The 288,358-nt window shown below is 45.7% G+C and overlaps 2 protein-coding genes across 3 annotated transcripts in view; one reads left to right on the forward strand and one right to left on the reverse strand.

Moving 5' to 3' along the window:
* Positions 1-14,759: 14,759 nt before the first annotated feature.
* On the forward strand, positions 14,760-187,396 carry LOC147750962 (cadherin-99C-like). 2 transcript variants are annotated; one of them, XM_086937387.1, is made up of 15 exons: positions 14,801-14,899; positions 29,860-30,068; positions 49,662-49,721; positions 49,894-49,986; positions 61,686-61,772; positions 80,053-80,163; positions 108,215-108,385; positions 109,707-109,797; positions 134,652-134,752; positions 138,424-138,624; positions 155,241-155,372; positions 156,443-156,521; positions 157,279-157,472; positions 179,797-179,817; positions 185,895-186,900. In XM_086937387.1, exons 1-15 carry the CDS (start codon positions 14,839-14,841, stop codon positions 186,759-186,761), a joined length of 2,478 nt encoding a protein of 825 aa, XP_086793513.1. In that variant the 5' UTR covers positions 14,801-14,838; the 3' UTR covers positions 186,762-186,900. The 2 variants fall into 2 exon arrangements, with proteins under 2 accessions (XP_086793521.1, XP_086793513.1); XM_086937395.1 differs by lacking the exon at positions 179,797-179,817 and having other exon boundaries at positions 14,760-14,899; positions 185,895-187,396.
* Positions 187,397-226,506: 39,110 nt separating this feature from the next.
* The window catches only part of LOC147750963 (uncharacterized), a 199,901-nt gene continuing 138,049 nt past the window's right edge, over positions 226,507-288,358 (reverse strand). Inside the window, exons 7-11 of the mRNA XM_086937406.1 lie at positions 276,040-276,224; positions 270,674-270,792; positions 241,987-242,076; positions 236,993-237,113; positions 226,507-227,424 (exon numbers count right to left, since the gene is read on the reverse strand). Coding sequence (XP_086793532.1) covers positions 227,173-227,424; positions 236,993-237,113; positions 241,987-242,076; positions 270,674-270,792; positions 276,040-276,224 — 767 coding nt within the window. The 3' untranslated portion in view covers positions 226,507-227,172. The remainder of the gene's footprint in view (positions 227,425-236,992; positions 237,114-241,986; positions 242,077-270,673; positions 270,793-276,039; positions 276,225-288,358) is intronic.

Consider the following 288,358-nt stretch of genomic DNA (forward strand, 5'->3'; position numbering starts at 1 on the left):
CAGAGAATGTGTGTGAGTGTACCCCGATGTCCGCACCCCCGCCAGCACGTGTCCATCTTACTATGGTCGAACTCATTAATCCGCTCAGGCGTATAATACCAGTAAGTGGACACTTTATTAAAGGTATCTGTGAGGCCCATATGATAGGCTGAGTGGCGCGCCCTATAAGATATGTGATCCCATTCCTTGGGGCTCAGTGTCCTCCCAAGCTCCCGTTCCCATCTAGCCCTCCCTGGATTGTGGAAGTGTGTGGAGGGTAATTGCAAAAACTTATACAGGTCCGAGATTATTTTCGAGTCCGATGTACGGGACAACAGCCATCTCTCACACGGTGAGAGCATCCTATCCGCCACCTCCCGCACCTGTGGCTGAAGGGCCCAATGCCGAACCTGCATGTAACGGTGTCTCTCCGTTTCAGGGAATGAGAATTCCTGCTGAAATTGTGTGAACGGGATGATACCCTCGGGGCCATACAGGTGGCATAAGGCTCTGCAGCCTGCCTGCCGCCAATGTGTGAAAGCTCCTTTCTCCATCCCGGGGGTGAAGGCAGGATTATCCACTAGCGGCGAAAGGGGCGAAGGAAACGTGGTGAGGTCATACCTAAGGTAGGTCGCATCCCAAACCCGCAAAGGTACCCTAGTAATAAAGGATGCGTAAAGATTCTTAGGCCGATGAGTCCGGTGCAGGAACGGTATCTCCTGCAGAGGCCGTCCCGCCACCGCTTGGTCTTGGAAAAGCCATGCTTATCCGACTCCCACCTGCACCATTCGACCAAGTACCTCAATTGTGTCGCCTGAAAGTATTTCCGGAAGTTGGGAATGCCCAAGCCTCCAGCGTCAGGAGACAAAAGAGAAAGGGACCTGCGTAGCCTAGGCTTTTTCCCCTGCCAAATGAAACGGGCTACGTCCGACTGCAGTTGCTGTATCCATCCTTTCGGCGGTTGCAGCGGCAGAGCCCTGAATAAGTAGAGCACTTGTGGCAAGATCGTCATCTTGACGGCAGCAATCCTACCCAACCAGGAAAGGATGCCGCGATTCCAGCGCCCTAGCTCGGCCTTGATCTTGGCACCCAAGGCCAAGTAGTTGGCCGAGACCATGGCTGGCAACGTAGGGGCAATCTGAATCCCTAAATACGGTATCGCTTCCGAGGACCAAAGTAGCGGGAACCTGTTCTCCAAGTACGCCTTGGTGTCAGGCACCAGGGATATATCTAAGGCCACCGACTTCCCCATGTTTACTTTAAAGCCAGAGACCGTGCCGAATGCCGCCATTTCTTCCATACAGGCCGGAAGTGATGTCCGGGGTGTAGCCAATGTGAAGATGACATCATCAGCGTAGAGACTAACCGCATGGGTAAAGCCACCCATCCGTATCCCCTCCACCGCCGGTCGAGTCCGCACCCGCTGAGCGAGCGGCTCCATGTAGAGAGCGAAGAGCAAGGGTGAGAGTGGACAGCCCTGCCTTGTGCCTCTCTCAATGGGGAAGGCTGCGGAAGTATGGCCATTAACCCGGACCACCGCTGATGGCTCCTTATAGCAGTTGAGGATCATAGAGCGAAACCGTTCTCCAATACCCGCCTTCACCAGTACTTGTTCCAAGAAGGGCCAGTGCACGCGGTCGAATGCTTTTTCGGCGTCGACCGTGAGCATCATCCTCTCTCCTGGGATCCGGGACGCCTTCTCCAGCAGGTGGACCACCCGTTTAGTATTATCCACCGTCTGCCGTCCCGGAACAAAGCCCGCCTGATCCGGATCAACAAGGCCGGGCAGATGAAGCGCCAAGCGGCTTGCCAAGATCCCAGTATAAAGTTTCAGGTCGACATTTAAAAGAGATATCGGCCTATAAGATCCACAGTGTTTGGGGTCTTTCACCGGTTTGGGGATTACCGTTACGGAAGCCCTCAAGAGATCAGGCGGGATGGCTCCAGGTTCCGCGAAGGAATTGAAAAGGCAGGCGAGGATTGGGGCTAACGATCCGCAAAACGTCTTATAGAAGAGGGCCGAGTAGCCATCCGGGCCTGGTGCTTTGCCATGCTTGAGCCTGGCAATGGCCGTCACTACTTCCTCTATGCTAATATCCCTGTTTAGGTGGTCCGCCTGTAGCGGGTCCAAGGAGGGCAAAGTGATCGAGTCTAGGTAGGAGGTCATAGCCGGCACATCCGGCGGGTCACCCGCATAGAGGTTGCCGTAGAACTCCCGGAACGCGGCCGAGATACAGGCGTCATCTGTCACTATTCCGCCCACGGGATGTGTGTAAATGTAAATGTAGTTGAGCTTATATAGCGCACAGCTACCCGCAGTGGGTTTACCGGCGCTTGCTTAGGGAACCCGTCCTGGTATTCCCCTGTGAGATAACCCCGGCAGGGTATCCACAAGGTGAAAGCCAGGCATCCCGCCGCGAGGGGCCGTTGTGGAGATTAAGCAAGCTATTGCCCAGAGTCGCAGAGTGTGAACCCGTGAGTCGAGAAGGCACCGGAGCGAGAATTATCGAGTCCGTGGAATTTTGAGCCCAAGACCTGCCGAGGCGGGGAATTGAACCCTGGTCCAGGGCTGATCTCAGATTCCGGGTCTGCCGCCTCTAACCCCTGAGCCACACTTCTCCACTCAGAGAGTTCTTTCACCAGCTGGCTCTGCCTAGTGGCCCGGAGTCTATTGGCCAATAGTTTGCCACAGTGATCCCCCCCAGTGTAAAACGCATGGCGTAGTCGAAGGGCCGCATATTCCGCTCTGTCCATATCTAAGGCGGCAAGAAGTTTCCTCGCTTCTTTAAGCTGCCGCCAAATCCTCGGGGCCCCAGTTCTGCAGTGAATCAGCTCCAATTCCCGGACCCTGTCAGTGAGCTCATCCCTCTTTATCTTGCGCTCCCTATTGTCGGCCGCAGAGATCGATATGAACTCTCCTCGGAGGACCGCTTTCAAAGCAGCCCACTGGGTGGCTCTGGTAGTATCTGTGTTGTCGTTGTGCGCTAAATAGTCACGAAGTACCTGCTCAATACGGTCCGTCACCGTTTTCCTGTGGAGCAGAGTGTCCCGGAGGCGCCAGATCCTCGCCGGGGCGGCAGACGGTGGCAAGCAAAAGGATGCCTCAACAGGGGCGTGATCCGACAGGGAAATAACCCCTATGTCTACGGTAGTCGCCAGGGCCTGCACCGGGGAGGTGACCAGGAGGTGATCAAGCCTCGCATAAGTCTTGTGCGCGTGGGAGTAGTATGAGTAATCCCTGTCCGCGGGGTGCATATGACGCCAGAGATCCTGGAGGTCCACCTCCGCAAGACGCGCCCTGCAACCAGCTGAGAATTCCCCGACTTGTGGTGAGCGCTGAGCCGATCTGTCGACTACCGAATCAAAGACCATGTTAAGGTCGCCCCCGAGGATAATATGCCTGTCCGGCGAGGCTGAAACCTCTTCCACCGCAGACTTTAATTTCTGCGAATTTATGGATGTGCTCCCCCCTGAAGTGTCGAGCCACTAGAATCGCTACCCCGGCTGTCTTGGTAGGACCCGAAGAAAAAAAACTGCGTCGGAAATTTACAAGAGCGTAGCCTATGTGTGTCCTGTGGCAATAGGTGAGTTTCCTGAAGGAGACAGATGTCTGCTTGGGTGTTCTCCAACAGGGAAAGCACCGCTCGCTGCTTAACGGGATTATTGAGACCCCTGACATTCAGGGTCACAATTTTAAAGGAATGAGGAGGCATAGGAAGAAATGAGTGTAAAGGCGCAAGTGTCCTGCATGGTGAATACCGCGGATGAGCACACTCCCTCAAACTCAAACAGCAAGTCGGACACCCACCAACAGTATGCAACGCCTCTCCCCCTTGCGCAGCGCGGCCTAGTACCAACCACCAGCCCCAGTGCGACCAATTCACCCGCCATTGACGCGCCAACCTCACAGACCCCCCTCCCCATGCACCAACCCATCGCCACAAAGCAGAGCAAAATGGAGAGACTCAGGCAAAGCAACATTTCCTAGTACAGCGCACTGGACAACTTCTTTCCCCACACCCAACTCCCACAAACTCTCCCGGTACCCCAACACCCCAAAACAACCCCTTCCAAACCCCAAACACTGTCCCCGTCCCTCCAAAAATAGAGTCAAGGAAACCATTGTCCAGGCCGGCCCAAAAAAGCAAGCCTATGGGAAAGTCTCGAAAGTGGACGTCCAGCCACAACACCACCCCCGCTCCCCCTCCCCACCCCCCCAGGCCCCCAAACCTGCAGCTCAAAAAAGAAGAAGCAATGTCGATCTCCCCCCGGAGAATTCTTAGGCGGTCAAAGCAACCTCCTCTGTCGCCGTTTCTCTAGCGACCTCCCGCACAGCATTATCCATCTCAGCCCGGATGGTAGGTGAGTCCGGTCTCACCGAAGAGGTCAAAGACCTGCGGCCAGGGATCGATTGCCAGCCATCCCTGGTGATCTGGCGACGAAGTGGAGTGGGCCGATCTTCGTCAGTCGCCGTGATGCCCAACACAGTACAGGTGTCCTGAAGGGAGCGCAGCTGATGCAGTATTCCGTTCCAGCGGAAGATAATACGGAAAGGGTGGCCCCAAGAATATTGAATGTCATGCTCCCGCAAGAAATCAGTCACAATCTTAAAAGACTTGCGTTTCTGTAGGGTGACCACTGAAAGATCTTGAAAGAGGGCCACCCTATGGCCTCTGAACTCCAAGGAGGGCTTAGTGCGAGCTACCCTTAGAATCCTTTCCTTCAGGGGATAGTCCGGCAGGAAAGCCAGAAGATCGGGGGGAGGTGCCGGGGCTCTACGTCGTGGGCCCACTCTATGAGCCCTGTCGATCCTGAGAGTAAAGTCCGCCGGCTCACCCAGGACCTCCCGAAACAGATCTTGCAAGTAGGCGGCCGCCTCTTCCCCTTCTTCTCCGAGCGGAAAGCCCCGGACCCTGATGTTGTTCCTCCGGGAACGGTTCTCGAGGTCCTCCACATGGGACTGTAGATCAATCTGCTGGTCTCGGAGCCTAATCACCTCTTGCTGAAGCTGTGTGAGTTCCTCGTCCCTGGCATGTCCCGCTTCCTCCACTGATGAGACCCTTTCTCCTAGGCCATCAACCTCTCTCCGGACCTCTCGTACCTCCCCCGCTACTTCCTGCTTGAGAGTCTGGAAGTCATCCCGTAGGGAGCTGAAGAGCGACTCAAGGAACGACCTAGTCACTGGTGGCTCCCCTCCATTCGCCCCCTGTGAACTGCTAGACTGACTGGGGGAGGACTGTCCACGGTCCTGTCGAGCATTGCTCCTGTTCAGCATCTCCGGCAGGGTGCGGTCTCCCTTCCTGTTCCGCCTGTTACCGGCCATTTTGGGCGCCAAATAAGAGGGTTCAAATTCACCAGCGATAGCAGCGTTCACAACACCACTTAGCTACCCGCTGTGTGACCGCCCAGACCAAGGGGGCCGCCCATCGCTCCTGTACTGCAGTCCAGCACCCGTTCTCCACCGCTCCGTGTTTACTCCACCTCAGTGCTAGGCCGACGGGGTGTAGCTTCCAGATCAAAATGGCGTCCACGCTCCGTAGCACGCTGCCTCTCAAGTCCCAGGCCGTACATGACAAGGGAGCCACCAGGCCCCCGCGGCAGTCGCTTCAAAAGGCTCCTGAGATTCCTCTGGACCCGAGTTACACCACCAGGCACCCACCACTTCCCGTCCGGTGTCAGCGGGTGGGACGATCTCGTGTCCCGAGCCAGGCCAGCAAGGCCTCCGAAATCCTCGGCCCCGGTCTCATCCACGGCCGTAAATCGATCGGTCGTCTCGGCGGGGCTCCAACTTCTCACCGCTCCGGTCGCTATCGTTCAGCGCCACAGTCAGCGGCTCCGCACTGCAGTAGGGGGCGGACCCGAGCTGGTCCCCGTTCCCCTCTAGGCCGCGCCAGCGGCCTCCGCACAGTGCCCCAGGCTTGAGTTCGCTCGCAGGGCGGACCAAGCGGCACTTCCGGTCGGGCCGCAGCTTTTCGAAGGTCGCGGCTCGGCTTCCACAGTCAGCCAAAAGTGCCTTCTGGCGCGCAGATTTCACTCCCAGCAAGGTCTACCAGTTCTCCACTGCACCCGCTGTCGCCAGCTAGCGACGGTGGGGGGAGATCAGCGATAAATAAGGTGCTCAGGGGCCTGGGTCGGAGGAGCTCGCCGAGGTCGCGTCCTTCTACTCCGCCATCTTGGCCACGCCCCCCAAATATATACTTTAAACCAAAAGTCCACAAGGACCCAGCAAAACCTCCTGGCAGACCAATAATCTCTGCACGCAACAGTCTGTTAGAACATACTTCGCTATTCGTGGATTTCTTTCTGCAAAGTCATGTAAAAACATTGCCATCATATGTACGAGATACATGTGATTTCTTGAAAAAGTTGAAGTACATAAAATGGGAGAACAATTATTGTCTGATGGCATTAGATGTAACTTCTTTATACACCAGTATACAACACAACGACGGTGTAAGAGCAATGGAACACGTTTTGAGTAAAGACATGACTTATCCAATTGAATTGAACAGAATGCTGATCGACATGGTCTCCTTTTGCCTACACAATAACGTGTTCATGTTCAACAATGTATTGTATCAACAAACTAGGGGCGTGGCAATGGGCCCTGCTTCTCCCCCAGCTAAGCTTGTTTGCATATGGGATGGTGGGAGGAGCTGGTCCTTAACGTTACAAATTTCCACTATGTTAAGAACAACGTCAGAACATGGCTACGTTATATTGACAACTTATTTGTAATTTGGGAGGGCACTGAGGAGCAAGCTATGCAATTTATGAAAGATATTAATATCAATGATTGTAATCTACATTTTACAGACACAACCAGCAGCAGCACAGTGACATTCCTAGACACAGAGGTTTACATCGGTAACAACAAATTGGAGACCAAACTGTTCAGGAAACAAACAGTGGGAAATTCCACCCTGCATGCCTGTAGCTCCCATCACAGACGCTTAGTCAATAGCATACCTTATGGTGAGATGCTGCGTCTAAGACGTATACATAGTACCAGTGATGACCTTAGGGCAGCCCAAGCCAATAGCAGAAAGAGGTTTTTGGACAGGGGTTGCTCTAATAAAATCATAGAGACAGCCATTATTAAATCAATGCCACTGCCGAGAGAGGTAATACACAAGAGGGAGAGGATACTGGTGTAGTTGGGGCAGCAACTGAAACGATGAAAGATAACAGTGACAACAAGGATTTCAGAATAATCTTACAATACAGCAATCAACATAAGAAATTACAATCCACAATCAATCGAAATTGGCCGCTGATACTGAATGATCCGGTTATTGGATCACAAGTATCACAGCGAGCATTGATCACTTACAGCTGGGGGCCATCAATGAGGGACTAGTTGGTAAAAACAAGTCCAGAAATAATCAAAGGCACAGGTTGGCTGTAAACCCATAAGGGGTTCTATAAATGTAAAACCTGTAAGGCATGGAAGCAAGGTGAGAATAGAGTCACATATAAAACACCTTTTAGCTCCAAAGAATGCAGGATAAATAAATTACTAACCCGTAAAACCGACCATGAAGTTTATGTCCTCATTTGCCCCTGTGAGTTGAAGTCCATATGCAGCACGCAATTACAAGTCCATAAGAGGGTGCTGCAGCACTTAAAGGCCAATAACAATCAGGATAATACGTATCCAGTTGCTAGACATTTTGAAGAATGCCAACAATCAAACAGTAGTGGTCTAAAATATTTTATGATTGATGCTCTCCCCCCCAGCAGAAGAGGGAGCAACAGGGAATGTATATTGAGAAAACTTGAGACCAAATATATACTTTAAATGGACACTAAGCAACCGAATGGCTTTAACATGTCTGAAGACTTGTACACATGTTTATGAATACAGTTACTATTCATTCAGCAAATTTTAGTAATTTTTAGCAATTGTAGCACTTTTAGGTGGTTTATTAAGAAATGATTTTATCCAATATTTAAAGGCAATATTTTAGGAAAAAGTTAGTTACTATATATTTTTAAAAATGCATGGTACATATCATAACAATGCTATACTTACTTACATCTGATGATATATGTATTTATTTATGTAATTATGTATTCATCAAATTAAATTTTATATTGTATTTTAAAAGTATTGGATACCAACATCTGCAGGTACCACCTAGTTACCACCAACAATCAGCCAGATTATTATCTTAAATTTGATGGATTTTTTTGGATGTTACTACTAAATCTGTTGCACTATCTGAGTTTACAAATCACTTCTAGGGATTGAACCTAGAAAAGCATCACCCAGTTACCTTTGCACATTCCAGTTGCTGCATTTTGCACATATCTATTTTGCAACCATTTGCACATTCTAGGCATTATTTGCGCAAAATTTGTATGTATTGCACATGGTGCCGACTTTAGCCCCCAAAGTCCGCCCGCCATCCTCCCGGTACAAGGGACTGCCCGCCATTAGGGCGGGGGTCCCGTGGGGAGAATTAGGATGCGCCCGTCACAGTGGCGGGCGCATCCTGTATTTTTACCATTGCGGCGGGCGGTGCTGAAAGCACCACCTGCCACAATGGTAAAAATACATGTTGTGCATTTCAAAGCACAACGTGACAGGCACGTTGTCTGCCACGTTGTACTTTGAAATGCAGAGGGGTACCATAGGTACCCCCCATGTGCACCCCCCACCCCCCTGGAGTCCCTGGGGGCCCGCAACGGGCCCCCAGAGCAGACTCTGCATGCCTTTCAATGCCGCCACGGAAAGGCATTGGTAAATGCCCATTGTAATATGGCTGGCGGTGTCTGATAGACACCGCCACCATATGACCCCTTTTCCGCCCCGATCTAAAAGTGGCTGACGGTCTTTTCGTCCGCCGCGGACACTCCAGCCATGCTAATATGGCAAGGGGTCATTCCGGCACGGATGGCGGGCGGATCGCCCCCTCCAGGCCGGTGGTGGCTACCACCGGCCTGGCGGGGCGATCTGCCCGCTATCCTAGTGGGCCCCTTAGTCTCTTATATAGTTAGTAAAATGAAAGAGACTGCTAATACTGACACCAACAAACATTATATTAAACAATGTTTATACTGTACGTGTCGTAAACATTTGGTAATTTTATATTTGTCAGGTTGCAAAGACACTTTAGATATGAGGCAGAACAAACATTGACTGAGAGATTGATAGAGGAATACAATCTGTCATTTTGAACAACCGTAAATACTGTGAATAACTAGAAATACCCACCACATGAGCATATATTCGAGACTTTAAGCCATCAGTAATCACATTGAGTTGACTAAGGAATTATGTTTTAACTGAGCACTTTGGGCCAGATGTAGGTCGGTCGGTAACGGCCGAAAATCGGTATTTTCGGCCGTTACCGACCGGTTTACATGATTTGGCATGTAGGGGGCAATATTTTACCGAATCGGTAAAATTACCGAATCGGTAATTTTACCGATTCGGTAAAATAAAACATCGGTAAATTTACCGATTTGAAGCCACCCATATGTAGGCGGGACTCTTCAGAGTCCCAGGAGCCTTAACGAATCGGTATTTTACCATCAAAACCAATTTGATGGTAAAATACCGATTCCGGTGTGCATGCACATGTGTGCATGCACACCTATGTCATGTGACAGGCAGACCTGCCCTTAGGGCAGGTATGCCTGCCACATGGCACCTGTGCCTGTTTTGGGGGTGCCAGAGGGTGTCAAAGTGACACCCCCTGCACCCTTGTGAATTCTTTAATTACCGATTCGGTAAATACCGAATCGGTAATGCCTAATCATTCCTATGGGCTTCAAAGCCCATAGGAATGAATGGGCATTACAGATTCGGTATTTACCGAATCGGTAATTAAAGAATTGTTAAGGATTCGGTAACGAATCCAGATGTTGGGACCTACATACCATTTACCGATTTTGAAATACCGAATCGGTACAATTCGGTATTTTAAAATCGGTAAATGTTTTTTACCTACATCTGGCCCATAGCGCTTTCACACCTTTGAGCACGTACAATCAGTACAAGTCACGAGCACATACCACTCATTTAGTTGAACAGGAGGTCTAAAAAAGAACCAAAGTAGTAATCAAATATTGGCGAGATTTCAATTATGTATTTACAAAATTTCTGGACATCACCTCAATGACTGTATGTATTTTACAAAAGTATGGTTGTATGTAGCCCAATGATTTAAGGGTCAATTTAAGTATGTTATACAGATCAAAGAGAGAGGGAGGACTGGATAGACTAGTCCGGATCCCCTGGGTTATATATGTAAAATCAATAGGGACTAGCTAATTTTTAGGGAGAGTGTAAGAGACTCAAGTACGTCAGACAATATATTTAAGGAAAAAACACTGTTTTCCTTAGTAAGCCCTCACCCACCGACCTAGTTGGTGGCATGCTTCATCATCGGGCCCACCACAGTGGCACCGAATGTGCCCCGGGTGTGCTTCAACGCCAGGTGACTGCGGAGCTGGTATATTGCTGAGTGTGCAGTGAAGGAGTGAGAAGGTGAAGTTTAAAATGCTATACGAGGGATCCCAGCACCCGAGGGTTAACGAATTTTAATAAACTGGGTCTCTGTTAGCAGGTTAAAAGGCAAACGGACGTAAGTAGGAGTGTTATGATGACCTCCAGCGTCCAGTGTGGTCTACATGTTTCAGCCAGTGCCTTTATATTCTAAGCTGGCTTTCCTCAGGACCAATAGGATAAGTGAAGGTGCAAAATTAAATAATAATAAACTATATTAAGTGGTTGTGTTATTCTTGACTATGTGTTGCGCACGCTAAGGCGCCGTAGCTGTTAGAGGGGGATTCCCTCAAGCTTTGCTACATAAAACACAAAGGACAAAGACAAGACGTACAAGGTAGAGTCATGTTAAAATAGTAGGTTTTTCTGACCCATTGATTGCCGGCTAATAAGGTGGTGTGCGACCTATATGCGGCTAGTGTGGGCTCATGGCTACTGCATGGTCCCAGTGAGGGTTTAATAAAACCGTTAGTGAGGTGGTGGGCTAAAAAAGCGAAATCACAAGGTGAGGTACAGGTAAGTAATGTGCTGGGTCCTCACTCTGTGTTTTCTGGTACAAAGCCTCATGGGTCGCCTGGCAGAGAAAGAGACCCTGTGGGAATAGAAGGTTGTACAAGGCTGTCTAACCTGTAAAGAAAGAGGATTGGTGCTTACCCCAGTTGTAGGTATAGTGGTCTTGTTTACTCACGAGTAGTTCGGTCTGGTTCCTCCTTGGACCTATTCGTCCTTCCGCGGCGCCCGATTCGAAATGAGTGGGCCGCCTGGATTCTCTTTTATACCGGTTGTTTAATGCATTTCACCTGAGTAGAGGTTAAATTGGTAGACAGAGAGGGAGGGGTGCGTATAGCGCGCCATGTCATGGCAGGCAGTTCCTGCGCCTGTGCGGCGGATCAGTGCGTGTAGTAGCGCATGCGCGGTGGCTCGCGCCTGCGCAGTAGATCGCGCTGGGGTTAGTGGGGATCGGGTCTTGTGCGCATGCGCTGGGATTGTTGGCGCATGCGTGGTACAGAGGTAATCCCGGGAATCTAAGCGCAAGAAAGAGATTTGTGTTATAAGCACCACGTGTAGCCAACAAATAATGACTACGGTATTCTATTAATGTCAGAAAGTCTTTCGTGCAGATCAAAGCATCAGAGTAGATGGTTACACGTGTGGGGGTAATAAAGTATATTACACACGCAAGGGAGGTGATCAGATCAAGGGTGCACAGTGTGCACGGGGAGTGGGAATGAGGGCGAGGGCAGGACGTTCATTTAGGGGTATTATGGCACAGTATACATTCCACCGTGTAGAGTTACATGGTGGGGATAGGTTCACAATTGTACAGCTAGGGTGTTCCAGGGTATGGCATCATTGAGGCCATTGGTATGTGTGGATAATCGATATATCCAACGTTGTTCCTTTTGTAATAGGAGTTTTTCATCTGTTGAGTTGTCAAACTTCTCAATGACAGTCCATGAAAAATCATTGGGTGTATGGTTGTAGGTCAGGAAGTGGTCTGTCAACTTGCTTATGTTTTTCCCACACCTTATTGTGCTCCTGTGTTCTGTCATCCTGGTGCGTACTTTTCGGGTCGTCATGCCAATGTATCTCAGGCCGCATCTACAGGTTATCAGATACACTAGGTTAGTGGAGTTGCAGTTGGTAAACTGTTTTTGAGTCCAGGTTTTACCTGGTTCCAGGTTCAGTGTCTTGGAGGGCGAAGTTAGGTGGCATACGCTACAATTGTTGCATGGTTGGTGGCCAGTTACTTTGGGGAGGCCCCAAGCATTGACAATGGTGTTGTCTTTGTTCCTGGTGTCAGTGCGCGGTCTGGTATTAACCAGTTGGTCACGTAGATTAGTGGCCCTTTTGTATGCAAAGCGGGGTTTTTCCCACTTCCTGGTGCCAGAGTTTATAATTTTCCAGTTGCGTCTTATGATGTTAGCCACTTGGTTAGATGCTGTGTTATAAGTGGTCACACAGGTAGCCATGAGCCCACACTAGCCGCATATAGGTCGCACACCACCTTATTAGCCGGCAATCAATGGGTCAGAAAAACCTACTATTTTAACATGACTCTACCTTGTACGTCTTGTCTTTGTCCTTTGTGTTTTATGTAGCAAAGCTTGAGGGAATCCCCCTCTAACAGCTACGGCGCCTTAGCGTGCGCAACACATAGTCAAGAATAACACAACCACTTAATATAGTTTATTATTATTTAATTTTGCACCTTCACTTATCCTATTGGTCCTGAGGAAAGCCAGCTTAGAATATAAAGGCACTGGCTGAAACATGTAGACCACACTGGACGCTGGAGGTCATCATAACACTCCTACTTACGTCCGTTTGCCTTTTAACCTGCTAACAGAGACCCAGTTTATTAAAATTCGTTAACCCTCGGGTGCTGGGATCCCTCGTATAGCATTTTAAACTTCACCTTCTCACTCCTTCACTGCACACTCAGCAATATACCAGCTCCGCAGTCACCTGGCATTGAAGCACACCCGGGGCACATTCGGTGCCACTGTGGTGGGCCCGATGATGAAGCATGCCACCGACTAGGTCGGTGGGTGAGGGCTTACTAAGGAAAACAGCGTTTTTTCCTTAAATATATTGTCTGACGTACTTGAGTCTCTTACACTCAATTTAAGTATGCTCAATAAACTATCTAGTCAAGCACTAAAAGGAACAAACGTGATATATCACTAAGATGTAATTGTATTTTCTGCTCCTTAATTGTAATAGGTGCGATTTTGGATGTTTTGTAATCAAATGAAGTTAAAAAACAATGTACAATACTTCTTTTATGTCTACCTGCTGTTTTAAATCACGTGGTATATCATGAGTTGCACTTATCACTTTAAATAAGGATGGTTGCTTTAATACCGCGTCATATGATCAAGGCTCATCTGAGCCGAAGCGCGTCGTGCCGACTGATCAATAAAGGAACTTACTGCACGAAAATTGTGGTCTGTCTCCATCTGTGGTGGAATTGTGGTGAAGAGACGGAGTCTTTGGATGTATGTATATTGTACATAATATTTCTATAGGACAAACCTAGCCAAAGGCAGGGGTACACTGTACGGGGTCATAGAGAAGCATAAGGTCAATGAGTGATAGGAGTAGTAGAGTCATGGACAATTAAGTCATTGAGATGTAGTGTTAAGTAAAGTGGCACCTCTTCAATTAGTTCCTAAATTTGAGCAATGTTGCAAATGTCCTGATGACGTTCCAGATCTTTTCTGCATAGATGGAAAAGGCCTGCTGCCTGTTTTTTCTCAGTTCTTACTCTACAGTCTGATGGAGTCCTAACTGTGGGTATGCAGAGAACCACCAACGATTGTGCATTTGTCTTTAAGATAAGTGGGGGTTCTGGTCTTGGTGTCTTTGTAAATGATCCAGCTGGATTTGAAGATGGTACTGGCCAGCAAGGGGGGGCAATGAAGCTCCATCAGGATGGCAATGATGTATTTGGTATTTCTTCAGGCTCTGGATGAGTGATGCTGCTGAATTTATGAGGTGCCAACACGGAGTCTGGGAGGCCGTGGATCAGGGCATTACCACTGACCAGATGTGAGAGTACAAGGGCTTGAACAGCAACTAGGAAGTCACTTTCTACAAGAAACGGTTTAAAATTATTTAAAAGAAAGAGCTAGAAGCAGGTCATCCTTGAATTTATAGCAATGTCTTCTTTAAGGGTGAGGTTAATGTCCAAGGAAAATCAGTCCTTTGGCATTCAATGAAAGTTGTGATTCGAAGCTGTCAAGATTCATGTCATTAAGACAGATCTGCATTGTGTTTTGTTTGTTGTTCTTGGCAAATAACAGAAATTCTGTCTAGTTGGTTTGAGCTTCATGTAGGCATTGGACATGATAGTACTGGATGATGTGTAGGAAGTGATTGAGGCGTTGGATGTCTGAAGCTGTTAAAACTTCCAAGCAGAGTGGAATGTCATCAGCATATTGGTGAGTCCGATGCTTTTATCTGTGATTATAGCATGAAGTGGCTCCATAGAGTTGAGAAGGTGGCAGGAAATAGTACAAGAAACAGAATGTACCTTACCATGAAGTGGATGGCTGGATACAGAGATGTGACCTGTGGTACAGGTGTGTCAGTACAGACAGGTGAATAATGTAGTAGGTGGCAGGGTGCTAGCAGGAAAACTTCCAGACTGGTGTGATATTACAGACAGCTGACCAACGTAATAGGTCAGCTGTCTGTAATGTGTGGTTTCTCCACCAACATTTCCTTCACAACTCTGTTCTTCCTTTTCCTTCCCCAGGTTCTTCTTCCTGTGCTGAACCCCTACAGACCACCCCGATCTGGTCTGCATAGAAGAACCCCTCACAGGGTCTCAAGAGATGATTCGGCCATCAGTGGTGTTCCTGCTGGCGCTCAGCTTGTCCTTTCAGCTCACTGCAGGTAACGGCGCAAGCTCTGACAGAGGATGCGGGAAATTCATTATTGGATGGCTGGTCCAGTTAATGTCCTTTGTAATCACAGTACAATCCTCTCTAATGAGCTGCATTACAACATTACAATACCCCTAGTATCTCAGTTGTAATTTGGAGGAGATAGCAAACAAATCCAGAGCTAGCAGACCACTAGTAACTTGTCTACAAATCGAGCTTTTCCTCTTTTTGCTCTCTTTTCAGAGTTTATTGTAAAGTGTACTTGGGCTAGGTAACTCTATATGAAAATACTAAGTCCATTAATACACCGTGGAATTAATGTGCAGGATAGGTTATCAGAATAGGGCCTTTCTATGAAATGTGTCTCAAACCTTTCCCGAAATGATCAGAAACTCCCTGATAGGCTCCTGATCCCATTAACTGTGCTTATATTGAGTCAAAGATTTAGCAAGTGTACATATGCATTCTGCTCTAAATACTAAGCATAACATTTAGTCAAATCCTGTCTCAGAATTAATTTGGAAGACAATGGTTCTCTGAAGTTGCATATGCAGTGACAGGCAAGATGGCGGTCTGTCCGTAGACCGCGAAAGCAGCACCACATCTGAGCTCCGTATACTAGCGAAGAAATAGAGGGAGAGCTCCAACTTCTGCCATTCTTCATGCAGCCTAAGCACTTACTCTACAAGCTGGTCGGGGGGAAGAAAATTTCTTATGTTACTTTTCGAATTTCACGAGCTTTACGAGCAACTCCCAAATTCATCCAGCACCCCGGGAGATTCACTTACCTTGCTGGGCTACGCCACGGAGCCTCGAGTGCTCGCTCCTGCACTCTCAACCCCAGCTGCAGCCGGCATCACAGGTTCAACACGGCAGGGCGGGGCTCGCCTCCAACTCCGGGCTCCGCTGCAGAATCACCTACGCTCAGCGCTCACAGAATTAGCTGACCAAGGCAACATTGTTACTTCCGATTGTTCCCTCGACTGCTCCTTTGATCCTTCAGCAGCAGAACTCCGTGGAGCAGCCTCCCTGACCCAGACGTCCATTTCGGTAATTGAAACGAAGGCACCGGGGCTTGGGTCGGGTCCTTTTGAAAATATGCCGGCGAAGACCGCTGCCTCTGCTGCCGCTACTAGAGCGCGGGTTGCTAAAGTGGCTCGAGTACTCCGCAAAGAGGCCGAGCGTCAGCAACACGATCAATTAGAGGAACTGCTTGACGAAGTGGAAGGAGCTCACGCAATAACTAACTCTGGCAAATCTAAGATGAGAAAACAACAAAATATCACCGACCAAACAGGACCTACATGCTGCCCGAAGGAAATTAAACTCAACCGGTGGCACCGTTTTGGATCTATTTCTTAAAAAAGGTTTGCAGAGCGGGACCCAGAAAAATTTGACAAAAGGGACTGCCAATGATATAGTGCACAATTCATCTAATGAAGTAAACAGTGATACTACGTCTCAACTAAGGATCCAGAGCCTGAATCGGAGCAATCTTCAAAGACCATGCCGACCCCTATAACTGGAGATATCCTCACCTCCATTTTTGCAACCCCCGCTCCAGGACAGCCCCCTCCAATGGACACCGAAACTGTAAGTAGCATTGAAGTAGCAGCTCATACGCCCTTCCCTGTTACATCTGATGCTCCGAATGTTATCGCTCAGGTTCAAGAGCCAGACGGGCGATGTATGTCATTTTCAGGGGCTGGGGAAAATGTTTTGGGGGTACAAAATGATCCAACCTCTCTTGGGACAGCTCAATCCACTCAGATGCTCCCCACCGGGCTCCATATAACACCATTACCGTTACCTGGGCTTTTGAATACATCCCCTTCTCAACAGCCTACTGACAGCTCTGATGTGCTGGTTGGAAATCATTTATCAGATCAAACAGTGTCAGGGGAAAGTTCTCTGAAGACTCACATGCTAGAAGAAAAAGACAAGGAACCAAGCGAGTTCTACTCTTTTTCCGATGAGAATGGCATTAATGTTCAGGAGGAGTGGCCAGATGAAATTGACTCTCTGGGGGGCTCATTAGACGCCGAATATGAGTTAGAACCTGGGCTCAGCTCTTACGGAGATAGCTCTGATGAGCAAGACTCAAATGTCAATACGATCAGAGCTAAACCTAAACCTACAACTAGGATCATACAAAAGGGCAAATCATATGGTCCCTAACTCACTGCAACACTTAGCTGGGACTCCAAACAACTCAGCAACTTCGGAGATATCTCAATCAGCAGTAGAGACTATCCTGCAGGCCATTGCGGCTCATAGAGAAGAAACAGCACTAGACAGTAAGAGATCTCGGGCTGCACTCCGCAAAATGCAAGGAGTTGTCAGGAAACTCTCTAAGTCCTGTAATCTGATAGGCGAAAGAGTCACTGAGATGGAAGCCAGGGTTGTGACAAATGAGAGAGAGACCACCTTGAATGCTGAGCGAGTCAAACTTCAGGAAGCCGAACTTGTTGATATTAACCCCTTCCATGCTGATGACGAACCCCAGCCGTCATGCACTACGGTGCTCGTGTGCTGATGACGGCTGGGGTTCGTCATGGCCCGCCCCTGTTCTTTTGTTTACCGCACAGCGGCGGAAACGGGCCAGCAGGGAAGGGGTTAAATGGAAATTGGAGGAGTTTGAAAATCGGCAACGTCGTAATAATCTCCGCATTCTGGGTGTCCCGGAGAAATTGCAGGGGGCCGACACCCGAGCCTTTGTAGTTAAATTGCTTAGGGAGTCCCTTCCCGACCTGAAAGACTGGAACTTGGAGGCAGAAATCCAGCGTGCCCACCGGATGCCCTTTAATATGCCCTTTAATATGCCTTCAAAGCCCGGGATATATCCCAGAGCTATCTTAGTTTATTTTGGCAACTTTTTGGTACGACAGACTGTGGCGGAGAAAGCTAGACCTGACCATAAGGTACTCTATAATGACTTTTCCTATTTTTCAAGGCCGGACTTCTGCCACGTTACTGTGGAGAGGCGTTGGCGGCTTCGCTCTCTGATTAAACCATTCCAAGAAAAAGGCGCACAAGCTTACCTGAACAATCCCGCGAAGTTAAAAATTGTACATGGTGGCTCACAAAGTTTTTTCAGTCTGAAATCAAAGCGAAGGCTTACCTAGATGAAATCTCATAGATTTGAGAACACTATAGTATCCGTCCATCTCTAAATATGTTGTAATTTGTTTAATCATGCTACAAAAAGAATTACTCTCACAATTTAACTTGATGGCTTAACGCACCTTGGTCGATGTTACAATGTTTCAATATTTGAATGTTGAATCTTGCTTAAAGTCTATTTGGTACTACTAGAGGTTCCTATTAATTCTAATCTTCAACTTTTCGCTTTCCTTCTCACTATTTTTCATTATTTAAGCATTCTAAAAGGCGGTAGCTTAGATGTTGTGCTGTGACTGCATCACCCAGACTCTGATTGAGTCTGATTGCCTACTACACGGGGGGCGGTCCTAATGGGGGGTTCAAGGGAAGGGTGGGGGGGTTGGTAGGGATGGGCACGGGGGGGTTACTAAGGGGGGTGAAAACACAAAATGAAAAAAAAAAGAACCAGGATCTTCAGTTAAAGACTTACTCAAGGGGAAACTAAATGCAACAGAAATTGAATTAGATATGTGCTTTAAAACAAAGCTTTATCTGTTTAAGGTGATCTTACAACTTTTTCCTATAAACAATGGGTAGGTTAAGTGTTCAAACTTGGAATGTTGGAGGGCTGTTAACAGGGGATAAACGAAGATGCTTGACCGAGTTGCTCAAATTAAATCCAGTAGATATACTCTGTCTTCAAGAAACCCATGTACCATGGACTAAGAAATCGTGGCTAAATCTGAATGGATATAATCTACTGGTGGCTTCTACACAATCTTCGAATATAAGGGGGGTTGCAATCTTAGCCAAAACTAATCTTGGGTTAGGGCTACGTCATCTTTCAGACCCTCATGGTAGGTGGACTATTGTTAAACTTGCTTGTGGAGTAACTATCTGTACCATATGTGGCTCAAACCAAGATGATACCGCAATCTTTGGACACCTGGCAGGGCCCGCTAGTTTTGTGTGGTGATTTTAATATTTCATTGATACCACCACTGTCCAATATCTCCTCCAAATCAAAATATAATGGTCGTAAACCATAAATTTTGGACTAATTGATGTTTGGCTACGAAACAACACTCATGATTTAGGATTCACCTATTTCTCTCATCCTCATCAAAAACAAGTGCGAATCGACTACATGTTTGTTACTGGAGAGCTTGCATCACAAGCAATTATTAACAAAATCCCAAGAATAATATCAGACCACAATGCATTAATACTTGGAATCACAGTTAACCCACAATTCACCCAACAGCGGTCCTGGTCGTTTGATAGGAAACTTCTGTCTAATAATGAATTTATATCCTACATTAAAAATTGGACCGTAGAGTTTTTTTAATATAAATCGGTTCAGCGCTTCCAGAAATGTAGTATGGGACACATATAAATCTGCTTTAAGAGGAGAGATTTCTAGCTTTCAATATGCTGCACGAACCAAAATAAAAAACCAGCATGAAGCAAAACTATCCGAGCTGGCCAAAGCTGAACTAGAGCACACCTCCCTGATTATACAGGGCAAAGACGCCAGTAATCAATGGCTTCAGATAGCGGTTTAAAAAGCTGAACTCAATACTAATCTCAGTCAGAAAGCCGCTCAAACTTATAGAGTTTATAGAAAGAAAGCATATGAAAGCGGTGAAAAAGTAGGTAAGCAGTTGGCACTTTGAACCCGTCAAAAAAATGCATCAAATAATATTTCAACAATTGTAGACGGTGGGCAGACTTATACGCAATCTGCTGATATTATCCTTCAATTTCAATGATATTATCAAAAATTATATTCTGAAGAAGTAATCACTTCTGAAGAGGATATTGATAATTTTCTGGTGGGCTTTCTTAACAATCAAACAGCCGCTAGTCTACTAGATGATATGGCAAGAGAAGAACTTGAAGCCGAGATTACATTGGCTGAAGTAGAGTCTGCTCTATCGCTGTTATCATCGGGCAAAGCAGCAGGCCCAGACAAACTGCCGATTGAGATTTATAAAATTCTTAGCCAACAATTAAGTCCCCTGTTATTGGATTTATTTTTGGGGGTTCAATACAATTACATTCCCCCATGCTCTTGGGATGAGGCTAGTATTATAGTATTTCCTAAGAAGGGAAAATCACCCGAGCAATTGACTTCTTATCGCCCAATATCTTTGATTAATTCGGACTCCAAATTATATGCAAAAGGGATGGCTCTCAGACTCAGCAGGATCATCGGGCAGTTGGTTTCTCCGTGGCAGCATGGCTTCGTTCTGGGGAAAGGGACCACTGATCACACCCGTCGGGCTATTGCCCTCTTTGACGCCATGTCTGTCACGGGGGGCTAGATGTCTATGATCCTGCTAGACGCTGAGAAAGCCTTTGATCGTGTCTCATAGAACTTTTTGTGGGTAGCCATGGCACGTCTTAATTTCGGCCCTAAATTTCTTAAATCCATAAAATCCATGTATCAACATCCCAAAGCAAAACTGTTACTGCTAGGTTCAGAGTCTGGCTATATTAATATTGCAAGAGGTACAAGACAGGGGTGTCCCTGCTCGCCCCTCCTCTTCGCTTGTTACATAAATACCCTAATTATTAAATTTTTGGAAAGTTATGATATTAAGCCAATTCTCTGTAACCAATATGAAACAAAAGTTTTAGCATACGCTGATGACATCGCGGTGTTAACATCCCACCCGACCGAGGCGATGCACGAAATTGAACGATTGACCTTACAATTGGGCAATTACTCGGGTTATTCTCTCAATAGAGGAAAGACCATTATATTATGCACTGATAACACTCTCTGTCCAGACCAAAGAAGAGCTAAAACCGCTACTTATCTCGGAGTGATTATTTCCACTAATACCAAGACCCTAGTTAAAAACAATTTTGATCCACTCATAGATAAGATTAAGACAGATTTGGATAGAATAAATGGTTTGTACCTCTCCATTATTGGCAGGGTGAACTATCTGAAAATGAACATATTGCCGAGATGTCTATATCTTTTTCGGACAATTCCTTTATTTGTTGATCCTAAAATACTTATGTTGATTAACAAACTTATGTTTAAATTTGTGTGGCAAAACGGGAAAATCAGACGTTCACTTTCCTATTTATCTATGCCACTAAATAGGGGCGGGCTTACGGCACCAAATATTATGTTGTATCATTGGGCAACTTTCCTAAAACATTTAAAACCAATGGTTTTAGAGCCATCTCTTGCTACTGGAATAGCTACCACCCCAATCCCCTCAATACATGAGCTTGTACTTGGCCAAGAAGCCATTGGCCTATTACTAAGAAAGACCGAAGCTAGTCATTATAAGCAAAACAAGGGTGAAATCTTAAAAAGTGCTTGGATAATTTGGAATAAGGTACTAAAGCATATGCAGATAGGTAAAATCACCCGGTATACACCTTTGCTCCAATCCACTATTACATCTGGTCTTGACTTCGACCACACGGCAAAGAAATGGCAAAGGTTGGGTATTAAAACAGTTAAAGATGTCTGGATAAATGGATCACACACTGTTTTTCATGATGTAAAAACAAAATTTGGTCTTTCCGAAGGGGATTTTCTTAAATTTGCTCAACTACACGCCAAACTAAAAGCAAAGAGTGACTCAATCAGTCTCTCAAAGATTGACCTAATTGAAGCATTTACCACTTCAAAAACTAGGATAGGAACATTCTATGATATACTTTTAACAAACATAAATGACGATATTGAGCAAACAGGAACTAAATGGGCGGTGAAACTCAACAACCCTGATATTGATATAGATAGAGTCCTCGATATGAGCAACAATTTGTTCATGGCCAGCAATTAAAAGGCTCAGTTGTTCAAAACAATATTCGATCTTTACTTTACCCCGGCCAAACTTTTCGCGTGGGGTAAAAGAGAGACCGATCGATGGGGGGGCGCTAGAGGGCGCACTGCGAGATGGCTGACCTCTGAGTCGGCTCCGCCGGACGGGCGCATCTCATCGGATCCCCTGGCCCCGAAACTGACCCGATCCAAACGCAAATCGGCGGAATAGATGGCTGAAGGACTCGCCTACACGCTGTGAAGGTCTCGGCCGGGACTACAGCCGCACGCCAGAGAGAGCAGCACAAACACTCGCGGAGCGGACCGGCTCCCCAAAATGGCGGGCAGAGACCGAGATGACCGCAATTGAAACCCGGCGGTACCGCCGCTGATCGGCCACGGGCCGAACCTCCCCCTGGCACGACAGCAACAGGCGGCTGGAAACGGCGACTCCCAGGTACGAGGTGCCTGTAAAACGTACAGGAATCCTGGCGGCCGGTGTGCGTTCCACGGCGGCCAAAATGGCGGCGGCGGTGGAACGCAAACTCGAGGGTCCTGCGCCAGCTTTCAGTGTCCTGCACTGACGGGACAAAAGGCGCGGAAACGAAGCGCTGCGTAACTAGGGCGGCACAGTGGCAGGGAAAGCGACAGGAGGTAAACGGAGCGGAGTGCGCAGGCTGGAAGCCACTACTCGCCACTGACTGCCGCCCTGGGAAGACACACTAGACCCGCGAGTGCAGGCACAACTGCCTACCTGGGTCGGGGAAGAATGCGGTGAGCACCTTATATCGTCCACATCGCCGCAGGATACTACTACAGGGCGCACCGGGCTGACCTGCACCGCAACCGAGCAATGAGCATGGCCTGATGAGTGGGGCTTTGGCGCGAAGAGCGACTGGAGCACTGCTACGGCGTACACGGACACCGGCCAGGCCGGCAACCCCAACGAGCTCACCAGTCTCCGGCTCAGCTGACACCCAGGGCACAATGGGTAAGCCGGACAAGCAACAGTCGAAGTTGCCTTTCGAAGCGAGGAAACAAGCGACGAAAACGGGCGCTGCCCACGATGCTGACGGAGACCAGGCACTAGAGGAAGGGACTGGCATGGAAGCAGTATTGAGGGCTATCCAGCAGAGCCTGCACGACATGAACGGCAAGATGGACAGTGTAGTGGAGAGGGTAGACTCGCTAACTAACAAGCTGGAGAAGCACGAGGAGAGGCTGACGGAGGCGGAGCGCAGGATCTCCTCGATGGAGGATCACTCCAGAGACACTGATAAAAAGCACAGCGCTCTTGACAGGACCCTGGAAACCTTGAAGGCAAAGGTGGAGGATCAGGAAGCGAGGTCCCGCCGCAACAACGTGCGCATTTCGGGCCTGCCGGAATCGACCAACACGGGCAAGATGGAGACGTACGTGGAGGGCCTGCTGAAGGATATCTTTGGGGCTGGCAGCTTCTCTGAAGTCTTCCTGATCGAACGTGCCCATCGCTCTCTGGCCCCCACTCCGAAACCAGGGGCTCCGCCTCGCATAATTATCGCCAGAGTACTCAACTACAGAGACAGGGACACTATACTTCGGCTGGCGAGGGAGAAGGGCGCCATTACACATCAGGGCAACTCGCTGGAGTTCTACCCAGACCACACAATGGCGGTACAACAGGCCAGGAAGGAGTTTGCCACGGTAAAGAAGAAGCTTCGAGAGCTGGATATTGGATACGCGATGCTGTACCCTGCAAAGCTTAAAATTCTGACGGATGGCAAGCCGGTGGTCCTCACGACGGTGCAAGCAGCACAGGAATATGTAAAGACCCTCACCAAACGTCGAAAACATCAAGAGCACGCGGGCAGAACGAGCGACAACGACTGAAGACAAGATGGCACGCCGAGCGTCTTTTGATTAGACGGAAACAGCACCACTGGCGACACAAGGCAGACAATGCGAGTTGGGTGAAACTTAATGTGATACGTCATGAATCTGGGACTCCCACTGATGTCGGACTATGAACGGGAGATGTACTGGGCGACAACGCAGTGAGTACTCTGTAGTGACTATAACCTAATGCCTAGACAGGAACATTGGGGCCTTAGATGGCGAATGACACGTGGCCAGAACGATGAGCTATATACGGCCATACTGTGGGGCCCAGAGACACTGACATTGGGGGGCCTGGCATCACCCACGAGCTTTTACTATGCTTTGGAGGGATGAGAAGAGTGTTAATGGTCACTGAGTACCTGCGGGAGATCGGGGGCGAGATGGGGGGGACAGGGGGTACACGTTGTCGATTTGGATAGTATGCGTAGTGCGCCCGTCCACATCCACTATGTGGATGGAGATGTGTGCTTCGGGCGGCACCCCCAGGAGGGTGTTCCCCACGAAAAGTTTATGCACAGTTTTGAAGTTCGGGGGGGGATGGCTTTGGCAGAGTTTGGGTGCTGAAGTGGGTGGGGGGGGGATGGGGAAGCGAATTGTATTACCTATGTTTGCTCTGTGTCTGAGAAGCATTGCGACCACTTTTACTGCCTTTACTGCATTGGTCAGGTATGCGCTGTTTCATAGATGGCCGCACAGGCAACGCGACGCACATGTTCACTGTAATGCATGCTAATGGCGCGCCTTGATACGCTCAACTTCGTCACATGGAATGTAAGGGGGATGGGGAACCCAAAAAAGAAAAGGCAAATGTTTGCATACTTTGACAGGCTTAGGGTCGATGTGGCCTTCCTGCAGGAAACTCACTTGGCACCCACTTCCGCACGCGGGCTGGGCAACAAATGGGCAGAATCCACCACTGGCTCCTACTACTCATCATACTCACGCGGAGTCAGCATTCTGATAAAAAAAGGGACTCACTTTAAAATCATTGACACACGCACTGACCCAGGAGGGCGCTTTGTAGTAGTAGTGGGCGAGACGAGACATCATAAACTGGCACTTGTGAATGTGTATGGCCCGAACATAGATGATGCTGGTTTCTTTGAAAGGCTGTGGCATGTTGTGGCTGATGTTCAGGCGGACAATGTTATCTGGGGAGGGGATTTCAATGTCACGTTACAGGATGGGCTTGACAGGGCAGCACACACAGTGGAACAACACACCAAGGCGAGGAGAAAGCTGCTTGACGTAATGTCTGACTTGCATGTAAGCGACTTGTGGAGGATACTACACCCGGGGGAGCAGGTGGCCACACACGTAAATGCGGCGAACAAGAGCTGGTCCAGACTAGACTTCTGGCTAGCCACACAGGACGTACTCACCTGGGTGGAACAGATAACGCATCTCCCGAGAACACTGTCAGATCACAGTCCTGTGCTCCTGCGATTACGAATCCCACACTATGTCCCGCCGCCCTACACCTGGCGCTTCAACGCACAGGCCCTGCGCGACCCGCTGTATGCGGATACAGTCCAGAAAGCGATCACCGACTACTTCGACCTGAACGCCCCCACCACGGAGGACCCGTGCCTCCTATGGGAAGCGTTTAAGGCGACAATACGGGGCGTGTGCATCAACACATCTGCAGGCATATTGAAAGACATCCGCCGCCAGCTTAGCAGGAGGGAGGAGATGCTTAGGGACCTGGAACAGCGCTACACAAACACTGGGGATACAGCACTACTCGGTGACATACAATCCATACTGCTAGAATATAACACGTTTGCGGATGACGAACTCAAATATATTTTCAAGAGAACAACGGCCAGACGCTATGGTGAGGGAGGTAGACCGGGCAGGGCCTTGGCGGAGAAGATTTGTTCGGGCAGAGCGACACAACATGTAGCGACCATACGCACTAAGCAGGGCACACGCGCACACGACATGCCAACCATTATGGGTGAATTCAGGGAAACCTATGGGGCCCTATATGAGGCAAGAGCACAGGTGCCACGGGAGGAGATGCTAGAATACATGGCGGATGTTGAGATTGCCTGGTTGGCAGACGGACACAGGGAATATCTAGCTAGGCCCCTTACGACACAAGAGGTCATAGACACCATCAAAAGACTCCCTAATGGCAAAGCGCCAGGACCGGACGGCTTCGTCATAGAATTCTATAAAATGTATGCTAGCACGCTGGCACCTCATCTGGTAAATCTGTACGAGGCCGCCCATGAAGCTCAAACCCTACCACCGTCAATGCGAGAGGCGCTGATTATTGCCATTCTGAAACCTGGTAAGGACGAAGAACAGTGCGACTCATACCGCCCTCTTTCATTAATAAACGTTGACACCAAGATCCTAGCCAGCATCCTGGCGGACCGGCTAAAGCCGTTAATGCCGATGTTAATAAGGCCGGACCAGGCGGGTTTCATCCCGGACCGGTCCACTGCACATAACACTCGCACCCTTTTCGCTCTAGCGCACTACCTGGCACCGGATATCAAAGCGGTAGCTGTCTTACTGGACGCGGCTAAGGCTTTCGATACGATTGCTTGGCCGTTCCTACATGCAGTCCTACTCCGGATGGGGTTCCCCCCCTTGTTTATTGGCTGGATCACGATGCTGTACTCAGGCCTGACGGCCCGCATACGGGTAAACAAACATCTATCATCACCGATTATCATTGGGCGCGGCACCAGGCAAGGCTGCCCCCTGTCGCCTATGCTATTTGCCCTAATACTGGAACCGCTGGCGTGTAAAATTAGGCAACATCACCACTACTCCGCTATTCAGCTACCCACGCGACCTATACACATTGCCCTGTACGCGGACGACATGGTCTTATACGTTAAAAACCCGGAGTCCAACCTTAACCCCCTAATGCGGGAATACATTAAATTCGGCCAATACTCGGGGCTCCACATTAATTGGAGCAAGTCTCTAGTACTACCTCTGACGGATGGCACCCAACCCACGCAGCTAGATTATCCAATGGAATGGCAGAAGGACCCGACAAAGTACCTAGGAGTCTGGTTCCATAGGGACCCAGAGCTTGTAATCCGCACCAACTATGGGAGGGCTGTGTCTGCTTTGGAAGACAAGGTCAAGAGATGGATCAGTCTACCGCTCTCTTTGGCGGATAGGCTTGCCATTGTGAAGATGGTGCTCCTGCCAAAATTCTTATATCTTTTCAATAATATACCTATTAAGCCCCCGGCGGAGGTGTTCCGTAACATTAAATCCCTCATCCTTTCCCTCATCTGGGCGGGTAAACAGGCTAGATTAGACCTTCAGACATTGACGCTCCCGTACGCCAAGGGAGGATTCAAGGTGCCGGACATCTACCTGTACTATCAGTGTGCACAGGCGCAATATGCGCACTACTGGTTTCATGAAATTCCCTTTCTGACACACGTGGCAGTAGAACATGGCGATGCTGACCCTATCCCACTAACGAGCATTCTCACACACAAACGCCCTAGGCTGCACGACCATGATATAAACCCTGTGAACACCACAATAGCTGCATGGAGGACACTTAGCAAGATGGCGCACTGCACACCACTCTATGCACCGACACTCCCATTGGCTCACCACCCGGCACTGTCTGTCACGCAAGAACAGGTGGGGATGGATCTTCTTAGGCGCGCAGGAATAGACACCCTCGGGGATCTGTACAAGGAAGGGCAGTTTGTGCAGCTGAACCAACTCACATACATCCAAAACCCGACGCTGTTGTTTAAATTCAACTATTATAGGCTACAGAGGGCGGTGAAGGAACACTTTGTGTCTTTTCCAGCAGAACCGCAAGAGCTCGCACCTCTGACACTTGTACTCAACACTCCCTCAGCTGCACACTTGGTATCTCGACTGTACCGCTGCGCACAATCTAGCAATGGTGGCTCCGCAACAAGAGCCAGGGAAAAATGGCAAACAGCACTGGGGGAAGACCTCATGGAAGCGGACTGGGAGGCCTCCTGCATGCTCACGGGGATGCTGACGCCCAACGGGAATCTTAGATTGATTCACTATAAGTACCTGCACCAGATGTACCACACCCCCTCCCGTCTTCACAGGTATGGTCTGAGAGACGACTCTAACTGCACTAGATGCGGGCAAGACCATGCGGACTTCATCCACTTGGCATGGCACTGCACTGCGATAGCACGTTACTGGGACCAGGTGATACGGACACTCAACACTATGCTGGGGGCCCAATTACCATGCACTGCTAAAGTCTGTCTCTTGGGATTGGTGCCGCAATTGAGGGCAAGGCGGCGTAAACTCAGTGTTATTGCGTTACTGGTGGCGAAGAGGCGAATATCCCTACATTGGAATAGTAAGCGAAAGCCAACAGTGAAGCAATGGCTGGAAGACCTGGCCTATTGTAGAGACACCTTAGTCACGTATGAGGAAGAGTTGCCCATGGGATCCCGCCCCAGAGACTTCTGGGAGCCCTTCCAACAATATCTGACGTCAGTGGCGTCTGTAGGTATTGAGGACTGAGCGCTTGGCTGCTAAAGGACTATGGCCGCTATGAGCTACACTTGATGAGGCAGTGAGGGGGGGAGAATGCTGTGACACAGTGCTTGAAGTTGTATAGGGGGTTATTGTTATGTTGTTAGAGATACCCCCCCTAGGTTGCGGGGGACTTTTCTTTTTGTTATGACAGAAAAGCAAAAGAAAAAACTGGAAAATGTGAGACTGATCAAGCGAACCTACCATGAGGATGCACTGTCGAAACCATCAACTGCACTGCCACTGAACTCACGCCGCCGGACCTATGGTTGTCGGCTGATGGGCTGTGTACTGATAAACTGTTAATTTACTCCTGTGTACATTGTGCAGCCGGCCCTATGTGGTTGTAGGCGAGATTGACTGTACTTTTCGTGTGACAATGCGAAATAAACGTCTTACACAAAAAAAAAAAAAAAAAAAAAAAAAAAGAGAGACTGATCGATGCCCACGCTGCTCACAGGGTCCAACGACCCTAATTCATATGTTTAGCAACTGCTCTGAACTTCTTGTCATAAAAAACATGATTACCTCATTTTGGGAGAAAATCTTCTTCCATAAACTCCCAGAGTCCGACACCCTATTTGTTTTAGGCTTTGACGATTCTCTGAAATTATCCAAATCTGAACAAAGATTAATATTTATTGGTACAGCTGTACTGAGATTAATTTTGTCTGCCCGCTGGAAGGAAGATTCATCTCCTAGTTTTCAAATGTGGCTAGCTCGCTTTCTGGCGGTTTATAGTTATGAATCAGCAATAATTGCCACTAGAGGAATTAAAGCAAAGCTTCGAGGCAAAGAGCTATGGCGCCCAATCTCTACTTGGAAAGCAGGTTTAATTCCTAGTGGAATTGGATGAGACTAATGAAATTCTTTGACGCAATTTATTGTTTTCACTTTTTCTTCACAATTTTATAATGTATTTATAAAACATTTTACTCATTTTGGTGTTAACTGGCTTTATTATCTTTCACTTTATCTTCTGTTATTCATCTTTCATATTATCGCCTCCAAGTTTCTTTCACCACATCATTTGTTCCCCTTGTACATACCTTACTAAATGTTTCAAATGTAATTGGATTGTCTTATGCTGATACTGGTTCTTGAATAAATTTTTTTTTAAAAAAAAAAGAAGTTGCATATGCAGTGGGGGAGTGGGGAAGCCCTATGTATTATATGCTTACTTACTTGGTGCGCCACCCCAATTTAGATATGGCACATAGTACTAGTGAGGGTGCTCACCTGATCCAACAGAAAATACAAATTTTCTAACCACACATGTAGATATGTCCTGAGAAACAGAGATGTGGGTTGGAAAGAGTTAAATGAAAGGTGCCTCCGTTCTGTTGGGTTTAATGACAGACAGACCCTAAAAAAGGTATATCCTAGCATGGGATTTAGCTCTATTAACCTAATGCTTTAATACATGATAAGCGACATTTCTTCCTGTTTGGAAAAATTGCAATTAATTTGTCAGGTCAACGACATTCATAACCTTAATACGAAAGTGGCTACATGCAGGACCACAGAAATCAAATAAACCTAATGTTCTACGTTGGAGGTGGGGGACACCAAATAATGAACAGTTTGTCTGGGCCAGGGTTGAAGCAACATTTTCACACTCTCTTCTGGGTCTTCAGCCATCTCTTTTAACCACGCTGCTTTATTTTCAGCGGACCAGTGCTCTGGGGGTAGCAACATCTTCACTGAGATCCAGGAGAACAGCCCGAATGGGAGTTTCATTGCCAACCTGACAGCCTTTGGAGACCCAGTGACCACCAGTGTCCGTCTATGTTTGACCGGCACCCAGGCCGACTGGTTCTACCTAGAAGGCAAGACTGTGAGGCTCAACACGTCAACAGGGAAGCCGCTGGACAGAGAGGTGAGTGAGGGAGGCGCAGTGAGGGTGCTGGGCATTGGCCAGTTGACTATGACCTACTCTGTGATTCCAAAGAGGGCATGGGGAACATGTTTTATTGCTCCATATACTATTGTAGAAAGATTCCTGAGAAAAAGGAGGACTGGATTTGGGCATGTTAAGTTCATCTTATAACTGGCCCATTAAAATGTGATTTTCCCCTATTGTTAGTTAACATGTTGAGTCCGGTTTATGTGTGAAAAGTGTAAAGAGTTTTACTTTTGGTTCTCAATGCACACTTCAGCTAACTTCTACCTAGGGAGATACTTTCATTTGCCTAATAGAGATAGGTGCCAATGGATTTTATCTTTAGGAAAGATTCTGAGCAATTAGAAAAAAAACCTTTCTAGCCAAATCCTCCTTTATGAGTGCACAACATCTAATTTGGGACTAAGACAAGACAGTATTCCTCGTAATCCCAAATTTTCACTATTCAGTGTGCACGGTTCAAAGAGTGGTCTTTGCTAGAGTGATATCCATTGCTACTTTTACAGATGTGGGTTGTTCTACAGAACATTAGGCTGTCTCATCTGTCTTGTGAGTGACAGGACCGGCCAATCAGCAATTGTACCAGCTGTCCTGCCATAAGAGTACATTAGCCATATAAACAACAATACTATGTGAATGTTTCTATGTATCTACACAGCAACTTGTGTGAAGGAGCTCCAGTAATACACTGAGTTTTGTTATGTCTTTAGTGCTGCTCATTTCAGCTCACTGCTTCTTCTGGGATCAACAATGAATGGTCCAAGTTCAGGAATCACATGAATTGATCCATATTGTGGTGCCCAGACTGGCTCCATTTTAAAGGGCACGTTAAGTCTGCATTAAATCAGCACTTTAGTTAGGTGTTTGTTTGTTGTTATGTTATGTGTTGTGCACGAAAAGCACACTCATACCCTGTGGTCTCAACACACTGAAGTTGTAAGGTGATATACTACACCACGGTAAAATTAAAGCAAGAAAAGATAGGCCTAGAGTTTCTTCCTGAAGAGAAAATAGGATGGAATTGACTTTAGGTCAGATGGAAGAGCATTTCACAGTCTAGAGGCAAAAGCTGAAAAGGATTGACCACCAAATGAGGATTTATTGAATCGAGGAATAACAAGGAGTTTGGAAGATGAAGAACATAAAAGCTGAAAATGTGAGAATTTCATTAATTCGACTTTTAGAAAGGTGATTTGTGAAACAAACAAATCACCTTAAATATTATTGTGTTAGTAACTGAGAGACAACAAATCTTAAACAAAATATTCTTAGGTGAGGCAAATTGAGGGGCTAAGGGTATAAACCTTGCAGTTTGATTTGACTGGTATGAAGTCTATTGATTTGTTGTTTAGAGATGCCTAAATATAGCTAATCGTACCAATAAAGCTTGGAGCAACTACAGTTTTCCCACTATTTTCAGAAAGAAGATCCCAGTGTACATTTTGAGATTAAAATCAAGTTTGAGACCAATGTAGAGGAAAAGGGAAGAAGGAGGAAGGCCATATGGCTGCATTCCTTCCCTCCCAAGGCTGAGATTGATTATTCTCTGGAATGAGATACCTAGTTCCAGTACTTATCTGTTCACTTAGCTGAATGCCGCATTCTTGATGAGGTACTTCAGGAACAAGGCAAGACATCTGGATATGATGTAGCAATGTGAATTTGAATAGAGTGAGCCCCCCTGTCATTAGACGTAATCTAGAAAGGGGATGCATTTAATGCAGCCTCATGGCAAATAAGCCAAGTTCCAGAGTTCCCATCTGCATAATCCATGCAGCAGTAGCATGTGATTTGTATTTTTAGATGTAAGTAGCTCTTCCCTGGGTTCTGAAAAAGAGAGTTTTGTTTTAATGGAATTCTGCCCAAGGGAAAATAATGTTTCATTGAAGTTCTCCCTTATATGCTTACAGTAATACTGTTGCTCATGTTGGATGGTTTAGTTTATTGTAGGGTTCTGCAAAGAATTCCACTCCACCAGCAGGGTTTGCGGAGTTTTGCCAGTTCTGAAAAGCTTGTGACGCAGAGCAGGGTTTTTTCTCTGACGTGTCTCACCAATGTTACATTGGCAAGCGTGAATTGGAGAAATCGCTTGCTTGACCACCTCCCGGTGAGATTTCTGAACGAGGGTGGGCGCGGCAGATCGCCACTGGTCGCATTGAGGAAGCTGCCGCTCGAGTAGATAATCTATCCAAGAGGCAGAAAGAAGTGGCGCCCTCTGGCGCTCCGTGTAATGCCATTTGTGCTGATTTTACAGCGTGGGAGAAAATCCTGGTGCTAAAAATCTGCACAAACAGCATGACCTACCAGATTCCTTCGCTCACGGAATCCTGTGTAGCATGGCTGAGTTTTTTCGGCACTTCACAGAGCTCTGCATAGCACATCTCCACAAACTTCGCCCAGGCCTAGTTTAGTGCCCATTACCTATTTTATGTATCTTCTGCAGTAGTCTTGGACAGAGAGGCTCCCAGAATTCACATCATCTCTGAAATTAATGCTGTTTTGCACTGTTCACTTCAGCCCTCAATTATTTCAGGGTCCTCATTGTTGGGGGAAAACTGGAATAAAGAGAGACAAGACTTCTCTGGCAAGGCAAAAGTAGGTTTAAATACAACGGCCGGGAGACTAGTCACCTCTATAGAACTGAAAAGCTGATCTCAATTGCAGCTTGCTGTCAGCTGTTTATATAATTGAAGAAGTGATGGCCTAAACACAATTGTCTAACAAGGCTAATAACAGGTCAAAGAATACATGAGTTAAAAATATACTTTAAATAAACCTCACATCGCCTGTGTCCTTTAACCTTGTAACCTTTTCTCTACTTTCTCTATATCATAGTTCTAACACAGCTTTAATGAAACATTAACCGTCTATCCCAGAGTGTGTTAATTTTTATTACTGTCTTCCCAAAACTTCTTATCTGACTCTCTATGCTTTAGACTAAAGTCACCTTTGATTAATATTTTCTGAACCACGTCTTGATTAACAAAAAGAATGGACTCTGCTTGTGTGCTGTGAATATGTTTTTCTGTTTAACTGAAAACATGCTGAACTCGTGTTTCTGCTTTCTGGTGAACTTTAACCTACATTGCATCTTTAGGAAACCACGGCATATATTTCTCTTTAACCATGTATTGCTCTGTATTGCTCTCTATTAATGCCTGCAATAGGGCGATTTCCTCATATTTCAATTTCTCCTTAACATTCCCCATTCTACTTGATATTTCAACTACTTCCTCTAATCCTGGACCTGCACTTTCTATCAAATGTTATGTATTACCCTGAGCATCTTCTACTTGTGTAGGCGGCCTGATCATAAACATCCCTCCCACCTTTGCACTCATGATTTTACAGCAAGCCATAACTAATTGGAAAACACAACATATCAAAAGTAATAACACAGTAAGCGGTAATAAAACTTTAAACATTCCCGACATACAGGATGGTAACCAATCAAACTAACTCTCAAACTATTCATCTGGGCCACTTCCTTCAACCAGCATTTTCTTTTATAAATTGTGCAACATTTGTATGTCCTCCAACAATGTTCCATTGTCCGCATCATTTGCAGGGACATAAGTACAGCAAGCAGTCCCTATCTTGGTACATACTGCTCCTTCCATGGCCATCATAAGATCAAGTACATAACTGTGCTGCATGATCATCATTCTCATGGCATGCAGCTCTACTTTTATTGCATTGGATCCGTCTTTTGTGGCATTGATCACCTTCATTAGATCCCATCTAGTTATTTGCAACCATCAAGCAGTTGCTTTTGCCTGAACGAATGGTAGGACACTTCCAAAAAACAGCTGGGCATAATTGAACAACCTGTGCTTTTGGGGAACAATTTTCTAGGTAGCAGTGCCATAATATTATACAGCTCTTCTCCGTTGGTGATGGTGAAATGGGGTGGTCATGAATCTTGGAAATATTAATTCCCGGAATGACCAAGATTGGTGTGTGCAAAGTAACCAAAGAACAGAGGCCATTCCAGTTAGGTGGCAACTGGGTGTATAGCAGATCTCTGCACTGCTAATAATAGTGCATGAGGATGGAGGTGCCCCCTGCATGTCAGCGTTATCTATTATGGTATTGCAGTTGATATATTTCCACCCAAGTGTATCATGCAATATTATTGTCCTATATATGTGCACACTTTCCCATTGAATTCTGACTAATGTCAGTGCAATTCCATAGGGACATGGCCCTACAGGAAACCTTAATATCGGAATGTCATTGGTCATGGGCATAAACTGATCCTGTAACTTTGAGTCCTAGCCTACGGACACAATCTGGAGGCCAAGGGTTTACTAAATAATTATTGCACCCGGTGGGCAGATGTGTCACTCCTAAGAAGCCGAAGTCTAGATCCATTTCTATCCATTTGGTAGCCTTGTGATGACCTATTTTCTGCATTCATGCTATTTTGTCCTTAATGTACTGCCTGTCTGTAAGGATATGTAATATGTCAACTAGGTAGTCATGCTTTGTGGCATTAACTCTAAAATCTGCTAATCTAACGTGTCGGCTGCATTTGGGCCTTAATCCTACAGAGGTAAAAGTCTAAGACACATAAAGCTGTTCCCGGGGGTATTTCTTTAGTTGAGTGTAATCTATATGATCCAGTGGCTTAAGGTTTGAGTAAGCAAACAAAGCATGATACATTGGTGCTTCCTAATTCTATTCCTAACATGTGTTGACACCACATGTTATCTAGCTTGAATATTATGAGACGCATTAGTATGTGTGGACATTTCTCTTTGCAGGTGTGTGACATACTGATTAGTTCTTGAGCATGCATCACTATAGAAATACAACAGCAGCATAAAAAGACAACGAAGGAAAAATAAAACAAAAATACAAAACTTTCTACTTGTAGAATCAAAAAATTGTGCCAAAGCAGAGGTGGTGGGGGGTCTTTACAGCTGCAATCATCTTCCTACCTCTTTTCCCTTTTATGTCGCTGGCAGTATTTGGCATAAAGTGAAAGAAAGGTCATTCAAATTTGGGATCCTTGCATTTCCGGACAATGTTTTTTTGTAGACTTGATCTCCTATTTGTACAGCTAGGAGGTCGACCTCAGCGGTGGCGCATTTTTCCTTTCCTCTGGTTGCATGTTTGGAAATTACCTTTGCAGCCTTCATTTATTCAGAAAGATAAACATGCATTTTATCATTCAGAATTTCGATTTTACTTTCTGCTTGCACCTTACATCTAGTGTCATGTATTTACGTATTCATGAGTCTTCCTGTCTATATCTGATCGTGAGTTAGGTGGTGGTCAGAACTAAGTATGTTCCTAAGAAAAAATAGCGCTAGTGGTAAACAATACAACCACTTTTTGTACAACATGGCACATCATTCACTGATCTTTTTCAGCAAGTCATTAAGCTGTTCTACAGTTCCATTACTTTGGGGTGGTAAATGGAAGACAACTTATGTTTTATTCCCAGCATTGCTGTGAGATGTAAAAAACTAGAATTAACAAAGTGTGTGCCATTATCCCAGTGGGGAATCGCCTCACAATTCAGGAAAGTAGCAACTGACTTGGCATCACAGTGGACACAGGGTCTTGCTTCAACCCACTGGGAAAAACAACTAACAACAACTATGAAGTAGCAATAGTTGATACATCGATCAATCATATCAATAAAATCAATGTTGTGGTCATGGTATGGTGGAATTTATCACCTTCAATGTGGGATTTGGGGAGAATTGTTGGCAAATGGTACAACTATGAATAGTAAGCATCTCATGCAGGTTAGGAACGAACCAATTTTTTTGTTCTGCATAGACAAGTGATCTCTTGAAATGTGAGCCGGTAAGTGCAATTGATCAAGGGCTATTATGGGTAAAGCCTGAGGCATCACTGATTTACCTGTGGATATTTGTCTACAGACTAAAATCTTCCCCTGACTGGGAGCACCCTCTAACCTCCCATAACTTTTTCTCATGCAGTAGAGTAGCTTCCTGTAGTTTTCAAAGATGTAAACGTCATGTCTCAGCATAATGAAGTCTACTAATATCTGTAGTAGTGTTTGAATCTGGCCCATGTGGTGAGGCAGACTGGGCCACTAAGACTGAGATATATTGTGAACCTGATGGTACCGAGCGGGGTGTGTTCCTAGCTGCATCTTTAGCTGTCCAACCTGTAGATGCATTTCCCAGAGGCACAAAGTCCTGTGCATTTGTGTGTGCCGCACACTTCATAACTGCCACTGCTTGTGGTAGGGCAAGTGCCTCTATTAAGGCCTTTAAAAGATTCCTATGCGCAAGAGGGCTCCCATCTGATTTGAGGAAGCCCCTTCTGCTCCATCTCTTGACACTGGAATGTACTGTAGTATTTACATAAGACGAATCCAAATAGATGGTGATAACTTTTCCTCTTCTGCTATTAGGGCTATCAATTATGCTGCTTGTGCAGAATAATGTGCTGGCAGTGTTAGCTGCTCAACTATGTGAAGGGTGTCTGAGGAATCATGCTGCTGTGCTCTGCCACAGCCGCACCTGTATGTCTTACTCTTGTGTCCTGGTTGATAGTGTAGGCTCCATCAACAAAATACACAATACTTCGGGGAATGGTATCCTTTGTTGCTTGTCTGGATTCATTAGGGACATATGGTACAGTGTTGTGTGCATCATCCTCAGGATCCAATATACAGTGCGCAAAATAATGTTGTGGGGTTCATTTTATGTCATTTTACCATTTTGGAGGATGGGAGTGACAGCATTACCTCATACCCTGATACTCTCTGTGTGGTTAGGGTAGTCTTGGCCTTTTGAATGATGGCAAACACTGCATGTTCCGCATAAAGTGTCTGGGGTGACCATATGACAATGGGGTAGCTTTTCTATACCGCAAGGGCTGCACTGGCGAGGGCTTGTTCACAGTGGTAATGTCCCTGCATTTCTGAGTCCAACAGACCACTGAAGTACGCAATGGGTTAGTGTCCTAAAGGATATTTTTGTGTGAGGACAGCCGTCATCACTTGACCATTGCAGCGGCAGAATAGGTCAAACTCTTTGGTGTAGTCAGGGGTCTTCATAACTGGGATGTTTGTTACCTCAATTTTTAATCGTTGGAAATGTTCCCTCATTTCTGGTGTCTGTGTTATTTTAGCGTATCTGTCTTTTGCTTGTTTAATAGAGGTCAGCAGGGATGCTATTAAAGTGCTGTAGTCAAAGATCCACTTCCTCACATAGTTGTAGAGGCCAAGGAAAGTCTGCATTTCCTTAAGTCTCTGGTTCCGTCATTTGGTGTAAGATGCTTCTCTCTCAGGGGTCACTCGTCGACTAGAAGCTGACAGTAATTGCCCTAGATAGTGGAACTCCTTCTGATAATGCTGAACTTTCTCTTTCCCCACTTTATATCCTCTCGCTCCAAGAGTGCCCAGAAGTAATATAGTATCTTTTCTACACTGTTGTTGTGTGGCACTGCAGACTAATGTATCGTCCACATATTACAACAGAGTACTGTCACACTGAACGTTTAGCAGGTCATTTTTCACCACTCTGTTTAAAATACTTAGGGATTCACAATACTCCTGTGGCATACAAGAATGCAAATACTGAGTCCCGCGATAGGGAAATGCTGTCAAATAATTACTTCTGGGTGAAGAAGGATGCTAAAGATAGTGTTCTTAAGATCTATGACAGTGAAAAACTTAGCATCCCAAGGGCTGTTTGTCAAAATAATGGAAGGGTCGGGAACAATGGGGGATTCTGGTACTACTACATCGTTCAGGGGGCACAGGTCTTGAAACAATTTGCCAAGTATTATCCTAAGATTTCTTAATAGCGTAAATTGGGTGTTACAAGCAGATACTCCAGGATAAGTTACTCCTTGCTCTAGTAATGTGTGTATGGTGGAGAAAATGCCCTCATCTGCTTCTTTGGATAGGGGATTCTGCCTCACCCTAGGCAAGATACCACCCTCTTTTAATGCTAATCTGAATGGGATGTCATTGAGGATAAGACCTACATCATGGGGACCCTTGGTCAACAGAGTATCTGGTACTTGGGAAAGACCTGCATCTCTGACAGAATCAAAGGCTGTACCTGGTCTGGGCATCCTTCCTTCCAATACTGTCCTTAACAGTAGGTCATCCTGAAAAACTATAATTGTTTTCTTAGGATCATCAACATATAGCTGGTCATTCAGTATTTCTTTGACTGTTTTACCTGGCTCAATAAATATAGCACATACCCATAGGATGTGGTTATGATCACAAGTGATCAGAGCGCCATAGGTTGGTGTTATTTCTAAGGCCTCTATTTGTAGCAACAACTCGCTGTCCGATATTCAAGAATCCTATCCCTGTTGTCAGAAAAGAAACTCATTGGGTAACTGAACCTCTCTTCTCAATAGCTCTGGTGCTTCTCCTACTACTGTGTATATTGCTGTAGTAAATTCCTCTATATCAGTGGGTGGAGCTCTGGTGATTTGATCTCCAGTAGAATAATCTACTGTTACAGCTATGATCCTGGAAGGAGGAATTCCATCTGTGGAGAGAACATAGTACCATCGGCTCCAAATGTATAGTCATGTTTAGTTTAGCCATAAAATCTCTTCCCAATAAATTTGCTGGGGCAGTTGGAGAAAATAGTAAGCTGCCGTCAACATACCTTCCCCCTATTTCCATCTCTACCTGCTTAGTGAATGGAACCCTCATTACCGCCCCAGAGAATTCTTATGTGTCTTTTGAACTGTTACAAATTGGAATATTTCCTTCTCGGATACAAGATCGAGTTGCTCCAGTATCTATGAGGAATGCATATCTCCTATTATTGATAGCTACCATCCCAGTGGGTTACTCATTTGGCCTGTGCATCACTGACAACACTGGACACATGGGACTTCTATGTATGCAACTTCATTGAGTGTATCCCCCAATGTAATTTGTTTGGAAGGGATGTCCTCCACTCCTTGAGTTGAAGTTGCCATTGGGGGTGCTTGATAAATTTGCTGTAGCAGTACTTGTTACATCTGAGGCATTACTGGGTGGTATGTATTTTGTTGTGTGGCCTAGGGTAAAATATTATTTGTGGATTTACCTGTGATTGCATTACTGCATTACCTGGCTGATTGTAAACCCCTGTCCTTCCATTGTGTTCCTCCCATCTCTTGGTTCTGCAGTCAGTAATGAAATGCCCATATTTATCAAAATAATGGGCATGTCCGACCCATAGTCTGGGGGCCTATCCTACCCCTTCCTATACCACTGCGTACTCTTCTATTACCTCCTTGTGCCCCTTGCATTAATTTGCTGTTGAGGGTACTATTGTTTGGCGGTCTCTAGGACCTGACCCACAGATATCACAGTCATCTGAGCCATGGCTGCTACTACAGCCCCGTCCGTTGCTCCCTTCTTTGCTTATTTTTGATGCACTAACTTGGCTGATGCCTCCCCATTACCTCCTGCTTGTTCCTCTATTTCTCTTGTTTCTTAAAAGAAAAAATATTATGTGTGTCTGCATCTCCATCCAAGGTTCGGCTTTCAATGCCACTATGTTGTCTAAACTATCCAGCACATCAGAGGGTAAATCCTTCTTTGCGACATTATAAAACAACACAGCATTTCTTCCTGTTACTTCCCAACCTTGGCCTACTACTTGAATCCATTTCTCTTTCATCCTGCTGAGGAATTTGGCTGGGTCCTCATTTGACCGCATTGATTGAGCCATGAGAGACCCAATGTCTGGCCTATCAGAATACATTTTACTCAGCTGATCCCAAGCTACTGTCAGAACCAAGTTAAATTGGGACTCATTACATCTGGTTTCAGTAAGGGTGACATTTTTCACTCCAGCTTTGCGGATGACAGTGTCTGTCTCATCTCCTATAAAGGAGCTAAGTAGACTCTTTATGTCCCCTATTGCCAGGGTGACACCTGCAATTTGTTTTTCAACGGTCCTGATACATTTCCCTGCTCCCTCTGTAAGTGGTGGCAACATTTTTTAAAGATTTTCCTTTTTCATTTGTGGTCAGGGAACACAATGAGTGTCCCAGGTCCCTTATATATCACTGGTATGTGGTGTATAGGGGTAAAGGGATGTTGGGGATTCTGCTGTTTGGCATACTTTTGCCATATGTTCAGAGGAGACAGGGATAATCCCAGTCTGCAGGTATGTGGAATTCCTATAGCCCGATACCAAGGACATATTGGTTTGGGTCAAGGGCAACAAGTTTTCATGTGTATTTTGTCCTTTGGAAAAGGAGGTCCAACCCCCTGCAGCACAAACCCTTTGGCTGCCAGTTAGCAGTACCAAATTATGGATCAGTGAAGGTCACTGTCTGCAGATAAGGTAATATTTGCGTCCATATGTTAATGCTGCTCAAACTTGTATTCATGGTTCATTAATTGAAAGCCCTTATTATTAGGGTGAGCGCTCTAAGTAAATGTTGTAAGCTCTGCACTACTGACAGTGGTTCCAGTATAAAAATTTGTAGAACACGTTTTCAAAGTTTAACAGTATGAGGCTATGTATGATGCTCCCAGAATGCTCTCTTATTTGATGCAAATATTTGCAGAAGCTTGAAAGCAAGATTGATGATTCTTTGTTTTCAAAATAAATTGTTCATAAAAAATGAAAGCAGGAAAAAAATACATTTTGCTAAACTACTGTAAAATTTCAGGTACCATTTCTTTGCAGCATCATTTAGTAACATGTGTTGATGGACACTAGTATTTCGCAAAATATTCATAATGGAAAATCAGTATAACCAGCTCAATAAGATTATGGGAAACAAAAATAAACAAGCATTTGCAAAGCCAGTGGGTCTGAAATTGGTGGTCAGCTTTTTAGTTTTGTCAATGTGTGAATTGTTTTCTCATGGTTTTTGTGAAACCTTATTGATGTGGGAACTGCGGAGCCCTCACCATTATAACAAACATTGGCAAAAGCAAAAATAAAATTGGGTCTCAAAAAGCACCCTCTGCCGGAGTAGTTACTGGCACTTTGTGCAAAGCTACTTTGTGTGCCGATATGCTCCTTGTGAAAGAACAGAATGTTGTCACTCACAGTCAAGCAAGCCGATACAGTGTGAGAGAGAGAGAATTTTAATAAACGCTATGGTCAACGCCAGACCAAATTAGGGGTCTAATTATTAAAGAAAGTCTCAAAAGTGCACCCACGGTATATGTCCTTGCATTAAGTTCAGCTATACAGCTTTCGCGAATTCCCAAGAATTTAAAGAAGATCTGCCGAGCCCTCGAGAGAACCTGGCGCAGAGACCCAACACCGGACAACATGACCGCCCTCAAGCTCGCTACCCGAAAACACCACCAACTCATCCACGCAACCAAGAAATCTGCATTCAAGGAACGACTGGACAACAACGCACACAACAGCAAGGAACTCTTCAACATCGTCAAAGAGCTCTCCAACCCCAACGCCGGAAACAACGACATCACCCCCTCGCAAGACCTCTGCAACTCCCTCGCCTCCTACTTCCACAACAAAATCGCGGACATACACAACAGCTTCAGCACTCCACCGACGCACGCCATGACCGAAACACCGCCCCCCACCACCACCCTCCGCGCCTGGACCCCAATCAGCACCGAAGACACTGTCCGCACGATGAACTCCATCCACTCCGGATCTCCGACCGACCCCTGCCCTCACCCCGTCTTCAACAAGGCCGACGCTGTCATCGCACCACACCAGCGGGACATCATCAACACCTCCTTCGACACCGCTACCTTCCCGGAAAGCTGGAAGCACGCCGAACTCAGCGCTCTACTAAAGAAGCCATCAGCCGACCCCACCGACCTCAAGAACTACCGCCCCATCTCGCTGCTCCCGTTCCCTGCAAAAGTCATCGAGAAGACTGTCAACAAGCAGCTGGCCGCCTTCCTCGAGACGAACGGATCCCTCGACCTCTCGCAGTCTGGCTTCCGGGCCAACCACAGCACCGAGACCGCCCTGATCGCAGCCACCGATGACATCCGAGCCCTCCTTGACAACGGAGAAACAGCAGCCCTCATCCTCCTAGACCTCTCCGCGGCCTTCGACACTGTCTGCCACCGTACACTAGTGCAGCGACTCAGCAACGTCGGAATCCAGGAGAAGGCACTGGAGTGGATCATCTCCTTCCTCGCCGGAAGGACACAGAGAGTCCGCCTCCCCCCGTTCAGATCTGAAGCCACCGAAGTCATCTGCGGCGTTCCTCAAGGCTCCTCGCTCAGTCCAACCCTCTTCAACGTCTACATGAGCCCCCTCGCAGCCATCGCACGCCAGCACAACCTCAACATCATCTCCTACGCCGACGACACCCAGCTGATCCTCTCCCTCACCAACGACCCGCCACCGCCAGAGCCAACCTTCACGAAGGGATGAAAGAGGTAGCCGAATGGATGAAGAACAGTCGCCTGAAACTGAACTCGGACAAGACGGAAGTCCTCATCCTGGGATCCTCACCCTCCACCTGGGACGACTCCTGGTGGCCCCCCGCCCTAGGCAGCGCACCCAAGCCAACGGACCACGCACGCAACCTGGGCTTCATCCTGGACTCCTCCCTCTCCATGACCAGACAAGTCAACGCCGTCTCCTCGTCGTGCTTCAACATCCTGCGCATGCTACGTAAGATCTTCCGGTGGATCCCCACCGAGACCAGGAAGACGGTCACCCAGGCCCTTGTCACCAGCCGTCTGGACTACGGCAACTCCCTCTACGCCGGAACCACCGCCAAACTCCAGAAGAGACTCCAGCGGATCCAAAACACCTCAGCACGACTCATCCTGGACATCCCCGTCGCAGCCACATCTCCGGACACCTGAGAGACCTGCACTGGCTCCCTGTCAACAAGAGAATCACCTTCAGTCTCCTCACCCACGCACACAAAGCCCTGCACAACCAAGGACCAGGATACCTCAACAGCTGCCTCAACTTCTACGCCCCCAAACGCCAGCTTCGATCGACCGGCCACGCCCTCGCCACCGTCCCCCGCATCCTAAGAGCCACCACAGGGGGACGGTCCTTCTCCTACCTCCTCGCCAAGACATGGAACTCCCTCCCGACCCACCTCCGCCTGACCCAGGACCACCTCGCCTTCAGGAAACAACTCAAGACCTGGCTGTTCGAGCAGTAGCGGACCCCCTCCCCTAGCGCCTTGAGACCCTCTGGGTGAGTAGTGCGCTATATAAATGCCTTGATTGATTGATTTATTGATTGACAAGAATTAGTACTCCTAGAAAATATTGGTGAACTGCATTTAGCATAAGAAAATTTGCATGTGCCGATTTGCTCATACGAAAATCTGAGTGTTTGCAAGTTCACTTTCCTCCCAACCACTTTTTTCCCAACTCTTGAAGAAGGTTTACGTCTGCCATTGTCAAGAGTAAGTTTCCCGCATTTCTCAGTATGGGAATCAATTAGAGAAGAGTTGTTGGAAACCTTTAAACATACAAGTGAGTAGGAGGTTTGCACAGACTCAAAAGGGCATTCTAACCCTGGAACTATTGCTTATCTCTACATTCAACCCCAGTACGTAGATCTGCGGAAACGTGGCAACATAAGGGGATTGCAAGTATTCAAACACTACTATGGTATGAGCCCTGGCATAATCAGAGAGGCTGTTTCAGATATCTTAAATAATGAGATTTTTGCCATAATTTGTCGCTGCACTACATGGCACCAAAGGGACATCCTGCTTAATTATCTGTATAGGTTAAGACATTATACCAACTGCTTTCTTCTTGGGCAACTATCTCTTTGGGGGTGATATAATTGCAGCGTAAAGCCGAATGAACACTCAGCTGTGGTATTGGTCTGTCACGTAGCGTCAATCCCTCTGTAACCTCACAAGATCCTTTTCTGGGATATGGCTGACCTTGCGTTCCCTGAAACCGTAACTGCTCGAGCTCTGTTGTTCGCGTTGCTAATATTAGAGAAAGCACCATACTCTTAGTGGGACTAGGAGACCCCATTGATCTAGCCCTATGGCCAAGATTAATGAGGGGCCTTTCTTGGGTGCTAATGTTGTAGGTGGGGTGTCTAGTCTCCTGAAATTGAAGTATTTCACCCTTATCATCTGCGTATCAATGAACTGAATCTGTGCTGTCTGCCATCCTCCCATAATTTCCCTGAAATAGTTCTGATATATTATTTCACTGTCCTTCTCTCTCTGCATCTCTCTCATCTTTTCTATCTTCACTTCGTGACAACATTTCTGAATGGTCTCTGGTGTAATTATTGGCTTCCATTCTCCTTTTGCCAAGGTGGCAAATCATCCTCAGTCTTTTGAAAGTCCTCATATTTTTCTCAAGGTACTGACCATCGGGCCATACCAACAGCCCTATCTACATAATCATTCCACCTTGTATCATTTGAATGTCTCCGTTGTGGGTTAGGCACCCTCTCTTTGACTACCCTTCATGTATGGCTCTTTTTTTGTACAAATGTGATGTTGCTGATGAGATATGTGACCGATCGTCAACATCTCCTGGACCTTCCCCTCTAACCTCTTGTGGAGAGACCCAATCTAACTATAACGTGAACTGTGTTTCTAATTGTCCTCAAAATCACCCACACGTTTGTTGTTTGGGAGTGCATTGGGGGTTTTGACCTTGATATCTATAGGGCAACACTAGGGGATACCTTTGGAGATAGTGTAAGGGCCATAACCTCTGTATTCTCAAACTCCACCACAGCTTCATGTCTCTGCGCTAATAGATAAATACCAGGTAACTAGGGAGAGTTACTTGTAGGGTCATTTGGGGGTGGGGGAGCAGAGAAGGTAGAAGATGTGTCAGTATTTAAAGAGTTTTTAGGCTTCTCACAAAAGATTCACCACAAGGCTAAGGCGGCTTCTCGCTTCTATAACTTAACTCCTGTATATTATTTTTTAAGGTAAGTGCTAGTATGTTCTAATATTTATTATCAAATGTCCCTTCCTTTGGCCAGTGGGTACGTGTGTTTCTGGGTAGCCATAAGCCACTCTTTTCAACATTTCTGTAACCTTTTCTGTTCTCCAGGAAAGTTTTTTTTCTTTCCATATGTTCTAGGGGAGTCTACCTAGTTCCCGTGTTTCTAGCAACTTTTTATAATAATATCCTAGCTTTTTTATCTATTCACTTATTTTTTTACCCATTTCAAACTTCCTATTTCAAAGTTTTACACTATTCGTCAATTTATTTCTAAGATATACATTATGCATGATAATATTCTAAAACATTACCCTGTGGCCACATATCTATTTACATGTACATACATACATTCTTCACCATGATATTTAAAATATAAACACTTTAACTATTTCTAAAATCAATCTCAGTTGTTTTTACACTAAACTATATACTAGGTCAGTAGCCATTGGGCACTTACCTCCACGCTCAAGAGAGGGCAACCCTCAAACCATGAGCCTCATAGGCCATGGAGTGACTTCCAGACATTAGGTCTAGGTAGCGATTTGAGAGTTCAGTTCTTACTGGAGGTAAATTAGCGACATCAGCCTTTCAGCCGTTCCTCTATGTCAACATATTGGAACACATATTGGACTTCAAACTTTCGAATCACCCACACTTGACCAGTTCCAACTCTATATTGGAAAAAACACCCTACCGAATACTGTGTGCCTTAACCTAATATTGAGCAATGTTCATACACAATCTTGCATTCGATAACCGATTTCCATTTCACTGACCTTCACTATTGCCAAAGAAACAAGTCATATCATATACAAACATGGAACGGGGTCCACTTTGTCCTTACCTTAAAGACAGAAATCTAAGGGGCCTACCTGTCCCCTGTGAATATGCAGACGTTTTAGGTGCCACTTTGTCTGCTTACCCCGTCATAAATGTGCAGTATTCTATGCAATGGGGAGGAGGTTGTTTCACATGACAGCAGTAGGTTGACAGCAAACAGGACTCCTGGCTCTGCTCCCCCAATTTAGGGGGAAACAAGAATAAAGAGAGACAAGGCTTCTATGACAAGGCAAAAGTAGGTTTAACCACAACGGCCTGGAGACCAGTTACCTCAGCAGAGCTGAAAAGCTGATCTCAATTTGTTGCTTGCAGGCAGCTGCTTATATAGTTGAAAAAGTGATGACCTAAACACAATTGTCTTAAAAAGCCAATAACAGGTCAAAGAATACACAATTTAATAATATACTTTTACATCAACATCACATCACCTGTGAACCCACCGCAGCGCACTAGTGGGCCTTCGGTCTGCAATAGCCTTCTGGAAGACACTCCCCCTGGCGCCTATAGGGAAGACAGCCATTGTCAAAATGATAATGGTTCCCAGACTACTGTATCATTTCACTAACTTCCCGGTGATTCCTCCTCGGTCCTTCTTCCGAGAGCTGGACACACTCCTAACAACATTGATCTGGGGGGATGGGCGACGCAGAGTAGCCATACGCACTCTGCAGCTACCCACTATGAGTGGAGGTCTGGGCGCCCCATCATTCGAATCATACTTTCTAGCTGCGCAGCTCCAGTGGCTGTCTTATTGGATAGCGGAGAGGCAGATGGGAGAGACGGTCACCGAAAACGGGGGGCTACCTCTACCCCTCCTTCGGCGAATCTTGATGCCAGGCTCCAAGTCAGACCGCACGTACCCAGTGCACGTCACCATAGACCGCAAGTGCATGATGCGCGTCCACAGACTATCCAAAGAGCGACCGCCATACTCCCCGCTGCTCCCCCTAGTAAGCTTCCCCCGGAAAGAGGGATATTACACCGACAGAGACCTGCAGACGTTGACAGACAGCGGGGTGTCAGAATGGAAGCTCTGTTCCAGTAGGCACAATTGAAGACATTCGAACAACTGATCGAGTGGTACGACCTCCCTCCTGGGCAATTTCTAACACATAGACAACTGATAGACAGCAGCCGAGCATACTGGGACTCGCGGGCGGGAGAACCCCCAACGCACCCAGTGTTGCACACAATACTGCGCATAGGGACGGGCAGGCACCTGGTGACATGGCACTACAAGGCCATTCAGGAACTCATTGAAAATCCTCTAGACAGGCTACGTCAATCCTGGGAGGACGACATAGGACGAGTCCTCCACGACACGGAGTGGACACGGGCGCTAGAGTACCCCAAAAAAGTTTCCCGGAACGCCCGTTTCAAAAATATACAGTTCAACATTTTACACCGAGCTTATCTAACGCCCGACAAGCTGCATAAATATTATCCCGACATGGAATTCCGTTGCCCCCGATGCCAGTTGCTGAACGCAACCTTTCAACATATGTTCTGGGGCTGCCCGTCCCTGCAAGCATACTGGAACAAGGTATACCGTACGTTGCACACTCTGATACACTTACAACACATTACCACTTGGGAGGCTTGCGCCCTAGGTATCTATAAGAGGAAGAAATCCGAGAAGCTGCAGTGGCGGTTTGCATCCTTGGCCATCCTCCTGGCCAAACGGAATATATATATATATATATATATATATATATATATATATATATATATATATATATATATATATATATATATATATATATATATATATATATATATGCAATGGAGGGACCCTACGGGACCGCCAGAAGCGACTGGGGTGGGAGCAGTAAATAAGTGGGGTGCGGCGGAGGAAGAGATCCTAAGAGATGGAGAGGTAAAAGGTGCATGCAAACACCCTATCTCTATGGAGTGGGCACACCTGCTGATACAGTTTAAGCACGAGACGACAGTCCGAGACACCTCAGAGCCGACGCAGTCCCAATCTGACGATTCCCCCCGGGACCCCAGCCCACGGACCCGACCACTACTGCACACATAGCGCCCCTGTAGAGTAGTCGACGCACCACGATAACCTACCCTGTAGATATGGTCATCTGATACGGCCGCTGATCTTCCCCCCTCCCTTTGTCCTGCTAGCCCCCCCGCGGCACGCACCGCCAACTCCCACCGGGCGGTGTCCGAAGGGGCACCACCCGGAAGGGCCGCGCCCCCTCTGCTTGCTGTTATCCCTTTCTAACGCTACTTTCCTCCCCCTCCTTCCCTTACACCTCCTCGGGGGATATCCCCACCCGCGGATCCCAGTTTAGCCTCAGTCGGCAAGTTCAAGTCCGACACGTTTACATATAACATTGCTGTTAGCATAAGCCGAGTAGGGTGGAACACTGACGGAGGGGTAACAGTTCCACACGACCCCATAATTATATCGTCCAAGGGATCAGGTACACTAAGACATGGTATTTTGCAACAAGATAGCCCACTGATGAGTTCAGGGACTCAATGCACCATTGTCACACCCAAGAGACAAAGGCCAACCTGTTGTCATTGAACCACAATTGTAATTGTCATGTAATGATGGCATCTATGTTGATTGTTCTGTGACCTATCCTGGAAATGTAAAAAGCCCTAATAAAAAAATTTAAACAAAAAATAATATCACATCACCTGTGTCCTTTAACCTCATAACCGTTTCTCTACATTCTGTTTAGCATAGTTCTAACAAAGCTTTAATGAAACATTAACCGTTTTTCCCTCTATTGTATTCATTGTTATCACTCTGTTCCCAAGACTTCTTATCTGACTCTGTATTCTTTAGACTAAAGCCACCTTTGATCAATATTTTCTAAACCATGCCTCAATTAACATGAGAATGGACTCTACTTGTGTGCTGAGATTATATTAGTTTCCAGGCTTGTAAACATGTTTTTTTATTTAACTGAAAACCTGCTGAACTTGTATTTCTGCTTTCTGGAAACTGTAACCTACATTGCATCTTCATGAAATCAAGGCATATATTTTTTTGGTCTTTAACCACGTATCGCTCTGTATTGCTCTCTACTAATGTCTGCAGTATTGCGATTTCCTCACATTTCATTTTCTCCTTAACATCATTCCCTGCAGACCTGTGAGGTTTAGGGTAACCCACGAGAAGCACCATCAGGACTGTCACCAACTGGTGACTCACAGGCTCTGTAGCAGAGTGGGGGATTCTGGTAAATCATGAAATGAGGGGATCCCAGGTCTTGCATCTTTTTCAGATCTAGCAATCTGTCATACTTTGCAGCTGGTTTGTGTTTCATGTAAACCTGTTTGTCCTGTGATAGGAGAGAGATAACCTATTCCACACCCGAGATACAACCCAAAGTAAAGGCACCTCCACTAACCATAACCTCTGTGTTGGTTCTTACTTTTCTGACTTGATCAAATGATCCATGTATTCACACTATCATGGTGAGGAAAACAAAACAGACATTTGCCTTCAGTGCCACACCCATGGGGTGCATTTCATGCAAGGAGGGAGAGTGACCAGGGATTTGCACAAGCAACTGAGGGCGACAGCTGAAGTATGGGATTTCTTCTCACTTCTAGGGAGCAGGGGTTAGAAGATGATGGGCCAAGTGTCTTGCCCAGAGTCATAGCTTAGCTGTTGTTGAGTAAGGTGGTCTGAGAGACCTAAGGTCCCTGCATTGACATGGCAGCATGGTATATTCTTCTGCATGGATCTTGGAGGGTGGACGCCTACAGGGGAACTTGAGAGCACTTGATGGGCAGGGCAATTACAGAAATGGCAATGCCAGTGGTTTCATAAACAAATTTTCACTATATCACATATATTACGAGTTGTGCCTATTGTTTTACAGGCCCTGGAATCTCCAGTGCTGATGGTCACACTAACGTGTTCTGAGGAAGGAGTTACCAAGGTATACAATTTTCTTTTCTTCATCAAGCCTCCAAAACAAGATTGAATATTTAGAAATAAAGAGCTTTTCTTCCATCTTTTTTACCTCTATTTTGCTTCTTCCTCATCCTCTGACCTCACTTTATCCCAATCTTCGTCCACCTCTCTTTGATTTCATCTCTCTGTCTCTTTAGGCCCAGTACAGAATCATTGTCCAGGTTCTGAATGAAAATGACAACAGGCCTTCATTTCTAGAGCCTTCTATCATGGCCCAGAACATCAGTGAGGTGAGTAATCAGTCAAAAATAAGCTTATTGAGACCATAGTTTTCAAAACAGCAAAATGCATACACAATATATAATAAAATACTGATGAAAAGCAAAAGTGACAGTTAAACAAATGTCTTTAAAAAGTAATTCACAACTAATAAAAACCTTCCTATTGCACAGGTTACATCCAGATACCCTATATCCATGAACAATTCTGCAGATCGTCTTTCGATCTAAAACCCCATACTTATGAATATTTGGCCTTAAAAATATTTTCTGTGAGCACAAGGGGAATTGATTTAGCCAAATTCTAAACTTTAGCACTGCTTGTCTCAAGCTAAGTTGAGTATAAGGAAAAACGTCTCTATTCTGCTTTAAAATTTTAATCTACACTTAATGACTCAAGATCCTCAAATCATTTTCCCTGGCACATGTTTTAGTTAATAATCAAAGCTCAGATTCAGATATCATCACTTGGAAGTTTGTATTCACCAATTCTATTGACAACCTACTACATATATTGTATAATATCCTCCTGACTTCTTGTGCCCACTTTAGTTCACTGTCTGTAATCTCATTTGGCAAGAGTTTTGCAGTTTTTGGGTCTGTACTGTTTCTCTTCCGAACACAGAATTTTATTACATCAGCGCAGGTTAAGTAGCTGTAAGCTGTTAGGTTAGCTTCAATTCTCATAGCTTTAATCATTGTCGATTTTGGTAGGGTCAGCAAATTCTTCAGGTATTTACCTTCTTTATAATCTCAATCAGACTGACCGCCTAAACATATTAATTCAGAACAATATTGGAATTGTGGATCATTCATAGCTGGGTACGCTGCTAAAACTGGTCTTAAAGATGGATCGCCATATTCTTTACTAACGTTTTTAAGCAAACTCACAGAGGAAAGGGCTCTTACTTTTAAAAATCAATATGGTCATTCCTCTGCAATTTCTTCCCGACCACATCTCTAAATATTTATACTTTTTACTATTTTTATCTTACCTAAATTTTATATGTAATACAGAGGTACTTTCCAAATGCTATAACTTTGGTTATTTTCAATATTTATTATATTCCTTTCTTAGAACAATAATTGTCAAACACTACTAATTACTTCTAAAGATCCATACTGACTAGGTCATCTACTTATAAAAGACACAGCATATGTAAAGCATTCATTTTAGGACTAAACTCTTCATTGCTGTTACTACTGAAAATAAATCCACGAAAAATAAACGAGAATACTAGCAGAGCCAGCACACATCCCTGTCTCAAACCATTTTTGATTAGAATTTTTCGTTACAGTCTCCAAATCTTTTTCAATTTGTGCCCAATTCTCTTTATGTAATTCTTGAATCATTAAAAGTAGACCTTTCAGGATTTCTAGTTTTACTAGCGTATCCCACAACAATCTCTGGTCCACCAAATCACATGCTGCGTGTACGTCCATGAAGCAACAGTATAAACTACCCTTTTTCTCAACAGACATTCATCCGAAAGACCACAGACTAAAACATTGGAGTACCCCTCTTTAAAAATACATGGGCGACTGGGATTATATTATCCATCTTTGTCCATGTTTTTAAAAAGCCTACAATTATTTTGGAGAGTAATTTTCCTCTCCCCAATATAGCACATTTACCAATGTATGATTTATAGGGCAGTTGCATAATCTTTTATTATATGTGCTTTATGCTTGCTCCCTTTCAACTTGCCGGAAAAATTCCTGTTTTTAAGATTCTTTGAAGCACTAACCAATATAACTTAGCCTCCAATCAGTGTTTGTTTTAATTATAATAGTGGGTAAGTTATCCAGCCGGGATAGGTTTTAGTGGCCTAATTGTTTCCTTTATGGTCATAATTGAGAACTGGTCCACCCTCTCCCTATCTATTGAAAAAGAAATTCACAGATGCCATCAACATTTAATCGACAACACACTGCATCTTGCCTAACTCCTTTTATGTCCCATGTCGTAGAACATGCCAAAAATGTTTTGACAGGGTTTTTTTGCTATCACACTAATCATGCTTAAAATGAATACATCATTCCAGTTTCCTTATATTGCTTTTTAGACGACCACACTTTCCATCAAACCAGTATCGATTCTTACTTATTTTAGCCTTCTTTTCATTTTCATATTGTTTGGCATGGTTTGACTTAACTTCTAAGCATTGGACTATATGCCTAATTATGTAAACATTGTCAGCTTATCAAACTGGCCGGCACCTCAGCTCCTTGAATGAAATTTAGTTTTTGCTGAAAATTGGCCAACAATAATACATGTTTTTCTGTACTCCTAGTAGTAAGGTATTTTGGGAATTCCATGTTTGAGGAAAGAGCCTTATCTCCTAAATAGGAGGCCACTAAATTCATGGACAAATGTAGGGAGCAATGATTGCTCCCTTCTATTTGCAGAATCTCAAAAAGGAAGGAAGGAAGGAAGGAAGGAAGGAAGGAAGGAAGGAAGGAAGGAAGGAAGGAAGGAAGGAAGGAAGGAAGGAAGGAAGGAAGGAAGGAAGGAAGGAAGGAAGGAAGGAAGGAATCTATTTGCAGAATCTCAAAAAGGAAGGAAGGAAGGAAGGAAGGAAGGAAGGAAGGAAGGAAGGAAGGAAGGAAGGAAGGAAGGAAGGAAGGAAGGAAGGAAGGAAGGAAGGAATCTATTTGCAGAATCTCAAAAAGGAAGGAAGGAAGGAAGGAAGGAAGGAAGGAAGGAAGGAAGGAAGGAAGGAAGGAAGGAAGGAAGGAAGGAAGGAAGGAGTTCCTAAAACCCTACTGTGTAGTGATGTCTTCTTCAAGCACGGGATTGTGAGGAATGAATACTGGTGGGGTGGGTTGGGGGAGTTGTGTGTGTGTGTGTGTGGGTGTGTGGGTGTGTTTTTTTCACTGTAAAAAACAAAGGTTACAAGGATGTTACAGTTAGGTTGACGTTTTAACCACACAAAACCATAAAAACTCACTAGTTATAGTTATACTTATTTTAAGAAACTAGTACTAGTGGCCCAAAGTTACTTAGAGGCATGAATAATAGATTGCTAAGATAAGTATAAGTGTAGGAAAGTAGGATCTTCTTTTTGCCTGGGGATCCTGCTCACCAGGACTCCGGCATCTGTGCTCTCTCAAAGTGGTTTTGGTAAGTACTTTTGTAGCTCCACATTTGGCTAATGGTGTATCCTTATAAGTCCCTAGTATATGGTACTAAGGTACCGAAGGCATAGGTACACCAGTGGTCTCCCATGGGCCGCAGCATGTATTGTGCCACCCATAGGAGTCCACTTCAACTCAGACTACAGGCCTGCCATTTTAGCCCGTGTGAGGTGGTGCTTGCACCTCTCGCGACAGATATAAGTTTTCTTATATCTGAGGTCACTACACTTGTTCTGCACCAATTCTGAAAAGTCCTGACTACTCCAAACCATTCATTGTCCAGACAGATGCTTCTGAGATAGGAATACGTCCAGTGTTGTCTCAATGTAATGCAGAAGGCCAGGATCAACCAGTAGCTTTTATCAGCCGATGGTTGATCCCCAGGGAGAAGCTTTAGTCAACTATTGGGAGGAAGGCCTTTGCTGTGGTCTGAACCCTGAAGAAGTTGAGGTCATACCTGTTTGGCACTAACTTCATTGTTCAGACAGACTGTAAGCACCTCTAATGACTTAAACATATGAAGGGTGAAAACCCCAAACTTTTGAGGTGGTCTATTTCCTTACAGGGGATGGACTTTTCAGTGGAACATAGACCTGGGAGTAACCATGCCAACGCAGATGGACTTTCCAGATAATTCCACTTAGAAAATGAAGATTCAACTGGGCAAGGTTGGTCTCATGTCCTTACGTTTCAGGGTGGTTGTGTAGAAAAGTAGGATCTGCTTTCATGGTTACCCCCACATTTTGCCTGGTGTGTCAGTGTGTTTTGATCGTAGTTTGCTGGGATCCTGCTAACCAGAACCCCAGCATCCATGTTCTCTCTCCCAAAATGGCTTTAGTAAGTACTTTTGTACCTCCACAATTGGCTACAGGTTTACCTTTATAAGTCCCTAGTATATGATACTAAGGTACCCAGGGCATAGGTACATCAGGTGTCTCCCATGGATGGGCTGGCGCAGGTATTGTGCCGCCCACAGGAGTAAAATTCAACTCAGACTTTAGGACTGCCACTGCAGTCAATGAGAGGTGGTGCTTGCACCTCTCACAACAGATATATATTTTCTTATATCTAAGGTCACTACACTTAAAACCTATAAGTCACCCCTATGGAAGGCCTGTCAGTGCTAAGGGCAGAGGCTTGATTTTAAGTGTGAGTGTGCCACTGCATGAGTAGGACATCCCTACAAACCCCAGAGTTGATTCTTCAGGCTTTGTAAATGCGGTCAGCCATTTTAAGACATATAGTGGACATCAGCCATTACGAGATTTCTAACTATTTATTGGCTGCACCAAACCTGGTCATGTTTGGTATCAAACATTTTGGAATCATACCCCAACACCGATTCCGATGTTGGAGGTATGATCCCATGTACTGGGGGGCCCTTCGGGGAGCCCCCTGTACTCCTGGTTATAGCGTTTCAGGTTCTGCCAGCAAGTTAGTGTTGCTAGACACTGCTCTGCTCTCCTGCTGCAGAGCTAAGCTCAGGCAGGGGACGGTAGAGCAATAGGTTGCCTGTGAATGTATGACGTTACAACGAATTCCGTTGCAACGCATGCCTTTACCACGCATGCGTTACAACGGAATTCGTTTTCCACGCTTAACCTTTACCTCGAATATTCCTTTACCACGCATACATTTACACCGTTTTTTGTTGTAAATGTATGCATGGTGAGGGCATACTCTTGATAAAGGTTAAAACTCTCCACTTACATTCCCCCAGCCTCACTCCTTATATTTACCCTTAACCCTTAATATATATATATGTATTTTTCTAAAATACCCCTTACCTTTTAACTCGCCTTCCCTCCATCTTCTCTGGTTACATCGGTCGTACGTCGGTAAGAGGAAGCGGAAGTTACTTTCCGTTTCCTCCCTAACGACGTTGATGGCTTCAGCTTCGGTTTCTGCTTTTTCTTCGGCTCCTCAGGTTAGTTTTGTTTTTTTGGGGGGGGAGACCCCCCCCAGCCCCCTTTTTATCCCAGACCTTTAATATTTTTTATGGGGGAGACCCCCCAAACCCCCCTTCGTTTTTCTTTTCATTTAGCACACATGCCTTTACTACGTATTTCGTAGTAAAGGTATGCGTGGTAAACCCTTTCGTTGTAACCACGCATGCGTTGTAGTGCATGCGTGGTAAATGATTTCGTGGAAACGGCTTCGTTGTAGAGGCCGTTTCCCGTTGCCTGTCACATGGAGTTTGCCCCACTTCCCAGACAAGACTAGGTGTATTGGGCCGGGTGGAGGCACTTTCTAGCGCCAGCAGAGTGCATTGAAGGGCACATTTGGTGCTCACCTCGCATACTCCAGTTTGAGCCAGTTCAGGAACCCTTGGTTCCTGCTGTGGCACGAAAGTGGACAAAGTACAGGGGAGTATCCTCCCCTGTGTCCAGCGCCTCCTCTGCTACGGACCCCAAGTCGTTGTAACTCATTCCTTGGGTATTTAAGGGCTCCCCCATGGGTAGCTCCTCAGATTCATCATGGAAAAATACCTACCTCTGAAACCAAGACATTTTTCGACCATCTGGACACTTAGACGTCGACTGGAACAGAGACCGCATCAAGGAAGACTCCTGCTGCTCCTGGTCTCGCTGTTCTTCAAGCCTTCTGCCTTGTCTGTGCTTTGCTCAGGTTCTCCAGAAGACCTGAGGGCATCAAGGACATCCGAAGAAATCTCCTTTGGAGTGAAGGAGTCACTTCCCTGCCTCTGCAGACACTGCAACAAAACAGACTGCTCTGCTTCTCTTGTTGTTCTAGTCCCGAAGTCCTGAAACACAGGTGGTGGTTCTACAGCTCTCCAGAGGCCTGACCTGTCTTCCCTGCAATTTTGGAGGACAGTATTCCTTGTTGGAGCAGCTGTGACCAAACTCCTGTGCACTGTGTTGATTTGCCCTTGCCAAGGCTTGTTGGCTCTGCACTCCTCTTCTTCGGGGTACAAGACAACAACGACCTAGACACCAACATTAAACGTGGGACAGCTCGTGTACGTCATCTGGTTTTCCTTAGCATTGCTTGGTCCCCACACTTGCAGTGAAAAGGTCCTCGTCAACTCTCCTGAGCTCCCTGCCAAGGGTGGTCATTGTACTTCCGTACCTCCTGGTCACCTTCGAGTGGCATAGACTGTGTACCCTCTGCTCGCAGATCCTCCTCTTCAAGAATCCACTGGACATCTTCAGAGACTTCTCGAGAGGCATTTCTTCCTAAGTCTTCCATTGTCGTCTAAGGGAGGTTCCAACTTCACTTCAGCCTTATGCACCTGGTGTCCCTGGTGCAGGTAACCTGTTTCCTGGGGCATCCACGGGTGGGGTGGCTCACCAACCTTCCGTCCTCGAAAGGGTATCTTCAGGGTCCTCTGGGAAGGGCCTTTTTCCTTTAAAACTGCAACCGTGACTTCTCCATAGACTGCCATTGAGCACATGGCTGTGTTTCTACCCTGCACACAGCCTCTGTGGGTTCCTGGGTACTTACCTTGGGTGGTTACTTGTTATCCCAGCTTCTTGGAGTCCTTTGGTCCAAGTCCTGTTCTTCCTTGCAGTTCGCATTCCACTACTTTCGTATATGGTTTGGTCTCCCCCTTTAGACCAGTGTATATTTGTGCTACTTACCTGATTTTTCTTAAGTATTTTCATGTTTAACGTTGATATCTACGGCTAGGAGATATTCCAATGTGTTAGTGATTGTGTTGTGTAATAAATAGACTTATTTTTATAAACACTTTGTGGTTCTTTTTCATCTAATCTACACTTTTGATTACATTTGGTAAAAAAAGCTGCTTTGCACTCCTTCAAGATAACCCTGAAGGCTGGCCTCTACAGCTACTACTTTGAGAGCCTTACTTTATCAAAGACGACTAAAATCAACATAATGTTTGCCTGAATTAGTGCAAGGTGCATCACTCCTTTAAATGAACACCATATACTAAGCCGGTCTCCTACAATAAGTATAACCATAACTGCTGACTTTCTATGGTTTTGTGTGGGTTAAACATCCACCTAACTATAACGGCCCTGTAACCTTTGTTTTTTTCAGTGAATTTGTATGTTTTTTTAATCGTAAAATAATATATATAATTAACATACGTTAACACAGCCATCGCCGCAGTGGGGGGTAGCTTTCTGCCAAATTTGGCGCAAATCCGTTAAGCGGCTGTATTTGTGTAAAAAAAAATGCAAAATCCCCATATACCTTGTATGGGGAAACAGCATTTTCAGACACCCCCTTTTTTCTCAGCCACCACAAGATGTATCATACCAAAACTTTCCATGCACTTTTTGGGGGAAATTTTGTGAATGTTTGTTAAAAAGCACCAAAGTTTTTAGCAAAACATAAAACTCTTCATCTGTGTGAAAAGTTGGTCCTAACTATAACTGCCTACTGGCTATCATCAGCAGGTAATATCTAGATAGATTGTTAGCATGAGAATATTAGAAGGCTGTGAGAAGTAGGTGAATCCTAATCTATATATCGCTCAGGTTACCAGCCCCCCTATTTATCTCCAATAGATCTCAAACTGCAAGATGTATTTGCTTCATCAGAGTACAATTTCCCCCATTTATTATCTTCTGTGGGAATTGTCACTTTTAATATTCTTTTGCTTCCATTATCCACCTGTCTTAAACTCTTATGTATTTAGTTTTATTGGTAGGCACATTAGCTCAAGGTCACTGGTTTAACCCTAATGTTGTTTCCTCAACCCTAAAGTCTGACATCTGTTTCGTATGGTTACAGTGCAGTCTCTCCTTTCTTACCTTATCTTTGTCCAAATGTTATTCTTCCGAAAAAGCATCAAACAACTTGTAGCTAAAAACAATTTATTTCAACTTACCTCTCCTTTGCTTATTGCTCATCAGTATTGTGTCCAAAGATCTCTGTTGCCGCCTCCACCCACAGCGTTTCTCCAACATCAGTGCGGTGAGAAGCTCCCCTATACCTTATCACTGCTCCACTGTCCACTCTGGAGATCACAGAAAGGCTCACAATGCTACAGATACAAATGAGAAGCCCATCACACTCTACAATGGAGTCTACAGTATGATCAAAACATTACACTGCCGTAGGGTAGACCACTTCTTGAAAGGAGCAGCTGTAGGCACCCACCTTTGCCCTCTTTAGAGTGTAGAAAGGTCTATTATATTGCAGAGTACATGGTATCATAACAGGGGAGGTTATATGCCCCTGGTACTTGCAGCGTTGTAAGACTGTACATAATACTCTTCAATCCTGGTTTATAAGTGGAGTGAAGGCAAGTCAAGCATCTACCCTTGAACTGCCCCAGACATGGGCTAGTGAACCTTTGTTCTAACGGTGCTGGCAGTGAAAGGCTTTAATTTTAAGGTCCTGGTGAGGAAACACCTTCACTTTAGACAGTTAGGCATTTATCACATCCTCCCACATCTCCCACAATCTTTGGCGCTTGTTTCAGACAACTAGGCACTCTGGCATAGATAGGTCAAAGGTTCAGAAAATGTTCCGTGAGTCATATGTTTGTTTTCCTCACAAATGCACACGAGAAATACATAATGTTTTTATAAATTATCATATACTTTTTTTTATCTGTTTTTTTGCTACTTTGGGGCAAAGAGAGCTCTTCCTTTCACTTGAGAGTCTCATACATCCATAATGTATGAAGCTTCTCCTAAAATCTGGATATTGTTCTTCCCATCTACTGAGTGTAATTTCCCCAATTTGCTGGGGTTACCTCCTCCTACAGGTTGTATGCATCGCCACCCCTGATATGGCTGGATCCGCTAATTTAAATATAGGTTATATTTAGGGTTCTCTGTTTTCCGTTTTTACTGATTTTTATAGATAAATACAGACAGAAAACACTGTCTTTCATGTCTGTATACAGCTTATTTTGAATGATTAACCATGCTGAGATTAATGACTTTCAGGACAGTAGCTATACATAATAACAGCATGGGGAGCTACAAAGCTCACTAGGATGTATTTAAATTACTGCATATCTCTACATGTATATGTGTTATTACATTTTTTGTTTATGTGGGTTTATTATTTTATTATTTTTAGCTGTGTAATGTGCAAAAACCTGACAGGCAACACATTATGAGTCCATGTTTATCCGTTAAAAAAATGCAGAAATATACAAGTTATCACCTCATCTGTTTTGCAAAATAAATATGGATAAATACCAATAAAATGGACCAAAAATAAATATGGATAAATACAGACAGAAATGTTCAAAAAGTAAATACCATAAAACCGGGAGCCCTAGTCATATTCCAAACTAAATATACCACCTTTCTCAGATTTGACACAGCTGTGCCTAAAGTCTGCAGAAGAACACCTGTCAGGATCACCATTTTTTAGGTGCATTGAATGAGGGAGAAATTGAAGATTTTAAAGTCTGCTACGCATGTAACAGTAATCATTAGCATCAAAATGTGTTTATTTCGGATTACAAATCCATAAAACGCATACATCAAATCCAGCAATTCACTAAATACAATATTCTCAGATTAAAAAGTATAAAAAACTCCAAGACAATAAAAACCTTCTAAAATTATTTTAAAAGTGTAGCCGGAGTTGCAGACACAATTAATAGCCAGTAACAAGTAAGGACCCCAATTCAGAAGATCAGATGAGCCTCTAGGCATTTTGGACACATACAGAGGTTTTTTCAACCGCCATCCTACACGATTACATATTATCAAAGCTGTGTGTGGAACGTAGTCATACTGACCACTACCATTTCTCTAGTGTTAGATTTCAGGATTCTTAGGTCGGGCTGGAGAGACCTTAGGCCCAAGAGTCTACACACAGGTAGGATCCATTTCTTACGGGGTTGCCTACGAGCAGGGCACAAGAAAACAAAGTGGAGTGGAGTGTCAAGACCAGAAATACATATTGGGCAGGAAAAGCTAAGGATGCTAGCATTCTCCCATCTCCCTGTAAATTCTTCCAAGGTGAGTGTTTTATAGCGAAACTTCAAGTAAAGCTGCCTAGGAAAGGAGACTTGTATAGCATCTAGTGAAGAGTCGTAGCACGGAATGATCTTATGGTCTAAAAAAACATCAGTTAGACTTCCTGTGGAGCACTTACTGATCTGCTCACCCCAGAGGGAGTCCCTGCACGCGTATTTAGGAGTTCTCTAAGAGTAAGTCCATAGGACTCCATGTCTGGTGTTGAACTAATCCTGTGCCAGAACAATAGGGGTCTTAGCTTAATTGTAAGGCTATTGGGTACAAGCCCATGTCCTGGAGTAACAGTAGTCAAACAACAGTGAAAAATAGGAAACGTCCGGAACAACGCGGCCTCAGCAATGTGTGGCCAAACAACGCAAGTGCTACCATGCTTGTCTTAACCATGCATATGCCTTATCCACGCATACTTGTGGATAAGGTACATGCACGGTCTAGATGTCCAGAATGGGCAGGCCCAGGAAGAGGTAGGATCGGGAGCGGACACGAAGGGGCAAGCAAGGCTAGGGTTTGGTTTTGGGGAGGTGGGGGTAGTTTTTAAGGGTTGGGGTAGTTTTCAAAGCTGAGGGGGGTCATCGAAGTTTTTAGGGCTCAGGGGTGTCAGGGAAGTTTTTAGGGCTCAGGGGGGGGTCGGGTATTTTTAGGGCTCAGGGGTGGATTGTGGTAGTTTTTAGGACTCAGGGGTCTCGGGGTATTGTTTAGGGCTGGGGTGGTCAGGGAAGTTTTAGGGGTCCAGGTGGGAGGGTAGGGGTAGCTTTAGGTCTCAAGGTGGAGAGGAAGAGGTAGTTTATAGGGCTGGGCGGCAGGGAACTTTATAGGGCTTGGTGGTAGGCGATTGATTTTCAGCAGGGAGCAGAAGGGGTATTTCTCTGGTATTTCTCTAGGTCTCAGGGAGGGGAGGAAGGGGTATTTGTTTGGCCTGAGTGCTGTTTTAGGGCTCAGGCCGGGGCCAGGGACCGGCTAATTTTTTTAACATGGGGGCCGTTTTAGGAATCAGGGTGGGGGGCAGGGGGTGGGCTTGGCTCGAGGTAGATTTTTGCTGTGGGGGTGTTTAAGGGCTCAGGGCGGGGGCCAGAGGTAGTAAGTTTTAACCACGCACATGTCTTTGCCATGTATGTCTTAATGATATATATTTCATTGTAAGGGCATGCGTGGTAAAGGCATATATACGTGGCTACAACCACGTTGAACCAGCATGTGTGCTAATAACATGCGTGGTTCCATCACACAACTGTGAAAAATTGCATGTTTATGACTGGCCTGATGGTAAACTTTGCAGTGTTTGTGACAGCGTAGCTGCTCATTCACGTGAAACAGGCGAGTAGCCAATATTTTGTAGCAATAAGTTAGTCAAGGGGGTTATAAATTACAAAGCTATGAGAGAAAGGTTTTTTACACCATGCTGAGCTGGATCAGCTTTACCCAAGTGTTGGAAAGGGATGGATACATCTGTACTAACTAAAGAAGAAAAATGAAACCACTAAAGAGTTGCTTACAGTTGGGTGTGGGAGGGTAAATCCTTATGCTAAACAGTGGCAACACCACTTTAATTTTGACTGACAGCATTCGTTTGATGTCATGTTCAGGATATTCCCCTTCTATTTTCTAAAAGTGGCTTTACTCTCCTGTTAACAGTTGGCTGAATTGGATTCTGTGGTGTTCACAGCTCAAGCAGTGGACAAAGATGGCGACACGCTCATGTACGTTCTTGACAACACAATGGTGAGTCTGTGCCAACACAATATTACTTCTGACCCTTCCTCGTCCACTAAGAGGCCATAGGCATTTGAAGAGGTAGTTTTGCATGTCTGTCTCTCTTCTGCAAATCATTACAAATCCTAATGAGCTGCAAGACTGTTGGGAATTGGTGCCACAACTGTTGGTATATTGGCCACCTGGAAAGCAACTTTACCCATTGTGTTCCTTTTTATTTGATTACTCATAATTTACTGCTTTCTATTTTACAATGATGACTGGGTTGTTGGACAGGCTGTAATGAGCCAGTGTGTCTTGGAATGTTGGTTTCTGGGCTGGAATTTACCACACAAGTCTTGTGAATAATGTGACAGTAGGGATGCACTCACTGCCACCATAGCTTTTATGCTCAACAAACAAAGAGGCCAGACAGATTTGTTTTTTTTAGAAGATTTTTGATCCCGCCCAGTCAATTAGTTCTGGCGGGTCATCTATTTTATTGTAGTTTTTTTTGTATTTTTAGAAAAACGTTAAAACATTTGATTATATATGTCATCAAATGAACAGTCAGCGAGCAGTGAAAAAATACATACATACAAGTGAAATGTGCAATAATGTACAAGTGCTATACAATTGATAACAAATATATATACACTGTCAGTTCATACAGGCAACACCAAAAGCATTGAATCAAATACCTAACAATAAATTGACATTAGGAACCAGTCCTTTGTATTAGGCACAAGAAGACAGGCGGACAAACAGTTCAAAGGCACTGCCTGCCTGTCTTACTCAACCAAGGATACGAAAATTAATTGGGAGGTTACACGACTAGGGATAACACTATATAGATTTAAACGGCCCTAGTAGCACCCTTGTTCTTTTTCCAAGGCTTTGTTGAGCATATTAAAGAGGTCCAAGCCAGTTCAGACACAGGACCCAAACCTTTGTTCTTGCACCATAGCTTTTATGGCATTGGTGCATGCCCTGGCGTTCAGTTTACAGCTCAGCTGTGAATAACCTTGATGGAAGACATATATGCGGGGCGATAGTAATGGTAAAGCACTGAGGGCTGATATTTGAATGATAGTATTGGGTAGGATCGGTTGAACTTGACTGATGGACCCTGCGGCAGCTAGTATAGGTTTAGTGGGTATAAGAGATCAATGATCGAAGTGCAGTTGAGAAAGCCTGGCACAACACATTCAATTATTGAAAGGCTGAAGGTTTAAACTATATGTGACCTTGCAGAGTAAGGAATATGTGCCACATGTCAACTTCTTGCTAAGATGTGAGCTGTTTCTACATTAGTATCTGCCTTAAAACTTGTAGTTTCCTTTGCGCTGATATCCGTATATTTTCGCATTACAATGTTGTACGTGCAGTGTTGGGAACACAGAGGTCTGGGTTTGATGGCCTGGGGATGTCCTGTGAGCTGTCAAAGAGAAAACACGTACAAGTTGAAACATTCCACAGTGCAATGTAGGTCACTTGGATAAGTTGTGCTTATTTTTATTTGAAACGTGAGCTTTCATTTAAATGTAAGGACTGACATCTTCTAGCACCGACGCGTGTACCATTATAGACATAGCAGCTAAATCCTATCTGACAGGGCAAGTATGTGTACATGCCTATTGACAAAGGGACCAGAAGTCGTTAGGTCGAAACCTGCAGGACAGCACAGTTGTCTGGTTGTGACAGTCTCGGAGACATATCAGTGGCCACCTGGAACCCTACCCATTGTGTTCCTTTTTATTTTATTACTCATAATGTATTGCTTTCTATTTGGTGGTTTTATTTGTTTTGCCCATTCGTCTAGTCTCTGTCCCTCACGTGGAGCATAACCTGTTTACTATCTCTCTGATTGGTTCTTTATACCTTCCACAAGGGTCTGTTTTTCAGGATTTTTTTTTCTTTTTCCAAAAGCACTCCACGAGATTGACTGCATTTCACCATTCGCTGTGTTTTCCCACTTCTCTCAGCACATTTTTTATAACGTTCAAAAAATGTCCCTTTCCACAACTTTGGGGCAGATTTATGTTAACTGGCGCATCCCCAGGGATGCGCCAGTTAACTTGCGCCACAGTGTGCCACAGCTCCGCCACCCATGGTGCGCCGCATTTATAATGCGGCGCACCATGGTGCAAAAACGGCACAGATGCGTGACGCATCTGTGCCGGAAATGTGGCGCATTGCTGGAGTTGCGTCGCAAGCGCGACGCAGCTCCAGCAAGGCTCGGAGGTACACCATGTGCACAATGCTGCATCAAGACCTACGCCTGCTTCAAGCAGGCGCAGGGTTTTGACTCAGCATTGCCCTGAAAGTGACTGAGTGAAATCTCATAGTTTTCACTCAGCCACTTTCAGGAGGCGTTCCTGCGCAGGTACGCCCCCCCCCTGCGCAGGAACGCCTCCTTATGGCGCAGTGCTTTACAACGTGACGCATCTCCTAGATGTGTCACGTTGTAAATAGGGCGCATTGTTTGCGCCGCAGTTGCATCAAATAAAGTGATGCAATTGCGGCGCAAAGAGGCGCAACGGCCTCATAAATCTGCCCCTTTGTCCTTCAAGCGGCGGTTTCGCACGCTTTCACTTGCATTTAGCTTCGGCATTCGAGTAGCTCTCCCATGCACTTTAACTCCGCCGTGTGCTCCCTCTTGCTCATTCACTTCCACCCCCATGTTGCTCTCTCTCTCTGTTCGCTTCAGTCCCGGCACCCATTTGCCTTGCTCCCTCCCATCCATGCTCTCCATGTTGCTTCTGCCCACTCTCCTTTTGCTTCCCTCCCTCAATGATTCTCCCTCCGTGTTGCTTTCTCCACCCCCTTCTTTTGCCACCTGCTCGCGTTATTTTTATTTATTCTTTTCAATTGTTCCAAATCGTATCTGTTGAACAAACAAGAACAAAAAAACACTAGTGTCATTGTGTAGGCATGAGCACGCTTGGTGGACACAACCACAAAATGACACCGCCAGCCACGTACTCCTGTATTTGCTGGTTCACTAGCCAAGCTGCACAGCACCAGGAATGCATCAGGGATGCTGGTCAGTGAGGTCAAAACCATTGGCAAAGCCAGGAGGTGTCAAAGGTGACCTACTGGCTTTGCTAGAGGTTGTTTTGACTTTGCAGATGCAGGTCCTTGACCGAGGTAAGCCAGACTGAGGAAAGAAAAGACTCACTGAATGCTGTACATCAGCTTTAAATATCCCCATAGACCAGATATCTGAATGAAAAGAAATCCTCCTTTCATCCACAAGAGGGCCTTGCAACCTGAGCAGGAGCAAGGTGAGCCAGGGAATTTAAATGGTTAGTTACACTTTATAAGTACAATGCACGGGGTAGCCACACTTAGGGCCAGGTGTACTATGGCACTTATCCGATGAAGTGGTCGTAAATTAAGCACCAACGTTTTGGTACCAGTCATTTGAGTCAACCTACATCCTAATAGGTCAGATCACAAAATATGGAATCGAAAGAGGTCACAGAACAACCTGACATGCACTCATTAGGTAGGTTGCTAGTTACCACTCCCTTCAATTGGATTCCATCAAAGGGATGGTGACCTGCAAGGGACAGCAGACCACCATCCTTGTAAAAGTATTTCAATATAGATTTTATTTTTAAAGCAACTGAGCTAGGGCTGATTTTTTATTATTTTGTTTCTAAAGTTTGTCCATTTTGGAAACTTCAATGTGAACAGGCAGTTGCCCCCTACACCACTGCCTACTCCCCTTAAAGCTGCCACCATGATTTCTAAAGGGAAAGAGGTCCACATGTGACCCCTTGAACTTTGCGCATCAGTTACCACCCCAACTCTGGAGTTGATAATTGGTTACTTGTTTGTAACTGGAATTACGATTGAAAAGCATTGGCACATAGGATACAGATTTGGAATTAGTGAGGGACTTCTAAACGCGCCACTTCCAAACTGCATATCGGTAATGATTTCTAAATACATGTAGAGATTCCGATTTTTTTTCCATACCACGAGACGGGTTCAGTACATTAGAAAAACGTCTGGCCACTTGGAATACCGGTCTATTATCACAATGGCATACTTGGGAACAGGCACGGGCCGTGCCGGACGTTACACTGGGGCGTGACGTCAGGCAGGGGAGGGTCAGGGTGGGGGGATGTAAAATACGGGATAAGGACCATTAGAGGTAAGTATTGAAAAGAAAAAAAACGAATTTCGTTGCCCACTCTGCATCGCCAAATGTGATGCAGAGTGAGCAATGAAATTCGTTTTTTTTCTCGATACTTACCTCTAATGGTCCTTATCCCGTATTTTACATCCCCCCAACTAGACCCTCCCCAGCCTGATGTCACCGCCCCAGTGTAACGCCTGGCTGCAAACTCTCTGATTTAGTGGAATGGCAAGTTAGCAACAACCATAAAACCTTTGTACATCTGGCTCTTACCTCTGTAATTCTAATCTACAGAAAGCACAATACAATATATTACAAAGACCTCTAGAATACTCACTCCACCCTAAAAGTAAAATCAATGATTGTCATTTGGAACTATTTTTGAATGTAGTGAGCCCACATAATTGTCATCTTAAATAAAATACACTCGTGTGTGCAATCAGAAGACTAATCTCAACAATGTGGTATAACTTTTTGGGAGAAGAAAGAGGTCAGATCGAATGTACTTTCACCACCTCTGTGTTTGACAGCCCAATCAACAAAATGTGCTGCTTTCTCAAATCAATACTGTGTTAAAAACAAGGTATCTACATAACTGGTTCTATAGGTTTTTGGGTGGAGGAGTGGCGAAACAAGCTAAGAGGTCGAAGGTGTTCAATTAGAAGCAGAGGGGCTCAAATGAAGAGACGATGGATTATTATGCTACATGATAGCCATGTGGCAAAACAAGCATTGGAAATGCAATAGGTCTCGCAGCATTAGAGTTAGTGCTTTTAGAATTGTTTATGGGTTTTTGTGTAAATCTTTAGCATTTTTGTTTCCTGTAGCCAATGCTAAAGAATTAAAAAAAAAAGCCATAAACATTTCTAAAAGCTCTAACTCAAATGCTCCGAGACCTATTGCACTGTGTGAGGGTGAGGGGTTGAGGGTGAGTGAGGGTGAGTGAGGGTGAGGGTGGGTGAGGGTGAGTGAGGGTGAGTGAGGGGTTGAGGGTGAGTGAGGGTGAGGGGTTGAGGGTGAGTGAGAGCGAGGGTGAGTGAGGGTGAGTGAGGGTGAGTGAGAGTGAGGGTGAGTGAGGGTGAGAGTGAGTGAGGGTGAGGGTGAGTGAGGGTGAGGGTGAGTGAGGGTGAGTGAGGGTGAGGGTGGGTGAGGGTGAGTAGCTCCTGAGAAGGCGGGAGATCGGGTTTCACCAGTGGGCCCAACGCGTTCCATGGGAGCTGCAATCAAACGTGGGAAGCATCGAGCCGAAGGGATAATGAACCTGGCAGCACACGAGCTGCGCGGCGACAGCGGCGGCGCTGGGACTCGAGAGGTGGAAAGTACGGGAGCGCCTTCTATTTAATAAACTTGAAATCTAAACTGAGGAATGGTAATTGCTGGTCACCGACGGGACAGCTGGGCCTGCTCAGGATAGGTGTCAGCTGTTTACTCGAAGCCGGGAACACTCCGACATATATAATAAACAAAGGGACAAAATCATTATCCGACAAGAAAGATGTGTCCGTTCTTAAAGTCGCCAAAGCATAACACCATTAATATTCTCACCGGAAGAGGTCGGGGTATCGAGCAATACTGCTGCTTGCTACCGCTAACATTTTGTTTGCTTTCTAGCGGCAGGCAGGCAGGGGAGGAGAGGAGGAGGGGGGAGGAGAGTAGGGGAGGACAAACGACGCGGCTGGAACACAAGCTCCTGAGAAGGCGGGAGATCGGGTTTCACCAGTGGGCCCAACGCGTTCCATGGGAGCTGCAATCAAACGTGGGAAGCATCGAGCCGAAGGGATAATGAACCTGGCAGCACACGAGCTGCGCGGCGACAGCGGCGGCGCTGGGACTCGAGAGGTGGAAAGTACGGGAGCGCCTTCTATTTAATAAACTTGAAATCTAAACTGAGGAATGGTAATTGCTGGTCACCGACGGGACAGCTGGGCCTGCTCAGGATAGGTGTCAGCTGTTTACTCGAAGCCGGGAACACTCCGACATATATAATAAACAAAGAGACAAAATCATTATCCGACAAGAAAGATGTGTCCGTTCTTAAAGTCGCCAAAGCATAACACCATTAATATTCTCACCGGAAGAGGTCGGGGTATCGAGCAATACTGCTGCTTGCTACCGCTAACATTTTGTTTGCTTTCTAGCGGCAGGCAGGCAGGGGAGGAGAGGAGGAGGGGGGAGGAGAGTAGGGGAGGCACGGCCTAGCGGCCGTGCAATCAAGTAGTGAGGGGGCGGAGCTGGGGGAGGGTGCGAGAGAGAGTAGGCAAGGCTAGCGGCAGGCAGGCAGGGGAGGAGAGGAGGAGGGGGGAGGAGAGTAGGGGAGGCACGGCCTAGCGGCCGTGCAATCAAGTAGTGAGGGGGCGGAGCTGGGGGAGGCTGTGGAAGAGAGTAGGCAAGGCGACACGGCGGGAGGGGGCGGAGCGGGTAAACAAAGACGGACATGCACGCGCCCGTGACTTTTAAGGTCAATGCGCATGCGCATAAGCTTAATGCGCATGCGCATTGACCTTAAAAGTCACGGGCACTGCAAGGAATCGCCACGATTCCTTGCAGTGTGGATAAAGAGTGGATAACTCGCAATACTCTCGCCTTGCTCGATGCGCATGCACATCGACAGGCGAGACCTAAAAAGGCATATTTTACAACAAAGAAAGGTACATTTTGCAACACCAATGCAGCACATTTCCAATTAATAAACAGCTCTTGCAGAACAGTCTCGTACATATCATAATATGTATGTGTCTTACTAGAAGGTATTTAATGATTCAACACTAAAATATTGAAAAGAGATGCGACATATTTATGATTCCTATAAGGTCTGGGTGCCCTGTTAAATTCAAGTACAGCTTTGAGAACAGTGTTTGTGTGGTGAACATGAATACGTGTTAATAATAAAAGTTACAAAAAAAATGTCAAAGCCAACAGGTGTGTCTTTAATGGGCTAACACTTGCAAACACATGCATGCACAAATGCTGTTTGAGGGTGTTAGCAAATTAAAGTAAACCTATTGGTCTTGCAAAGTAAAAGGAGATCATTTATGAAACGAAAATGTGTAGATTATTAATAGCAGTATGTATGTGTGTTTTTGACAACTACAAACTAATGCTCACATTTCTCGACATAAAGCCAGCACTCTATTGAAATAACTGTCCAATTTAGAACCTACTTCTAAAAATGGTCCATCTATAAATGGATTCATTTATAAACAGAAAAGCATGCATTAAAAGACAGCTTCATTTAGGCATCAGGGAACTTGTTCCGTTTTACAAATTTTCACAAAATACAAAAATAATGTGGTTCATTGAAACGATGTTACATGCATCCCGTTTGGGCATGGGAAGAAATATTTCAATATTTATGCAACAACAAGCTAAAACACTTTATAGCATTTATTGTATTCAGCAATGAGAGGTGTAAGGGTTATGTCTGATTAAAAAGATGGTGCTACAGAAAGTACTGTTAGGATTTTAGCTTAAAATGTACCACATTAAATATGCTGTCAATTGTAAGCAAAAAGTCCCAAAAAAGGTTTCGAAGCCACAATCTTTTCAATAACCGACATAATTAGTGCAGTGTTTCTTCACTACTTCGGGTCATTTCTATGAAGAAGAGCGTGGGGTTAGTTTGTGGAATATAACGCAACATTGGCTCCATGTTGTTATTACTGATGCACGCCATTTTGTATCATGCTTCGGGGCAGATTTATGTTAACTGGCGCATCCCCAGGGATGCGCCAGTTAACATGCGCCACAGCTCCGCCAGCCATGGTGCGCCACATTTATAATGCAGCGCACCATGGTGCAAAAACGGCACAGATGCGTGACGCATCTGTGCCGGAAATGTGGCGCATTGCTGGAGTTGCGTCGCAAGCGCGACGCAGCTCCAGCAAGGCTCGGGGGTGCCCCATTTTAACAATGCTGCGTCAAGACCTACGCCTGCTTCAAGCAGGCGCAGGCTTTTGACGCAGCATTGGCTTAAAAGTGACTGAGTGAAATCTCATAGATTTCACTCAGCCACTTTTGCGAGGCGCACCTGCCCCGGAACGCCCACCATGCGCCGAAACGCCCACAAGCGGCGCAGGGCTTTACAACGTGACGCATCTGCCTAGATGCGTCACGTTGTAAATCGTTCGTAGGGATGCGCCACGTTTACGCCGCCTTGCGTGACGCAACAGCGGCCTAAACGTGGCGCAAGGGCCTCATAAATCTGCCCCTTCGTATTTTTCACTTAATAGAAATCCATGGACGAGTAAGGATGTTGTATAGGGAAGTGTATAGCACAACCTGCCTTTCTGTGTAGAAATACGCATTTCCACCTGAAGAAGGCTGAAAAGTGTGGTGGTGGCTTTGGGGGTACAGACGAGGCAGACACAGTGGATTGCGGGGTTAACTATTTAATATCCCAGAGAGCGTCGGGAACAAACCAGCCTTTAACGCGGAGGGACTCTCTCTCCTCGGCAATGACGCCCGCGCTCCCAGTGTTCCTTGTCACACACATGACAGGAAGACTGGAGCGCTACACTACATATCTCCACCGTTTGCAATGTCCCAAAAACATTAACAAAGTGGAAAGCTGCTAGGGGAGAGGCATCCAAGGCTGGGAGCCGGGAGGTGAGAGGGCACAAGGAGTGAAAGGTCTATGTTTTCATGTCCTACTCTCGGTACCTCCTAGGTAGTACCACAGCTCTGCCTGTGCGTGTGTGTCTTGAGGGGGTGCGTGTTGTTGGTTTCCCCACTATTATTCGGTTGATCATTTCTGGATATCTCAGGTGTTTGGCTCCTAGTGTCCAGCCCACATGTGCCTTGAATCTCTTGCTGTGCGCGTCTGCCTGTTTTCTTCCTCTGTGTTCTGGTGTTATCAGTCTCTTCTTCACTGGTGCTCGTGGTTTCTCTACTCAACGCTTCTGTTTCTGGTGTCCATTCCTCCTCCTCTAGGTTCCAACTTTCATTCTTCTCTGGTGGCTTCATTCCTGTCTTGTCCCACTTAATCACTTTCCTGCACCTGGCCATTCTGTCTTAGGACCATATTTTTCCATCACTTCATAAGGCAGATCTGGCATAAATCTCTCGAACTTGCAGGGAAGCGCTGAACTTGCTGTCTCTTTTTCTCCGCAGCTGGGCCAGCTTCACTCTGACCCATTCCCCTTTCTCCAGCGACGTTCCTTTGACATTGTGACGCTTGTTATAATGGTCCGTGTAATTCTTTTCTGCTTTTTCTAGATTGCTGCACACTACAGCTGGGGACCACTTGCTTTGTATTGTGAGTTGCTTCCACGCCACGTTGTCTCTAGTGAACTGGTCACAGCCCGCAGTATCTTAAATGGACTTTAACATGTCTTAGTGGGGGTAATGCGGTAGGCCCATATTGTGCATCTGAGTTCTGACTCCCAATTCTTCCCCGTGTTGATGGCCGCTTGTACTGACCCCATGATTACCCGGTTAAATCTTTCTGCTAGGCCGTTACCCGCGGGGTGATACACCGGGGTATGTTTGGTCTCTATTCCATTTGGTTCCATGAATCCTCTCCATTTGTCTGACGTGAATTGGGGCCCCTTGTCACATGTGATGACCCTTGGTATACCTTCTCTCAAGAATGTCGTGGTAAGAAAAGTCAGGACAGTGTCAGTGTCTACCATTTCGCATATGTCGACTTCTGGCCACTTGGAATACCGGTCTATTAGCACAATGGCATACTTGGGAACACCCTGCGCATCTAAAATGGGGCCCAGGATGTCCACTGACAACTCATCCCATGGGTTGACTGCATTGGTGAACTTCCCTAATGGAGGTCTCAGTGTGGTTTGTGTTTTCTCGGCGTGGCAGCATTGCTCACATGCTCTGACGTGCTTCTCCACTTGGTTGTCGATGGCTGGCCAGTGGCCACCATTAAGCTTGTTCGACTCTTTGCTTTGTTTTGACTATCCCTAAGTGTCTTTTATGAATAATCGTGAGTAGACGGTGTACCAATTGACTTGGCGGGACTACTTTGTCTCCCCGTAGTAGGAATACGTCTTTGTCCCCCACCGACAGTTCCTCTCGGACCTCCCAGAATTTCCAGTGTTCTGTGTCCAAGTGTTTCTTCTCCTGCCACCCTGTCACAATGAATCGTTTGACTGTGGTTAGGCATGCATCATTTTCGTATGCATTGGTCCAATCTTGTGCACTTATGACTGCCTCCTCCGTGAATGCTATGGTGTAGTCGTCCTTTTCAGTCTTCTTTGGTGCCCCCTGAATGGCTGCCACTCTGCTGAGGTAGTCTGCGACTTTGTTATTTGTACCCGGGAGGTATTCGACATTGTGTACAAAGTCCAGCAACCGAAGCATCATTTTCACTATGCGCGGCGTGGCCCCCACGTGGCCTCTGGACGTGAGCACCTTGACCAAGGGCTTATGGTCCGTTCTGAGCAGGAACCTGGAGCCCCACAAGAACTGGCGAAATCTTTCCATCGCCCATATTGCCGCTAACATCTCTTTCTCAATGACGTTAAATTTTTCTTCATTGGGGGCCAGGGATCGTGACGCGAAACTGACCATAGTCATTACGCCTTCCGTGGATCTCTGCATTAGGACTGCTCCCAACCCTCTGTCACTCGCGTCGGTGGTGAGGACAGATAGTGCCTTTTGGTCGAACCCGTGTAGGGGGACTGCCGCACAGATGTCGACTTTGAGTTGTTGAAATTCTTCCTGGGAGGCCTCGGACCATGTGAAGGTGTTCTTCTCATTTAGTAGTTGGCGCATATTGTGCATTTTAGTGGCAAAATGTGGCACAAATTTACTATAGAATTCCGCCATTCCCAGAAAGGAGCGGACGTCTTCTTTGTTTCTGGGTGTGGGTGCATCCTTGATGGCCTTGCCATTCGCTAGTTTGGGTGTGACTCCTTTGTCACTTATTCCATGGCCCAGGCAAGTGACTGAGCTTAGGCCAAATTTGCATTTGTCCCATTCTGCCGTGAGGCCGTTCTGTGTCAGTATACGTAGCACTGTAGTCAACTTAGTGTCGTGGTCCACTTTGGTCCTCCCCATGATTAGGATGTCGTCTTGGAAATACTGCACCCCTTCCGTATCTTTGAAGAGCTTGTGCATTAACTTTTGAAACACTGCTGCAGCGGATGCCAGTCCAAAGGGCATCCGCAGGAAGCGGTAGCACCCAAATGGCATGATGAATGAAGTTAGTTTCTGACAGGTTGGGTGTAGCGCGATCTGGTGGTACGCTGAGGTGAGGTCTATTGCGGAGAACCATTTGATTCCTTTTGTCAGGGCCAACATCTCATTTATTTTTGGCAACGGGAACTTATCTACGATGATATTTTTGTTGAGTTCTCGGAAGTCAATGCAAAGTTGCACTTTTCCATTGGGTTTCCTGGCTACCACCAATGGTGCAAGCCATTCTGCGCTCTCTATGGGTTCAATTACCCTGTTGTCCTCTAAGCGTTGCAGTTCTTGTTGTACTGCCTCTCTACAATTTAATGGAATATTCCTCACTTTGTGACTTACTGGTTTGTCACCTTCCTTGAGGCATATCTTGTGCGTAAATTTTGTTAGCTTGCCAATGGTGCCGCCGAAGATAGCCGGGAAGTCTGCTTTCCATGTGTTGGTGTCATACGTTTGTGCCGGGTCTGCCATAAATACTTGCATCGTGCCACCAGGGTTAACTTGAATCCCTAATGCTCCTTGGTCCACCCATCCCAATACTGAGGGTCCCTTTTCCGTCGCGTAGAGCTTTCCTTCTGCCGTACGGCCCTTGAATTCAAACTGCAGTGGGCGTAACCCTACCATGGGGATTGGTTCCCCTGTGAATGTGACTGGGTGAATATCCGGGGGAAGTAGGTGTGTGCCTATGACCTGTGCAAAATCACGGTCCCCGATGCTGCGTTGTATGATAGGGTATGGGAAACCTGAATCTGCCACTGTGGATACAGGTATCCCCTCAATGGATAGCTCACACAACGGCTTACGTGTCCTGGAACAGTCTATGCCCAAAATCTATTCGTCTTTGCACAGCACGCTGTCTTCGTCTACACCCGCTCCCTCTTCTGTTTCTGAGTCCTGTGTTACGTACTTCACCAACGTTTTCCGGGGTTTGCCCCTACACACTTTCTCAAAGTGTCCCATGATACCGCAGTACGAGCATTTTGCTCTGAAGGCCGGGTATCGCTTGCTGTTGGCCGCATGCGCCAGGCTGTCACATCTGTAGCAATTATTCTTGTCCTCCCCCTGGGTCTTCAGGGATGCAGGAGTCCTGTATATTTCTTGGGCTGGCTAGTGCTTGCTGTGGACGGTGGCTTGCGCTCCTGGAAGGTTGTCTCCGTCACTTTGTTCACAGTAGCTTTGCTTGCATTGTCTTTTTTAGCTGCTTCTGCACAACGTTTTGAAAGTTCCGCCTTCTTGAACATGGCCACAATTTCCTTCAGGGGGGCGTCGCCACTCACCCATAGCTTTTCTTGTATGGACGTGTTCACTGTCTGCATGATGATCTGGTCCCGAATGAAATCATCATGAAATATTCAGAATTTGCAAGTAAAAGGCCAACCTCTTTAGCGCCGCCACGTAGCCATCCACGGACTCCCCTGCGGTTTGCTTCCGATGAAAAAAGTTGAAACAGTCTATTTCAGTTCACACCACTGGCTGATAATGACTGTCGAGGTCCTCAATCGCGTGTTGAAACACGTCGTCATCCTCTTGGGGTCTGGTCTTCTTTACCAAGTTCATGTACTTCTGATGCCTTCCGGGCCCAAATTGTGTAATAGGATCTTCTTTTTCTGCTTACTTGGAAAGACTTTGTCTCCCTCGTCTTCCAGTACCAACAGATAGTTCAGAAAGTACTCCTTCTGATCCTCCCATTTCATTGCATGTTCTTCTGGTTTGGGCAGGAAGGGAACCGGGTTCGTGAGGGAGAAGGTTTGTGCGCACATGTTGGCTTGTCTTCGCGGCAGCTCCTCGTCAGTCCGGGGTGGGGGGGCTTCCAGGTGCGCCTTGATCATGCAAATCGGCTGCTCCTACTTGGGACGTGAGGTCGTCACCCACGTGGTCCTGGCTTTGGTGCGCCAGGATCGGGTGTCCCTATGCTGCCTTGGCCTGCTGCGGGTGCTGGAGCGTGGGGCACCTTGAGTTATTTCTGCAGTGCCCCAGTGTCCACTTAGACGTCTGCCTTTGGTTGCTGTGGAGCTGGAGGCAGAGCTGTATGCTGGTACTTGCAGGGCAATGTGGCGTCAGTATGTGTGTGTTTCTGTCCTAGGTGGCCTGGGGTTGACTTGGGTAATGCAGGTTGCTCAGCGGGCTCTTCCTGTGCGCTCCTGATCCCTCCTTCTGCCCCTCGGCACCCTCCAGTGCACCTGTGAGTGGTGGCTTCTCAGCGGGCTCTTCCTGTGCACTCCTGATCCCTCCTGCTGCCCCTCGGGATCCTCCAGTGCACCTGTGAGTGGTGGCTTCTCAGTGGGCTCTTCCTGTGCACTCCTGATCCCCCCTGCTGCCCCTCAGGATTTTCCAGTGCACCTGTGAGTGATGGCTTCTCAGCGGGCTCTTCCTGTGCACTAATGATCTCTCCTACTGCCCCTCGGGATCCTCCAGTGCTCCCTTGAGTGTTGCTGCCTCCAAGTGCTGTTCTCTGACACTCTCTTTGTCTCTCCCACGCTAGGGACGGGCTTCTGAACCCTCAGTATCTATCTCCTGGTATGGGGGCCCCCCTAGGGGAGTTGCTGGTGCATGGAGCGCTTATACACACCTGCTCACCTTCACTGCCGATCTGCGGACTTTCAGGCGCACTACACCATCAGGAGGGCAGCCGCAGGTTTCTCGGCTGCGCTCTCATGTAGTTGCAGCAGTCACTGCATTCAGGACCGCGCGCCAAGCGTCAGGATCTGCGTGTACTGTGTCCGCCCCATCCTCGTCGCCAATTTGTGGTGGTGGCTTTGGGGGTACAGACGAGGCAGACACAGTGGATCGCGGGGTTAACTATTTATTAACCCGGAGAGCGCCGGGAACAAACCAGCCTTTAATGCGGCTGGACTTTCTCTCCTCGGAAATGATGCCTGCGCTCCCAGTGTTCCTTGTCACACACGTGACAGGAACACTGGAGCGCTACACTACAACAAGCATTTGCAATGCAATAGGTCTCGCATTATGAAAGTTTGAGCAATTGGTCTTATAAATGACAATTTTTTTATTTATGTGTTGGTTTTGAAAATAGCTAAATTAATAGCTTTGTCATTTACAATGCTAATAGTTATAACTTTCGCAAATGTGACACCTATAGCATTTGTAATGCAACATGTTTTGTATTTACGTGACTTAGATGTGTTGATATTATAAATAACAACGTCTTTTAATTTTTAAAAATAATTAATACTTAAATAAAAGTGATTGTAATTTATAATAGCAATAGCTTAAACTTTTGTAAATAACTTTTGTGAAGATTATGTTCAGTGTATTTTATTGTGATGAAAATCCAAGAACAGAAGTGAAATATTAACATCTTTTTGTGACATTTGTAATAAAGCTTGAAACATTGAGAGAACATAATTGAACCAGTTGTTGTTGAATGGTTGCAGAGATTGATGCTGTGATGGCGCGGAGTGATGTTGTGGTGGTGCTGAGTGATGCTGTGGTGGTGCTGAGTGATGCTGTGGTGGTGATGAGTGGTGCTGTGGTGGTGCTGAGGGATGCTGTGATGGTGCTAAGTGGTGCTGTGGTGGTGCTGAGTGGTGCTGTGGTGGTGCGGAGTGATGCTGTGGTGGTACTGAGTGATGCTGTGGTGGTGCTGATTGGTGCTGTGGTGGTGCTGAGTGATAATGTGGTGATGCTGAGTGATAATGTGGTGGTGCTGAGTGGTGCTGTGTTGGTGCTGAGTGGTGCTGTGGTGGTGCTGAGGGATGCTGTGATGGTGCTAAGTGGTGCTGTGGTGGTGCTGAGTGGTGCTGTGGTGGTGCGGAGTGATGCTGTGGTGGTGCTGAGTGGTGCTGTGGTGGTGCTGAGGGATGTTGTGATGGTGCTAAGTGGTGCTGTGGTGGTGCTGAGTGGTGCTGTGGTGGTGCGGAGTGATGCTGTGGTGGTACTGAGTGATGCTGTGGTTGTGCTGGTTGGTGCTGTGGTGGTGCTGAGTGATAATGTGGTGGTGCTGAGTGATAATGTGGTGGTGCTGAGTGGTGCTGTGGTGGTGCTGAGTGGTGCTGTGGTGGTGCTGAGTGATGCTGTGGTGGTGCTGAGTGATGCGGTGGTGGTGCTGAGGGATGCTGTGATGGTGCTAAGTGGTGCTGTGGTGGTGCTGAGTGGTGCTGTGGTGGTGCAGAGTGATGCTGTGGTGGTGCTGAGTGGTGCTGTGGTGGTGCTGAGGGATGCTGTGATGGTGCTAAGTGGTGCTGTGGTGGTGCTGAGTGGTGCTGTGGTGGTGCAGAGTGATGCTGTGGTGGTGCTATGAGATATGATATTTTGCTTTGGCAACTGTAATTTTGTGAACATTTGTAATTTTATGAACGTATTCCTGGTGATTGCCTTGTGGGAAAGCTTACATTTAATGCCGTGGGCATACATTGATTATGATTATGATGAAAAGCAGGGCCGGACTTGCTGTAGGGGCCACTGGGCATTTCCCCAGTGGGCTGCCAGGGCGGGGGCCAGTTTTAGACCCCTTCGGGGGCATTTTTGTTACCGGGGGACAGTTTTGCAGTATCGGCTCCCAGCAACAAAACCGGCACAAAGCTTTCCTCTAGCACTCCCCCACACTCCCTGGGGTCGGCCATGCTCCTTGCCAGGGTTGGTTTCGGTTCCCCGTCCGGCCATGGTGACAAACTAATGATAGAGGCTACAAACCTGTTTGGTTCAAAAGTGAAACGTTATGTATGATGACATAGGTCTGATCTATTAAGTATGAAACGTTATGACAAAGGCAGTAGGTATGACTTATTTATTGTGAAAAGCATTTGCCTAAGCCTATAGTACTCTAACAGTAGATTGTTGGCCCATCGTGTTACAGGCTGTCGATGGGTATTTTGTTACAAGAAATCGCACCGCTTTCTGTAGCAGGCAAGATTTTGGTGTTGGTCACCTGCTCCAATAAATCCTAAGAATTGATGCTTTTCACTGTGATAATCCTTATTTGACCTCTTAAGAAGGTTTGTATAATATTTTGACAAGTGTATTTTTGCAGATATTTATACACTTCAGTAGGTCTATGCTGGTTATGGTGTCAAACCTATAGTAATGGCCATAGGTCTTATTGGTTCTTGGGAAATGCTATGTCAGATCCTATGGTTTTCATCTTTTTAATATTAAAAGTTATGCAGCGTCAGTAGATAAGAATTACTTATTGTGAGAGCCAAGTGTTAAAGGAAATAGGCTATTAATTGTGTATTATTTTTACACTGTTCTTAAGCCTGTAGGCAGGTATATTGTTACATGGAATTTAATTTATTAACTTTCTGAGTAAGGGTTTTGGTGTTGATTACCCTCTTTGAAAAAACCCTAGGGGTAGAGGATTTAAACTGTATTTTTTTGCTAGAATCCCCGTGGAATGCCTGACAGACTAAATCATCTGCAATGATCTTGTGATGAAAAAAAATGTATTACAAACATACCTACATACCCATATATATACATATATAAAAGGGCATTAGTTCAGCCTCTTCTGCCACTGGTTTGTGCCATTTATGGTTCCTCTTCTTTCATCCATGACTACATATAGTAGGGCTCAATGAGTCAACCCACTTCTCCCGCTGACTCTGTTGCCCTGTAAGTAATGCATTTGTCTGAATACATACGCATATCCCCCTAAAATGTAGTGCGAATCAGTGCCATGGCTGGTTGGCCATTCCTTTAGCTTTTCATTTTCTGCTCTTTCTAGGTCCCCTTACATTGCTTTTCTTTTCCTCTTTTTATTTTAATTTTAGAGCATATTACAGCCCCAGGCAGTGCTAAAGGGCTGCTTTCATGCTGCTCATTTTATCTGGCATGCGCCTCATCCATTGGGGCCAGTGCGTCAAAACTGGGCTACGTTAATGGAATGAGGTAGTATTGTTTGCAATGTATTATGGTTTTACTATTCCAAGAAGGCCGACACATTGATTCCAAATGTGGAATTCTGAAACTTTAAAACAATGATACACCATGTACAATATCATGGCAAGAAGGCCACCCACTGCTATGTTTAATTTTGTTTGTCACTTCAAGCATATTCCTGCCATATTTAGGCAGCACCATGCTTTCTTCTCCACTTATATTCTTTTAACTCTTCTTGCATATGATGTTGAGTTTTGTGTGTTATTTGTTTGCGTAAGTAGGTGCATGCATGACTTTGTGGATGGATGACTGGATGCATGTGTGCAAAGATGTGTGATTGACTGCATATATAATGCATTATTTAGTAACTAAACCCACCAATGACTGAAGAGACGCAGTCATTTATATGCCAGACCTATTGGCATTGCTAATGCTTGTTTTAAATGTACATTCAACTTTGAGTCCCATTCTCTTCAGATGAGCACAACTACAGCATCGCTAGTATCACCTCTGTAATCCTCCCACACTCGTACCTATGTGTGTGCTGGGGCACGTATATCAAGAAAGAGGTGGAAGCGGTAAAGCCAGTTATTACTTGAGCCTTCAGCATATAAAACCTTACTATCACTGTCTTTGGTTATTTTTTATATTTCTCTGCTTTAACTAAACGTAATCCCCTCTGTGCCACATGCATCTCAATGGCAGCTGGAGCATGGCGCTCACATTTCAGCATGTCCCTCGGGTTACCAAGTGAATTTTAATTCAGACGCTAAGCCTTCATTGCGCTCCTATGGAATTCAATCGGCTGCTAGGGCATGTTTCTGTGCCCAGTACAAGTCAACGGGCAGCTGGATCACATCCGCCACCGAGTCACAGTGTCAGTCAGTGTGGAATTAGAGGAAGTCACTTACCATGCCACAGCACATTGCATTGGCGGATTTTAGTATGTATTTCCCTCTTCTCAATGCATTGCAAGGGCAGCTGGAGTAGACCTCTCAGTGTCTATTAATGGGGAGTTTAAACATGTCCATTACATGTGTCCGTCTCAACACGCTTAACATGGGCTTTTGAAATTGTCAGACAGCTGCGCTGATGGTGTTTTTTTGCTGGTTCCTTCAGAGCAGCAGTGACATTTTTAGATGTGTGTAAATAAGTGAAATTGTGTTTGCATTGCAGGCTGACGCCAAGTACTTCCGGATTGACATGCCAAACAGCGGGAAGGTGGTGCTGGCCCGGCCGCTGGATTACGAGACCAAACACGAGCTGGAGTTTGTCATTTACGTTGTGGTGAGTGTCGAGTTAGCTTCTATAGGTTGCATTGCCAGATGACCCACTTCTAAGTGCATGCCTGTTCTACCAGGCAGTGCTGTCTGTCTGTAGTAATAACTGGATGGTAACAGATGCCCTCACGCCCATGCCAGACACGGCAACATGGGCATCCGTACTGACCTAGGAGATGGCACGACACATGAAACCACACGACCGGTCTTTCGCCTGCCAAAGCAACTGCAATGCTTTTGCAAACAGTTGTGAGCGCGGAGGTGTGATTGGACATTTACAGATACGTCACAATCCTAATGGAACCTCCAATTCAACAGGGTACACTCTCCCGAGTTTTGAAGAGACAGAAAATGTATTGTGGGCAAAAAACGAGTCTTAAAAAGAGCATATTCGCATATGCTAAACCATTGCATACGCTAAATCAAATATTATATCTACTCAAGTCCAAGCTTCTAAAGGAACCATCAACACTTGCACTCATACTGAATCTGAGTCTAAAGGAGAGACCTCTGCGTGCTCTGAGGCAAAAGTACTCAAAGGAGTCCACAGCTCATCAGAGTCAGTGGGGACCTCACCCCCTCCTCGCTGTCCTGGTGCAACAACCCTCTATAACTGAAAGACACAGCGGAGCCAAGTCTTGTAGGTACCACCCTTCAGGTAGTTTCTGCCCCAGTTGTGGTTATGCTTGGGTACAAGGGCATCCCTCCGAACCTGGGGCCTCATTTATGAGGCAGTGCGTCACTTTTACGCCACCGGTGGCGTAAAAAATGCGCCATATTTACAAAGTGACGTATCTAGGTAGATGCGTCACTTTGTAAACCCCTGCGCCACATTATACCTGCGCCAGGTATAATGTATGCAAGGGGGGCGTATTGACGCAAGGAAGGGTCGTAGAAGTGACGCAGTGAAATCTATGAGATTTCACTGCGTCACTTTTAGGACGCTGTTGCGTCAAAATCTTGCGCCTGCCTCACAGCAGGCGTAAGACTGACGCAGGCCCTTTCACATGGGGCTTGCCGCATGTGAAAGGACGCATTGCTGCTGTTGCGTCACTTTTGTGACACACTCCAGCAATGCGTCACTTTTGTGCTTACAGATACGTCAAAAATACTGACGTATCTGTAACTCCTTGCGACATGATACGTCATACATTAAATATGACGCATCAGGTATGTCGCAAGTAGTGCGCAGTGAAAGGTGACGCATCGCTGCTTTCACGCAGCGATGCATCATTTCCCATAAATGAGGCCCACAGTCTCCTTAATGTACACTTCGGGCGTGCAGGTGCCTTTGGTGTCAGTCACCTACTCGCTTCTCATGAACCATCTATCCCCTGAGACAAGAAGCTCTAGATCCTACTAACTCACCACCCCAGTCATTAACTAATCTACTTCTCAGAATGCAGCAAGGACAGGTGCAGCTACATTGACTTTTCAGCCACTCACCCCTCAGTGTTCAGATCCTAGTGGCCACTGGAAGCGTTCGCTTAGTGGAGCACAAGCCCTCACCCACCCTAGGGTGGCATGCTTCATCATCGCGCTGTGCTCCTAGTTGGGCCAGCATTGCAATGCCCAATGGCCACTTGAGGTCTTTTTATCACCAAATAGGTTGCAAACGTGCAACTTGAATGCCTGCAGTGTTGAAGGACACAGCGAGAACTATCTAAGAAGATTGGTATGGAATTATTGCAGGGCAGGCCCAACGAGGAGCGCGGCCCGATGATGAAGCATGCCACGCCATCATGCCCCTCCCTCCCCCCCGGAAATGCATTCCGCCCATTGCATACCATTGGCTTTGTGGTTTGTAACGCACATTCGTTTGCTTTCTAATTGCTGGCTTGATTTGTTTTAGGCTGTCTAGCTTGAGTTTGTTCCTTCCGTTGCCCAAACTCTATATTCTGTTTTCTTCCACCATTGCTCAATTTATGCAAACAGCCTTGAAATCTTGTTCTTATCTTGCTGTGCATTCAAAGTCTGAGTTCAAATGCCAGGGAGCTTGGTGCTTGTTGCTTACTTTTCTTTCTTTGACTTCAAAGTGAGAGGATTTATGTGACAATGCTCGAGTGTCCGCCTGTCACACGAGGGCACACGACACACCCCTCCAGACCCCGAGCAATCACACGTCCGCAGGTGGAAATCATCCAGAAACCGACAAGGAAAGTCACAGAAGCGCCACAACAAGCTGCAGCAAACCGACGCCTGGGTGATTATGACCTGTCAGTCATTCCGAATCAACTGCACAGGTCAATTCCAAAGCACTGAAGACAACCGACTATGACTTCTGCCTGGTGGGGAAACCTCCCCCTATACTCTCTTATCTAACACTCTCTACATGTTGAAAGATGCAGGGCGTGTCCCTGAAGACTGAAGAAGGACTATTCGTTCTCTTGCAGAAAAGGCTGTTAGTGAGTAGGTTACTGAGGAGCTGTGCTGGGAAGATGAAACAACATTCTAGTTCTGCTGCACTCTTCTGAAGAGCACCACCTGAAGATACATATATACTAGGAGTTACGATGATGCACAGCTTGAGGAAATGTTCCACGTGTATATCATGGACCACAAGGAGTTGCATTGAAGCAACGAGTGACGAAATGTTTTACAACGTCAGCAACTACAATAATAATGCAATTGGATTTCTGTAAATGGGCTATTGAGCCAATGACTTCATTTACTGTGATGTAAGGCTATTAAATCTAAGAAACACGTGTGAAAATGATTCAGGCTGGTTTGATGGAATGCACCTGCATTATGTATATTAAAAGAAATAGCCTCACACATCCTAATGAAAATTCAGGGCAGGTTATGATCTCGAAAAACAAAAACCTTAAAATCTGTAAAACCATCGGAACTTCTTGTGATGACTGTCCCTTTAGCCCCATTGCCCTGTTCAGTCATTCAACCGATTGACATTACTCAATTATTTTGGGCCGCAATAAAAAGCAGAGCAGCATATCACCATATCTGACCAACAGTCCGCGCTCCTGAGATTTACCGCCCCTCTCCCATCAGCATCTCCTACAATCCCAGGGCACCCAGATCCTGCCTCCCCCCCCCCCCCCCCCCCCCCCCCCCCCCCCTCTAGACAGCGCCTTAAAGGGCGACTCCCAGCGTCTGGACCCACACTGTAATTGAAGCTGTCAGTTTCCATTCCTTGTTGGAGTCTTAAATCCTCATTTCCAATTTCCCTAATAGGTTCTGGTGGACGCTCCTATTATGGGATAAAGCTGTCCCTCGCCCACACCCACAGCCCCAGCAGGGAAATCCTCTCTCTGGCCCCCCCTGATCCTTTTCGTCACCATGGGCGTCAGGGTTTCCTAAAGCATATGTTACCATGACTACTACTTTGAGGCTTTCTTTCTTGTGTTAACCAGGTCACTTGCATCCCTCAGGTGTTCACTTATTCCTGTACAGCGCCCTGACGCCACCCGTGGCTTGGATCACCCTATGTAAAACTGCAAACAGAAATGAATGGCTGATTGAGTACATAAATCTGTCCTTCCACTTCTCACGCTTACGCGCCTTCATGACATTCTACCACTAGCCCTCTAAAAAACGTCACGAATTACAATTTCAGCAGCCTGAGAAACCAGGAAATGAGGGAGAGTCTTCCAGGACAGAACTTGCGTTCCCCAGTGGCAGCCCTTGCCTGGAGGATCTTTTTCCCTGAAGAAAATGAAACATACTTCTGTTCCCCTCCTTCCTTGCTAGAATATCCTCCTGTCCAGACAAGTTTGTACTACAGGAGCATAGCCCGGCAGAAACATTATCTTGACAGATATGGCATTCCTACAGGATCATTCACCTACACAGACATCTGGTATGCAGGATAATTATCTTGCACAAACAGGTATATCCACATTAAAATTTTCCTGCACTATCATTGGCAGCCTGCAGGAACAGCCTCTTGCTCAGAAGGGTCTATTGTGCAGGAATATTGTTGTGCAAACACATGGTCACTCCTACGGACCCTCCTTCTAAATAGACATGGCAACCCCACAGGAGTATTTTTTCACTGATAGGTATATCCTGCAGGAACCATATCCTGTACAGACATGGTCAACCTGCGGGATCATCATCGTGCACAGATATGGGCACCCTGTACAGGAATACAGGAACATTGATCTGCAAAGATAAGATCACCCTACAAGATCATCTTGCTGCACTGACCTGGCCACCCTACAAGGCCATCACCAGCACAGACCTCTGCATCCTGCAGCAGCATTCTCCTGCGGAGACGTGTCTACTTTTTGGAACATCTTCTTGCCCAGACATGTTGGAATATCGCAGGTCTACAGGAGCACCCGCCTGCATAGAAGAGTACTCTTGAAAAACACCGCTTCCTGCTTCAACATTAGTAAACTGTGGAATAACGGTAAGAAGACTACTGAGACCAGAATGCCTATGGAGACTCATGCTGGAGCGCTGATCTAGTGTGCTGCCATAATATGTTTTTAAAATAAGGCGTTGTCTGAGCTCATCTTATGTGCACCACAACTGATTGTAGAAGGAGCATGGCCAGCATCCTTGAACCTTAAAAGATATGGACCACACTGTTCCTGAAGAATTCTAATGAGAAGGAAATGCGCATATAGAAGCTGTCCAAAAAACATCTCCCCCACATTTAACTCATCTTCAAGAGGCATCACTGCGGGTGTGTTAAATTCTCATCATCCCACCACATCTTGACTGTATTTTTCCAAGAACTGCAGAAGCGTTCACATTGTAATTGTGGTCAAAGCCCAATGCCGAGACCTGCAGCCCGCGTGAGACCCTGCAGGGGTTTATTCGGTGCACATGTGCCGAATGGCACATACTGGTTGCCTCTGTAGATGACAACATTCACATATGCACTGTGCATTTTGTGAACCATTATCTAAATCTAGAGTGAGAGGAACAGAAACATAAAATTGCTGTCTCCCCAGTTGTGGACTAGACTAGAAGTTGGGTCAAGGGAGACACAGGGGCGTAGCATGGTCAGTAGGGTTGGGGGATGGGAGGGGAGTTTCAGTTTTTCCAACAGTCAGGCTGGCATATAATGTTTAAATACATTATTGGACACGCATGGTGCATGAGAAGGGCCTAAATGGCAGTGGTAAGGGAGAGGAATGTGGATTGGTAAGAGTACTAAGAGTCAACACAATTTTTGAAAATTAAAAAAAACAATATTTTGGAGGAATTTCAAAAACAGAGAGGGAGAGAGTGTGTGTGCATTTTTGTCTGCGTGTATGTAAATATTCCTGGAGAAATCCTGGTGAAATCTGACAGACTTTTCACCATACCTGACTGAAAGCACATGCACCCAACTATTTATCACAAAATACATGGGTGTAACAACCCAAATACCCCCCGCCCACCTAAAGCTACGCCCCTGGGGAAACAGTGGGCGCTGCTGGACATTTTGTTTCTGTAGCTTTTAATTCTTAAATTGTAATATATCTGTGTAGTCTTAGTAGGTGAAAGTGAAGGTGTCACAATCTCATCAGATTCTTTTTGTTTTTTAGCTATATCAATGATGTCAACTTAGTATATAGGAGGGGCGGCGCTCACCTGGATAAAGTCTTATCTCAGCGACCGCACGCGGGGGTCACTCTTCACCCTTTTAAATTGGAAGCCAAACTTCTATGGTGTGGGGTACCACAGGGGTCGGCACTGAGCCCTTTACTTTTCAATATCTATCTGGCTCCACTCTTTTCGCTCATTGCGCAATGGGGAGTAAAAGATATCTCCTATGCGGACGACACCCAGATTGTGTTCTCCTTCAAGGACCAATCAGCAAATTCCTTGCAAGGCTCAGGGAATACCTGACGGACTTATCCAGCTGGATAAAAAATAATAAGCTAAAGCTTAATTCAGAGAAAACCGAGCTCCTGTTTTTTGGCAAGGCTTCCCCACCAACAACTGGACAGTGGTGGCCGGAGGAAATGGGTCTCCCCCATGCCCCTCAACCACAGCGAAAAATCTGGGTGTGAAATGGGAATCCAACCTAACTTTCTCAACCCAAATACACTCTACTGCACCCTCCTGCTTTGGCATATTGAGAGGTCTGAGGAAATTTCTACACTTCCTTTCTGAGAGCTGTCAAAGATCTGTTGTCCATGCAACAGTGACCTCGAGAATGGACTACGCAAATAGTCTCTACCTTGGGCTGCTTGCATATCTGATTAAGAGATTGCAGATGATGCAGAATGCAGCTGCGAGATTAATCAGAAGAGTACCTTTTAGACAACACATCTCTCCGCATATCAAAAAGCTCCGTTGGCTGCCGGTAGCTAAACGGATAGAATTCAAGGCACTGACGATAGCTTTCAGGACCCTGAGAGGTATCTGTCCCAGCCACATTCGGAAACGTATTCGCCCCTATCAACAGGAATGCTCTGTAAAATCGAACTCCCAGAATCTGCTGTGCGTACCACAATTTGCGAAATCCCACATTGGAAGCAGAACTTTTACGGTGGTGACGACCAGATTATGGAACTCCCTCCCTGATGGACTTCGATTAATCCAATCTGAATTGGAATTCAGAAAAGCACTGAAGACATGGCTATTCAGCCAATGCTAGTCCCCTCACATTCTATTTGTCCTGCTTGGCTGCGTTAGCACTGGGACACCTCTGTTTGAGGTAGCTGTTGTGCTTTATAAAATGTCTTATTATTATTATTATTATTATTACTATTATTATTATATAAGGGAAGTACGTTGTGTTTCAACTGTCCTGAAGGAATTGTAAGTGAAGCCATAAAAAGTCACTGGAGTGTTGGTATTTGGAATGTTCCACTGTTCTCCCTTCTATGGGGACATTGTTGCATGCTATGGTGCCAGAAATCCCAAACAGGCACATACTGTACAGCTACTCAGGCACCCGACCGCAAAACACAATCATCTAACAAAGACACATTTCTGATTGTAATCACATCATTCAACCACTAATATACAGACACACTCCAGTTTGCAAAGTAAACCTCAGAAGCATTTCACTCTCTCCCAGACTACTGTATGTTCTGCGATATCTGTGCACTATATAAAGGAGAGAAAACAGCAGCAGTAACAAACATTGGCATAGCCAATAGGTCTCGCCTTTTGAACCTTATAAGTGTTTAGACATGCAGCACATTATCCTGGTTGCTGTGCTACCAGGTATTGAAGAGCTATACAGTTTTTACACACTGGGTCATGCAGTTTGATTCAGGAATAGATGCTTGCCTCAGGAAAGAATTATGGACACATTCCAAAGCATTTTAACGCACAGACAGAAAGACAAGTGCTTTGATGCAAGTCAACATCACTATAACATTCTGTGTGCGGCTGCATCACTAGAGTATTGAACAGCCTGAAGAATCAGCATCAGGGACAAGTTAAGCTTTTAACATAATAAGATGACAGATTTATCATACTTCCTGCTGTAAACTGTGCACTGAATTTACAAAAGTCGAATTTTTTGAGCAGTGCAGGAACCGTGCTATATGTGAGTTTAGGCTGTCTCCGAACCGCCAGACCAGTAGTGGTCTGTTCATGGACTGCCACCGTTCACTGTGTTGTATTGTAGGCTCAAAAATAATCTGACTGCATTATCCTGTCTCCTCTTTAAACGAGGACTTGTGATGTCTGACTGAAATGGGATTCCTATGGCTCCCTCCCCACCACTCTCACAAATACTCCTCACTTTCTACACATGCACGAGATGAGGAATGCAGAGAAAGGGTAAAGTATCAGGCATGGGATGTGGCCTTATGGGCAGGACTGTCGACTTTTAGTCAAGTCAAGAAATATTTTATTTCAGCCTCACAAGACCATAAAAGCAAAAACAAGTCATTTTAAAATTCATTGCAGATTATCAATCAAATGTCGACTTTTAAACGTGTGCCCTGGTGATTCAATTAAAGCCTAGGGGGTCATTTTGTTTGTCAAGCGGATGAACAGAAGGGAAAAGTGGGCTAGTTGACAGGTATGCATAAATGCAAAAGATAAAGGACACTGAACAAGTGAAACCATCATCTGATCGCATCGTTCTTTTCCCAAATGTCAAATAACAGTCCTATCAAAATAATATAGCCCACATTAAGGTATGAGATAACAAGCATTTACAATGCAATGGTTTTGCCTTTGTTAAAGTTAGAGCTATTGGCATTGCTCTTGACACTCTGAATCTCCACTCTGCACTCTGAAGCTCCACTCTGCACTCTGAATCTGCACTCTGAATCTCCACTCTGCACTCTGAAGCTCCACTCTGCACTCTGAATCTCCACTCTGCACTCTGAAGCTCCACTCTGCACTCTGAAGCTCCACTCTGCACTCTGAAGCTCCACTCTGCACTCTGAAGCTCCACTCTGAAGCTCCACTCTGAAGCTCCACTCTGAAGCTCCACTCTGCACTCTGAAGCTCCACTCTGCACTCTGAAGCTCCACTCTGCACTCTGAAGCTCCACTCTGCACTCTGAAGCTCCACTCTGCACTCTGAAGCTCCACTCTGAAGCTCCACTCTGAAGCTCCACTCTGAAGCTCCACTCTGAAGCTCCACTCTGCACTCTGAAGCTCCACTCTGCACTCTGAAGCTCCACTCTGCACTCTGAAGCTCCACTCTGCACTCTGAAGCTCCACTCTGCACTCTGAAGCTCCACTCTGAAGCTCCACTCTGAAGCTCCACTCTGAAGCTCCACTCTGAAGCTCCACTCTGAAGCTCCACTCTGCACTCTGAAGCTCCACTCTGAAGCTCCACTCTGAAGCTCCACTCTGAAGCTCCACTCTGCACTCTGAAGCTCCACTCTGAATCTGGACTCTGAAGCTCCACTCTGCACTCTGAAGCTCCACTCTGAATCTCCACTCTGAAGCTCCACTCTGCACTCTGAAGCTCCACTCTGCACTCTGAAGCTCCACTCTGCACTCTGAAGCTCCACTCTGCACTCTGAAGCTCCACTCTGCACTCTGAAGCTCCACTCTGAAGCTCCACTCTGCACTCTGAATCTGCACTCTGAAGCTCCACTCTCCACTCTGAATCTGCACTCTGAATCTGCACTCTGAATCTGCACTCTGAATCTGCACTCTGAAGCTCCACTCTGAAGCTCCACTCTGAAGCTCCACTCTGAAGCTCCACTCTGAAGCTCCACTCTGCACTCTGAATCTGCACTCTGAATCTCCACTCTGCACTCTGAAGCTCCACTCTGCACTCTGAAGCTCCACTCTGCACTCTGAAGCTCCACTCTGAATCTCCACTCTGAATCTCCACTCTGCACTCTGAATCTCCACTCTGCACTCTGAAGCTCCACTCTGCACTCTGAAGCTCCACTCTGAATCTACACTCTGCACTCTGAAGCTCCACTCTGAATCTGCACTCTGAATCTCCACTCTGCACTCTGAATCTCCACTCTGAATCTGCACTCTGAAGCTCCACTCTGCACTCTGAAGCTCCACTCTGCACTCTGAAGCTCCACTCTGAATCTCCACTCTGAATCTCCACTCTGCACTCTGAATCTCCACTCTGCACTCTGAAGCTCCACTCTGCACTCTGAAGCTCCACTCTGAATCTACACTCTGCACTCTGAAGCTCCACTCTGAATCTGCACTCTGAAGCTCCACTCTGCACTCTGAAGCTCCACTCTGAATCTGCACTCTGAAGCTCCACTCTGCACTCTGAAGCTCCACTCTGCACTCTGAAGCTCCACTCTGAATCTGCACTCTGAAGCTCCACTCTGCACTCTGAAGCTCCACTCTGAATCTGCACTCTGAATCTCCACTCTGCACTCTGAAGCTCCACTCTGCACTCTGAATCTCCACTCTGAAGCTCCACTCTGCACTCTGAAGCTCCACTCTGAATCTCCACTCTGAAGCTCCACTCTGCACTCTGAATCTCCACTCTGCACTCTGAAGCTCCACTCTGCACTCTGAAGCTCCACTCTGCACTCTGAAACTCCACTCTGCACTCTGAAGCTCCACTCTGCACTCTGAAGCTCCACTCTGAAGCTCCACTCTGAAGCTCCACTCTGAAGCTCCACTCTGAAGCTCCACTCTGAAGCTCCACTCTGAATCTGCACTCTGATGCTCCACTCTGAATCTGCACTCTGATGCTCCACTCTGAATCTGCACTCTGAAGCTCCACTCTGCACTCTGAATCTGCACTCTGAATCTGCACTCTGAAGCTCCACTCTGAATCTGCAGCTCCACTCTGAATCTGCAGCTCCACTCTGAATCTGAAGCTCCACTCTGAATCTGAAGCTCCACTCTGAATCTGAAGCTCCACTCTGAATCTGAAGCTCCACTCTGAAGCTCCACTCTGAAGCTCCACTCTGAATCTGAAGCTCCACTCTGAAGCTCCACTCTGAAGCTCCACTCTGAAGCTCCACTCTGAAGCTCCACTCTGAAGCTCCACTCTGAATCTGCACTCTGAAGCTCCACTCTGAATCTGCACTCTGAAGCTCCACTCTGAATCTGCAGCTCCACTCTGAATCTGCAGCTCCACTCTGCACTCTGAAGCTCCACTCTGCACTCTGAAGCTCCACTCTGCACTCTGAATCTGCACTCTGAATCTGCACTCTGAAGCTCCACTCTGAAGCTCCACTCTGAAGCTCCACTCTGAAGCTCCACTCTGCACTCTGAATCTGCACTCTGAAGCTCCACTCTGCACTCTGAATCTGCACTCTGAAGCTCCACTCTGAAGCTCCCCTCTGAAGCTCCCCTCTGCAGCTCCCCTCTGAAGCTCCCCTCTGAAGCTCCCCTCTGAAGCTCCACTCTGCACTCTGAAGCTCCCCTCTGAAGCTCCACTCTGCACTCTGAAGCTCCCCTCTGAAGCTCCCCTCTGAAGCTCCACTCTGCACTCTGAATCTGCACTCTGAAGCTCCACTCTGAAGCTCCACTCTGCACTCTGAATCTGCACTCTGAAGCTCCCCTCTGCACTCTGAAGCTCCCCTCTGAAGCTCCACTCTGCACTCTGAAGCTCCCCTCTGAAGCTCCACTCTGCACTCTGAAGCTCCACTCTGAAGCTCCACTCTGCACTCTGAAGCTCCACTCTGAAGCTCCACTCTGCACTCTGAAGCTCCACTCTGAAGCTCCACTCTGCACTCTGAAGCTCCACTCTGAAGCTCCACTCTGCACTCTGAAGCTCCACTCTGAAGCTCCACTCTGAAGCTCCACTCTGAAGCTCCACTCTGCACTCTGAAGCTCCACTCTGCACTCTGAAGCTCCACTCTGAAGCTCCACTCTGCACTCTGAAGCTCCACTCTGAAGCTCCACTCTGAAGCTCCACTCTGAAGCTCCACTCTGAAGCTCCACTCTGAAGCTCCCCTCTGAAGCTCCACTCTGAAGCTCCCCTCTGCACTCTGAAGCTCCACTCTGCACTCTGAAGCTCCACTCTGAAGCTCCACTCTGCACTCTGAAGCTCCACTCTGAAGCTCCACTCTGCACTCTGAAGCTCCACTCTGAAGCTCCACTCTGCACTCTGAAGCTCCACTCTGAAGCTCCACTCTGCACTCTGAAGCTCCACTCTGAAGCTCCACTCTGAAGCTCCACTCTGAAGCTCCACTCTGCACTCTGAAGCTCCACTCTGCACTCTGAAGCTCCACTCTGAAGCTCCACTCTGCACTCTGAAGCTCCACTCTGAAGCTCCACTCTGCACTCTGAAGCTCCACTCTGCACTCTGAAGCTCCACTCTGCACTCTGAAGCTCCACTCTGAAGCTCCACTCTGCACTCTGAAGCTCCACTCTGCACTCTGAAGCTCCACTCTGCACTCTGAAGCTCCACTCTGCACTCTGAAGCTCCACTCTGAAGCTCCACTCTGCACTCTGAAGCTCCACTCTGCACTCTGAAGCTCCACTCTGAAGCTCCACTCTGCACTCTGAAGCTCCACTCTGAAGCTCCACTCTGAAGCTCCACTCTGAAGCTCCACTCTCAATCTGCACTCTCAATCTGCACTCTACACTCTCAATCTGCACTCTACACTCTCAATCTGCACTCTACACTCTCAATCTGCACTCTACACTCTCAATCTGCACTCTACACTCTCAATCTGCACTCTACACTCTCAATCTGCACTCTCAATCTGCACTCTCAATCTGCACTCTCAATCATGCTCATCAGAAAAGTATTTTTCTTCTTATTTTTATGTAAAACCATCTGAAGTATTAGTGAGTAGGGGGGGTTCATATTTTTCTCCGGTAGATTATTTCTTAGGGAGCGTGATTGTGGTTCAAGCCAATTTTAATTTGATAAATGAGCCATAGCAAGAGCAGTAAATTACCATTTAGGGGACCCAATGTTTTTACTTTCATGGGCCGTGAATGGAGAGTAATTGAAAGTTAACCGGTTGGTCAAATATTCCTTTTAATAAACGCACGAGCAGCCGGTCCAGGGCTGTCTTCTCTGTCTAAATGGGCGACAGCGTCTTGTTTGCATATGCCTCTGGCTATAAATCATCATTGTGCGGCCATAATTAGATATTCTACACGTTTAATGCAAGGAACATACGCCCATTCAGTGTGTCAAACATCAGAGCCTGCCACATGCTCCGAGGCCCCTGCGACTGTGGAGGGACGAGAGAGCAAGTGCGGTCTCTCCCAAGAACTTGTGCCCTGCACCCAGCATGGCACAATTAGGGCCATTCACCGATTGGTCACAGTTTATTAGCAGCCTATAAACTTCTCCTCTGCTCCCGGGGACTTGTTAGGGGTCTGTCACCTGCGACTGCCAGAACATCAGCTCCCCCCCTCGCCCCCCGCCCCTTTCACGGCCTCCTTTGTGATTTGTTCACAGCGCGTGACTTTGCTGGCAGATCACACACAACCCGAGTTAAGCGCATAACAATGTGTCTCGCGGTCCAATCGGAAGTGGTTGGCATTTAATGTGTTTTTTTTTGCCTGGTAGAAAGAATCATGATGAGGAAGCAAGACAAGGAAGACCTGTTTTTCGGACATCCCAGTATTCAGCCAGTGGAAAGTTGGGATGGCCTCCTAAAAAACGTTGGGCCTTTATTTATTTTAAAAATGAAGCTGTGGTCCCCAAACCCCTTGCATTCTTTCGCCGTTCCCCTCAAATAATACACAGCCCTTTTATCTTCACACATGGCCACATCTGTCTTAACTGTTCACGAGGAGCAGTTTAAATGCAAACGTAGATATTTTTGGTTTTGTTATTTTACTCGCAAAAACAGAGCTGCAGGAAAGCATAGAAAACACCCCCAGCGAAACAATTGAAATGACCTTTAGAGGTTGTCGCGCAGAAGTGATGACAGGCCGGGGAGCATGGAGACAGGACAACTCCCGACGCCATCGCGGTGCTCTCCGGAGCTTGTGTCGCACTGGCCATGATCCAAAGATGAGGCAGGGGCGTGTGCTTCACTACTCTTCGTCATTGTTCTGCTATCTCCATCGTGAAGTGCGTGTGCATTAACACGACGAGCGACGGCACGCTTACCTCAGTCAGGCTGTCTCCGAGTATGAAGGGTGTGGGCGGGCGGGAAACAGGGCTCTTTCATCGCGGCCTAATCAATAAAGCATTTCCCTCCTTCTCCCTGTGCGGCATTGTTAAAATCTCCAGAGGCATGTTTTCCCCACCAAGGGCTATCAAATTATTGATAATGTTTTTTGTTTGCCTTTTCACGAAGAGCGGGAGGGGGGTCGGGAACGGCCACACACGAGGTAAACGGAGGAGGGGGGGGCGGAAAGGCACGAAGAGCGGGAGGGGGGTCGGGAACGGCCACACACTGACAGCGGGAGGGTGAGGGGCGGGAACAGACACACACACACGGACAAAGCAACAAACTAAAAAACAAAGCACTCACCTGGACATCTGGCAGATCTCTTGCTTCCTGCTCTCCACTCCTCCTCCCGATGACGTGGTGGAGGCTCGGCCGGCTTGGCCAATCCCAGCGCGGCCCTGGCTGGAGGCGGACGGCTGCTTCCTTCAGCTGGCCGGCCGGCCTGAGGAGAGGGAGGGAGACGGGCTGCCACGGAGCGGGAGGGAGGGGCTATCGAGCGTCTTTTGTGCAATGTCCCGAGCAGGAAGGCAGAGGCAGGTGCCGGCAATGCCGGACCAGAATCGGGGGCGTTCCCGGCGTCGCGTGACGTCGGCAAAAGCCAAAGAATGTCGGGAACGCCCCCGTGTCTGGTCCGGCATTGACGGACAGGCCGCTCGTCCAATGGCTAGGCTCCATTTATGGAGCCAGCCAATGAATGACGAGGGCCGACCCAAACCCACACACACAACTCAAGAGGTTTTTTGGCACATGCGCAAAGCGCATGGCCAGTCAAAACCTAAAAAAAGGGCCTCTAAATGCTATCTCATACCTTACCTTCCAGGAACACGGCGATTTGTGTGTGGCTCAATGGTTAGAGGAGGCATTCCCTGAAGCAGAGGTCAGACCCGGGACCAGGGTTCAATTCCCGCCGTGGCAGGGTCTGAGCCCAAGTGTCCACGGACTCGTTAATTCTCACTTTGGTGCCTACTCGAATCAAGGGTTCACACTCTGCAACTCTGGGCAATAACTTGCTTAATCTCCACTACGGCCCCCCCGCGGCGGGATGCCTGGCTTTCACCTTGGGGATGCCCAGTACGGGTTATCTCACAGGGAAAAGCCAGGACGGGTTCCCAATGCAAGCGCCGAGATGCCCACCGGTAAGTCGAGCGCTATATAAGAACACACATACATACATACATACATACATTTAATGGACAGATTCAACCATTTAGAATATCTGGACTCAACCAAACAGGATAAAAGTAGAAATACTCTTTTCCCATACATTAAAAACAAAATAAATAAATGTCAGTTTGTACTAATAATAAACTCCTTTCAGATGCAGGGCATTTTATGTGCACACAACTTGTGGGGTGCAACTCCGAAGGTTACAGTGTACACACAGAAATAAATTCCTTTAATAAAATAACACCAACAACGATGTATACAGTGACACCATCTATAAACTCATCTGCGATCGCTATCTCTGCATTGACACCAAACCAACATTCCTGTATGAAAAGCCACATTTCCCCCAGCAGCTAAAGAGTATGAAGGACAAATGGTGCCAAAATCCCTATACGTGTTCTTTAACTAATCTTAGGAATTTCTTTTGCACTACTCTTGCTTCCCTCAACTAACTCATGCTGGATGGCGTTGATGAACAGACAGACGTAACGTCAAATGACACTAAAAGTATTGGAACTTACCTATGAAAGGTGATGGGCCTCTCCTGCGCATCCAAATATTTAGATTTACATTGATTTCTACATTTTACAGCAACTCAATATTATGGCATTTTTAAATTGTTCTTAAATCCGCTATAAATCAACAAGCAGACGTCATATACTGCGAAGAAACAACACAATAGGTCAGTACAGTCAGTGCACTAACCTAAGATAGCTCCTCCATTCAGCCACTATCTACCTTTGTCATCTCTATGATAGCGAACTTGAAAACAGAAGAAGGACTACTTTCACCCCATTCGAATATGGTTACTTTGTTGGAAGAGCTTTTACACATGTTGTTTAATTAACACATAAACAGGGTCTAAAATTTGGAAACATCCATGCTTAAATGTTCATTAAAAATGTTCATGGTGAACTATGTCATTAAGGCAATTTTTATAAGGACTAAGATGTGGCGAGGCAGGGACGGGTGCAGACAAAGACAACCACGATACAGAAACGTAGCTCTGGCAGTACGTCCCAGCCCCTTCTGTTCTCAAGTGCCTGAAGCTACATAAACAAGCAATTGGGGGAGTAAACAACATACGCATGACGGGGTGGGCCGTGTACAAAGACTGACATGTAGCGAGGTGAGGACAGGTGCTGACACAGACAAACAAAAGCAGAAAAGAAAGAAAAAATGTGTCCCCCAAAACGAACAGATAAACACAAATGTAAAGATAGCAGTAACTGGGCGGTGCTCCATGGGAGTAAACAAAGCACAAAAAGGAGGGAGAAAGAACAGGATTAACCACTAGCAAGCAAGTATTTTTGAAGGACAATCGAGAGGACGAATAAAAAGGCAATGGGTGTGCTCAAAAAGAAAGAGCAAGCGCTGCCTAAGCTTGACCTAAAATTAGCACTCATGCACTCCAGGATCTGTTTGGTACAGCACTTACCAGTATAAAAACTCCATCTCTCAGATAACTAATTAAAATGTGTTAACCTGTTGCTTGTTTTAGTCAGAGACAGAAATGGCAGCCTCTTGAAAGGATGTTCAATACGAATGGCTTAATCAAACAATCCCCATAGGGATTGTGACCATTCTAAGGGGATCTGAGGCCCAACCAAAGCATCAGACATCCCTTAAGCTTTCCAACAAGATTTGAAAGCAGACAGACCAACCCTCACTGATGGTCTGAACATACAAACAATTCTTGGTCATTCGCTTTAAGAAACCAGACTGTTGCCCTATGGAGGAGAGAGACTGCAGCCTTGAGGCAAGAGTTAGCTGAGGTCCCACAAAATCAAAACAAAGAGTCCAGTGATCGTAGCATCCAGCGCCATCTTTTACTGACCAAACAACAATTGAAATCCTTAGACATGGATAGAGCAGAGCACAGCCTTTTGCGCTTCAAACAGTGTTACTACAATGGAGGGAATACAACAGGTAGGTTATTAGCAAGTAAGCTATGGGCCAAACAACAGAGAGGTGCTGTAGAGCAACTGACCATGCGTACAAGGGAGTCCATACGGTATAATGAAGAAATAGCCCATCCCTTCCAATGCTTTTATGCTGACCGATAAGCTTCAGAAATCCTGGTGCCCACTATTCAGTCCAACATCTCAAACATCAAACTGCCATCCTTTACGCCACAACAGGCCACAGCTTGAAGGTGAATATATCTTTGATGGATGTTATCTTAGAGATTGCCCGAATGGCTTCACAGCAGCCTGTTATAAGATATTTTTCCAACTCTTATCCCCAATCCTGACATGTCTGTATAACACTTTTGCTAACACTGGCACTCCCATGCCAGCTAAGTGTGAGAGGGTTATCACTGTCATCCTCAACCCAGGCAGGAAACCGGCACACTGCTCATCATATCGCCTTATATCTTTGTTGAATGTAGGTGTGAAGATTGTCATGGGGTTAGTGGCACGCTGCCTCGGTCCATATATGCAGGGACTGGTGGATGTGGCTCAAACAAGCTTCCCCAGTAAAAGGCGGTGCAGTGATAACACAGAACGCCTAATACACCTCATTGATAAGGTGAAACACAGCCCGAACCCTACCTTTTTACTCTCCATCGATGCTGAGATGGCCTTCGATCAGCTCCACTGGCCTTTCCTGTCAGAGAAACTTGGTTGGATTTGCGTAGGCCCCAGAATCAAAACCTAGATATTGAGCGGCTACTCTGCCCCTGTGGCTAAAGTTAGAGCAAACAGGTGCTTGTCACAACCATTGGCTGTGATTAGAGGAACAAGGCAGGAGTGTGCATTGTTTCTGCCCCTGTTCGCACTATATATGGAGCAATTTGCGGAGAGGATACGACTGAACGTGCAAGTACAGGGAATACGGTTTGGGAGCTAACAGCATAAACTAGCGCTGTATGCTGATGGATGTGATGGTGATGCTGCCAGACCCTATCATCTCTATAGCAGACCTCCTTGGGGAACTAGAGCAGTTTAGTCAAGCATCAGGGTTTAAAAGAAACACCCTTAAATCAAACATAATGAGCATTAATGCTCCACAAGAAATGAGAGACAAGTTACAAAAATTATAACCACTATGGTGTGCACAGCAACACACAACATAACAGAGTTTGAAAATCTGTCCCACTACTGACGCAATAGCCTCCCATAATTATATGTATCTGCTGCTGCGCAACTCCTTCAAATGCCATACCTTCACCCTTGACTCACTAAAAGGAGCCGAATCCCTCGGATTCTCCATTAAACTTAATGAGTCCGCCTCCTTCTCAGGAGGACTTGTCTACCGTCCCCCAGGTACCGCTACCAAATTCCTAGACACTCTCAGTGATACCCTTGGTCAGCTCCTAACCAGATACCCACATGTCACCCTTCTGGGTGACTTTAATCTGCACCTCGACTCCACAGAGGACGCTCAGACACTAAACTTCCACCAAACTTTGGAAATCTTCAACCTTCAGCAAAGGGTCAAGCAACCCACCCACCTAGCTGGACACACTCTAGACGGGGTCTGTACCAACTTTCCCCCTCTAGAAACCCACACCCCGGTCCCACAAATCTGGACAGCCCATAACCTGATCCCATTCCTCATTAGAACCCCGCAGTCTAAAAACTCAATCAAACCTAGTTCACCTCCAGAGAACCACGTCAACTGGAAAAAGGTAGAAGACACCTTTAAACTCAAGCCTACCTTTGAGACTCAGAACCCTAGCCTGACTGGCAACGTGGAACAAGACTCCCAATCCTTCCACAACTGGATACTACACGAAATCAGAGAACGTGCTCCATCCAAACGCATTAGGAAAACTGATATTAAAGGCAAAACCAACGCCCCCTGGTTCACGCCAGAAGTAGCCAAGGCCCATATGCTCTGCAAAAAAGGTGAACGCAAATGGCGAAAAACATACGATAGTACGGACAGAAACTCCTATGTCCAAATAAGGAAAAGCTACCACTCCATTATAAAAAGCGCCAAAAAAGAGTTCTACACCAAAGCCATTATTGAGGCCAAGCAAAAACAAAAAACCCTGTTTGCAATAGTTAAATCTTTCACTCATCCAAAAGCCTTACAGCCCGAAATACCTCCCTCTCAAGACCTCTGCGATCAAATAGCAGGCTTCTTTGAAGAGAAAATCAACCTCATTCAGAAAGACTTTACCCCTTACCAAAGCCCCCAGTCCCCCATCCCTCCGGAACAAGCAGGAAAAATAACTGGAAACCTAAAGACGTTCTCACAGGTCACCCTAGCCCAAACCAGGGAAGTCATTCTAGCATGCAAGTCAGGAGCCCCCTCCGATTCCTGCCCTCCTAGAATCCTTCACCAACTGATTGACACTGTTAATCCCATCATAAACAAAATAGTAAATACCTCCCTCAGCACTGGCATCGTCCCCAGGGCATGGAAACAAGGCATTGTTAAGCCCTTAATGAAAAAACCGAACAAATCCCCTTCTGACCTGACCAATCTCCGTCCAATCTCACTTCTCCCAGTTCTGGGAAAAATCACGGAACAAATAGTCTACAGGGAACTCAAAAACCATCTAGAAACAAACAATATCCTCCACCCCCAACAATCAGGCTTTCGCCCCCAGCACTCGACGGAAACAGCCTTGATCGAATTGACTGACTCCATAAAAATATTACAGGACCAAAGAAAGAACGCCGTATTGATCCTGTTTGACCTCATAGCAGCGTTCGACACCATCTCCCACCTTATACTCCTGGACAGACTCAGGGACATTGGTATCTCTGACCGGGCATTGGACTGGATAACATCTTTCCTAACAGAAAGATCCCAATCCATCACACTAGGACCTTTCAGTTCTGCAGAGAAAAAGATTCAATCGGGAGTCCCACAAGGCTCCATCTTAAGCCCCCTGCTTTTTAACGTCTACCTTATTCCCCTCATCTCCCTGATCGAATCATTCGGCATTACTGTTACATCATATGCCGACGACACCCAACTCATAGTCCCGCTAGAGGAGAATTCTACAACTGCCGAACAAAATCTAAAAAACTGCTTGAAAGACGTCTTTCTGTGGATGGAAACAAACCACCTCAAGTGCAACACTAGTAAGACAGAAATCCTCCCCATGGGGAAAAATGTCAACTTCTGTCCTCATCTTTGGTGGCCAGAGGATTCCACAGCCCCCCCCCCCAGAACGTCACAACAGCAAGAAACCTTGGAGTCACCTTCGATACTGACCTATCCTTCGACCAACACGTCAGGAAGGTGGCAGGAAGTTGCTTCGGAATCATTAAATCCCTCAAAAAAAAATTTGACTTCCTACCAACGGATGCTAGAAAGGCGGTAGCTGTGGCGCTAATCCTCTCGCGCCTGGATTACTGCAACGGTCTAATGGCAGGTGTGAAAAAAGTCACACTCAAAAAACTGCAGAGCGTCCAGCATTCTGCTGCCACACTGGTGCTCAAACTCCCCAGGAGGTCTTCAGCATCTACTGCTCTGAGAACCCTCCACTGGTTGCCTTTGCACAAAAGGATTCTTTTCAAGATCCTAATCGTTGCATTCCGGGCATTTAACCACATTGGCCCCAAATATCTAATTAGACGCTACCCCCACTACAATCCCCAGAGGACTCTGAGATCCTCCAATAACAACCTACTAAAACCAGCTAACTTCAACCTAAAAACCAAAGGGGGTAAAACCCTCACCCACCTATCTTCCAGAGCTTGGAACTCCATGCCCCAGCACCTGAGGTCCCTGACCAAGGAAATCCACTTTAGGAAACAACTAAAAACATGGATCTTCAGTCTATCAGACGAGTATGTGCTGGACGCCATCTAATCCTGCCTAACTTCAACCTCATGCATACTTTCCAGTTAGCGCCAGGATGCTCCTTCCGGAGAGACAGTCGCGCTTTACAAATACCAATACCAATACCAATACCAGTATCTACCTACAACCATACCTAAAGATCAGGAGAACTAGCACATGAGCCGTCCTACATGGTTAGTTCGGATGGATTGAGGCAATCAAGATGACCCTACACTCTAAAATTCTATATGTGATGCATACGATACCCCTGTGACCACCGCAAGGTGTACTAAAGAAAATGCAACGGAGGGTAAGAGACCTCGCATTGTGAAATGATGGTGGGGGGTGGATTGGGGATCCCCTATTTGCCACAATATTATGCGCGATGGAGCTGCTCTACATGGTAAAGTGGTACTGCCTGACCTTAGAGAAACATAGGTGGTTCATGGACCAAACAGTTGCAGGCACCCATATCTGGAAGATACCCTAGTTAGTTAAAAAGCATAGACCTTGGTGTGTATAAATCTCTCTAATAATAAGAACTGACTTGAATGCGTAGGACAGGGTGACTATCACTGGGAGATTTATGACGATCTCTAATGACTCTCGTGATGGGTAACCCTGAGTTCTCGCAAAAATACAGCAGAGGGACCCTGAAAACCTAAGACCATAGGCACGGGGAGCAACCCACCAGGGGTGAAGTACTTAAATGAACATGAAAGGGAGCTTCCCCAAGGAATGGCGAATCAAATAAATGAAAATCTACTAAAAACACCCACAGAACAGCTAAGTTATTTAAGAAAAATTTATTTTCAGTTGATCAATTTTGATAAAATCATTTAGTTCAGCATTGAGGAATGTCAGTTTCTAATTTGAAAGAACATTGGATTATGGAATCATAAGGAAACATCAGCCCAAGAGCAAATGTGACAATAAAAACATGACACACCGTTCATTCATTCAATCAATCATGCACACTCTCTCTATCAAGCAAACCAAGTATTCACATGAAATAAAGCATCAAAAACAGCATACAGTGGGAGAAAAAACCCTGAGTTCTAACCAGCGACAAAAGAGTCAGAGTATATAGGCTGGCAGCGAGCCAACTGCAAAAGTGCAGGGGATTTCTACAACACAGAGGGCATTCTGTACTTTGACAAACTAAAACAGGACTATTGCATTTTAGAAACAAAACATCTAGACTACTTACAGATCCGACACTTACAGATCCCCAAGATGAAACAAGCAGCTAGCAGACCCTTAACACTGGGCAACATCTTCGCCCGCTCCCTCAAGGTCTTCGGAGCCATCGCCCGACAGTCTGAACATGACTTCGAATCGTGGTTGCGTTCAAGACACCACAGACATAGGCAGCGGGATCCATAACCGACATCATGCGGGAACAAGTCCTGCATGGTTTAAAACCTGTCTATCCTACCAGACATCCCTAGCATACAAAGTCGTACTCAAAAATGCTGACAAAAGTCTAGAAAAAATCCTGTCAAAAAGCAGCAGAGGGGTACCTCTTCCCGGATCGGCTCTTAACTGGTGCAGAAAGAAAAGAACTGACGTTTGCGCACCTGGGCGGCGCCTATGTAGGCACCACAATGTCATAACCGACGCTACCGACGCCAACAACGTCACGCGGAGTTGAATTGAGTCACCCAACGTTGCGCGCTAGGGGTATTGCTCAGCAAAAGTTTCCGGATCCAGCCTGACGCCTGGGAAATTCACAGGTAAGGAATCTGCAGCTAGAAGTCTCTATCAGATATACCACAAATCCATGCATATATCGTACTGGGTCTCCCCAAATGACTTAACGTGCAACACAACAGGCCATAACGTCACTTTTGGGCAAGGAACAAATGCCAGAGTATTTGAACATTGCTTCAAAAGCTTTGGAGCTTGCTCGGTATCGAGAAGATTACTGCATCAGTGGAAAAGCGGGAAGCTCAGTTTGAAAGAACATGGGGTACTTGCAACGACTTCTTGTCCATGGAATACAGAGAGCTCATCAGTCCTAGTACCTAAGAATCCTCTGCTTGGCCCATCACCAAAATACAGCGTAGGGCTGGGCCACAGAATGGAAATGTTACTCATACCATTCTTCTTTTTAAATAAGTGAATCAGAAAGGAGGAATGGTGCTTTAGATTGGGGGTAGTTTAGGGGTTATTTCTTATTCATCATACTGTTTAAATTTTTTCAGTGACAGCCACTGGATGACCGCTTGGCATCTTGCAACCCGGGAGATGTTTATGGAACAACATGCTACTGTATATTACTACATTATCTCTTTGAAATAAATAAAACAGTTAGAAACCAAAAAACAGTCACATTTCTATTAAGTAAATTGTTTCCATGAAGAATACCAGGCTCACTCTTGGTAGCTTGCCATTAGTAGGAAGGCATTAGGAATTATTCAAAATAGTTCCATAAGAAACAAGGTGACCTAAAAAACAAAAGGCAATGTTAGTCAATGGGATGTAGTAGACAGTCACCTGAAAACCTTCAAAGGCCAACAACGGAGCACACACAAAGCTAATTGTTCTCAAGGGCCATATGTGTTTGACGGATGGAACAAAGACACCCTTCGTGGCTGATCCTACTGGTCAAGAATTCTACAAACACATTGAAATTTACATGAGGGTAAAGCTGTGAGCTGTAGTCAAATATCACTCTACAAGATGAGATCATGCTTTGTTGGGGTACTACCCTTTAAGGTTAGTAGTCAAAAGCTCTGAGCAGGACAAACCACAAAAATCTATCCAAGACAGTGGTCCCCTTTTCAGGTAAGTGTGAAACGTTGTCATAGGCCTCCAGAGATTAAACATTTGTAAGGCACAATTTTTAGTAAAGGTTCTCCAACGATTTCCTGATGCTCCAAGTCTCCAGACTTTCAGAGAATGCTTCTTGTTTACCAGGCCATGAGTTCAATGCTTAGGAAGACTCACAAGAATGCCAGTTCAGGTCCACTGGAAAATAACCCGGTACAACGGGTTCATGGGTTTGTATGCAGGAAGCTTGAACTCCGTAACTTCGTAGAGCCTTCTCTACTGCCCATTCAAGTATGAGAAGTTTCACACCGTAGGATGCAGAAATATCTGGTTGTTACTACTTTACCGGTCCCTTTGCAGCTGGGTGTACACCTATCTGCAGGGCCTTCTACACTTTCCAACTCAAGGAGAGACAGTGCCACAGGGTATGCAGGCTTTTTGATTGGACCTGGGCCCCCATGTCCTAGGTGGTCAACAAGAGATTATCTTCATTAATCACTAGAATAGATTTTTAGTCCCAGATACTTAAGATGAAGTTGTAGACAATTCTATCAGGCGAAGTAGTTGTAGACAATTCTATCAGGCAGGCGGGACTGCTTCCAGCAGCAGCAGGCAGTCTTCTATTCTTTTTTTGTAATGGGCAGCTATCTGAGAGTGGCCATGCAGGAGCTTTAAAAGGTCAACGCAGGCTGCGATTCATTTGAGCAAATCAAATTGCCCACCTAATATTTTCAGCAAAGTGACTAAGTTCAGGTTTCAGACTGTGCTTTAATGGAATGGCATAGAGGCCAGCAGTGCTGCATTAAACCACTTGGAGGGCCCTACTCAGTCGAAATTTCGGAGCCTCCCCCCCCCCCCCCCCTGCAAATTATTTCCTAATACCCAAGGCACTGGATTTTTTTACTTACTGACAGATGCCATAAGATGAGATTTAAGAGACAACTTGTTATGTGAATCTGATGTCTCTGGTCTATGTACTTTAAGTTTTTAATGGGTACATTACATTAGTACAGTATTTTCTCAAGAGAGTCTTTAATGTAAGTTACAATATTTAAGAAAGCTTGATTATAATTTTCTTTCAAGATCAAACCAATATTATTATTACCCGTTATCGCGGTGCTCCTAAAAGGAGTGGCGCTCATAGGCCGGTGCCTACTTTGCCTATTTGGTAATCCATATATGGCCACCAGTTTTATTTTTGTCTACGTCTCTGCCTCTGTAAATCCCTCCCAATAGCGATCCATTGCTGCCTCTCAAGATTGAAAGAAAATTCCGACCTCTTAAAGTTCCAGCTGCTTTCATCTCATGATGTGAAAAGATGTGTTTGGCTGGGCAGGACCACCACTGACTCAGAAACCAAGCGTTGTACCTTCCTGGTACCTTCCTTTCACAGGAAGCTGTAACCCCCACAGGGAGAAGCCATTTCCCTCTCATTCTGCTGCTCATTAGCTGAGGAAGTCTTCGAAGTCCAGCATCCAACCAGGATAGCCCAAGACGAGGTTGGCCATAAATGCCCACAGTGACGTGTGAGCCACAGGTAGCTCAGCTAAAAACATTAGGTTTACCCGTGGCCAACATTATTACTTAACTTCAGACAAGAAATCTGACAACTTATGGACATGAAGTGTAATTAATCAAAATCTGATGTTTACATTCATTTTGTTATATATATTTTCAGACATAATGACACTTAGACGTTTATTGCATTTTTTCAAGAAAAGTTATTAAAAGGCTTTTTACCAGTTGTAGATATTAACAGGGTCATGCACCCTGATGCATTTTAGATGCAAGTGGGTAAAATATCTCCTTCAATATTGCAGCGAATAATTGAACTTTGTGCTGCTGTGCAAAAGATTCATGCATGTTTATAGATGGCAAAGTGTAAAATATTGCAAAAAGGGGGCAGCCTAAAAGGCACTTTCACTGAGTAGTGTCTGTAAACCCATCAGGGTAACGTTTTTACAGAACGACTGCACTTGTTTCCTTGGGCTTGAGTAGGGGAGTCGGCTCCTGCACATCCATCACCCCAGGTCAGTTGCATTTTCAATATAGCAAGCTGCTTTGACTGTAACCTCAACCAGAGAGAACTACAAAAGTAGGGACTAGAACTTGCATAGAAGACGTCTGGCCAGGACTGTCTCCTCCGCAATGGCGGAGGAGCGTCGCCCCATTGGCAGAGCCAGCAGCTAAAAAATAAAACAATATTTGATTATCGTTTTATTTTTGTTCAGCTGGCTCAGCCAGCATGTGCAGTGAGGGGCAGAGCTGGGGAGGGGGGTAGTAGGAGTATTATGTGCACTCTCTAAGTGCGTGTGTGTTTTTGGTCGGTCATCTTAAGCCGACCTAAACACACATGCGCACTTAGGTTTCTACAGCCTGGCTGCATTAAGCAGCCGAGCTGAAGAAACCCCTCAGACTCCCTGACCTGAGTAGAGCGTCTTTTCAGCCCGTTCAGGCCAATTCCCATGCTGCTCTGCAGCAACATGGGGGGTTGAACAGGGAGTCTGATGCAGACCCCGTGTCTGCTGGGACATGGAAGAGGAAACACCCCGCGTGACGTGGGACGCGGCTGGCAACTCAAAGTAAGTTTTATTTTTCTAATACTTCCCCAACCCCCGGCACCCCCCTTCCCCGCACGACCCCACGCACTACCATTTTTATTTGGCAGTTGCAACTGGGCCTGGCACTGCTTGTTTCTGTCTCTTCAAATTACACAAATGCCTAGTTTCATATATCTTGCGATACTGGTAGTGAGGAATGCTAATAGGAACCTTTACTTCTGTGCAAATCAAGGACTTTAGACACAGCTTGCACATCTAGTCTACCAAACACCCCCACTCATGCCATTCCTTTCTGAGGCATTCGACCACACCACTTTAGGAACCGAGCAGAACTATCTCCACACTGTCAGCCTAGAAAATGTTTTGATGAGGGCATGAAGTCAATACTGCAAACTCCCAAAAAATAAAGATGTCACAGAATGACAAATGACCATAACATATCATACCATAACATAATGTAGCCTGGCTTAAACATAACATAACTCATAACATAACACAATGGTACAGACATTATGACAGCATGCTATATTATAAGGCATAACAGAATGTAGCATTAAAACACATTGATTACATTTAGAAAAGATTGTTAAAGTAAGGCAGGAAAGCTTTATCAAACATCGACTAACCACAAAAGTAATCGCTAACTATAGATTACCGCTGGAAAAGACTGTCAAAGTAAGGCAGGAAAGTTATAGCTTACCTTTAGAAAAGACTGTCAATGTAAGGCAGGAGAGTTATAGCTTACCTTTAGAAAAGACTGTCAAAGTAAGGCAGGAAAGTTATAGCTTACCTTTAGAAAAGACTGTCAATGTAAGGCAGGAAAGTTATAGCTTACCTTTAGAAAAGACTGTCAATGTAAGGCAGGAAAGTTATAGCTTACCTTTAGAAAAGACTGTCAATGTAAGGCAGGAAAGTTATAGCTTACCTTTAGAAAAGACTGTCAATGTAAGGCAGGAAAGTTATAGCTTACCTTTAGAAAAGACTGTCAAAGTAAGGCAGGAAAGTTATAGCTTACCTTTAGAAAAGACTGTCAATGTAAGGCAGGAAAGTTATAGCTTACCTTTAGAAAAGACTGTCAATGTAAGGCAGGAAAGTTATAGCTTACCTTTAGAAAAGACTGTCAATGTAAGGCAGGAAAGTTATAGCTTACCTTTAGAAAAGACTGTCAAAGTAAGGCAGGAAAGTTATAGCTTACCTTTAGAAAAGACTGTCAAAGTAAGGCAGGAAAGTTCTTTATTAAAGGTCGACAAACCACAAAAGTAATCACTAACTGTAGATTACGTTTAGAAAAGATTGTTAAAAGTAAGGCAGGAAACGTATTTATTAAATGTCGACAAACCACCAAAGTAATCCCTAACTATAGCTTACATTTATAAAAGATTGTTAAAAGGCAGGAAAGTTATTTATTAAATTTCGACAAACCATCAAAGTAATAGCTTACCTTTAGAAAAGACTGTCAAAGTAAGGCAGGAAAGTTCTTTATTAAAGGTCGACAAACCACAAAAGTAATCACTAACAGTAGATTACGTTTAGAAAAGATTAATAAAAGTAGGGTTTTTTTCAAAAGAAATTCAATAAAAAGAAGAACCTTCGAAGAACTTACTTGTCTTGACTTCTATGTAGTGCACCTGTATTTCCTTTAAAAAGTTTTCCTGTCGCCTACTTTCTGCATGACTGATTCCACTTATCTCTGGCACTACAAGCTAATCATCACGCAGGCGAAACCTGTTGGCTTTACCAATGCTTTTTACTCTGTGTTAAAGCTACTAGTGCTCTACTCCTAGCACCTTGAAGTACCTCTGATGAACATGGGCCCTATGCAAATACTGCAAACCCCACCACTTGCAGAGATCATGGAGACACCAGCACAAATGCTCGCTGCTGTGCAAACGATAGAGGACCAGGGAGTTTTGATGCGTGTAATGTTCCTGATGTATAGAATGTCAATGTTACCATAATATTACTTGCACTATTTGTTTGAGAAGAGACTGCCACTCATACTTCATTCATCAAAGCGTCAGATGAAATCTTGCTTTCTATTCACGGTTCCAACATTTGGTTAGTTTGTCACATTGTCTCCATCACAAGCAGCAGCGCTAACTCCGATTGATTCCAAGGTCCCAAGGCTCTAATACTTAATACGTCCTAGTTGCTCATTGGGATTCTGAGGCCAAACGCGTAGTTGTCCCTCAGCGTCACATCAGCTCAACGAAGAGCAAAGTATGACTGTGGAAAAACTAAATTACTATGGGGCATAGTCTTGAAATCTCATTCGTCTACTGAAGTAAACTGTACCAATGTGCATGCTTCCAATTCACAGAAGTGTCCATGCTTTATCTGTCCAACAGGAAATGAACACTAAGGAAAGATACAACACCTCGGCTCGGATCCACATCAGTGTCCTCGATGGAGACGATCAGTATCCCCAATTTCTTCCATGCAAGCTCCTGACCCATGAGGGGACCGAAGTGTGCGTGAACCCCACCTACACAGCAAACATCACAGAAGGTGTACTCCAAGTAAGTGCAGCTTTTGTGACGCGGCATGGACGCTGGCTACAGCTGCCAGTGATGTCAAGTATTAAGGAAGCCAGACGAGTCACTCATAATACACTGACACTAAATTAATACATCAATGAATACAATATTTTCAAAGAGTGGGTTTGAAGTCTTAACCTCATGGCATATCCTCGTCTAGCACAGAGAGGGTATTGGGTATTTTAGGTACTTAAACTATGATCCTTCCCTTAGTATGCAGGATCTGTAAACCCCAAATAATGCACATTGCAGCCAGTTTTCTTTCTTAGCAAATCTGCATTAAGCAGGAAGGTCATTGAAAGGCGGCCGGACTTCATACAGCCAAATTATTAATATTGGACAGGCTGAATACAATGTGACCAATCACAGGCCAGTGTTCATGAGACTTCACTTAGGGTTGAAGGTAGTTATCTCTCATTTCCAGACAATCACAAACACAGGCAGTGCTGTAGTTAGATCTGCCTTGCATGGTAGAGCGTGGAAGGTGAAGAACAGACCTGCTCAGATTTCAGACCCACATGACGGCAAACCTGTGGTTTTATACCAAGGCTTCATGAGTATCATGTCCCACCTTTCTCCGCTCCCATCCTCTTTGCTGTTTGGAACTGCCACGGCGTAGCTTATAGTCTTCTACACAGCCATGCCCCAAAAAGTGTAGAGCTACCATAAATTTCCTATAAAGTAATCTACAAGGATTCCAAAAGTTCACAATCTCATATTGTCTGAAAAGCAAGAGCTGAAATATGTTCTGAAGCTGAGGCCTTTTGCTTCACTGCTGCAGGTCAACTGCCTTTGGATATAGGACCAGCCATCTGAGACCCATCAACATTTATTCATTTAATTATTTTGAGGTATATAGTGCATCAACATGCTTTCTTTAACCAACTGGGAAGCACTATCCATATAGTCAGACATATTGGTGAGGAATATAGCCGGGTAGCTGTTGTTAATAGGGGGCCTTAGTAGTGTAAGGACAGTGTGCCACAAGTCAGCTAGCGAAGATCTCTTGAATGGCCCATTCTGGTTTGAACTAATTGCAAGTAGCAGGACGGCGGAAGGATATGCTATTTCTGTACCTCTTGTTCTAGATTTCCTCACTTTCCCAACACCTAACAAACAATAGCAATTTCATTACAGCACCGCCCAAATATGACTCTTTGTTAAAAGGCGGGAGTGGGTTGGGTGTCCTCACTCCTCTTTCATAGATACTTCTTCTGGCAAGACCCTTAGTCACAGGTCAGAATGTTTACCAGCTCACTATTGCATGATGTGGATGACTAATATCTACAATGTTTCCCTGTAGATCATTCCCTTGGAGCTCACTCCAGGACCAATCTATGCTGAAGATGGAGACAGGGGACTGATGGCTGTTGTCACCTATTCCATCCTGCCAGGTAAGCTTAATTACTACAAATATGAGTGGTTAACACCGTGATTGTAGCTCCATTTTAAATAAATGAGTTACACATATTTTTGGGCATTGAAATTCTTAACAAGCATTGTCAAAACCACTATGACTGGCTTTAATGTACTTATGCATACAAACCAGGCATGCACAAATCCACCAGACAATTTGAGCAGTGACTCTGTGTAATCTGGTGCATGGTACCACGACAGGAGACATACAAAGGAGGCAGAGATAGAGGCATGTTGCACAGAAGAACAAGTTACTTACCTTTGGTAACCCATTATCTGTTAGAGACTCTATCTAGCTGCAGATAACTTACCATTGGATTTCCCAGGCATCAGGCTGGATCCGGAAACTTTTGCTGAGCAATACCCCTTGCACGTGACATCAGGTGGCTCCATTCAGCTCTGCGTGACGTCGTCGGCAGTGTCGGTTATGAAGTCGCGGTGCATATATAGGCGCCACCCAGGCGCGCGAACATCAGTACTTTTCGTACTTTGCACGCCAGAAGTGCAGAGCCACAAAGCAACTGACGTAATCGTGTGCTAAACTAGGGCCCTAAAAAGGGGAACAACCCTAGCCCTACAATATCAGTCTGTAAAGCAGGGAGGCATGGGTGGGGCTGTAAGCAATCTGCAGCTAGATAACAGTCTCTACCAGATAATGGGTAACAGAAGGCAAGTAACTTGTTCATCTGATGGGGACTTCTAGCTGCAGATTCCTTACCTTGAATCATATACCTGAGACATACCATCTCGGTGGTGGGTTGCGGACAAACATCCTAGAATAAAAAGTCTTGTAGGACTGAACGGACAAAATGCCCGTCCCTGCATACTGGTAATGTTTTGCGAACGTGTGCAAAGATGCCCACATCACTGCCTGACAGATGTCTTAGACTAGGACATCCCGAGCCCAGGCCGTAGTCTCAGCCTTTTCCCTGGTGGAATGGGCTCTTAATCCCTCGGGGGGCTGCTTCTTTGCCAAGGCATAGCAAATCTTGATGCAGAGAACGACCCAGTGAGAGATGGTCCTTTACTGCACTGCCCTTCCCTTCTTTCCTCCCATATATCCCACAAAGAGTTGGTCATCCACCCAGAGGTCTTGTGTACGGTCAAGGTAGAAAAACAATGCTCTTTTTGGGTCCAGTCGGTGGGGATGCTCCTCTTCCTTAGAACGATGCAGAGGAGCAACGAATGTAGGTAAAGTGATGTACTGACCCAGATGGAATAGGGTCACAACTTTTGGCAAAAAGGATGCCCTGGTGCAAATCACCAACTTGTCCGGAAAGGACATAAGATAAGGAGGCAAGTTGGATAAAACCTGCAACTCACTCACCCTCCGGGCAGATGTAATCACCACTAAGAAGAATGTTTTGATAGTCAACAGCCGGAGGGGACAATTGTGCAAAAGTTCACAGAGAGCACACTTCAGGTAAGCGAGGACCAAATTAAGGTACCACTGCAGCATGACAAAGGGCGTGGTGGAAATAAGTGAGCCAGCCTTTTTAGAAATCTATTTATAATAGGAGACTTGAAGAGAGAAGGCTGGTCTGGCAGCTGCAAAAAAAGCAGAAAGGTAAACCTTGAGAGTTTCCAAGGCAGAGCCCTTCTGGGCAAGTGTTAGAATGAGTAAAAGGACAGTAGAAAAAGAAGCAAAAAGAGGGTAAATAGACCTTTCTGTACAGTATAATACAAATTTCTGCCAATGACAGCCATATACCGTGTTAGTGGAGGGCCACCTGGCCGGCAGACTAAATTTACAACCTTCGGGAGGAAGGTCAAAGGCTATCAACTTTCGGCGCTCAATCTCCATGCATAGAGGCATAGAGTTGACAGGTTCGGATGGAGAACCCTCCCCTGCTGCTGCGACAGAAGATCCTCCCGTAGGGGAGGCCTGATCGGAGGATCGACACTCATTCTCAGAAGCTCTGGATAACAGCCACTCCTTGCCCAGTCTGGAGCCACAAGAACGGCTTGGGCTCAGTCGCTCCTGATCTTCTTCAGAACACTGGGTAGGAGTGGTATGGGTGGAAAGGCATAAAATAGGCCTGAGCTTCACTCGCGACGAAAGGAGTCGCAAATCGATAGCTGCCTTGGAAACTCCAGCACGCAGTACCATTTGCACTGTTCATTCTCTTCGGTGGCGAACAAATCTAACCAAAGTTTTCCCCACTGCTGGAAGAGACCTTGCGCCACCTCTGACTGCAGATGCCACTCGTGATCCGCAAGGCATCGCCGGCTGAGTTTGTATGCCCTGGCATTCAGAGACCCTGCCAGGTGTTGAACCATCAGGGTTATGCCCTGCTATTCCAGCCATGTCAAGAGACGCTAGGCCTCTCCACAAAGGGTCCATGACCCCACTCCGCCCTGCTTGTTGCAGTACCACTTGGAGGTGTTGTTGTCCGTGAACACCTGCACTAGCATCCCCTTGACTAAGGGAAGAAATGCTTTCAATGCCAACCGAGTCGCTCGGAGCTCCAACAAGCTTACCTGGAGCTCCAACTCTGCTGGAGAACAGGGTCCCCTGATCTCCACCTCTCCCAGATGGCTGAATTATCGCAATCATAGCCCGAATATCCTGGACTCGCTGCTTGGGAGGATAAGCCCTAAATTGCACTGTGTCTAGACCAGCTCCGATGAACGGGAGCGTCTGAGAAGGAGCCAGGTGTGACTTCGGCACGTTTATAGAGAACCCCAGTGAATGCAGGAGGTTAGCCATAGTCTGAAGACTGGAGACGACTGCCTAGGACGAAGACGCTTTCAACAGCCAGTCGTCAAGATAGGGGATGACCGACACCACTAACCTGAGCAGATGAGCTGCAACCACTGCCATCACCTTGGTAAACACCTGAGGGGCATTGGTAAAGCCGAAGGGGAGCACAATTAACTGAAAATGCTCGCTGCCTACCTTGAACCGTGGTAACGCCTGTGGACCGGCAGGATGGGAATGTGAAAATAAGCACCCTGGAGGTCCAACTCCACCTAGGGCAGACAAGACAGGGCCCAGAGTGAGCCTTTTGAATTTCTCCTTTTTGAGGAAGAGATTGATGGTCCGAAGATCTAAATTGGGCTGTAGCCCCTTGTTGTTCTTTGGAAGCAGAAAGTAGCAGGAATAACAGCCACTGCCTACTTCTGAAAATGGGTCCCTTTCTATAGCTCCTTTGGTCAAAAGAGCCATTACTTCCTCACGGAGCAACTTTAAATGATCTTTCATTAGCCGTTCCTGACTTGGCAGAATAGTAGGAGGAAAAGAAAGTCAAGATAGAGAATAGCCTTCCTGGACGATCTGCAAGACCCACTTGTCTGATGTTATGGATCTCCAGTCGGGGAGATGATGACGAATTCTCCTACCAACTGGAGTAGTTTGGTCCTGCAGAATCAGACTAGGAGTGCTTGAAGGCTGCGGCTGCTGGTGGCAGTGTGGTAGATGACTTCTGGCCTCCATTCAGAGATCGGAATGCACCACGTCCATGTCCAAGCATGGTTTGGGCAGTCTGTGTGGGACGGTCGCAAGGGTAGGGCTGATGCAGCTGCAAACCTTTCTGTTGCCACGAAAGGTAGACTGGCCATGAGGAGTGGAGGCAAGGCCCAAGGACCTGGTCGTAGCACAAGAGTCCTTGAACCTACAGAGGGCCGAGTCTGCCTTTTTCCCCAAAAAGGCAGGTTACATCGAAGGGCCTGTCCATCAAATTAGCTTGGACATCGCCCAAGAAGCCAGTGTTACAAAGCCAGTCTCAGGTCACTGTATGGTGAATTTTGCTGCATCCCTCCCATCTTTGACAGCTTGGGAGAGTACAACCTGGGCCTCCTCCGGGACTTCTGGCAGCACTTGTGCAACCGTCTCCCAAAGAGAATGGGAGAAACTGTCCAATAAACATGCGTTATTCACTGACCACAATGCAAGGCTGGAGGAAGAAAACATCTTCTTCCCAAATTAATCCAACCTCTTGGATTCCCTATCCAGAGAGGTTAAAGGGAATGCGCCTTGGGACAAAGAGGCCTACACCATCAAACTCTCTGGGGTGGGGTGTAGGCTGAGGGACATTGGGTCACCCGGAGCAGGGTGTTTGGCGGCGTGCAATCGTCCAATTCACAGAGCCCCTGTGCTAGGTTTGGACCAAGTTCCTAGAAGGACGCTCGTAAGCGCCTCATTAAAGGACAATAGGAGTTCAGAAGTGGAAGCACGTAATTCAGGAGATTAGTCCTGACTAGCATGGAGGGAAGCTCCAGTCCGAGAACCTCAGCTGCCCTCTTTACCACCATGGCATAGGACGCTCCCTCTTCAGTAGCCACCGTAGGAGGTGAAAGCCTTCCAGTATCTGGGGAAGTATCCAGACCACTGACCTCCCCAAGTTCCCCATACCAGACCAAATTCTCATCAGAGACTGGTTCTCAAGAGGGTCGAGAGACCCCTCCCATTCCTCTCCTGAGCCTAGCACATCTTCAAAGTGATCAGGCAACAACATAGAACCTACGGGTTCTGTCGCCATAGGAATCGGCGTCGATCGATGCCGTTCCAGCTCCGTGTCATTGGGGATGAGGATAGGGCTTGCGCCACCGACAGGCATTGGCGATGTCGCAGGCACCGACTTCGGGTTTGACTCCGGGTAAGGTAGCGTTGACACGACTGTCATCGAACCTGATCCGTGATCAGATCCCTGAGGACCCACCGGCCTTGTGGCCGGAGCCGATGGCGTCAAACCCAATATGGCCCCTTCGAACCCTGAAGGCTCTCCAGCAGGGTTGCACCGCTCAAATGCGGGGCACATGGCCTCGTAAAATTATTTTTTTTGAGCGGGAGTCGCTCCGGCTCTTGGAAAGAGGGGGAGGTGTGAAGTTGACTGTGGCTCGCCTAGAGCGTTAGTGCTCCTTACCTCTCTCGACGACAGACATCAGTTGAGGCGAAGACCTAGTCCGCTTGGACTTCTTCTTCTTCTTGTGCCTCTTCCCAGAGTGTCCAGAGGACCTCGAATGGGAGGAAGAGGACTTAGGGCTCCGGGAGCGGTCCCGCAACCTCCTCTTCTTTGAACGGGACCGTGACCTCCTTTGAGTCTCGCTTGATGGTGTCGACCTCAGGGCCGCGAGTAACTTCATTGCTTGCTCCCTCAAGGTCTTCAGAGCCATTGACCGACAGTCCAAACACTACTTCGTATCGTGGTCGCTCTCGAGACACCAAAGACAAATGCGGCGGGGATCAGTGACCAACATCATGTGGGAACAAGTCCCGCAAGGTTTGAAACCTGTCATCCTCGAAGACATCCCTCACACACAAAGTCAATTCCCAAAATTTAGACAAAAGTCGACAAAAAGCAGATGATAGGGTAGTCTTCCCGGATTGATGCTTAACTGGCGCGTAAAGAAAAGAACTGATGTCCGCACGCATAGGTGGTGTCTATATAGGCACTGTGGCATTATAACCAACGTTGCCGATGAAGTCACGCGGATCAGAATGGAGCCACCTGACGTCGCGCACAAGGGGTATTGCTCACCAAAAGTTTCCAGATCCAGACTCAAGCCTGGGAAATTCAAAGGTAAGGAGAATTCTCTATCAGATACAAAGCACAAACAGTCTTTGCAGACAACTATACCAATAAAAAAAATCATATGATTCAAACACATTCATTTATGATAATCCAATGTGTCATTTGCGAATGCTCCAACAACAGAAAATTATATCCACAATTTGTGATTGCGTTTTATGAGTTCGTGTGCAGAACTATGTGCACTATACTATATATTCTGGAATAGGCCTCTTCATTATCAATATACTAGCATACCCAGATGAAGCTCCATGTCGAAGAGCAAAAAGTCTTGCATATATATGTCCGCTGAATATTCTTTTATTGAACGAAGAAATAAAGTTTGATTGATGCCTCTCAGGGATGCATTGCTTTGAATTGTATGGCTGAGGAAAACAAGCCTTTCGAGTTGAGCACAACCTTTCACTGACAGAGGAGCTCTTTGGTTGGTGCAGTAGGTTAGGCCTAAAGTTGTCAAATCATTTGTTTATATTTTGCACATCTAATCCAGACTCACTGGCTTTACCAATGTTTGCTTGTTTTTCGCCCTGAGATGGCAAAGTGTGACAGGTATACTCAAACATCGGTGCCACACTTGCTTTGCCATAAAACTCGAGCTGCATATCTATGATATGCCCCAGTGAGCTGACACCAGTCTGAGTTTGCGTGTACTAACATTGAAAGAGGCCACTGCTTAGCAGTTTGCGTAAGAATTTTCCTACTGTAGCAGAACCAAGATTGATGTGCTTGTGGTTGCCCCCTGCCCCTGTCTGTGTTGGCACAGGGAGCAAAACCACAATGGCCTGGAATACGGCCCAGAGAAATTACAAGTGGCTGAGACACCGCACATCATCACTTTTTTTCTTTTTCAGATTGGATAAAACTGTAGTCACTGGTGTTGACCTTCTTTTGTTTTGCCATTGTTCATGCTGTGATTATAATTGTGGTCAATACTTTTGTACTATCCTTGCTGAAAAGCTGTTTTTGCTGCTGTGGTCACTGGTGGGCCCATGCTGAGGTCAATGCAATTGCAGCAGCAGTGGTCATTGCTCTTGTGATAGTGGTTGCTGTTGTGGTCTCTTACTCTCTTCTATAGTAGCAGATGTTGTTGTGGTTCCCACTGTTATCCCTGCTATGGTGGCAGTAAAGGGCTATACCGTGGTTCTTGCTGATGGTGATGGTCATTGCTGTGAACCCTGCAATTGTTGAAACTGTTGTCGCTACTGTGGTCCCTTCTATGCTTGTAGCTGTTGTTGCTGTGATTGCCACTGTTACTGATACTGCCCTTGCTGTTATTGCAAATGTGATCACTGCTTTTGCCCATGCTTTGCTTGCAGATGACATTGGCCCTGCTGTGATGGCAGCTGTGGTCAGTGCTTTGGTTACAGCATTGGTCCCTGATACGCTGTCAAATGTTTTTGTACCTGCCTTGGTGGTAGCTGTGGTCGCTGTCATAACAGATGTTGTTATAATGGGGCCTTTTATTTTCACGTATGTGGTTGATGCTATTTGTTCCTGCTGCTGTGCATGCTTTTGTCTCTTCCGAGGTGGTAGTGGTTACCTTTGCTATGCAACAACAGTTTTTGCTACTGGTATCCCTGTTCATGGCGGCATCTGTTGTCACTGATGCAGTCTCTTGCTGTGTTTGCACTGTTGTTGCTTATTAGGGTATTAGCTGTGGTCATTGAAGAATTGCATGGCTTGCATTTTATTCATGACAATACCCATAATTGATCCCTAATGAAGTCCCTTTTTTGGGATGAAACGCGTTAGCTGGGCTGACATGTTGTTTGTTATAAGACAAAAAGAAGATTGAAGGATACATTCTGAATATGTGTTTTACAACGAATGAAGCACGAGTTTAATGGAAGGACTGAACACGAACGGTTATGGAACCATAAGGGGAGATGGAAGTTCAATTATTTTTTTATTTATTTAATTTTAATTTGATTTAAACAGATTTATATAGCGCTGGCTAGACCCAATGGTATCAGAGCGCTTTACAGGGGTTGGAAGTAGAAGCAGATTGTAATATTACATTCATACAAAAAGGACTAGTAGAAGGAGGGTGGAAGTATATGTGAGGGAGAGAGGAGGGGTAGTAAAACAGGTATAATGTGGTGAGAAACATAGCCCCGTCATGGGCAGGTTGAGAGACCCTGTTAAGTAGCGGGATTAAGGACCCCAGTATTTGTAGAGAAAATTTTGCTTGAGATCTTTTTTGAAGCTGAGGTAGGAGGGGTTGCAATGCAGGTCTTTGGAGAGTGAGTTTCAGATAGTAGGCGCGTTTCCGGAGAAAGAGCGTGACTGGGTTGATTTCTTGTTTACCAAGGGAGGTACCAGAATGAGGGTATTTGTGCTCCTCATTTCTCTGGCACAGCCTGCTTTGTGAATTTTTTGTGAGAGATAGAGTGGGGTTTGAAGATACAAGGCTTTATGCGTAATGCATGCATTCTTGTAGGTGGATCTGCCTTCGATAGGAAGCCATTTGAGATCTTTGAGGATGGGAGAGATGTGATCAAACCTCTTACAATCAGAAATAAGCCTGACCGTGAGGTTAAGGACTGACTTGATTGCGGCTAAGTGGACTTTAGGTGTTCCGGCGAGATTGGCGTTACCATAGTCCAATCTGGAGAGTACTAATGATTGAACAACAGATTTAAAGTCATCAACAGGAATTAAGGGTTTAATTTTCTTGAGGTGATGTAGAGAAAATAGAGCGCCTTTAGCTGCGTTTTTTATGTGGGGAGAAAGGCTGATGTTTTGATCAATACTTATTCCGAGAGATTTTACTAAGCTAGAGGTAGATAAGGAGCAGTTGAGGGATTTAAGGTCAGAGATCCAATGTTGAATGGGGAGTCAGTTATTTTTAGGAGCAAAGAGAATGACTTCTGTTTTTTTAGGATTGAGTTTAAGGTGATTGTGATGGAACCATTGTTGAATCTTAGTCTGGCTTTCAACAGCCAGTCGTCAAGATAGGGGATGACCGACACCACTAACCTGAGCAGATGAGCTGCAACCACTGCCATCACCTTGGTAAACACCTGAGGGGCATTGGTAAAGCCGAAGGGGAGCACAATTAACTGAAAATGCTCGCTGCCTACCTTGAACCGTGGTAACGCCTGTGGACCGGCAGGATGGGAATGTGAAAATAAGCACCCTGGAGGTCCAACTCCACCTAGGGCAGACAAGACAGGGCCCAGAGTGAGCCTTTTGAATTTCTCCTTTTTGAGGAAGAGATTGATGGTCCGAAGATCTAAATTGGGCTGTAGCCCCTTGTTGTTCTTTGGAAGCAGAAAGTAGCAGGAATAACAGCCACTGCCTACTTCTGAAAATGGGTCCCTTTCTATAGCTCCTTTGGTCAAAAGAGCCATTACTTCCTCACGGAGCAACTTTAAATGATCTTTCATTAGCCGTTCCTGACTTGGCAGAATAGTAGGAGGAAAAGAAAGTCAAGATAGAGAATAGCCTTCCTGGACGATCTGCAAGACCCACTTGTCTGATGTTATGGATCTCCAGTCGGGGAGATGAGGACGAATTCTCCTACCAACTGGAGTAGTTTGGTCCTGCAGATTCAGACTAGGAGTGCTTGAAGGCTGCGGCTGCTGGTGGCAGTGTGGTAGATGACTTCTGGCCTCCATTCAGAGATCGGAATGCACCACGTCCATGTCCAAGCATGGTTTGGGCAGTCTGTGTGGGACGGTCGCAAGGGTAGGGCTGATGCAGCTGCAAACCTTTCTGTTGCCACGAAAGGTAGACTGGCCATGAGGAGTGGAGGCAAGGCCCAAGGACCTGGTCGTAGCACAAGAGTCCTTGAACCTACAGAGGGCCGAGTCTGCCTTTTTCCCTAAAAAGGCAGGTTACATCGAAGGGCCTGTCCATCAAATTAGCTTGGACATCGCCCAAGAAGCCAGTGTTACAAAGCCAGTCTCAGGTCACTGTATGGTGAATTTTGCTGCATCCCTCCCATCTTTGACAGCTTGGGAGAGTACAACCTGGGCCTCCTCCGGGACTTCTGGCAGCACTTGTGCAACCGTCTCCCAAAGAGAATGGGAGAAACTGTCCAATAAACATGCGTTATTCACTGACCACAATGCAAGGCTGGAGGAAGAAAACATCTTCTTCCCAAATTAATCCAACCTCTTGGATTCCCTATCCAGAGAGGTTAAAGGGAATGCGCCTTGGGACAAAGAGGCCTACACCATCAAACTCTCTGGGGTGGGGTGTAGGCTGAGGGACATTGGGTCACCCGGAGCAGGGTGTTTGGCGGCGTGCAATCGTCCAATTCACAGAGCCCCTGTGCTAGGTTTGGACCAAGTTCCTAGAAGGACGCTCGTAAGCGCCTCATTAAAGGACAATAGGAGTTCAGAAGTGGAAGCACGTAATTCAGGAGATTAGTCCTGACTAGCATGGAGGGAAGCTCCAGTCCGAGAACCTCAGCTGCCCTCTTTACCACCATGGCATAGGACGCTCCCTCTTCAGTAGCCACCGTAGGAGGTGAAAGCCTTCCAGTATCTGGGGAAGTATCCAGACCACTGACCTCCCCAAGTTCCCCATACCAGACCAAATTCTCATCAGAGACTGGTTCTCAAGAGGGTCGAGAGACCCCTCCCATTCCTCTCCTGAGCCTAGCACATCTTCAAAGTGATCAGGCAACAACATAGAACCTACGGGTTCTGTCGCCATAGGAATCGGCGTCGATCGATGCCGTTCCAGCTCCGTGTCATTGGGGATGAGGATAGGGCTTGCGCCACCGACAGGCATTGGCGATGTCGCAGGCACCGACTTCGGGTTTGACTCCGGGTAAGGTAGCGTTGACACGACTGTCATCGAACCTGATCCGTGATCAGATCCCTGAGGACCCACCGGCCTTGTGGCCGGAGCCGATGGCGTCAAACCCAATATGGCCCCTTCGAACCCTGAAGGCTCTCCAGCAGGGTTGCACCGCTCAAATGCGGGGCACATGGCCTCGTAAAATTATTTTTTTTGAGCGGGAGTCGCTCCGGCTCTTGGAAAGAGGGGGAGGTGTGAAGTTGACTGTGGCTCGCCTAGAGCGTTAGTGCTCCTTACCTCTCTCGACGACAGACATCAGTTGAGGCGAAGACCTAGTCCGCTTGGACTTCTTCTTCTTCTTGTGCCTCTTCCCAGAGTGTCCAGAGGACCTCGAATGGGAGGAAGAGGACTTAGGGCTCCGGGAGCGGTCCCGCAACCTCCTCTTCTTTGAACGGGACCGTGACCTCCTTTGAGTCTCGCTTGATGGTGTCGACCTCAGGGCCGCGAGTAACTTCATTGCTTGCTCCCTCAAGGTCTTCAGAGCCATTGACCGACAGTCCAAACACTACTTCGTATCGTGGTCGCTCTCGAGACACCAAAGACAAATGCGGCGGGGATCAGTGACCAACATCATGTGGGAACAAGTCCCGCAAGGTTTGAAACCTGTCATCCTCGAAGACATCCCTCACACACAAAGTCAATTCCCAAAATTTAGACAAAAGTCGACAAAAAGCAGATGATAGGGTAGTCTTCCCGGATTGATGCTTAACTGGCGCGTAAAGAAAAGAACTGATGTCCGCACGCATAGGTGGTGTCTATATAGGCACTGTGGCATTATAACCAACGTTGCCGATGAAGTCACGCGGATCAGAATGGAGCCACCTGACGTCGCGCACAAGGGGTATTGCTCACCAAAAGTTTCCAGATCCAGACTCAAGCCTGGGAAATTCAAAGGTAAGGAGAATTCTCTATCAGATACAAAGCACAAACAGTCTTTGCAGACAACTATACCAATAAAAAAAATCATATGATTCAAACACATTCATTTATGATAATCCAATGTGTCATTTGCGAATGCTCCAACAACAGAAAATTATATCCACAATTTGTGATTGCGTTTTATGAGTTCGTGTGCAGAACTATGTGCACTATACTATATATTCTGGAATAGGCCTCTTCATTATCAATATACTAGCATACCCAGATGAAGCTCCATGTCGAAGAGCAAAAAGTCTTGCATATATATGTCCGCTGAATATTCTTTTATTGAACGAAGAAATAAAGTTTGATTGATGCCTCTCAGGGATGCATTGCTTTGAATTGTATGGCTGAGGAAAACAAGCCTTTCGAGTTGAGCACAACCTTTCACTGACAGAGGAGCTCTTTGGTTGGTGCAGTAGGTTAGGCCTAAAGTTGTCAAATCATTTGTTTATATTTTGCACATCTAATCCAGACTCACTGGCTTTACCAATGTTTGCTTGTTTTTCGCCCTGAGATGGCAAAGTGTGACAGGTATACTCAAACATCGGTGCCACACTTGCTTTGCCATAAAACTCGAGCTGCATATCTATGATATGCCCCAGTGAGCTGACACCAGTCTGAGTTTGCGTGTACTAACATTGAAAGAGGCCACTGCTTAGCAGTTTGCGTAAGAATTTTCCTACTGTAGCAGAACCAAGATTGATGTGCTTGTGGTTGCCCCCTGCCCCTGTCTGTGTTGGCACAGGGAGCAAAACCACAATGGCCTGGAATACGGCCCAGAGAAATTACAAGTGGCTGAGACACCGCACATCATCACTTTTTTTCTTTTTCAGATTGGATAAAACTGTAGTCACTGGTGTTGACCTTCTTTTGTTTTGCCATTGTTCATGCTGTGATTATAATTGTGGTCAATACTTTTGTACTATCCTTGCTGAAAAGCTGTTTTTGCTGCTGTGGTCACTGGTGGGCCCATGCTGAGGTCAATGCAATTGCAGCAGCAGTGGTCATTGCTCTTGTGATAGTGGTTGCTGTTGTGGTCTCTTACTCTCTTCTATAGTAGCAGATGTTGTTGTGGTTCCCACTGTTATCCCTGCTATGGTGGCAGTAAAGGGCTATACCGTGGTTCTTGCTGATGGTGATGGTCATTGCTGTGAACCCTGCAATTGTTGAAACTGTTGTCGCTACTGTGGTCCCTTCTATGCTTGTAGCTGTTGTTGCTGTGATTGCCACTGTTACTGATACTGCCCTTGCTGTTATTGCAAATGTGATCACTGCTTTTGCCCATGCTTTGCTTGCAGATGACATTGGCCCTGCTGTGATGGCAGCTGTGGTCAGTGCTTTGGTTACAGCATTGGTCCCTGATACGCTGTCAAATGTTTTTGTACCTGCCTTGGTGGTAGCTGTGGTCGCTGTCATAACAGATGTTGTTATAATGGGGCCTTTTATTTTCACGTATGTGGTTGATGCTATTTGTTCCTGCTGCTGTGCATGCTTTTGTCTCTTCCGAGGTGGTAGCGGTTACCTTTGCTATGCAACAACAGTTTTTGCTACTGGTATCCCTGTTCATGGCGGCATCTGTTGTCACTGATGCAGTCTCTTGCTGTGTTTGCACTGTTGTTGCTTATTAGGGTATTAGCTGTGGTCATTGAAGAATTGCATGGCTTGCATTTTATTCATGACAATACCCATAATTGATCCCTAATGAAGTCCCTTTTTTGGGATGAAACGCGTTAGCTGGGCTGACATGTTGTTTGTTATAAGACAAAAAGAAGATTGAAGGATACATTCTGAATATGTGTTTTACAACGAATGAAGCACGAGTTTAATGGAAGGACTGAACACGAACGGTTATGGAACCATAAGGGGAGATGGAAGTTCAATTATTTTTTTATTTATTTAATTTTAATTTGATTTAAACAGATTTATATAGCGCTGGCTAGACCCAATGGTATCAGAGCGCTTTACAGGGGTTGGAAGTAGAAGCAGATTGTAATATTACATTCATACAAAAAGGACTAGTAGAAGGAGGGTGGAAGTATATGTGAGGGAGAGAGGAGGGGTAGTAAAACAGGTATAATGTGGTGAGAAACATAGCCCCGTCATGGGCAGGTTGAGAGACCCTGTTAAGTAGCGGGATTAAGGACCCCAGTATTTGTAGAGAAAATTTTGCTTGAGATCTTTTTTGAAGCTGAGGTAGGAGGGGTTGCAATGCAGGTCTTTGGAGAGTGAGTTTCAGATAGTAGGCGCGTTTCCGGAGAAAGAGCGTGACTGGGTTGATTTCTTGTTTACCAAGGGAGGTACCAGAATGAGGGTATTTGTGCTCCTCATTTCTCTGGCACAGCCTGCTTTGTGAATTTTTTGTGAGAGATAGAGTGGGGTTTGAAGATACAAGGCTTTATGCGTAATGCATGCATTCTTGTAGGTGGATCTGCCTTCGATAGGAAGCCATTTGAGATCTTTGAGGATGGGAGAGATGTGATCAAACCTCTTACAATCAGAAATAAGCCTGACCGTGAGGTTAAGGACTGACTTGATTGCGGCTAAGTGGACTTTAGGTGTTCCGGCGAGATTGGCGTTACCATAGTCCAATCTGGAGAGTACTAATGATTGAACAACAGATTTAAAGTCATCAACAGGAATTAAGGGTTTAATTTTCTTGAGGTGATGTAGAGAAAATAGAGCGCCTTTAGCTGCGTTTTTTATGTGGGGAGAAAGGCTGATGTTTTGATCAATACTTATTCCGAGAGATTTTACTAAGCTAGAGGTAGATAAGGAGCAGTTGAGGGATTTAAGGTCAGAGATCCAATGTTGAATGGGGAGTCAGTTATTTTTAGGAGCAAAGAGAATGACTTCTGTTTTTTTAGGATTGAGTTTAAGGTGATTGTGATGGAACCATTGTTGAATCTTAGTCAGGGCATCATTGAGGTGAGTAATGTCTGCATGGGAATTGATTTTATAGTAAAGCTGGGTATCATCTGCATAGAGGTGATAGTTGATTCCTGCTTGCTTTAGAATGAGGGTGAGGGGTTCCATGAAGAGTTTAAATAGAGAAGGAGAGAGAATAGAGCCTTGGAAAACACCCAAGGAGACCGGCATAGGTTTCGAAAGGCAATTGCTGATTTTAATTTGTTGGGTTCTGTATTGAAAGAAGGAGGTGAACCATTCAAGAACAAGACCATTGATGCCAAACCAACCTTTGAGGGTGTTGAGTAAGGCAGAGTGGTTTACAGTATCAAAAGCAGCTGAGAGGTCAAGACGAATGAGACGGGAGGCCTCCCCCTTATCAAGGGATTGGTGGATATCATCAACAACGTTGAGCATTGCAGTTTTGAAAGCCTGACTGTAATGTGTCCAATAGGCTAAATGAGTCAATGAGTTTGTCCAGTTGGAGCAAGGCACATTTTTCAAGGGCCTTGGAAGAGGCAGATTAGAGGTAGGATGCAAATTGTTAATGTTGTTGGGGTCAGCAGTGGTATTTTTGAGGGTGGGAGAGATTTGGCCAGGCTGGAGGGAAACAGGGACACACCCTGTGGTCAAGGAGGAGTTGATGATGGTAGTCCAATAAGGAGCAATGATATGCTTTAAATCTTGAACGAGGTTGGCGGGAGAGGGTCAAAGGTATGAGAGGACGGTTTAAGCTTAGTGATGATGTTTAGGACCTCTCGCTCAGTAACTGGGCTAAAGTAACGCCAAGATGTATTATGTTTTAACTGTGGACTGGTGAGGAAATGTGCAGGGGGGGGCGGTGTGAGGGAGACAAACAGAGTTAGAAGGGGGCGAAGGTTAACAGGAGACTTGGATGGTAAGACATCGAGGGGTGATGAGCACTGAGGGGAGGGAGTTGCGGCACAGGACCGATCAATCTTGGAGATTTTATCAGAAAATAAATTTGCAATTTCTTCACATCTTTCGGTGGAGGCCATCAATTTGGGGGGAGCAGAAGTGTTGGACTTGGGCCTTCTGGCAGGTTCACCCCTGAACTTTTTGCTTTGGTAGGTGACTTGGTGTTAGTTATTTTTGGCTTCTGCGCACTTTACCACTGTGTCCCAGGGTAAAATGCGTGCGTGTGGTGAAGTTGGCCTGCCCTCCCATTGAAATGCATTAGGAATGTATGTGACCCTGGTAGCTCCTGATGCGTGGGGAGTGCAGGTGCGAGTTTGGTATGTGCGGACTCGTGTGATTAAATGCTGCGCGATGATATGTGCGGCGTTATTGTGTCTAGTGTGGAAGTGCCACTTCTAGAAGTTGGCATGTCTGTGTAAATTATGTGAATTGGCTGTCTGGCTTGTGATTGGCTGCAGCTGGCTGGTGAGCCTGGCTCCAGGAGTCAGGATGGGTCTGCCCCGGTGGTGAGTGGAGAGATCTGCATGAGTGATGTGAGGGAGGTGTGCACCTAGGACCTAAATAGGGCTGGGCTTTCCACACACAATGCTGGCTCCGCCCCCTGTGGTGTGTCTAATGTCCCTAGCCTGGCCAGTGAATGAGAAGAGGGGCTGAGCACACCAGAGTGCTCCAAAACCAGCTGCGACTGGTTTTACCCCCACCCTGCAGACACAGACAAAGGAGTTATGTGTATAAAAAGGGGCTGTGTCCCCATGAATGTTGTTCTCTGTCTTGATCCTAAGCTTGAGGGGGGCCTGCTGCTGCTGGGCGCCAGGAGGAACCACCACTGGGGACTGCCTCCCTGCCTGGAGGGCCCTGTGAGCTGGCCCGTGGGCCCAGCCTTTGCCCCCCCACCCCCTTACTTTGCTTCAAGACTTTCTTTAAACCTTGCACTCCAGTGCCTGGGAGGCACTGTAGCTAGATTGCCTAAGGATCCCTTGTTTTTCATTCCTACAAGTGGCGCTTTGTGTCCTGCCTGCCTGGGGATCCTAGGGAGGAGCGCTTCCGCTTTCTTACTGCAGCCCGGAGCTGCGATCGTCCTTCCACGAGGGATTCCCTGGCATGGGGATCCCCCCTGGCTGTATTTCCAAGCAGGTGCCCACCCTGCATTTTCCCCGCAATATTGCTGATTCTAAGGGGTGCCTACCCCGTATTCTGCCCCTTTATTTTGACCCCTGACTGGTGCCCACCCCACCAGGGACACTGCCATAATTAGTTCTTAATTTATTTCACGAGTGCCACCCCGCCTATTTAATTCTAAAACGGGAGCCTACCCCGTACTTTTTGAAGGAAATCACCGTGCTGCCCTCAGCAGCGCACCCCGGAGCCTAGAGTCTCCTCCGAGGGGCCGCGCTGCCATTGGCTGCCCTCAGTAGCGCGACCCGGAAGTACTGTGGGCCAGGCAGGAAGTCGTCCGGCAGAGGAGACGAGGAAGCAGGGCTCCAGCATCGGCGGTGTGAGCCCTGCGCGTGTCCCCCACCGGAGAGAGCCCCACAGTCCCCGGCGAAGAGGACAGCGACCGCCAGAAGGAGCCCCCGCCTGCAGAAGTGCCGGTAAGTGAAACCGTCTGGGCGGGAGCTCCGAGTCTTAGTGCGGTCTTATTGTTTGGCTGAGTCCCCCGAGCAGGACTTCAACGATCACAGGGGCATTTCTTCAGAGTCAAGAGAGGCTCCAGGGGCCATTATCCTTCCGAGTCCCCAGAGGAGGGACTCCAATGTCTTGGGGGCATTTGTTTTAGAGCCCCGAGGCTCCGAGTGGGACTCCAACGTGGGGGGCATTTTCTCATTCGAGCCCACAAGGCTCCAACTTGCTTCAGGGCACACTTTGTCTCGAGCCCACGAGGCTCCAACGACGGGGGCATTTGGTATTCAGAGCCTGAGAGGCTCCCACACCCGCATTGTTGGGGGCATTTTGGAGGGTAGAGCGGCCCCGGGTGGCATTGGGATGCTCCCCCCAGTGTGGTGGCATTCGTTTCTTGAGCCCACGAGGCTCCCCTGTGTTCTTGGGCCCCATTGTTTGGAATCCAGAAGAGAGCCAGGAAGCACGGTGGTGCCAGGCTCCCTCCTACAGCTGCCAAGCACTTAGTGGGCAGCTGCTACGTTTAGGCCCTTACACCTTCTTCTTTGGCTGCCCGCGCAGCCTGCCCTGACATTGTGGACACAGGGCGTTTCAGCCCCTGAGAGGCCAGTTGGCCTGGGGGACAGTTCTGGTGGTGTGCCCCTGCGTGGGGTACATGTTGTTGGCCCTATGTGATCTTTGCGCAATTTGTGATTACCTGCCTAATGTGTAATGCCTTCTTACCTACAACTCTGAATGTGTCTTCATGCATCATGTGTCTTACCTACACCTCTGAATGGGTCTTCATGCATAATGTTTCTTACCTACACAGCTGAATGTGTCTTCATGCATCATATGTAAAGCTTCTGGCCTATACCCCTAAATGTATTTTTGTGCTTAGGTGGTTGTTTTTCCTAGCATAGTTATGCTAGTGAGTTCATGGTTCCCTGCGTGATATTTTCCTAAGGTGGTTAGGGTTGCGTAGGGGGTACTTGCCTTTTACCAGAGGTTACTGGTTGTGTGCTACATTTTGCTATTTGGTGCTACAGTTATTATATGTTCTATGTGCTAAGTGTTATTCCTACAAAGTGCAAATTCTAACAAGTGCTAGTTCTAAAAGTGCTTATTCCTGACAGTGGCCCACGGGCCCTGTCCCATATACATAATCCCCTGTAAATTCTGCCCGTGCCTATGGCTCATTGTAAAGTGTGTGTTTATTATCTAATGTGTTCGGTATAATACAAAGGCTATTTTTATATATAACCTTGTGTGGAGTTTCTTTTGTTGTGGGCCTTGGGTGTTGTTGCGGGGTGCGTGCGCAAATACTTAACCTACATTGCCTCCGGGATAAGCCTTACTGCTCGTGTCACATTACCTGGAGGGTGAGCAGGGGTTATCTTTGGCCTGTAACTCCCTTGCCCTGACTAGAGTGGTGGTTTCTGCCTGGCTTTGTCGCAAGCCTTAGCCAACCGGAAACCCCATTTCTAACAAAAAGCTGTTTGATTTTTGATGATGCTGAATAGTTCTCTAGGTCTATTCTTAGCACAGTCGAGTAGTGAGTGGGAAAAGGAGGCCTATTCATTGAGGATGTGTTTTTTATAATTAACCCTTGCTGTTCTGAGGAGGGCAAGATTCGGGGGGGGGGGGGTGTTGTCTCCAAGTGCGTTCGGTCATCCTAAGCGTGTGTCTCTCATAGTTGAGATCCGCATTAAACCAGGATTTGGCAGGGATGTTTTTTTGTGATTTTAATTTGGCTAGAGCAATTAGGACAAGATCCTTAATGATGGATTTGTTGTAGTGTTCAGTAAGATCATTAGCATTTTGTGAGGGAGGTGGAAGTTGAAGTTTTGCTTTGATCTTAGTCTCCAATTCGCCAGGAGGAATAAGGTGAAGAATTTAGTAGTGATACACGATCAAGGACTATTCAAAATCTTGAGTGCTTCTCCCTAATGTGCATTTGTGATTTCGTGTCATTTAGGTGGTTTTCTGGCAGTTGAACCTCGGCGGTTAAGTACCAAAGTTGATTTGTTGTTGGGACGTGGTCTAGGACCACTGCTGCCAAATCTGTTGAGTACCAAACGAAAGTAGATTCCCATCGGGAATTAGCCTTGTTACCCTTAAATTCAACCCGGGTCGGATTGTTATTTTGGCTTTCTTCATTATGCTGAACAAGAGTGAAAACATTTCCTGACAATACTCAAAATGTGAAAATGACTGTGGTAAGAATAAGAAAGGACACAGGAATACAAACTGCAAAATAAAAGGCAAGATATTGCAAACACTACTGGATTGGACCAATCCTGGAATTTGCAGATTCATGTGCCATCAAAGAAGACGGGGGATGTGAGGGCGGCAAATGTTTTATATTTAGAAAAGGAAGACAAATAAGTAAAATGAGATAATATTAAAAATTGTAAGACTGGTAGAAATTTTAACTTTGCACCAACACAGTCCCAGATGTCCCATTAATAATGCCAGAGGATCAACAGAGAAACATCCACATGCAAACTGATGAAACTGAGGTTGTGTAGTCTGATCTGCAAACTGTGTTAACATTGCAAGGTGTGGCATGCCGTCACCAGCACCGGAAGCAGATGACAGTGTACCAGCACCAACCAGGAGTGGGATCCTGCTTTTCACATCTCTGAAACGATATCGTGTTTACTGCTTTAAGTGAGCTCTTAATGGAGCATCAAATCAAATGCGTTCTCTTTTGAGAATGCACCAGAACTGAGTTGTCTTATGCAAATGTGTTTGGATTGTGGCAAACTTGCAGTTATGTATTGATTGAGCGATTTTTGTATTTGATAATGGGCCGAATAGGAAGTGTATGATCTTGTCAGGAATATTTGTAGTGTGTTGCATGCTTACATGCATGTGCCAAGTTACTTTTGCCATTGAATTTGTTGAGCTATGATGCATGATTGGCCATTGCTCTCTGTGCGAAGGATGTTCGGCTGAGAGGCATATTTAGCTGATGATATGCCTTGGATGCAATGCTGTGTGCATGGGGTGTGGAATGTCTGAATCAACCTGCTGTGAATAGTTGTATGTAGACTGGGGAAGGATAGTGATGTGCTGTTCAGTTAGAAGCATTTGGCCAACTATCTGGCTTGGGTGTCATATTGTGCACATTAAGCTATTGGGTCTAATGTGTCTTGTACATGTGATTTAAGGTCAAATATATCTTTATACTTTGGGCCTTCTAGTAGGATTGTGAAAGCAGCATTTCTTTAACTGATGTACTCTTTGCAGACTGTGACGTATGAGTGTATAAGGGGGGGATTTGGTGTTGGAGTGGTATTGTTTAGCCGGCTGTGTTGCCTGTAGTGCACATGTGGGTGTGATAATTACTGTACAGACTGTAGTGTGGCATTATATCAGATGTGGTTGCAAATGGAGTGTGGCGTGCTGTTGCTGTGGCAGCGTGAACAAACACTAAAGTGCTGGTGTAATATTTGTAAGAGCACCAACCACATTAATAGCTGGATCTTAACCTCCTGCAGTGTGTACAGTGAACACTCCATCCATGCCATGAATAATTTCCTGTGTCAAGGCAAAGGCTGCATTTTACCTCAGCCAAATAAGCATGTATAATTAGAATGAATGGGTGATTTGAAGAACAAGACTGGTTGCTGTTTATGATGTTAGCCCAGCTTAATTACAGTAAATAGTGTGGGATTGGGTAGATTGAACACAGCTCCGTAGAAACTTACATTGGAAAAAAAGGACAAGTTACTTACCTTCGGTAATGCATTATCTGGTAGAAACTCTATCTAGCTGCAGATTGCTTACTTTTTGAAATCCCAGGCTTCAGGCTGGACCCGGAAACTTTTGCAGAGCAATACATCGAGTGGCTCAATTCGGCTCCACGTGCGGTGTCTATATAGGAGCCATCCAAGTGTGCAGACGTCTGTACTTTTACTTTTTTCACGCCAGTAGCGCAGAGCCACGAAGTATCTGATGTAGTCGTGTGCAAAACTAGGGCCTTGAAAAGGGGCAATAACCCTAGTCCTAGAACATTAGGCTGTAAAGCGGGAAGGCATGGTTGGAGCTATAAGGAATCTGCAGCTAGAGTCTCTACCAGATAATGCGTTACCGAAGTAAGTTACTTGTTCATCTGAGACTTCTAGCTGCCGATTTCTTACCTTTTGAATAGATACCCAAGCCATACCATCCCGGCGGTGGGCTGCGGACCAATTGCTAAACTAGGAAATCCTGCAGGACCGAGTGAGCAAAATGCTCCAAACAATAGTGTTTTGCAAACGTGTGCAAAGATGCACATGTTGCAGCTTGACATATGTCTTGCACAGCGACACCCTGAGCCAAGGCCGTAGTCGCAACCTTTCCCCTGGTGGAATGGGCTTAATCCCTCTGGGAATCACCCGACAAGCTCAAGGAGTATTGCCTGGGAAATAAAAAGGTAAGGAATCTGCAGCTAAAAGTCTCTATCAGATAGTCACTGCTTTAAGACGAAGTACCCATGGCCACACTCACAATAACTCGTCATAAGATTCCCACTTGTCCTTTGGAATGTGACAACATTTAATTTGAGTTCATGGCTGAGACTTGTAGCGGTTTTGAATATTAAAAAGAGGATTTAGTACAGTGCAGTATCTATGGTTTTAAGTAACTCACATCATTAGTAAGCTAGTGAACTTAATTTTTTTTACCAGGGAAGGGGGTGAAAGTGAAATATGGATCAATGCAGGTGCAGCTAGAGCCAAGAAAGCACTCACTTTTATAGAGTAGCTGGAATCAAGTTGAGACTGTGGGAGGACGTGACACTTATTGCAAGCTGCCACTGAAATGAGCCTGCCCTGTACACGAGGACCCTCAGCAAATGGTTCATATTTGAAAGAGGGGATTGATGGAATACAATTTGCTGCATCTTTATATAATTTTACAAAACGAAGCACATGTAGAACTTCATGTAAGTTCTACTCAGTAGAGAGAGAAGGAACGATCTGATACAATGAACAGTTGTATGTTGCAACCACTCAATCCCCAACCATGCAAGGCTGAACAACGCGGTTTTAACAACGACCGCGTCTTAACCATGCATGCTTTTACCATGCATGCCTTTACAATTAATCAAGTTGTGATGACATATTTGGTAAAGGCGTATGCATGGTTAATGTTCTGCCCTAGCCTCCGCCCTAAGTCCTAAAACCCAGCCACCGGCCCTGACTACGACCCCAGCCCTGAGTACAACCCCAGCCCTGAGTACAACCCCAGACCTGAAAACACCTCAGCCCCCCACTGAATTCTAAAAGCGGGGAACAGCCATTACATTGTGGCTGTTATCCCGCATGCCGTTACCACGCATGCGTTATAACAACGCGTAGTCTTTACTACGCATTCTTTTACAACGCATGTACTTTTACCACACATGCCTTTACAAGGAATTTTGTTGTAAAGGAATGTATGGTAAAAGCACATACGTTATAAAAAAAAATATAGGCGATCCACATCGTTGTGAGGAAATATGAGGAGAGAGAGGTAAGGGGGATTGGGCCTCGGGTGGGGGTTACTAAATTAGGGGAAAAGAGGGTCGGAGGGATCATGTAGGGATAGTGGTTTAGGGCAGGGAAAGGATTGGGGGTCGGGGGTCATGCAGGGATAGCGTTTAGGGTTTGGGGTAGGGAGAGGACTGGGAATCGGGGTCGTGCAGGGTAGTGTTATAGGGTAGGGAGAGGACTGGTGGTCAGGGGAGGGTCGTGCAGGGGTAGTGTTTTAGGGTTTAGGGTAGGGAGAGGACTGGGGGTTTGGGGGGTCGTCCAGGGTAATGTTTTAGGGTAGGGAGAGGACTGGGGGTTGGGGGGTCGTCCAGGGTAACGTTTTAGGGTAGGGAGAGGACTGGGGGTCGGGGGGAGGGTTGTGCAGGGGTAGTGTTATAGGATTTAGGGTAGGGAGAGGACTGGGGATCACGGGGGTCATGCAGGGGTAGTGTTTTAGGGTTTTAAGTAGGGAGAAGATTGGGGGTCGTGCGGGGGTAGGGATTTAGGAAAGGGCAAGGGCTGGGGGCAGGGTGTCATGCAAGGTTAGTGATTTAGGGTTTAGGGTAGGGCAGGGTAGTGTTACTTAGCTTACACACGTTTACCAAGTGTTTGCCTTTGCCATGCATGCCTTTGCATTGTAATGGCATGCGTGGTAAAGGCATATGAGTGGTAAAAGAATGCGTTGTAATGGTAGGTCGCTGTAAGTGTGCTAGCGTTGTAATGGCATGCGTGGTACTACTATGCGTAGTAACGTCATACATTCCCTAAAAGCACACCCCAGTCCTAAATACGAAGCCCATCCAATCCCTTAAAACACTCCAGCCCCTCCATGCCCTGAGCCCTAAAACTTGGCCCCCAGAGTGGAAATCGGCCCGGCCCCCACCCCTAATCCTTCACCCCAGAACTTGACTCCGACCCCCCCTGCCCTGAGCCCGAAAACCTTCATCCCACAACTCGACCCCGACCCCCCCACCCTAAGTCCTAAAACCTTCACCCCAGAAATAAAAAACACCCCCATTTAAAGTATAAATAATCAAAATAAAAAAATATTTCAAACTTGAAATCGACTCGAGCCCTCCCCCTGCCCTTAAGCCCTAAATTCTTAACCCCAGAACTCGACCCTGGCCCCGCCCCCCAAGCCCTAAAACCTTCACCCCAGCCCCCGCTCTAAGCCCGCACACCACCCCATTTAAAGTATAAATAATCAAAAGTTTACAAAAAATTGTTGTCACCTCGTAGACGACTGTGGTTCGGCCAACGTTGTTAAGTCACACCTTGTTTTGACTGCGTGGTTTAGGCTGTTTCCCGGAATAAACTGACGTTTTATGCTACCACTCTGAATGTCCTACTGCCCCCTCAACCACACAAGGCCATGCAAACCAGTTCACTACTCTCTGTACGCACTGAAGAGCCAACAATGTTGCACAGCAGAGTATATTTTTCCAGTGCAGGCCCTGTACTGCCTCTAGGAGGTGACCCACTAGTGTGATAGCAAGTCAAGACCCAAGCCGCAGCCACAGCCCTGAATAGACACGGAATCCCGATGGAACAGCTTAACCATGAGGGTTGGTTTCTTTACTAGCTCAAGTACTAGGGAACAAGGAGCCCTCTAGCTGTTCACAGTGGGACAGACCCTGCAAGTGTAAACCAGGGTGTCACACCACACCCATGTGCTCCTGGTTATAAAATCAAGCTGTCCCAGTAGGACACTCTTTCAACTCTGTACACCAATAGGTGAGGCTAGACTCATTTCCTCCCCCACATACAAAAAGATGCTTACCTGCCTCTGGACAATAAGATGGCCATTGTTAGCTATAATTAACTTTAAAGAATCCGCAAGCCCACTGCCAGCACACACTTCACGGCGCTTCCATTGCAATATTCATTCAATGATGTTCCTTAGAAGTTATGTACAGCAACAAGCGAAAGTTGTGAAGGGCACTGCTTAAGTTAACATCTCTAGCCATGCTGTCTAGAATGTATTCTACATGTATTGGAAGATATATCAGTCAGTGATGCACATTAATTTGGATAAAAACCAATGGCCCTCAATCCGAGTGGACTGGGCATATTGGGATCAGGGTCAAAGATTGTTTGCACCCGATCCTGATATTCCGAGTTTTGCAGTTTTTTACTCCTTCAAATTTCAGTAGCCATGTGGTAAAATCTGGTAGAAAAGAGGATAATGTAGAGGAACTGGACACAATAACTGATTCTGCGTGTTTATCAATTCTGAATCATGCAGGAATTTCACACCTAGAAAAAAGCAGCAATATGCTAGAAGGGTTTTCCTTCCGGTGGAAACAGCTCACTGTAAAACTGGCCCACTTGGGATGAAGGGAGATCTGTTTCTAAATTCCTGATTTCTTATATTTTCAGTGACAAATTAATTTGTCCTATTGATGCTCTTTTAAAGGCAAACGGTGATGAATTTAGTACAAACCTAGAGTGGATCAATATGGTTGTCAGCACATAGCCCCAGGACAATCAACGCTGATGTCAGCAACGTGTTGTCCACTAAGGGGAATCAATTTGCACTTTAATAAACAGAAATGTAAAAAGCTGAATTCACTTTTGTTTTGATTTGCCTATTTATATTGTTGATTTGTGGTGCTATTTCATGTGCAGATACTGAGCTTTTCCAAATTGACAACATTACTGGTGCACTTGTCCAGTTGAAACCGGTGGAGAGCAGCAAAAGCACATCATCCGTCGCCCTTCGTATCATGGTAGGTCTGCTGTGTGATCATGTGCCCCGTACATCACCTCAGTAAGTAAATACCACTGAAACCCTTAGGTTTGTTGTGCACACAGAGTACTCAAGGTACTTGTAGCTTCCTCAGCTTCCGAATACATGTCCTGGTTGTGAGTTCTAAAGCTAAATGAGGGGTTGTTTTGCTTTTTCCTCTGATCCTTCAGTTGCTGGTATGAGGGAGGCCAATGGTAACTTGCATTTCTTTAATGGTTCATGAATTGTACAACATCAGGTAAGAAAAGATCATTGATATTAACTCAGGGTGAACAAAATCGATGATAATACTTTATACCAATCAGCAGCTTCAGGTCCAACCTACCTACCTTAGAATTTGTTTGATGGTTTGGTTAAATCTTACCACGACCCCATCTAGGATGATACAGTGAGGTCTTAATGTTATGTATTTTCAAAGGATTACATATGTATGACATTATCTGGGACATACAAATGAATTCATTGATCCATGATTATTTCACTCGTAACACCCACTCTGGCAAAGAAAGAAATTTGGACATCACAGATATGAATTGCAGTGGTACATTGCAAAGGAAATGTGCTGGGGTTTCAAGTTGCAAAGTCTACAATTGCAAGGGTGCATCGGTGGATCTTTTCGATGGCTCTCCTGGGTAACTAGGTCCATTCTGATCCTCTGGAATGGATAAGGGTTCTTACAGGGTTGTAGGATCTCTGTTACCATGCCAGTCTTCACCTCTACCAGTGGGAGGGGCAATTCTTAGATGGAAGCGTCTTAGAGAGGGTAGAATTGAAGGAGATGGTCTTTCGAAGAGAAGTTCTCCAAGAGCAGCACCAGAGCACAACACACTTATGAGCAATGCCTCAAAGCGTGTACCAGAAGCCAAATAACACTAGATTCCTGGAAACCAAGAAGTACGCCTGATGGGGATACATCATCCACGCACACCTTCACCAAACAGTCAACAACGTTGAAGGTGGTCTCCCAGCACCAAGGAGCAAGGGAAATAGTAGGTGATGTCAAAGATGGTGCTATCCCTGGCGCCAGTGACAAAGCTAAAGAAACAAACAGCGACTCTAGCAGGAGAACGAGAACTGTTGAGGTGGAGCCAACTTCAACAATGCTAGTGGGGCCTACTGACATCAGAGTAGAAGCCACTGACAGGGAAAAAGTCCTAGGGCCTGAAGGCAACTTGGGGCTAACAAGGCACTAGAAGGAGGTCACTGGGGTAAAACATCACCTGCAAAGCGTATGTCAAGGCTACTACTTAAGCCAGCACCTGTATGCCAGGAAAACCTGACAAACTTGGCAGAAACCGGCACAAAAAAAAGGCACTAGACCTCCGCCTAGTTTGACAGGATCCAAAGCACAGAACAACACCAAGGCCAAAGCAGGGAGATTAAGCTGCTGCCAAAGAGATCTGCCCCTCGAACTGGAGTAGCAAAAGATGGAGAGAGCAACCCTTAAGGGTATGAAGGCAAAGTGATCACCAGAGGTATTCATGATTACAGAGCCATCTCACCAGAGTCACTCTGGGAGCTGGACTTGGAGCGGGACCTGGAGGCCCTCCAGCTCTTTTGACCTAGGCGCTCCCCCATCCCCCGGTGCCCCTGGGCGTTTACCAGAGGAAGACAAAGACAAGACAAGGTTTAAGTCCACAACTGCAATCTGGTTACCTAATATTAATCACTGCCACTGGAAGTACAGAGCACTCCGAATCCGAGTCCTTAAGCTTACCTCCTTCCTCCGCCTTACCCAATCAACTTTAACTCACACTCTGAGTATGCACTGGTTCCAGCGTCAAAGCACCTTTCCATACATACAAATGAAATATTGTATAAACTCACAAATTACAACTACAGTAAACATGACACGCACCGGTATACTTATTCAGTCTCTCCTTGACATTTTATCTGCACCTTAAATGCAGAATTAAGTTAGGATGGCTGTTGTCCTGGCCTTGGACTGGGGGGAAGGCACACTGAGCATACAGCCTGCTTTGGCCCTGGAGAGAAGGGTCTAGGGGCAGGGTCTGGCCTTTTACCTCTGCTCCACAGCCACAATCCATATACGCCCAACGTGTCCTGGGTGCCAGCCCTGGCATGGACAATGCTCTAGGTGCAGGACATGCAATGAAGTCCCTTTTTGCTGGGTATGACCTTTAGAAGTGCCCCGGATGAAGTCCACTGGGCGTGAGTACAGCTGTACCCATGGTGCTCCACGTCCTAGCCCTGACCTTTTAGTAAGGCCTTGCCAGCGACATCCGTTACACTAGAGCTCACTGCAATGCCCGCTGATCTGGTCTTAGACGAAAGAACGACAATTGACATTTAATTGAACTGTATGAGAAGAATGGATTATTGACAGTGGTAATATATTGTTTCATTTACTGCGAGGATAAAATCCTAATATGGCCACATGTTATTTTATTTAAAAAGGTAAAATGTTGATATTTGTTCTTTGCAAAAATAACAATTGATGGCCAGAATGCAGAACAATGTCATACATTCACCCCAGTACAGAGATCTGGGCCTAAATCCATCGTTTTTTTGCACTCCACACCACCCCAGTTCAGACATGGCCATATGCAAATCAGCCTTGACCCTGTGCCTCATGGGAACAGTCCAGCCCGAACTGCCAAGCCATGTATTCCCTGGACCGGAATCAAGCATCTTAGGGCCGGTTTCTGGCTATCAGCCGTCTTCAGCCGGGGGTGGTGTGGAGTGCAAAAAAACGATGGATTAAGGCCCAGATCTCTGTTCTGGGGTGAATGTATGACATTGTTCTGCAATGTCTGCATTCTGTCCATCAGTTGTTGTTTTTGCATTTGTCACCCCGAGTGGGATGGGTATGCTCGGACGTGAGTCCCATGCTCTCCACACCACTGGAGTCAAGCTATCCTGGCTGAAGACGGCTGATAGCCAGAAACTGGTCCTAGGATGCTTGATTCCGGTCCAGGAAAGACATGGCTTGGCAGTTCGGGCTGGACTGTTCCCATGAGGCACAGGGTCAAGGCTGATTTGCATATGGCCATGTCTGAACTGGGGTGGTGTGGAGTGCAAAAAAACGATGGATTTAGGCCCAGATCTCTGTACTGGGGTGAATGTATGACATTGTTCTGCATTCTGTCCATCAACTGTTGTTTTTGCATTTGTCACCCCGAGTGGGATGGTTATGCTCAGACGTGAGTCCCATGCTCTCCACACCACTGGAGTCAAGCTATCCTGGCTGAAGACTGCTGATAGCCAGAAACCGGTCCTAGGATGCTTGATTCCGGTCCAGGAAAGACATGGCTTGGCAGTTCGGGCTGGACTGTTCCCATGAGGCACAGGGTCAAGGCTGATTTGCATATGGCCATGTCTGAACTGGGGTGGTGTGGAGTGCAAAAAAACGATGGATTTAGGCCCAGATCTCTGTACTGGGGTGAATGTATGACATTGTTCTGCATTCTGTCCATCAGTTGTTGTTTTTGATATTTGTACTTTTCCATCTCAGAACCATGTTCACGACAAACAACTAGCCTCCTCTTCCCTAGGAGGGATAAATGACTGACATCTCGCTCACATCTTCACTGGGTCCGCAATGGGACTAACGAGTACAAATGATTATTATGCAGTCCTCTTTTGTTGTTTATCTATATATGTCTCTACCATGTGACTGTGTGCTGCTAGGCTTCTCAAGTGAACGACATGAGGAAGTACTCCATAACAGACGTCTTCATCAAGGTCCTAGCAGCCAACAGGCATCCTCCGCGGTTCAGCGCATCCCGTTACCATGGCTACATCCAGGAGGACCAGAGCCTGGCAGCGCTGGTGACCACCTACAGCGGGCGGGTGCTGTGCCTGAACGCCTCCGATGCAGATTTTAACAATGTAAGTACGTGGAGTACAAAACACACCACGAGTTTCATAGTGGTGTGGATACTGCACCCGAGTGGGAACTCCTCCTCAGCATCCTGTGTCATTGGTTATCTCATCCAAACGATCCTCCCACTCTGTACGTCTATCAACAGTCCCTCTGCCTCCTTTTATCTCCTGCACCCCTTCTTCCTTCCCTCATTTAATTCCTTCCTTCTAGAGGACGCTGTGTGTCATGTTAGTAAAGTTGCCTCAGTTCCTTGCCCTTCAAATCGATAACTGTATTCCGACCAACAAGAGCAGTCCGGGTGTGGTATGATTTTAACATGAAGATAGATCCGTGTGAAGATTGGATGATGATCCTGCGTGCGTGTGTCCGTGTACGTACATGAGTATGCGTGCATCTGTGTGTGTGTGTACATTTGTAATCCAAACTGTCTTCAAACTGTCTTCAAAGTGATGGTAAATCCTTACCAAACCAGACCCCCCCCTACCCCATCTCTGCAAGGACTATTACGCTACGGAGACTGTTGCCAAATAAACTTTAGGTACTATCAAAACACTAAAAGTGTAGTTATAGTTGCTTTGGGCCACTGTGTTACCTACACCAGCATCAGGGAGCTTGTGGTACTACAGCAGTGTTATTTGTGCTGCTGAGCCCTTCTCCTGAGGATGAAAGAGTAATTATAGTTTTGTCGGCGCTTCTGCAAACCCGCTCTTTATGACTGGGAACAAACTTCTAATTATTTGTGGGCCGCCTGTGGACACACAATGCTTTCTCAGAATATCGCAGTGAACTTGCATTGCCGGATGCTCCTGTCCGTTGGACACCTTATTAACAACCTGCAGTTTGGGCTTCATCATTTTTGGGTGTGGCTTAATAGCACTGCTGTAGGCATACCATGCATTATCACCTGGAATAGAGCTTCAAGAAGCTATACGCCATCCATCTGGTGATCTTCCTATCAACAAGCTTTTGCTTGGGCAGAAGGTGTGAGCTTCCACTGAGAAAAGAGTCTTTGTTTTGGATTTTGAGGAAGCTTATGCTCAACAGAGTAGGTCTATGTTGCTTATGATAACAAGCCGACAATGGTGATTTTGTGAAAGTTAAAGAAATCCTAGTTTCTATTAAAGATACAGAGGTGAGTATTGTGCTCTCTAATTTACTCTACTGGAGAGGTGTGGCTCACTGGTTAGAGGCGGCAGACCCGAGTGCAGAGAACGGCCCGGGACCAGGGTTCGATTCCCGACGCGGCAGGGTCTTGGACCAGGATCAGCGGACTGATAATTCTCGCATCGGTGCCTACTCCGACCAGGGAGCACACTCGGCAACTCTGGGCATTAGCTTGCCTCATCTCCACAATGGCCCCACACAAACGCCGGGGATGCCTGGTTTCACCTTGGAGACCCCCAGGAGGGACTATCTCACAGGGAAAGCCAGGACGGGTTCCCCAGCGGTCTATAGCGCTACGAGGCCTCCGGGTAGCAGTGCGCTTTACAAGACACAACAATTTACAATTTACAATTTACAATTTACCCATCAGCAGCGAAGAAATAACAAATGTACAATTTATATTAAAAAATACTACATCCCCCATGAGTCAAGTGATAAATATAAACACCATATTCGTCCAATTTAATCTTTCTGACTTATAACATTCTCCATTTTGACTACTTCTTCCTCTTTTCTTTTCTTTAAGAAAAGTGTTATATTCTAAAACTTTGAACCAAATTTGATGAAATGATGTCCAACGTCTGTGTTCATCTTTTAACTGCTAAGTCAACCACTATCTAAATGCTTCTCATTAAAGACGAAACATTCTCATACCATCAGTTTTGACCTCTAGTAATGTACCATTCGAAAAACTTGAAGCAATATGTTGGCCTCTCGCGTCAGATAAGGTATATTACTCCCCTCTTTGTCTTTAACCGAATATAGAATCTCTTTAGCATTGTTCATAAAATCACCATTTCATGACAAGTCACGGAAGCTTCTATTATCCTATTTCAAAGCTTATTCAGAACCAGAAGCTACCACTTCAACTAGGTTAAAATAGAACTATTTGGAAACTAAATCTGCCTACCAATCTGTAGCTTTCATAATATCCGAGTACCAACTTGGAATCCTTTCGGGGCCACTGAAGCCCTAACGGAATTGACACTAAACACAACTATGTCAATTCCCGCTTACTGTGTTGACCACCTAAGGCAAAAGGCCTAAGCAGGGGGCACTACCCTTTGATAAATAGGTTTCATGGCAATAAGTAGCTGCCTAACCCTACGAGGTCTTAGTGTCTTTGTTCGTGCCTCATATTGTCTTAAATATAGAACCCCACATAATTTCGGTCTTGCCTTCCTAGGATTTGCTTTTGTTCTCCTCAAAATACAAACATTTAACACCCTCTGGATAGAAGGATCACCTTACAACGTCTAGAGGTCATATGTCAGATAGCCTTCTATAAAAAATAATTGATAAAAAATAATTCAGAGGAGCATTGATGGCATTCACGAAAGCTCCCTCATGGCCTGTGACTCAATACCTGGCCAGAGTAGGAAGAGTTCTAACACCTGTTTCACACCCCAGTAATAACATGGCTGAGGAGGAACCTAAAGTCTCACACTCATCAGCCCACAGACCAGATGAATGTTCCCCTGTTGGAGCACCATCCACATAGGAATGACCCACCAAAATGTCAGTCACGCAAAAATTCACTGTTCTGTTTCTTCAATTTTACTGTGTTAGTGTTGGGTTATGTGGCCCTTAGGATAAATTGTCAACATTGCTAAGTTAGTATGAGTTTGCTTGCCCTATGCTGCTGCTTTAGGGCAAGCTTCTGCTAGTTTCTTTTTGCTAAACTTTGCCTCTACCCCATACATAATAACAGATTGTTTTTCACATTCTCAGCTTTCCCTTCAATTCTGTCTGAACATAATGCTCAAGGTCAATCAACAATGTCTCTTGTTATTCTGTTCTGGTCAGTCCCTATTTACCGAGGTCCTGTTTTCTTGTGCCTAGTTCTGTGTATGTTACAACTGTTCGAGATAGGGAATGCTCACCCACTTTTAACAATATTCACCCATTTTAATTCACAGCTTTCATTAATTGTCGCGTGCTCGTTGGAATGGTGCCCTGCCCTTTTGGCACCATGAGTACTACATCACTGTATTTTGGGACGGATCGCCATCCCAAATTCCAAGGCACAGCATCATGCTATTTGCACAATTCTTCCTTTCTGCTCAATTTAATCATGGTTTTTCTTTACCTTTCGTCATGTTAATCAACTTTTACTCTTCTCTTTAATTCCACACGCAAGGAAATATGCAACTTTTCACTGATTTCACATGTTCAGGTTTGTCCATCCGGACCGTATTCCAAGAACAAGTACAGACGCACGAAGTTCATCAAAAAGCAGTGTTTTATTAATCCAATGCATTTCGGGCACTTTCAAGCCCTTCTTCGGGGTAACTAAAAACAACAGTAGAACAGGCATCATTAATTATCTCACATAGTTCAATCTCGACATTAACAAAAAGTCATCGCTGAACAATTTTACCCCGAGCTACTGCAACCAAATGCGTTCCAACAGCATATTAAACTCCCCATCTGTTTAACAAATCAATTCTCAGTAACATCCCACGTAATATTACAAAAAACATTAACCATGCTTGAAAGTGCCCGAAATGCATTGGGTTAATAAAACACTGCTTTTTGATGAACTTCGTGCGTCTATACTTGTTCTTGGAATACGGTCCAGATGGACAAACCTGAACATGTGAAATCAGTGAAAATTTGCATATTTCCTTGCGTGTGGAATTGAAGAGAAGAGTAAAAGTTGATTAACATAACCAAAGGTAAAGAAAAACCATGATTAAATTGAGTAGAAAGGAAGAATTGTGCAAATAGCACAATGCTGTGCCTTGGAATTTGGGATGGCGATCCGTCCCAAAATATAGTTTTGTGTATGAGCAGAATCCCCGCAACATTAGCTTAAAAATAAAATTCAGAGCATGTCCTACAGCCGCAGAAGAGGGATGTAAAGTCCAAGACCATCTAGCCTATGCAGATCTGTAAGATTTGAATGTGCTTAGTGTCCATGACTCTCTGATAAAACCTTCAGCGTGCTCCTAATGCCTTCTGATGGTCTGTCTTTCCTGAAAATATGTCATGCCACCAGACTTGGGAGAACAGTTAGAAAAGAACACCCTGCCGAGAGTGATAATTCGTGGTCCTATACAGGATCCAATTCTGTTTAGGGGGGAGCAATATCAAATGTATATCAAAATCCAAGACAATAGATAGACAGCAGTCAATTCATATTTTTATAGAAAATATATGTTTTTTTAAATTTATTATCTGTTTTGATGCAATTAGTCATATTTAAGAAACAATCAAAAGATACCAGATTCTAGAATTAATAAAACCATCAAAAATGTTCATCATTTCATGTGGGGAAGATTTGGTCGGCGCTACGACCAAGAACGGCACAGGATTCCATCTAACTTGCCCTTCCCAAGTTGCACCCCCCGTCCATGCAACCATAACTCCATCCTTTCTGTTGCAGGCGAAACGAGATTTACCCGTGTGAAGTGGTTGAACATGTACGAGCATGAATGACCCCTGTAAGATGTGAGTGTCTGTTGAGCCCCTTGAAATTCCCTGGAGTGAGTGGAACACCTAATTCTCTGTAGAAAATTCTTCCCCTACCATTTGTCTAATATGTTCATTATTAAAGATACGGCAGAGGCAGGAGGCATAATATATTTATTATGAAATGGATACTTTAAAGCAAATCTTTCTGAGTGGAATGTTATTTACATTGTGTTAAGGCCTGTAGACGGATGGAGTAGTTTCTTACCTGTAACTCCAGTTCTGTAGTAGGGGAATCTCTGTGATAGTCATAATCTGTGAATAGTCCCGCCCATGTGCGGGGACCCCGGAGCAATCAAAATAGTCTCTTAAGTCGTCTTCTTCTGCAGTCCTGCATAGACACTTAAGAGAAAATGAAAGCCAAATAATGCAGCCTGACATTAACAAGGCTACATTGGCCAGCACTTCATCCTGAAGTTGAAAAGGATAGCCAAATAATATAGCAATTTCTACATTTTACAGAGTTTCACTCATAGAGAAACACCCCTTCACAAAAATCCTTTGTCATGATAGAGAGGAAGGGTTGGACAGACAAGCCCCATAGGCTGCCATTATGTTTCTGGAAAAGGGATACTGTGCCTTTAAGGAACCCTCCAGAGACCCTCGGTATCCCATGATGCACAGCCAAAGGCAAGTTACTTTCAGTTCTTTTTGAAGGCCTCTTAAAGCCAGGCCTGTAGCATTCATGAAAGCAATGTTTCTTCCACCGGGGAGGAGGGTGGGTCGCCTATGACTATCACAGAGATACCCCTACTACAGAACTGGAGTTACAGGTAAGAAACTACTCCTTCTATAGTAGGGGATCTCTGTGCATGGTCATAATCTGTGAATAGAATGGCAACCCATTGGTGGAAGAAAACCTGGAAGAAAAATCCTTACTGAGCAAATAAATTCCTCAGCAAAGCCTGCCCAACTTGCGCACCTGTCCTGGCATCAGGATCCAGGCAGTAATGTTTAGCAAAGGTGTGGACAGATTTCCAAGCCTTGGGCTTACCCCCTAGAGTCTTGTTAGCCTTCTGGTAATAGTATAGTTGTATACAGGACACAATCCACCTAGATATGGGCTGTTTGAAGGTGGCAAGACCAGAACCGTAATTAAAAAATAACTGATCTGACCTATGAATGTCTTTGGTCTTGTCTAAGTAGAATTTCAACACCCACCTCACATCCAGTGAATGAGGGGACCTCTCGGCCGGAGAGGAAGGATGTTGAAAAAACATTGGTAAAGTGATCGTCTGATTGACATGGAAGTCAGATATCACTTTAGGGAGAAACTTAGGGTGAGTCCTCATGACAACCTTGGAAGCATGAAATACAGTATAGGGCTCCTGACAACACAGAGCCTGAATCTCACTCACCCTGCGAGCAGATGTTATAGCCACAAGGAAAGCCGCCTTCCAAGATAAGTGCTGTAACGAAGCCTTATGAATAGGTTCAAAAGTCTTCTTCATCAACCTAGACAGCACCACATTCAGCTCCCATGGAGGCGAAGGACGTCTAATGGGAAACCTTCTTCAAACCTTCCAAAAAATCTTTAATAACAGGGATTTGGAAAAAGGAAGTTTGTACATGGGGTAATGGGTCAGTCCACCTCAGCCATTGGCTCAGTTGCTTTGTGCATGGCAGCATTTTGTCTGATCAGACGTGCATATTTTTCTTGTTGACAACCAATACAGTACGCGGGCCTTGCAGGGCATCCAGGGTACATAATCAGGCTGACATATACGAGAGTCAACATTTTCAACAACATTAGAGGATTGATTGCAGGTAAAATATATTCCGAAGGTAGGTAAGAACAAAAAAGAAGAAGAAACAACTGCGCCACATTGACTCCATTCAATAATTAAAACAGTCTTGAGTAGAGGGACAGTTTTGGCCACCCACAGTTGCAGCGAATAAAAGCACTAAGAAAACGCCAGTCTACTAGTGTCATAGCAACAGTTCTTCAGCGTCACACGGGGGGAGAAAGCTCTAGATATAGTCCCCTGTAATCAGCCCCTCGTTTCCAAATTTTGTAGTGTTTAGGAGGACATCCCCTCGCTTCAAAGACCAGGAGTTTCTGGCCCATACAAAGGTCTAGACCCCTCTTCCATACCCCAAGCGACGGTGGAGATTCATTTTTCCAGACCTGGGCGATATCTCTCTTTGCCAGTGTGAGACTCAGAAATAGGAGGTGGCGCTTATATCTATTGCCTCCTATATCTTCCGTAACATGCAGCAAGGCCAACCTCGGTGAGGATGCAATGTCCCACCCCAGAACCTCGGACAGGCGTGTAAACACCCCTTTCCAGAATCTTGACAATGTCGGGCAGGACCACACAGTGTGCAGGAAAGTACCATCCATAGATCCACAGCGTAACCAATGTAGGGACGCGATGAGCCCAGCGTGCCACATTCTGTGCCTGGTATAGCAGGCTCTGTGTAGGTATTTAAACTGGATAAGGCGCAGACGGGCCGCAATTGCTTCACTACGCAGGGATTCTAGAGCCTCAACCCAGTCCTCCTCTAAGGGGACTAAGTCCTGCTGCTGTGCCTCTCTAGTTTTATGTATTGTGCTAGGGGTATTGTTAATAACTGTACAATATATTTTAGTTATCTTGTGGTCCCCCAAGTCGCCCATAAGAACTTTGGCCTCGATGGGGTTAAATTCAGGGATCTCTGTTAGGTGAGATATGTATGGGGTAAAGGCGGGTCGGAACTGGAGATAGCGGTAGAACTGCGTGCGGGGCATATCATATTCCGTTTGTATATCAAGAAAGGACTTGAAAGTGCATACACGTACAACTGCCCCCACTGTGTCAATCCCAATGGCCTCCCAGCCCCGAAAGCCAGACAGCCAGACAGCTGCGCCAGTTGTGGTAATTTTCCATTGTTCCACAATGGAGTTTCCCTAGTGAGTCTCCCCCACTAACCCATCAAGCGGAGTGCCGACTTCCAAATCTTGAAGATTGTAGCGGGTCGTAGCTCACGAAGCAGTGCGACCGAATAGAGAGCCATGTGTAGGGTGGTGTCTCTTAGTAGCCAGCGTTCCACAGCATATGACAGGTCCCCACAATCACCACAGCACCAGTCGTTGAGGACGAGCAGGTGTGAGGCCATGTAGTACGCCTGAACGTCTGGGGTAGCCACTCCACCAGAGTAAGTAGACTGGAAGCAGGTCCTCAGGGCTACTCGCAACGCGCCACCCCCCCCCCAGAGAAAGCGGGCTAGAATAGCATTCAATTGGCGAAACCATGTTGGTTAGGGATGGTTCTGTAATTGATAAAGGAGACGAGGTAGAGAAATCATTTTAAAAATAGCGGAACTACCAAAGAGAGATAGGGGCAGGTGGGACCACACTCACGACTGGTAGCTTACCTGTGTCCATAATGGGGCGAGGTTCTTGGTCAACGCCAATGCCTGGGACATTGAGAGATATACTCCCAGATACCTGAAGCCGTCCAGGACCACCACTACCTCACGCGACCAGTCGCCTAGCCGATCTCACCCGCAGCAGCCACAAAAATGATTTGCCCCCATTCATATAGAGGCCGGAGATTTCGCCAAAGATCTGCATAATGCGAAGAAGGCGTGGCCCGGTCCGGTCAAGGTCTGTGAGGAAGAATAAAACTTCATCCGCATTGAGTGCAATGCGTTCGGAGATGCCTGGTGTCCACTCGAACCCGCACGTCAAAGCAAACCCTGGTCCACCACCCCAGGTGGACCAGCTCCATATTATATGGGACTAGGCGGTTTGCAATCACCTTGGCCAGAAGCTTAGCTTCCACATTGAGTAATGATATCGGGTGATATGACGAGTATTGTTCTGGCGGGCGACCCGGCCTCAGAAATACAACAATCTCCGCAAGCCACCAATCCGGTGGGAGATTGCCACTCTCCAATGACGCCTCCAGCGCCGCAAGGTAGGATTTTAGTAATTGTGGTTGATATTTTTGGAAAAACTCACAGGGGTAGCCATTTCAGACCTAGTGCCTTTCCCACCCGCATGTCAAGCAGCACGGTCAGCAGTTCATCCACCAACAGAGGAGCGTCCAGTGTATCTCACGTTGTATCCTACAGCGCCCGAGGAGGAAAGTCAGCAATACATTTCTGTACAAGGTCTGCGGGTAGTACTACCTGAGGGGCATAAAGATCTGCAAAATAGGAGGTGAAGCAGTCAGCAATGGCGGACGGGTCCGTAGGAGCAGTCCCATTAGGGCCTTGTATACTCGTGAGCGTCTGAGGGTGTAGTGTCTGCAGAGTCAGGTGATGCAGCAGGGCTACGGACTTGTCTCCCCATTGGTACATCTGACTACAGGTTGTAGGAGAGTAGGGTCTGCTTCCTATGGTCACCCCCACTTTTTGCTGTGATTTTCAGTTTTTTCTACTTTAGACGGACTGTGGTCCTGTTAATCAGGCCCACAGCCTAGCTGTTCTCTCTCTAAATTGATACCATGTACTTTAGGTACATACCAGATTGGGTATTGGGTCACCTTTGTGAGTCCCTGTATAGTGTACCATAGGTATCCAGGGCATAGGTGCATTCAAGGCCTACCAGGGGCTGCAGCATGTATTATGCCACCCCTGGCTGGCTGGCCCTCCAAACTGACACCACAGGTCTGTTCACACAGCCTGGGTAAGCCTAGGGTATCTATATATTCCTTATATTTAGACACATAGTAACCTATAAGCCACTCCTATGGCAGGCCTTAACAATCCTGGAGGCAGAGTGCTTGGTTTTATGTGAGAGGGTGCCCTAGCATGAGCTGAGCCCCTCTGCAGCTTTCGGAACCATCTCCTTATAGCTGTTCTATGATATAGCCATTCCATATACTCTTATGTGCATTATAATCCTCGCAGTGAATCCTAACTTTGGTTTGGCTTTATAAAAACATGTTGTGTAAGGTGTCAAACACTTTGGAATACTACCCCCCCCACCAGTCCTGGTGGCGGGGGTAGCATTCCACCCTTCTAGAGGGAGAAGACATGTAGTTACTGGTGAACCCGGTTAAAGTTAAACAGAGCCTCAGCATCACAAAATGGATGCTGCTGCCACAGACACGAGTCTGACCTCCTGCTGCTAGACGAAACTCTGACAGGCGAGGCCTGGACAATAGGTTTCCTGTCAAGGGAGGTGCTAGCACCTCCCCAGACAGGCTGTAGTGTATTGGAACAGGGAGGGCTGCATTCAGCAAATGCTTTTCCAGACACTGCCTGGGGCACACAAGGTGCTCCATGCATAGCCCGGTTCAAACCAGTTGCTGGGGCACTCCAGCCCCGCTCTGGCGCGAAACTGGACAAAGGGAAAGGGTGTAACCACCCCCTTCCCAGGTCCACCCATAGGAGGGACCTACCAGGTAGCACAACCCCTAAACTGAGTATAAGTATAGGAGCTATGTCCCTAGGACTTTAGGTTACCCTGGGCGAATCTTTGCAAGACATATCCTGGACCTTCGACATTCCATTTCGACTGGAAGACGGAAGACATCTCCCTTGTGGCCAAGGAGCGACCACCCTGTGCAAACAGGCACCACCAGTAACTTGCCGGTCTGCATTGTCGAGGCTCCCGCCGGAACTCGAAGACTCTGCGACACAGGACACAGACTTCCAGACATCTCCGACTCTGCTCGACGATCCCAGTAAAGCTGAGACCTGTGGCGGACACGAGGGACGTGGGACCAGAACTCCTGGACATCCAGCATTTTGCTAACTGCATCGACTCCTGAGGTAATTCGCAGTTGTGCATTGGGGTACGAGAAGCCCCAGACCCGAGCACCATTTGCACTGAAGCTCAAGCCTCTAAACTCCACGAGTGTCCCGTGGGGCCCGCTCTTGCATTTCAGCTCGATGCGTCTTCCCGGTTCCTAGTCTGTTGACTAGTGAGCCCCCCCGAAGACTTTCCTTAAAATCTAACTTGCTTTCCTGGTTGTTCTAGGCTTGCTCCAGCTTCCCTGCAAAGGAGAAGCACCACAGATCTTGCTGGGCTGCACCAAAGCCAATCTTCACCTCCTGCGTGGATTGCACTTGCCAAGGCTTGTTGGGTCCAATCCGGATACCAACACCGCATTCAACTAGATCCGTTGTGTGACAGCTCGAATCCAGCTCTTGGTCATCGTCGACACCTCGTGGCTGCAGAGACAAGCTTCACCTCTTCAACTTGAAATCACTCAACATCGCCTGATTCCTTCCTGGTACCCTCGTGGTCACTGGCATGTGACCCAGACTCTGTCCCTTCTGATTTCAGGTTCTTCAGATCTTCAATCAACCCTTGGATCCACCCGGACACTTTTCCTCTGGTCGCCTGCAGCACTTCTTTGCAGAAGTCCATAGAAAACGACGACGAAACCAGACACCAAAAGGCACCGATGCACCCAGCTTCCCTGGGTGAGGTAACACGAGTACTCCGGTGCCCCCCTGAGTCTTGACTCTTGAAGTGTCCTAGTCTAAAGGAGTTCATCATAGTCCATCCGGAAGTGCCCTCAAATTGTAATTTTGTAACTTCTTTGTTTCCCATAGAAAGTCAACGTTAACTCGCAGCTGTGTTAAGACAACGCACGCGTCTCCCGTGGGCCTACTCCTTTCTAAACTTTGGTTGTTTATTGTAGCCCCAGCGATTCCCTAACCCTACTTTCTATTTCCGACGTGGTTCTTATACCACTATTTTAGTAAATGGTTTGGGAGGCCTTTAGGGCAAAACATATACTGTGCAACTTATCGTATGCTAATTAAGTAACTTGTATTGTACTTTTGCATCTGACCTCATAAAGAGTGCAGAGGGGTTGTGTTTAGAATAAATACATATATATTTGATATATACCTTGTGTGGTGTCCTTTCATTTGGTATTCAAGGGATTATATTTGGTAAAACAACTTGCTTAACATCGCCTTTGAAGTCTTAGCCTGATGACTGCTGGTCCATGCTACCACTAGGATAGCTTTCTATAAGGTTAACTTTACAACCACCATCAATAAGGGTCGATTAGACTGGTGCAAGGTGCCCACTAGAACTAGTGGACATCATATGCCAGGCTATCTTCTCACACAGGTGGCGAGCAATTAAAGCCGGGCTTCATTGAGGAGTTCTCCGGCGTACGTCTGTTGGACGTTTAGTAACTGTCTATGCGCGACCTGTCCAACTGTGCCTCTACTCACGCGCTCCAGATCAAGTAACTGGGCCTCAATTTGTAATAACTTATCACGTCGCTGTCGGCGTTGCACGGTACAGAAGGCGATATCTGCTCCCCTGAGAGTGGGCGTCATTGCTTCCCATAGGATGACTGGAGATTCTACAGTGCCTGTGTTGAGCAAGAAATAATCAGCTAAAGATTTGTGGATATGTGTCTTATAATTATCGTCCTGCCGCAGCCACGGCGACAAACGCCACCAAAATGGGGAGCGCCTGGGATCCCGAGACAGGAGAATAGACACAGGTGAATGGTCAGACAGACCCGGGGAAGAATTTCAGCCACGGACAACCTATGAGTGTGTCCCAAGAGGAACACGTAATCTAGATGAGAGAAGGATTTGTGGGCTCCAGAGAAATAGGTGTACGCACGGGTGTTGTGATGTATGGTCCTCCACAAGTCAACCCACCCCAGGCCCTGAACCAGGGGCGATAATTTAGAGTCCGGGGTCTCTGCAGCTCGGAACAAAGCGCCACCTATCCTGCAATGGGGACATAACATTGTTCCAATCTACCACAACTTAAGTCAATCTCGATGGGAGGTCAGTCCAGAGCATTGTCAGTTTCTCGACTAGGGACATTGAGGGGGAGGGGGGACATAGACCCTGCCCAGAACAATGGGTTTCCCATACAATGTCCCATATAGCACAATATATCTACCCTGTGGGTCCGTCCATGTTAGGCTATGAACAAAGGGGACGCTGCAGTGTATGAGGATTGCAACCCCTCAGGAACCACTAGTAAAACCAGCAAGGTAAGCGTGTGCGAAACCAAACCTTCCCAAACAAGGTGTCTTGGTGCCTGCCAAATGGATCTCTTGCAGTAAGAGGACACCCACCCTGTGGCGCTTCGCCTGGCGCAGCACAGCCCCCAGTTTAATCTTATTGAGTAAGCCATTTACATTTCAACTAATTACTCGGAGCACTCTACTCTCAACCCCCGCTAAATCTTGTGTCATAGATGGTCGTGGCATGTATATAGGAAAGCAGCGACCCCGGAGCACATATGACGGGGGAGCTATTGGCAGTAAAACATAGCATCAACCAATTCAAGAAACCCAACCCCTCCCCCACCCACCACACCTAATACCTCCAAACAGTAGAAGTATCTGTCGCGGTCAAAGGTTGCCAATAGAACAGTTCCCAACTAAGTACTACGTTCTCAAATACTGAGAAAAAAGTGATGGGGGAAGGCCTCACGTAGGCCCATGCGTTGTGACATTAGCATTGTGAACATTCGAGTCTCAGTTCCCAGGCCCCAGCATCAGTTCCGGACAATCTGAGGAAACACATAAAATAGGGGATGTGAGCTGGGGTTCACCAGCCAGTCTGGTCTGCACAAATATGTCACCTATGACCCTCAGTCTCCACAATGCGACGGCGACGAGTCTTGTGGATCTCCATTCACCCGGGAGCTGGAAGCACCTTGAGATTTGGAGCGGCGCCTTGAGCATGATCTACAATTTATTTTCCCTTTGGGTTTGGGGAACTGTTGCGCGGCATCCCCAGAGGACGACTCAGAGTCAAAGCGTGGCAGGGTGTGCGGCTTGAGTCTCATTCTTTCGTCCGTCCAGGCAAACACCTCCTCGGGGGTATCAAAGAAGAGCGTATGTGATTTGAAGATGACTCTCAGCTGGGCCCGGAAGAGTAGTGCATATTGGAGTTTGAGATCTCGCAGTCCGGCTTTAGCAGCTGTGAACGATTGCCGGTGTTGCTGCACCAGTCTTGTATAGTCTGAAAAGATTAGAATACAGTGGGAGTGAAAGTGAAGCTGGCCTGCCAATCTGGCCTGTGTGAGGATCGCGTCGCGAAAACGTAAGAACCCAGTTATGATTGGCCGAGGCCTGGCCCCTGTTGGAGGTTTTTGCATCAAAGCGCGGTGCGCGGTGCGCGCGTTTAATGATGAAACACTTAGACAGAGATGAATGAGGGATCCAATTTACTATCCACTAGGTGAGGAATCGTTTCACATTGTTATCTTCGCAGCCCTCCGGAAAGCTCACAAAGCGAAGATTGTTCCTCCGGGCCCTGCCTTTGGCGTCCTCCGCCTTGATCACGAGGCCTCTGGTAAAGGATTCCAGAGAGGATAACTTCTTGTGGAGAGATGCAACTGTGTCTTCTGTGGTTGATATCCGGGCTCTGGCTTCCGTTATCCTGTCCACCTCCTTGAGGAGATCCTGGCGTATCAACATCACATGTGACTCGATTGCCCCGATCTTGGCCTCCAGCGCGCCTCGAGATTGCGTTATTGCCGCCATCAATGCAGCGTTGTCTGGACCAGTAGAACTCGGACTCGTCAAATCTGCTGTTTGCGCCCCTGAGGCGGCATAGCTGTCTAGTGTGCTTTGTTTGGTGTTCTGCAACTTGTTGCAAGTCATGGTTAGTGACAGCAGGTAGGCCCTCGCAGCGCCAGCAGAGTTCTGTAAAAGTCAGTAGGCAGTGCGGTCGCACCCAAGGCGACAGTTGTGGTGGCAGCAGCCCCTGAGGCGGCATAGCTGTCTAGTGTGCTTTGTTTGGTGTTCTGCAACTTTTTGCAAGTCATGGTTAGTGACAGCAGGTAGGCCCTCGCAGCGCCAGCAGAGTTCTGTAAAAGTCAGTAGGCAGTGCGGTCGCACCCAAGGCAACGGTTGTGGTGGCAGCAGCACTTGAAGGGGGAGAAGAGGGGAGGACTTCTCACAGCGAGTAGTCAATCCAGATAGCATTCACCTATTGTACAGGTATGAAGGCCGGCGCGGAGACCACCTAAACACAAGCCGCACCAGGACCTAGCCAGGCCGCTTCTATGCGCAGGCGCCTCCTCACCCCCTTAATGGGCGCCTCTGCCTAGGTGTACCTCTGCCGTGCTGCGTGTTCCATATGTGGGAGAGTTTCACCTGGATTGTAACGAAGAGGTAGTGATCCCCGGCACTCTGGTAAATGCTCCCTTCCAAGCTCCGTTTGATGTATGGGGGGGTGGTTCCCTAGCAGGATTGTTGCTGAAAGGAGACCGGACCCCCTGCACTGGGTAATGTGGGGGGGCTATGCCCTATAGAGCCCTCGCGGCCTCAGTTTGTTGTGGACATGAAGGGGCCCACCGTAAGAATTGGGCCATGTGAGAAGCCCTGTGCCGACCCGGTGCACTCACTGCCGCATCACACCACCACCAGCAGCAAGGGGTGCAAAGGTAGGCTCAAAAAAGGACCCAAGGGGGCCCACAGCAGGTGCAGTCAGAAAGTCCAGGCAGGGGCGCGGCACACCAGTGAAGCACCCAGGGACCCTTGGGGCTTAGCTGCGTCCTCAGCATCCACGAGAAGCCATGTGACACGGTGAAGGCCCCTCACATCCAGGCAGCCGGGCCCAGTGCCATCGGTCACCAATCCCACCGGCCGTAACGTCTTCCAGTCGAGGCTTGGCTCGGCCACGACCCAGTGGGGTATCTTCGGCTCCGCCCAAGGGGCCTCCAACAGCCAGAGGAGAGGTAGGTAGTGGTCTCCGCCGTCACCGGAGCCACCAAACAGGTAGGCAACGTGTAGAGCTGGCGGCGGGGAATCACCGAGCACGGGCCTCCGGAATCGATCTCCTCCCCGCCGGGGCCTGCGACACATATCTATAGCTCTGGTGTGTTCACCCCCTGTTTCTCAGGGCGGATGCAGGACAGTCTCCGCTCCGGTCTCCCCCAAGAATTCTGCGCGTGACTATCGGCAGGTCCCAGGGGCAGTCCAGCCGCAGCGCGTCAGAGGAGCCGGGATGTGATACAGCCAGGACCCGAACCTCAAGCCCAGTGCCGGCCCATTACGTCACCAGGCTGCCGCTCCAGCTGCGAGTTCGCCGCTGAGCCCCTCCACTAGGCGATGGGTGTACAGAGGCATGGTACAGGGGAGCCTGAGGGAAAATATGGTCTGACGGCACAGGATAAGAGATGGATTTTAGAGCGGGCCTCCGGAGCTAGTCTAAAGCGTGTCCGCCATGTTGGACCCCTTTGCCACGCCCCCCCACACGTGCACATTTGCTTGGAAATTAGTGTGCTTCGTTGGCAGGGCTGGTGGACCAGCCTTTTAGTTTTCTATTTTTCTCCTTCTATAGGTCCTTTTCCATTACTTTCCTTCTTTTTTTTAAATTATTTTTTTTTCATTTTCAGAGACTCACTGGCTTGCGGCTCAATACATCAGGAGTTGCCACATTTCAAGCAGTCACTATTTCTGTACCAGGTGGACACCGTGGATTAGAATTGTCCATAGTTTTTCAGTGACAATCTTAGATCGGTGGAGCAATGATACACAATGCACAATATTATTCAAGATGGCTGACTAGTGCAATGGTTACTGAGTGGCCATCCAGGAATGGTATTTCCATCCCAACCGTGGCTGACACATCACTTGTTAATGTGGAAGCCATGCTGCAATTTTAAAACAATGGTACACTATGCGTAGTGCCATTCTCAGATGACCATCCACTGTATGTTCATTTTCTTACTTATTTTTTATTGCAAATATATACCCACCATGTGTAGCAAGCAGCATTTTTCTGTTGAGTGTGTATTACGGTGGACGGATGACTTGGTGAACCCAAGAATGAGAAAATGAGTAGCTGAATGGAAGCATGAGTGCAAAGGTGAGTGACAGAGTGCATGCATGATGAGGTAATGAGTGCTGCAACTGACTAGTTCGTGTTTATAATAAGTGCACAGTTAATTTAGTTACTTGAATATGCTTCTCGAGTTCTACTCTATCTCAGTTCAGGACTGCTGTTTCCCTCCCACTAAAGGATGTGCTAGTTTTCTTAGTTATGTGTCTGTCTTGTACAACACTGGGTTAAACTGTGTTTTATTTTCTGTTTATTGCAGGGTTCTAATCCAAAGATCCAGTTTAGCCTCAAGCAGCAATCGAACCACACGGAACTCTTCCAGGTTATGCCAAACGGTCTTCTGCTAGCAAGAGTCAGCCGGCTGAACGCCCTGGAGCAGTACTTCCTGCTGGTAAGCGCTATGTTCTCAGCACGCTCTCGAATGAAGGGTTTTTTGTATGGTAGAGAGGGTTTCCTCTGAGCTATGCTACATCGATCTGCACTTCCTGTGGGTAATAGCCAGTAAGGTGCGCACAACGCAATGTTTTACTTACTGCAAAGACATGGCCTGGAGGAGAATGCCCTTCAGTTACAGTGAGGCAGTGACCTGCCCACTTGGGAGAGCATAAGAGATGGACACCAGGTTGCACTGGCATTGGCTCGGTACCGCTCCAAAGGGATGAGGGCCTCCAAGGCCAGGAACGGGTGGAACGCAAGTGCGTGTTATAAGGAACGGGTGCTGCCTAGCACCGTCTAGTACCTTTCACAAAAGGAAAGCAGCCCCAGCTCCACGGTTTCAGAATCTTCCAGTTGTAGCGGTTCACATGTATACAGAGCAGACATGGTGTGGGTTGGGAAGACGCTTCTGCAGTGAGGAGCTGAGCTAAAGACATTTATGGTGTAACCGTGTGCACTACCACACAGGCCTGAACACACAAAAATAAGTTTATGCTGCTTTTAGGACACTCTACACACAGTAGTCTTCAAACTTTTTAATACCGGCCCCCCCACCATTCGAAAAATACATAATCTGGACACCCTTCATAATTTTTCACAATTATTCTGTTAAATTGGCAATGTTTCATATGTCTAGACTTATTTAAACATTGGCGTTAAGTATCCACAGTGTGATTTTTAGAAATGGGGGTGGGTGGGTCTGAAGAATATTTGGAGTCCCTTCCCTTTTGACACCTTCTCCCAGACAGGATATAGATGACAAAAAGTGTTAGTGATGGCCCATTAGAGAGTGGCTTACTGCTGCTCATTTTTACACTTAAAACAAAGCACCGTTATCAGCATAATGGCTTCCTTTGGCCAGAGCCTGCCCCCCTTCCTCCGCTCCCCCAGTTTGAAGACCCCTGCATCACAGGCTGGAACATAGAAGACCAGCTGCTGTGGAGCAAGTCACCATTGCTGTCCTGCTAATATTTCTCCACTGCTTCCTTCCAACTTGAACTTTGGGTTCCGCATCGGGGATCACAGGTCATTGCAAGAGACGAAGAGTCGGGGGAGACAACTAACTGCACCATCAGTGTGGATGTGCTACGGTCTGGCCAAGCAGGTAGAGTACTTCTGTTTCTGACTAGTACTGTAAAGTCTAGATTTAAATATTTCTCTATGTGGAGAAACAGTTTATTGTAGAATGTTCTACGTTTTTACATTTGGGGCCAGATGTACAAACCTTATTTTCATTCGCAAACCACCCGATTCACAAAATCAGGCCGTTAGTGTATGAAAAAATAAATCTTTAAATATACAAAGGCCCAATTTGCGATTTGGGGCCAGATGTACAACTGTTTTCAGCAGTCGCAAACGGGAAATCGACTCGTTTGCTACCGCTAAAAATGGTTGTAGCATGTACCAATCCTATTTTGAGAGTTGGTAACCTGTTACCAACTTGCAAAATAGGCTTTGCGAGTCGCTATGAGGAAGGGGCGTTCCTGGGGCATCCCTTCCTAATAGCGAGTCGCAAATGAATTTAAGATTGTTTTGTGACCGCAAAAGTGGTCGCAAAGTAATTGCACCTACCGCCAATTTCAAATTAGTGGTAAGCCATTTGCATCCGTTAAGGGGGAGCCCACTGTAAGCTAACAATATCTCTTGCAACAGCCAACTAAGCTATTAAAACATTTAACTGAACAGTTTCCTCGGAGTAGAGTATGAATAGATCTATAGACATGACCATATGTTGAAAGCACTGATCTTTAAATGGATTACAACAGCATGCTAGCAGTATATTTGTATTGGAACAACACATGAAGGAGAGTGGCTGGATGGTTCTCTCCTGATGCTCCTCTCTCTTTCCTTTCATCCTACAGCGCCTCCTGATCCTGCAGAGCCTCTGCGTGGCCCCAATATGCCAGATCTCGCCATCCTGGCTTGTGGCCTAGGAGCCCTGGCACTGCTGACGATCTGTGTGCTCTTCCTGATTGTACGTGCTGTGAAGGCTCGCCATCGTCACCGGCAGAGCATGGGCCAAGCATCACTAGCCATTGAGAAGCACCCAAGCGTGGTAAGAGCGTCCCTTAATTTAATCTAGCACGCCCTGATCAGCACATTATCTCCAGGGAGCACTGAGTCAACCTCAGATCACTCCTTCCAGGGTCAAGTGGCTGCCGACCTGCAATACATGGCCAGGAAAGGTCTCAGGACTTCCTGGAACCCGTCATTAAACCATAGAAAGAATCCAAGGGCCTTTGGCAGATGGAATACTTCATCACAAATGTAGCAGATGCCTTGTCCACCATATTAAAAGTGCCATAGGATGTACATGCACTTGGAATATGGAGAACAATACATCTGTCATGGTTGTGGCGGAGTATCCCATCCGCCAATCTCTAAATCAGGCCCAAAATCCCTTGAATGTACTAAACAATCTTGAGTTCTGAGTCAATTTGGTTTTAATAAGTGTGAAACAAGAGATCTTGCAGTCAATACCTTCTTTAAGATATCCCTAAATTGGTTGATTGAGCCAATATCGAAAGTAGAAGTTTTTACTGTTCACATTAATATTTTTAAATGTTTTATTTGAGATACAAGTTAGAACCAAAGGCTGATGAAAACAGAATGACGAAACAAACAAAAGAAAAAAAATAAATAGAAAGAGTTCTACCCTTCATGTGCAGCAGTCATTGTTTTGGTTTAACAAGTCTTGGGATTAGCTCTCCCCATTTTTGTTACCCCTTCCTCTTGGAGTGCAGTTGAGCTCCATTTCAAACACAAATTATGTGGCCATCACTGGCTTAATAACTAGAAAGTCAAGCATAACGATCAGAGAGGAGATAATTTGGGACATCCTTTGATGGTCTTCTGGGTAATCTCCCATGGGAATCATGGCCTGCCACGGTGTGCTAGTCATTTCACTACTTAATTGGTAAATATTCTTTCACTTACTGCATTCTTGCCTGAAAAGTCTGGTTTGCTTTAACCTTTAGCCCGCCAAAATTAACGGGGTACATTTCATCTAACAAAGGCAATGCAACTCAAACATCTACCATCAACATGTTCCATGAGAAGTAACAATGCCAGTTAGGGTAGTTATGTGCCAGGTTCAGGTATTTATTTAAAAAGGGAATAAGCTGGAAAACTGCCAAACTGGTCTCAAGCTAATGTGGCCCACCAAGACCATTCTGGTGAAATGCTCGGAGCCACTGTCGTCTATATTAGACAAGAAGGACTGAGGAAGCCGACTTCTATGAGTCTTTGAGATCTGCCAGCAGTCTATAATACGAGTGATCATGAGTTACTTCTCAATTGGGCGAAGTATGTGACCAGGCGGATTTTGTCAGGTCTGTTCTTGCAATCACAGGATGCCTAGCAGGTGAAAAACAGTCAATTCTCCTAGGAGAGAGTTGAAGTGATGTGCAAGGTGCCATCAGAGTTGTTCTCTTTTCTTCGGTAATCTACCACAAATGTTACGTTTCCAGCCTGGTTCATAAAGAACTATGACCAGCAATGCATATGCTATTAAATATAAAGCAAGGCGTTAGAATTGAATGACAAGTGCAGTGCAATTAGCGGACCCACGTCCAGATTTGGGACTATCAGCTCAGCCTAAATTACAGTGTGGTTGAATTCGAGCCAAATTGTGTCTATCTGGCCATTTACAATGAGTTGGCTGTTTTCCCTGGGAAAGTAAGAAATCTGAGAGCACAATTCAACCGCAGTCTCTCATTCATATCCTAAGCCTGGGCAAATGCCAGTTTCCATTTACATAGATTGCATTTTGTTTTAACCATCTTTCTGAGCACTCACAGGATAGACATAATATAAGCTATTGATCTTTTGAATTGCATTTTTCCTTGGACTAGAAAAGGTCCTGAACATTCTAAATTTAAATAGAATAATGCAAGTAGGCTGTCGCTTTGCTCCAACGAAGAGGTCATACTGCAATGTTAGGCAGGCTGCCATTCATACCTCTTTTGAAATGAAAATTCTTTTATCAAGCAGTTAGGATTGGATTACCTGCATCAGTAGGCCACCTATCCTAGGTGGGTGAGACTCCATTACCCTACTCAGGTCATGCGTCCAAAACCCTCCCAAGTACTTCTACGAATCAATGAAGGTCTGTGGAATATCTTGGATAGGGTACACACTTACAACATCAAACTAGCCTACATGGCAGAGATATTTAGAAAATAAATCAACACAATTATTTCTAACATGCCCCTTATGTGATTTCAAGATATTTAACGTTTTTGTGTTCTGTTCCAGAATGTCATTTCTGCATATATGTTCTGTAATTCCTTGTATTTGTTATTCATGTGAGGCTAAGCATCCAGAGAAACATGTGTGGTGGGTTTTTGCACTAAATAAATAAAAACAAAAAGATAGTAGCCATCAGCAAATGCTAAAAATGTATAACCGCAGTTCTAACGGAGCATGGCTTCATATAGTAAATATACCTACCTTGGTGGAGAAGTGAGCGAATGAATGAGGGAGTACTCTAATTTATTGATGGCACATACAAGACCGATCTGTCTCATGGTCCTGAACTTCTTTACAGACGACTAAGAATTCAGTTAGTTACATGTATTTTGCCACCACAGACAGACTTTGCACACCTACATGCATACATTCATCTACCTACCATGGTGTGGGTGCAAGTCTGGAGGGGCCCACAAAAGGGAAGCTATGCATGGTTCGTTGAGACTTACGAAATAATGAAAATTGTAGGCTTGCATGTATTACTGAGCCCACAATGACCGCATTACACACCTGTGTGCATTTCTGATTCCTCCAGTAAATGTTAATAAATGGGGGTCAAGATAAGTGAGCCCCGTGTGAGAAGTGAAATTAGAAGGCTGAAATAAAAACTTCAATCTCAACCTTCCAATTTGATTCCTCACACGGGATTCACTTATCCAGTCCCCTATGTATTTATCCACCACCGGAGAAATAAGAAATACACATAGGCTCGTAAAGCATAGAAATATAATACCCAGTAATAACTTGAATGTTTTTACTAGGCTATGTTAATTGACATGTTGCTGCCTTCTTTTGACATAAAGCTACGTCATTAGTCATAGGAAATCTCCAGTTAACCCCCTTGCAATATTAAACCCAATCTCAGGAATTCTGAATATGTGTGGCGCATAGCTAGAGTGCATACATTATTCATGCAGATTTTGTCAAGCATCATTTGCTCTTGTGTCTGAATCTTAGATTCACAATTTCCCTCACTGTTACAAATTCCTTATGTCGAGGAAGACGCTTGTTATGGCTTAGGTAGACAGGGTGTTCCCACCATCCAGTCTTAAATAGCTTTGCAATACCAGTAAAAGACACATCTCAGTTGCCGGTCTGGATGACTTGCCTGTTAATGCATCAGGACAAGGCAAAATGAACGCTGCAAGCAACCCCTCCTTCAAATCGAGTCAAAATGTTATGTCTTTATAAATTCCCGGTCCAGCCAGAGACACAAACACTATTAGTAGTTTTTATATCTTCTGCACTTGAGAGGAGCAGTCAGAAATATCATATCAGGGTAAGCCACTCTCAATCCAGCTGAGCCAAGGATGTATCATGTAGAGAAAGCTATTTCAGTACAAAAAGGAGTGAGCTTGGACTAGATGAGTCACAAAAGACCTCCGATCTGATCACTTAGTCAATGAATCCTTCTAGGTCTCCCTGGTCAGATCCCTGCAACTAACATATATACTCTGCAATCTCCAAATTGTATGAAAAAGCATCTGTTTTTGGCAGGGAAATTTGACAACAGCCGTGATAACATTTCATCTGCTTTAGCTCCGACATTGGGGATAACAGTGCATCCACACGGCTACCCTCATAGATGCCGACTTAAGAATAATTGTAAATTTTGGTTTGTTGACTTGTTTTAGCAGAAACTAGGTTTTCCATGCCAAGGGACACGTAATGTCTTATATACGCCTGACATCCCATCACCTAGCAAACAGTGGAAACCTTCTGGTAAGCTGCACTTTTTCATCCCTCCATGGATCAAACTAAGGAGTGCTCATAAAGGTCCATGATACAAGAAATGTCATGGGTTTACACCCTTCGTTCGCAAGTCAAGTTTCCTGTAGGAAAAGCAACTAGGGAAATATCTCTCATCATCCTGTGGCTGACCCAATCTTTTTGTCATATACCTCAGGGTTGTCTTTTAATCATCCAGTTTACTCATTTGTGCCATGTTGATGACTTGTACAAGGAAGTGACATACTCTCCTGCGCACATGTATGCCACTAGTCGCTCATGATTTTTCACAGAAACTGACATTTTCTCTACTTAAAAAGAAAGCCCACACCTCATGAAGATTTATCAGATGAATTCTACAATCAGTGTAGGTGGCAGGATATCAGTCTCTATGCCTCATTTAGTATAATCAACAGTAATTAGGTTCTAATACTTATCGAGTAGGGTTTACTAGCATTACTGTTTTCTATAAAAGTACTCCAATTTCACCCAAAACATGAGGCTTTGATGGAATCTCTTGGAAGGGTAGGCAACAGACTGATCTTGGTTCGCTCTTCTAGGGGTGTGTTCAAAGCAGAATATTTTAATCCACTAGCTACTGCTCCTCTCAGTCTCAGGAACCAAAGTCCCTTCTCTTCAAGCAACACCTCATCCAAGCGTAACCCTCTGGATAATAGACCCCTGCTTGTAATCCCCTCCTTTAATACAACAGCCTCTGTCCTCCTCTCCTATTTCCCCACCTTCTTGCGAAGCTCTGTTGTTTTGTAGCTAGGCTCACACTAGATAAAACCGACAAACACACAGACAGTACAAGTTGGGTACCTGCAAAGGGATTTCAACCAACGAGCCTGGATAACTAGGAATACAGAAAACACTCTTCTCAATTTACTCAAAAAGTAGGTTAGTGGCACTAAATCCACAGAAAGGAGATTTTTCACTTTCCCTTTAAGGTGTCAATCATACCCTGAGAGAGACACACTGTGCTTCTTTTGCATACAATGTTCTTAGATTATCTGTGACAGATTTCTACCTGCAGGCACAGATAGAGTCAGAAATGGCCTGATTCTGTGTCTATGGCAGGGAGGAATACAGACAGATGATGTTCTGTTTGTTGAAGAGGTGGGAAAAAGGCATTCCTGCCCTCTATATTTAGCACCTTGAATTCTCTTGTGTTGGAACAATGTAGTATCCTGTGTAGCTAGCACGGGTATTGAGTCTAATAAGTCCACTTCCAAAAAAGGGTCTTTGTCAAGCGGCACAGGTAAATCCAAGAGTTCTGTTGAAGATGTATTTATTTACGCAGTGTTGTCACATACACACAGTACTATTTCATACAAGTTCAATCTCTATTAGAGGATAACAGGCCGAGCTGTATCATAATTGTCTCATTCCAGGTTTGTGTCCTTGTAGAGACCCAGATCTCCATGGGAAAGAAATAATAATGGAGCTGCCACTCTGCTTTTCTCCCTCACTACAGACTAACCTCATGGTAGGACAGATGCCTGGAGCAAAGAGCAAATGTTATGCTTTCCTGCTTATATCTTGCTTCCCCATCAGGAAAAATGCCCTTTGATACTCTTTTGTATTGGAGCCGTCCCCCTGGTTTGTCATCCCAGATGTTACAATTGGGATGGTTTCCATTTGGTACAAGCTTCCAAACTGGTGTCTCCAGGACGGTCCTCAGGGCTAACTTTACTTTTGTTATATAGTTACTCCAACAAACTAACAACAAACTACCACTTGTGAACGCCATTGCCGGCGTGCACCGAGGCAACGCCCCCTTTGAGGCCACGCCCCCCTTTTTAACCCCTCCTTCAACGCTAAATATGTGCCTTTGGAGGAAGCGCAGCGTGCGCGCCAAAGGCAAGCCCGTCTGCGCCAGGACGGGCCTAGGGCCAGCCACCCGGGACTCTTCCACCCAACCTACAATATCATACTTCAGAGACTCCCTGCTTCAACTGGATCGGCCCCTCCAGCCTCCCTGTACGACTATTTTTCACTGTGAGAGTTCTCCTACCCACTGCTCGCACTGCTCATTCAAACTCACCCCTGTGATGAAAAATCAAGCACCCCGGACCACCATTAAGATGGCCCTGCTAAATTGCAGATCCCTGCCCAAACATAGTCATGAAATTCTTATGCTTCTGGAAGAAGAACAACTTGAGATCCTATTTCTCACTGAGACATGGCTCACTCCAGATTCAGACTTTGATGTGGTGCAGGCGTTACCGAAGGGTTACCTTATACAACACTTGGATCGAGCGAAGGGATGGATGGAGGAGGGATAGCTATTATCCACAAGGAACAACTCTCATGCAGATTCCGGGACAGCCCTTTACTGAACTGTGAAAATGTTCATTTTAGCATTCAACTGTCCCCCTGTAAATCACTCTCAGGAGCCCTTATCTACCGCCCTCCAGGAGCCTTGGGTCAATTCTGCAGCTCCCTCGTTGATTTCTCCACAGCCATGATAAGCACCTTGTCTAACCTACTTATCCTAGGGGATCTTAATATCCACTTCGATAATGGGGAGGACAACACCGCATCAGAGCTGCTCTCAGACCTTGCCACCCATCATCTCCATCTTCAGAACGACCAACCCACGCAGTCATGGGCATTTACTTGACCCTATTTTTTGTAACATTGATACCCTGAAAACCAACGCCCGATCCCTCTGCCCTGGTCAGACCACAGGCTCATCCCCTTCAGTTGGGAAATTCCGACCAACGCTCCTCCCATTCAACCTCCCGGTAGACCGGCTCATCCCTGGGCAAAATTAGACCTGGACCTCTCCTAGCCCAGTTTTGCCAGCGACCCCGTAACAGCGGACGCGGAGTTCTCATCTTGGATCGATAACTCCCTTAATACCATCCTCCCTAACAAACCATATCGGACATCCCGCAATAAAACCTCCTCCCCATGGTTCACCCAGAAAACCCGCCTTCTGAAGAAGCTATGCAAAAGGGCTGGAAGAACTTGGCGGAAAGACTTCGACCCCAATAGCAAGAAGAAATACAGGCTGGCCATCCTCAATTATAAAAAAAAGCCTTGAAAAATGCTCAAACATCGTTTTTTCAAGAGAAAATTAATGCTGCATCTTGCTCGTCAAGGGAGACTTTTCACATTGTAAAACTACTCTTGGAAACCCCAGAGTCCACTTGCCCGTCTGTCCTCGCAGACAACCACTGTGATAAGTTGGCCACGTACTTCAATCAAAAAATTCAAAATATCCTGCAGCAACTCCCGCCTATCCCTCTGGACCCATCACCTATTTCCCTAATACAAGCCCAGAACCTCAACACGAGACTTGAGATGTTCACTCCTATAAATAAGGAAACTTTGGCCCCCATCTTCCAATCTCTTAAAAGTGGCTCACCTTCTGACCCTGCCCCAGTTAATATCCTAAAGCAAGCAACACCCACCATCCTCGAACCTATGGTTCACCTGATTAATGCCTCTCTGGCATACGGAGTGGTTCCCCCCAGCTGGAAAAAGGCAAAGGTTAGAGCCTTACTAAAAAAAACCTAATCTAGACCCCCTCAACCTAGCCAACTTCAGGCCTATATCGCTCCTCCCCTGCATCAGTAAAATGACAGAAAAACTTATAAATGCCCAGCTTTCACACTACCTAGAATCAAATGAACTACTTAAACCATCCCAGACGGGTTTTCGCCCCGGCCAGGGCACGGAAACAGCAATGGTAACAGTGGTCGAGGAGGCCAGGAAGATCATGGATGCAGGAGGATCAGTGGCAGTGATCCTCCTGGATCTGAGCGCGGCCTTCGACACGGTCAACCACCAAATCCTGGTCCAGCGACTTAGTGATCTTGGGATAACAGATGTTGCCCTGACCTGGATAAAATCCTTTCTCCATGACCGATCATTCCAGGTGATCGAGGGTAGTTATACATCCAAGGAGACCCCTATACGTTGCGGAGTGCCACAGGGCTCCTCGTTGAGCCCCACGCTCTTTAACGTATATATGTCCCCTCTGGAAAAAATAGTCACCCCTCACGGGATTAAACTCCTAACGTACGCTGACGACACCCAGCTGGTTTTCTCTCTCTCTCAGCAGGAAACCCATACCACTAATCTTTATTCCTGTCTGAGAGACATAGTCAGCTGGATGGACAGTTCTCACTTGAAGCTCAACAGCGACAAGACGGAGATACTGGTAATGGGGAATCAGGCTCATTTCCGTCCAGAATCTCTATGGCCCTCATGCATGGGCAAGCCCCCAACCCTTAAATCCGAAATCAAAAGCCTCGGACTATGGCTAGACCAAAATCTCACCATGCACACCCAAGCTAGGAAAACGGCCGGGGTCTGCTATGGGCTTCTGCGATCCGCCCGGAAAATTCTTCCATTGCTCCCTTTTCCATCAAGGAAACTCCTCATCCAAGGCCTCATCCTGTCACGTCTGGATTATGGCAACGCACTCAACGGTAAAGCCCCTCCCATCTTCAGAGACCTGGTGACTCCTTACACCACCTCTAGACCTCTTCGATCCTCTAATGCCCATTTAACTTTGCCACCCAAGATCAAGAGAGCGCGATCAGGAGGTCGGCGTTTCTCCTACAACGCTTCCAAACTATGGAACTCCCTCCCTCCTGACATTCGTGCACAGCCTAATCTTCTGGCCTTCCGAAAATCTCTGAAAACCTGGCTGTTCCCGTGAGCCTCCCCCTACGACTCCGCCTGTACTCATTCAGCGCTGGGATGCTCACGGGCAGCCATGTGCTTTAGAAATCCTGTAACATTAACATTAACTCCACCCTCTTCTTCTTGTCCGATGATAAGGTGACATCACTGTGTGTTTCTTTTTTCCAGGCCACCTATTCTCTTACATACTCCACTCTTTGTAGAGAGGTGGGCAACGTCTCATAGGTCCCTCCTGGTGTGGTCTTCTTGGCACCTACCCACTGGCTCCCACTGTGCACTTCTTCCTCACCCAACTCCACACCTGAAGGAAAGAAGGATGCGCCCGGGCAAACCTAGCATGTCCTGCTCACTTCAGTGGTCCGAAATGAACTAACCTGTGCTCTCTAAGCATGCAGCACTACACCAGTACAGAGGGAAAGGATAAATGCAATAGTGCACAACACTACTCAGCTTCATCCTAGCGATCTTCCAACACCCATTACGTGGTGGAGTGTTAAGAGGCACCCAAATACCCTTGAAAGTCTCAAAGAAAGTGAGTCATTAGTAAGTGGTGTTCTTGCTCTACTGACCTTTCCAATAGTGGTTGGCCTAAAGTAAAGCTAGGATTTCATTGTGGTGTAGCTAGAGTCTGTACCAGAAAATCCATTACTGAATGTAAGTAACTTGTTCTACTGATGGGGAGTTCTAACCGTAGATTTTTCACCTTGTGAATAGAAAACAAAACCATACCTCCCCAGGTAGTGGGTCTGTGGAATGACGGAGACCAGGAAATCCTGCAGGACAGATTGGGCAAAGAGCCCATTCTGCCAGACCCGGTATCCAGGAAATAATGCCTTGCAGATGCCCAAGTCAGGCACACTGCACTCCAGCGCAGTGGTGGCAGACTTTCCTCTGGTAGAATGAGGATTCACGCCTTCTGGGTGCTGCTTTTTATCTATCCCATAGCAGATCTTAATGCATAAAAGAATCCTCAGAGAATGGCTCTTTGTTTTTGCACTTCTTTCCTCTTTGTTTGCATTCAAGACCCATTGCTGTTCAAGAAGATCAGTTGAGCGGGCATTTCTTTCTTTTGGAAGATAGCGCCGGGACACTGCCAAGTAGCTGTGCGCTCTACAAATTAAATATAACATAACATAACGTAACATTTGTTTGCTCCAGAGACTCCCACAAAATGTTGATCATCCAATCCATGGTTTTTAGTTCTATCGATGTCAAAAGTGAGGGCCCACTTAGAGTCAAGACAATAAAGATGTTCCCCCTCCTTAGAGGTGCGAGGCTAGGTACAGAAAGCTGCCAAGGTGATGGATTGTCCAATGCAGAAGGGTGTCACTGCCTTCGGCAGGAATGCTGCTTTTGTCCAGAGAACCAGATTGCTAAAAATAAAGATGTATATGACTATTTCACTGACAACGTCTGGAGTTGACTCATTCCCCAGGCAAAGGTAAAGGCAATGAGGGGCACTGTTTTTATCATCATGAGACAGAGAGAACAGCTGCACATCAGGTGGTGGGAATCAAATGAAGGTCCCACTGCAGCATCACAAAAGGTGCTGCCGGGAACATGTGGGTCAGTGCCGTTAAGAAACTGATCACAACAGGTGACTTGAAAAGGCATGGTTGACCCAGTAAATGTAAAAAGGCTGAAAGGGCCGAAATATAATCCTTAACTGTCGCCACATCAAGGCCTTTCTGGCTAAGGGTAGGCACAACAAAAAGATGTCGGACAACTTTGAATGTGATGGTTGGCTGTCATGGAAGGAATACTAAACAGCAAACTTCTCCCAGAGGCCTGCAAATACAGATTTAATGGATGTGCGCATGGCTGACAAAATGCCATCAACCACTTCAGGAAGAAGACTGAAAGCCATCAACTATTCAATCTCCACACATGGAGGTGCAAGTTGTGCTGCCTTAGATGCAGGACCCAGCCTTTTTTGTTGCAAACAAAGGTTTGCTGTTACAGTTGCCCTTTACTCCCCAAAAGGGCAACTAGATCATAGGACATATACTCATGGCTAGAAGTTCTGGGTAGCACACTCTCCTCACCTGTCCAGAGAAACTAAGATGACTTGGGCCTGATATTTCATGATTTTCTACAGCAGTCTGTGTAGGACAAGCAGGGGTGGAAAAGCAAACATGAGACCAGAGCTAAAGTAGAAGGAAAAGAATCCCCCAGGGAGAATCTTCTTGGGAACTCCTACACGTAAAAGCTTGGACACTGAGAGCTCCCTGTGCTGGCAAATAGATCGAGCCATGTTTCTCCCTATTGTAGGAACATGCCCTGTGCAACCTCTGATTTCAATTGCCATTCGTGATCCTCTAGGCAATGTCAGCTGAGTTTGCCTGCCACTCCCACTCCAAGTAGTGGGAGTGGCGGGAAGAAGGAGCGCTGTGTTTGTATTTCTTATCTTCTCTGGATTGTTGTTTTTTTTTTTACTTACCTGAGCTGCAGGACCTCATCAATGATCGCTCGCAAGATCAGCCTCAGGAGCACTCTCAACTTCAACCAAAAAGAGCTTCTTTCGATTTTCTTCTGAGTTTTGCATCTGCAAGTTTGGCTTTGTAGTCATGGATGGCCTTTCAGTTACTTTTTGTGCAAACACCGAGTCATGCTTGGAGCTGAGACACCAGAGGCAGACTTTATGGGTGTCTGTCACCAATGTTTGACATTTTAAACATTGGGGTTTTTGGAGGGGACATATCCCTAGAACACAGGAAAATGTTTGAGGGAACAGAAATCCTGTCAGGCTTACAGGATTCAATGGAGCTCCGGATTCAATGGAGCTCCAGATCCATGTCAGAAGGTGTGCAAAGAAAGGAACTGACTTCAGCATGCGGAGGTATTGCAGATATAAATTATAATTTGTAGATTTATATAGTGTGGCTTTTCACTCATGAGGCTATCCATTTTCTGTCCATGGGCACGGGGGAGTTTATGTGATTTGCCCAGAATCACAGAGATGTGGAGCCAGCGCCGACCCGCAAACCGGAATCCCCAGCTGCCGAGTCGGCAGCTCTGGCTGCTGCATCATATCCTCTCCCAGATATAATGGCCAAATTTCACTTCTGGGGTGGGATAGATCCAACTCTCAGCCACACGATGTCACCTACCAAAATGCAAGTGAATAGCCGTTATAATTTTCTGGACCCCCTTTGGCGCCTAGAGATATTGATAGGCTAAGGAATCTGCAGTTAAAATTTTCTAATGGAATCATACAGTCTGGTCCAGCATCAATTTGTTTATGTCTCCTACGTATTCTGAGCACTTTAGCTGGTGCCATATCAATATATGTTATTGAATGCACTCTCTATGTGGCAGGCTCTTAAAGGAGCATCCAGTCATCCATATAAGGAACGGTTTGAGGACTTTCTAGATGGTGGTATTTTGTAACAACTTCTATGACCATGGCTTTTTGGTTGGTTTATAAAAGGGGAATGGTGGGATGTAATTTCTTAAGCTAGTTAAAAAAAGACTGCAGAGCATGATCAATATGTGCAGAAAAGAGCTTATCAGCATGAAATTCAAAACCTAAGTTCTTAACTTTGATGGGAAGAGGCAAGGATTGACTCAGGAATTCTACAACTGTTAGCGAATCAAAGGCATAGCGTCCCAAAGTTAGAAACCGTAAAGGGTCTGTTTTGGCTGTGTAGTTGTAAAATGCTGTTACACATGCAAGTCTCCACTTCTGGGAGGAGTTTCTTTACTCGGCCACTTAATGTACACCATGATGTTATTGGTATATGGTTAAATGCCGACCAGCATATCCTAAATGATGTTAAGTAAGGGAATGAGGCATGGATTAATGAGCACTGGCAAAGCTAATAGGTCTGGTGTTGGAGCTAATAGGTCCTGGCTTGGTCAATGCTTGTTTTGCCATGGTTTTTACAAAACCTTATTTTTCATGAGATGTTGTGCCCTCACTAATATAAAAAATAAACATTGGCTCAAACCATAACTTTTTAGCCTCACAAAGCACACTTTGTCATAGCAGTCCATGGTAGTGAGGGGAAATACTTTCTGTTGATGTGCTCTCTGTGAAAGAACAGAATGCTGTCATTCATAGGGAAGTTAGCCAATGGCTGAAGAGGGCTGACCCACTGCCCCATGCTTTATGCTGCAGTGGGTGGGAGAAAAATATGAATGACAACAACTAACCAATGAATGAAGAGGGCTGGCCGAGAGCGCATATGAGTAAGTATATTATATATAATGTTAGCAAAATCAAAAGAGCTTGGCTAATGTCAGTCTAAAAAGAGCAAGCCAAAGTAGAAAACCCGGCGGAATTTCATAATAGGAGGGAATTCCCTGTGAGATGCAAGGGTACAGGGTGACTTGTTTTGCTTGATTCCCCCCCAAAATACTAAATCACTTAATGTGGTAAGATCTATATGGTCTACTGATGCAAATCTACCCAAGAAGAAAGAATGGACCTCCGTATCAAAGGCTGCACACAGATCCAGCATGACCAGTAGGCAACCACTCCCTCATCTGCAAATCTCAGGGCACTGTACCAGAAACAACGAAGAGCATTTTCTATACCAGATCTCTATTTCTCATGGAAATGGTGGGGCTCACAGCTGACCAAATCTTACTTGCTGTCCGTTCAGAGTAGACGAAGGAGCTAACTCACTAAACTTAAATAATCAAATTGCACATTAATACATCCAGCTTGCTTGGAGTGCATTTAGAAGGTTTACCCTTTTTAACTAATTTACCAACCTCCTATACGGGTCCTTTATGGCATTGTGTCTGATTTTCAATAGTTGGTAGTTAAAACAACTGACAGGCTATGCCTCAGGTCTCCAAATGGACATGCTTTTGGAATGGCATCGAGGCTTTGTCTGGTTCAGTTGTCCAGCCTTGTAATTGCATTTATTTTACTCATCCTCTGGTCAGTCCTAGTGTTAATACTACTGGTATTTCTCCTTGTTCAAATGTACATTTCCATCAACTCGATACCTTTAACAAGCAATGGTTTATCTAGCGGAACAGTTTGGGGCTAAGATAATAGGGTATGCGGATGATACCCAACTGCTGTTTACCTGGCCAGACGACAATTTGGATCCATCAGTAGTTCATCGGTGTCTGTCCTCTGTATTTCGCTGGCTAACTCAGGCCCAGCTGAAGTGCAATGAGTACAAGTCGGAGGTGCTTTTTTATGGTTCCTTCCTCCCCCTGTTTAAGAACACATTGTGGCCCCCTAACATTCCTAGCCCGAAAGAGATGGGAAGACCGGCAAAAAACCTGGGCATTTGGTTTGCAGAGGATCTCAGATTTGAGGAGCATATAAAAAAGCTGACAGGCACCTGCTTTGCCACGCTGAAAATGCTCCGCAAGTTTTTTCCTCTGCTCCCTAAAGAGGCTAAGGAGACGGTTGCCCGAGCTCTTATACTGGCAAGGCTGGACTACGCGAATGCTTTGTTTAGCGGTATTCCGGCCTACCTGGTGAAACGCCTGCAAATTATCCAGTACGCGGCCGTCCGTCTGATCTTTAACATCCCCAGATGGAAGAGCGTACGTGCTGAGATGAGCACCATTCATTGGCTCCCGGTTGCGCAGCGCATCCTGTTTAAATCTCTGGGGCTGGCGTTTAGAGCCATTCACGACCAAGGCCCCGTCTATCTGAGAAAGCGATTTATTTGTTATGTGCCAGCACGCTCTCTTAGATCATCCACGTTGCTGAAACTGTCCCTCCCCCGTTTCAAACGTGCCAGACTTGGTGGCCAGTCAATCTCTGTGATTGTGGCCAGGGCTTGGAACGCCCTACCTCTTCATCTGCGTTCCTCCCAAACTGTGGCGCTATTCAAGAAAAATCTAAAAACACACTTATTCAAGAGTTTAATGTAAGTTGTTTTCTCTGTGGTTCTGTTTCCCGCCTTTCCTCTTCACGCCAGGATACTCCCAAGTAACGGAGCGCGCTACAAAATAGTTTATACATACATACATACATATGTATGTTCCCCCAACAATTTTTCCCCAGACATAGACGCACTCGTCACCAGGTACTTCAATTATTGTGGCACAAACCGGCAATCCATAGGCTTTTGTTTCTTCTCGCCTAATGAGTGTTGGACTGCCAAAGTCCTTGATCACAGGCTGGAAATGCAGAAACACAATCACGTTAGACTCTACTTATTCATTCTTCAATTATCTTTATTTTCCTCTGGTGGACTTTTTTCAAGTAAAACAAAGCATTCTGGAATAAGTAGTTCTGTATTGTCATTACTAACCCTTCAGTGGGTGTTGTGATGCCACATATTTTTATTCCAATTATTGTTTGCCCTTCAGTGGGCCGCCAAAGTCAAGCGCACAGTTTGTTATTTTTCTTGTACCTGACGATCCGTACCCAGCTCAGATAGTTCTAAACCTCGGCCCCGCATTTTGTGTACAGCACGGTGGTGCAGTCTATACAGCTGGACTGCCGTCAATATTTTTTCCACAATTTGTCCCTAGACCTAGATGCACTTGCCACCAGGTACTTCAATTATTGTGGCACAAATCGGCAATACTTAGGCTTCGTTTCCTCTTGCCTAAAGCGTTTCGCACTGGAACTCACTTGGGAGGCCCACCTGAGTGCAATTACCTACTAGCATGCAGAGGGGAGAAGAGGGTTAGTTACTGCTTCTGTGGACTGCCAGCAAGCCTCTGATGAAACAGCAGGAGGTCTGAAATGCATCAGGCTATAGAAAATGTTTGGAATTAAATGCCAGTTTAAAAGTAAAGTTCTGTTGAAACATCCTTTGCTTTGCTGAGTATGTCTTCAATTTTGGACAACAACTTGAAAATATATAAAAAAATAAATATATATATATATATATATATTCATCAAGGTTACTAGTTAACCGAAACGCGTCATGCCTGGAATACCATTTTGAGAGCAAATAAATCTTCCCACTGAAACTCATCTGCTGCTTTGGGGTCCTTCTTTCTGTTTGGTGTGGAATCGCCGTGGAAACAGAAGTTGCTACGATATATATATATATATATATATATATGTAAATATTTGTGAAGAAACCAAGTAGGCGCACACTCAGGGGAAAGTTGCTGATCCAAAGATTTATTACCAGTTACGTGTTTCATCTGTCAGAGCAGTCTTCTTCGCGATTATATGATGACTGGTGGGCTTTGCCAGCACAGCGCAACGCACCAACCACCCACAGGCGTGTGGGGGCGGAAGGAGCAATCAAGTCTGTCTGTATCTCTTGCCTTGCTCACACACTGAGCACCATTGCTCTACGGTCTTTGTTGAGAGCAGTCCGTCACATGATGCAACTGACATAGAAGGCATACTTCACCACTAGGAAGCTTACAGTGCGAACAATTGCCCAAAAATCATTACATTTTCTCCTATGTTTCTTATAGCAAATACAAACTTTTTTGTTTTAGAATTTTAGTTATGATTGATTTTTAAAAAAAAATTATATTAGCTAATTTTTCTAACATTTTCTTTAACATTGTTAACATCAATTCTCTTACGACAATTTTGTTTCAATTAGTACCAACTGTTCTCAAAAACTATTTTCTCTAGTGCTCAATGTACATTCCCTGTAATTGAAAACGTGCAAGTGCTCATAGGTCCAAATTGCTCAATTGCTACACAACTAGAAGACACTTCATGTTTATAAAGTGCACATGCAAACAGGAATAAATCCCAGGGGCCAACATTTGTATACATTTGAACTCATAACTGATGTGGGTGCCATGTCCCTATCACATTCTCTACCATAAAGTGCATTGTGCAAGTGCAAAATACAACATTACACAAATTTGATTTATAACTATGCACCCTATCCAGTTACTGCCAAATGCTTATATCACTCATCAAATTTAAAGTGCAAGTGCCAAAAAGAGATAAAATATCACCACATTGCACCTATTACCAAATTCCTAATCTAGCGAGTTTTAAAGTGCATGTGCCTATAAAAGTAGAATGCTATACAATTCTACAGTAGGTCGCCATTCTTTTAATCTGGAGACCTTGACCAACATGAAGAAGAAGGGGGGGGGGATAAAGTGTCAGTGCATTATTACAATAAGCTGAATCCTGTTTTGATTGCCTAAAATATGCAAATGCATAAAGCTATTTATCATCTAACTCCCCTACCCATTCTTAGATATACAAGTTCAGAGACAAAAAATGTGTAATAAGTGAGTAACTTTTTCTGTTTCATCTATTAGTATAACCGCATATGTTTCATCTATTAGTATAACCGCATGTGCTCTCCTACTGTAAATCACCAGCTCAGGGAGAAGCTGCGGTTATATGTGGACATACATGTCTTCTTCTGAGTTGAAGCCATGCGGTATCTTCGTATGGAGCATAACTATGTATCTTGACTCTAGCAGCCCGAGGTTTAGGTCTTGGTTTCCCCCTCTCCTGTTCTTAGGAAATGAGTCAATTACAAAGTAAAAAAAACTTATTAATATTTCTACCATGAACCTCATTGATATGTCTTGCTACGGGAGAGGTCCTGTCTTTATTTTTCACAGCCCTTAGGTGCTGGAGGATTCTTACATACACCATATGAATCGCGCACCCCACATATACTTTGGACCACGTGCAATGTAGGCTATAAATCACAATCACTTCTACAATTAAAGAAGCAAGGGATCTCCCACTGCTTTTTAAGCAAGAGTGATTGAATTTCATTCTTATTTATGCCATGTTGAAACCCCGGGTTGGCTTTTAACCACCCCACCGTTTCTCTCACTTCGGGGCTGCCAACCACCAATTGTTGTCTCATTGACTTTGGTCTCCTAAATGTCAGAAGGGGGTTTGCGTGAAACAGTGCTGCCAATTGTAGGGTCATTTCTTACTAGATGCCAATACCTGTTAATGGAATCTCTCACCTTGGCATGGTAGGCATTGTATCCCGTAATCATTCTTAGATCATCCATATTTTTAACATTTTTAGTTCCTCCTGCTGCATTTGGGAATAATAATGAATCTCTTGGGATCCCCTCCACTTTCTTTAGGGCTTGATTCAGGACCTGATCACTGTATCCTCTTTGGATGAATCTCCGGGATAATTTCATTTGAGCGTCTCTTAGGGAGAACAGCTCACTACAGTTTCTCTTCATGCAAAGGTGTTCTGCATAAGGAATACTAAGATGGAGTTCCCTGCCGTGGATTTTCTGTGGGTACGAGTGTGTATTCTCTGATTCTCAAATATAAATCCACACAAATCCAAAGTCTCGGATAAAGAACTTAGCTTTCAAAAAAGAAATAAAGGTTTTCCGCTCTGTTAGAGTCTGAAAAAACTGGCAAGGAAGAAAAAATGTCCTTTCTTGAGTCCCTTCAATCACCAGGGTTTCCCCACGGTGACATGCTTCTTCATAGGGGCCATCCCAACCCGCTGCGGGTTGAGGCGTGCTACGACCTGCGACATTACGTAGGAGCACTGTTTTTTTGAGTGGCTATGTGTAGTTATGTTATGATATATGTTATATTGGTATTTGTAGCGCGCACAACTACTCTTGAGTATCCTGGCGCGATAGTGCGGCGATGTGGGTGAGTTAAAAATATCTAACTAGTGGGAAAATTAACTTTATTCTGGCTCCTAGTTGATATTTTAAAAACGGGGTTGGTCTCTAGGGCTTCTGTCTACAATGCGTCAGGGGTCCCTAGTGGACGTCAACTAGTTTCGAGCTTTCCCAGTGCTCTTCTTCGGGACAAACAGGGCCCAGCCCTGCGTGTACCACTCCTAAAGCGGTCTAAAGTGAGGAGGCGCTGTAAATATTAAGCAAGCCAGATTAATACATACGATAAGGATGCAATGATCACGTAGTATTGTTTAAATAGCAAAAATGTGCTTCATGGTCTCTGAGGAACTTGAGAGGTCTCGAACACTGGAGAAAATAACCTCTCACGCTTGTTCATCTGCTTTTCCTCGAGACCGATTCTCCACATACACTTCAAGATCAAGAAAACAGACCTGGTATCACTGATGGTACTTGTGAATTGTAAATTTAAGGAGTTTTTATTCAAAGCTGACACAAAGTTCATTGCTGTTTCTTTTGTACCTTTCCAGAGGATGAACAAGTCATCTGTAAATCTAGTCCGGATGGCTACGTTCTCCCTCCACTCTGCTGCATACTTAACCATGAGCACCTGCTCCTCCCACACCAGCCCTTTCGTAGGTTTGCATAGCTGTGGGTGAAGCAGGTACCCATTGCTATTCCCCTCACTTGTCTATACGTATCCTTCCCAAATAAGAAGTTGTTGTTCTTGAGGCACAGCCTAGTCATTTCAAGTATCATCTCAGAGTGCTGATATAAATTAATGGGTCTTGTGTTTAGAAAATTTCTAATTGCCCTCAGTCCATCGTCATGAGAAATGCTTGTATATAGTGAAGCTACATCAAGAGTTATTAAAAGATATATATAGCGTCATGTGATCAAGGCCTCTTCAGGCCGAAACGCATCATGGCGGTGGTGAAAGGGCGAAATAAAATACATTTGCACTAGGAAACACAGAGTTTGCCTTTCGTTTTTTTCTACAAAGAGCATCTATATATATCTCTATATAGATATATATATATGTATGTATATATATATATATATATATATATATCTATATATATATCTATATATATATATCTATATATATATATATATATATATATATATATATATATATATATATATATATATATATATATATATATATATATATATATAAATATATATATAGAGAGAGAGATATTTTGATAGTCAGCATGAACTTGGCTACCCATCAAGTGTATGGCTTAGGGTCAATGTTGCACATAACACAAGCTTGGTTCACCTAAGGGAGTTGTTTATATGATGGCATTAAAGAGGCTTCTTATTACTATGATCTAGTTTGTACTTACTTTCAGACCTCTAATGCCAAACTTGTTTATAGAACAATGTGTGCAAAAGAAGCTTGTGTGATGTCATCATTGATGTAATTTCAAGTGTCATCAGTGATGTTATAAATGTCTTACAACATATCATGAGTGATGTAATATGTGAGTTCATAAGCAGTGCATGGCGGGGTGCAAAATATAGTTAGCTCTGTTAACTATAGCTGGTGAATTTCTGTGTTTTTTTTTTAGTTCAAAACATTAATGTTGTCACTGAGATATTCACCTAACTATGATGTCACTGTAACCATTGTTTTTCAGTGGATTTCTAAGCTTTTTTCTAAACAAAAGCAGATCTTTTTATCACTCCTAACTATAATGTTACTTTAACCTTTGTTTATTTCTGTTAATATAGATATTGGGAAAGCAGTCATAAACTGATACATTTCTTAAAAATCCCCAAATGATGTTATATTTTCTCCCTTCAGCCATAAAGCAAAATATTGTTTTTGCTTTCGAAAAATAAACAAGAGAAAAATAGGATCCTTACAATTTAACACAGTGAGCGACTCTCAAAATATTCCTTGGTTAAAATGTTAAATTCCTTAGTCAACAAAATAACATGGCCTGAAGTATGATTCATGTGAATGAGCATAACCTGAGCTCCGTTGATGCCTTGTTTCCATAATTTTATTAGAATGTACCTGTTTCTCAGGAGTCCATGAGATAACTTTTCAATAATAAAAGACAAGATGATTTTATTTCCTCATCACAGAACCTAAATAAACTCTGATCCCTCATCTGCAAACCTTTTCTTCCTCCAGCTCCCTCAATTTGGAGGACAGGGTCAACCCAGACCTAAAATGAAACAAGCATTGGCAATTCCAATAGGTCATGATTATGAATGCATGATCAAGTCAGATCTAAAAATCCATGTAGGTTAATGACTGCCCTCCTCACATTTGTTCTGCTGCCAGAGTAAAACACAATAAAGTATCTAGTTATCTAAGACACTTTAATAGCATTACAATGGCATGTGTATGGCTCTGAAAGTTCAAGAACAGGCAGCTGGATAAATAAACAAAATAATCACAGCTATGTGAGGGCAAGCACCTTTCTTGTGGAAGCACACAAATTCTGCCCAATCAAAACATGTACTCCTGGCTCCCAAAATGTGGGCCAGCTGCACTGTTAAGCCAGACCATAACAATGAAGAGAGTTCAGGGCAGTGGAGCACCTAGTCTTGAGTAAAAAAACATAAGAAATCTGGGCATTATTCCTGCCTCGAGGTAAAGCGGACGTATTTTGATGTGCACCATGCTCTAAGGCTATCTCTTGCAACATATTTAAATTTAGGTCAAGTGAGATATGAATCCTCCTATAAAACTGGAAAGTTCTAACTTTTTGAAGGATAGTTCCAATTGGCATCTGTGAACTGAGGGTTTGTTTAAAACACTGTAGCATTAGTTCAGCAAAAACTCTGTTAGCAAAAGGATAGGAGATGGGATAAGTTGTTAATAGCAGCTAACCAAGCATTGAGCTTATAGAACACACCGCCAATTCTTGTTGAATTACAGTCCTATTTTCTTTCCCTAAACAAAGGATGTTCCACCACAAAAGGCCTTTATAGGGACTCCAGTAACCAAGCTGGGGCACTATATGTGATTTTATTCAAAACCATTATATAGAGACTTACAGTCAGCAGTTTGAACCGTTCTTAACCTTTCTCCTGGAACTCTCACAATACTCATACTTTCTTTTATGGAAACTATCGAATATCAAGCCCTGCACAGTTATCAGCTGAAACACACTCGCATGTGTTGGCACAGAGAGAAGTCCCATAATCCAGTCAAAGGCCTAGGTAAAAAAAACACACAGGCTACTTGAGGAGATGAGGGTACCTACTAACCACATGGCAGTGATGTCATCAGAGCGCTCCAAAATAAAAGATCATAAAAATAATTTACTTTAAGAAAAAGAAAGAGAAAAAGTAAGTGCCACATTTGGTGTGGTGCCAAATCTGGAAGAGACATTATTAACACCCACGGGTCTAGTGCTCTTCCATGTGTCATGCCACGCAACCCACAGAACTGGGATATACAAAACAAACGACATCACAGAAATAGGTTGCACACATGAGCTCTTCATCCACAGCCCATGAGGAGTGAGCCAGGTTTGCAACAGCCTGCAAGAAGGAAAACCAGGTGGATAGAGCAGAGTGTAGGATCTCTGGGACAATTCAGCTCTCAGCTTCCCAACACAGCAGTACGATCGGCCTTTCCTGCTACTTCTCAGAGGTCATATTTACCCAGACTAAAGCTATCACGACAAGTGGGCCTGTAGTACAGACGGGTAAAACTACATGGGAAATTAAATTCAATTATCACACTTTGGATCAAGTGATAAGAATATCATATGCTCCATACTGACTAAGTCACAAAGGTTTTAGTGTAAGATCCTGCTAGCTCGAAGATGAACTAGCTGGAGTGTACATAAAGAACCAATTCACTCCAATGGTATGCCTCAGTGTAAATTTCTATTCCGTCTGCGCCACTGAATAGCACACTGGTTTCTCATTACCTGAAACCAGGATTATTTCCCAACTCCTTTCCCTACACCTCATTTATATGGAAGTGTAGCACAGTTATGTTTTTTTCCCTTTGTAGATCTTTTTCTAAACATAAAGTGTTCAGCCCAGTTCATAGGCAGCAGTAGATGCTAGGACTAGTTGCAGTAGGTACCTACCAGCACAGGCCTGCAGCTTGCATCGCTTGACCTTGTGATTGTCCGTGCTGCGGATGTCCAATCTCTCTGTTGAATGTGGCTGTTTTGTCCAGTTTCCCACCTCCTTTCTCACAGCTTTTTTGCCTTTTCTCATTATTTCTGTTCTTTGGTTCTCCTGCTGCCTGAAAGAGCTTAAAGTGGTTCCAGTCGGTGAGTTGCTACATTTGGCAGTGTCATGTGCAGTAGAAGCAGAAGGGAAGGGTGGGTAAAGTTGCCTTTCATGTTTGTAAAAAGGGTGAATGGTTGCAGCCAAGGTGCAGCTTGCTAAACCTTTACTCAGACCAGCAAAAAGCATAATTTACGGTAGCATCACAGAAGACGGTTTAAAAGTGCAAGACACTGAAGTGGATCTTTTTGTTAATCCATTCTGGCCAGTAAGCATCAAATTAACTGTTAAAGAAAAGGGGCATTTGGGGGGTTTTCACACATTTGCAACACACTCAGGGGTGGTATCCACTAAGTATCGGCTAACTGTCTTTCTCAGAACAGCAGTCCCATTTGTAATTACCCATAATATGCACATAAGGCACTGCCTAGTTTCAGAGTGACTAGAATATACCTCTCAGTCCTGATATGACAAAAGGGCTTTTGCCAAGAAAGAAGCAATACAGTGTCACCTAGTGTCCTACTTTTCAGTGTGGTGTTAAAGAAATATAGGGCTATGCAAATATTGTGTCAGTGACCATAGAGTGGGCGAGCTTCTTATACATTGTAGTCATTTAGGGCTGCTTTTACTCCCTCACAAACGTAACAGATTTCCTGTGTGCTTTATTACAAGTAGCATAGGGTATAATGCACTTGTAATAAGGCGGCCAGTACATCTTTGTGACAGAGTAGCCCGCACACCAAAGTCAAATCAGGCCCTTAGTGTTTCTTTTTTTTTTTTAAGACATTGAGCTTAATCGTGGACGAAAGCATCTCCAGATCGGGCGCAGGATGGTCCCTTTGAGCTCCAAGCTCAGGGTATGCTTGCCCATAATCACTCTGCCAAGTCTATCCGCTGAGCAGGCTTCACTGACAATGTTGTGATGGCAGGTTCACTAAAAGAGCACGCAAGTGAAAAGCTGTCTGGTCAGAGTTCTGTGTTGCCTGCAGGTGACATCACAATGTTGAAAGGAATAGTCAGTTACTCCGGTGCCCCCTCGAGTACTCCACCCCTTCACAATGCTTGGTCAGTGCCCATGGCCATCGGCTATGAGAGATCTGTTGGCACTATCTTAAGAACACCACCCACGGCCATGTTCTTTTTCATACCTCGTGGGCATCGTGAGGGTCAATTCTTGTATATTATGCGCATGGTGTGGATAACAGGTAACTAAGGTCAGCAGATGCAAAGAATGCATTTCTTGCACCAAGTGACAGCATTTCGTATATATATATATATATATATATATATATATATATATATATATATATATATATATATATATATATATATATATATATATATAAATAAATCAGTATAGCTCAAATGGCAGCTTGCTACACACTATTCCATACAACGTGCATAGGTAAAGTAGAATTTCTCCATTATACTGTACAAAAATGACCATTATTTTGTCAAATGGGCTACTGTTGCGGTGACTCAATACTAGTCAGTGGTGTGTCTAGAGTGTTTAGAATCCAGCCAGTGAATCACAATCCATTTGTCTTCTTGAACACTTGTCAATGTTAAGATCTTACATTACAGGCTATGTTTGCCAATATCCACACTGCACCTGTGTCCTTTCCCATCAATCAGTGTTTGAATTCCACTAAGTGAGACAAGCAAAAGCTATATAAACAAATTAAAATAAAAGTGGTCCTTGCCAAAAACGGAGAGAAATTTGGTAATTGCGCACTGTGAGGTTAAGGCTTGATGTGGTAAAGCTGATGCACAAGGAGGAGAGAGCTCAACTATTAGCTAAGCAGCTCTACATGCCTATTAAGGTGGGTTAATAATGGGTAATTTGCCACTGCTGACAATGTTTAGATCCTCCCCCTTGCTGGCCGTCCAGGGACACCCCGCTGCTTCTTCAGCAGTAAGTCCATACAAACTGCAGGTTAGAAATCTGAACCTCTGTGATGCCCTGTGCACCCTCCGCCCTGTCACCTCATACTTAACTCTCTCCCTGCCAGAAGGAAGCCCAATGTTGCATCAGGGGCTGTATATTCGACACCGGTCTCTAAATTGTCCCCACTCAGGATCTCTTGCCTTCACATTGGAACAGAAAGCATTGCTCGCCTTTTCTCCAACAAATTGAGCTTTTCCTTCCCATTATGAGCATCACAAATGTTTGAATGACTGAAAGCTAGTATAGACTGTCGTGCAAATTTAACTGCAATGTACTGATTACTTGGTGCACAGGCAGCAAGGTGCTGCTCTGTATACACAAATATGCATTGCGGTTAATCAGACATCCGTCTTTTGTTCTAGCTTCCTAGTCCTCATTGAGGCCCTCTTTCCGATGTTTGAGCTCATCCCAGTTTTGAGCGCAAACTCAGGTGGGGACTCTGAGTGGTTGGCAAATTGCACACCCCACTCTATTTGCCTATACGACTTTTACCAGATATAAATTGGTAAACATCTTCTAGGGCAATATTGCAATAATTCAATTCATGCACCTAAGAAATAGGTGGGGGAGGGCTGTTCTATTTAAATTATTACCCATTCCTTAGTACAAATGTCAGCATGATGTGAAAATTGCACACCTGCTAAATTCCACTTCATAACGTATCGGTATTTAGCAATTTGTGCTTGAGAGTGCACACATCTCTGAAAAAAAGTGGCTAAACTGCATTTTCAATACACGTCCATCTGTGTGTTATTTCTGTCTGCACACCATGCATAGGGCTTGATTACGATTGCGGTAGGACGAGTATCCGACTACCATCGCTGTGGGAATGGAAACGACCGACATAGTCAGCAGTTCCTCAGCAGGGATCGCCCCCATTATAGGGATTAGCGTTCAATTGATGCCCTGAAGGGCTCCTTGAGCCTGTCGGAGGCGTCGGTCCGCCCTTCCAACCGCTGAGCTCCAACCAACTGCATCATAGTGCAGCGGTCAGACCAATATCCTAGCAGTTGGCGGAACTTTACGGACTGCCTGTCGGTTGCGGTCCACCCGCCATCCTAATCTGGCCCTTAGTGTCACAGTTCCACAGTAGCAGAAGTATGAACATGGAAGTGTAGCAAAAATGTGTAGCAGCACTGTTGTCCCAACATAATAACAACCCCTCCCACCCAGCCATCCCCAGTCATACTGTCCTGCCCAGCTCTGCTCACTCCATGAAGTGTAGAGTCTGAAAGAACGGTATCACTCAAAAATAAGAAAGGTATTTTCTCAATTGCAGTCTATGGGTAATCTTAATAAACAATGCTTGTAGAATAATATCATAGGACACCTTAAAGAGTTAATACTCATTGTGTTTATATCTAAAAAGAGAACCCAAACTGCTTTACAAAAACTAAGAAAATGGCAATAGAAAGATTGTTATTGTGTGAAGAACTGACTTATGACATTTTGCAACTTTTTAACCATCGATAAGTGGCTTCAGTAATTTTTGGCCTTCTCTTTGAACACTTCTAGTAGGAACCGTTGCTGACATGGAGCCACCGTCAAACTGGGAAAAACAAAACAAAACACTTCGTGCACGAAACTTGAAAAGCCCATTCAAATGAATGTCCCATTCATACAGAAAACATGACTGCAACAGAGTGTGACGCAGAGAACACTCCAGCGAGTTCTGGGATACCTATAACTGCAGTATCAGGGTTATAAGTCTCCCTTTAGCTTCTGTGACATCGCTAAGGGTTTCGCCTACATCCTTGTACTCTGTGATGTCACTTCAGAAGCTCAATACAATTAGCTATTGTGCCACAAACATGTTTTAGACAATCTGTACTACACATCCTACTGTGGCATTGCTTTTTGTTGTAGTCCTTGGCTTAATGCAGTCTTGTTTGTTCCTGCTTCTTATCACATCTCTCCAATCTTTTCTTTCTCCCCAGTCTACAATCTAGATTGTTGTTTGCTTAATACGCTAGGACCCTTTGAAACTGGCCAGTTTCTGCCTGTTTATTCACAACTTTAATTACCTCTGAGTCTGGTATATGTTACTGCTCACCTTATAAATGTCCCTTCTCCGTTGTTGACTACTTGGTATATTCAGGTCTTGTGTGATATTGTTATGGCAAACTTTGAAAATATCTGCTTGGGGCAGTTTCACTCCCCCATATAAAAAGCTTTGGTTTCTAATGCCCGCCGTGTCTTGTTTCTCAATGCACAACGTGCCAAGTGTTATTGTTCGCCCTTTGCCTCTCTGGCCACACGTGAGTAATTCGTGAACAAGAAACAAGTTCATATGTCTGAGGCGCATCGTACAGCCAGACCTCGTTAATCTGCGTCTCCTTTAACTGTAAGTGGGTGCATCAAATGCCATGGTCGTCAGCTTGTCCAAGCTCGCAAGCAAGACCAAGCCATGACCACTTAAAAATAGGACTGATTGAGGCTACGGCTTATTAACTATTGGGGCCGGCCATTTTAAAATGAAACTGCATATATGCAGATAAAGTGGACCACTAAGACGGATCTTGTGATTGTCACAGAAACTGATGCTCTAAGATTAACTGGACCTGGCTGTATTTTTGGCGCAATTGCACGAAAACTACCACTTCTAAGCACGCAAAAGTGCTTCCTGCTGAACGCCAGAGCTAATGCAAATCGATCCAGGCACCTTAGCAAACAGGTATTCTTCCAGGTACCTGGGCTTACGCATATCCGGCTTAGTATGACTAGCAGCACCAATCCTGCTTATGCGCATCCTGCTGAGCAGCAGAGGTAATAGCAATCCCACCCAGCACCAGATCTAAAGCCCATGCCAAGCAATGCATGTTCAATGAAATACCTGAGCTATTAGTCTTTCTTCCAGGACCAGGGCTTGTGCACATCCTGCTGATCACCAGACTCTATGCCAGAACTGGCTAGCAATACCTACAGCTAGAACACATAAAACAAAACGCCACCTGCAGGACACCTTGGAGAATGCACGCTCTTCCAGTGATAACAGGTTATGCAGATTCTGCTGTGCACAAGAGGCAATGCCAGTACTGCCCAGCCACACACATTCATATATCAGTTTCAATGTAGACGGACAGTCTTAGATCAGAAGTACCTAGTATCGGCCACAGCAAGACATACATGGATTCAAACAGTAAACGTCACCATAGCAAATAACTGCACAATTGCTATACTAATGTCTAGTTGACGGGCGACGTAGTCAAGATTAATCTTCCAGTGCAGTAATGTGAACACCTCACCTGGCTAGTATATTTTTTGACAAGGCCCGTTTTGGAGATCCATTCATGTTAAACTTCACCCACCAAGAACTTATGGTTCTCTTGTAAATTAGAGCAATTAACGACATAGTACTTCCTAAGTTTTATTAACTACTAACTGAGATCTTGTAGTAGATGGCTGGAGGCAGCTTGTAGGAGGTCCATATAGCTCGATAGTAAGATGGACAAATGTTTGTCAAAATACTGCATCCGCCCAGAAACTATAGAAGGTATTATCACCTTCACAGTACCACCTAGTTTGATTTTACATTGGCTGGATGGACTGGTCAGTAGATTTTGTGGGCATCAAAGAATACCCAGGACATTCTCCAACACACTGCATTGTTTGAAAGCTGGAAAGGCCTGTGAAATGAAACTGAAACTAGCTTTTTAAAACCAATGCCTCTAGGTAAATTAGCTACCAGGTTGCTGCAAACTCTTGGGACCTGAGGCCAAAAGAGCCTCCCTGACTCATAGCCGAGTCATGGTGGGATCGCCGTACTTCAGTTTCTCAATGCAGAGAACCTGCCACAAATGTGGAGCCTCGTTGTGGATCAGGTCCTCAGTGAGTTCATGGGTTATATCACAACAGTTTTGCTTTCTGTTTCAACCACAACATGCTAGGTACCTGGGTGTAATATTGGGATTCACTACCCTTTTGACTTTTTCAAATGCTACAAAATTTGGTTCATAGCATCATGCATCTTGGGGTATACCTATGCTAGGAAGAAAGGCAAGCTGGAGAATGGTCCGAAAGAAAAGGGAAAATCAAGAGAGCTGACCCTTTAGCGGAAGAATGATGCATGCTAGACACAAAAGGGGATGCAGATTACTTGGAAAAGCATACAGGGCTTGAAGTCAATATTCTATAGATGATTCACTAAATGTAAATGTCTGGCTTGTTTTCTAGGTAAACTCCAGTAAATCAGCAACCAGCATGGGTGAACTTTGCTTCCAAAATGAGGGCTATAGCGAATTGGCTGATGAATCAAAGGATAGCCCAGAACACTCTGCAGCCAAACCACTCACCCCAGATTTCAAAGAGCAGCGTGCGGAGATGGTAAAAGCCCATTCTATGAGCAGTGTTTGTGGCAAAACAGATGGTGTACAAGGGAACCAGGTGAAACACGTGCCTATCCTTGCTGTCACACCAGTAGAAAATGAGTCGGCCACCCGGTCCATTCTCACAAATGGCAAAACTGGTGAAAGGTCAGCAGGCAGAACAGTGTGGTTTGAAGATGTGGGCTCATCCGAATGCAGATTACCCTCACCTCGGCAGAGAACTCAAGAAAACACGGTGCCTGTCCAAGTACTGCTAGAAAAGCAAGATGAGCACTCACCAATTGGTTCAGAAGATAAGTTAAACCAGACACAGGTCATTGTGGAAAGTGAAGGAAGCAGACAGTTCCCTGTTACTAACCTTCAGTCAGAGATTGCCACTGTCGAAAACAACAACAACAAAGTATCAGACGATGAGAAGGCAAAGATTGGCACGGACAACAAAGATGAAATCAAGTCTAAAGACGACATTGAGGAGGTCAATGCCATTGATGTGGATCTGCAGACAGTGTCTACACCTGATCAGTCGGGGGAGCAGCTGCAAGTCTTGCTACCTGTGCTAGCAGAAACGAATGAAGAGCCACTGGATGACAACACCTTTAAAAACACAACGGCCGAGAAAGATCATCCTGAAGAATCCCACACTCCATGCCACGGCAGTGAGGTCATCACACCAGGATCACTGATGCAGCTCTTAGAAGATTCCATAGAATGTTAATGGAGGGTCTTCAAGAAAAAGGTGGATTTGTAAAAACTGTCTGAGTGTGGGTACAACGGAGGACGTTTAAGGACATAGCTCCTGACTTGACTGCACCGAGACTTATGTACTTAATCATATATATTGGTGACTGAGGAATGACAGCTGTGGGTGCGGGAAGGGTAGAACAATAGGGGAGGATATTGTACAGTGTGTCAGAATATGAGCAAGACCACACATTTCTTTCATAGGCATCAGCATAAGGACTGCTGGCTACCAAAGGGGAGAGACAACAAAAGATGGTAGATTCTTCTTGTCTGCAGGCCGAGATTGAGGTGTCTTCTCACGAAGTTTGAGTAACTGAGTAACGTTTGTATTGATGTGCAAGAATATATTGATGGACTTAAAATATTTCAGTTTTCTTTGCAGCCACTTATGGGTGGAGTGAGTCAAGAGGATGTAGCCTCGTGCCTATGAGCGACATTGATCCTTTGAGCTGACACCGCAAGCATGGAACAGAGGAAAGGTGCTACTGCACATCAACAGATATGAGGCCAGTGTAGAACTAAGCATGGAATGACGTCCGCTCAAGGTTCGAGTGCTAAAGTGTTTGAAATGGTTGGAAACCTTGTGAATGCTTTGCATTAACAAAACAAGAGTCTATTAGCCTGGCACTAAACAATTTGTATGCATTGCTGGAGGATGATGGAATGGACTTGCTATTTACAGATGGTGTAAAAACTGGGACCGAACAGCTTCTCCCAGCTTGGCTGCTCATGGTTCTGTAAATCTTGTATCAGCAACAGTGCTTTAAAAGGGCTGATACTGTCCGGCTACAGGCATCCGCCCTGTTCTTTTTTAAAAAAAATTTTTTTTACTAAAAGGCCAGCGTAGGCACCACTCTGTAGGACTGCACACGCTGAAATAATACATTTTATTGCATTTTTACAGCAATACGCAATTGTAATGACCGTCCTGAATTACCATTTTCTCAGTGTGTGAGGGCATTGATTAAAAAAAGAAATCATACAAATATATACTTCTAAGAAACCTTTTTGGTTGCAAACTGCAATACCACAAGCAATTATTAACAAAAAGAATTAAATGTTTAAATCGCCCGCTGTCTCTAGAATTTCGTAGGCTTTCAGACAGTTATTTAAATGTGCTATATATATTGTGATGTAATGTACACAACTGACGTGACCACGTATTATAGCTTTGTTCTTTCAATTTCCAAGACAGAATATACTTAACAAAAGTCCATAACAAAACGAAACACCCAAAAATTTCTGTACAAAAATATAAAAAAAATGATATACCCAAACATTAGTGAGTTTGTGTTTACTTTGTTATGTTCAGATGGAAATGCAGATGGAAAAACATGTCACTATGGGGGCAACACCTTCAGGAGCTCTGTGAAATATATTTGGGACAGGCACAAGGAGGCTCGATCCTGAACACTGTGTCCAGAGGAAATTACTGTAAAGTTGTGTCTGTCCTTTGAGGAAAAAACACAGTCACTAAGAATGACACACAGAACCCCACATTCATTCTAAGGCAGGATCAACCCGTGCTCGAGTACTAGAACACTGTAAAAGGTTTGGAGGTACAAACTAACTCATACGAAGGTGTAGTCCACAGCTATGATAACCACATGACTAAGTTGCACTCAAGAAATGGCAGAGTTCCTCTGGATCAGGCTGTCATTTAAGACAACCATCTACCTGAAAAAGAGCCAGGAGCGAGCAAGAGATCCCATTAAAGGGCTCACATGATTTTACTTGTTTGTTGGTCAGCCAAAATAGACCAGGAATCACTGCTGCACCCAGCACTGCAAAGTACCCCATTAGCTCAGACGGTCCCTTGTGATACCAAGTTCCTGAATGGGGGGGCATCAACCTGGGGACCCCTATCTGCAAAACAAAAAAGCCAATTTCCCCACAACCATCTTATCTAAACGTTCTGAAGCCCTGTAGAGTTAAACCCCGCATCTCAGTTTTTGAAGCTGTGGTTAAGTCACTTTAGTTGGTCCTTTATAGTTACAGGGACTTGGTCTTCCATTCAGCTTCCGCTCAATTACTTCTTTCGTAGTAGCCAGTCAAACTGATCATTATCAATCTTGCATCAGTTTTGAGAGGTTTGTTACTCTAAGCCAATTTAATTACCTGCTTCCCCCCAGCTGCCTTATGTCCGCCCCTCCCCCATGTCGAGGCTGTAACTATACTCTCCCATGTCCTAAGCCGTCTGCTCATAACATCTGCCCCACACCTAAGCGCCATTTTCGCTCGGCGCTTATTAACGCCCGCTCCCTCCTGAAACATAGCTTGGAAATTAGGGAATTTATTGTAAGTCAGGAGCTCGACATCTTGTTCATAACTGAATCTTGGGGAGATGCTGCCTCCGGTCCGGATTTCTGTTCGGCCACACCGGAGGGTTTCTGTGTGGTGAGACAGGACAGAACTACGGGGAGAGGAGGTGGCTTAGCCATTATTTATAAAGGGGTTTTTCAATCCAAGACCGAACCTATTCACCGACTGGATTGCGAAGCCTGTACCTTTTCCTTTACACTTAATCATAATCAAGTGTTTAGAGGAATTATTTTATACCATCCCCCTGGCCCCACATCCGTTTCCTTTCGGCTTTTTATTAATTCACTGAACTTTCCCTGGTCCATTGTGACTATACCATCTTGGGGGACTTCAATTTTCATTTGGAAGCCGGAGGGGACAAAGACACCACTCAACTCATTGCCGACCTACTTGCAGTAGGATTACAGCAGTTGGGGGCAGCCCCCACTCATCAAGCGGGTCATACTCTTGATGGCTTGTTTACCAATAACCCCAACATCTCACTGTCTACAGTCCTTCCCCTAGTATGGTCAGACCATTCTGCAGTTATTTTTACTATCCTGGCTCATAACCCCAACCCTCCTGAAACTGCATCTCGTACCCGTATCAGCACCAGAGCCTGGAAAAACCTGGACTATCCTCTCCTGTCCAATATTTTGGCAGAATCCTCTTATGAAGCATCACTAGACCCTAGCCTATTGTCCAGCAGATACCAGGAATGGATTCAGGATGCCATTAATCAAGTAGCTCCGGCTAAATCCATTATTTCCAACCAGGTTACGCCATCTGCCCAATGGTTCACAGAGGATCTTCGGCTACATCGGCAGTATTGCAGAAATTTAGAAAGGCGCTGGTGCAAGTATTACAGGCTTTCAGATAAGCAAACTTACAAAGATGCGCTAGCATTATATAAGAAATCTTTGACTAAGCATAAAAGCGCTTTCTTTCTTGACCAGATTGAGTCTTCCCAGAACTCTGCTAGAAAACTTTTTCAAGTAGTTGACTTGCTCTCCAACCCTTCGACAGGGCCTCCCATTGAGCCATCTCAAGACTTGTGCAATGCCGTAGCAACTTTCTTCCTCACCAAGGTTATGAACATTTACTCATCTTTCTCCTCCCCTATATGCTCGGACTGTCCTGACCCTTTTCCTTCGTCCCCCTCACCCACACCTACCTTCTCTAACTTTCACATGGTCACGATAGACCAGATTAGCAAGCTGATCACCTCGATTACATCTGGGTCTCCATTAGATCCCTGTCCCCCTTCTATACTGAGTGCTCTAATTGAGGTCATTACTTCTCCGCTCACGGACTTATGTAATTCTATCTTCCAGACAGGCATTTACCTTGAAATTCGGAAAAAGGCGGTTATTAAGCTCCTGTTAAAAAAAACGTCCCTGGACCCCGCTGACTCAGCTAATTATAGATCTATTGCCTGCCTTCCTTTCCCGGCCAAAATATTTGAAGCCATCATGAATAAACAGCTTTCGGGGTTCATCGATTTTCACCAACTTTTAGATGATACCCAGTTCGGGTTCAGAAAGGGCCACGGCACAGAAACAGCTTTGATAAAGGCCTCGGACGAGATCAGGACTATAATGGACCAGGGGGGGGGCAGCGGTCCTTGTACTCCTAGATCTGTCCGCTGCCTTTGACACGGTCGATCATTCCATCTTGATCGACCGTGTCACATCCCTGGGGGTGACCCATCTTGCCAGGGACCTCATTGCTTCGTTTCTGGCTAACCGCACGCAGGCGGTGAAACTGGGCACTTTCTACTCGCCCACCTTCACCCTTCCGTGCGGGGTGCCTGCAATTCCAAAAGGTTGATGTGAAGAAACCTTTCCTCTGAACTTCTCCTGCTTTAGGTAAAAGTTCAAGATCCTGAGATCCAGGATTGGACGAAGTCTGCCATCCTTTTTGGGAATCAAGAAATACCGAGAGTAGCACCCCTGACCCCTTTCCTGCTCCGGAACCACCTCTATCGCACCCTTTTTGAACAGTGCTTTCACTTCTTCCTGAAGGAGCAACAGGTGGTCCTTCGAGCAAAAACCTTGGCAAGGAGGGTAATTTGGGGGAAATTCCCGAAAGGAAAGAGCATACCCATTCTCTACGAGATTGAGAACCCAAAGATCTGATGTAACCGATTCCCAATCCAGTAGAAAATAAGTAAGCCGACCCCCCCACAGGACCCGCATGATCCGGAACGGTGGATCTAGGGCTGCTTTGCTGTTGTAGGTGGGGGTGGGTAGAAAAGGGTGAAGTGGAGGAGGAGGAGGAGGCTTGACATCCACGAGAACAACCCCTTTGTCTGCCTCTGTAGGACCTGTACAAGGGATTCTGTTGCTGCTGTTGCTGCTGGGTCTGCTTAAAGGTACGAAAAGTAGACCTTCCAAAATCCTTGTACCTTTAGAATACAGAGCCTCTAGTCTGCAAACCCAAAGATCTTGCTGTCGCTCTGCTATCCTTAAACCTTTCTAAAGCAGCATCAGTTTTCTTCCGAAAAGGCCTGTGCCATCAAAAGGCAAATCCATCAGAGCAGCCTGTACATCAGCAGAAAACTCGGAAGACTTTAGCCAAGCAGCTCTTCTGGTGGCGATTGAAGACCCCATGATCCTAGCCACTGAATCTGCTGTGTCCATACCACTTTGTATAACCTGCCGAGCTGCAGCCTGCATGTCAGATATCACTTCAGTAAAGTTCTTTCTATCCTCCTCAGGAAGCTTACCGTTCTTTTTACACCTTCTTCGCATTCTGATCTTGCTTCTTAGAGTCTTTATCTCCAGGAACCTGGGGAAAAGCACCTGCAGATCTTTTCCAGCAAGCAGCCTGAACCACCAAACTCTCTGGCAAAGGATGGGTGGACAAGAATTCAGGATCTTCAGGCGCCACTCTATAGCGCGTTGCAACTGTCTTTGACACTGCAGGAGCAGTAAGTGTCTATTCCATACCTCCAATATGGGATCAGCAAGAGCCTCAGTAAATGGAAGAGTTGGCTCAACCACCGAGGATGGAGAATGGAGAACTTCAGTAAGGATGTTTGACTTGGGGGGAGGAGCCAAGCTAGCGACCGAGATAGCCGCATAGCCGCATAGACGCTCGGCTCCGTGAGCCCTCTCACCCCGCGCATACATCCTGGCAACTATCCTGACCCGTAACGGCATATTTAAGTAGGCGAAGGAAAACTTTCACTGACCGTTTGCTCCTGAGGCTTCTACGTGCGGCAGACCTGAAGAAATGTCCCACACTGTTTTGCGGCCCTCACGGAGCTGGGACCGGGGTGTCGAGTGAGACGAACAGCCGACCGCGACTGTGACAACAGCGGCCATTAGTGGAGGTGAGGAGTCGGCCGGAGGGCGCCGGAGGTTTGATGGGCCGATGGCGACAGTGACGACCCAGTCCATCTAGCGGAGTGCCTCGTGGGGATGCGTGGCAAAGCAGGATCGAGGGGAGTGCATGATATTTGGCCCCCTTTCCAGTGTTGTGTCCGGGCATCACTAAGGACTTCCCCTGGAATCGGTGGGCGGCTCCCGGGGAGCGGCAGTGATTTTGTTTAGCCCTTTGGTGGCTCTTCTCCGGGAAGCCTGCCTTGACTTTCTGGGTCCTCGTTGTGAATCCTGTTGCGCCCTGGTGTGGGTCCCGGTCCCGAGGTGAGGTGAAGAAGGACGAGGCCGGATCAGCTAAGATGGCGGCTGGCACCCCTCAGAAGGCCGTGGCCTTCTGAGGGGTGCAGGGAGGGGGGTAGGGGGATGGGGTTTGTTAAGTTGTCCGTTATTTGTTTCTATGGCCCTTTTGTCTTTCTTCCTTTTTGGTGTCGTCGTTTTTCATGTTTCCTACAGTATGTTTTGTTTTGAGGGGTGGGGTGCAGCTTTGCTACGGAATGGGTTTGTGTTCACATTTATCCTGACTCGTATACCTTACCCACAATACTTTAATTGTATTTGCACTATTTGCGGATTTCCTGATTCATGCTTGTTATTGTAGGACCATGTATGACCGTATGGCATTGATTCTTAGTTTTTTCTTTATTGTAAAATGAACCTTCATGAATCCTGATTTTCGGCCAGTACGCTTGAATACAAGTCATATCCTGGACACTTGTTAGACCCCGGTTCTCGGGCTGCTATATTTTCCCACATTGATTTGCTGTACTTACGACTTGACTAGCGGCCGGCCGGGGTGGTTGTAGGCCCATGCTTGTATTTGCTTGAAGTAATAATAAAGGTTCCCTAAAAATTAAAAAAAAAAAAAAAAGGATGTTCTATTTGTACTCCACAGATGGCAAAGTCAAATTCAAGAGCTCCGCAGCCTTCTTAATTACCACATGGTAAGGCGCCACATCCTTAGAGGGTATATCCGATACCGTGGGCAACTCCCATTCTGGTGAAAGTTCCAGACCACTTGCATCATGCAACTCTTCAAAATAATCCTCCTGATCCCGAAGCTCGCCTTCTTCGATCTCAGCCTCTCCATAACTTCTTTCCTCCATAAGGCGCTGTGCTCTACGCCTCGACCACTCTATTCGAACCAATGTCGTCAGATCCGGTAACGACTCCGATGGCGCCGGAACCGGCGTCGAATGAGGCGCCGGAGCTGCCTTCGAATGATAAACTGGAGCCGGTGTCGAACTTCGATTCGGATCTCGAGGTCGCTCCGGAGCCGGTGAAGCCGTGAACGGAGTCGATGATCTCGGCGGTGCCGAGAGATGCCATGGAGGAGTCGGCTTCGGCATAAACGGCAGGAAAGGAGCCGGAGCACATGCTTGTGGCACACCTAGATTGTAAGCCAATGGACCCATGGGACCAACAGGTGCACCAGAGGGGAACATTGCTCTCGCATATACGCCATACATGGCGTTCAGAAAATGCGATGGGTCCTGACCAGGAACAGGAAATTGAAGGTATGAACCGCACCGGATTAGACTCCTCTTTTTCCTTCTGTTCCTCGGGATGTACCGGAGTCGGTGAGCCCTGAGGAACTTCCTCTTCTCCTTCATCTTGCACCGAAGACTGATACGGATTCGGAGACGGATTCGATATCGGAATCGGAGTAGCCTCCCGAGACTGTAAAGGCGTGGTCTCACCTTCAGGATTACGAACTGGAGAGGGAGAAATCATGTACTTACGATGTCTCCGAGTAGATGACTTCTTTTTCGAGTCCGACTCCCTGCTTGAATGGTGCCTCGAGCTGTGATTCTTTCTCTTATGCTTTTTTTTAGATGAACCAGAAGCATGTCCCGAAGCCGACTTCGTAGCTGACCTCGATCAGGATCTCGACTTCGAGTGTCTTGATCTTGACCTCAAACTCCTCTTGGTTTCTTTACCCTTTATTTTAGCAACAAGAACCTTCGCCTCACATTCCCGAAGAGCCTTTGGATTAATTTTTAAACGGGATCGACAACCCTTGACGTCGTGACCCGAACCCAGACACCATAGACAGTCACCACAAGGATCAGTAATGGACATCATCCTCCCACATGAATCACATGGTTTAAATCCTGTCTTCTTCAATGACATCTCGACTGAAGACAGCAACCCCAAAAAGATACAGAAGTCCACAAAAGTAACAAAGTTACTATCCGTACAACAGAAGATTCCAAGAAACCGTTAGCGTCGACGCAGAAAAAAGGGAACTGATGTCATCACGCCGACGTAGGCCTAATAAGGAGTCAGTGACGTCAGTCGGAGTCAGTGACGTCAGTCGGAGTCTCGCGCGATACCGTGCTCCTGTGAAGTCGTCCACGCCGGTGTGCTATAAAAGAATTTTCCGAACGTTGCTGACGCAGGGGGATATTCACAAGGTGAGGAATCCACTGGCAGATGTATCCATCACAAAAGAGATTATTTTAAAACCTTTAGTTTAAAAGAGATAATGACCACCTTTTCTCGGAATTAGCCTATGCAGACTGTCTTCCTCTCCCGAGAAATGAGTAGGATAACATTTTTTTTTTTTTCAACGCATATACGCCACCTGAGCCTGATGAAATTCAAAAGCTAATTTTGGTTAAAAAAGGATTATTCCTAATAGAGGTCATAGAAGCAGTGCCTTAAATTTACTGACTCTCCAACATGAAGGTATAACAATCAGAAATGCCATATTGGCTGACCAAAACTTAAAATCACAAGAACAAAGGGGCTCAAACAAAAGTGTCTCACATGGCTGCCTCATTAGAAATGTGAGAACCAAATTCGAGAAAACAAACAGGCAGATACTGCTCCCAGATAATCTTTAAATGTATCTTAAATGATGCCCTTCTTAGCCAACAAAATAGCAAATTGCAGTACAGGCACCATTTTAGATTTCAAAGGGTCTAATCCTTTCACAATTTATCAAACTTGTGACAATGACTGGAACACAGGGTAACAGATTATCCCATACTGTCAGATGCCACAGTTCCATGCTCAAATCCAGCAAGACTACATACTAAGCACACCTCACCCATTCCAGTGCAATCAAAATCACATGAGCTATTCAATCTTCTGTAGTTCCAACTACATCAAAAGGGCTCACAGGATGCATAGCAGAGACTGAAGTCCCATGGAATCACAGTATCCACGAAGAATCCTTCATAGTTGTTGCTCAATGGAAGAGCATCTAATACTTGCTATTCCCAAAGGTTTGAAAATGGTCTTGAGACCTCCCCAACTTTGGGAAAAGCATATATACTTCTCTCCCTACCCCCAATTTTCCATTCATGAACATTGGAATGTCTGCTAAGAACATCCGCCTTTTTAGTTGGGCTACCCAAAAGATGAATGCTAACAATCCAGTTCTTCATTCGATGTCATAAAACCTGCCAACCACCCATTCCTTGCAGAGCACGCATTAATTTATACCTCTCACTTTTATGATGCAAAACAATCACCCAACAGGTGAACTTATTTTGGCTGAATCCTCTAAACGAAAGAAAAGAGCACTAACTTCACTTCTCTCAACTCCAACAAATTGATAAGACAACTAGAATGCGGATGCAACCTCCTCACATTTATGTGAACATAACTCAAACAGGAAGGTAACTGTTGGCACCATCATCTTAAGCCACTGAGGCCTACAAGGCTGACCCTCAAGCAAATTACAGAGGTGAAACTTCCAATCGGTTCACACCGTACCCCAGAAAGTACAGAAACTAGATCAAGGTGCATCTTGTTTGTCGAGGAAATAAGACCAATAACTTTTATGACACCATCAGACCCAATAATCAAATAACTACATTTGCAGACTAACCCGGCTCCATGACACAATGCCAAGCCACTTTGTGTCTGCTTTTCAAGCTTTCCATCACTTGAAATCCAGGCCGGTCAATACCAAAAAACTGCACCAATGTGCATCAGATTCTGTGAAAAGATCAGACCGGGCATCTACTTTTTCACAGAAAACCCCTAAACATGAAGTGATAATATCTTCTGAACCTGATCAAGCAAAGGAGAAGGACAATTTGATTGTACCAACCAATCACACAAATAAGAGAAAAGATTTATCTTTTGACCATGGAGATGTGGTAGAAATACACACAAAACTAAGGGGACGGAGGAAAAAACTCCTACTTGGACCAACTTCACTATAGACTTTCAACACACAGAAGTAGGAGAGTACAAGGTCGCTGGTTTAAAGAGGTGAACTGGCAAATTCAAAATGTTGGAAAAACTGCCCTCACCCTTAAAAGTTTGTGGCATACTTCATCATAGGGCTGCTAAACACACCTCTGCGTAGACCAACGCTAGAGGTGGAGCAATAGGGTGGGGGAGACAATACAAACACATAGAAGAGTAAGGATCAAAATAAATAGAAGTGCAGACATACAGAATTAAAACTAACTAGGGATCTACAAACATCTATTTTATTCGCGGACTCCCTGGTTAGGGTTAAAAAGGTTGTGTTAAACCAGTGGTAGGTGGTGTACTGGTGAATTATGGACCATATACCCCGCCACTCTGCAAGATTGTCGACATGTTTCAGCCAGATTTAGGCCTAGATGTAGGTAATTTTATTTTACCACTTCTTAAATACCGAATTTTACCGATTCGGTATTTAAGAAGTGGTAAAATAGAGGGGGGGATGTAGGTATTACAGAATCGGTAAATACTGAATCGTTAAGATTCGGTATTTACCGATTCTGTAAATCCCGATTCGGTAATGCCCATTGATTCCAGCAAGGGTGCAGGGGGTGTCACTTTGACACCCTCTAGCACCCCAAATACAGGCATGTGTTCAATGTGGCACACAGTGTGTCACATGGCACAGGTGTGCATGCACAGATGTGCATGCACACCTGAATTCGGTATTTTACCACACAATAGGATTGTGTGGTAACATACCGACTCTTAAGGGCCTGTGGCACTCTTAGGAGTGTCACCTACATATGGATTTACCGATTCGGTAAATATACCGATTCGGTATTTTACAGAATCGGTATATTTACCGAATCGGTAAAATTATCGATTCTTAAAATTACATGCCCCTACATCTGAAAACCCTAATACCTCTCCTACCTCCTATCAGAGGACTTACTGATTTGACTCTTGTTCGGAAAGGTGAAGTAGGAGGCTGGGTCTGCCTTAATTGTGGTAACAACGACAAAATGCTCAGGGCAATGCTTCAAATCTAGGCATGTTTTGAACTTAACCCCTGTAAGACAGTTTAATAGAGATACAGTAATCGCCTATTTATCCTCCGACTAGGTGGCTGGAGGCTAATGGTCCGAATTGAAGGAATCTCATGTACCCCTATGAAGAACCCCACATCACACTATAGCCTGACCACTAAGGGTTAACGAAGCGATCAGATAATGTGCCTCTTAAAGGGAATCTGTACATATATTAAACCACCGAATTTAGAATTGAATATGCCTCTAAACGGGAAACATCATTTACTACGAAGGCATTACCACTAATAACGTTTACCACGGGTCACTTACCGCGCAAACGTCTTTTCAACGCGGGTGCCTTCCACGACCGACTTTACCACGCAAGTACGTTCTGCGTGGGCTGGGGGGGGGGGAGACGTGTAGTACTCCTTCGTCGTTCTGCGTGGGCTTGGGGGGGCTGGGGGGACTTGTGGGGGGGGGGGGGCTTGGGGATTTGTCTCCCCCCCCCCCCCCAAAAAAAAACAAAGGAGCGGGTTACTTAAATAAAAAAAAACGCACTTCAGTACCACTGAAGTAAAAGGAAAGTGCCTCCCCCAAAGACGTGCCGTGTACGTCAAAATAGCAGTCCTTTTTTAATTTTGGTAGACGTGTTTTGACGCTTGTTTCCATGGTGGATGGAAGTAAGGGCTGCTGGTGAAAGACGGGAAGGTGTAAGGTAAGAAAATAATCTTTATTTAAAATATATATATATTTAAGCGCACAGTAAAATAAAAGAATTTATAAATCCAAGGTAATTTGTAGTTTTTGAATGTTGAAAAAAACGATCGAGTCAAGTCAAGTCAAGTCAGATAATTTATATAGCGCACTACATACCCAGAGGGTCTCAAGGCGCTTAGGTAGGAGAGGAGGATTACTTGTCAAATATCCACGTTTTAAGTTGCTTTCTAAAGGCTAGGTGGTTCTGGGTAAGGCGAAGGTGGGTGGGGAGTGAGTTCCATGTTTTAGCTGCCAGGTATGAGAAGGATCTGCCTCCCATGGTGGTCTTGTTGATGCGGGGTACAGTGGCGAGGGCTTGGCTGGCAGAACGTAGTTGGCGGGAGGGGGTGTAGAAGGACAGTCGTGAGTTGAGGCATTCTGGTCCGATGTCGTAGAGTGATTTGTGTGCGTGGGTTAGCAGTCGGAAAGTGATCCTCTTATTGACGGGTAGCCAGTGGAGGTCTTTCAGGTGGCCAGAGATGTGTTCGTTACGCGGGATGTCTAATATGATCCTGGCTGAGGCGTTTTGGATTCGTTGGAGTTTCTTCTGGAGTTTAGCGGTAGTACCTGCGTAGAGGGTGTTGCCGTAGTCCAGTCGGCTCGTGACCAGAGCATGGGTGACTGTTTTTCTGGTTTCGGTGGGGATCCAGCGAAATGTTTTTTTGAGCATGCGAAGAATGTTGAAGCAGGATGAGGATACGGCGTTGACTTGTCTGTTCATTGAGAGTGAAGAATCCAGGATAACGCCTAGGTTCCGTGCGTGGTCTGTCGGGATGGGTGCTTTTCTGAGGGCTTCCGGCCACCAAGAGTCGTCCCATGAAGAGGGGGATGTACCTAAGATGAGGACTTCTGTTTTATCTGAGTTCAGTTTCAGACGGCTTTGTTTCATCCATTCGGCAACTTCTTTCATTCCTTCGTGTAGGTTGGTTTTGGCGGTGCTGGGGTCATTGGTGAGGGAAAGGATCAGTTGAGTGTCATCCGCGTAGGAGATGATGTTGAGGTTGTGTTGGCGAGCGATGGCCGCAAGGGGGCTCATGTATACGTTGAAGAGGGTGGGACTGAGTGAGGATCCTTGTGGTACTCCACAGATGACTTCAGTGGCCTCGGACTTGAATGGTGGAAGGCGGACTCTTTGGGTTCTTCCGGTGAGGAACGAGGTGATCCATTCAAGTGCTTTTCCTTGTATTCCGATGTTTCTGAGGCGTTGTAAAAGGGTGCTGTGGCAGACTGTGTCGAAGGCTGCAGAGAGGTCGAGGAGGATGAGGGCGACTGTGTCTCCATTGTCCAGTAGAGTTCGAATGTCATCTGTTGCTGCGATGAGGGCGGTCTCAGTGCTGTGTTTTGCTCGGAAGCCAGATTGTGAGGAGTCGAGGGATTTGTTGGCTTCTAGGAAAGCGGAGAGTTGGTTGTTGACAGCTTTCTCGATGACTTTGGCTGGGAAAGGAAGGAGCGATATGGGGCGATAATTTTTGAGTTCGGTGGGGTCCGCTGTGGGTTTTTTCAGGAGGGCGGTGAGTTCAGCGTGTTTCCAGCTTTCCGGGAAGGTAGCGGAATTGAAGGAGCAGTTGATGACGTCTCGGAGGTGCGGTGCTATTATGGAGTCTGCTTTGTTGAAGATGTGGTGAGGACATGGGTCTGTGGGGGATCCTGAGTGGATAGAGTTCATCAGGCGGATGGTGTCCTCAGTGGAGATTGGGTTCCAATCGTTAAGAGTGTTCAAGAGGGGAGGTTGTTCATCATGTGGTTGGGTGGGTTGGACTCCGGGTTGGTTGTCGAAGCTGTTGTGGATGTCTGCAATTTTGTTGTGGAAGAATAACGCCAGGGAGTTGCAGAGGGCTTGAGAAGGGGTGATGTCGTTGGAGTTGGCCGAGGGGTTGGTAAATTCCTTGACGATGTTGAAGAGTTCCTTGCTGTTGTGGGCGTTGTTGTCTAGTCGATCCTTGAATGCTGTTTTCTTGGCCTTTCGGATTAGTTGGTGGTGTGTGCGGGTGGCGTTTTTGAAGGCGTCCTTGGTGCTAGTGGTTGGGTCTTTTTTCCAGGCTTTTTCAAGGGAGCGGCAGAGTTTCTTGGACTTCTTGAGATCATCGTTGAACCAAGAGGCCTTCTTGCTGCCAGGTTTGCTTTGACGTTTTTTCAGTGGTGCTAGGATGTCGGCGGTGTTGGATATCCATAGGGGGAAGTTGGCGGCGGCTTGGTCTGGGTTAGAAGAGTGGGCTGGTGTGTTTAGAAGGAGCGATGAGGAGATCTGGTCGATGGTGATTTTGTTCCAGTTTCTTTGCAGAGTTGGTTGGAGGTGGTTGGTGGGTTTCGGCTTGTTGTAGGTGAAGTGAACGCAGCTGTGGTCAGTCCAGAGGAGATCCGTAGTGTGGCTGAAGGAGACATGATTGCTGGAGGTGAAGATGGGGTCGAGTGTGTGACCTGCGATGTGGGTGGGGGAAGTGACCAGTTGTTTAATTCCGAGGTTGGCGAGGTTGTCCAAGAGGGTGGTGGTGTTGCGGTCGTTGTTCTTTTCAAGGTGAAAATTGAAGTCTCCCAGAAGGATGTAATCTTTGGAGGGGAGCGCGTGTGGAGTGATGAAGTCCGTGATGTCTTCACTGAATTTTGAGCGGGGTCCTGGTGGTCTGTAAAGGAGGGTGCCTCTGAGTGTGGTCTTGGGATCGATGTGGATCTGGAAGTGAAGGTGTTCAGAGTTGGCGAGGTTGACGTCAGAGCTGGTTGAGATGTGGATTGATTTTTTATGGACGATAGCGATTCCTCCTCCTGTGTGGCCGGTGCGGTCCTTGCGTGTGATCTTATAGTCTTCCGGGATGGCAATGGTGATGTCTGGGGCGGAGGAAGCGTTCATCCATGTTTCTGTAAGGAAGGCGACGTCCGGAGAGATGGTGTCTAGCAGATTCCAGAGGTCGATGGCGTGTCTGTGGACCGATCGGGTGTTGAGCAGGATGCATTGTAGGTGGTTGGCGTCGGGAATCTGAGGTGTGGTCGTAGTGGAGATGTTGTCGGTGCCACTGAATTTGCAGGAGTAGCAGGAGAAAGGTCCATGGGTGTGTCCAGGAGCAGCTTGGACGCAGTTGGGGGCACGGCCGGGGTTAAGGGCTAGGAGGGTGGCGGCATCGTAGGAAATGCGGGAGGGCTGGGCAGCGCGAGGGTCAGGGGGTCTGGCGCTGGGCGCGGGCCAGGCGCGGACGGGCGTAGACGGGCTTACCTTTGGCGCACCTTCGGCGCAAATGGGGCGCGAAACTCTGCGCGTGAACGCTGCGCGCTGATGCATTAGTCATATATGGATGGTGGAGGGGGCGGAGCGTGGGAGGGGCTGCAGGGAGGCGGGAGCGAGGTCCAGGGAGGGTCAGGGACGGTCAGCAAATCAACAAAATGGCTGTGTGGTAAACAAATGTTGCGAGCGTCTCAGCCAACAAAAGCCACACTGAAATTGGAGCGCTATGCAGGGCAAGACTATCTGAGGCCAGCAGAGAGAGGAAAGCGCTATGTCAGGTGAGGTTACAAAGCGCTATGCAGGGCTAATAATTAATCACACTCGACATGTAATTCTGTTAGGCAGCAAGGCACATCAGCGTGACAAAAGCGCAGCGCAGCTTTGAATTCCTGATAATGATGAAAATAGCAAGAAATGCGATGCAGAATTCAGCTTTAAAAATACGATACCAGCCAGGAGAGGAGAGGAGGGAGGGAGCGACCGTTTCTGGTGATAGCAGGGCGGTCACAGTTCTCTACGAGGATGAGGGCAGCCTGTAACTCTGTGGGTGGGAGGGGCTGCAGGGAGGCGGGAGCGAGGTCCAGGGAGGGTCAGGGACGGTCAGCAAATCAACAAAATGGCTGTGTGGTAAACAAATGTTGCGAGCGTCTCAGCCAACAAAAGCCACACTGAAATTGGAGCGCTATGCAGGGCAAGACTATCTGAGGCCAGCAGAGAGAGGAAAGCGCTATGTCAGGGGAGGTTACAAAGCGCTATGCAGGGCTAATAATTAATCACACTCGACATGTAATTCTGTTAGGCAGCAAGGCACAGCAGCGTGACAAAAGCGCAGCGCAGCTTTGAATTCCTGATAATGATGAAAATAGCAAGAAATGCGATGCAGAATTCAGCTTTAAAAATACGATACCAGCCAGGAGAGGAGAGGAGGGAGGGAGCGACCGTTTCTGGTGATAGCAGGGCGGTCACAGTTCTCTACGAGGATGAGGGCAGCCTGTAACTCTGTGGGTGGGAGGGGCTGCAGGGAGGCGGGAGCGAGGTCCAGGGAGGGTCAGGGACGGTCAGCAAATCAACAAAATGGCTGTGTGGTAAACAAATGTTGCGAGCGTCTCAGCCAACAAAAGCCACACTGAAATTGGAGCGCTATGCAGGGCAAGACTATCTGAGGCCAGCAGAGAGAGGAAAGCGCTATGTCAGGTGAGGTTACAAAGCGCTATGCAGGGCTAATAATTAATCACACTCGACATGTAATTCTGTTAGGCAGCAAGGCACAGCAGCGTGACAAAAGCGCAGCGCAGCTTTGAATTCCTGATAATGATGAAAATAGCAAGAAATGCGATGCAGAATTCAGCTTTAAAAATACGATACCAGCCAGGAGAGGAGAGGAGGGAGGGAGCGACCGTTTCTGGTGTTAGCAGGGCGGTCACAGTTCTCTACGAGGATGAGGGCAGCCTGTAACTCTGTGGGTGGGAGGGGCTGCAGGGAGGCGGGAGCGAGGTCCAGGGAGGGTCAGGGACGGTCAGCAAATCAACAAAATGGCTGTGTGGTAAACAAATGTTGCGAGCGTCTCAGCCAACAAAAGCCACACTGGTTGGTTTGTTAACCCCTTCCATGCAGATGACGAACCCCAGCCGTCATGCACTACGGTGCTCGTGCGCTGATGACGGCTGGGGTTCGTCACGGCCCGCCCCTGTTCGTGTTGTTTACAGCACACCAGGGGAATCGCGACCGCATGGAAGGGGTTAAGCAGTTACTACAAACTCTAGACATACTTTTTTTGCCTATCAGTTTCATTATGTTTATTACAGAGTCATTTGTGCTTAGTGGACGTTTCTACGCGTGGTATAATCCTTTGTTGTAAATTCCTGCGTGGTAAAGCCACTTGCAAACTAAAATTTGCGTGGTAATGCCATGCGTGGAACTTGTAATCGTGGTAAAATCATATATTCCCTCTAAACAGGGTACAGAGATCCAGATAGACGATGACGGAGGAGTATAGCGTTCTAGCTACAAATAGAGGATGCACGTCCCACGTGACTCCGTCATGCGATCACGTGATGGGAAGTGATTACACAGTAAAAGGAGCAAGTGAAATGTCCCTCTGTACCTTCACAGCGCTGGGAGTGATACTGTTCCTATGACGGCCTCACTTTGACGAAATAAGCGGGAAAAGGGAGGGGGCTGATTCACGAATGTCTGGGAGGAAACAGCACCTTTTTTTTACTTTTTGCGGTTGCTGAGGCCATAAAGTACAAGGCCCAGAATGGAAAAACAAGTCAAAGTAATGGAATGGGGTGGATGTGAAATGATTTACTATCGGCATGGAATGCAAACGGCAGCACCAATGTATTCAGTTCTGCCCTGACTTTCTATCCATTATCCCCTTATCTGTAAATAGTGTGTGACAACAGGGAGCCGCCTTTTAAGAGCAAACTGCAGTGAAACTCGGTAAGAACTAGAGAGAACATGTTCTTTTCGATCCGGATTGATGGTGTCACAGAAGTGCTATCAGAGTGACGATACACTTTTTAGAAGGAGCAGGGATTCCCACGCTCACAAACATATAATTGTTTAGTTACATAGGGGTTGTTTTTCAGAAATATGAATGTCATTTAACAACACTTAGGGCCCGATGTAGGAAAGTTCATTTTACCACTTCTTAAATACCGAATCATATCGATTCGGTATTTAAGAAGTGGTAAAATGGAGGCGGGGGGATGTAGGTATTTCAGATTCGGTAAATACCTAATCGTTAAGATTCGGTATTTACCGATTCTGTAAATACCGAATCAGTAAAGCCCATTGATTCCTATGGGCATTGAAGCCCATAGGAATCAATGGTCATTACCGAATCGGTATTTACCGATTCGGTAATTACCGATTTTTGAAAGGGTGCAGGGGGTCTCACTTTGACACCCTCTAGCACCACAATTCCGGACTTGTGTGCCATGTGGCACACAGACATGACCTAAGGGCATGTCTGTGTGTCACATTGCACAGGTGTGCATGCACAGATGTGCATGCACACCTGTATTCAGTATTTTACCACCCGATTGGGTGGTAAAATACCGAATCTTAAAGCCCTGTGGCACTCTGACATGTGCCAGCTACATCTGCATTTACCTGTATTTACCGATTTGGTAATTTTACCGAATCGGTAAATACAGAATCAGTAAAATACCGATTCTGTAAATGCATGCCCTACGTCTAAAAACCCTAATACCGGTTGGAAACTGCCGAATTCGGCCGTTTCCGACCAGTATTAGGGCACCTACATCGGGCCCTAAATGAGTTAAGAGGCGCAAAAGCAATATGTTTTTATATTATTATGCACACCTGGTTTCATTCACGCTTTTCACTTGTGTAACATATCTTGTCACTTACAGATTTTTACACAGTGTGATTACATGATCTACATTCCCTGAGTATTTACACAGGCTCAATACTTCAATTTACTTATCAAGGTAGGAGAGAAGGGTAAAAATATGGGGCTCAAATAGTCCTGATGAAAGCCAGGGAAGACACTAAATCCGGCTGAAACATGTCGACAATCTTGCAGAGTAGTGGGGGTAAACGGTCCATAAATCACCAGTACACCACCTACCACTGGCCTAACACAACGTTTTTTACCCTCACCAGGGAGTCCGCGAATAAAACCGATGTTTGGAGATCCCTAGTTAGTTTTAATTCTGTATGTCTGCACTAATATTTCTTTTGATCCTTACTTTTCTATGTGTTCGTATTGTCTCCCCCACCCTATTGCTCCACCTCTAGCGTTGGTCTGCATAGAGGTGTGTTTAGCAGCCCTATGATGAAGCATGCCACAAACGTTTGTGGGTGAGGGCAGTGTTTCCAACATTTTGAGTTTGCCAGTTCACCTCTATAAAACAGCGACCTCTTGTACTCTCCTAATTCTCTGTGTGTTGAAAATGGAGATGTGGTAACATATCTGCCAACACCTTGATGATCAGTCTTGGTGCAGAACAAACCCTAAAAACTAGTAATGCTGTCCTTTCACCGTAAACCTCAGGCAACACAAATACAAATGTGAAAATAAGCATCCTGAATCCAACGACATGGTCAAGACTTGCTCCTTCCAGTGATTTTAGAATTTGTAGCAAAGATACAATCCTGAAGCCTGCTTCCTCAAAACCGTTTTGAGGTACTTAGTGTAGGATATTTCTGACGAATCAAGGATGGGTCAGATGACTTTATCCCTTGGAGGATTTTCAAATAACTTGAATATCGACTTCTGAAGGTCTCTAAGACCACCCCTACGGCATCTTTCTGCAGAAAAGCTGAATTTCTTCCATCAAGTTGGTGCGAGAAGAGTAAAGTGGGAAAAAGAAAGGTGGCAAATTAGGTATTTTTTGCAGCTATGAAAAGGAAAAGATTAAAACAAATGCCTAAGTCTTAACACAGAGGTGGGTGGGTTGGTGGGGGGGGGTCAGTAGCATCTTATTTCAAATCCTGCTCGGATCCAAAGATATTTGGAGAGATCTGTTAGAGTTAGACTGGATTCTGTCCAATTTATGAAGGATTATTTAATAAAGATGCCCAGCTTTATGAAGTGAGACCAGCCACTCTTCCGGGAGCTTTTGTTTATAAATCAATCGTTCAAGTAAGGATAAAACTGTTCATCTTGCACAGTTTAAATGGTCACCATAAAACAGTGTTCAATTACTGTAGTTCTGATAACAGAAGAGGCTGGCAGGAAGTGAAAGGAGGTGCTCTCAATTGTCCTTCACAATGAAACGGGGAAACTTTCTGCGAAATGGCAAAATGAGTATATATTGAGACCTTATAGCATTTATGCCAATGTCACAACATTCACTTTTTCTTTACTCACATTTTTAGAAAGCTCACCAATCAAAAATGTGTGTTATTCACTATTCTTTATATATAAAAAAGAAAAATAGAAAGCATCACATATGAAAAACCATGTATGCCATTCTGCCAAGTTGAACTTACATTAGGGTTGTCTGTATAAAGCAGGTTTAGACAATGTTGACCCATTTATTTATTGACATTGGGTGCCTGCTATTTTCGAGTGCGCTGCTCCCATTTCCCGCCAAAGTCCTCAAGAAGGCCATCAACTGCCAACTCACTGAATACCTCGAGAACAACGATCTTATGGACACATCCTAATCCGGATTCTGCACGTACCACAGCACCGAAACCACCCTGATCCCAGCCACAGATGACATCAGAACCCTCCGAGACCGAAGATGGAGAGATCAGAATACTGATGTTGCTCAAGGCGGTTTGGGTGTGCAAGTTCTGGTTTGTGGAACACAAATTCTAGAGGGTATGTAGCAGGTCACGAAATAGGTGAAGTAGTGTGGATAAAAATCATGAACTACTTTGAGCACAATTGTCAACAGATTGTACAATGGCACATTTTGCTGATAGCCAACCAGCTCCTTGATGAATAGGAGTTGTTTTTGTTTGACTGAGTGAGCTCCATAAAGTTGCTGGTAACAAAGTTAAGTATCCTGTCCATTGTGGAGAATGAATACTTTTGGAGAGCCACAAATAGGTTGTTACAGTAACCCTGGAGGTTTAAATGGGAGACATGGGTGTATTCTTTGTATGTTTCTTATTTGCTACCATGCTGTCATGACATTGATAATAATGAACTCTACCATATGTGCTGACGTACTGAATAGCACACTGAAATTTCTAGCTGTCGGGGCAAAGATGAGGCTATCAGGTGGGAGTTGGACAAAGGCAGGTGAGGAAGGTAGACAGAGGAGTTTAAGTATAGTTATTCCATTTTGGGAGAATACAGCATAAAGGAGGGGCACATGATTGGAGGTAGGGAGAGGGTGGGGAAGAGAAGAAAATATATGATATTGACCTAGAGATTGCAGAAGAAACCAAAAAAGGAGATAATGTTGCTAAATGAGGTGGTTTAGTGAGAGAGAGAAAAAAGGAAAGGTCCTAGAACTGACCATTGGGGGACTTCAACAGGAAGATAATTTGATTACGATCTCTTAGTGTTTCACTGCACTGAGAAAGAGCGAGCAGATAGGTGTGAGCACTACCCATCTTAAGGATTTTGAGGTCCTGAAAATAGACATATTTTAGGTCACGGCCTTAGAATATCTTTGCATATATGTATGCATATTTAGGGTTATACATTGCATATCTCCACAAGCATGCATGTATTCACAAACTCGGTATAGTTACTCAATAGACTGATTCACCCGTTAGCTGTTCAGACCACCAATAACACCCAATCTGTAGACCGGATACCAAAAAATTACATACCTCAACAGCACGTCATCCATTTTCTAGTCCAACAGTATCTTTCTCCTGGACTGCAAGCCCCTTTTATGCTGGAAACCCATATGACTACTCATTGTCCTGAAAGGACTTCATGCTGTCAGTCAATCCTATGTTATGTTATATCTATTTATAAAGCGCACCGGTATCCTGGCCCTGTATTACGTAAGTACCACTATTGACACATATTCCTAGACAGATGTTAGTTGCTGAGTGTCATCAGATGATCGAAGTTATTCCTTTGGAAAGAGACATGTTTTAAGCCTCTTTCTGAACTGTAATAGATCTTCTATCAGTCTAAAGGGTTGAAGGGAGCTCATTCCAGAGTCGTGCTGCTTCGGTGCTAAAAGCTCCTCCTCCAAATCTGGTAGTTCTAAACCTGGATATGCATACCAGGTTGGCTAATGATGAGAAAAGGCTTCTGGTCAGGAAAAACAATTTAATTTGTTTTGCAGGGGGATAGGCCTGAGACCATGTAGTGACTTAAACATAGTACAGAGAGATTTAAACTTAATCCTCTGCGTCAGCAGGAGCCAATGGAGCCCCTTTAGAGACATGGAAGCCGATGATCTGCGTGGTTTCTTTAGGGCCAGCTTTGTAGCCATTGTCTGGAATTTTGGGGTACCTAGTAACAGAGCATTACAGTAATCTAATCAGTTCAGGATGACGCTTCTTACTACTAGTGCTCTGGCTGAGACAGGTAGCATTGGAAGTATTTTTCGGAGTGCTCTGATGAGAGAAAAGCAAGTCCCAGCCGTTTTACGAACCTGAGTTTCTAGACTAAGTTTGTTGAAGACTACACCCCGATTGCTGACTGTCTCTGAGGCTATCGATGGCTTCTCTGTATGGATAGGCCAGAATTTAGTCAAAAGGGGAAAAGGAATTTTCGATGCCATGCAGCACAAGATCTCTGTTTTGTTACCGTTAAACTGCAGGGAGTTATCTTTAAGCCAGTCTGCAGTCCTTTGCATGCACTTGTGGAAGCTGTGGAGTGACATTGATTGATTCCCTTCCAGTGACAGCATAAGTTGTGTGTCGTCCGTATAGTTCACCAGGTTAACTTTGTATGACTGGATGATTGAAATCAGTGGGCTCATGTAGACATTGAACAATATAGGGCTAACTGTCAATCCTGGACGGAAACCATATTTAATATTTCCAAATTTAGGTTGGAAGGGGGGTAAGGCCACCGCCTGTTGCCTGTCCGACAGGTATGACTGAAGCCACTTCATTACCATACCACCTACCCCAATTGCAGCCAGCCTTTTTATGCGAGTTCTGTGGTTGTCCATATCGAATGCGGCAGACATGTCCAGTAGGATCAGTATAACGAATGTCCTTTGTCTGCTCGCATTCATGACTGTTAGTAGGGCGGTTTCTGTTCCATGTTTGGGTAGGAAGCCAAATTGCTCATCTTCCAGCCTATGATTGGTTTCTAGGAAGCGAGAAAGTGTTTTGCTGACAAAATGTTCTACTATTTTCACCGGATAATGCAAAAGGGAAATTGACCTGTAGTTATTGGGGCATATGGGATCTAGCGTATCTTTCTTCAAGTGGTGTAACCAAAGCCTGTTTCCAGAGTGATGGTACTACTCTGCTATTCAAACATTGGCAGCAGATCTTTCGGAGTTGTGTAAAAAGTTCCTCCTTTAGTTCTTTCCACATCCGGTGCTGTAATGGATCCAACGGGGACCATGAGGACACACTCAACGCTAAAGTATTGAAGCCGCCCTCTGTTAAAGTCTCAAAATGTTTCAGAGTCTCTGTCTTATCCTGATCTGCCTTCTCCTCCTTTTGAACCAGTGATGGCATCTTAGCTGATCTAACCTGACCATGTCCCTCTGATTGGACCGAGTTACCAGTTTTCAGCCCGCCAATGATTTTATTAATGTTCTCCTCAAAGAATGTTGCTAGACTGTCACACAGGTCTTGTATAGCGGTGATCTTAATTTTAAGGCAGTCTGGTTTAGAGAGGTCAGTCATTTTAAATATGCTTCTAGCGCTATTAGGCACTTTTAAAATAGTGCTAGCATAGTATTCTGCTTTTGCTTTGAGATCTCGATGTTATAGTTGCTCAAGGCTGCTTTCAGGGCTATTTTATCCTCATCCATGTAAAGCTTCCTTCACTTCCTTTCTGCCTGCTTATAGCTCATTTTTTGATTTTTTAGCTCCTCATTATACCATGGTGCTGACTGAGTATTTTTTTAATTCTTTCATTGGGACAATGTGATCAAGGGTGGTTCTTATCTTTGCAGAATTCTAGATAGTTTTCGTCCACTGATTTATTTATTTCAAAAGGACATTCCTCTTGAACAAAGGATTTTCTTTTGCTATTTTCAAAAGTTTGTTCGATTCTCTGCCATGGTGGTTATTTTCCACAGTAACTGTATGTTTGGTCATTCTAGGGTTTAATACCAAGAATTCTATAAGATAGTGGTCAGTCCAGCGTAGGGGTAGAATGCTTTCCATTGCTGTGACATTTTTTGCTGAAAATATTAGATCTAGTATGTGTCCTCCCTGATGTGTCGGTTCCAACACCATTTGTTGCAGGCCTATGTTCTCGCAGGATTGAAGAAGGTCCATTAGAGTTGGACCTGAGTCCCCATTTGACCATACGTTAAAATACCCAAGAACAAAAAATCTGGCATAAGTGAGCGCCATATTACAAAAGTTATCAATCAAAGCCTGTTGTTGGGGACTAACAGGGCTGGGGGGCCTGTAACACACAATACCATTGAGCATTTGAGTCTTATGATCTTTTAGCGAGAACCCCAGAAGTTCTATATCCGCAACTTCATCAATATCAATTGGGGCGAAGTTCCATTTTTCTTTAAAAATAATTCCGACTCCACCTACTCTTCGGGCAACCCTAGGTTTATGAAAGGCCCTATAGCCTAGTGGACAGGCCAGCCCCAGTTCAACTTCTGAATCTGGGCATGTCCATGTTTCGGTCAGAAACACCGCATCCAGGTCATATAATTCCAGTAAGAGGTGAATCTCCAGATGATATTTCACATCGAGCTGACGTTTAGTAAACCACATTTAAGGTCATTATTCCCCCCTATTTCTTTAGATACTGTTCTTGGAGTTACCAGCACCATGTGGTTAATTTCACCGCCCCCGGGCTCACCTATTGCCAAGAGCTGTTCCCTCGTATATCAGAGGTGGATTTGCCCGGTGGCAGTTTCCTCCTAACTGGCAGCATGGCTGGTGCTGTGCGCAACCGGGGCGCAGACAGGCTTGCCTTTGGCACACAGGTGGCGTGCCCGCTGTGCGCCTCACCTGCGCATCCGCAGTTGCATCGCCCTTAAGTAGTGTGGGTAACCTCTTCCTTCTGGCCAAGATGGCGTTCAATCGGTGGCCCACTCTTACATGCGGAGTACACCAGCTCACCGTTACTTCCTAACTAAAATAATTAAAAAAAACAGTTTTTTGTGCAAATCTCGCAATTGTAGCAATCATGGCAATTTCCAGCAGTATGTGCAGCGTACTGTTCGTAATATCTGCACCTCCGCGCTTGCATCGGCCTTAAGTAGTGACTTCCATGTTTGGGCTGATTCGAGCCCATTGAAGGAATTTGGCACTCAACTTTCAGACCCAGACCACACACGCGCTTCCCACTGCAGGCTGACTGGAGCCACTTATGGGTATCCAGCATATTTCGAGCTAAGGCCATTACCGGTCACCCTGTTCCTGAGGCTTGTCACCAGGGAACTTCTCCTTTAATAACTGCATTACTTTTCATAATTTCTCTCCGACTCGTTTTCCCGGATGATGATCCTACCATTTCAATTAGGATTGAAATGCTGTTGACTTTAAAAACATGGACCCTAAATCATTGTTGAGGATTTGGTGTGAAGGGCCATGCTGTTCTTGTGTTTATGGATACACTTGTTGATTTTTTATCACAATTTATCACTTTAGCGCATCACCTCTAAAGCGAGCACCGAGAAGGTTTATTTTGCACCGACAGTCACTGTGCCGCTATGTGTCTTGAAATAGTTTTTTTCATAAACTCCTTTGAATACATTTTATTCGCCATTTAGTTATTTGCACCTAAAGAATTGTTACTGGGACCAGTGTGTTTTTTATTATGGTTAATATTCCAGGTCCCAATGTATCTTGTGTCTTACCTGTTGACATATTAGAAACAAAATCCAACACTACTGCGGTATTGATAGACCCTTACTCAGTATGAAAGTCATGGCCTTCCAAAGGGACCCAATGCCAACAGAAGCACATACTGCATAGGTGTATATAGGATGATTGTTCCACAGAAAAGCGTTAGAGAGGTTATTTGGTCCTATTCAAAGGTTGCAAGATGGTTCTTGATTCTTTGCCAGTTCCACCATTGTCTACATCACTAGCAGTGTTTTTTACTTGCCCAATATTTTCAACATGTTACTTTTTTTTAACATGCATACTTAAAAAGAAAAGGACTCAATTCAGGAGAATGTGTTGACCTCAAATCTTCAAAGGTCTCATGCCAATAAATTCCTTCAGAGTGATGGGAGAAATCGTTGGATACATACTGGCAGTCAGGATGCCTTTACTGTCTGTCATCTAATCAATTTTGTTGCATACAAGCAGTGGCAATGACCACTGCTAATCTCCCTACCTTGAGCCAGGCTCTGAAGGAGGACTCCACATCACCTTCACTAGAGGGATGCGAGGAGATGCAGGAGGGTGTTGTGCATTTGATGATTTTCATAAGCTCAGCACGTACAGGCTCTTTGCCAATGAAGCAAAAGGGATGAAAAGCAAATGTGAAAAAGTGTCTGCATAGTACTGTGCAGGAAGAAGACACAGCCAGAGGACATTACAATGAAATAATGAGAACAATAATCATCCGTAGAAGAAGATATTTACAAGGAGTATCCATTACTAGAACATTAGGACGACTGATCATTACTGAGGCGGATTCTCACAGCAAACCATAGGGATTCTCACAGAAAACCACAATTTGAATTTTTCTAAACTAATTTTCCCTCCAGGTAATCTGTCTTCTTTGATAGATCTAATGCTGAGAGAGATTTCAAAATTGCGAATTTCAATTAAGCCAAGATCGAATTCAGGCAGTTTAGAAAAGTTTATAATTTCATATCATATGTATTGTGAGAAACTTTGCTAACAACTGGCCGTCATTATCCGTTGACTACCAGAAAGCACACATCTTAGTACTACCAATGCTGCGGCCTAGCTCACATAAGCACCCTGATGACAAAGACTTGTGTGAATTCGGCAAGACAAAAGGCTTCCAACAAGAAGTGCAGGTAAACTCAGGTGAGAGTTGGTAGGTTCCACAGGAAATGTGTCTGCCCTCTTTGCTCCATGAACTCGGCCCAGTTTCTTGAACCTGATTTAAATCATGGTACACAATTTGGCAGATGAATAAATAAATGTGCATAACATGAGTATATTTGGAAATTAAACTGATTGGAGGACCTCGCTAAATAAGACTTGTTTATGTTTAAGAGTAAGAAAATGTGATAAAAGGAAATAAGTTGGGCACAGTCTCTGGAAGCGCACTGGAGAATTTTAATAAAGAGCACGCAAGAAAATGGTTAACCGTACATGATATCTGATTTATGCAGCGCATGATTCCGCACAAGACCTCAAGAATAGAACAATGATCAGTGTGTTAAAGTATTAACAAGGAAACCCACGGTATTGGAACGCACAATAACAGTCATGCCTCTACTACTTGAAGGCCCATACAAATGCTGTAGATATAGGAATTAAAAAAACTGTACATTTGGAAAAAACAAGCATAAGGGCTTATTAAACATAACAGTGTTGAGTATTACCATTTCACCAAAAAGCTTCTCTTCCAGAGAAGCATCTCCATTTGTTAACAGAAGTGTGCACAAGACAAAGGTTCTAGTAAGAAAGACAAAAATAAAAACCTTTGTGGATGACAGACCTTCAACTGTTCAGGTAATATGGAATCGTGGGTAAATTAATTTCTTACTATATTCAATACATGCCATTGCCTTATAAGCTGTAGTAATGTGCCTAAGGTTTTGCAAAACAGACAATGTGCTCACCATCGCCGAAGACATTAGTGGTCACAAATGCAGACACTTAATGGAACTCTGCTCTTCTGGGTTTTGTTTTTTTTTGGGTCTTGACCTGAGAAAATCTACCATGTGTACATATATGTATATAGAGATAACTCTAATTACTAGTATATGCAGTAGGCCTTTGTACTCTCTACCATTCCTATGTGACTCTTAAAGTATATCCATTTTTATCTCTTCCTTGAGTGACTTTACTATTTGTACATTTGCAATTTTTCTTTCTGTTTGTATCTCTTCCTTGTGTGTCTGTACATCTTGTACATTTGCAATTTCGTCTGTTTGTATCTTTTATGTAACGCGTTATATAAAACTTAATAAATAAATAAATAAATCCATCTATCAGATATCCCATTGTCCTTTCCCCCAGGGCTACAGTTCGAGTATGGTGCTCATTTACTTCAGAATATATATTTTGGGATCTAGGGTAGGGGTAGGGGTAGGGTTTTCGTCCCGAGGTGCCAGTAGTGAAATTAACTGACTGGTCAAGATTTTCCATGTAAGGAGGTGTAGAGAAGGGTGTGACAGGGGCAGCACAGCCCTTTGGTATCCTCAGGTTCTCACGGATGTACGTTGTTACAATGCATGTTGTAACAACGCATGCCTTCATCACGCAAGTCTTACAACGCAAGTCGTTACAACGATTTGCGTTGTAGGGGGTGGATTTAAGAATCTTATAATTTTATATTCCAACACCAGTCCCCGTAACAGTAGGGAAGGTGTTGGAATATAAAATTGCAAGATTCCTTATCCCACAGCACCATCCAGCGCAAGTCGTAGTAACGACTTGCGTTGTAATAGCTGCGGGGTAAAGGCACTGCGGTGTAAAAACCGATGTTCCCCGGTTCTCACCTTTCTCTCAGAAAGTCAAAGAAACTGTGGTACCTGCTAGATAAAGGATCTGCTCCTCTGCCACGTTTGTGCACTAAGTTCAGCGCTGAGCATGTATGACAGAAGGGCATCGTGTAGGATGAAGGAGCTAATTCCAAATAAGCTCAGAATGTGGTTAGAAAAAGCAAGGGAGCAATCACTATGAAGTCATTTGGTTTAAGATTCCTCTAATGAAAGGCAAGTGCTACATGGTAAGTAAGGCACTGGTCCAGGCTTGACGGGGAAATGCTAATACCACACTTTCCAGTCTCAAGTGCGAAGCTCAACAAATAATCGTTGGTGTATCCTTTTCAGGCATCTTCGTTTGACTAAGAAAGGTGAAATATTAAATCAGAAACATACCCTCAGTATGCCTCAAATAAAGAAGATCTAGGGGCAGATGTGCAACTATTTTTTGCAGTTCCAAACATCTGCCCAATGTACTAACCCTATTTTGCAAGTCGCTAACCTATTAGCGACTCGCAAAATATGGTTAGCGACTCGCTATTAGGAAGGGGTGTGCCAAGGGCGTCCCTTCCTAATAGCGAGTCTCAAACCTATGTATGATTGTTTTACAACCGGCATTTGCAGTCACAAAACACTCACAGTTTACCACCCTTTACAAAAGGGTGGTAAGCCACTCGCAAACGGGAAGGGGTCCCCAGGGGACCCTTCTCCTTTGTGAATGGGTTTGCAAATTTTTGTTAAAAGCAGGCAGTGGTCCCTGGGACCACTGCCTGCCCTTCAAAAATGAAACTGAAAAGTTTAATTTTTTCTTTTTTAAATGCATCCCATTTTCCTTTTAAGGAAAACGGGCTGCATTTAAAAAAGAAAACTGCTTTATTAAAAAAGCAGTCACAGACATGAAGGTCTGCTTCCCCAGCAGGCCACCCACCATCCCAGGGTATGCAAGATATTCCCAATGGGGTCGCAAATTGCGACAACCTCATTAATATTCACTGGGCATGCAATTTGCGACCCCATTGGGAATCGCAAATAGTGTCTGAGACACTGTTGTACATTAAGTTTAGCGAGTCGCAAATTGTGAGTCGCAATTTTGCACAATTTGCGACTCGCTAAACTTAATGGTTGTACATCTGGCCCCTAATCTTTAGCAGCTGTTCAGACCCTTTAAGGCAGGAAGCCACAAAGCACTCACTCATTACAGACCACTTCCTCATTCATATCGTCTGAGATAAAGAGCAGGACGATTGCTAAAATGGGAGCTCTATTCTGAAACATGAAGGAATTTAAACCCCTTTGATATTTTCAGGTCAAAACAATACCTGCAACCGCTACCACTCGAAGTAGAAAACTTTTTGTTTGACATAAGTAATCTAGCCTTGAAGCCTACCTCTAAGCATCACTCAAAATTTTACAATCAAGGCATTTCGCTGTAGAAGAAAAAATGGTACAGAAAAAAAGGAGGCCCTTCTAGATCAAAGGCACTATTGGCTATGCCAATGCTTGTTTATAAAACCTTTGTAGCCGAAGTCATACCCCACCTTACGCTACTCTTTAGTAAAATGGGGGAGGAGGCTCAGGTCACCCCAACGATGGCGGAGGCAGTCATCACGGTACTCCCTAAACCGGCAAGAAGACCCACCTATGTGCTTTTCGCCCTATAGCTCTTCTAAATCTAGACGCAAAGCTATACTCTGCCATATTGGCCGAATGCCTGAATGACCTACTGCCAGACCTCATCCACGCGGATCAATCTGGTTTTATAAAAGGCAGGCAAACCTATGACAACATCCGACGGACGGTCCACCTGATTGAGAAGGCTTCCAAACTTAACATATCGGCGGTGGTGATGGGCCTGGATGCCGAAAAAGCCTTTGATGGATAAACTGGCCATTTCTTTTTACCACCCTCAAACACTTTGGCTTTGCAGACAGATTTATCAATACGCTCAAGGCCAACGATGCAGAGCCCCGCTCCAGAGTGCTAGTTAATGGTACACTATCTGATTTCTTCCCAATTTTCAGAGGGACGAGGCAAGGGTGTCCGTTGTCACCCTTATTATTCGCTTGAAGTATCGAGCCTCTTGCAATGTATATACGAGAGAATACCGATATAACGGGGCTTCACTTTGGAGGGGATGATCACAAACTATCGCTCTTCGCAGACTATATCCTTTTATATATCTCACTCACCCGGAATCCTCCCTCCCGGTGGTGCAACGCAAATTGTCCAGATTTGAGCAAGTAGTGGGTTTTAAAATTAACGCAGATAAATCTTATATTCTAAACCTCACACTGCCGAACCATGAAGTAGAATCATTGAAGAAACGCACCCCCTACCAATGGGCAAAACGGTCCCTTCAATACTTGGGCGTTCAGTTGACTTCAAAAGTAGAGGGTCTTTATGGGGCCAATTTCCCTCCTCTCCTTCATCAACTCCAGGGCGAACTTAAGCAATGGAAACCTATGTTCATCTCATGGCTAGGCCGCATACACCCAATCAAAATGACAGTGTTCCAAACTTTTATATTTATTTCAAGAGCTGCCTATACAACTAGATCGAGACCTCCTCCCCAAATTACGGTCCCTAATCAACCAATTCATCTGGCAGGGCGGAAAAGCACGACTACCGTTTCACGTGCTATGACGACCACGAGTCGAAGGGGGCACGGGGCTGCCCGATTTCGGCCTATACTACAAGGCCTCACAACTCAGGATAGCGACAGAGTGGTCCAAGTAGGCTTCAGAAAAGCATTGGTTGCACATGGATAGGGCCATTGCGGGGAGGTTGATATGGGATCTATTATCGTAAACCCAAGAATGATAGGCCAGCCAATGCCTCCATCAGCACCCCCACACGTACTGTTGTGAAGGTTTGGGACTGTTTCAGGGGGACCGAATGGACCACTTTCCCTCACTGCACACACCGATACACTACAACCCGGCCTTCCCGTCAGCCCTTCATGAGCGGCCCTTTGACGCTTGGAAGGAGGGGGGTTGCCTCATGTTACAAGACCTATTCCACAACTATGTTATCTTAACCTTCGAGACCTGTAAGAGAGAATTTCACTTAGGCCCAGAGGAACAGTATCACTATCTGCAGCTTAAACACTGGGCCCTCACACCCCAGGTGCACAAAGGGGCCACATGAGGGAAGACTAATTTTGAAAAATCTGTTCAAACAGCTCTCTCTATGAAGGGGAATATCCTCGCTCTATAAGCTTCTCCTAGTATCTACTCATTCACCGCGGCCTAGATATATGGCCATCTGGGAGGTGATAGCTCTGAGGGATATAACTGAGGGGGATTGGGCCGGGGTATAGGCAGATACAACTAAATTCAATAATTCCCTGGAACTGCGAGAGGCTCACATTAAAACCATGATGGATTGATACCTTTACCCAATCAAACGTTAAAAGAATATTCCCAAACACATCTGATATGTGCTGGAGAGGTTGTGGTCTCCTTGGCGATTTTCAACACATTTGGTGGGACTGCCCCGTGCTGCGGACCTTCTGGGAGGAGATACTAGCCCATATTAAAACTATGTTGGGATATCCCATTCCAACCACTATTGAGGGAATGCTCTTGGGCATCAGGCACCCTTCTGTAGAAGGGGATCTCTGTGTATAGTCATAATCTAGTGAATAGTCCCGCCGATGTGCGTGAACCCCGGAGCAATCAAAAATAATGTCTTAAATTGTCAAAAAAATGCAGAACTGCAAAGACACTTAAGAGAGCATTTAAAGACAGATTATGCAGCCTATATCCACAGGCTACACTGTCCAGTACTTCAACTAGAAATTCCACCAAAAATCCACACAAACAGCACAGCCTGCCCAGTTTCCTCCACAGTGAAACTTGCCTCTACCAGCAAAAGCCTCTGGAATGATAGAGAGGAAGGTATGGACAGACAAGCCCCATAGGCTGCCATTATGTGGCTCAAACAGGATACTGTGCCTTTAGGAGAACTCTCCAGAACTTCTCCCAGTATCCCAGAATGCAGGACCCTGGAGCATTGAGCTCTCCCTTTCAAGGGTTTATTTGGTGATTTTTTTCACTTTTTCTTATGTGTAGTGCTTTTTATTAAGTACTAAGCCTTTTTGTTCTTCCTGGGTGCCCTGTATTGTCAAAATACCTGGCTTATTTGACAATTGCCCCGAGTGTGATAGAAAAAAGGCCAAATCCGACCCACATGGAGTGTGCATCGTCTGCCTTCCCTCCTATCATGCCCCAGAGGAGTGTGACATCTGCAAAACCTTCTTTGCCAGGACCCTAAGAGAGGATGAAGATCAGGCTCCAAGGCCTCGAGGACAGACGTCAGAAGGCACAAGGTGGGTCAGGGCATGCTTCCTGCTTCAAGGTCGGTCTGCCCATGCTGAGGCCTCTGGGGAGCTCCCCAGGGGCAGGAAGTCCAGCAAGCGTCCCCATACTCCGCCAGCGTCGATTGTGCCGACTACGGCGTCAAGGGGGATGACAGCGGTCTGTTCCCCATCTCCCCGGGGCTCTGGGGGGAAGCGGCGTCGACGATCGGCGTCGGGGGAGCTGAACAGACCACCGTCGACAGCATCGTCGTCGACATTGTCGAGTCATCGACGTCAAGAAAAGGCCCGGCGTCGGCACTCGCCGTCAAGGCGACACCGCCGTTCGCCGTCGGCGGAGGAGAAGATCGGCGTCGAGGGGTTCCTCGCCGTCGAGGGGGCGTTCGCCGTCGAGGAGGCGCCACCGGCCGACGTCGAGAATATGTTCCTCAACGTCGAGGCGGCGTTCTTTGACGCCAAGGAAGCGCTGGAGGAGTCCTGACGCTAGGAGGTCGCTGATTGTCTTCTTCCTTGGTGACAATGGCGAAGCAAAGTCAACGGGCTCGGTGTACTTAGTGGTGTATATGCCTACCCCTCCTCCTTTGCCGAAGGGTCCGCCTCCGCGGAACCCCACCCCGCCTCCACCACCGCCTCATGGGCCGGCTCCTCGTCGGTCACTGCCACCTCAACTTCCGCCGCCTCTTCCTTCCGTTCCTCCACCTGTGGTTCCGCCCCGGACGGCCTCGTTGCCACAATATCCAACGCCGCCTAAGGGGACCTCTCAGCCGAGGCTCCCGGTCAGGCCGCCATCGCCTGCTCCTGCGAATCGACCGAGGCCGAGAAGATCGCGCTCCAGCTCCGGCCGGAGAGGGAGATCGTGGAGCCGTGGCCAGTCGTCATCTCGATCTAGACGACGCCACAGGAGGCGCAGATCCAGATCCCGCATGGGTTCTTCCACCAGGGATTATTCACCGACGCTGTCGGAGTCTCCAGGGACGAGGGTGTCGCTCGTTGACGATATCGTCTCCTTCCAGGAAGTGCTGTTGAGGGGTGCGGCTAAGCTAGGGATCACCGTGACGGTGCCAACACCTACGACGTCCGTGATCTTCGAGACGCTTCACAAGAAGCATTTGTCTCGACCGCTGCTGCTGCCATTGGTACCCGGATTGGAGGAGCCCGCCAAGGAATTGTTTCTTACTCCGACGATGGCGAAGGCAGCTCCCTCCAGGCTCCCCAAGAAATACCGGGCTCTGGGATCTGACCCGGCTTTTCTTCGAATGGACCCAACACCAGACTCCGATATTGTGACAGCGGCTAAGAAGCAGCATGCCACCACTCCTTCAACAGTGCCGCCTGATAAGGACAGCCATTGGCTGGACTCGGCGGGCAGAAAGGTCTGTGGGACGGCATCTACCACCATGAAGGCTGCAAGTGCCGGGGCTCTACTGGGGCGATCCGATCGTGCCCTATGGGAGTCCCTCCAGCAGTACGCTGAGCTCCTCCCTCGTGACAAGAAAGAGGACTTTCTGGAGATATTAAATGAGGGGATGATGGTGTCGAACCAGATCATCAGCGCAGCTGCTGATGTATCTCTTCTGGCGGCACATGGATACTGCCACGGCATCAACCAACGGCGTCACACTTGACTTCGCCTCACCTCACTCAAGCCGGAGGCACAAAAGCGGGTGGCTAACCTGCCTTTCTCGGGGGAAACCCTGTTCGGCAAGCATGCAGACGATGAAATGGCCCGTATGAAAGCAGAAGCCGAAACCCTGATGGCTGTCGGATTAGAGAAGCCTGAGAAGAAGAAGAAGAACTACCGCCCGTTCCAGACACGGTTTGGAACTTTAGGCAGAGGGCGAGGGCAGACTTCGGGACAGCAGCAACAACAACAGCAGCAGTTCCGGAAGCCCTTCCAGAAACGCCAGAGGGGCAGAGGAGGCCAACAGTCCGCAACAGCGACCAAAGGCCCGGCCGGGTCTAGGCCCTGAGCGATTACGTCCCCTACATCCGTTCCCCACTCCGGTGGGGGGAAGCGTTCAATTTTTTCTGGCAGAGTGGAGAAAAATTCCTCAGGACAAGTGGGTGCTGAATATTGTTTGCAATGGATACAGTCTTCAGTTCACCAGCCCGCCTCCAGCTATTACGCCGGTGAGCTCGCAGTTTCAGCTGCGCGAGCTCCAGGCAGTGGCCGACATCCTATTAAGGAAGATGGCGATAGAAGACGTACCTCTGGCTCAAAGGGGAAGAGGTCTGTACTCGCGGTTCTTTCTGGTCGCAAGAAGGACAAGAACGAGTTCAGGCTCATTCTGGACTTGCGGCAAGCAAACAAGTGGATTCGCAGAGAGAGATTTTGCATGCTGTCGTTGCAGCAGATTTACCCTCAGCTGCAACAGGGAGACTGGCTTTGTGCTATAGACCTACAGGATGCTTACTTCCATGTGCCCATTGCACAGAAACACAGGAAGTTCCTGCGATTCCAAGTCGGCGCCAATCATTATCAATACACAGTACTGCCATTCGGGCTGAAGTCTGCGCCCAGGACGTTCTCGAAGTGCATGGCAGTAGTAGCTGCACACCTGCGGAAGAACAAGGTGTTTGTCTACCCGTACCTGGACGACTGGTTGATCAAGGCCTCCTCCTTCTCGGAAGCTCAAGCACACTTCCAGAAGACGTGCGTTCTGTTGAACAAGTTGGGGTTGCACATCAACATGTCCAAGTCTGTCCCGACTCCGGTCCAATGCATACAGTTCTTGGGAGCCTCCATCAATACGCTGTCAGCAAGCGTGTCTCCTTCGGAGGAGCGACGGTTATCACTCCTTCGGAAGGCTCAGGCTCTTATGACCGCTCCATCTACAACAGTGAGGACGGTGTCTTCCCTACTGGGGTCGATGGCTTCTTGTATCTTCCTCACGCCCCACGCACGGCTGCACATGAGACCACTGCAGGAGTGCTTGGAGGATCACTGGGATCAGAGGACTGGTTCTTGGGACGACACAATACGACTGTCTCTGCATGCTCTTCAGTCTCTAAAGTGGTGGTGTTCAGCGGAGAATCTCCTCAGAAGGGATCCCTTCCACAAGGACATTCCCACACAGACGATCGTGACAGATGCGTCTCTCCACTGCTGGGGAGCGCACTCCGGAGACTTACAGATTCAAGGGACATGGTCTCCGACGGAGTCCACGAACCACATCAATTTCCTGGAACTCAGAGCTGTTCACTTGGCGCTGAAGGCCTTTCATCCGTCCTTTCAGACCAACTCTCTGCTTGTACAGACGGACAATACGACCACGATGTATTACCTCAACAAGCAGGGGGGCTCGAGATCACGCACTCTGTCGCAGGAGGCGCAGGCGATCTGGCACTGGCTTCTGGCCAGAGGACTGACGATAACTGTTACCCATCTGCCAGGTATGCAGAATGTTCAGGCGGACTCACTGAGCAGACTGATTCAGGAAAACCACGAATGGGTCATAAACGACGAAGTGCTAGGAGAAGTCTTCACAAGGTGGGGGACTCCAGACGTAGATCTGTTCGCCACCGCCGGAAACAGCAAATGCCGATCTTCGCCTCCAGGTACTACCAACAGGGGACGTTGGGGAATGCCCTATGGATCGACTGGTCGAACAGCTTTCTGTACGCTTTTCCACCTATTCCCCTGATTCCGGCGGTGCTCATCAAGCTGTCCCGGTCCAGGGCGCGGATGATACTGATTGCCCCGGAATGGCCCAGACAGTGGTGGTTCACGGACCTGCTTCACCGGTCCCTCCTTCCTCACATACGGCTGCCGTGCAGGCCGGACCTTCTCACGAAGTTCGGGGGGCAGATGGTGCACCCGAACCTCTCGTCTTTGAGTTTGGCGGCATGACTCCTGAGATAGATTCAGATGGCCATATTGCACTACCAGAAGATTGTATGGACATACTGAAGGAGGCTAAGCGACCTTCCACTAGGACTTCCTATGCTTACAAGAGGAAGAGATTCTGCATCTGGTGCAAGTCCGAGAACTATGACCCTATGACGTGTAAGGAGGATGTCATCCTTCCTTATCTTCTACATTTGGCGCATACTGGCCTTAATTTCCATTCCATTAAGGTTCATCTTGCTGCATTGACTGCCTACAGGAAATGCCCTTCACCGACTTCCTTCTTCCAGATCCCTGTGATCAAAGATTTTTTGGAAGGCTTGAAGAAAGTATTCCCTCCTGTCTGGCTTCCTTCGCCTTCATGGGAATTGAATGTGGTGCTGTCCAGATTGATGAAGGAGCCTTTTGAACCTATTCACAAGGCTTCGTTGCAGCACTTGTCCTGGAAGGCGGCGTTCCTCGTGGCCATCACATCGGCCCGCAGGGTGAGTGAAATTCAGGCGTTGTGTTGCCAAGAACCTTATACTGTATTTCATGCTGCTAAGGTTGTTATGCGTACACACCCTAAATTTCTTCTCAAGGTTAGTTCTGATTTTCATGTCAACCAGACCATAACTTTGCCTACTTTTTTTCAGAATCCTTAATCTCCAGCGGAAAAGTCTCTACATTCCCTGGATGTTAGGAGGATGTTGAAATTTTATCTGGATAAAACTAAAGATATTCGTAGGTCAGACCAATTGTTTATCAATTATGGATCAGTCAGGACCGGTCTTGCTACCTCCAAACAGTCCATTTCTAGGTGGATTGTGTCCTGTATACAATTGTGTTACCAAAAGGCTAATAAGACCGTAGGAGGTAAACCGAAGGCTCATTCCACCAGGGGCAAAGCTGCCACGACTGCTTTGCTACGTAATGTTCCAATTGCAGAAATCTGCAAGGCGGCCACTTGGAAGTCGGTCCATACCTTTGCTAAGCATTACTGTCTGGACACTGATGCCAGGACAGACACTCAGGTTGGGCAGGCTTCGCTGCAAATCCTGTTCGCACAGTAGTGGTGTTATTTCTTTATTCTCCACCGCCGCTTTGGTGTGGGGATGGGCTTGCCATTCTATTCACTAGATTATGACTATACACAGAGATTCCCTACTACAGAAGGAGTAGTTTCTGTCCTGTAACTCCAGTTCTGTAGTAGGGGTATCTCTGTTATAGTCATAAGCACCCGCCCTCCTCCCCGGTGGAGAAAGATATTCATGTAAGGAATGCTACAGGTCTGGCGTGTTACGCCTTCAAAAAGAACTGAAAGTGAAAGGGACCTGCTGTGCATTCTGGGATACTGGGAGAAGTTCTGGAGAGTTCTCTTAAAGGCACAGTATCCTGTTTGAGCCACATAATTGCAGCCTATGGGGCTTGTCTGTCCATACCTTCTTCTCTATCATTTCAGAGGCTTTTGCTGGTAGAGGCAAGTTTCTCTGTGGAGGAAACTGGGCAGGCTGTGCTGTTTGCGTGGATTTTTGGTGGAATTTCTAGTTGAAGTACTGGACAGTGTAGCCTGTGGATATAGGCTGCATTATCTGTCTTTAAATGCTCTCTTAAGTGTCTTTGCAGTTCTGCATTTGTTTGACAACTTAAGAGAGTATTTTTGATTGCTCTGGGGTCCAAACACATGGGCGGGACTATTCACTAGATTATGACTAGAATAGAGATACCCCTACTACAGAACTGCAGTTACAGGACAGAAAGTACTCCATCCTTGACACACCAGACTAAGGCGGACAAGGCCGTTCTTTGGTCATGTCTAGGGGCCGCCAAAATCACTATTCGACGGCTTGGAAGAAGACAGAGGCTTCCACCCTTTCGATGTGGCAAGCTGGGCTCTGGAGAATACTCTGCCTGGAGAGGGTGACGCATTTCTTCAGAGACGATTACAAAAACTTTTAGTATAAATGGGGTCCGCTAGTGTCCTACCTGACTTCGGGGTTGCCTCTGTCAGTGTGTCCACCCTCCATCAGGCAAATGCATCTCTTTCAGTTTTAGTCCCCAGAGTGTCACCTCTTGAACGATGCTCCAAGGGGCACATTTAGATGGCTCCCTAGTAAAAAAATAGTCCCTATCCAAACCGAGATTTGTACCATTCTTCTAATTACACCTGCTGGTCCAATGCAGCGCACACCTGACACCACTACCACTATATTTTCTTTGTTTGGGGGGTAGGGGGTCTTCTTGTTTTAGGATTATGTTACCCTCCACGTTTGCAGGGTATTGTTTACTGATGGTTACAAGAAGAGAAGTGGGCTGAACACTTACGCTGATGTTACGTGTTATATACTGTGCCATTTCGTTATTGGAAATTGTGCATACACTGTTACGCCTCAATCAAAGAAAGATATAGGATGCTGTGGGCTGAGATACAGTCACCTCCTCCGATTTGTGCAGGATGTATATTCGGTTATCCAGATGACTGATAAAGTTTTGTTGTAATACTCAAGCCCTTATTCTGTCGAATCACGCTTCTGAGCCTGATATAGACCAAGTTCAGCTTTACAGATAATATAAGAAAGCTACAGCTCATGTCATTACGGATGGATCTCCTGAACGTTTCTGTAACTATCAAATAGCCATACGTAAACCATATCCGATGACTGCTGGAAAGTGTTATATCTTGCTTGAGCTGTATTATTGTGCAAACAAAATTCAATAAATATCAATTTGAAAAACCCAAAAAAAAGCACCCATATTTTTACCCAAGGAGTTTGGTGGTTGCCATCATGCTGAGAACACGACGTCTGCAAAGCATGGTTAATCTGTATCACGAGTTAAGGTTTTCTCTAAAGTGGAAGACGTTCAAATATCAATAACTTTTGTGGCAGCCATGATCAAACAGTATAAAATATCATTCGGATGGTTGACATGTATTACCGTGACAGAAGAAGATGCTTAATGCATTGGAGTATGGAGATTGGCATCACCATTTCATTACACCAGCCTCTCTACTAGTTTTGATGTTACCTTATATTTTCCAGGCAATACACTTTATTAGTGCCAAAAAACAACATGCAATTTAAAAAAACAAAAAAAGCATCTAGCGAGGAAAATGCAGACAGATGGTGAGATGCTTTATCCATCCTCAACCTTTACAGGAAGTGGGAGAGGTAGAAGCATCCATAAAGTTAAGGCAACCTACATCAGCAACACAAAACATCTATGTCACTTAAGTAGAGTCAACACAATGAAGCTAAAGGCTATTTGACTGGTCCTTCAAGCATTCCTCCCCGTACTACTGGAGACAGACAATACAATGTGTATGGATTATATCAGAAAGCTGGGAGACCTAGAACCGATTTGCTTTGATGTTGTCCCATTTGGAAAGCAATATCCATAAAGTAGCATTTTCTAATCTAAGCGCCTGGTGAGTAAGACTAGGAAAACCTACTTCACAGGGTGATTCAGATTACTTTCATTTCAATTTAGTAAAACGTTTTCTCTTGCTGACCAATGCTCTTGTAAGTACACAAACCACATTTCTTTTATTGATCCTCATTTATCATTTGTTTCAATTTGGCCTTCTTTTGTGCATTCAAGAGATTAAAAGGCATTACTATGCTCCAGATTTTTATCAATTGTTTAAGACCTGCTGTTCAACAGCATTTAAATACCTGAATTCAATAGGTCAGCACTTAACAAATCTACCTATTAAATAATGAATAGAAATTGAACATTTTCAGATATTTGATCTTATTACTGTGCTGCATTTTTTAAAACACAGCATAAACTTTGAACAATTCGCAAGAGTAGATCAGCCAGGCCATGTGTGACAGACCATGGCAAGCTACTATTTGAACAGAAAAAAAACATGGAAACATGGGAATTTTGTCAAATGAATAACTGTCACCAAACTCAAAAACACCAGCGTTTGATACAAAAATGGACCACTTCACACCATGAAAAAAGAAACGTTGAAAAGTAAAAAATATATTGTATTTAAAAAAACCGAAGGCACAAATATATAAAAATTGCTCATGATATTTCGAATCAGATGAATAAATATAACACTGTGTAAAATAAGTTGCGCAGTACAGTCCATAGTCTGCATGAAGACATTCTCAAGGATCAGTGGGCGATCCAAAGTCAAAGTCTGAAAGATCAAGATTAAAAAACGTTCTTCTGCTTTATACCTTCAGGTCATAAGGGTGCCTCGGATTGGTATGGACTTCCACCAACCGGAAGGCTTGAAGTATCATGGCAAACTGGAGGCAGACACCGTTCAGAACATCAATGAATGGATAGGTCAAATCCCGCAGCCCGGTCAAAATGTTCAGCAGGAAAATCAAGACAGGTTGAAGTATATTATTAAACAAAGCCACTAAGAAGGGCTTAATAATGTGATCTCCTACTGCCGTCATCATTCCCACTGCCAGCATCTGCATAAACAAGGGTTAAGGGAAGATAAGAAAATGATTTGATGGCCTGTGGCATGGTCAGTTTACTACCCTAAAAATGTTTCAGAAGTATTTTATTATTACATATTTATTATTATATATGTAGATAACGTGTATATCCCTTTATCAAAGTTGGATAAATCTACCATTTGTTATAGTAGATATTCTCAACGTGCTCTATCTACAAGTGAGGTAATAAACTTGTCACACTAACACGCCTCTTTAAGTAGGCAGGAACATTAAATGTATGTTGTTTAGAAATGTTCTAATTGAGTTAAAAAAATAGGCTTCCTGGGAAAATCTATCAAAATTCCATGAGGGCTTTTTATGAAGATAAGCTATGTGAGCAAAACGAAATACCATGGTTTGGCTGTGAATGCCCGTGTTAGGTAGATGTCCATAGTTGCACGGAAACCAACAACTAATCATTTTAAATATTAAAATATGTTTTTGTATTTTTAAAACATTTTGCAGATGTATTTATGTTACAAGGACACTTTGGCATTGAGCCCCATTTAAAATTGAACTGATGGAGGATATAGTGATTGATGTACAAATGAACAAGTTACTTACCTTCGGTAACGCTTTTTCTGGTAGATACTATATCTGCCTGTGGATTCCTCACCTTGTGAATATCCCCCTTGCGCCAGCAACATTCGGAAATTCTTTTTCGTAGCCTCGCGCCGACGTGGATAGGACGTCACAGAGACACGGCTCCGCTCGCGACTCCGCTGACGTCACCGACGCCTATAATAGGCCCACGCCGGCGTGATGACATCAGTTCCGCCTTTTTTCCGTGCCATCGAGGCACACGGACGGACCAATGACAGTAGATATATACAAAGTATACACAGTATACAATAGTCAAGGCAAAACACACAGTGCAAAGCAAATGCAGGAAAGCAAATGAAACATTTCCTTGACATCAAAATAAATATACATTACAGTACAATAACTCTGGCATAGAAGAGTGGACAACGGGGAGGCGGGTGGGTCAGTGAGGAATCCACAGGCAGATATAGTATCTACCAGAAAAAGCGTTACCGAAGGTAAGTAACTTGTTCTTCTGATAGATACATCTGCCGTGTGGATTCCTCACCTTGTGAATAGAGTCCCACAGCAGTCCCCACTCACGGAGGAGGGTGTCCACTCTTCTAAACCAGGAAATCCTGAAGGACAGAGCGAGCAAAGTGGCCGTCCCTCCTCACCTCAGTGTCCAAGCAGTAATGCTTTGCAAACGTGTGGAGGGAGGACCAAGTTGCCGCTCTACAAATGTCCTCCACAGGAACACCTCTAGCCAAAGCCGAGGTGGACTACTTAGCTCTAGTTGAATGAGCCCTAATACCCTCTGGAGGTTCCTTACCGGCCAAAGAGTAGCAGATCTTAATACACAGAACGATCCATCTTGATAAAGTCCTTTTATGGACCGCTCTTCCCTTCTTGCAGCCAGCAAAGCCAACGAAGAGTTGATCATCCAAGCGACAGTCTTTAGTTCTGTCCAAATAAAAAGATACCGCCCTCTTAGGGTCCAGACGGTGTAACCCCTCCTCCTCCTTGGAAGGGTGCGGGGGAGGATAAAAGGTAGGGAGGGTAATGGATTGACCAAGGTGGAAAGGAGTCACCACCTTAGGAAGAAAAGCAGCCCTGGTCCTTAGAACCATCCGATCAGCATGTATGGTCAGGAACGGGGGCTTGGAACTAAGAGCTTGAAGCTCACTCACCCTCCTTGCCGAGGTAATTGCAACTAGGAAAACTGCCTTAAAGGTTAAAAGCCTCATAGGACATTTATGAAGAGGCTCAAAGGGAGAGCCCATCAGAAAAGTCAAGACAAGATTCAAGTCCCACTGAGGTACAATAAAAGGGGTAGGAGGGAACTTGTTAACAAAACCCTTCAAAAACCTCAAAACTACAGGAGACTTAAAAAGAGAGGGCTGATCAGGCAAACAAATAAAAGCCGACAGCGCCGAAAGATAGCCCTTAACCGTGGCAACAGCAAGCCCCTGTTGCGCCAAAGAAAGAGCAAACCGGAGCACATCTGATAAATGGGCTCTCAACGGGTCAATATCATTCTCACCACACCAAATAACAAACCTAGACCATCTATATGAATAGACAGTCTTAGTGGAGTCACGTCTGGTAGACAAAATGACATCCACCACATCAGGCGTGAGAGAATAAGAAATCAGGTTGCCCCGTTCAATCTCCAGGCATGAAGTTGCAATTTCTGGAGGTGGGGGTGTAGAACCTGCCCCTCCATCTGAGAGAGGAGGTCTGCCCTGAGAGGGAGACGGAGCGGCGGGTGAGAGGAGAGGTGGAGTAGATCTGTATACCACACCCTTCTTGGCCAATCCGGGGCGACCAATATAACTTGGGCCCGGTCTTGGCGAATTTTCCTCAGAACCCGAGGAATCAAGGGTATGGGAGGAAACGCGTAAAGGAGTTGATTTCCCCAACTCAACTGAAATGCGTCCCCCAAGGCTCCTTGCATCGGATACTGGAGACTGCAGAAAGACGGGCAGTGAGCATTCTCGTGAGTGGCAAACAGGTCCACCCGAGGAGTCCCCCACGTCCGAAAGACGTGACGAACCACCTCCGGGTGAAGCTTCCACTCGTGGTCGGCAGAGAACTGCCGGCTGAGACTGTCTGCACGCACGTTCAGAACTCCGGCCAGATGATTTGCCATCAGACAAATCTGGTTCAGGACCAGAGACGCAGAGCCTCTCTGCAGAGACACTGCAACCCCACTCCTCCCTGCTTGTTGATGTACCACATCGCGGTTGTGTTGTCCGTCAGGACTTGGATCGACTGACCGCGAAGGGAAGGGAGGAAGGCCTTGAGCGCCAAACGTATCGCCCGCAACTCTAGAAGGTTGATGTGAAGCAACCTTTCCTCTGGAGACCAAAGACCCTTGACCTCCAGATCCCCCAGATGAGCACCCCACCCTAGAGTGGATGCATCCGTTATCACCGTGGCCACCGATGGAGGTAGATGGAAAGGCTTCCCTTGCGACAGGTTGCCTACCACGCTCCACCAAGACAGATCCGCCGCAGTTTCTCTGGAGATCTTCACCGATTCCCCGAGATCTCCGTTGTGCTGATACCACTGCCTGCGGAGACACCACTGGAGTGCCCTCATGTGCCAGCGTGCATGGTTGACCAACAGAATGCAAGAAGCCATCAGACCGAGCAGGCAAAGGACCTTCAGGACTGGAACGACCGCTCCATTGAAAAATAAAGGAATCATTTCCTGAATGTCGTGAATCCTTTGAGGAGGAGGGAATGCACGACAAACAGTAGTGTCCAGTACGGCACCTATGAACAGGTTGCGCTGGGAGGGCACCAGGTGAGACTTGGGTACATTTATCGAAAAACACAACCTGAACAACAACTGAGTTGTCTCTTGCAGATGATGGAGCACCTTCTCTGACGACTCCGCTTTGATCAGCCAGTCGTCCAAATAAGGGAACACAGGTATCCCCGACCTCCTGAGATGAGCTGCCACCACCGCCATCACCTTGGTGAAGACTCGAGGCGCAGTAGTAAGACCAAACGGAAGGACCGCAAACTGGTAGTGCTGCGACCCAACCGTGAAACGGAGATACTTCCTGTGCGACTTCAGGATGGGTATGTGGAAATACGCGTCCTGCAAGTCGAGCGACACCATCCAGTCTCCTTCCATCAACGCTTGAAAAACCTGAACAAGGGTGAGCATCTTGAATTTCTCCTGCTTCAGATAGAGATTCAAGATCCTGAGATCCAGGATTGGACGAAGCCTGCCATCCTTTTTGGGGATCAGGAAATACCTGGAGTAGCATCCCTGACCCCTTTCCTGCTCTGGGACCACCTCTATCGCACCCTTTCGTAACAGAGTTAGAACCTCCTCCTGCAGAAGAGACAGATGTTCCTCGGTGCAAAAACCTTGACAAGGAGGGTAAACAGGGGGGAATTCCCGAAAGGGAAGGGCATACCCATTTTCTACAAGATTGAGAAGCCAAAGATCTGTCGTAACCGATTCCCAATCCTGTAGAAAATGGGTAAGCCGACCCCCAACCGGACCCACATGATCCTGAATAGCGGATCTAGGGCTGCTTTTCTGCGGCAGGGGGGTTGGAAGAGGTGGAGGAAGAGGAGGGCTGACGTCCACGAGGACGCGCTCTTTGCTTTCTCCTGTACGATCTGTACACTGAATTTTGCTGCTGCTGTTGTTGCTGCTGCTGCTGTTGGCCTTGCCGGAAATTCCGAAAGGAGCGACCAAAGCCCCTGAACCTTCTGTTGGAAAAAGTGCCCCTGATCTGGAGACCCAAAGACTTTGCTGTTGCTCTGCAATCCTTGAATCTCTCAAGAGCTGCATCCGCCTTCTTCCCAAAGAGACCTGATCCATCAAAAGGAAGATCAAGCAGAGTCGCCTGAACATCAGCCGAAAAGTCCGATGACTTCAACCAGGCTGACCTAGTGGCGACAGCAGTGCCCATAATACGAGCCACAGAGTCGGCAGTGTCCAGACCACTTTGAATAACCTGGCGGGCTGCTGCCTGAGTGTCAGAAATCACCTCCTCAAAATCCTTCCGGTTGGCGTCAGGAATTTTTGGAGCCAGGATACGCAAGGAGTCCATCAGGGCATGCACATACCTTCCCATAAGACATGTGGCATTAGTTGACTTCAACGCCATACTAGCCGATGAAAAGGTCTTTTTTGCCACCTGGTCCTGTTTCTTTGCTTCCTTCTCACAAGGAACCTGAGGAAAGGCACTAAGACTCTTCTTTGAACAGGCAGCCTGAATGGCCAGGCTCTCTGGCAAAGGATGTGAACACAGAAAAGCCGGGTCCTCAGGAGCAGCCCTGTACCTCCTCGCAACACTCTTAGAAACCGCAGGAGCCAACAAAGGTTTCTTCCATACCTCCATAATAGGATCAGTCAAGGCTTCATTGAATGGAAGTAAAGGCTCAACCACAGAATTCGGTGAATGCAAGACTTCAGTGAGGATATTAGACTTGAACTCCACTGTAGGCAGAGTCAATTGAAGAAGCTCAGCAGCCTTCCTCATAACCAGATGGTAAGGCTGGATATCCTTAGAGGGAGCACCTGAGCCTGAGGGCAACTCCCACTCTGGAGAGAAATCAAGAGTCCCTGAATCCGCCAACTCCTCAAAACAGCTCTCTTCTAATTCACCTTCTTCAACATCAGACTGTGAATCCATGTATCTCTGCTCTTCCAAACGGCGTTGAGCTTCCCTTCTGGACCTCCCCTTTACACGCCTCGCAGCCGGATCCACCTGCGGCTTCGACGGATTCGGGGCCGGTGCCGGTATCGAATCCGACGGCACAGAAGAATGCCCTCGAGGATGTTCAGGAGCAGGCGACGCTGGAATCGGCGTCGACGACTTCGGCGGAGCCGGGAACTGCCAATGCGGCATCGGAGCCGGCATGTAAGGCATAAACGGAGCCGGAGGATAGGAGTGAGGAACTCCCAGGCTGAATGCCAAAGGACCCATGGGACCCGAAGGTGCACCAGAGGGGTACCACGCCCTTGAGAAGACGCCATACATAGCGTTAAGAAACGCTGAAGGGTCCTGGCCTGGAGCAGGAAAGGGCGGCTGAAAACCATCAGGCCAGTCCTGTAGAGGGATCGGATTCGGCTCATCAACAGGCGCAGAATCCACAATGTCCCGAGCCTCTTCCTCTTCACGGGCCGGGGACGGCGCCGGAGACGGATTCGGAACCGGAGAAGCATTCGGAGCCGGAGTAGGAGACCGCCCATGCGACTCAGAAGGTGAGGCCTCACCTTCATGCTCAGAGACTTCGAGAGTAACCACCTTCGAACGTACCTTCTTCGGTGACCTCGACCTCGACTCCTTACCAGGCCGACGTCGGGACTCATGTCTCCTCTTCTTGTGCTTCTTCTTAGACTTCGAAACATGATCTGACGCCGACTTCGAAGACGACCTCTCTCGAGAAGCAGATCTCGACCTCGCCCTGGACTTCGACCTCGCCCTTCGAGAACGAGATCTTGACGACTTCTCCTTTCCAGCTTTCACCTTAGCAACCAGAAGTTTGGCTTCTCTCTCCCTCAGGGCCTTCGGATTCATCTTCCGACATGAAGAACAATCCTCCACATCATGGTCGGAACTTAAACACCAGATGCAGTCTTCATGGGGGTCGGTAATGGACATCATTTTACCGCACACTCCCTGCAGGGCTTGAAGCCAGTCTTCTTGGATGACATCTTTGAAGAGACAGGATACAGAGAAGCAGAAATATGCAACAAAACGGCAACAATGTACCAGTAGGCTACAGAGATTCCCGATAACCGTTAGCGTCGACGACGCGGAAAAAAGGGAACTGATGTCATCACGCCGGCGTGGGCCTATTATAGGCGTCGGTGACGTCAGCGGAGTCGCGAGCAGAGCCGTGTCTCTGTGACGTCCTATCCACCACCGGCACGAGGATACGAAAAAGAATTTCCGAATGTTGCTGGCGCAAGGGGGATATTCACAAGGTGAGGAATCCACACGGCAGATGTATCTATCAGAACTGCCATTACCTACAGACAGAATTAATATTTATAGGAGGCATGTATGGTTTCGGTGTACTTAACTGGTCTCCGTTTTACACATGCACACCTTGATTACCCTTGCTTCACTAATAACACATATAAAGTGACAGCAGAAAATGAGAAAAAAGGCCCATGTAATCTTCACAATTTGTCACCTACTGTCCATCATGAAGGCTATGCTGATACTTTAAATTTTTCAACCTTTGCACACACATTCCTAACTGCTGTAGATACATTGTGAATTTAGAATTTTAATTATTTCACAAACTTTAATAGATAGCTTTTTTGTGTACTTACAAATGGGAAAACTTCAATAAATTACAAAGGGTGCTTTTGCTTGGCAAACATTTTCACATTTAATCCTGATCTCCTTTTCTCACTCTTTGAAAGTCTAGCAACAATTTCAAGCAAAGCTATCAACCTCTGCAGACCTGATCCTCTCTGGGCGAACTCACTCTGGGTGTTATGCTTCACATTCCGGCTGATGTGGCACCCTGCAAATGCGTTTGTGTGGCTGGAACTAGGTTAGATGAGGGCTACTCTGGCAATAATTTGGGTTGAGAACAATGCTCATCTCTCACTAAACACCCCCTAGTCTCCTTTCAAACTGGAAAATGTTTGCACTTGCAGAAGCCTAGGCTAATTTAAATAACTTGGGTTTCAGCACTGGAATCCCCCATTTGTGACTCAACTGCTTTTTGAGTGTCAAATGAGGACAGAATTTTCAATTTAAAAAAAAGGCATATTTATCGCATTATGGGAACCAGTGTGGGAGTAACACTTGACTAGATTTGCCCAAGGGAAAGAACAGTTGTACGCAACAAGAGGTAGGATGGCGTCTACATCTAGAAAGGCTGAGCAATTCATAGTAAACTCTTTAATGATAGATTAGTGTACGCTCTAAAGGTAGACGTGTGGACACTCAAGGGTCTCACAGATGAGTCCAAAGAAGACAAAGCATTACAAGATAACATGCAACGTGACTCAAAGATCTCAGAGGTTAGCCTTAATTAATAAAAATAAAACGTGGTGCAAATACTTCAGTTAATTTTTGGTTTTACTCTATGGTGTATTAGGGGCAAAGGATGAATTTCCTTGTTTACTGCATTCCAAATTAGTTCCGGGTCCTTGTATGATGTTTTGCCAATGGCTTCGTTTACATTCTCTTATTAGTATGCCTTGTAGCAGTGCCATTTGTCTGGGTGCGATCTGTGACATTCTAGCATTTCTATTGGAGAGCAGAAACTAAAACCTCAATTTATGAAATGTTCATGGTTTCAGAGAACGGAGGCTGGAGGTCTCGGCTTGAAAGCCTCTTCAGTGTGTAACATGTTCTTTGTCCGGCAGGTAGAGATTGTCATCTGCAAGGCACATCTCAACTGAGCTCTTCTTTCTGAAGTGTTCAGACGGGTATTTTGCGTGATCTGTTTTGCCGATAGGCATGATGGAGGTCCCTTCATAAACAGCTACGGGACTTGTTCTGAGTTGAGTGCACATTGGGTGCAGTAATATTGCAACGACAATGTGCAATACCATAGCTAGATGTGGCATTTAGCTGTATTTTCATGGCAATGCCTTAACAATTTGATGATTATGTTTGAGTTTTGGTTTCTTAATTATATTGAGCTCTAGGGCAAGCCCAGATATTAAGAGTTGATGGATCCTCGGGACAAAGCTCAGTGTTAGGCAAGCAGTAAACCTCAGAGTCACCATGTAATTCATTTGCAGAAAAGGCTATTCACTAACTGTGGATGTAAATTCTAGGTTGAACAGGTCTGCCCAGAGAGTATCAGGCCTGGAACTTATGTGAAGTGAGGTCTACTAACCTTTGATTCATATCAAATGACAGAGCTCCCAAGGAGCATTTGTCCCAAGATATTAGTCAACAATTATAATTCACTCATGAATGTTCTCTAGATAATGAACTAAAATCATATAGGTGATCAGGCGAAGTTGACTGCAACCAATCCATGTGTAGGCCTGTAGAGATGAAGTCCATCCCATGGCAAAAAAATACTCCGAAGAGAGTAGTCCAGGCAGTGTGGGCTTATGGTAGACATCACTGAGAGTCCTACATACTCTACCTACGGTCGACCACAAAAATTTATTTGTTTTCTTTAGAAAACATTTTTTGTGTCGAACCCCTAGATGGCAGGTAAATTCTCTGCATGTCAATCTAGAATAGTTTCACGCTGGAAAACTGGGACCGCTACGATCTATGTTATATAAAAAATAAAGTGTGGCAGAAGCCACTGAGATAAAGAGAAACATCAGAGACACAAGAAATAGTTGTCAAATAATAATTCTTACATAAGGAAGAGACTGGGGAAAGTACTGTGATCTTGTGGTTATGAATGATGAATGAGGGAAGGCAGGAGGGGGAGGAATAGGGCAAGATACAGGCAAGGCAGCACATGCCTGAGCTTTGAAATGAAAAGGATTCAGCTTTAAGATGAAGAGACATTCCTTAGTCCCAAATTCCATGTCAGTTATGCAGTAGGGACCTTTACTCAACTAGTGCAGAAATTCCCAACAGGTGGACGGAAAAAACTATATGAAAACAAATAATAGAATTTGATGAAGAGACTAAATGCACAGTCGGTTAGCATGAATCCCAGATTAAATGACTGAAAAATCAGCAGTGATTAAACAGATCTAATGAATATTTTTTTTTATATAAAGTGCTACCTTCAGATCTGCTTATTCAAAACCCCTGCCAAAGGCTAATTAATGAGATAGTATGAAATTGAGATTAAATGTTACACATCTGTCTCATGAATTCATGAGATTTCTAGCAGTTTTAATTTACACACTCAACAAGGCTGACATGCAAAACTGAAAAATAAAGAAATAGGTTTGTGAATGAGATACCGAACATGCTTGCTGTTCCATGAGCCCTCTATCCCCATAAGATAGAACGTACTTTGTGTACCAATGCCATCATCACCCCCAGTTACTACAGTTCGACTTAATTTTGATAATGAAGTCACAAACTTACCTGGAAAATGGATTTGCTTAGAAAGGTGATTAACTCAATAAGAAAAACAGTCACCAGATTAGCAAAGATCCCAAGTAGACCAAAAACTTCCCTCCAACATCGTCGAATCAACTTCTCTGAGCTGTGAAATAGGATACATGACACAGGGGATATTCATCATTACAAAGAAAACAAAGTAACTTTCAATTACAACATGTTTTTTACATCGCAAATAGTTTACATTGCATTTAAATACACTTGAATGTAAACAACAATTACAATGCTTACAGAAAGAACACAGCAGCGTTTAATGATTTTTTTCTTTTAAATATTAAAAGAAATACATTATTGTATATTTTCAAAATGAATCTTTATGATAGAACTAAGATCAGGATTTTTTTTCAAAAGAATGTACTTCTTCTATATTGACATACATTTTGCTGCATTGTCAACTATTTTTGTCAAATATTGTCTTTGTGCTGAATTAAACATATTCGTTTATATTAAACTAGAACACTGCAAAGAAAACTGGATAGAGCTTTTCATAATCTACAATCACAGGCAGTGTTATACCGAACCATTGCATTGTCTTATTTCCTTGACTGCACCTTAACATTAAGAGTATTATATATTCTATACTCACTGCCATTTTTATTTAGTTACATTTACGCATTTTGCAGTATTGAGAAATTGCGTTAAATGTGTTAATTATGTTGCGAACAATGTTTCTTTAGAACATATGGCTTTCAGAATAAGTAAGCTCTGCTTTGTCATTTATTTACTGTTACTGACATCTAGTATAGTTAAGTTTAGGCACAATGAGAAATGGAATTCTGCAAAAAAAAAACTAGGTACACATTTATTAGGGATCAATTTCAACCCCTTTTTTGCATCACATTTTCAATTACAACACATGGGAAATAAATGCTGCGTTGTAAAGGATTATGGGATTTAAAAATGCTTTGTAAAAGCAAGTTGTTGAAAATGATCCATAATAAACTTAACATGCTTGACACAGGCAATTCTGCAAAAATCAGTGAATATGGTCATGTGGAAACAATGAAGAATCTAAAACCTCTACAGCTTTGATAGTCAGTTCATACAATAGATTTCCATTGCTATTCTTTCAGTTAGCAGAAACCTCATACTGTCTATGGCAGAGACACGGAAAAACCTTTAGGGAAATTTTCCTGAGTAATGTATGCTAAACTACTTCCAATAGGGCCTCTTTCTAGGTATTTAGTCTTAATCTTTCAAGTGCCTTTTGTTTAACCTAAATTAAGACCACTGTTTATAATACAGATCCTACTGAATATAAATTAAGATCTACAACAGCAGCCAGTGGTGGAGGCTATGCAATGTTAGCTCTAATTCTATGGCAAGAAAAACAGATATGTTGTTAAATAGCAAAATACTGTACTTCAGACTCACCCGTGGGCCAAAACTGAACACAATTCAGGAAAAGTTTTAAACCTGTCTGAATTAAGGCATAGTGGCAGGTGACAAATAAAACCTTGTAAAAAATCGGATAGAGTTTAGGTTCTAGACATCATTCACATTTGAAAAAATAAGACACAGCATAGTTAATCGTCCTGATATTAACCATGACTCAAGAGCTAGCAAATAATTATGTGATCAGATTTAGACTTCTACACAGGAGGCAGCAGGCAACCATATTTTTGGATCATATGGGAGAAACAGGAGCAGATTCTTCTAGTAAAAACAAAATGTCCCTCTGGGCCACTTACAGGTGTTGCAATAAGGAAGGTGGTCTCTTTGATGTTGGTTTACTCTGAATGGTTTAGCAACTGGACTTCTCAGTCATTTCAAAATATCACTTTCTCCATTTAAAAAGAATCACAACATCAGGGCACACATTTCGACTCCAGTTGAATAAAAGGGTCTCCTCAGGACTAAATCCTTTGGCTTAAGACCTGTGAGAGACAGACAGAAACCTAGCAATCCTACGTCAGTTACTCACTCGAATTTATTCATACGTATAATGAACCTCTACGAAAGTGACACTGATTATAACAGCTCATAAAATCATGCATTTTTTAATCCATTACGACATCAATGGCTGGAAACAAAAAAAGGAGACCCTTTTATTCACATTGGGTCGAAACGTCGACATCTAATTCCTGGCTCACTTTTCTATTATGATGGATATGAATGTGTAATAATCGATACCATATTTTTGTTGTAAAATGTTGGATGGGCTGGGATTGTACAGAGTCTTGTGTTCGTTTTTATGCATTGTCACATTCACTGGAGCACTGTGTCATTTGCACTTTGTATATAATGAGTACACGGAGGAGTACTGAGATCTGTTGAGAGAATATATATCAGCAAAAGAAACCCTTGTCAGACCTTTCTTGTTTTTGTTTTAACTGAGAAATGTTCTCTGTATATAGGAGCGATTACATTAAGTGAGGGGATCATTTACTGAGGATGTGATTCTTACTTATTGAATGATGCCCACAGCACATTGTACATCTATATAAAATACTTGCGCCTGTCTAGGTGAGCTTACAGGGTGGTCCTTGTAATAACGTACATAAAACGGGGAATCTGCATTTCAGGAAGTAAATGGCTTTATAGGACAATACAAGTGACATCTCAATTGCCCATACTTTAATCTTTGTGTCACTCCACAGAACGCTATTATGTCACAAGAGCTTGCTAAAAAAATGCTACAGAATATATTTGGAGCTCTGTGTGCTGGATAAATTGAAAGAATTCAATGAACATAAAGCAGAGTATTCAGAACACGGTGATGAACGCATTGAAGTAACAAGTACTGTAAAAGCCAATAGGTCCTGCCTTATTAACCTATTGGCTTTGCCAGTGTTTATTGCCAATGGTATGTAGAATGGTAGGTAGAATGTAGAATGGTATGCCAGAAACCGGTCCCCGGTAGCTTGTCTCCTTTCTGGTGAAGAATTGGCTTGGTAGTTTAGTCTGCCCTGTTCCCATTATGCACTGGGCCAGGGACAGACTGATTTGCATATAGCCAGGTTCTGAACTAGGATGGTGCAGTGAGATAAATAACGGTGATGGATCAAGCCCTGATCTTTGGACTGGGTAAGAGTGGTCTGCTTAATTCAGACACTCTGTTCATCACCACCCCCTTTTCGGAATCGTTTTTGGCCACTATAGGTGTGGCAGGGTATACTCAGACATGAGTCCCTTTCTCACTGCACCATCAGGATTCAAGCAAGCCGGGCCGATGACGGCTGAAATGCCAGAAACCGGTCCCCGGTAGCTTGTCTCCTTTCTGGTGAAGAATTGGCTTGGTAGTTTAGTCTGCCCTGTTCCCATGATGCACTGGGCCAGGGACAGACTGATTTGCATATAGCCAGGTTCTGAACTAGGATGGTGCAGTGAGATAAATAACGGTGATGGATCAAGCCCTGATCTTTGGACTGGGTAAGAGTGGTCTGCTTAATTCAGACACTCTGTTCATCACCACCCCCTTTTCTGAATCGTTTTTGGCCACTATAGGTGTGGCAGGGTATACTCAGACATGAGTCCCTTTCTCACTGCACCATCAGGATTCAAGCAAGCCGGGCCGATGACGGCTGAAATGCCAGAAACTGGTCCCCGGTAGCTTGTCTCCTTTCTGGTGAAGAATTGGCTTGGTAGTTTAGTCTGCCCTGTTCCCATGATGCACTGGGCCAGGGACAGACTGATTTGCATATAGCCAGGCTCTGAACTAGGATGGTGCAGTGAGATAAATAACGGTGATGGATCAAGCCCTGATCTTTGGACAGGGTAAGAGTGGTCTGCTTAATTCAGACGCTCTGTTCATCACCACCCCCTTTTCTGAATCGTTTTTGGCCACTATAGGTGTGGCAGGGTATACTCAGACATGAGTCCCTTTCTCACTGCACCATCAGGATTCAAGCAAGCCGGGCCGATGACGGCTGAAATACCAGAAACCGGTCCCCGGTAGCTTGTCTCCTTTCTGGTGAAGAATTGGCTTGGTAGTTTAGTCTGCCCTGTTCCCATGATGCACTGGGCCAGGGACAGACTGATTTGCATATAGCCAGGTTCTGAACTAGGATGGTGCAGTGAGATAAATAACGGTGATGGATCAAGCCCTGATCTTTGGACTGGGTAAGAGTGGTCTGCTTAATTCAGACACTCTGTTCATCACCACCCCCTTTTCTGAATCGTTTTTGGCCACTATAGGTGTGGCAGGGTATACTCAGACATGAGTCCCTTTCTCACTGCACCATCATGATTCAAGCAAGCCGGGCCGATGACGGCTGAAATGCCAGAAACCGGTCCCCGGTAGCTTGTCTCCTTTCTGGTGAAGAATTGGCTTGGTAGTTTAGTCTGCCCTGTTCCCATGATGCACTGGGCCAGGGACAGACTGATTTGCATATAGCCAGGTTCTGAACTAGGATGGTGCAGTGAGATAAATAACGGTGATGGATCAAACCCTGATCTTTGGACTGGGTAAGAGTGGTCTGCTTAATTCAGACACTCTGTTCATCACCACCCCCTTTTCTGAATCGTTTTTGGCCACTATAGGTGTGGCAGGGTATACTCAGACATGAGTCCCTTTCTCACTGCACCATCAGGATTCAAGCAAGCCGGGCCGATGACGGCTGAAATGCCAGAAACCGGTCCCCGGTAGCTTGTCTCCTTTCTGGTGAAGAATTGGCTTGGTAGTTTAGTCTGCCCTGTTCCCATGATGCACTGGGCCAGGGACAGACTGATTTGCATATAGCCAGGTTCTGAACTAGGATGGTGCAGTGAGATAAATAACGGTGATGGATCAAGCCCTGATCTTTGGACTTGGTAAGAGTGGTCTGCTTAATTCAGACACTCTGTTCATCACCACCCCCTTTTCTGAATGGTATGTAGCGGCAGCAAAAAAATAAGAAAAGCATTACCATGCATGTGCGCTCCTACTGAATGACACAGTGGCCATTTTACTTCTGGAAGTTTGAATGACTGATAACATTTTCAAGAAACACACATCATAGAGAGAAAAGTTTGGTTACCTGTCTGCTAGCTTGATCATGTAGGCCTCATCCACTTCCATCCGAGCTTGGTAGTAATGCTTATGTCCATAATCAAACTGATACATGTGGCTGAAAAATACCAGAAGTACACAAAATATTGAATAGACATGGAAACAACACTGACTTGTGAAGTATAAAACAAAGGCCAAAGCAATCAATGCCAATTATTTGTCTGTGTATGCCGCTCTGAACCAGAGCAAATTACTTAAACTCCTTTCTCCCTTATTGAAATTTAATCACTGAACTCCTGAAAATATACCTTCTCCAGTGCTCGGCCTCAATTCAAGAAAAGCATGCCTGCCAACATTTGGAAGAGTAAAGTGTGACATTTAATAAAAGATAATTGCGAAATTGTATTTCCCCCATTGATTTCGAAAGAAAGAGAGGCAATTTCAGACGGGAGACAGCTTAAATAAAGCCATTTTTGGCTTTAAAAAGTTGAGTGTCCCCTCTGAATCAGGCCCATTGGCATGTATGGAAAAGTGTTGCAACAACCTCTTCGCTGAAAACACCTTTGAACAGAAAATGATCTTAAAGCTATCAAATATCTAGAAATGGGGTTAACAAGACATTTGCAAGCGTATGTAGAACATTAGACTATATGCCACCATATAGCATAGTCAGTGAGATTTGCTGCGTGTGAACTTCAAATTTCCCAACTAAAAATAAGTGGGCTGCAGGGTGAATGATTGAAATGACCGTCATTAGGGAAGGTGCAGGATCAATACAGACTTGCATTAGGTGCACCACTAGGGCTGCTTTAGTGTTTTGTGTACAAGGTACTCCATCTCAACGGCTGGTGGAATTGTGCCAAGGTTAAACATCCAAATGTCCACTCTATTTAGAATGGACAGTCAGATGGCTTTTTACTGCCAGTAAAATTAAAATGACCCCAATACCACGGCAGAAAATTCCCAGGGTGTGAGGGTCATTAGATTTTTAGCAGTAAATATGCACCCTTTCAAGGCGTGCTTCAATGCGTGCAGATTTACTACTTTTTTAGTAAACAGGTCAATATTCATATTGAAGGTTCTGATCTAAAATGAATAAGTTAAAACCTCATAGTGAAATTGGGATGACGAGAAGAACGTGTATAGACATAGCAGACCCGACTCAAGGCCTCCAGACCAAAATACCAAAAAATACCAAGCCAAGAATGCAATTATTTTGGGGATGTCACACCCCAAACACTCCCCCTGAATATATGACCTTTTACACGACAGCTCCTAGACTCAGCCCCACAAAAAGTATCAAGATCGCACAAAGAATCATCAGTGATTATGTCCATGTTATCCTTCAGGCAGACAACTTCAGTGGAAAGACTATACTTGCCATCCAAACTTCCTTCAACATGGCACGTCACAACATATTACATTGGAGTTTGTGAGAACATATGGGGAATTTTAGACATCACCCTAGTCATGGGTATCTAATCCTTCTCTCACAACGGCACCTATGAAATTAAACTTTGGGCATCCAAGTAGAGGTACCTTTGTAGTGCTGTAGGATCCCAGATATCATACACGTATGTGCACTACCCCTAAACAAGTGTTTAAAAATAATGTCCTGCTAATGTTGAGACATACAAATTATATTTGATTTTATCTCAGATTGTAGTTGATTAGGGGGCTGGACTAATTAACTGAATGTCTGGGCGACCTACATTACAGAGTGGAGAAAAAAAACAAGGTAACCTCTACACTCTGCTTCGCCAGAATTGTTATCTTTCATTAATTCACATGCTTTAATCTTCCCTGTCTTCAAGGCGGGAGTCCCGTGGTAATTATAATTAAGACTCCTGTTTTTCATTTTTACTGATTTTTACAGATAAATACAGACAGAAAACCATTTATTTTCTTGTCTGTATTTATTTTTAAATGTGAATAAAAACAGAAATTTGGTGCTTTTTGAGTGATTCTAAATACACTTTGCATTGACTGCCAGGCCAATAACTGTTTGGATTGATAGGAAAAGGAGCTAAAAAATTAAGGAATTTTAATAAAGAGGCTTAAACAGCAGTAAATATGCACAAGGCTGATACTGAAATGTGCATATTTTCATAAAAGCCATTGATTTTTCTTCTGCGGGTTTTCATATTCCTGAAACCTGGCAGGCATTTAAGCATGACTGCATATTTATTTGTGAAATAAATGTGGAAATATAGCAGTTTCAGCTTTACTTTTTTCACAAAACCCATAATAAATATGGATAAATACACCAGAAAACCAGAAAAAAATAACATAAAACCTGGAGCCCTAATTGCAATAGACAGTGTAAAGTGAAGCATTGAAAAGTAAAGCTTAAACAAGTGATATTGTTAACCAATTCACATAATTTTCGAAAGAACCAAACTCCAGCCAGCTACTGAGTCACTCTTCCGCTCAAGGACCACCATACATTAGACTTCTCGGCACAAGTTTAAAGGTAATCTAAAGTGGGTCTCCAATGTGGCGAGCTCCTATAGTGAGAGGACAGAGTGTCATGTGAAACTATGAAATATCTTCAAGTAAATGGGTTGTGCACCGCTCCTAAATGGTTATATCTGTTTGAACTGAGCTCTAGGGTATCACCTCCCTCCAAGGTGTATTAAGATACTTTACTGGTTGCACCTGTTCCATCACAGGTGTGTCACCCTAGGCACAAGCATCGGATGCTGGGTTCCAGCGTTGATAAACAATATAATTCATGCAGTAGTTTATATCATCAACTATGAAATATATCAATAGAGGAGAATCAAAGTGCACAGGTAAGTAACTTGTTTTTTCTGCAATATTGAATGAAAGATGGCCACGAGCTGGAGCATTAGGAGAGAAGCTCCTGGGTTGGGGATCGCCTATCAGTATATATATCCCAGTTTATATCCCACCATCCACTACACTGCAAGCCACATATGGAATGAGGACAGCTCTGGCTCTCTTATTGTTGGAACTGGATTATTTCTCACACATTTTTTTCATGAAGCCTGATGACTCGTAATGCACAACGATAGACCTGCCTGCCACCCTCGCCTGCTGTCGGCCTGAGGTCTGCCTGTGGTCGCAGCCAGCGTTCTGCAGCGAGGTCAATGATACTGTGTGAGTGCCCCATAGATGCCCCGCTCTGGCTGTAATCCGACTGCAACCAAGCACAGTGATGGACTCTCCCTCTGCACCTCACCTGCTGCCTGAACCGAACAAAGCAATTGACTCGCCCACCGTCCTTACCGACTGCCTGCTTGGAGACTGCTTACTGCCTTGACCAGCATTTTGTGGTGAGGCTTGAGAATCAGGGTGAATATGCTCTACAAGCCCGCTCTGGTAGTGTCTTATTCGCCAAGTGAACCTCTGAGGGTATGACCCCGCTCTTAAGGGGTAATCAGTCACTGCTCATTCGTGGTACAAAGCTTCACGTGGTGTGGACACTGAATAGAGTAATTGCATCCTCCAAGCCCAACTCTGGCAGTGATCTTGTCTGCTGCTCTTGAGACAGTCCCGCGGTCTGACCCTCCTTTCAATGGGTTAACCAGACTCTGCTGCTACACGGTGCAGGGCTCAGATCTGTTGCGGGTCTAGCCACCTGCTTTGCATTGCAGCAGGAGCCGGTCTTCACGCTTACCTTTTACAAGTTACGGGCCGCCTCCACCACCAAAGACTTCTCTCTGGCGTCACCAGCCAGATCTCCTTGGCAGCATTACCGACCGCCAACGTGGTTTGCAGGGACTATAATGTTACTGGTTGGCAAATTGTCAGTTCTTTGTTGCAGGAGCCCAAGTTCGCCTTTGCTCTCCTTGTTCTGGTTGCTGACGCCTGCTCTGGGTCCCTCAATGTCACCCTGCTTGCACAACTGACATTGAGGGCTATCCTATCGGGAAATTAGCCTTGATCTATAAATCCTAATTAATTGATTGATTGATTGATTGAAATATGAAGGATAACAATTCGAATCCCTAATTTCAAGATTAAACACCAGAACGCTCTTCAGTATTTATTGCAAAAAGATATTAGAATCAGTTTAATACAAGTCATTTTTAGAAAGGCCCAATAGCTTGAAGTGTGTAGAAACATACAGAAAGATTCTGAGTTTTCTGCATTTACCTGCAGAGTGGAAAAAATCCAAGTTGCCATAAATATTCTTCCAGGGAGAGGAAACATAAATTAAAACTGAAGTGTTGAAAAAATTAATGAATACACTTAATTCACATACATTGTTGTTTAATCACAATGTAGGTACGTATTAAATAGCAGCAATAAGCATTTATACAAAACATTTGTTAAGTGCCCCAGGGGAGGGAAGGAGGTGAAAACGTGATGGGAAGTGTGGGTCAGAGTCGGTGACATAAAACACGGCTAAACAGCCTTACTGTATTGTCTAAATTATAGTCAAAATACAAACAGAGCGAAAAAAGGTCAATCAAATAGATCCAAATGTAGCGGATATCATGCTCCACTTAATACATTAAATGTCAATTATTAGGGAGGGTGGAGCTGACGAAGAAACAAAAGCTGTCGACGTTTCGACCCCTTTAAAATTGGCAGGTATTAGTTATTCCCTTGCGGCGGGGTCTTCATCAGGACGGGGGATTGGGGCGGGCACCCAGTCAGTCGTGTTTTTTCGGGGTAGAATTCGATGAATAGTACTCTCGATGTGAGGAAACACAGGGTCTCTAATTACAAATCTGAAGGTGTGTTGATATTCATTAATTGTTGTTATTCGTCCACCCGTGGGTTGGACATCTCGGGAGTAAAGCCACCGTAGATATAATCGTTGTCGTTCTGGGCCACGTCGGAGGTAGAAATAATCCTTCCCGGTAAAATGCGCAGTCGGTAATGGAGACCGAGAATCAATCGTAGTCAGTCCAGGCCACGTCGGAGGTAGAATAAATCCTTCCCGATTAGAAGCGCGGGAGATGGCTCTGCAAAACTCCTATGAAGAATAGACACAACTATAGCCTAGATACAAATTTCACCACTAGGCCACTGTCACACCACAGCTAATGAGAACTCAACATTCTCAGCATCTCCCCACCTGAGATGGAGAATGATACCCTACCCTAAAGCCTACACTCAGCCCATCAGACTAAATAATCCGGTTTCCGATAGTGAAATTCACTCTCTCCTCCTCTCATTTAATTCTACATACTCTGTTAAAGTTGATTTGAACCAAATCCAAACAATACTTTCAAACCCACACAGAGAACCAATGCCCAACCACAGACATGTAAACAAGCCCAACCTTAAGCAAGTGCCCATCACTCAGTAGACTTCTACTGACATCAAACCACACCTGAGATGCATGCTACTCAACTGCAGATTGGTAGTGAGACATGAAGTGGATATCGCGGACCTCGTCCTTGCACACTAGCTGGACCTACTTACCCAGAATGAAACATTGCTAAATGATGCCTCCACTCCAAGCTTTGGCTTACTAGTCCCGCCTAACAACAACATCATATGACTAGATAGACCTAACAGACCAGGTGGAGATACTGCTTGCATACACCGAAATAATCTCTCAGTGAAACAGTCACATTCCTTTGAACTACCCTCATGTGAATACTTATGCATTGATATTTTGAGTAACAACAATCCACTGTGTAAACTGCTTTCAATCTATAACCCATTGGGAGATAACATAACATTTAAAGAACAAATCATAGAAATCATCTCAACTAACGCAGGACAGCACTGCACCTAGATCTTCTTCAGTGATTTTAACCTCCACTGGAATGTGGAATTACCTTAATGACCCAGCAGTCAACAGTCTGAAAACCTTCTTAGCGGACCTCAACCTGACTCAACCTTACTCAACACTAGAATCTATCAACCCTTGTGACTGGACAGATTATCTGAATCACTTTCCTCATCACAGAAACGGTGAGGACTAAAAAAGAAAAAAACAAAAAAAACTCAGGAAAAGACACATGCAAAGTTTGAACTTGAATAATCCATCATCCCTCAGCAATAACATTTTGCCATCTCCCTTGGCCATGGCTGATGGCCATGACCTTACAGATCATTAGCACAACTCCATGCTGAACATTCTAGACTCAATAGCACCTTTACAGCTAAAAAGAATGTTCACCAAAGACTCCAAATCATGGTTAAAATGGCAACCTAAATGCAGAAAGACAAAAGCTTAGATTAGCTGAACGATTGTGGTGGCTCTCACCTTTCTTCGTACACTATAAACACTAGATATCACTGAGGAGCATTTACAACAAACGCATCAGAAGCTCAACAGCAAATTTATTTAGAAACCAATTGGATAAAGCAAAAAAATCATCCAAAAAACGGTTTGAATTTATCAAGCTACAATCCAACAGGCAACATAACACTTCTCCCTACAGGTTTTAATCCACAACCACACTGTGAGGATTTTGCTTCCTTCTTCACGGAAAAGACAAGAAAGATAGAAAATGATTTGCGCACTGCGAGGGAGCACCTTCCTTTCACACCTCATATTAGTACCCTCCCCCGCCCTGGGTTGCTGGATCACCATGACTCTCACTGTACACTCCCGAAAACAACGCTTCTTGGAACATATTCAAAACCTTTAATGAAAGAGCTATTCTCAGGATTCTATCAGTGCTAAAACCCTTAAATCACTTTAGAGACCATGTACCAGCGAATATCGTCAGTGAGATCAAAATGTTTTTACCCATACTATGGACAAAGATGTCAATGCCTCACTACATCACGGATCGACCAGGCTGCGCTCACACACAGTCGATGATGCGCTAAAAATGTTGGATCCGAACGAATCCTGCCTTCTTATCCTCCTCAACCTCTAGTCAGCCTTTGACACGGTCAAGCATGACAGCCACCTAGACCTACGTGAAACATGGAATAGGGATATCAGAGTCCGTCCTTAATTGGTTCGCTTCTATTTTCCACTACAGAACTCAAATAATCAAAGTCAATATGTCCCTTTCCAGTGCCACACAGGTCACACTAGGGGTACCACAGGGATCCACGCTCTCACCCACTCTCTTTAAGATGTCCATGGAAACTCTAACGGAAGTGCTGAATCTATCCAACATCCACTATCACATGTACGCAGATGACACCCAACTGTACCTGGAAATCTCTTCTCCGAAGATATTAGATCGCTCAACACAACCTTACAAAAAAACGCAAACTGGCTGACCTGTAACCATCTCAAACTAAACGTCTCAAAAGGAAATTCCTCTTAATTGCACCACCCAAACATTCACCGAAAATCGCAGAAAGGATGAAACAACTAACAGCCCTTAACTGCTTACCACACATTATAGATTCAACTAGATCGTTGGGAATAACGCTTGACAAGAACCTGAACATGCAGGAGCACATCAGCTCAGCCACCAAAGGAGCGAACTTCCACATGAATATCTTAAGAAAAATAAGATCCTTCCTACCCACGGGTGACATCAAGTCAGCTGTTCAAGCTCTAGTAATTCCCAGGTTGAACTATGGCAGTGAAACCCTCTGCAGTCTACCCAGATGTAAACTGGCTCTCAATTGAGGCAAGGCCTCATTTAAAAATTGCCTGCATGACCTATAAAGCCCTACATTTCAACACCCTGAGTTACCTCGCACAAAAATGAGAGCTATCTGGTGGCTGTAGAGCATCTAGATGAACTAGTAATTTACTGCTGAAACCACCAAAATTATATACAAAGAAAACATAACTGAGCCGTCTCAGGTACTGCCCCAAGAATCTGGAACACCCTACCCCCTAAAATCACACTGAATCCCTCAACTGCCTCTTTCAAGGAAGAAGTTAAAGTGATACTGAGGAACAAATTTCTGTTACAGATCTCACAAACTCGCTCTTCGGTGAACTCAACTCCAGGTCACGATATATCACATATTATTTACTCATGTTTATTTCTTGCACGTTATGTTTGTATTCTTGGTTTTGTAGTTTGAACCCTGAGGCTGTTGCTTTGGGGATTCTGTTACACCTTGTTCTGTCCTTGACAATGTTATTGTTTATTCACAGCAACAACAATCAAAACTGCCAACTCAAAACAATAGCATTGGTATGATGCTTGCCATTTTGTTCAATAATATGTATTTATGAATCAGACATTCATAAAAAATTATTTTATTGTTAGAGAAATTTTCTTTTCAAGTAACACTTGGTTTTTAAATTATTTTAGGAGGCATATGTACATTATCATAGTTTATCTCCAGACAGTACTCATCACAGATTCCATTTGACAAAACATTTCATAGGTATTTCATATACAAATAAATGTATGACAGGACACCGACACACCACTCATGCTAAAAGAACATGTCCCTACTGTGATCTATCATACTTCATTCACTCCAGTGGATGATAAGCTTTTTATCTTCTCACTCTCAGACTGTCAATCTACGCCCGTATCGCTCGGCGCCAATGGAACTGACCAGGGGAGTGCCCCAGGGCTCTTGCCTGAGCCCCACTTTCTTTAATATCTATGTTGCTCCATTGATCAACCTCCTTAGGGCATGTGGGTTCATCCCCATCTCTTACGCCTACGATACACAGCTGCTTTTTCCTTTTGATATATTTACTCCATCTGTACAGTCGGCCTTCTCCTCTGGCATGAGAGCCATTTCAAATTGGATGAAGAGCAACTTCATCTAATGTAGTGCTGGGAAGACTGAGAATCTGCTCTTCGGAGATGCCCCCCTATTATGGACTCTTGAATGGTGGCCGGCCGATCTTGATGCTTCCCCTGCCCCAAAATCCCTTGTTAAGAACTTAGGCATTAGCCTGGATCAGGCCCTTACTCTGAAAGAGCAAGCTGCTCAGACAGCTGGCACCTGTTTCCATACGCCGGGCTTACTACGCAGAGTCTTTATCTTGCTCCCTGATTCAACTCAGAAGACCCTGACTCAGGCACTTATATTAAGCCGTCTGGACTCTGCAATGTCCTGATGGTCCCTGCAAATGAGTCCTCGCTTAGCAGATTGAAGGAAGTCCAGAACACGGTGGTGCGACTGGTCCTCAACGCCCCATCCAGGACTGCCTCTCGCCATCTTCTTTGTCAGCTTCACTGGCTTCCAATATGCAAACTAGTTAAGTTCAAAGTTTGCTGCGCCATCCATAAGGCTTTATTCAACCTCGGCTCCACCTACCTTTCCGAGACATTTACACCTTACCTGCCTTATAGGTTCCTTCGCTTGGGATCCAAGTCTCTTCTTGTGGTTCCCTAAATCAGGAAAGCCACACTAGGTGGGAAGGCTCTCTCCCACCACGGTCCCCTCTATTGGAATAAGCTCCCTCTACACCTGAGACAATGCCCAGACCACCTTAAATTCAGAAAGCAGCTTAAGGCTACTCTCTTATGTCTCCGATTTTGCAGTAGAAGCTTTATCTTTCCTGCTGCGCGTCCAAAGTGCAGAGATACCCCTTCGGGGGTCGATTCAGGCGCTATATAAATAAATAAATACCTCCTTCACACCATACTCCATTAAAAGCACAACCGTTTAATCACGTGCTTGAATACAGGAGGACTTGCCTAATGGCTTGCTAATGCAATTGGATTATCCAACTGGACAAAAGAAAGGCATTACATTTAGGTGTACACCACAGTTTTTACTTGTTTTAATCATTTTAACTTGCCAGTAATCTCTCACTGAATTTTTAAGCATTTCGCCTGGCTTACATCCAGGGTGCAATAGAGCTGACTACCCATGGAACTACTTGATCTAATTGTTAAAATGCATGAGGACAACTTTGCAAGGGTGAGGTGGGGAGGTCAAGGACAGGTGACGGACTGCTTCCCTGTAACTCGAGGAGTCCGTCAGGGGTGTGTCTTGGCACCCACACTCTTTCTGTTATTTATTGATCAAGTAGTTAATTCTTTGCAGCTACCCCCACTGATGCCCCTTCTCTGGCAGGGACAAGGTTCCCCATGCTCATCTTCGCCGATGACACTTTACTCCTCTCTAAGACCCGTAGCGGTTTACAGCTGGCTCTGGACCGTTTCGAGGAGTTGTGTGTCATCAATGACCTTAAGGTAAATGTGGCTAAAACCAAGTTTATGGTTCTTACCAAGAGTCATTTTTTGCGGAGTTCTGTAAGTATGAGTGGAGTTAACTTGGAACAAGTTGAGACCATGACTTATTTAGGGGTCACCCTGGACCATCGTTTACGATGGAAAGAGCAGATAGGGGTACAACAGTTAAAACTTGCCCGACTAACCGGTTGCCTTTTGAGTGAGCAAAAGAGATCGATCACTAAACGGGTCAATCCAGCGTTAAAGATTTACGATACAAAGATTAATGCTGCAATTTTGTATGGTGCAGATCTCTGGGGATACATGGATCTCTCCAGCTTGTTTAAAATACAGTGTAAGTTCATGCGGAGTTTGGTAGGGCTACCTCAATCTACTCCATCTATACCACTCTGCCTGGACCTGGGATGCAACCCAATTAATGAGATGGCAAGGTTCAGACTGGTGGCCCTCTGGAGGCGCATATGGACCTCTCCCGACCTGGCCCTTTTTGCTAAGGAACTAGCTGAGGTGAGGTCAATTGGGGGTTCCGGGAGAATTCCATGGCTACGCACTGTAAAAAAATTTTAACAGGAGGGGGGAGAGAGAGAGTCAGTGGATTCAGTCTCCCGAGTCATACGAATAAACAAAGTGGAATCCACTCAAAGTGATAGTGATCCCTAGAGTGATGGGGAACACACAGTGTTGTTTAAATGCCCCTCACACACCAACAGGCCCCTTGGTGTCATGCTTCATCATCGGGGCCTTCGCACCCCTCTACGGGATGCGGCGTGCTACGACTCGCGGATACGCAGGAGCACTTGAAGTGAACTATGTGTGGGGGTGTGTGTTTACAAAGGTGTGAGTGAGGTGAGGTGAAAAAGGTGAGTAGTTAAAAAATACCTGGCACGTGGGAGAAAAAACTTTATTAAATCCCCGGCTGGTATTATTAAAATAAAAGTGCAGGGCGTGGTTTTAGAAAGATACGTGTTAGGGTATCAAACCACTGTATTAAAAGTCAACATGTTTCGGAGGTCAAAGCCCCCTTCTTCAGGACAAGGGTTAATGCACTTACCCTCCCCTTACTCACATGTAAGATGTAAAAGTGAAAATAAAAAATTACCACAATGTGTAATGTTCCTCACAGTGTTAAATGTTAGTGAGTGTCGTTGCGCCCAATTGGCGTAAGAACCTGTGGAGACAAAATCATAAATAAACATACAAGTCTAAATATCACAAGTTGAAGGAGAAGAATGATGCTTCTCTGAAAAAACATCAGGTAAAACCCAAAAAAATAATTGGAACCTGGAAAGGAAAAAGAAAAAGGACACTACAAACATACATACACGCAACACCAACATTACTCTGTGCTCAGGTGTAAGGAGAGCACAACAGAAAGGAATACAAATCTTACTTAAAGTTCCCAAATACAGGACTTCATGAGCCTTTTGCGTATATTGGGGAATCCTTCCTTTCTAATCAGAAAACCTAGGAAATCAATATCAGGGGTTCAGTAGGAAAACTTTGTCATCAGAGCGCCACAAGTACAGTGTAAAACTGCTTCTCTCTGTGGTCTATAACTCACGGTTACTGCAACAGCTATTCGCCTGCCTTCCCTCAACGCGGCTCCGATGAAGTGAGCTACAAAGGAATCGAGGTCCTTTTATATGTTGTGCCTGTGGGTCATTAACGAAGGTTAATTGATTAATGCAACCCGGTAAATGCCCAAATACGGAGAGAACAACCTCCGCGCGTCCGGTGATGCGCTAGCGCCCTCCGCTACTCTGACGCGCATGCGCACTGCCACTCCGGAAAGACGCATGCGCTGTAGACGTGGCTGGAGCGCATGCGTCAACGGAGACACTCCGCATGAACACGGAGCACTCGGTATTATGTTAAAACGCCTGAAAATAAATGGCGCTTTGGATTGAATGCACAGGTGACATAGATGACATAGATGGAAACATAGTATGTGCTAATAAGGCAAGGCATTAAGACAATAAGCAACTAATACAGTAGTGGTGAATCAGGTTACCTTACAGAGATGTGTTTGAATCTGCCATTAAATGGACTGCTTTTACGTATGGACTTAACATACAGCGATTCTTTAAGGAAAAAAGTGGCGAAGAGGGGAAACTCTTGGAACATGATCTCTAAGGGGTACATCCTCAATCACAACTCGGTGATAACTTGTTATACTAATGTAATGATCCATATGTACTCAGCAAAAAACATTTGTTGTATGTAACCACATGTGTACAACAACAAAATTATGGTGGGTAGTCAGATCAAATGTTTATCTGAGAAGGTTCCATGGAATGGAATCATTCAGCCCAGTGGTGTCCGTTCCCAACCGAAACACCCACCGTTGTTCTTTCTCTAGGAGACCTATCTCTGAGGGCAGTTGTTCAATTATAGTCCACTGTAGCTCATTCACACAGTGTTGTTGTTCAATATAATGGGTTGACATCTTGGTCGTTAGTTTCTTGCACCTGATGTTGCTTTTGTGTTCATTTAACCTGACCCTGACAGGTCTGGTGGTCATTTCCACATATTCCTTACCACATGGGCAGGTAATTAGATAGACTACATTTTTACTGTTGCAGTTCGTAAATGCCCGTTGTTCCCATGTTGTCCCATTGGTAAAAGTTAGATTCTGGCTCTTTCTCGTGAGATGGCAGTTATTACAGTTGCCACACGGGTAGTGCCCATGTATGCCTTGTAACCTCGTCTGATCCTTAGTAGGAGGGGGTGGTCTAGTATGAACTAGTATATCTCTTAAGTTCCTAAGTTCCTTAAGCCCTCAGAGATAGGTCTCCTAGAGAAAGAACAACGGTGGGTGTTTCGGTTGGGAACGGACACCACTGGGCTGAATGATTCCATTCCATGGAACCTTCTCAGATAAACATTTGATCTGACTACCCACCATAATTTTGTTGTTGTACACATGTGGTTACATACAACAAATGTTTTTTGCTGAGTACATATGGATCATTACATTAGTATAACAAGTTATCACCGAGTTGTGATTGAGGATGTACCCCTTAGAGATCATGTTCCAAGAGTTTCCCCTCTTCGCCACTTTTTTCCTTAAAGAATCGCTGTATGTTAAGTCCATACGTAAAAGCAGTCCATTTAATGGCAGATTCAAACACATCTCTGTAAGGTAACCTGATTCACCACTGCTGTATTAGTTGCTTATTGTCTTAATGCCTTGCCTTATTAGCACATACTATGTTTCCATCTATGTCATCTATGTCACCTGTGCATTCAATCCAAAGCGCCATTTATTTTCAGGCGTTTTAACATAATACCGAGTGCTCCGTGTTCATGCGGAGTGTCTCCGTTGACGCATGCGCTCCAGCCACGTCTACAGCGCATGCGTCTTTCCGGAGTGGCAGTGCGCATGCGCGTCAGAGTAGCGGAGGGCGCTAGCGCATCACCGGACGCGCGGAGGTTGTTCTCTCCGTATTTGGGCATTTACCGGGTTGCATTAATCAATTAACCTTCGTTAATGACCCACAGGCACAACATATAAAAGGACCTCGATTCCTTTGTAGCTCACTTCATCGGAGCCGCGTTGAGGGAAGGCAGGCGAATAGCTGTTGCAGTAACCGTGAGTTATAGACCACAGAGAGAAGCAGTTTTACACTGTACTTGTGGCGCTCTGATGACAAAGTTTTCCTACTGAACCCCTGATATTGATTTCCTAGGTTTTCTGATTAGAAAGGAAGGATTCCCCAATATACGCAAAAGGCTCATGAAGTCCTGTATTTGGGAACTTTAAGTAAGATTTGTATTCCTTTCTGTTGTGCTCTCCTTACACCTGAGCACAGAGTAATGTTGGTGTTGCGTGTATGTATGTTTGTAGTGTCCTTTTTCTTTTTCCTTTCCAGGTTCCAATTATTTTTTTGGGTTTTACCTGATGTTTTTTCAGAGAAGCATCATTCTTCTCCTTCAACTTGTGATATTTAGACTTGTATGTTTATTTATGATTTTGTCTCCACAGGTTCTTACGCCAATTGGGCGCAACGACACTCACTAACATTTAACACTGTGAGGAACATTACACATTGTGGTAATTTTTTATTTTCACTTTTACATCTTACATGTGAGTAAGGGGAGGGTAAGTGCATTAACCCTTGTCCTGAAGAAGGGGGCTTTGACCTCCGAAACATGTTGACTTTTAATACAGTGGTTTGATACCCTAACACGTATCTTTCTAAAACCACGCCCTGCACTTTTATTTTAATAATACCAGCCGGGGATTTAATAAAGTTTTTTCTCCCACGTGCCAGGTATTTTTTAACTACTCACCTTTTTCACCTCACCTCACTCACACCTTTGTAAACACACACCCCCACACATAGTTCACTTCAAGTGCTCCTGCGTATCCGCGAGTCGTAGCACGCCGCATCCCGTAGAGGGGTGCGAAGGCCCCGATGATGAAGCATGACACCAAGGGGCCTGTTGGTGTGTGAGGGGCATTTAAACAACACTGTGTGTTCCCCATCACTCTAGGGATCACTATCACTTTGAGTGGATTCCACTTTGTTTATTCGTACGCACTGTAAAAACCATTCTGGTCGAAATGGGACTGGAACAGCTGTGGGTATCTCCGGGAACCAATGTTTTCCCCTCAAAACAGGAATTTAAGGCACTGTACTGGGCCTCAGTCCGTCAATCCCTAGTGATTGCCTCCAGCTCTGCTAGTCTAACGGGAAGGTTTCTGACCATTAAGTTGGACCCTTCCCGCGAGACCTACTGGGATATCATCACCAGGCCGTTGGATAAGAAACTTTATCACCAGTTTCGTGTGGGATCTTTGCCACTGAATTCCTTTACAAAAAATTGGGTTATTGGAGCAACGGAATTTTGTTGTTGGTGCCCAGGTCACAAGGAAACTGAGGGTCACCTTTTATTTGCCTGTCCGACCTACCTAGCATCACGAAGAAAATGGATAAAACCTGTTTCAACGCCTCACTTACAGAAGGTCCTCTGAGGCCCTCTGGGTATTAAAAACTAACACCTCAGAGGTGTTCATGGTGAGCGTAGCGAAATTTTTAGGGTGGGCTTGGGCCATTAGGGCAAAAAGTAGATAAAAACAAGACCAAATTGCAGCTTTTCAATTAATTCACCATTGTTTTTTCTTAATACAGGATAATGTATAACGTACTAAGAATGTTTTAATTCACTCACTGTTTTTACACTCTTAGAATTATCTGGTCAGGTTTGTCTTTGTATTGCTTGGATGTTTAATAACTATTTTAAATATATTTATTTATCGTTAAAGAACCTTAACAAGCTTGGACAAGTTTACTGTTGTTGTAAAATGTCAGTATATTGGTATATTGTTATGTTGTCCAAATTTTATGTGTTTTTAAATGTTGTCTTTTATGATTTTATTATCGAAATAAAGACTTTAAAACCTGAACCTGAGCTGACACGTGTTTCGGGGAAACACCAAGCTACGGACCACCTTTTTCAGGGTGTTGTGAGTAAAACAAGGCAAAAACAAACGGCAAGCAAATCAGGAGAGTAGGGCCTGTCCAAAGTATTTGCAGAATGTCTATACCGATGTACTCAAGAGACCGAGACCATAATACCTAGAATGATATTCCAAGGTAGTGTACACACACTAGGGGCGCACTCCTGTATCCACGAATAAGAACAGTTATCTGGATAGGAACAAAGGAAGTGAGTCTGAAGGACAAACGTCTTCCATGAGGGGGTCAAAGAAGGACCCTCATACAACCATCCAATAGCACCAGTAGGTCCAAGTATATAAAATCGCGGAGACTGAAACTCCTTCGCACACTAACGAGGCAGATATAGCTCTAAGTTCACACTGTGTTAGCCTGGGGGGATGCCAAATCAAGGGTTCACAGCCGACAGGTGTTGCCCTCGGAAGGAGTGTTACGAGCATTTTTTTACATTTTTTATTTATTTATTTATTTATACCTTAAACGTATGCCCAGCCCTGGACTGGAAAAATGTGCATATCTCCATAACATATGGGTATCCTCATTCGGGACAGCGTGTATATATATATATGTATATATATTCACTGAAAAAACCATAGGTTTCAGCCACGTTATAGTTAGGAATTAGCATTCGAAAAACCTTGCAAATTAATTGAAAAAACCATAGGTTTCACACATGTTATAGTTACCTGGACATTTCACTCATACAAAACCTTTGAAATTCCCCCGTTATAGTTAGTTCAGCTAACTATAACTCGCGCGCCCGCAATGCACTGCTGATGACGTCACATATTACATCACTCATGACATGGTCAGTGACATCACTCATGACATCACTGATGACATCTCAAATGACATCACTGATGACATCATCCTTGTGTAAGAGTGACACACATTCAAAAATAGAAACTAACATTTTCAAAAAAATGGAGATACCAATACCACCCCCTTTTGTACCGCTTTTGGCCGCCATAAGTGTGGCAGGGTATGTTCAGACGTGAGTCCCTTGCTCACTTTGCCACTGGATTCAAGCAAGCCGGGCTGAAGACTGCTGGAATGCCAGAAACCGGTCCTCGGAAGCTTGTTTCCGGTCCAGGGAAGACATGGCTTGGCAGTTCGGGCTGGACTGTTCCCATGAGGCACAGAGTCAGACTGATTTGCATATAGCCATGTCTGAACTGGGGTGGCAGAGTGGGCTAAAGAACGGTGATGGATTAAAGCCAGATCTTTTGACTGGGTGTGAGTTTTTGATTGATTCAGATGCTCCGTCCATCACCACCCCCTTTTGTACCGCTTTTGGCCGCCATAAGTGTGGCAGGGTATGCTCAGACGCGAGTCCCTTGCTCACTTTGCCACTGGATTCAAGCAAGCCGGGTTGAAGACGGCTGGAATGCCAGAAACCGGTCCTCGGAAGCTGGTTTCCGGTCCAGGGAAGACATGGCTTGGCACTTCGGGCTGAACTGTTCCAATGAGGCACAGGGTCAGACTGATTTGCATATAGCCATGTCTGAACTGGGGTGGCAGAGTGGGCTAAAGAACGGTGATGGATTAAAGCCAGATCTTTTGGCTGGGTGTGCGTTTTTGATTGATTCAGATGCTCCATCCATCACCACCCCCATTTGTACCACCAATACCAGTTACAACAACCTATTCAGTAATTCCAAAATCTACATACACAATCACTCATTCACCAACAGTTCTATATAGTCACTCATACATGTACTCACTCATCATATGTACTCATACACCCATACATCCTGTTACACACCGACACTCATCCATATAGTTACTCATACAAATACTCAAACATGCAAATAAACATCCATTTATTTGCATATATAGCTATACACACACACCATTACACTTACTTTTACAGAAACATACACATACTTTTTCTCTTAAACATTCACTTATAGAAACACATACTTATTTATACAGGAACTCGTCCAATCTCTCACTCTCACATATAATCACTTATATACATCAATACTCACATATACTAGATTAAAACATATGTAGTTATTCATAAAGATACTATTGAGACAGTCATTCACTCACTAACACACCCATACACACACTCATCCACCCATACAGTCCTGCACACATGCTGTCTTCAAAACACATACAAACAGTGAGTCCATCAATCATGCAACTATACACTAAGTAATATCCCCCACCGAACCATACAGACACTCATACTGATACTCAAAAAACAAACTAATAACCCATATACACACTCATGTAGCTACTCACCAACCCATGCAGCCACTTATAGACAAAGTGAGACACTGATACAGATATTTACATATTTAAACATTACTCGCTAATACATGTATTCACTAAGATAAACTTTTTAAGTCAGTTATGCAATAATTTTTACAAAAAAAAAACATCCATTCAGACACTTATTTACCCATTTATTCTTCCATCGACCTTTAGATATACACATATAAAAAATATTTATATTTCAGAAAGACACATTCACTGGATGATGTCATCAGTGATGTCATGAGTGATGTCACTGCCCATGTCATGAGTGATGTAATATGCGACGTCATCAGCAGTGCATTGCGGGCGCGCAAGTTATAGTTAGCTGAATTAACTATAATGGGGGAATTTCAAAGGTTTTGTATGAGTGAAATGTCCAGCTAACTATAACATTTTGTGAAACCTATGGTTTTTTCAATGAATTTGCAAAGTTTTTTAAATGCTAATTCCTAACTCTAACGTGTGGTGTGGTTTTTTCAGTGAATTTCTAAGGTTTTTTAAATGCTAATTCCTAACTATAACGTGGCTGAAATCTACGTTTTGTAAATGATAATTTTAAAATGTAATAATTATTATTTTTTTATACTAATTTACTACATTTTTTAAAGTATTTATTTTTAGATATTTTATTTTTTTAAATACATTACATATTTTTAATATAAATAAAAACGTACCCGCAATTTAATTAAAACAAATTTTTTTTTGGGGGGCCTTGGGGGTCCTTGAGGGGCCCCCTGAGCAGGCGTAGGGGTCAGGGTGTTTCTACCCTGCCCTTTTTGCGTGTGTTGCACGTTTGTTTCACTGCTTTCTTGTGCCTCAGTTCTACCGATGCACAAGATGGTTGCCAACACTTTGATGGGGAACTACTGAGAGTTCTAGGAACGTTGTGTACCACGGTTGTCTCGCCCATGTGGGAGCAACTAGGATTAGTGTGAGGGAGTGTTGCAGTTTGCGTGCCACCAGTGGGATCAGTGGTGCTGGGGGGAAAGCGTAAGCAAATCTGCCTGACCAGTTCATCCATATCGCATTGCCCTGTGACAATGGATGTGGGAACCTGGCGGCAAAGTATTGGCATTTCAGTTTTCTTTTGTTGCGAACAGGTCTATTTCTGGGTGACCCCACTCCTCGAAGAATGGTTGGAGGACCTGGGGGTGAATCTCCTATTCGTGTAATTGCTGGCTGTGCCTGCTGAGCAGGTCGGCAACCTGGAAGGTGTTATGCTAGGAGAAAAATGTTTTTGGGAATTGCCCACTTCCAGATGCTCTGTGCCAGATGTGACAGCTGTGGAGAGTGCGTTCCTCCCTGTTTCTGGATATAGTACATTGCGGTCATGTTGTCCGTCCGGATCAACACCGTCTTGCTGTACAAGTATTTCTGAAATGCTTTTAGGGATAGGAATATCGCTAGCAACTCTAGTTGGTTGATTTGCAGCCTTCTCTGCTTGTTTGTCCAGAGCCCCTGTACTTTGTATTGAAGGAGATGTAACGTAATGTAATGTATGTATGTATACTTGTAAAGCGCACTGTTACCTCGTTACGTGGCGTCCTGGCGCTGTATACCGCTGGGGAACCCGTCCTGGCTTTCCCTGTGAGAGGGCACCCCCAAGGTGAAGCCAGGCATCCCCAGCGCTGCTAGGGCTGTTGTGGAGATTAAGCAAGCTATTGCCCAGAGTTGCAGAGTGGGACCCATTGGTTAGCGTAGGCACCTAGGCGAGAATTATCGAGTCCGCGGACATTGACCCAAGACCCTGCCGCGTCGGGAATTGAACCCTGGTCCCGGGCCGACTTCTGCTTCAGGGTCTGCCGCTTCTAACCAGTGAGCCACACTTCTCCACTAGCCTGTCAGTGATGCGTCCGCTGGTAGTACTAGTTGGGGAACCGGCTCTTGGAACAGTCGCCCCTTGGAAAGGTTTTGTGGGTTCCACCACTGCAGAGAGTTGTGAGTGCGACTGTCTACCAACACTAGGTCTTTTAGTTGTCCTTGACCCTGGTTCCATTGCCGTGCTAGGCATTCCTGTAATGGGCGCATTTGGAGTCTGGCATGGGGACAATGAATATGCAGGAGGCCATCATGCCTATGAGCTGCATAAAGACTTGAGCTGGCAGAGAGTGTTGTGGCTGGAATTTGCGAATGAGTGTCTGCATACTGGCTATCTTTGCTGAGTTTGGATACGCCTTTGCCACCGAGGTGTTTATGGTGGCTCCCAGGTACTGCTGTATGTGGGACGGTTGCAGATGTAATTTTGTGTAGTTGATTGAGAATCCTAAACTGTGCAACAGCTGGATTGTTTGAGACGTGTGTGCTGCGCATTGGTGGTATGATTTTGCTTGTATAAGCCAATCGTCCAGGTAAGGGTACACATGGACGTGCTGCCTCCTGAGATGTGCTGCCACGGTCGCTAAGCATTTTGTAAACACTCTTGGAGCCGTGGTAACCCCGAAGGGCAAAACCTTGAATTGGTAGTGTTGACCTTCTATTGTGAACCTGAGGTATTTTCTGTGGGCTGGATGGATGGGTATGTGGAAATACGCATCTTTGAGGTCCAGTGTTGCTAGAAAATCCCCCTGTAGCAACGGGAGCACTTGTTGTAATGTGATCATAGGAAAGTGCTCCGACAGTATGTATTGATTTATGGGTCTGAGGTCCAATATTGGTCTGAGAGAGCCGTCCTTCTGGGGAATAAGGAAATATAGGGAGTACACTCCCTTCCCTTGCTGTTGGAAAGGGACTTGCTCTAAGGCTCCCTTTTCTAGCATGCAATTCACCTCTTGTTGTAATAGGGTGATGTGTTCTCTGGACATTGGACGATGTCTTGGTGGTATGTTTGGTGGTGTAGAAGTCAGTTCTAGGCAGTAGCCAAACTGGATAATTTCTCTCACCCACCTGTCTGTGGTAATTGTGTTCCAGACGGGTAGGAACTGTTGGAGTCTGCCTCTGACCGGTGTTATGTGGTCTGGAGGTAGTGTAATAGAGTCACTGTTTTGAGGCAGTGGAGGCTCTGGTGTTATTGCCTCCACGTCCTCTTCCCTTGGTATAGTTACCTCTGTAGCCTCCTCTGGTGGTGTTTTTAGTAAAGGAACTTTGTGCGTTACCTTTATATGAGGCCGTTGTTTGCGAGGTATGTCCTCGTGTGTCTGCCCTGTATGAGGAGCGACGAAAGGAGCCCCTTTGTTGCTGAAATTGCAATGCCCCCATAGATTTTGCTGTCTCTGTGTCCTTTTTCATTTTATCCAAAATGGTGTAGACAGCAGGGCCAAACAGAAAGTCCTGATTAACAGGCTGGTTAAGGATAGTGGACTGTACCTCATTTTTAAAACCAGAAATACGCAGCCATTCATGCTGCGGAGTAGAATACTAGTGTTGATTGACCTAGCTGCAGTGTCTGCTGCGTCAAGCGCGCATTTGATGGAGGCGTTTGTTATGAATTTTCCCTCCTGTATGAGATCATGGGCTTGTGATTTGAAAAGCTCAGGTAGGTGTTGCATTAGGGTCTCTAGCTGGTCGTAATGCGCCCTGTCGTACCGAGCCAGTAGAGCTTATGTATTAGCTATCCTCCACGAATAGGAGGCTTGTGCCGCCACTCTTTTCCATGATGCCTCTAGTATTTTTGATTCTTTGTCTGGGGGAGGTGCCTCCCCGGTTATTTGGGAGTTGGCCCTTTTACGTGCGTTGGCCACTACCAGTGTATCAAGTGGTAACTGCCCTTTGATGCAAGTAGGGTCTGTCGGGGCTGCCCTATACTTTTTCTCTATTCTGGGGTTGATTACCCGTGCCCTGGCTCTGTCCTTAAACATGGAAGGTGCATGTTTCAGAACTCCCTTTCACATGGGAAGTGTTTTGACACTTTTTTCTGATGCGGGGAAGGTGTCAAACAAGAAGTCTTCTTCAACTGGGTCGTTATGCATATCCACGCTGTGGAACTGTGCAGCCCTGTCTATGAGCTGATTAAAAACTACGGTGTCGTCAGTAGGAGACGGTTTAGTAGGATAAGAGTGTAGGAGAGTAGGGTCTGCAATCCTATGGTCACCCCAGATTTTTGCTTTTTGCTTCACTGGTTTACAACTTTCCCTGGCTGTGGGCCTGCTAATCAGACCCACAGCCTAGCTGTTCTCTCTCTAAATTGACATCCATGTACTTTAGGTGCATTTACCAATTGGTATTGGGTCACTCTTGTAAGTCCTTGTACAGTGTACCATAGGTACCCAGGGCATTAGTGAACCCAAGGCCTACCAGGGGCTGCAGCATGTATTATGCCACCCCTGGCTGGCCCTCCAAATCTGACACAACTGGCTGATCAATCAGCTGGGGCAAGGTGGTGTAATCTCCCTTTGCTTTAGATATAGTATACCTATATCTAAACCTAAAATGGACACATATACTCCTATAAGTCACTCCTATGGCAGGCCTTAACAATCCTGGAGGCAGAGTGCTTGGAATTATGTGAGATAGTGCTCTGGCATGAGCTGAGCCTGTCTGCAGCTTTCAGAAGCACGACCTTTAGCTGTTTCCATGATAACGCTATACCATATACTCTTAAGTGCATTATAACCTCGCGGTTATTGCTAACTTTGGCATAGCATTATCAAAACATGTCGAGTAAGGTGTCATACGAATTGGAATACTACCACCTACCTGGTGGACCTTGGAACTCACAGAAGCCCTCACAGAGTACTTCATGTGAACAGGCTCAAGGCATCTGTTGACAGGGGGAACATGGGCTTGCTCATGAACACAGATGAGGGACAGGAGGAAGAGAGTGACCCTCTCCCAGACCTGCTCTCTCAGAACCCTGATGATGGATCAGTAGATGGTGTGGTCTTTTCTGACAGCCTCTCTGAGGATTACAAACAGGTTCTTCAATCCTTTAGACAAATGTTCTCTCTGACACCCAGTCAGACAAACTGGTGCACCCATGAGGTGGACACTAGTGACAGTCTGCCTATAAAGAGTAAAATCTACAGGCAACCTGACCACATCAGGGACTGCATAAAGAAAGAAGTACAAAATATGTTGGAATTGGGAGTCATTGAACCCTCAGAGAGCCCTTGGGCTAGTCCTGTAGTTATAGTGCCAAAACCTCACACCCAGGATGGTAAGAGAGAGGAGGTTTTGTGTAGACTACAGGAGTCTCAATGCTGTCACTAAGACAGATGCTCATCCAATACCAAGAGCAGATGAACTCATAGATAAATTGGCTTCTGCCAAATTCTTGAGTACATTTGACCTGACAGCTGGCTATTGGCAAATCAGGTTAGCTGAGGATGCCAAGGCCAAAACAGCATTTTCTACCCCAGGAGGTCATTACCAGTTTGTGGTGATGCCCTTTGGTTTGAAAAATGCACCTGCCACTTTTCAAAGGTTGGTAAACCAAGTTCTCACTGGGTTGGATGACTTTTGTGCAGCATATCTAGATGATATTGCTGTCTTTAGCTCCACCTGGGAGGATCGCCTGATCCACCTGAGGAAAGTTTTGAAGGCCCTGCAAAAGGCAGGCCTCACTATCAAGGCTACCAAGTGCCAGATAGGGCAGAGTCAAGTTGTGTACCTGGGCCACCTTGTAGGTGGAGGCCAGGTTCAACCATTGGAGAGCAAGATACAGGCCATAAAGGACGGGGCTGCTCCAACCACCCAGACACAGGTCAGAGCTTTCTTGGGCCTGTCTGGTTACTACAGGAAATTTGTCAGAAATTATGGGACCATTGTGACCCCACTTAATGACCTGACAAGTAAGAAAATGCCAAAGAAAGTTCAGTGGACAGTTAGCTGTCAAAAGGCATTCGATGACCTAAAGCAGGCCATGTGCACTGCACCTATTCTCAAGAGTCCAGACTACTCCAAACCTTTCATTGTCCAAACAGATGCTTCTGAATTGGGTGTGGGAGCTGTTCTATCTCAACTGAATATTGATGGTCATGACCAGCCCATTGCTTTTATAAGTAGAAGGCTGACCCCTAGAGAGAAACGTTGGTCAGCTATTGAGAGGGAGGCCTTTGCTGTGGTTTGGGCCCTGAAGAAGTTGAGGCCATACTTGTTTGGAACTCACTTCAAGATTCAGACAGACCATAAGCCCCTCTTGTGGCTAAATCAAATGAAGGGTGAAAACCCCAAACTTCTTAGGTGGTCCATTTCCCTACAGGGGATGGACTTTACAGTGGAGCACAGACCAGGGACTGACCATGGCAATGCAGACGGTCTCTCCAGGTACTTCCACTTAGAACAAGAAGACTCACCTGGTCAAGGTTAGTTTAATGTCCCTAAGTTTGGGGGGGTGGGGTTATGTAGGAAAGTAGAGCCTGCAATCTTATGGTCACCCCAGATTTTTGCTTTTTGCTTCACTGGTTTACGACTTTCCCTGGCTGTGGGCCTGCTAATCAGACCCACAGCCTAGCTGTTCTCTCTCTAAATTGACATCGATGTACTTTAGGTGCATTTACCAATTGGTATTGGGTCACTCTTGTAAGTTCTTGTACAGTGTACCATAGGTACCCAGGGCATAAGTGAAACCAAGGCCTACCAGGGGCTGCAGCATGTATTATGCCTCCCCTGGCTGGCCCTCCAAATCTGACACAACTGGCTGATCAATCAGCTGGGGCAAGGTGGTGTAATCTCCCTTTGCTTTAGATATAGTATACCTATATCTAAACCTAAAATGGACACATATACTCCTATAAGTCACTCCTATGACAGGCCTTCACAATCCTGGAGGCAGAGTGCTTGGAATTATGTGAGATAGTGCTCTGGCATGAGCTGAGCCTGTCTGCAGCTTTCGGAACCAAGTCCTTTAGCTGTTTCCATGATAACGCTATACCATATACTCTTAAGTGCATTATAACCTCGCGGTTATTGCTAACTTTGGCATACCATTATCAAAACATGTCGAGTAAGGTGTCATACGAATTGGAATACTACCCCCTCGCCAGTTCTGGCGACGGGGGTAGCATTCCACCCTTTTAGAGGGACACAACATGTATGTAACTGTGAACCCCGGTTAAAGTTAACTCGAACCTCAGCATCACAAAATGGATGCTGCCACCACAGACACAAGTCTGACCTCCTGCTGCTGGGAGTCCTTCCAGCGAGGGAGGCTTGGACAAAGGGTTTCCTGCCTTGTGAGGTGCTAGCACCACCCCAGACAGGATTTTGTGTATTAGGTAGGACAGGCCTGAAAGGAATGAGACATGCCTGGGGCACACAAGGTGTCCCTGTGCATACCCCGGTTCAAACCAGTTGCTGGGGCACTCCAGCCCCAGCTCTGGCGCGAAACTGGACAAAGGATAGGGGGTGTAACCACCCCCCCTTATTGGTCACACCCATAGGAGGGACCTAGTCATAGTACAGCCCTTTTTAGGAGAATAAAGGTAGGAGCTGGTCCCATTACAAATTAGATTAATCCTGATTTGAAACTCTACAAGAGGAAACTCTGGACTTTGACGTTCTGCTCCACAGAAGACTGAAGAAATCTCCCTTGTGGACAAGGAGTGACCACCCTGCATCTGCAGGCACCATCAAGCGTCCTAGCGGTTCACTTGGTCGTCTTCCTGAGTGGATCCAGACTTTAGAGCCCGACATGACTCGGACCTCTCCGACCTCTACCTACATCTGCAGCACAGCTGAGATCCGTGGGTGCGACGAGACACGTGGGACCGGCCATCTTGGAGAAACTGCACCTCGCTTCCAGCACGACTTCAGAGGCATCCTTGACGAAGTGCTTTGGGGATTGAGAAGCCCCAGCCCCGAGCAGCTCCTGCACAGAAGATCAGCCCTCCGGCATCCACGAAATCTGCGTGGGGCCCTTTGGCTTGATTGCTGCTCGACGCGTTGTCTGGTCACCTGCCGGCTGACTAGTGGCCTCCTAGACGACGATCCTTGAAATCCACACCGCTGGTCTGGTTGCTCCAGACTGGCCCCTGCTTCCCTGCAAAGGAGAAGCACCCCGGACCCTCCTGGTTCGCACCAGACGCCTTTGCCACTCACCGCGTGGGTTGCCTTTGCCAAGGCCTGTTGATGCCGAATCCGGAACAAACACAGCCAACAGCGAGAACCTGCGTGGGACAGCTTGTGCCTCCATCCAGGTCCAGGTGGCTGCAGAGTCAAGCGTCCACTCTTCACCTGGTCGCGACGACAGCATCTGATTCCTTCCTGGTTCCACTCCAGTCACTGGCTAGTGACTGTGAACATTGTCCCCTCTGCTTTCAGGTCTTCATCTTCCTTGATCCACCCTTGGATCACTCCGGACATCTTCCTTCTGGCCGCCTGCAGCATCTTTTCTTCCAGGCTCCATAGACTTCAACGCGGAAACCCGACACTTTGACACCTATACACCCGCAGCCTGTGGGTGAGGTAACAAGAGCATTTCGGTGCTCAAGGGTAGATTGACTCTCCTAGTGTCCAGATTTCCAGTCGTTTTAGTCCTAGCTAGTCGGAACTGCCTAATACTTACCTTTTCGTAATTTGTACTGTCCATTGACTTTGTTACGCATCTCGCGTGTGAGTTCACACTCTGCACACGCGTTCCGTGGACCTCCTATTACTTACCTCAGGTCAGGATAGTGTAGTCCCAGCGATCCTACAGCCTCTGGACAGCTCCATTCCTTCTATCGATTTCCTTATACCATTTACTTAGTATATGGTTTGTCGTGCCACTAGGGCACCATTGTAATTTGTGCAACTTAACGAGTCTTGTCATGTGCTTAGCCCTCTGATCTCATAAAGAGTTCAGAGGTGTATGTTAGTAATAAATATCTTGTTTATTTTCATAACTACCTGTGTGGTGTCCTTTCATTTGGTATTCAAGGGGTTATATGTGGTAAAACAGCTGGCTTCACATGCCAAAAGAGTTTAGCCTAAGACTGCTTTGTCCATGCTACCATTAGGATAGCTGGTCTATAAGGTTGACTTACAACCAATCACCATAAGGTTGTTTGGACTGATACAAGGTGATCACTAGAATTAGTGAGCATCATATATCAGGCCAACTTCTCACAAAGAGGACACGTCAGGGATGGGATGGGTGTTGTAAGGGTCAGTTTGCTCCTCCCATGATTCCTGTGGTTAAGTGTCCTGTGGGAAGTCATATTGAGGCTGTGGCTCATCCCCAGTGTTACGAGACAAATATCCCTTTTCATACAAGGGTTTCTCCTTTAAAACTATTTCTTCCCCTGTGTTACCCTCGTCGTCCCCGTGATGAGAGGGAGAGTAAGGAATATAAGGATTGAAAGGAGTAGTAGGTATGATAGGTTGAAAAGGAATGAAGGATCTAGAAGGAGAAGTTCAAAGTCCTTTTTCTTTAGTGGAATGGTGGACTGAGGTTCTAAGTCCAAAGGCCTCTTTTTCCTATGCAGGATGGTAACTTTACCAGTCTGTGGGTCAATAAAAATGTTTGCCTGGTCGCCAGAGGGATCTGGATGGAAGAGTTCTTCCTCAACAGTCCTGGGTTGAGTCTTAGGCTTTGGTTTGTAGACGACTTTAGGTTTAGGAACCAACTTTTTCGGCTCGGGGCCTTTTTTCGGGTCGACTGTCTTTCGGGTCGACGCGTTTTTTGTGCTCCGTAGGCTTCTTCGGAGAAGTGTTGTCTCCCGAGTCGATGTTTTTGTTGGGATCGACTGGAGTCTTATGTTTTTTCGGCTGAGCGTCCTTTCCGGAGTCGATTGTCTTTTTTGGATCGACTGCTGTCTTCGGATCCGGTGTTTTCGGTCCGAGAGGACGTTCAGGCTTGGACGTGTGCTTCGGTATGGCGCCTTTTGTCGGGTCGATGTTTTTCGGTGCCGAAGGCTTGTTTGGGTCGGCGACCTTCTTTGGTTTGGCGCCCTTGGGTTGTGTGACCTTTTTCGGGTCGACCACCGGTTTTGGGTCGACAATTTTGGGCTGTGCGGCCTTCTTGGGGTCGACAGTCTTTTCCGGCTCGACGCTCTTTGGCTGTACGGCCGCTTTCGGATCGACGCCCTTCAGGTCGGCGACCTTCTTTGGCTCTTGTACCTTTTTTGGGACGATGTTACTGTGCCCTGGGGTTTCCGAAGGTTTCGGTTTCGGAGCCGAGCCGGATGGCGGGGCAATCAAAACTATTTTATGATCTTGGCTAAGGCCTTTTGGCGATGCCTTGACCGGAGCCATTGTTATTGGGGTAGATGGTGTCGGGGCAGGGTACTCACGATTTTCCCCGGTAGTATCTCGTCATCGGAGTCAGAGTAGTCCTCTACGGTGACGATCTCTAGGTCCGAGTCCGGCGCCTCTTTTAGTTCTTGGTCATCATCAAAGATGTTGTCCGGGTCTGGTGCCTGTCGTTGCATTTCTTGCCTGGCTGCACGTCGGTTCCGAATAGTTTTCTTGGATGGAAACTGTGCACAGGCTGGACAGCTTTCCTCTCTATGGTCTGGAGAAAGGCACTTGTTCCATACTGAGTGCTTATCAGTATGTGGGAACTTGGCGTGGCATTGCGGGCACCTTTTAAACGGGCTTCTTTCCATCGACGGTCGGCTCACGTGGAGTTGAAAAGGCCCAACGGCCCGCGTCGACGACCGCTTGGAGATAGAAGGCTGGATAGAGTAGAGAGGTACCGATCGAGAACAATACAGTCGAATCGAAGGCCTTTTGGCCTTTAGAAAAGTTTTGTTTTCGCTTCCGAAGTTGGAGTATAGGAGTTTGCATCCGAACCCAATGGCGGAAAAAAAACAATCTGACGATGGAGAGGATGCCCATGCGCACTGTAGTCCAAGGGAGGAGTCACCTATCTCGTGATACTTCGAAGACTCTTCCAAGACAACAAGTGCAATCATCCGGACCCAACACTAGGCGGCGATCTATGCACAAGATATGAATTCAGCAGCCCACATGCCTCGAACAGAGCTGTACATCTCAGATCCTATCCTGGAGCCCTTCACTTCTGTGGTATTTCAGAAGTATGAAATAAGCCTATCACTGCAAGAGTCACCAGAAAATATCTCATTATAGAGGAAAAAAAAGTCCTTACCGATCATCCTTGTAACTCACGAGATCTGTGACAATTCTAACTTCTGCAGGTTTCTCAAACAGAGTTTCTGCCTCTGTGTAAACTGGTTCCAAATTTATGGCATAGTTCACATGACCAAGCTGTCAAGAGCAAGACAAACAACAGATATGAGAGGCAAAACGAGAAGAAGAAGTCATGAAACATTGGCACAAAAAACAAACAAACTGTAGTAAAAAAAAAATAGAAATATATGATACAGAATAATAAACCATCCATTCTTCCAGATTACCAGTTCCCTTAGTATGTAAGGAGGTTTGAAAACAGATTAGCTAAATGGTTTAGAGAAATATTGTTCAGCACCACAATTAAGTACAATTACCAACTCAACGCCACATAAACATAGGCTTGAGATGAGAACTCTCTCTTGACACTCCCCTTCAGTTTTCAGTAATATGAACGGTACTCTAAATTTGCAAACTGATCGTAAAGAAAGGTTCCTTCAATTCTTTCAAATAATTTGATTACTTGTAAAGCGAGGCAATGAGTTTAAAGATTAATGCCGAACCGATCAGATCATAAAATGCAATTTGTGAGAGATTAATAGATCACTATGCCTTAATAGTTGTTTTCCAAATTCGTAGAAAATATCAGAGACATATTCTATACACATTCTCCTACGTCAGTATGTGAGGTGATAACGTTGTTCAGCCTCACACCTGGTGCCTGTTAATTCAGAACCGGGAAGGCCATCAATCAATTGTGTAGGACCTTTATTCGGTACTTAAGAGAATGTTCAACCTTTAGTTTAGATGTGCTTTGGGTAGTTAAGAGTGATGATAAATTGTGTTCAATCTTGTTAGCCCTTCAGAGAACCTGGAGTGTGGATGGTTGTTGAAAACAACTCATGGTCTTCTATGCTTTGCGGTCAGTTGTTCATTGCTTGGTCAGAGTAAAGTGTTCTCTGTCTATCATAGGTGTGTTTATTCTAGATTAATCACAGTGGTTCAATAAGGTAGATTAATCTGTTGAGTGCATGAGAATAAGGCTACAATGTGCTGTATTGATGAGTTTTGCCTTGTTATGGTAGGTAATGTGAAATTACTGTGGTGATGTCAGCATAAGAGCATGTTTGCATGTACTTCCTTGGTAGTCATGAGTATAGCAGCATAGTAGACTGGGAAATGTTTTGAAAGGTTACTGTAGTGAAATGTATGGTCTATGAAAGGCTAGCCAAGGGGAAACACAGGTGACTAGTTGAGAGTGGTAGGGTAGGTGTATGTGAATTTTAGGCTGTTATTAAAGTCACGTCATCTGTCTGTTATTTTTCTGACATCTTTTGGAGTACAGGAGGGTGAACTAGTGTACCTGTTTAAGGTTTTTGGTAAAAATCATAGCATTGTTCAATACAAACCTGATTTAACATCAGTATTCTGTAAAGACATAAAAATATAAATGCATGTGATTGGACTTTATTGGGTCTACATATTAGGGCAATAAATCTGACAGTACTGTAAGGTTAAGGCTGTAAGTCAGAAGAAAGGGAGGTGTATAGGATGTTTATATTTGCGCCTTCTTGCCACTTTCAGTAACAGATTGAGGTGGAGGAAGGATGTTTTTGGCGAAAGTAAAAGAAGGGAAAACACAAAAACACGGAAAAAATAAGAAAAGGAGAAATACAAATTAACATCAAAATCTATTAAAAACTACTCTTAGCGGGAATAATCAATCTACTTCCTATTTTGATCAGCATTTCCGGAACAATTTATATTAAAGCAATAAGGAAAATGCATTAATATTTTTGCACGTTTGTTTCTAACTTGTTTTGAAGTTATGTTCTTTACAAACCTGAGTAAGAATGCAGTTTTGTGAAATTTAGTTTCACAGATATTTACGTTTTCCGTAATATGTGAAAGAATTGTGTTAAGAGTACAGCTTATTATTGCTCAAAAATATGCTTATAAGGTGTACAACAAACATTCTAAATGGCAAAAATGTACTTTGGACACTGCAGACACTACACATCATCATGCATGGGGAGTAGGGTGTGGTGAGGTTCCTGTGAGTACACCAACGTTACTCATGAGACATTCCGCATTACTCCAGATCAGCACATTAGGCCTTAGAGTCCTGGGCTTTTGTTTAGCAACGTTCTGCCTTCTTGGAGTTGTAGTATTGGATAACTACATTTGAAAGCATTTGAGTTGAGAACTAGACTATAATGATTTCTTAAAGGCAAGCCCAGAAGCAGTGCTTAATTCGTTAAAGAATAAGTGCCGGGGCCCAATGATTTACTAAGAAGAGCTACTGAATGTCAGCAGGCAGAATGCCAAGGCTGCCAGGCTTGGACAGGCCTGTAGGGCAATCGGGTAGTGAACGGCTGCTCCAACAGGTCAGTGTATGGGCCATTTTTTTGGGCTGTTTATGGGCATGTTTCATGGTCTACTGTTGTTTTCCCTTGTATTGAACCTAACATTATCTGCAGCAAGCTCAAATTCATGAGGACTTCCACATCTTGAAAGTACTTATACAGCGTTCTTAGCAAATTGAGGCACTTTTGAACTTGTAAACATTGGTTTATTTTCTAGCTGACTAATTCACTGATGAGGGCGACTTTTACTTTGGTGCATGGGCATGTTTTCTGTCCCAGTCCGACCCTGAATTCTGCATATTCTTGATTCCACTTTAAGCTTTTTTAATCCACCCCCACTCTCTCCCTGCCATTTTGTCTCACTTTTGCATGTTCCTTCTAATTCCTGCGTTTTCTCTTTGCCACAGTTTTTTCTGTCTTTTTCCGTCTTGACATTCATGACATTTTTTGATTTTTCATGCAGGTCATCTCCTTGCAAGACCGCATATTAAACAAAATAAAAAATTTTAAGTGCTTCTTACACTGGATTTGCACACAAGATGTCCTTAATTTGTATCAGCCATCAATTATAGATAGATCTGTTGCGTTCTACCTATATTCCAGCCCCTGAGTTAGGCCGGATGACGTGGCTTTATTCAGCCACAGGAAGACTCTTGGTTTCTCTGGCAGAGCCTGACCGTTCTCCTCACATGTCCCCATATTAAGACTGTGGGAGATGGCCTTTGCTTTCTCTATAATAAAGCTTCCAAGCGAGGAGACAAAGCACTTCTGGGGGGGAACCGTTCGATTCCAAAAATAAAATTTGGTGCCAGGCAGTAATCTTAAGGCTCTCTAACTAGTGCATGAGGTTAATACAGCTCATGCAGGGATCAGAGGCTGACTGAGAAACCAAGGTCACCCTAGGCTAGTATTGAGGGTTAATGTGCATGCTGTAGGGATCTGCCAACCCTGTGTAACATAAGATGACATCTTGTAGCCCTGTCACTGATCGCTTGCCTTAATTTTTACAAGGCAAATAAAATCAGTACTGAGTTGTATGACGGGAGGTGTTGGATGTAGGGAAGCAGTCATATTTTCCATGGGGCCGACCGCCTCTGGATAACAGAGGGGAAAGCAGACAGAGAGGAAGGAGCGCTGGGTAAATTAGGAGCAAAATGAGTGAACAACTCTTTGAATCAACCTCAAGAGAGGGGGCGAGCAGAGACTTGCCTCGGGAACCTCATGTGAACATTGCCTGGTCTGTGCTCGTCAGTGGGCAATTCTTTATCGACCCCAGTCAGACACTGCCAGCTGTTTCACGTTTTCTAAAACACTTCACAGTGAGGGCTACGGTGAATACTTCGTGGCTCTGTAGGTTAAAGACAGTACTGTGCGGCAAAAAACAGACCCCTCACTTAGAAATATTTTAAACTAGGTGGTACATCCTAAATACATATGACAAAAAACATTGTCCCATAAACAGAGGATGTACCACCTAGTTTAAAATATTTCTACGCGAGGGGTCTGTTTTTTGCTCTTTCATTTCTCCCTGCCCCCCCCCCCTCTCCCCTCACCTTATCAGCTTCCAGGGACCCTCTATTGTTACTGATGGAGACAGTACTGTGGACATTCCTAAACCCAGAGAAGTAGAGAGGGGCATCTCCACCCTCAACCCTGACCCGCTCCCTTTCTGATGCCGCCCACCAGAGTCCGACATGGGTGATTTGATTTTACTTTCCTAATAGTACTTTGACAAGTATTGAATGCTTTTATTTTCAAAATACCAAAAGATTAGCTCTACAATAAGCGCCTATTACGAAAACGAAATCATTACTTACTTCCTGAAATTTGGTTTAAAACTGAGGCCTGCTGCTGCTGTGCGACACGCTGCTTGCATGTTCAGTCGACTAAACGCTGCAGCTGCGCAATATACTGGGGGAGTGATATGTGGGGACACTGATCTGCATTGGTCTGACTCGGAAGGAAACACTTGCCGATTCAACACCGTCAAGGAGGAACAGGGTGTGCTTAAAATCCATTTTCAAGCAGTCCTTGGTAGCGCACTAGCGCCACTTTGATTGCAATTATGCTGAGGCAGGGACCCTATCGAGGCAGTTTCAGGCAGTGGGTTCATGCCGTCCGTGTGCCTCTTGCTAAGGTGGGCAGCGTCCAAATGTAAATATCTTACGCACAAATCCCAATCCGGCAACACTAAACCCAGGCAGGATTGGATTTACATGCAATATTGGCTCATCACCGGGGTGGCAGTGTGACCTTAGTGAGCTGATATCACATGTAGACCCGGCCCTAAGAAATAGGTGCCTGTACTAAGCACCTGCAAGCACCGTCACAAATTAAGCACTGCCCAGAAGTGGTAATATGGTGTCCTCTATAAAACAAATTTTCTGGCAACATTTATGATTCTCCATAGGAGAGAAGTATGTAAAACATAATTTATTCTTTTGAAAAATATTTAACGGGGCTGTATGCCTTAAAGATTGCAAGCACCAGAGAAGCAATTCCACAAAGCAGTTCACCAGGTACAGTATAATAGGAAAAAAAATGTAGTGGTATCTTTAGACCCACTTCCTCGGTCCGAGGCAGCACCATAGACCTCTATGCACAATTATAAGGTGTATTAAGGGATACTCAAAGGAAGTGGATAATGGAGAACATCAAGGGTGATGGACTAGTACTTAGTCCATGGCTGGTCGGTAGATGAAGAAATTTTACATATGTAGATTTTTCTTGAAGCCCTGTAGGCAAAATATGACTTTTAGGATAGGAGACAATGCAGTCCAGACTTTCAATACTAGTATACTTTACTTGATATTTATTCCCTTTGGTAAGCAACCAAGCATTTTCTAAACCTAGCATTAGAATTTCTGTATTTAGTAGCGGCAAGGTACTACCAGTTCAAACATTTCAAAGAAACGGAGAAACCCAGGAAACAGTCACCAATAGGGCTGGTTGGGCTCATCCAGCATTTGCGAAAGAGTGTGTACTGAGCAGCTCCAGTAGGTAGTTGTTTTGCATTTACCTCTTTCAGGTTCTTTCTGTGGTCATGTGCAGAATATCCAACCAACTTTAGTCCTGGTTCCTCCTTTATAAGAACAGATTTCTCCTTGGTCTGCTTCAAGCTGCTGCCTTCACCACCATCCCCACTACCGATACTTGAAGGGCCAAATATCGGAGTCTGTCCTGCCGGCATCTCGGAATAAGAACCTGCAATGGAGGAAATGGAGGGAAGATTATAATTGAGTCGTAAGTTACACAACACTGAAAAGCTGAACAATCTCAAGTACTGGAGAGATAACTGTGGTATGTTATGGAGAGACTTCCTGCAGTACTAGCTATGTTACATTAATTATTAACAGGGTAAACATCTAAAATAACAATAATGGGTAATTTATTTGAGACACAAACAAAAACATGCAATTCAAGATTCTAGTGTAGTCTTCTCCAAAGAATGGTCTTGTAGATGGCATATCTCAACTGTTTCTAATCTCCGCCCTTCTACAGATATGGTCTCTAGACCTGAATGCAATAGTCAAACGTAGAGCTCACCCATAATATTTCCTCCGATTATGAATCTTACCGTGCTCACCGACATTTAACGCCTCCCATATTTTTAACACAATAATTTAGCCCAATATTTAAGCATCTAGTAATTCTGAACAGCCCAAATCCCATCCTGTACTATGTCCGAGATACTTTGAATTATGGCTTCTGGCCCCTTATATTCATCAATGGCTTTTCATCTGTACTCCATGTGAGAAGTTGGCCTCGCATATGCTGTCCACTATTCTAGTGGGCACCTAGCACCAGTCCAAACAACCCTTATTGATGGTAGGGTTAAAGACAACCTATTTAGAAAGCTATCCTAGTGGTAGCTGTGGAGAGCAGCCTTCAGGCTAAGTCTTGAAGGAATGTAAAGCAGCTTGTTTTACCAGTCTATAATCTTGTGAATGACCAAATGAAAGGAGAACCACACCAGGTATATATATATATATATATACATATATATAAAATATATGTATTTATTCTAAACACATCCCTCTAGTCTCTTTATGAGGCTAGAAGCAAAAGTACACACAGTAAACGTATTTAGCACACAGTAAATTAGCATAATATACGGTTAGCCTTAGGGGCGTACCAAACCATATACTAAGAAAGTGGTATAAGAACCATGATAGACATAGAGACAAGGCCTAGGGCCTGTAGAACCACTGGGGCCACCAGGAACCACCCAAGGTAGTGACACAGGGGACCCACGGGGGACGCGTGCAGTGCCTAAACACAGCGGCGAATCACCATTGACTTCTATGGAGAAAGTGGCAATTAGAATTTTAAAGATTAGGAAAACTTAGAAGTGGACTTGGAGCAAACCCCTTTAGAACTAGGCAGTTCTAGACTCAATACCCACGGGAGCACTGGAGTACTCGACTTACCTCACCTAGGGAAGCCGGGTGCATAGGTGTCTTTTCGTGTTGGGTTTCGTCGTAGTTTTCGATGGCGAACTGCTGAAAAGTGCTGCAGGCGTCCAAGTGGAAAGTGTCCGGATGGATCCAAGGTTGGATCAAATATCTGAAGAACCTGAAAGCAGAGGGGACAGAGTCTGGGTCACTAGCCAGTGACCAGGAAGGCGATGAGTAGATGCCCACCGATATCGGGTGATTTCAGGTGCACAAGGTGAAGCTTGACTACTCAGTCACGAGGACCAGGAGGCATCAACGACAACCAGGAGCTAAATTCTAGCTGTCCCACTAAGGATGTCGAGTGCTGAGGCGTCGGTATCCAGATTGGACCCAACAAACCTTGGCAACAGCAACCCACGCAGAGATTGTCTTTGGAGCAGACCAGCAAGGTCTGAGGGACTCACACTTTGGCGGAGAGTCAGAGTATGTCTGGAGCAACCAGATAAGCACAAGAAACAAAAGAGTTACCTTCGAGGGAAACCACCAGTCGACGGACCAGGGATCGCGAAGGAGCCTCGAGGGGTAATGCTAGAAGCAGGCCCATGGAACACTCGTGGAGCGTAGGCCCACAATCTTCGGAGCAAATGGTGCTCGGGCTTTGACTACAAGTAGCCCAATGCACAACTTCGGGAAAGCTCGGGAAGTCGATGCACTTGCAAATGAGCACGGTGTCCAGGAGTTCCGGTCCGACGTCTCTCGTGAGGGCTGCAGGTCTCAGCTTAGCTGTAATCTCATGTCGGCCTCTGAGAAGTCTGGAAGTCCGTATCCTGAGTCACAAATCCGTCAGGAGCCTTGGAAATGCAGACCGGCAAGAAGCTTCTTTGGTGCCTGTTTTAACAGGGGAGTCACTCCTTGACCACAAGGGAGATCCTTCGGTCTTCTAGTCGAAATAGAATGTCGAAGTTCCAGGATATATGTTGCACAGTTTAGTCCAGGATAATCTGAAGTTCTAAGGACTGGGTTCCTATACTTATACTAAGTTTAGGGGTAGGACTTACTCTAAGGTCTCACCTATGGGAGGACCCAGGGAGGGGGTGGTTACACCCCTTTCCCTTTGTCCAGTTTCACGCCAGAGCAGGGGCTGAGTGCCCCGCAACCGGTTGGAACTGGGGTATGCACAGGGACACCAAGTGTGCCCCCAGCACTGTCTGAAAAGCATTCTATGAATGCACCCACCCAGCCCTAATACACTAAAGCCTGTCTGGGAAGTGGTTACACCTCTCTGTGACAGGAAACCTATTGTCCAGGCCTCCCCTGACAAAGTTTCGTCCAGCAGCAGGAGGCCAGACTCGTGTCTGTGGCTGCAGCATCCATTCTTGTGATGCTGGGGCTCTTTTAAACTATTACCGGTCAGGTAAGTGTGTACATGTCTTCTCCCTCTAGAAGGAAGGGGGGGGGGGGTAGGATTCCAAAGTGTTTGACACCAAACACGACATGTTTCCATGGAGCCATTCCAAAGTTAGAATTTACCGCAAGGTTATAATGCACTTAAGAATATATGGTCTGGCTGCATCACAGAACAGCATCAGAGAATAGATTCCGAAAGCTGCAGAGGGGTCCCACTCATGCAAGGGCACCCTCTCACACAAAACCAAGCACTCTGCCTTCGGGATTGATAAGGCCTGCCATAGGAGTGACTTATAGGTTTATATGTATCAGTCATTAAAGGTAGATATAGGTAACGGTGCTTTCATCGAAAAGTTTGATGTCTGCATGTTCCAGGAGACCTGGAGTACCTACCTAATATATAAATCTGGGTATTCCACTTTTTACACACCCGCAACAAGCTCAGGGAAAGGTCGACCATCAGGTGGGCTCCACATCTGGGTTAGGATAGCATTAAATTGGGTAATTACAACTAATAATTCCATATCAGAGGACCTTTTACATCTTACCATTAAGGGGAATCAGAAGTCAAACAACGTAGAAATGTATAATATCTACGCGAGAGGATCCCCGGGTGCCCAAATGTCTTCTACAATAACAGCCCTTGAGTCTGAATTAGCTAATAGCCCCCCACTCTCTAAAAATATTATGGCGGAAACTTAAATTGTACCTACAAACCCCTAAGAGGGGAAGATTTCCTAGGAACAGCAGAGGAAGATGCTAAATGGTCCATACCTACCTTGACGCTGGCACCTATCAAAAGATGGTTCCCTAGGGCAATTCAGATCAACGCCCTAACCTTAGAATATAATTTAAGAGCGGTAAATGGAAGAACACCCTCAGACCAAGACGGGGCTAACACATTCAATAGCTTAATAGCCCATCTCGTATAGATTATATCTTAATAGACACCCGCCTTTGGGACAGTTTACTAGATATGGAAGTGATACCGTCCCAAGACAGTGATCACAACCCCCTATGTATTAGACTAAATTGGGAAATAACTACGGTAAATAGAAGTACAAGCTCCCCAAAATTAACGAAGGAGGTTGCGCTTTCGAATTGCAACCGGCGGCTGAAGTGGGACAAGGTGAAATGCCAGGTAGGAACTCTAGACTTGATTAGTGACAATATAACACTGTTCACTGATGTGCTGAAACAATATGAGGGGGCAATTGATTGTCCCGTGGGTCACTCATTTGCTAAAGATTATAACAACATAATTGAGAAACTGGGTCAGTGTTTCTCTATGATGGGAAACAGTGCCCAAAAAAAACAAGTTTTCCTTGGTACACGGCCGAGTGTAAGGGTATGAGGAGGATGCTAACCTCAGCACTGCTTAAAAAAGATCCATCCTTAGTAAGATCAGCTAGAAAGGCCTATGCCAGGGCAATAGTGCTAGCAAAGCGTGACTGGGAGGTACAACACTGGCAGGATCTCGAATGTGCGTCCCAGAAGAAAGATTCTAAGTTATTTTGGGATTTAGTTAATAAGGCCAAGAGAAGAGGAAATAATCCAATTTCTAACCATATAACAGAACAGCAATGGTTTTTAAATTTTCATGACTTGTACTGTGGTGGCGCTGAGCCAGGCCCCCCGATGACTAACGCTGTTGACCCTGGGTCAGAACTCCAGGCTCCAGAGGAACCATTTACCTCTACTGAGGTGCAGGTGGCTATAAAGAACTTAGCCCTGGGTAAGGCAGCAGGCCCTGATGGTCTTTCGGGGGACCTGCTTTTATATGACCCCGAATCCTGGGCAAACCTCATCTCCCGAATAATGAACTTAATTACAAGAGGCTATCCAGTCCCGGACTCGTGGAAGGGAGCAGAGGTTGTGACAGTATTTAAAAAGGGGGAGAGAAATAACCCTGCTAAGTACAGGCCGATCAGTTTGATTGACGTGATCCAAAAGGTGGTTGGCAGGGTCATTATCGCGAGGGTGGGGTTATGGCTAGAAGAAAAGAGTATTCTTTCCCACTTCCAAGCGGGTTTTAGAAAAAAGGTGGGCACAATGGACCAAGTATTCAGAGTTTTTGCTGTGTACTGGAAGACCGTTACGATAGGTAAAGGTAGCCTCTACTTGGCATTTATAGACCTCAGAATGGCTTTTTACTTGGTGCCACGCCATAAACTATGGCAGGTATTGCAAAAACTTGGCTTCCCCATCGCCCTGCTTGAGTTCATAGTGAAACTGCATGAGAGTAATTATGCTAGGATTAGATGGGGGGGATAATGGACAGCTGACAGAGAGGGTAGCTGTGAGCAGGGGGGTCCGCCAGGGCTGTGTGATGGCGCCGACCCTGTTCTCCCTATTTGTAAACAGGGTGGTGGACCATCTGAGGGAGATCTCGGCCGACGCCCCAGTCCTGGCGGGGGAGAAAATGCCCACCCTGCTCTTTGCAGACGACAACCTCCTGTTATCAAAAACCCCAGCAGGCCTCCAAAAGTTGTTAGATCGTTTTAGCTCATTCTGAGACGAGAATGGCCTTACCATTAACACCTCTAAAACGAAGCTGATGGCCATGTCACCCTCAAAGAGGTTCAGGAAGAACATCTCCCTCAATGGCGCTCCATTAGAGATGGTAGACTCTTTTGATTATTTGGGGGTAAGGGTGAATAGCCGGATGAGCTGGAAAGATCATATGGCCAAAATGCTTTTAAATCATAAGAGATCAGGTGCATTTTTAAGAGTACATAGAGAGTCTATGAGTAAACCTATAGCCCCGGCCCTTAAGATGTATTCAGGGAAGGCACTGTCATCGGCAGTCTATGGATCAGAGCTATGGGGGTCGGAAAACCCCACCGATTTAGTAAGATCTGAAAATAAATTTCTAAGAGACTTGGTTTCACTCCCCGTTTCTACTCCTATAAAACCTTTGCTCCAGATATGGGGAAGCGTGCATTAAAAGATATAGTCTGTCTGCGTCCGCTACTTTTCTGGGCTGGCCTCAGACGAACACCAGAGTTGGCTAACTAGGCAACTGTCCTTGATGAATTAATCAAACTCAACACCAGAAATAAGATCAAGTGGTTGGGTAATCTCAGGCAGTTGGTCGTGAAACTAGGGCAGAGAGACGCCTGGGATAGCCAATGCCCCCCCTCGAAACAAATACTAAAGAGGATAAATTGGAACTGGGTACAGCAGGAAGAGCTATGTAATTGTAAATGGGGGTCCCTCACTGAGAAATTTTTGTCACATAAACCTGTGAGGAGTTTGGAACCTTTCCTGGATTTTATAGAAAAACCCAGGGACAGATCTCTCTACCTAAAGCTGAGGGTTGGGTCCCTCCAAGTAAATGCAATCACTGCCGGTTGGAAAAAGTCAGGCTTCCCCAACTCTTCCTGCCCCGAATGCTTTGCCCCTAAGGAGTCTGTGGCCCATTTTCTCTTTGCTTGTCCTGCTTACAAGGCTGCTAGGAAAATTTGGATAAAACCAATTTGTAAGGAGTTGGGCCTCAGATGCCACAAGATGGCTTTACGCGTCTTGTCCACCGACACGTCATCCCTGATGGTAGTATGCGGGGTAGCAAAGTTTTTGGGTAGCTCTTGGCAGACCCGTACTAGGCTGTTAAAAGCGATCCCCTCTTAAAAAATTCTGGCTTTGGACTGATAAAGGTTTTATACTTTATAAGATTTCTATGAGATTTTCTACGTGTTTTATTGTATATATATATTTTTAATCTGTTTACTAAATGGTTTATATATGCTGTATGTACAATGGATTTATGGAATTAATATTACGATTGTACAGGGATGTACAGACTTTTATGATAAAATGTTTTTATCGAATAAGGTACATACATTCATTCACATTCATTCGATATAGGTAACCTATATCTTTGTAAGGGGTGCATGCACCACCTTTCCCAGGCTGCAGGGGCAGACCTGTGGCGCCATTCTGGAAGGCTTCCCAGGGGTGGCATAATACATGCTTTAGCCACTGGTAGGCCTCTGGGGTACCTATGCTCTTAGTACCTAAGGTACCATATACTAGGGACTCACATTGGTAACCCAGTAACCAATCTGGAGTATACCTAAAGTACATGCAATCAATTTAGAGAGGAAGCAGCTAGGCTGGGGTCCTGGTTAGCAGGGCCCCAGCCAGACTAAAGTCGAAAAACAGTGAAACACCAGAACAAAGTGGGGGTAACCATAGTAAGCAGATCCTACTCTCCTACACTCCACTTCTTAAGTTGCCTTAATAACTGTATTATACACACACATGCTGTAGGAAAGTGTGTGTAGGAGAGTAGGGTCTGCAATCCTATGATCACCCCAGATTTTTGCTTCACTGGTTTACGACTTCCCTGGCTGTGGGCCTGCTAATCAGACCCACAGCCTAGCTGTTCTCTCTCTAAATTGACACGTGTACCTTAGGTGCATTTACCAATTGGTACTGGGCCACCTTATCAGACCCTGTATCCAGGGCATAGGTGTACCCAGGGCCTACCAGGGGCTGCAGCATGTATTATGCCACCCCTGGCTGGCCATCTAAATCTGACACAACTGGCTGCACGACAGCTGGGGCAAAGTGGTGTAATCACCCTTTGCTTTAGATATAGTATACCTATATCTAACCCTAAAATGGACACATGTATTCCTATCAGTCACTCCTACGGCAGGCCTTAACAATCCTGAAGGCAGAGTGCTTGGAATTATGTGAGATGGTGCTCTGGCATGAGCTGAGCCCGTCTGCAGCTTGCGGAACCAAGTCCTAATAGCTGTTCTATGATAACGCGTACCATATACTCTTAAGTGCATTATAATCCTCGGGGTTATTTGCTATCTTTGGTATGGCTTTATCAAAAGATGTCGAGTAAGGTGTCATACGAATTGGAATACTAACCCCTCGCCAATTCTGGCGACGGGGTTAGCATTCCACCCTTCTAGAGGGACACGATATGTATGTAACTGTGAACCCCGGTTAAAGCTAACTCGAGCCTCAGCATCACAAAATGGATGCTGCCACCACAGACACAAGTCTGACCTCCTGCGGCTGGGAGTCCTTCCAGCGAGGAGAACTTGGACAAAGGGTTTCCTGTCAGGTGCGGTGCTAGCACCATCCCAGACAGGGTTTGTGTATCCCAGGAAGGCAGGGCTCAGGAGGAAGGTGACTGCAAGTGGCACCCCGGTGCTCGCTATGCATCTGCCGGTTTGAACCAGTTCCAGGGGCACACCAGCCCCTGAGCTGGGGAAAGTCCGGGCAGGGGAGAGGGGTGTAACCACCCCCCTTCCTGGTCCCACCCATGGGCAGGACCTAGTCGCGTGCCAGCCCCTTTCTTTAGAATAAAGGTAGGAGCGGGGACCCTTCCAAATTAGATCATCTTTGAATCCTGAAACTACTTTCCACGAAAGGAACTCAAGACTTCTTCTCAAGATTTCTCCCTTGTGACTAAGGAGTAGTCACCCTGCATCAGCAGACACCAACTAAGTATCTTGCGGTTTGCGAGGGCGTTAGAGGGCGCGCTTGCGGAATGGCTGCCTGAACCTGCAGCTCCCGCTCCTTGGTCATTGATCCTACCTAGATCCTTTGCCACGGGGTGCCACATCGCCCCCAGAAGACCGGATTCCGCATCGGAGGGGTGCCCTCTGCACTCGTCCCAAGTTTGGAGTGCCTACGAGCCCTGGAGCCGAAGTTACGGGCTGCTGAGAAATGCCCGGCTCTCGCTCTGGAGCTGCTTGAGGCAGACACACGGACACTGCCACTACGCGATCCCGAGGCCTGCCACGAGGCTCCCAGGCCGCACCGAGACCTCGCCTTCCTGATCCTTTCTGGGACGGCATGCGGAGGGGGTTGTGAAGGTAGGCGGCCGCTACTGACACTCGCCTTGGGTCTCCCCCCCCTCTCCCCCCAGCCGTCACCTTGCTGGCTCCGAGAGGAAGGTGCTCCTGCTGCGACGCCTGCTGCCACGGCTCCTCAAGACCACCATACCCGTCGCCCATAGCGCTGCAGACCCGGGCTTGCGCGGCGCTGTCCGCCAGGACTGTCGACCGGGGGCTGGGGTTGCCCCCTGATGTGCAGAGTCCCGCTGTCGCTACCCGCAGCACCCGCCTGGGGAACGCTGTGCAAAATTGGGAGCCGGGTGCGCTGGGGGCTATACACGCGCAACACAGCCGCCATTCCGAGAGGCGCCGACCGGTGAGTCGTGACGCCCCGCCGCTGTGTTGGTAACCTGCTCCCTTGGATCTGACCCTGCAGCCAGCCTTGGATGCCGGTACTTTGACCCATATATTACCTGGCATCCACGCAGCGAGTGCATGATATTGCGGCCGAGTGCCCAGGCCTGGACATACAGCCACTACCACTGAACGGTTGGTAACCACGCAGCGCTACTGTTGATCACGACCGTATTGCGGTATCTCGAAGCACACCGAGCCCGACACCTACCTGCCTGCTGCTGGCTGGTTCTTACCTGCAGTGCGCTGCCATCCCTCAGTTTCGACGTCTCACCTAACTCCGGTCACTGCCATGGGGCGACCTGAGACTCGCCAGCCTAAGCTGAGCTTCGACAACACCCGCAAAAGCGCCACATCGGCACAGATGAACCCGGGGCCCAGCGTACCGCCTCCGCAGCCTGCGCCACCTTCTGCTCCTGTTGCAGACCTTACCAATCTGATACAGGAGATGCGTCAAGGCTTCGCCACCGTTGTGGAGAAGGTGGATGGCGTCACGGCTCGACTGGACGCCCTGGTCCACAAGGTGGATCGCCATGAAGAGCGCCTCACAACTGCGGAACAGAGAATCTCCGACAACACCGATGCCGCCACGGCCCACACGACGCAGCTGGCAAGAATGGACAATCTCCTCCGCATCATAGCGGCAAAGAACGAGGACTTGGAAGCGCGCAGCCGCCGGAATAACATTCACATTACAAATGTGCCGGAGTCCACGGACACGGGCAGGATGGAGTTATATGTGGAGAAATTGCTCAAGGGCTCAATCGGAGAGGAAGCTTTCTCGTCCCAGTTCATCGTGGAGAGGGCCCACCGCTCCCTGGCACCTATGCCCCAGCCTGGCGTGCCACCGAGACCTATAATTGCTCGACTTCTGAATTATCGCGATCGCGATACGGCCCTCAGAGCTGCCCGGACTCAGAGATCACTGCGGTATGAAGGCATCACATTCTCCATCTATTCCGACTTCACACCGATGGTTCAAGATGAGCGACGCAAGTTCCTTCCAGTGAAAAAAAAACTGCGGGAAGCCCAAATAGACTATGCCCTCTTATATCCTGCGAAGCTTAGAGTTACCCACCAGGGCAAACAGCGCTTTTTCACCAACCCGCAAAAAGCTGAGGACTTCCTAAAGACGATCCGAAGAGCGCGCAGGGACGACCATGTACCTGCGGACGAACAGGAGAATGCTGATCTACCTCCAGCGCACCATGAGGACTGATGGACCTTCCGTACTCTGAGCTGTATAAGCATCCTACCGACCTACAAGCTGGCAACGACTCACCACCTGTGGGCTGGGGAGATACAGGAGCGGCGAACTGTCTGGACCTTGCACCCCAGTGGTAACGTATACCAAGGACCACTCTTTCGGCCCTAGACTCCACCGAGGGCGGTATAGTTCTGGAGCTATGGGCCGGATAGTGGCAGTGCGTACTTTCTGATGTACCCCTGTTGGGTGTTCCCCATTTACTTGTTTGTTTGGCTGTTTGCCTCACTACAGTTGGGGGGGTGGGGATGGGGGAGGGGGGGGTCACGTTAGGGGGATCCATGGCTACTGGCATGTTTGGGATGCTGGGGTGGGTGGGGGGGGTGGATTTCGTGAGGTTGATACTACATAGACTGTGTATTTATTTGCTAACTTGGTGTGTGGTTTGGTCCTGCGGAGGCGGATGTGGATTCCTGATCTGGCCCCCTTGGGCATTTACGCCTCTACTGTCACTATGTCCATGGCTGCTATGAACACAACTGCGCGACTGACATGTCTGTCATGGAACGTCCGGGGGTTGAACGATGCTAAAAAATGCAGGAATGTTATTGCCTACTTAAACAGACATCATGTACAGGTTGCCATGCTGCAGGAGACACATATGCCCATGGGAAGGGACACATCTTTTGCATTGAAATGGGCTGGTACCCGCGTCTTTTCCTCCTATTCGTCTTATGCGAGGGGTGTGGCGATTCTCATTGCCCGTGGCGTACCTTTTCACCGCTTTGGGGAGGAGGTGGACGGGGAGGGGCGGTATGTTTTGCTATGGGGTAGGGTGGGACATGACACCTATTTATTTGTCTCAATGTATGCACCGAATGTTGACTCACCTGCTTTTTTTTCCACACAGTGGGGTAAAATTGTTTCCGTTGGGGCGCAGCACATCGTCTGGGGTGGTGATTTTAATCTGGCGCTAGCGCCCCCCCTTGACAGAGTAGATGGTGTAAGTTCCTACAAGCCTCGTGCCAGGGAAGCTTTGGAGGGAGTGGTGGAAGAGGGTGGACTGTTCGATGCCTGGAGACACCTACATCCCATAGGACGAGAGGGCACGCACTTCACATCTCACACCGGGACATGGGCGCGCTTAGATTACTTTCTGGTCACCCGAGACATTACCAAGGGACTGTTAGGAGTTGACCACTTGCCCAGAACCTATTCAGACCACAGCCCTGTTAGGTTGCAGTTCCAGACTCCTGGGTGGGACAGTCCGAGACCACAGTGGAGGCTAGGCCCCGATGTGCTTCTTGACGACCTCTTCCGCACTGAGTTGGGAGAGGAGATTAGGGACTTCTTCCCTAGGAACAAAGGCTCGGTCGAGTCAGTTGAGCACATATGGGAGGCCTTCAAGGTCACTATCAGGGGGTTCTGCATTTCCAAAAGCCACGGGGTACTACGAGATATCCTGCGTACCATCACCACACTGGAGGGGGAGCTGCGGGATCTAGAGCTACAAATGGCGGCGGATACTGACCCACGCCTACAGGTAACCTTTAGGGAGACACTGTCCAAATACGAGGAAGAGGCTGCCAGGGAAGCGAAGTACCGGGGCAAACATTGGGTGGCCCGGAGATATTGTGAGGGGGATAGGCCTGGAAAAGTACTAGCTGCACTCACACGTCTACCACGAGAACACAACACTATATTAGAACTTACCGATGCGACTGGTGCCACCATTAGAGATTCAGATGCGGTACTCACTGCTTTCACAGCACACTACTCGACACTATACACATCCACAGCAGAGGCGGACGCACCATACGCCGAATATCTAAACGAAGTAGCACTCTGCTGGCTTAGCGATGGGGATAGGGAGTTTCTAGCGGCGCCTTTCGAGCTGGACGAGGTTCGTGAGGCCATCATGTCCCTCAAAAACGGTAAGGCTCCGGGGCTTGATGGCATTCCAGCCGAATTCTACAAAGCCTATATCGATATTATGGCGCCCGTGCTTAGCGAAGTCTTTACCGAATCCCTAACTGACGGGATACTACCCTGCTCTATGCGCGAGTTAGTTATCACCTCCCTCCTGAAACCAGATAAGGAGCCCACCTCCTG

This window comes from Lissotriton vulgaris, chromosome 1_1, assembly GCF_964263255.1.
Source record: "Lissotriton vulgaris chromosome 1_1, aLisVul1.2, whole genome shotgun sequence".
NCBI classification, from domain to species: Eukaryota; Metazoa; Chordata; class Amphibia; order Caudata; family Salamandridae; genus Lissotriton; species Lissotriton vulgaris.

Bases quoted from the DNA above. Each gene is read 5' to 3' on its own strand.
- LOC147750962 (XM_086937387.1), top strand. From the start codon at position 14,839: ATGATTCGGCCATCAGTGGTGTTCCTGCTGGCGCTCAGCTTGTCCTTT. The intron at 109,798-134,651 runs GTAAGCTTAATT...TTTCATGTGCAG, and splicing joins CACCTATTCCATCCTGCCAG to ATACTGAGCTTTTCCAAATT. The intron at 179,818-185,894 runs GTGAGTTGCTAC...CTTGTTTTCTAG, and splicing joins GCTTAAAGTGGTTCCAGTCG to GTAAACTCCAGTAAATCAGC.